The sequence below is a fragment of the Mirounga angustirostris genome, unplaced genomic scaffold (assembly GCF_029215605.1).
Source record: "Mirounga angustirostris isolate CCGP_5_RB_7025 unplaced genomic scaffold, mMirAng1.0.hap1 SCAF_10, whole genome shotgun sequence".
NCBI classification, from domain to species: Eukaryota; Metazoa; Chordata; class Mammalia; order Carnivora; family Phocidae; genus Mirounga; species Mirounga angustirostris.
Genome location: NW_026991718.1, coordinates 38720452 through 39007526, shown reverse-complemented (window position 1 = coordinate 39007526; position 287075 = coordinate 38720452). Strand labels below are relative to the sequence as shown.

General features: G+C 45.1%; 5 protein-coding genes, 2 long non-coding RNA genes, 1 other non-coding gene and 1 pseudogene across 37 annotated transcripts in view; 5 read left to right on the top strand and 4 right to left on the bottom strand.

Annotated features, from left to right (window-relative positions):
* The window catches only part of LOC135361747 (uncharacterized), an 8715-nt gene extending 7753 nt beyond the window's left edge, over positions 1–962 (top strand). Inside the window, exon 2 of the long non-coding RNA XR_010405563.1 lies at positions 1–962. This exon is cut by the window's left edge and continues 2110 nt beyond it. This is a non-coding gene — a long non-coding RNA (uncharacterized LOC135361747).
* Positions 1–29175, bottom strand: part of ST3GAL5 (ST3 beta-galactoside alpha-2,3-sialyltransferase 5) — a 50530-nt gene extending 21355 nt beyond the window's left edge. For 4 of the 13 annotated variants that reach the window (XR_010405560.1, XR_010405561.1, XR_010405562.1 and 1 more), the window contains exons 1-3: positions 28210–28428; positions 2338–2461; positions 38–149 (exon numbers count right to left, since the gene is read on the bottom strand). Coding sequence is in view for 9 of the 13 variants with exons in the window: in XM_064572239.1 (XP_064428309.1) it covers positions 38–149; positions 2338–2461; positions 28210–28294 (321 nt within the window). In the remaining 4 variants the exon portion in view is untranslated. Of the gene's footprint in view, positions 1–37; positions 150–229; positions 319–2337; positions 2462–26815; positions 27067–27643; positions 27946–28209; positions 28429–29019 lie in introns of those variants that run through there. The other 9 variants (XM_045884616.3, XM_045884615.3, XM_064572238.1 and 6 more) reach the window with 9 other exon arrangements.
* Positions 28487–91272, top strand: LOC123851098 (uncharacterized). Of its 4 annotated transcripts, none has more exons than XR_008506866.2 (3): positions 28487–28655; positions 41656–41779; positions 42156–51850. It is a non-coding gene; the product is annotated as an uncharacterized LOC123851098 (long non-coding RNA). The 4 variants fall into 4 exon arrangements; XR_006792486.3 differs by having other exon boundaries at positions 28488–28655; positions 42041–51850; XR_006792485.3 differs by lacking the exon at positions 42156–51850 and adding an exon at positions 90984–91272 and having other exon boundaries at positions 28496–28655.
* Positions 91273–119281: 28009 nt separating this feature from the next.
* On the bottom strand, positions 119282–120228 carry LOC135361745 (small ribosomal subunit protein uS5-like; annotated as a pseudogene).
* POLR1A (RNA polymerase I subunit A) lies at positions 119283–195347 on the bottom strand. 3 transcript variants are annotated; one of them, XR_010405558.1, is made up of 35 exons: positions 194993–195347; positions 192540–192744; positions 191041–191190; positions 188207–188314; positions 187178–187263; positions 186954–187057; positions 180301–180387; positions 179007–179112; positions 178557–178719; positions 175825–175995; positions 175563–175685; positions 173025–173255; positions 166876–167130; positions 162209–162400; positions 151396–151545; positions 149632–149815; positions 147494–147576; positions 147219–147377; positions 145570–145668; positions 144320–144472; positions 142951–143033; positions 140411–140576; positions 139321–139542; positions 138246–138460; positions 135687–135854; positions 134658–134793; positions 134044–134201; positions 129090–129216; positions 127754–127861; positions 126696–126977; positions 125662–125862; positions 124378–124495; positions 123695–123859; positions 122909–123318; positions 119283–120832 (listed from the first exon to the last, which is right to left on the bottom strand). XR_010405558.1 is itself a non-coding variant. In XM_045884610.3 (34 exons), exons 1-34 carry the CDS (start codon positions 195067–195069, stop codon positions 123218–123220), a joined length of 5136 nt encoding a protein of 1711 aa, XP_045740566.1. In that variant the 5' UTR covers positions 195070–195347; the 3' UTR covers positions 122441–123217. The 3 variants fall into 3 exon arrangements, 2 of the variants coding, with proteins under 2 accessions (XP_045740566.1, XP_045740567.1); XM_045884610.3 differs by lacking the exon at positions 119283–120832 and having other exon boundaries at positions 122441–123318; XM_045884611.3 differs by lacking the exons at positions 119283–120832; positions 139321–139542 and having other exon boundaries at positions 122441–123318.
* Positions 195348–195452: 105 nt separating this feature from the next.
* PTCD3 (pentatricopeptide repeat domain 3) lies at positions 195453–224734 on the top strand. Of its 3 annotated transcripts, none has more exons than XM_045884612.2 (24): positions 195453–195608; positions 197370–197422; positions 197536–197572; positions 199372–199417; positions 203762–203830; positions 204440–204544; positions 206036–206159; positions 208138–208253; positions 209429–209496; positions 210669–210756; positions 211261–211321; positions 211806–211891; positions 212595–212739; positions 213407–213457; positions 215731–215820; positions 216121–216149; positions 216988–217094; positions 218255–218333; positions 218423–218513; positions 219375–219460; positions 219954–220102; positions 221588–221629; positions 222212–222370; positions 222622–224734. In XM_045884612.2, exons 1-24 carry the CDS (start codon positions 195505–195507, stop codon positions 222698–222700), a joined length of 2064 nt encoding a protein of 687 aa, XP_045740568.1. In that variant the 5' UTR covers positions 195453–195504; the 3' UTR covers positions 222701–224734. The 3 variants fall into 3 exon arrangements, with proteins under 3 accessions (XP_045740568.1, XP_064428307.1, XP_045740569.1); XM_045884613.3 differs by having other exon boundaries at positions 195558–195608; positions 199233–199417; XM_064572237.1 differs by lacking the exon at positions 213407–213457.
* On the top strand, positions 221059–221195 carry LOC123852231 (small nucleolar RNA SNORD94). Its single transcript, XR_006792838.1, has one exon. It is a non-coding gene; the product is annotated as a small nucleolar RNA SNORD94 (small nucleolar RNA).
* A 3939-nt stretch (positions 224735–228673) lies between the features above and the next one.
* On the bottom strand, positions 228674–268832 carry IMMT (inner membrane mitochondrial protein). Of its 11 annotated transcripts, none has more exons than XM_045884605.3 (15): positions 268641–268826; positions 254584–254657; positions 253663–253852; positions 248613–248724; positions 246769–246906; positions 246317–246412; positions 243401–243537; positions 240618–240721; positions 239255–239390; positions 238432–238561; positions 236324–236338; positions 234534–234757; positions 231944–232075; positions 230833–230962; positions 228674–229614 (listed from the first exon to the last, which is right to left on the bottom strand). In XM_045884605.3, the coding sequence occupies exons 1-15, from the start codon at positions 268683–268685 to the stop codon at positions 229001–229003; spliced, it is 2277 nt and encodes a 758-aa protein (XP_045740561.1). In that variant the 5' UTR covers positions 268686–268826; the 3' UTR covers positions 228674–229000. The 11 variants fall into 11 exon arrangements, with proteins under 11 accessions (XP_045740561.1, XP_045740563.1, XP_054365710.1 ...); XM_045884607.3 differs by having other exon boundaries at positions 246769–246873; XM_054509735.2 differs by lacking the exon at positions 236324–236338.
* A 3787-nt stretch (positions 268833–272619) lies between these two features.
* MRPL35 (mitochondrial ribosomal protein L35) lies at positions 272620–282916 on the top strand. The gene is made up of 4 exons (XM_045884609.3): positions 272620–272727; positions 278416–278605; positions 279707–279851; positions 282565–282916. The coding sequence occupies exons 1-4, from the start codon at positions 272685–272687 to the stop codon at positions 282751–282753; spliced, it is 567 nt and encodes a 188-aa protein (XP_045740565.1). The 5' UTR covers positions 272620–272684; the 3' UTR covers positions 282754–282916.
* Positions 282917–287075: the final 4159 nt, after the last annotated feature.

Genomic DNA, 287075 nt, shown 5'->3' with positions numbered 1-287075 from the left:
ATACTTTAATTTAAACCACACCAATGGCATATCTAACCTTTACACGGTCCGGGTCCACATAATGCATTTTTTTCATGTCACATTCTTCAGTAGTATAATTTAACTTGAGAATATAAAGGATCCACACTCCAAACACAAGCAATGTACACCTGGAAAAAAAATCAATTAGGTATAATGATGCAGTTATGTGATAATCAAGAGAAATCATGTGAAATAAGGGAAAACCTACCCCAGCTTGAGTTTGCCTGCCAGGTAACATGAAAGTACAGCCTTTAAGGGGACCTTCGTGGCTGACTTAAGGCACCATTTCTTACTTTCCTGACAAGAAAAATTAGTCATTTACGACTATCTTTGTTATAAGTGAATACAGAGAAAACATTTTTCTGCAAAGGCACCCTAATAAAATATGAATCACAACGCAGACCACTGGACTTTACAAGACGCCCAACCGACTGAGCCACCCAAGTACCCCCAGAAACCTCATTTTTAATAAGTTCTCTAAGTGATACTGATAAACTAAAAGTAAAAAAAAAAAAAAAAAGTTTAAACCTAAGTTTAGGAACCATTGTTTTAAATAATTTGTGTTACTGAAAAAAGAGTTAAGGAATAACCTTAATGGGAAAATGATCCCTTTTGTAAAGGAAGGGACAGTTTAAAAAACACAGCATCTAGCACAATAAACTATACACAATAGATGCTAAATTATTTCTTAATATTTAAGGATGATGCAAGAAACTATTGCTAGGAAGTGTTTTCAAGACTTCTTGATTCTTGGGAAGCCTGGGTGGCTCAGTCGGTTAAGCAGCTGCCTTCGGCCTGGGTCATGATCCCAGTGTCCTGGGATCGAGTCCCACATCGGGCTCCTTGCTCAGCAGGGAGCCTGCTTCTCTCTCTCTCTCTCTCCCTCTGCTTGTGCTCTCTCTGTCAAATAAATAAAATCTTAAAAAAAAAAAAAAAAAAAAGACTTCTTGATTCTTCTTTCAGTAGGCTCTCCCATGAAAACCTGAACAAGCATTCTAATTTTCCCCTGGGATGGAGTACAATGTTAAGCGAATAGGATGCTACCATCTGTGTAAAAGCAGGGGGTTAGTAACACACACACACACACACACACACACAATTTCTTATGTACACAAGACTGGTAATACTGGTTACCTTTAAGTGGGGGGCAGGAAAGAGAGGATATTTTACTGAGTACTTTTAATATCTTCTGAATTTTAAATCTTGTGAATATAGTATTACCTATCCTTCTCCCCAGCCCCCCAAAAAGGCATTACATTTGGTGCATATAATTCCCTTATCTTGATTATGAAGAAACAAGGAAGGAAGGAAGGAAGGAAGGAAGGAAGGACGGACAGTATGTTAAAAGCAGGCCCGGTACCTCCAGCACTGAGGACACTGCACTGGAATGCCCGGTCGTGAGTCTGTCGTGCCCACATTGTGCGCAGCGTGGGCCCAGGTCGACCTCGTTCACTGCCATGGGCCGGCATCCCACACAGTGCTGGGCATGTCAGGCCTCAGTAAATATTGGTTGATGACAAAAGGAGATGGAAAATAATAATGTACATTTCCTTTTTCTACTTTCCTCTTTCTACACCCCCTAAATTAGGGGTATTTTCAAAAGGGTGATTTTTTTTTTGTTTCTCTTTTTTTAAAGATTTTATTTATTTATTTGAGAGAGAGAGCACGAGCAGAGGGTGGGGGGCAAGGGCAGAGGGAGAGGGGGAGGGAGAAGCAGGGCTTCTCTGAGGTGCGTCTCGATGCCAGGACCCCACAATCATGACGTGAGCTGAAGGCAGACACTTAACTGACTGAGCCACCCAGGCGCCCCGAAAGGGTGATTTTCAACTTGGTTTGGCTGCTACCAGATGCAACCACCAAGTCCCTCCCTTAACAATTCTACCACTTATTAGGATATAAGGGTGACCTGGCTGACACACCTATCATCTCTTTTAGTGTTCAATATTTAAGGCTCTTCAAAGCTGTAGGGGACTTTAATTAACCGTATTTTTAGATGAACTTGAAATGGCTAAGGGGAAAAGCCCCCTTTCATTACGTAACGGCAGGGAGCACTGTGCACGTTTAAGAGCCGCTCTCTCAGGCACTGAGGCTCAGGAACAGAGCCTGGGCGCTCCCTGGCTGGTGCTGCCCTCTCAAGAAGTACAGCCTGATGCATAAACCCAGACGTCTGTGTATGGAACCTGCACCTGAGTGTGCCTTTATATGACCTTTGGACCAAGTATGAGAGCCATCCTTCGGGTCCTACTGCATTCTTCTCCCAGCTCCCCACAGCTGACCCGGCCAGGGGGGTCATAAGGCCCAAGGGCTCATACTTACTTTAGGATGTCTTTTATCAACAAGTTGGGTCTTCTCATCTTGTTTTGAGCTCGGGTGTACCATTGCAGAGAGGGTCTTGAGCGATCGCTTCTCAGTTTCACACAGTTATACTCACTGGGCATTGCTGTGAAAGAGAGGAAGAAGCCAGGGCAGGGAAAGGAGGGAGAGTCAAGCAGGTGATGTTTATAAAAAGCCTTTAGGGGGCACATCCATAGCATGGAATACTACCCAGCAACAAAAAAGAATGAACTAGTGATACACTCAACAACCTGAATAAATCTAAGGCAACTATGCTGAGCCAATACTAAAAGTTTACATGTTGTATGATTCCAGGTATATAACATTCTTGAAATGTCAAAATTATAGAAATGGAGAACAGATGAGCAGTTGTCAGGAGTTATGGAGGAGTGGGCTGAGTGTGGCTGGATCCTTGTGATGATGTAAATATTCTGTGTCTTGACTGTATCCCCATCAATATCCTAGCTGTGATAGTATACTATGGTTTTGCAAGATGCTGCCAGTGGGGGAAACTGGGATCTCTCTGTATTATTTTTTACAACTGCACATGAAACTACAGTTATCACCAAATTAGAAGTCTGATGTTTTTCAAGAGCCATTACCTTTTAGAGGTGCATACGAACTATTTACAGATGAAACAGGAGAAATGAGATTGGCTTCAAAAAAGTCAGGAAGGGGCTAAGAGTGCACGTGGGGGAATGAATAAAGCAACACTAGCTTTAAACTGATTAAGTGTCAAAGCTGGGCACTGGGTACATGGGGCTCTTTATACCATATTCCCAATATTCTCACGCTTTGTACATTTGAAGTTTTCCATAATTAAAAAAAGTTTAAAGAGGAAGTGTTACATTAAAAACAGAACAAAAGTGTTACACTAAGGGGAAAAAAATGGCAATTTTAAAAGATATTTTTCTTTAAAAATTATATGTTCTTGAGTATACTTGCCTATTTATTCTTTTGAATTAATTGTATTCTCAAGTTTTCAATTTCTAAATAATATTCTATGGGGTACCCTAGTAGAAATCGGTATGTCTACCCCTGCGTAAGTTTCCCCCTTCCTCTCAACTTGGTAAAACGCTGGATTTTTAGCTAGGTGCGTGGCCTCCCAGCATAAAGACTACATTTCCCAGCCTCCCTTGGAACTAGGTATGGCCTCATGACTAAGTTCTAGCCAATGGGATATGAGCAAAAGTGACTTGTACAACTTCCAGGGTGTATGCATTGGCATACACCTTTACCCCTTTTCCTGCTGGCTGAAATACTGACACGTGAGGAGCCCCTGTGGACCACACAGAGAGCAGACCACCAAGGGATGGTGGAGCAACAGCAGAGACGGGGCCTGGGTCCCCGGACAAGCCTAAGGACAGAGCCGCCAGTCCACCTTAGACTGCCTGCCTCTGGGCTGTCAGAAGATGGAGAAATAAACTTCTATCTTGCTTAAGCAATTGTTAATTAAAAGTGAAGTCATAGCTCAGCTAATCTAGGCACCTATTATAGTATGCTATTATGATAAATTTATATATTAAGAAACAGTATCTTTACTATAGTCTTTCAGCCAAGAGGCAGTTATATGTCATTATACACTTTATTTCCATTGAAGTGTCATTTCCTTTGAAAAAAATCTTTTACCAAATTGACGTTCAAGTAGTTTATGTTTTTGCTACTGGAAACAATCTCTCCCTCCACTCCAATTCTAACTGTGTAGCAAGAATTTTCCTAGATATGTATCCTTCTGAATAGTTTCAAAAAGACAGTGCCAAGGACCTCACCAGTAAACCCTTGCTGAAGAACAACTGAGACCTGGAAGTTTTCAAACACCGCAACTTTGGGGTTACTTAAACGCATGGCCAGCCAAGTGGTGGGAACCAGCAGGCTCCCTGTAACCAGTACATATATAAAACAGACATTTCTAAGATGTCTGTGTTTTTACAACCAGAATGACATGCAATTCACCCCGAGGCGGACCTCCAGCAAACACAGTGACTGCGGTGTCAGAGGGGAGCCCGTCTCCACCTCTGCCTGTCTCTGTTGCGCTGGACAGCGCCAACCCCGCAGGCCGTCCCCGCAGGCCAGAAGCCTGTGAACCTCCTTTCCCCCACTGGCCCGCCCGATTCCTGCTGAGCTGTCACTGTGGGACTTCCTGGTAGAAGACAGGAGGAAGACAGGAGGAAAGCAGCAGCCTTTCCGGTCCCCTGATTCAGCACAGCCTCTGGCAGGGGCGGTGACAGTCACAGGCAAGAGAGGGTGACTACATGTGACTCCAGCAGCATCGGTGGGCATCTAGCATCATCGGTTTCCACTCGAGAGAAGTGATGGCACCTCCAACAGCTTTGTGACAAGTACAAGCCTCAGCCCAGGGTGACAGAAACTTCCTGATCTCTGGCTAACACTCCTACACCTCTTTTATAGATTTTATTTATTTATTTATTTAATTTATTTATTTGAGAGAGAGAGCGAGCAGGTGGAGGGGCAGGGAGGGAGGAGGGAGAGGGAGACTCTCAAGCAGACTCCAAGCTGAGTGTTGAGCCCAACGAGGGGCTCGATCTCACAACCCTGAGCTCATGACCTGAGCCGAAATCAAGAGTTGGATGCTTAACCAACTGAGCCACAAAGGCGCCCCTGGCTAACACTTCTTTCTCACTTTGGCATCTTCAGGTCTGCTGACGTCTTTGCGATCAATCCCCTGCATAAAAGCCCTCCTTGCCGGAAGCATCTCCACGGTTTCTGGTTTCCTGCTGGGCACTGACTGGTATATCAGATGATGCTCTCCTGCCACTTTCAGGAAAGTAGGATTGTTCAAGGAAAGGAGGGGCTCTGGGGGTGACAGAGTCTATCATCCTGAAATCCTTCCTCTTCTCACTATCACTGCCATACAATACAATCCATTCAAATGCTTAAAAATAAAAATAGCTGTTTTGGTTTTTTTTCTAATCACACTGGAGAGGATCGCAGGAGAGGGAGTAGAAGAACACAGAATCTACAGCCCGACACCTGGGCTCAGCTCCTCCCCCTACCAGTGGGGAAGCTTTGGGCAAGTCACTATAACTCCTGCAAGCTCAGTTTGCTCATCTGTAAAATGGGGGTGGTCATATTACCTACCCCATTGGATTCATGTAGGGAAAGTGGGTGCACATCACAAGCACTATGCACCTGCTGGTTGTCACTCCTATTACCACAGAAAAAGGGAACTTACAGGCGCCCAGTCTCATCTGACAGGATTCATCTGTTGGGGCTTTAAGGCTCTTGTGTCTTTTGGTCACCTTCACTTCCAGACACAGGTTTGACTCTAGCCTTATCATGGAGTAGTCCTTTCTTCCGTCCATCCCATTTCCCTCCCGGGTGTCTCTGGAGAAGCAACATCCTCCTGAAGCCCCTCACACACTCCCCCACGGTCAGGTCCTGGCCAGTATCCTCTATCCCCCCCACCCCCTTTCTCAACCTGCAGAACTTTTAAATGCTCAGGGTTCACTGGCCTCTCACCGTCCCTGCTCCCTGTGATGGCCGAGCCGCTCCCAGCCTGTCTACCTTCCTTCACTCCGTCTGCACACCATGCCTGGGATACCTTGCAACCACATTTCCTCTAAAACCTCTTGAACCTTCCCTTAAACTCCCACACGCACATCTTATGACTCCAGGGTCCTGGTCTCCACCACCAGCACAACCTTCTCGTCCCACAAATACTCACCGCAAGGCTTCACCATCTGCTTTTCACTCACTGCCTCGAGGGAGAGACCCCCCAAGCCCCTCTCTCTGTGCGGACCTCTCACCTAAGCTCAGACTATGCGCCCAACAACCTGCCTGCTATCTTCATCTCAGACAACATTACGAAGCAGAACCTGGCACTTTCCTCTATTCCTTACATTATTTGGAAGCTGTGCCATCCATTCAGCCATCCAAGGTGAAAACCTCTGTGACAGAGGTTTCCAACTCAGGCTTCTAACTTTCATTCCCAGCCCCGGTATCTCCAGGGTCTCTCGATCATACCTTCCTGAACTTCTCATGCCTATTGACATTCCTCCAGTGATCAAGTCCCTGGACTCCCTGTCTTGATTCTGTCTCTTCAAAGCCATCTTTCTAAAAAAAAAAAGTATCCTGGGGGTGCCTGGGTGGCTCAGTTGGTTAAGTAACTGCCTTCGGCTCAGGTCATGATCCTGGAGTCCCGGGATCGAGTCCCGCATCGGGCTCCTTGCTCGGCAGGGAGTCTGCTTCTCCCTCTGACCCTCCTCCCTCTTATGCTCTCTGTCTCTCATTCTCTCTCTCTCAAATAAATAAATAAAATCTTTAAAAAAAAAAAAAAGTATCCTGTTTAATGATTTCCAGCTCATCTCAGGTTTTATGACTCCAGGTGACAAACCCGTCACACTCTGGCCACACAAAAGTACTGTTAGAAGCCCAGATGTGCCAGATTGTTACCTCAGTGCCTTTGCACGTGATGGAATTCCAATGTGAACCCCAGCAATCTGCCTGGTGAACCACTTTTCATCCTTAAACCCTCTCCTCTGTGAAGATAATTTTTCAACACCATGGCCATCCCCGACACTTCCCCATCTTTGTTGATTGCAATGAGCTGACGTTGTCTGTGTATATTTTAGGTCTCCTCTATCATTCTGCAAGCACCTGGAGGATGAGCTGCAGGGCCAGAATTTTGTTTATCTTTGTATCCCCAACACCTAGGACAGGGCCTGGCACACAGCAGGTCCTTAGGAAACCTCTCGCATTGAGTGGAATGTGCGTTGCATGCCTGTAACCTGTCTTCAAACAAGGTAAGCATCCTTCAAAAATGTTATTTTCCCTAAAATGCCTAAGATAAAAACTGAAAGTTAAGGGGCTCCTGGGTGACTCAGTCGTTGGGCATCTGTCTTCAGCTCAGGTCGTGATCCCAGGGTTCTGGGATCGAGCCCCGCATCGGGCTCCCTGCTCAGCGGGAAGCCTGCTTCTCTCTCTCCCACTCCCCTCTGCTTGTGCTCTCTCTCTCACTGTGTCTCTCTGTCAAATAAATAAAATCTTTAAAAAACAAAACCCTGAAAGTTAACAGAAATTATAATAGCAAAGAATAAAGTATAAGCTCCACTGAAACATCTACAACGTCCAACAATAGGGAATCTGTTGGTAAATGATCACCACAAGTCATCACTGCAGCATCTGTGGCATCAGCCTCAGCATCACCTGGGGGCAAGTGTGAAATGCAGTCTCAGGCCCCCCAGATCTGCTAAATCAAGGGATTCGTATGAACATTAAAGTTTGAGAAGCACTAGCTTGAAGTATTGGGTTTATACACTGACACAGAAAGACACTGTAAGAAAAAAAGTAGTTTTATAAAAATGTATAGAGATATACACAGAATCACGTTCTAGGACGTTTCCATTCAAGGTAAGAGAATCTGACTTCCCACCAGTTTCATCAAATCCTCCTACTTGAGCTTGGAAGGTATTCTTCTGATTTACAAGAGACCATTTGGATTCCATGCCCCTCAACATCACAAAAGGACAGCCAACCTGAGTCATCTTCACAAACGTATAGCTGATATACAGCTAGGTAGGTGGCCTTGAGATGCTCCCTCAGAGAACCACAGTTTATAGTCTTGTTTAGCTCTGCAACATCCACACTGTTCATTCACTTCTTTCGTCTTTAATGTTCTATTCGGTGGAGGACGGGTTGCATTTAAAGGTTCAGTTACACAAACATTAAGCCATGGGCATGTTTTGTTAACAACTGCATAACTGTGCACCATTAATCCTAAAAGTAATTATACTTTTAGCTAACAAAACGATCAGAATGCAGGAGAAGACTGTTTATATATCCATAAGTGTATATATGTACAAAGATATTTAGAAGGAAGCACACCTATATGTTATCAACAACTGTGAGTAAGCTCACTTTTCATTTTGCATTCTTCTTATACTTCCTTGAATTCTGGCATTACTGCTATTATTTCTGAAAACTTAAAGACATTTTCATGGGGGGAGGCTCCTTACCCTATGATGAAAAGAAATCTGAGAACCACTTAAACAAAAAATATTCTTAGGAACCCTGAAGCATCTCTACTGTGTGAGGAACAATATCTCATAAATAAGCTTAGTTAAAGGCAAAAAAGTTGAAACGAAGTTACTGTATTTGGGGGAAGTCTGCTGAGCTGGGAAAAATATATATTTATGGAGAAGCAAAATGAAGAACGTTGACATTCAGCAAGTCCAGTCTGTCTGAGGAGCAGACACTGAGCTCCCCCTGCCATTTGATGTACGGAAGCCCCGTGCCCAGCTCGCCTTGAACATCAGGGGGCTTCTAAAAACCGCTGAGTGAAATGAGTGGATGAGTGAAGGGTGACAGAGGACCTCCTAGAACTTCAGAGGGCTCACGCTCATCTGCTCTGGCCTGGCACTGCGGGGTGTCGCAAACATGTCCCCCTGCCACCAACCTGCGCATGCACACACAGACCGCATTCACTTTGGCGATCTGGACCCTCCACTCCGTTCGACTTATTTACCTAATGTGAAGAACGCTCAGCTTCGAATGATAAAACCACTACCGATATGCCCCACTTACCAAAACCGCCTATATGGAGATTCCCAGATGCATATGCTTAATTTTGTCTTTATAACAATCACTATCATGAGACATGTAATCTATGAAGTCTTTTCTTTTTAATAAAATTCGTCTCTTGTCCCCCCAGCCAGAATATAGATGGCATGGAGGCAGGGGTCTTCACTTCGCTCACCACCGAATTCACAGTGCCTAGGATGTTAAGAGGCACATGATAAGCATCTAGTACATATTTATTGAATAAATACTCAGTTTCTTATGAGAGTTTCAGAAGTGATGGTAGTTTCAGGCATTCCTCCAAGGCCTTTTGTTGGCAGGCCATCACCAACGGCTTGCTTATCTTCTTCCATCCCACGGCACCCTCCTGTCCTCCTTCCCCATCTCCTTCATGGTAGCTCTTCTCCTACCATCTCCTCCTAAGTGCTAGGGTCCCAGGGCTCATAAGTTTGACCCTCTTCTCACTCAGACTGTCCACGTCTCAGCTTTGCTAACCATGTTTATGCAGAAAAGGCTTGGTTTGCAAAATTATGTATTTCTACTCACACACAAAAACATAACATATCCTTCTCAAATGCTTGTATGCCTGATGAAGAAATAATCCTTGTTAAGGCCCTGATGTATAAGGGCAAGGCCTGCGCTTTCAGTCCATTTGTAGGAAGGGCACTAACATTTTCAGAATTAAGAATTAACCACCAAAGGCAAGAGCAGAATAGGCACCACCAAGCAGGACATGATGAACTGCCAAATTACCTATAGAGACAATTACTGGTACAAGAGTGGATAGGGCATTAATATTTACTGGGAGTAAAGCCTACACAGGCTATCACTAAATCCTAACAACACCTACTTCACTGGACTGCTATGCATTTAATCTGCCAAAGGTCATGCATGGAGAAGTAAGGGGCTGAGAATTCCAACCCACATCTATTCACCTCCCAGTCCATGCCCTTCCACCTGGGGGTGCTTAGGAACGGCAGATATGCATGTATGTGAAGGGTCTTTTGTTTCTAATAATGAAGGCTTGACAAGGCACAGATAGTTAGAAACAAAAATCTGAACTTGAGAAAGCAGTGAGTAAGCCAACGTGGCTGGAGTGGGCTGCCTGGGAAGGCGAACAGGTAAGCTTCGATGTGAATGTGGCAGCTGAAAGAACATGCCTGGTAAGGCGGGAGGTCTCTGAGAGCAGAGGACTTCACGGCAGGAGAAAAGGAACACCAGTCAGCTGCATGCAAGGCTGCCTGCCCAGGGACAGAGAGGCAGGGTACTGGATGCTCACTGCTGCCCAGATGAAAGGGGAGCCCGAGGCCTGCCCTGGTGAGGAGCAGGAGGGAGGGACAGGACAGAGATCTACTGAGAAATGATGAAAAGAAGACTATCAGCGACAAGACGTGTGCAAACGGAAAGCTGCATCTCAGTTCTGGAAAGACAGGTTTGGAAGTCAATTTTTGTAGTTTTGTGATGATGTGATTAATATGAGATGGTAAAGAACTGGACAGAGATGCCCAGGAGGCAGATGGAAGTATGGCTTGAGGCTCAACAGAACATCCAGCCCATCAGCCAGCCCTGCCCACCAGGTCCAAGAGAGCTAAGCCCTAAGGCATCCACAGTATGAAATTAATTAACTTCTCCTTTAACCAGACTGGTACAAGTTATATACCATCCAGGGAAAGTTGAGAAAATAGTCCCTCAAATCGTGTTTGGGGTTTTGTGTTTTAGATGAAGACTTCTACTTGATAAAGGAGAACAGAAGACAAGGCAGGAAGCCTGCGCTCGGGGAGAAGCCAGCTTTGGGCTACGCAGACGCTGGACATGTCACGGTGCCCGTGAGAAGGCACAGCACGAGCGGAGAGCATGGCAAAGAGGAGCTGGGTGGGGAGGGAAGAGGTACGCTGTGGGCAGAAGAAATGGAATGAGCAAAGCACAGAGGCCTGGTTAATTTGGGGAACAGCAAATGACTGGGTACAGCTGAGAAAGTATGGCATGGGATGGGGGTAGGGGTGCAGGCAGGAGTTAAGGCAATACCGTGGTCCTGTTGGACGTCCCAGGGCCGATGCCGTATCTGGGCTGTGGGTGCTGGCTGCCAAGAGCACACGTCAGGCCCCGCTCTGCACATCTGCCCCACAGCTGACTGAGGAGGTACAAAAGGCTAGCCCTCTGGCCTCTAGGTGGGATCACCCTGGGAGAACAATTTAAGCTCCAGCACTCCCTGAGGGATCAGCTGGGAGCACAGCTTTGCTCAGCTCCTTTCCCTGCCTCCCTCCCTCCCCCACCCCAACCTGGTGCCCTTTCTCCTGGCAGCCCCCTCAATGAACCAGGGGCCCCTGACGTCTTGTTTCAGGCTCTGCTTCTACCGAACCCGACCTAAGACAGGCCATTAGGTCAGCAGGTCAATGTATGGAAGATCACAGACAGTCACGGACGATCACCAGAGGCCCTTGAGGACTTTATTCAAGAGGGGTCAAGAAACGTGCAGGAGAATCACAGGGAAAGCAGCAGGGATAGCAGAAGGGCGGGTGGAGAGGCTGAGATGCGAGGCTGCTGGGGAGCCAGCACAGCGTTCTCAGCCGCAGCAAAGATGGCGGCAGCCGGGGGTGGGGGCGCCAGGGGAGAGGAAGGGCTTGGGCTGCAGCACCGACAGGCCTTGGGATGGATCCAAGGTGCTTAGCACACAGGAGGCAAGACAGTTCAAGTGACAGGGAAGATGGTGGAGTGCTCTAGAGAGAGAGGTCACACGGATGGAAGCTTTGGAGTCACTAAGATCAGTTTGGCCCTGCCGAGTCCCAAAGTCCTGTGGGCCCTCAGGTTGCTAAGTCCTGGGGACAGATGAAAACCCAGGCTTGGGGCCGTCGGGGGGAATCTCACCTGGAATACCAGTCAGGGAGTGCCCTTGGCTGCAGGTAGCAGAAACCTGGGTATCATGGCTTTTAGCCAAGCGGGGGTTTCTTCTTCTCACAGAACAGCAAGTCCAGGGGCAAGCAGGCCAGGGCTGGTGTGGTGGCTCTGGTACACCACCGATGTCCCCAGCTCCCACCAGCCTCTGTTCCTCCAGCCTCACTACCTGGCCAACCTCCGCCCCACAGTCCAGGCAGGAAGCAGAAGAGGGATGAGATGGAAAGGAAGGGGAAGCACCTATATCAGGAGAGGGAAAACTTCCAGAAACGGACAGGCCTCCATGTAGATCTCTTTGGCCAGATGACAGCACGTGGCTACCCCCAGCTGCAGAGTTAGCCAGGAACTTTGGACAAGCTGGGCCGGCTGTTTCCCCAAACAAGATCAGGGTTTTGTCGGTAAGGAAGGAAAGGGGGGATCTGCAGTAGTCAACAGTAGGATGTGCCATGACCGAGATAAGGTCCTGGGGCATGTGGATAAAGGTAGTAGTTACGACTGCTCTAAAGAGATAAGATCCCCAAGGGGAAGAACAAAGTGCAGGGCCGTCTTAACCCCGGGAAGCCCACCTTCAAGGGGCTGGGGAGGAAAGGAAGAAGCACAGGAGGGACTGCTGGAAATCAGAAAAGGAAATATTAAGCAAAAATCAGTAACTCTGATGTGACAGTACCATGCCTGGGTTCAGCACAGTCTGAAATTCCAATTATTTAAGAAGCAGCATGCTAGTTCCTATGCAAAATGCATTTTAAATTGCTTTACCCTAAACAAGTAATATGGTTGCCCGCACCAAAAAGGGTGATTTCTAAAAGTCCATTTCATTGATTCTGTGAGAATGCAGAGATGGCCTGACAGACTGAGTCTGGAATGAGTCCCCACCTTCTAGAAACCCAAGGTCGAGGGAAGTGATAACAGGAACGTATCCAAAGCGCTGTGGGGAGGGCCATGGGAGCAAGGACACTGTTCAGCACAGACACAGACACGATTTAGTCACAGAGCTCACTCCCTAGGCCAGCTTGCCAAGGCCCATCTGTGGGCACAGGACAAACATGGCAGGGCTGGGGGCCAGGAACTGGGGAGCAGTGGGTCCAAGTGAAGTTCTCCACTCAACTCTCTCCTACCCTCACCCTCCAGGGAGAGGCAGCGGAGAGTAGGGGCGCAGCGTTTTAGCCAGAAAAGCTCAAGACTACACCAGTCCAGGGCCTTACCTGTACCTTCCAGAGCTCTTGGTGACATGTTACTCCTCTCCTACTGATTCCAGAAGTCAATTTGTCCTCCTTGTCTACCCAAGCAGACAATCTAGGTGGCTAATTCCAAACCAGTTCTAGCTGTGGAAATTTTTGTTTGTATGAAAGCTCACTTAGAATCCTAAGATGTAACACACATAGGCACGCAATTGGGGGTGCCTGGGTGGTCAGCTGGTGGAGCATCCAACTCTTGGTTTCAGCTCAGGTTATCATCTTAGGATCATGGGGTTGAGCCCCACGTTGGGCTCCATGCTCAGTGGGGAGTCTGCTTGCGATTCTCTCTCCCTCTCCCTCTGTCCCTCCCTCTCACACACTCTATCAAATAAATAAATCTTAAAAAAAAAAAGAGGCATGCAATTGATCTTTTGCAAGGTTTCTCTACCTCAGAACTACTGACATTTGGGACTGGGTAATTCTTTGATGTAGAAGACAATCTCATGTAGGGTGTCTCGTGTAGGATGTTTAGTAGCATCCCTGGTCCTCCCCCTCCCCCAGCTGTGACAACCAAAGCTGTCCCCAGACATTCCCAATGTCCCCCCCGGGGGGGGGGGGGGCAAAACTGCCCCCAGCTTTATCCACTGGAATAAAATCATTGTCTATATTAAAATTCCAAACATCTCCACATTTGAAGTATTAAGGGTTATTAAACTCACTGCAAAAACTAAAAACTCAAAGACTGTGGACTACAAATTGAAGATACTTGAGTTTCAGTATCTAGTCTTCTTAATGTTTGGTTTGGGGGGCTTGGCCTGAAGAAACCTGATTCATCAAGGTAAATGATCATGTCTCACCTGTACGACGTGCCAGCCAACAGACAGGCACAGGCCTGCACTCACAGAGCCGGGAGGGCAGAGCACCAGCCTGCAGAGCGGAGCTCTTAGGTGTGCGTGGGGATGGAAGGCGCGCACTCCTTCCTGGATCCAAGTGACCCACGCAGAGCACCTTTAACCACCCCACTCCACTCCCACCACTGAAGGGGGGGAAACTGCACGGTCCTTTCCTGGTTCTACTGGGCAGGCAGTGTCTTACTTGTCTTTTAGGAATATGAAATTTCACCCGTGATTTCAAAACCACAAAGGAAGTGCAGGTTTGAACTCTGCTGCTGAGACCACACCCAGTCATCTCCAGTCTTCTAGATTTGTGCAACTGAACTTACCAGTGCCTTCCGCCAGGTGAGAACCAGGAAGGGGCTTTCACCAGACACAGGATCTGCCAGTGTCTTGATCTTGGACTCCCTGGCCTCCAGAACTGAGAAATGAATGTCTATTGTTTAAGTAAATAGTAATAAATAAATAAATCATCAATGCCTCCCCACTGCCCTGGCCAGTGGTTCTGCAAGCTGACCAGGCCCAAGAACCACTGGAGAGCGCTGTGAAGGATGCGAGTCCCAGACCTCACCCCCAGAATGTCCTACCTGGTAGGACCAAGGAAGGATGCCAAATGTGCATTTTAAGCAAGTTCCCCGGAGTTATGTGGGTGTGGCACTTTGAAAAACTGCAGCAAGTGCCTCATAGCTGTAATTAACAACAGATTAAGGCTACATCTTTAGCCTAAAGATTTTCAGATCCTTCTACAAACTGTGCAGTTATATGAGAACCTGTCTTCTGAAATGAAAAATAGAAGTGCTGCTTCATGAATGCAGTCCACACTCTACTAATTTTGACCACCAACCAAAATGCAAGCACGTCAGTGATTCTGAGGTAGGCTTTTTAAATCTCCTGCTAATCAACCAGTATTCCTCTAAGGTTGAGAGTACATCGTTACTGTCATTCAATTGCTGGCCTTTTACATGTTTAAAAGCGCTAAAGCAGGGGCACCTGGGTGGCTCAGTCGGTTAAGCGGCTGTCTTTGGCTCAGGTCATGATCCCAGGGTCCTGGGATTGAGCCCCAGCCCCACATCTGGCTCCCTGCTCAGGGGGAGTCTGCTTCTTCCTCTCCTTCTCCCTCTTCCCTCAGCTCGTGCTCTCTCTCTCTCTCAAATAAATGAATAAAATCTTTTTTTTTTTTTAAAAGTGCTAAGGCAATTAATTCTGAGTCCTTGGAATACATAAACATTCTCCAAAATTAGAACATGCCCAGGAACTACACATGGTATTTCTCCAAGATTTTACTGAAGTGACAAAGATGTCGACAGGGCAGCGCCTCCTGCAGGGTCAAATCCAGAGCCCTCTCCCCCTCCCCACCTCTCTCTCCTATTGTCCTCCTCCTCACGCCCCTTCAGCCTAGAGGCCTCCTGCTCCCACCCCCACCCCACCTTAGGGTCTTCATTTGCCTCCACCCCACCTCCAGGTGGCTCTCTTCTTCACCCTCTTCATTCTGGTCTTTGTTCAAAAATCACCTTCCTTGTAAAATAGTATTTCCACCCTGAGCCCTGTTATTCACTTCTGCTTTACTTCACAGCACTCATTACCATTCATACATATTTGCCTGTCTGCTCTCCCCACTAAATATAAGCTTCCTAGAAAAGGGGGCCTGGCGATTTCATTCACTGCTATAACCTCAAGACCTACAACATACCTAGCACAGAAAAGGAACCAAACCCTTGCTGAAGGCATCCAGGTCCCTGTAGAACAGCTAACCCAAAGTCACCATGGTCCTAACAAGAGGCAGACGTGAAAACCAGATCCTTCCCTGTGTCCAGATATCACAATCACTGGGCATTTGCAAAGTGTCCAGAACATGCCTGATGCACGGAGAACAGGGATGGGAATCACTGTGTGTGTGTGTTGGGGAAGGGAGATAAACCAAGTCAAATGACTGTCCCACCCATCACCGTGAGAAGTAAAAGGGGCAGCTGGATCTGTTTTGTTTTGTTTTTTAAGAGGAGAGGAAAGAGATAAATAGTCAACAGTTAGGCAGTTTGATAATGGCCAAGTCACACCTTTCAGGATGTTTGCTAATACATAAAAAGCAGGTTCAGATGAGAACATTTCTACTGCCTCTTCTTCCACTAAAATTTATGAGTCTCACCTACTTTTCAGATAAGAACAGGAAACATAAAACTTAGCTGATTCAATGGACCCTCATACATTATGACCATTTAGGAGAGAGAAATAGGAAGCTGGAATAAGTGGAGGGAGATGGATTGAAAAAAAATAATAGGGAAAGGGGGGGACGGACCCAGAGTGGAGAAAATGGAATGGGGGCTGGGGGACAGGAAATTCTGGGAAAGGAGGGCTGGAAGGGAAAGACAGACAGTAAGGAGGAACAGAAGCTTCAGTGTTCTTATCATATTCTGTTCCCTGGGGCTGGACAGTTTCCCAGGAACTCCTCTCTGCAAATTCTGATACGCAGACCCACCCACACACCCTCCTCAGGCCCTAACTCAGAGCTCCCCTTCGGAATCCAAGCACTGCCCCTGCCCCCCGCCCCCCGCCCCCAGGAGAGACTCCAGCCACAGCATGGACGGTGGCCCTCAATGGCATAAAATGCAGTGGGGGCTGGAAAAGGACCCCCTCCTCACGCAGAACATAGTAAATGCAGGATTTCTTTCTTTTTTTTTTTTTTTTAAAGATTTTATTTATTTATTTGAGAGAGAGAATGAGAGAGAGAGCAGGAGAGGGGGGAGGGTCAGAGGGAGAAACAGACTCCCCGCCGAGCAGGGAGCCCGATGCAGGACTCGATCCTGGGACTCCAGGATCATGACCTGAGCCGAAGGCAGTGCTTAACCAACTGAGCCACTCAGGCACCCAAATGCAGGATTTCTGCCAAAACATACAACCTGAGGGTCTGTCAAGGCAGGAGGGAGGCCCATCTTTAACGGGCTGGTGCCAAGGCCTTGGGCAAAGTGCACCCTCGGAGGGCCCAGTGCCTTATTTGCTGGCAAGCGCTAGACCAAAGCATCTTGGTGAAGTGCGCTGATCTCATGCATCAACATTCTTCACTGTGTTTAAATATATTTCTGAAGTTACATTCTGCCTGGGAAGCCTCTTCTCCAGGACAGTGGTAGGTGGGGTGAGGGTGGGAGCAGGAGTGAAGTCTAAACCAAGTTAAATGCGTGGACCAGAGCTGGTGGTGGACCAGCTACCTGAGGACCACTGAGTGAAGTCTCTGGAACAGGAGCGGCAGACCCCGGAAGAAAGCAAGCCTCCTGTCGGCAGAACCTGCTCTATTAATGCACTTCCACCCTGTTTTCCGCCGATACCAGGGGGGGCCAAGCCAATGGTGAAGAGAGCTCAGTGTGGTGGAAAATGACTTCATTAATGACCACGGAAAGGGGAGCCCCTGAAAAGCCCCCATGTGCCTTCTGTTGCTAAACTGGCCATAGCACGACGACCTGCAGGCTTCTGAGTTTTTAAACTCTATTTTTCGACATAACCTCAGAATGACAGAAAGATTGCAGGAACAATACAAAAAATTCCCATATACCTTTCACCCAGACTCCCCAACTGTTAACAACCTACCACATTTGCTCTCTATCATTCTATATAATATAATATGCACGTTACCTTTTTAACTGTTTGAAAGGAGTTGAAAACGACATATTCCCCCCTGCCAAATATTTTAGTATTTTGTAAAGACAGGGATATTCCCTTACACAACCTCAATATAATGATAAAAATCAGGAAATTGTTGTTGCTTCAATACCATCTAAAGACCTGATACAAATTTCTTGAGTAGTTCCAATAATAGTCTTAGAGCAAAAAGCATCCGCGTGTGGCATTCAGCTGTCATATCTTTTCAACCTCCCTTACCCTGAAATAGTTGCTGTATCTTTCATGACCTTGGCATTTTTTGAAAAGTACAGGCCAGTTCTTTTGTAGGATGGCCCTCAGTTGAGATTTGTCTACTTCATGATTAGATTCAAGTTATACATTTTTGGCTGAAATATCACAGATTAATGCTGGGCTCCTCTCGATGCATTTTCTCAAGGGGCATACGATGTTGATCTGTCCCGCTGATGGTGATGTTAAATTTGATCAATTGGTTGAAGTGGTGGAAGGCAGGTTTCGCCACTGTCAAGTTACTATCTTTCCTTTGTAACTAATAAGTAACTTGATGGACGACACTTAGAGACAAAGTAAATGCCCTCTTCCTCATCAAATACCTATTTCAGCACACACTGGTGGATTCTCGCCCCAGTAAGGGTAAAATCCTGTGTGAGGACAAATAAGGTCAAACTTCAGGGAAAAAACTAGGGCTGGTTGAAGCAGGGATTCATGAGCAAGAATTAGCATGTGAGACTTAATTCAAATAACCCTGGGTTAAGTTCACTCTTAGCAATTAAGGAGAAAAAACAAAAACACTGCTAAATTTACTTTTGAGAATATAGGTGAGTGTCCATGAGCATGCTAGTCTCTCTCCTGGTGAGCCACACCTGCCAGAAACTCAGCCCTTCAATTCACAAGGTATCCGGTGGCAGCAAAAAGAGACACCCACGTCCAGAGAGCTGACGGCTAAAGTCATCCCCACCCCAAGGCCCGATTCTCCGGGGGCAATGCTGAGGGGCTCAGCTCGGTGATTCGAGGCGTGCCGCGGCATGGCGCAGGGAGGTGTATCTGGAAACAAACACCCCAACTCTCTGCTGCCTTAGATGAGCCACAGTCAGGTTTAGGAACTCTGACTTGGTTTATTCAAGAAGTATTTTTTTTACAGCTCTATTATCACAAAGTGAGAAACTTCAGAAATTCTTTAACGGCAGAAAGAACATTTTGAAATCACATCCTGGTTATCATACTACAACTCGGTGATATCTATCTACAACTGTTAACATTCTGGTCTATCTTCCGTCAGTCTTTGCTCTTGGCATATGTATATTTTTATCAGGACGTGGATCAAGCTGTCTACACCAGCCTTCTTCAAGCTGGGTTCCACTGGAGAATTAGGCCCAACAGAAAAGGATCTGAATACCTATTTTCTCAGTTCTCCCAAGGACGGACTATAACTAGAATCATTCCAGAAGCACAGAAGAGAAGTTAATTCATTACCTATGATGGTTGCCTTAGAGTAGTAGGGCTTAATTCTCCTGCAGAGCCCAGTGGCGGAGGGCTGGTGCATACTGTTGGATAATTCGCTTTATTTCCCTAATAATCCTTTAAATAAACATTTAATAAAGCACCAGGCACTGGGGATATAAAGATAAATATGGCACGGCCCCTTTCTTCTTTAAATGAATAATCCAGCCAGGAAAAGCAAAAATACCTTAATACCCCAAACACCAAATAGCGCCACGACAGAGGGGCAGCCAGGAACCGTCACCTGCATCACAGACAGCAGGGAGGCTTCCCTGGGGAGGTGATGGGCAAATGAGTCCCTAAAGGGCGGGCAAGACTTCAGAGGAGACAGAAGAGAGGAACAGGCATTCCAGATGGAAAGAAGGCCATGCCAAAATGCCCAGAGAGGCAGGCTCAGGCCCCATCACAGGGGACCTGGAGAGTGGCAGAAGATAGGGCTGAGAAGGAACCAGGCCCTCCAAGTGGGCCCCAAGGGGGGGGGGGGCGCCAGGCGGCCCTAAGTGGTTCTGGAGCCCGGGTGGCCAGCTCACACTGGGATGAAGGAAGCCAAGGGAGAGGGTGGTCAAGGGAGAGGTCACAGAGGTCGCCGCTGCTGGGGGTGATGGGGGAGCCGAGCCAGAGCAGAGGCAGTGAGGAGGAGGCTGATCACGAGACGTGGAGGAAGATGCCACAGGGAACTTGGTGACTGAGCCAGCAGGGGCTGTTCCTCCAGTGCCCAGCCAGCTGAGATCCAGCCTGCACGAACAAACTCAGGCCAGTAATGCGAAGGAAAAAGCAAAGCCCATGCAAGAGGGCGCCACACAGCGCCACCATTCCACCATTCTCTGAGATGATTTAATGGCGGAGGTGGGGGTACCCCTCAGAGGAGGAGGCCAGAGGGAATGAGACATGACGCTGGAGTAAACGGAGGAAAACTGCTCATAGAACTGCCCCTCCTTTTTGGGTCCCTCCAGGCTCTAAGAAAACACCTTACATAATAGCTTTCCGGGGGGGCCCTGTGGCAGCAAATTATACATGCAAAATATGCTCCCGGAGAACAAGTCTGTGGCGGGCCCATGAATACCACAAACAAAGCAAAACCTAGAAGCTACCTTTTTTAAAAAGATTTTATTTATTTATTTGAGAGAGCGCGCAAGAGAGAGCACAAGTGGGAGAGGAGGGGCAGAGGGAGAGGGACAAGCAGACTCCCTGCTGAGCAGGGAGCCTGGGATCATGACCTGAGCCAAAGGCAAACGCTTAACCGACTGAGCTACCCAGGTGCCCCTAGAAACTACCTTTTTAACGGAAGATTTCCCTCTTGATTTAAAGAAAATACAAGTAGTTGGACTGAATAAGAAATAGGAGAAAATGAAAATCAGTAGAATTGACAGTTAACAAAAGCAACTCTAGGACCCAACATAAACAGGCTCCAACATGGGGACCTACCCCCAAACCTGAGTAAAATGAGAGACACAGGGCATGAGATGATGGGAAAGTGTGCGTGCAAGCTCTAAAAGAACCAAGATCCTCCCCTGCCCCCAAAAAGACACAAAAGGGTCGGATTCCTAAGTCCTGGCATTATGAAGAGACATCACCAAACCAGACCTGAGCAATACTCCTCAGGGATCCCCTGTGAGTAGGGAAGGGAAGGTGAAGGATTCGACAGGCAGTTCACGCAATAATCCAGGATTTGATAAGCCTTGTTGTCCTAGGAGAAGCAGACTAGTCACGTACAACCCAAATCAGAAGGCGGTAATGACCCTAGAAAAGGAACTGGAGGGACCACAACTGGAACCCGAAGTTTGGCAGGCCCTGGCAGTTTTGAGACTGAAGGAGCGGAAACAATCCCATAGAAGGAAAAGGAAAGTTTTGGTTGGGCCACTTTAAGCTCAGAACAAGTGAAATATGTTTGAACTCTTAAAACCAACAATACAAATTTAGGTCTATAAGAGGCATGGCTAAAACAGAGACTTTCCTTTTGCACCCCATACACATCCCTTTTACTCTTTACTCCAAATATTTGGGAAGCCATTATTTGGGCAGGCCCCTAAGCAGGCACACTACCACTCACATAAGCAGTTTTTTTTTTTTTTAAGATTTTATTTATCTGAGAGAGAGAATGAGAGAGAGAGAGCACATGAGAGGGGGGAGGGTCAGAGGGAGAAGCAGACTCCCTGCCGAGCAGGGAGCCCGATGCGGGACTCGATCCCGGGACTCCAGGATCATGACCTGAGCCGAAGGCAGTCGCTTAACCAACTGAGCCACCCAGGCGCCCACATAAGCAGTTTTAATCAGGCTTGGAGTATGGGCCTGGGGCTACAGCACTAGCAACACAGACATAGTGTCTTTTCCAGAGGCTCTCATAATCTTTAAAAATCAGACAAGTAGATTTACCACCAGTGTCATTATTTTCATAGTACTTCTTTCCAATTTATTCTACATGGGACATGAGGGCTGCACTGCAAGATGTCTTAGATTTGGGGAGGGGTGTGTGTCTGGGAAGGCGTTAGAAAGGTCCTCCTGGGAAGGAAGGAGTAGGACTTGGTGGATGTGGGCAGGCAGGTGTCACCTGGGCAGGGACAGCAGGCACCGAGGGGAAAACTTCTCATGGAGTGTCTGAAGGTCCGGCCCAGGAAGGAATAATGTGCCGACAGAAGCTGGAAAAAAGAAGCAGGCCATGCCATGGCAGGTTGGAATTTTATCCCAAGATAAAAGGAGCAACAGGGTGGGGGTGGGGGGCAGGGAGTTAACTGGAATTGGATTTTGGAGAGACCTCTCCTGAGGTCAGAATGGAGATGGGGAAGTCCTCTTGTGCCCCGAGACCAGTTAGGAGGCTGCGGTGGAGACTCAGGGGAGTGATGATGGTGTGCCGGGAACGCACCACCTGGACAGGGAACAGAGCCATCTCAGCCACCACAGGTGACCTCCTCAAGAATGGTGACAGGAGCTGTTCTCAGGCATGGGAGGGATGCATTTGCCTCCTTACCATCTCCAGGTCAGACGGCCTGAGTCAGAATGCCCCCTAGACACTTCCTCTAGGTTCTGCCCCCTATAGTTTCTTGGTTTCTTAACTTCTCTGAGCCTCAAAATCCTCATTTGTAAAATGGGGATAATAATGACACCAAACTCATATGGCTTTTGTGAAAATTAAGTGAGTTGACATATATAAATATATAAAATGACATATATAAAAAAACGTGACGTACATATATAAAACATGTCTAGAACAGGTGAGGATAAAGTGAGTCAGGAGAGCGTTTATCTTTTTTTCTGTCCTATCTATGTGTTGTAGCATGTGGGTTTGTTGGGAGGGGGGGTGAGTTTAACAAGATTTTCACAAAGAGCACACTCCCTCTTTGCCAACCAAAAAACACTGCTAGATTCCTATGATCCTATTATTTGCTTGGCAGACAAGTGAACCTCACCACCAGAGTTAGCTCTGACTGCCCCCTTTATCAAGACAAATCAGCTCAATGTTTACAGGCTAAGATGCAGAGCTGTGCCGTCCAACACAGTTGCCACTAGCCACGTGTGGCCGTTAAGTACTTCAAATGTGGCCAAACCAAATCAGGATGTGCTCTATATAAGTAAGATACACACCGGGCTTTGAAGACTTAGTATGAACAAAAGAATTTAAATAGCTCATTAACAATTTTTATATTAATTTCATAATATAATGGACATATTGGGTTAACTAAAATATATTATTAAAATTAATTTCAGGGGCACCTGGGTGGTTCAGTTGGTTAAGCGTCTGCCTTCGGCTCAGGTCATGGTCCCAGGCTCCTGGGATCGAGCCCTACATCGGGCTCCCTGCTCAGTGGGGAGCCTGCTTCTCCCTCTCCTTCCACCTGCGGCTCCGCCTGCTTGTATTATCTCTCTGTGTCAAATAAATAAATAAAATCTTTAAAAAATTAAATTAAATTAGGGGCACCTGGGTGGCTCAGTTGGTTAAGCAACTGCCTTCGGCTCAGGTCATGATCCTGGAGTCCCAGGATCAAGTCCCGCATCGGGCTCCCTACTCAGCAGGGAGTCTGCTTCTCCCTCTGAACCTCCCCCCTCTCATGCTCTCTCTCTTTCTCATTCTCTCTCTCTCAAATAAATAAATAAAATCTTATTTGAAAAATTAAATTAAATTAATTTCATGGGGTGCCGCGGTGGCTCAATAGGTTAAGCGTCCAACTCTTGATATCAGCTCAGGTCTTGATCTCAGGGTCATGAGTTCAAGCCCCGAGCTGGGCTCCATGCTAGGCGTGGAGCCTACTTAAAAATATATATATTAATTTCACCTGTTTTTTTAAAGTTTCCTTTTTTCTATTACATTGGATCTACTTAAAAAAAATTTTTTTTTATTTGACAGAGAGAGAGCATAAGCAGGGAGAGTGTAAGAGGGAGAAGCAGGCCCCGATGCAGGGTTCAATCCCAGGACCCCAGGATCATGAACTGAGCAGAAGGCAGACACTTAACCAACTGAGCCACCCAGGCACCCCTCATTGGATCTATTTTAATTGTTATGTTCCTAACTTCTTACTTTAGCTAATTAAATCATTACTTTTTGCCATTTTTCTTGTTAATATGAGCAATTAAGACTGTACATTTCCTCCTAAATACCAAGTTAGTTGCACCTCACAAGTTTTTTTAGGTGTACAACTCATCTTACAAGTTTGGACATATATGTTTATTATTATTAATCTTTCAAATCTAAATATTTTCAAACTGAAATTTTCAAATTTTTCAAAGCATCTTTTAAAATGGATATAATTTAGTTGCATTATGTTCAGAGAACTTGGTCTGTATGATACTGATTCTTTTAAATATGTTAGGACTTATTTCATGACCAGGTATATACTCAAAGTATAATCTTCACTTGCTGGGACCATGTTTTCTATATAATCAGTGTGATTAAGCTTATTGTTTGTTGGAATAATCCCTTATTTGTTTTCAGTCAACTTGTTCTATCAGTTACTCAAAGATGTATGCTAAAATCTCCCACTATGGTGGCAGATTTGTCAACTTTTTTTTATCCTTCTGTTACTTTTTACTTTATATAGTTTGAAGCTGTGTTATTAGGTGCATAAGAGTTTAGAAATTCTTATATTATTCAGAAACTGAAACTCTGATGTACTGTTTCTTTTTAATTTTTTAAATGTAGCTACTAGAAAACTTTAAATTATGTGTGGCTTGGATTATCTTTCCACTGGACAGCACTGGTCTAGAGAAAGGATAAGCAAGGAGCCTACACCAACCACCAAGTCCTGGAAGATTAAGGACTTGAGTACAGAAAATAACAAGCAAAGAGAGGAGAGGGTTGGCAGACCTGTTAAAGTACCATACTCTGTCTTTCTCTCTTGCTGCTGGAGTCTAGATAGGAAAGGAGACCAAGATGCTTGTGAAAAGCAGAAAGGAGGTGAAGACAAGACAGAAGAGGATAAAAAAGCAGAAGCTGAGAAAAGGTGGCCAGGGAAGAAGGAATTCTACACATACAATAGAACAACTACTTCTGCTCTGAATTCAATACATTTAAGCCTTTAATTATGAAAATGACACTTAGTATTAAAAACAGCCTTATGTTCAAAAGGCAGAACTATTATTCCACTAAAGTAGAGCTTTTTTATTTGTTATTTTTATCAATTTTCTCTCTTTGAATTAATCAAGTCATATCATATGATACTTAACTATTATGATTCCAAATACTAAAAACTTGAAGGGAAAAGAAGGATTCTTAGGTTATAGGAGTTGGTGAGCCATCCAATAACTTAATCCTGGATATTTTTTCCATGCCGTAAGAAGAGAACTAAAATACCTTGTATGGCCTCAAAAGACCAACCAAGAAATGGGCTTCTCCTCTAGGATGTGGGGGAATTCCAGAAATACAGAAATCCAGAAGTACAGAGAAGAATCCAGAAGTACAGAGAAGGCAGGTCAGAGAAGTAGAAACAGGTACAGAAAGTACAATATTACAAAAGCAGAGGGAGAAGAGGTTCCCAGAAGTGTTTGCAGCAAGAAGGCTGAGAGCTGAGATAAGGTAAAGCAGTTTGGCCAGAGAAATTCTTCCCTGACAACACTGTTCTTGGGCTCCCCACAGCTCAGCCTGTCCTGCTGCCTGACTCAGGGGTGACTGGGACATGGAGGTGACTGCACTTGCCAAAAGCATATGGGGCATAGCCAGGTAGAAACGGATCATGACTCCTGGTAGGACTCCTGCCTGTCTCCTTGGTGAAAAGTCAATGTTGCACTCATCAGCTAATAGAAGGGTGTACTAACACTATACTAATAAACAGTAACCACTAATTACCATTTAATAACCATATTGATCACTATACTAATAACAATGTAATTATTCAAAAATTGGAATAAAATAGCTTTGCCTGCAGCTCCCAAAGCTAAGTATACACACAACCCATGACCCCTTTATCACACACCTATTATACCCCCATCAGGAATGTATACCAAAGATAGGTACGAGAACAGTCACAACAGCGTTATGTGTGATAGCCAAATGCTGGAAACTGCCCAAACGTCCATCAACAGTGCACAGATAAATACGTGATATATTATTCACCCAATGACCAAAATCAGCCAGGAGAGTGAGCACACTACAACGAGAGGCAGTGTCACGAGTGAATATCAGAAACCCTACTCATGAGGAAAGATGGCAGACACTGCAGGATCCTTGGTCAGGTGCGGGTTATCCTTGGGGAGGTAGGGACCGGAAGGGAGCACATGGGGAGCTCCTGCCTCTTGATCTGAGTGCATGGCTGTGTTCAGTTTGGAGAATTTGTGAACAGTACACTTATAGTATGTCTACTTTTCTATTGTATATGCCAAAGGAAGGAAGGAAGGAAGGAAGGAAGGGAGGGAAGGAAGGAAAGAAGGAAGGAAAAGGAAGGAAGGAAGGAAAGGAAGGAAGGAAAGGAAGGAAGGAAGGAAGGAAAGAAGGAAGGAAGGAAGGAAAGAAGGAAGGAAGAAAAGAAGGAAGGAAAGAAGGAAGGAAGGTAGGAAGGAAGGAAAGAAAAAGAAAAAGAAAGAACGAGCTCTCCAGTAAGATAAGCCTGGTAGTGTCCTTGGACCCGTCTAACCTCATTTGTCTCTCACTCCCTTATACAACTTCCTTGCCCCACCCCCCACCCCCCGCCGCATGTGTGCTTAAGCTGGATCTCTCTCCTTGGGGAGCCCACATGTCACCACCCATATTTATGGCTTCTTCCCACCCCAGGCTGGTGATCTGTGCCCCCCTCCCCATTTTGAATACCTTTGCTAACTTAGGCCATTCACGCTGATCCAGCCCTAGCTTCTTTCTCAGCAGTTAGGAAGTTTGTGCCATCATTGTGTATCTTCCCAGCGGTTTTATTCTGCCAACGCTGCCCAGCTAGACTAAAGACACAGAGCACGCTCTCTGGGAACGATTTCAAGCCTCCATAGGCAGTTCAGATTAAATCGTTCCACACCCGAGCTAGAAGGGTGTGGAAGATGAACCTCCATCCTCCCAGGAGCTGCTGGCTCCGAGACACACCACTTCTGCCCCACCGCCCAGCACCTGGATGGACTCCCACAGAGAACTCTGAACCTCTTTTTATTGTCTGTTCACCTCCCAAAAGCCAACCTGCTAGATACATTCCCCTCACTGCTGCCAAAGAGCATGCGGCTAACTTGGCAGTCCGTGCCAAAATCATAAGCATCTTCAAAATAGGTAGTCATAAACGTGAGTTTTTGGAATTTATGCCTATCAGCCCTCTCACTCTCCCCTTAACCCCCTTACGCCTTCCCAGCTCACCCATTTCTTTTCTGGCCTGAGGAAGAAATGGCTACTGATCATAACTAAGGTTCATTTCATTTTACAAAAGCAGCAGCACTCACACAATGGACAGACACGAAAAAATCCTCATGACATCCTGGTTATAGGGCTCTGGTAGCTCACAGCCGTCTCCTGTCCAAGCACTGGCTGGAATTTAGGTGATCCCGGCTCTAAGACCAGAAATGTAAGACATTCTTCTAAGCTGTCAAGCTTTCCGGATTACACAAGTGAAACCACAACCCATGATGTTTTTGAGTCTGTCCTCCTTCACTCAGACATGGATTCCTCTTCCAGTTTCAGGACACGCATCCCACTGTAGAAGAGGACTAGCAGTTATAAACCAAGAGGAGAGCGAGGCTAAACACCAGAGGGCAGGAGATGAGTCTCCTTCCTCTTTGTAACCCCAGCACCCAGCTCCCTGCTTGGCACCACAAGCAGGCAAGCCAAGGGTGCCAGATGAAACGCAGCACATAAACTATTCTCTCTTTTAGAAGAACGATACCTAATTAAGCAAAGGCCACGAACACGAATTAAGACATGAGGACATAAAATTCGTTTTTCAAGTCATCTACTGATTTGCAGGACTCTCTTCACTGGTAAACACATTCTTTGGTCAGAACCACTGAACCAGAGGCCTGGAAGGGACCACAGCCATCAGCAGCTCAAGTCTCCAGTAGAGACCAAGGAGACAGAGCCCCACATGGGGACCAGTGTCGGCCAAGGTCACCCAGCTGGTGTGGGGTAGGGACAAGATCCCGCCTCCCCCTATTTGCCAGGCTCCTCTGAGAGATGCCCTTGCAAAACCTTACGTTACTTACACACTAACGGCGTATAATGAATGCATGCCCACGTATAATACGTATAACGGCGTATAATGAATGCATGCTTACAATTCAGAGGAAAGCAAAGGATCACCAAAATGTGTCTCTCCCGTAGGGCTGGCTGCAGAGAGGGGGCAAGCAAGGTCACAGGCGAATTTCTACCTGCAGACGCCACACATCGCGCCTTTCCGAAGGATGCAATGGGCAGTTTGGGGACCTGCTAGTTACCCTGCAAAGGGTCCCCCAATTCCGTTCCAGGGAAATGAGTTAACTCGGCTCCGCTGGCTAGGAAGCTTCCAGCAATGAATTAAACCCCGAGCCCCTGAGGGAAGCCGGGGAAGAAAGGGCCACTGCGGCTGTACCCGACATCCTGGCGGTTCACCCCTGCGCCTCCACCACGTCCACACTGGCGCGGCGCCGCCCGCCCCGTCCACGCGGCCCACGGCCACGACTCTCAGCCCGCGCCCCCGCGAGGCGCGTCTAGGGGCGCCGTGCCCTGGGCGCTGCCCGCGGGGACAGGGGCGGAGCCACCGGGCCCAGCTAGGCGGGGGCAGGGACTGATCGCCGCCGCCGCCGCCGCCGCCGCCCCCAGCCCGCGGGCCCCGCTACGCCGAGAAGGGGGCTGCGCCACTTACCTCGGCCGGCAGGTGCCGCCGCCACCGCCTCGGTTCGCAGCTGCAGGGGACGCCGCTCTGCGCCGCCCGCCGCTTTCGCCCGCATGCTAGGGAGGGGGCGCCGGCCGGCCGCCAGTCCCGGGCCCCGCTCCCCCGCCCGTCCCCGGCGCCGCGCTCGCGCCCATTCAGCACCGGACCGTCCGCTCCCCCGCGCGGATGCGGAGGAGGGACGTGGGGCGGGACCGGGAGTCACGAGGACAGGAGAGACCAATCGGAGCTCGCGGGGGGGGGGGGTCCCGCTGCCGCCCCGCCCCCTGGACGCGCGACCCCGTCCACCCAGAGCGGTTGGGGGAGCCGGGCGCCGCCAGCAGGACGTTGCCCGCCTGCTGGCCTGGGAGGAGTCGGGGTGTCGGGCACCCACAGCTCACTTGAGCTCTGCGTGCGGTTAGCTGGTGAAGGAACGAAAGGTACAGCTGGACTGATTGTAGGCTTTTACTGCGCGTAGGATTGGTGCTTGCGGAGCCGGTGAATGGAGGGGCTTTACGTAGTCACGTGCTTCACTTGCCCGCACAACCCCCCAGGCCGACCAGGGTTCAGAGTTCCTGGGGCCCTGAGACCTCGAGAACTGCACGAGGGCAGCGTGGGCGTGTGTCTGGGGACTGGCAAAACATCTTTAGGTTGTTCCACTTGTCCGAGAAGAAGGAAATAGTGATTACCCCCTATTATCATAGATGGGTAATTGAGGCCCAGAGAGCAGAAGTAAGTTACCCTAAATCATTGTGGTGGCAGAGCAAGGATCAGAACCTGCACTTGGAGTGCCCCTTTCCATACCTCAGGAGTCTTCCCTTGATTCTGGAGAGGAAATGTCATACAGTTTTTTTAAGGCATAAATATTAGTGAATCCCCAAATTCAAGATTTAAAAGGAGTTTAAAGCACTGGCATGTTATTTCTTCAACACAGCTGAATGTGTATAATGCGTCTGCGACATTTCTGTGCCTTAGGACTTGTTGACTCCTCGGTGAGCTCAGTGAAATTGGTCTGCCTTCAGAATTTCCTTTCAGGTACAGAGCATCGCGGTCATGTGCCGGTAATACCGGTTCCGCTTTAAAAAGGAAGATCCTAGACACTGAGCCAAATGTATTTACGTCATCTGAGAGATTTGTGGCTCTTTTTTGCAATAGATTGCACAGCTCCCAACAGGGTTTGGAAATGTCTGTGTTCTTTCCCCGGTGGGGGCAGGGGTGCTGGAAAAAATGTGGTATCGGGGTAACAAAGGTCAGAAGTGAAATCTTGGAAGGGAAAAGGTGGGGGTGGAGGGAGGACTCTGCCGTCATACTTTCCAAAGGGATTTGCCATAAAAATGTTTCCAGGTTATTCTAAGGTGAGGACACGGGAGCATTTTGAAAATATTGGAAGAAAAGCTGTCACTGAGATTTCTAAATCTAGTGGATTGGCCAAGGCTGGCCAAGCAGAGCAGCTGCGCGTGGCGGCGGGGTTGGGGGGATGGGGTGGTAGTGACAGCTGCAGGGAGAATGCTGAGCACCTCACCACTTCTCTCTTGGAGACCAGCCCAAGGCCAGCCAGCTTGATCAGACACTCTTTACCTCTCTTTGCCTCACCTGCTCTTCCCCTTTCTCCCAGATACTCCTTGTCGGTAAAATGCCTTGAAAGCATTATGGCTGACATAAAGATCAGGGTATCCTGGCTTGGAAGAGTGGGTGTAAGGTGGGTGTGAGAAAGAAAGGGAGCTTGAAACTGCCTCCTGTCCCAGCCTAACAGGACGGCTGTTAAGCTTACCCTGCACCCACTACCTCATTCACCCCGTTCACATTTGGTGGGAAGAGAAGTTGACAAGCCCCTGCCCTAAAGCATCCTTTTTACTAGCTGCAGAGCCATCCTCAGCTACTGTTCTGCATTGAGATAGAGATCCTCCAACTGTAGATTAGGATCAGCCATTAGATCTCAAAGCCTTACCTGGAATCTCTTCAAGTCATTGGCTGGTCTCAGAAAAAGCTCAGGACCCTGACTAGCAAAGTGGCCAAACTATTTGTAAATCCGGGACAGCTACCATGATTTTGTAATTCTTCAGTTCCTTGTGTCTGTTACTTAGGTCATTCTGATAGCTGGCATTGTGGTTGCTCCCAACATCCACTCCCTCTCCCCTCCCCTGTGATGCAACATATGGTTTAGGTAAATTTGCCCCACTCTTAACTCTATGAGTGAGCTCTGATTGGTCTAGGTCAGAGGTTCTCAAAGTATGGTCCATGGACCCCTAGGGGGTCCTTGAGGACCATTCAGGAAATATCTGAAGTTAAAATTATTTCATAATTATCTAAGACATAATTTACCTTTCTCATTGATGGTGCAAAGGTGAAGGTGTGCAAAACTTCTGGTACCTTCATAAATCAACATGGTGGCACTGAACTGTACTAATATCCTTCACCACCACATGCATGGTAGAAAAGTATATATTTTTTTAATTTAAAAAAATGCAGTTTCATTTAAGAATGTTCTTGATGGAGCAGTAAATATTACTAAATTTATTAAAATCTCAACTGTCAAGCATGTATCTTTCTAGTATTTTATATGACAAAATGGAAAATGCATATAAAACCCTTCTGCTGGGAACTGAAGCATGGTGGTTGTCCAGGGGAAAGCTCTCTTGCAGCTACAAGCTGAACTAGCTGGTTTTGTGACGGGTCGGGGTCATGGAGCACGATTTTTACGTGAGAAAGCAACTGACAAATTATGGTTATTTGGTAGACATTTTCTTGACAATCAATTAAGTGAGCCTGTCTCTTCAAGGAAAACAATGGCCTATTGGTTGCCAATGATGAAAAAAATTCCAGCTTTCAAAAGAAATTTAGAATTTTGGAAGAGTTTATAGGGACATAAACCATAAACCATAAAACATAAACCATGGGACAGCTTCTCAATATTTAAGGACTTTTCTGATGGGACTGATGGTGATGTTAACAAATATGATTTGGGGATAATGGATCATGTATGATGCGCCAACACTTGGAAGACCTGCGTTTACTCAGTGAATCAAGGTTTTCCAGATGACTAATGCATGATGTTACAAAATCACACATGGGTTAAAGATGAATTTTAAATGCAAGGCAGACAATGGACTTAAACCGTATGAAAAGTTTATAGATAAGGTTTCAGATTCCACAGTGCAACAAGCCTTTAAGATATGACCTCTTGTAGAGTTTTGGTATAGTACCAAAGAAGAATATCCACAATTATCTTAAAAAGCTGTTAAAATACTCCTCCCTTTTCCAATTACATATGGATGTGAAGCAGATTTTCTTCCTGTACTTGAACCAAACGATTTGCAACAGATTGAATACAGAAGCAGATATGAAAATCCAGCTGTCTTCTATTAAACCAGACTTGAAGAGACTTGCAAATTAAAAAGTAAAGGAAAAAAAAGCCATTCTTCTCACCATCTTTTTGTTTTGGAAAACATAGTTATTTTGGAGAGGATATTAATGCCTTTTAAAACATAGTTATTTTTATTTATTTTTTTTTAAAGATTTATTTATTTATTTATTTGAGACAGAGAGAATGAGAGAGAGAGAGCACATGAGAGGGGGGAGGGTCAGAGGGAGAAGCAGTCTCCCTGCCGAGCAGGGAGCCCGATGCCGAACTCGATCCCGGGACTCCAGGATCATGACCTGAGCCGAAGGCAGTCACTTAACCAACTGAGCCACCCAGGCGCCCAAAACATAGTTATTTTTAAATTAACTTGTTATAACATGTAAATTTATTATTTTTATGATTATTTTATTAATTTTGTTTTTTAAGATTTTATTTATTTACTTGAGAGAGTGATTGAGAGAGAGAGAGAAGGAGCAGGGGGAGGGGCAGAGGGAGAAGCAGACTCCCCACTGAGCAGGGATCCTGGGGACTCCGGGATCATGACCTGAGCCAAAGGCAGATGCTTAACCGACTGAGCCACCCAGGTGCCCTATTTTATTAATTTTAATAAATTTAACTTATAATTTGGCAAATATCAATCGATTAAACCTCCATTAAAAAGATTCCTTGGGGTCCTCAGTAATTTTTAGGAGTGTAAACGGTCCTAAGACTAGAGCTTGAGACCTGCTGGTCTGAGCCACCCATCTTCCTTGCCACTAGGATTGATTCATGGGTGGCCATAGGAATAAGATTAACCCAGTCAGAGGAAATCTCCAATGTATGGGATGTGGGAGAGAGATGCTCTCATCTCTAGCTATACAGGAGTCAGGCAGTAGGTAGCCTCGGAAGCTGCTGCTAAGGCAGTCATTTTAGACTACAAGAAGGACTTACCTTAGAAGAGAATAATGCTGAGGGAAGTAAGAGGGAAGTTAGAAAGAAACCATTCTCTTGGGGCGCCTGGGTGGCTCAGTCATTAAGCGTCTGCCTTCAGCTCAGGTCATGATCCCAGGGTCCTGGGATCGAGCCCCGTATCAGCCTCCCTGCTCTGCGGGAAGCCTGCTTCTGCCTCTCCCACTCCCCCTGCTTGTGTTCCCTCTCTCACTGTGTCTCTCTCTGTCAAATAAATAAATAAAATATTTAAAAAAAAAAAAGAAAGAAACCATTCTCTTTATGACATTTTTGAGCCACTAGATCAAACCAGCCCTGCAGCCCATCCTACCTCTATATACTCCAGTTTTATGAGTCAATGGAGGCAACCTCAGGCGCCCCCTTGATGTTTTGTGTACCTGTTTCTGAATATTTTTATCTCAATAGGGGCCTAAGGCCTCAGGATAGTATACTTCCTAGGGTTTATTCATTCAGCTTTTTCATCATGTCATCAACGTAAGGTAGCTTCTGAAGGGAAACTGGAAGGCAGAGCAGGGGCTGGGAGGAAAGGGACCTAGCACAGACAACTGGGGTCAAAAGTGCCAACAATACTTGTGAGAACAATAAGGAACAGTAGCATATGATCTTGCATAGCCAAGTTAAAGCAGAGTTTTGCTTTCTTTTGCTGTTATGTGTTTCTCAAATTGGACAACATGAGCATGCATTGCTCTTTTAAGGAAAAAAAATAGAACTATTTTATTATTTTTGAATAGCCCTTGAAAAGGGCACCAGCTTAGAGAGCAGATTGGCATCAGGATATGGCAAGAGAAGTCTTGGGCTAAAATTGCTAACAGGAAGAAAGATCTGTAAGGGATGCAGATAGGCCCGGAAGATAAACTTCCTTTCATTTACAGCTTTGCCAACAGCCAACCTCAAAATTCAAGGGGATGAGCAAGAATCCCCAAGGGTTAAGGAATCATTAATTATGCCTCCATCAAAGTGGCTGAAATATTTGCAGTTCAGAGAGAGAGAGACCAATGTGAAGATTAGGTCAACACTAAAAAAGGCTTGAGATACCACATTAAGTGAAAACAAAAAACAGGACACAGATTGATGCAAACTTCTATCATGTGGGCCAAAAAGAAGAAGAAAACTTGGAAAAAGAAAACAGTTGTGGTGTTAGGGTGGTAGGATCATGAGTAATCTTTTTTTCCTTTGTAAGGGATGTCCTTTCATGTTGTTATAATGTTGTTTTTTAAAATAAATAAAACTGAAGGGAGTCATTGGTTCCAATTACTGAGGTCGCAGAGGCTTTTCCAGATGGCCTGTTTCTTTTCGCCTGCCAAATGGCTCTCATCTGACACCAAGACAGAAGCTGTGCCTTCCCTAGGGCCTGGCATCTTCGAAGCTGTTAGGGGTGATGCTGTTGTGGCTATTTTGTAGGTGGCCAGAAGGAAAGGAGGGAAGGCAGCTGTAGCAGCCAAGACTGAGGCTGTATGGGAGCCGGGGGGGTGAGGGGCGGGGGGTCAGCCATCCCTCACCCTCTACCAATGTCTTGTCGGGTTTCCCACCAGGTCTTGTCTTTGTATTTTTCTCCTGGTGAGCTTCACCTCCTGTTCTACTCCCATCCTCATCCTCCTGAGATGCTGTCCCTCCCTCAGTCCCCAGGGGCTGAAGCAAGCTACAGCCGAAAGAACACAGAAAGAACACAGACCGTCTGCTGCCCTGAAGCACAAAGGAAGTCAATCTCTTGAGGTTTTTCTAGGATTGTTTCCTGTGAGCAATCACGGGGAAAAAGCAGGAGTGAAACAAAGGAGGGAAACATCAGGGGAAGGCTGTCTGTTGACAGAGGGCAACTTGGATTGAGGAAACTGTTCCACACAGACTGAATCCTTTTAGAAGTTGCAAGCCCCATATTCAGGCACATCTGCAGGCCCTCTTTCCATCCTTCCTTCACCCATATATTCATTGCACAAACATTTACCGAGGGCCTATTGTGTGTCAGGTAAGCCAGGAAATGCTGTACAAAAACTATTTCATTTTATCTTCAAACCCCACTTTGCGGTGGGTCTTCTTATCCCTGTATCTTATCTAAGGAAGTTGAGGCTTGAGAAACTTAGGGACATGCAGTAAACTGCCAAAGGTCACATGGCTAAGAAGTAGCAGAGCCCGGATTGGAACTTGGGCCATCAGACACCAGCGTTCACCTAAGGCACAGTCCTTTCTCGAAAGGTCAAATGGTCTAACTGAAGAGAAAACCACTTTAAAACAAATGAACAAGCGAAACCAGTAACACAATGAGATATAACAGAAGGACTATTCACAAAGAGTCATGAGCATGGCATGGGGCTTGGGGAGGTGGAGACAGGGCTGGAACTGCCTCAGAGCTGCTCAATGACAATTGAGTCCAGCTTTGAAGGATGGGGTGGGTATATTGGTAGGTATATTAGTTCGGGCTGTATTCATTTTCTATTGCTATGTCAAAAATCACCACAAATTTAGCAGATTAAAACAGCACAAATCTACAGTCTCACAGTTTGAGTCCAGGTCCAGTGTAACCGAATTCTCTGCCCAGGGTCTCATGTGACGGCGGAAATCAAGGTGTCAGCCAGGGCTATGGTTCTCAAGTGGGCTCAGGGTGCTCACTCAAGCTCACTGGCTTTTGGCAGAATTTATTTCCTTGCTATTACAGGACTGAAGTCCTCGCGGTTGTTTTGCGAGCTGTCGGCCAAGGACTACCCTCAGCTCCTAGGGGCTGCCCAGGAGTTCTTGCCGTGTGGCCCCATAGAAAGTTCACCACATAGATGGTTGCTTTCTTCCAGGCTAGCCAGAGCACAGCTATGTGACTTTTTCTTCTACTACCAATCGGACAAAACTTTCTATTTTTAAAAACCTCATGTGATTAAATCAGACCCACTCACCCAGATAATATCCTTATTTTAAGATCAACTGATTTAGGACATTAATTACACCTGCAAAATCTCTTCACAGCAGCATTAGGTTAGTGTTCGAGTGAATAACTGGGAGAAAATGTGCATCCACCAGAGGCTAGAGATTTGGGGCACCATCTTAGAATTCTGCCTACCACCGTAAGATTTAGCAAATAGAGAAGATGAGGAAGATCAATCTAGGAGGAGGATACAGGGTGAGCAAGGATTCTGGGAGACTGCGGGAAAACGATAGAAAAGTTAGTGCCATGTTTCCAACAAACATGGAAGAGTAGATTCTGGAGAAATCCGCCAAGTCAAAAATCCCTAAGATCCTGGGGAAACTATTAAAACCCTATTAAACACACAGCAAGGCTGAGCTGGCAAGAATGGGAGGAAATCCCTCAGAGGCAAGTGTGAACCCGGAGAAGTGAGCAGGAGCCAGACTTTGCCGTTGAGCCCCTGTTAATTCTGGCCAAATGGGCTACAAAGATAGAGGACAAACTTAGACTGAAATGGGATATGAGAGTAGACTGGAAATCCTTATGAATACCCAGAACCTTCAAAAGATAGAAACTATAGTGGATATTGTCAGATCTTGCTCCCCAAGGGAAACAGTGGCATACATGCCATAGACCATTACTTGCCTTAAGATATCCTATTTTATTTTTATTTTATTTATTTATTTGAGAGAGAGTGTGTGCCAAGAAGGGGTAGCGGCAGAGGGATACCGAGAAGCAGACTCCCCACTGAACAAGGAGCTAGATGCGGGGCTCCATCCCAGGACCCTGAGATCATGACCTGAGCCAAAGGCAGACACTTAACCAGCTGAGCCACCCAGGTGCCCCAAGATATCCGATTCTAGTTCAGAATGGAGCCAAAAGAAAAAAGTTGCCCCTGAGAATTTCTAATCAAAAGCCTGTTCTTATGCAAGTTTGGGGCTGGAATTCATACCCGTTTTGTGATCAAAAACCTTTTAAAATGGTCGTAGGTTCTCAGGGCCCTGGGATCCAGCCCCATGTTCCCCAGTCAGGCTCCGCACTCAGGCAGGAATCTGCTTGAGATTCTCTCTCTCCCTCTCCCTCCCCCTGCTCATGCTCACTCACACCCTCTGTCCTCTCTCTCACTCTCTAAAATAAATAAATCTTTATAAATAAATTAATAATAAATAGATAAGCAAGTCATCTTGCAAAATCAAGGGCAAAATAAAAGTATTTTCTGACAACAAAAATTGATGGACATACCCTAAGTAATGGAACTTGCAAGGGATGTACGTTAGAGAGAAAGATGATCTTGGAAGGTCTGAGATGTCAGAAGTAGAATATGAATCAAAGGCACAAGTGAAAGAGTTAAAAAGTGAAACTTGATTCTGAGAAAACAACCAGCTGAATGCACGACACCATGGAAATCATTCATGAGCACCCTAAGATTGGGAGAAAAACGTGTAGGGGAGCAATGGGAGATTAGATTGGGACCAGAATTTGAATGGTTTACCAGCCAAAGGTGTTTGGACTTTATTCTCCTGGCAGGAGGAAGATACTGAGTTTTATTATTATTATTATTATTATTATTATTATTATTATTATTATTATTATTAAAAGATAAGATGCCTGGGAGCAGGACCCAGTGAGGGAGGCTGGGCATGAGACAATAGGAAGTGGGGATGATAGGAGGGGACTCCGCAGCTGGAAAGCCCTATCTAAGGGGACAGTCACTGCTCAGGTCTTGCCAACTGCTGCCATGTGACAGTTAAGCACCCTGTGTTGCCAGATCTTTGGTTTTCCAGAGAGGCTATAACCTGAGGTTTTGGTCATTTTGGGTTTTCTCAGTTTAAAATAGAGTCACAAATTCAATTTTTTGAGAAAATTGCATCACGAATGAACATGTATGGTGAAACAAAACTTCAACGTGGAGGGCCTGAGGGCTTGTGACATCTGGACTAATAAAAGTGATGATGTGGAAACACTGATTTGGTGGAGTGTGCAAGGTCGGCTTGCAAGGCTATTCCCGGCTCTGCTGCCTCTTCAAAACTTATCTTGACTGGTCAGGTTTGGTTTCATTTCTTTACTCAACGATGCTCTCATATTATCAACAAGGCTGTTAAGTCCTTACAGGTGGGCATCTTATCTTCTTTGAACACACCACAGGATAGAGCACACTGCCTGGCTGTCAGAGGGTAGGGCAGACAACCCGGTGAGAAATTAGCTCCCTTCTTCTCCCTCCTCTAAGTCTGGTCCTCAAAGAATTAGGGGTATTGTCTCCTCCCTTCAGCCCCTCAGGGTTGCTCTACCCTAGGGATTTGGGTTTCCCTTGCCCAACGTCTAGTGGATGGCCTCCTAAAGAAGGTGAGACCTAGGGGCACCTGGGTGGCTCAGTTGGTTAAGTGACTGCCTTCGGCTCAGGTCATGATCCTGGAGTCCCTGGATCAAGTCCCGCATCGGGCTCCCTGCTCGGCAGGGAGTCTGCTTCTCCCTCTGACCCTCCCCACTCTCATGTGCTCTCTCTCTCATTCTCTCTCTGTCAAATAAATAAGTAAAATCCTAAAAAAAAAAAAAGAAGGTGAGACCTATGCCCAATTCCCCTAAAATGCCCTTGGAGGTAAAGAACCTTCTATAGGAATGCCTGAAGATGGCCAAGTGCTGACCACTAAAGGCCACAACTGGGCAGGAAGCTGGAGGTCTTGTGGTGGAGACCATGGCTGGCCTGTGTGTGATGAGGGCCTCTCCATGGGCCCTGGAAACAGCAGATGTCCAGTACCAGACATAGAGGTAAGTGGTAACCAAAAAACAGAGGAGGACCCTAACCTACTTTCCTGGTACCATATAAAGTCTAGAGCTCTTCTACCATCACCTGGGAGAAGAAGGGAAACTCCAACAGTGGCTAATGTCAGTCATCTGGTCAACCAGACACAAGCAGATTTAGAAAACAATTGGCACTATTGTGCCAATCCCGTGGACACCTGTGAAATGTTTGTAGATGGCAGGAGCTCTACCAGCAATGGAAGTTGAGGGAGGTGGGAGAGGGGAGTTGGTAGAAATGGGAGAAGTGACCAAGCCTTGGATCACCAGAAACATGTCACCACCTCTGCTTATCCCAGAGGGGCACTCATCCTTTGTGATCATTTTCCTAGAGTCAACAAGGAAAAATCATAGCTTTTCCACTTTATATACACTTAAAATAATGATTTTTTTAATGAAGGGTAAGAGACCTACCAAAAATTCCAAAATCATCAATGCAAATCTCAATGAATTATCTCTAAATGAACAGACCATGTCAAAAACTGGTCAAAAAACAGAACATTGCCTACCTTCCCAAAGCCTGCCCTGTGGCTCCTTCTGGTCACCACCCTCACCTTCCTCCTGTGATGGCAGTCACTCTTGTGACTGCCAGCCCTTAGATTTTTTCAGCCTGCTTTCGAATTTTACGTAAAAGAAATCCTGCAGTGTGGACTCTGTGTCTGGTTCCTTTCGCTCACATCGAGTTTGGGAGTTGCATCTATGTTGCTGCATGAAGCTTTACTTTGTTCATTTCCATTATTGCATAGTATGGAAATACCCCAATTTATAAAATCCCCTTGATGGACATTTGGGTTGTTTCAAGTCAGAGACTATAACAAAGAGTGCTGCTGTGAATGTTCTTGCTCGTGTCTGTTGGTGGCTTAGGGTTGGTTTTTAAACCTTCAAGAAGGCAAAGAGCAATCTTAAGAGAGTAGTGGAATGATGGGGAGTCCTGGGTTCATCTCACCATAATTACTCATGATTATAACATTTTACTGAACTAAAATGATCTGAAAATACCCTGTGACAGTTCCCAGCATTTTCCTTGTACTCGGTATAGCTACACGTAGACACTTAAAAACTCAAAAAGAGTCAGAAATGGAAGCAATCCTCTCTATCACCCAGCCCAGAATTTCCCAAACTTCAGTTCTACGAAGGCGGTCTTTGTGATTTTTGCTGTATGCTTGTACCACGTGGACTATCACTTCATATTTTTCTTTCAACTGTCTAACTTTTAACGTTCAAAGATCCACTCTTGGGGCGCCTGGATGACTCAGTCGGTTAAGCATCTGACTTCCACTCAGGTCATGATCTCAGGGTTCCCCGCTCAGTGGGGAGTCTGCTTGTCCCTCTCCCTCTGCCTCTCCCCCTGCTTGTGCACGCTCTCTTTCTCTCAAATAAATTAATTAAAATAAAATAAAGATCCACTCTTGCCTTATCCTAAGAAATAACAGCTATGAACTCATAGCTTTGATGGGTGGCTACATTGCTTTTATTATACATTAAAACAAACATATAACTATTCAGATACGTTTCAGTCTGCTACCTGTGTGAGATATTCTCTGTTGCCTCCTTCTGGTCCATTGCTTCCCCTGTTCTGTCTGGAAGCTGACCTCCACACATTGCCTCCATCGGCTCCCTTGCCCTCTGCCTTTGCTTGTGTTCAGCTGAGAGGCACTGAACGGGGCCTAGAAATCAGGGCATGTCTCCCTACCCCAGCTGGTGGTTGGCTCCATTCTCTATCAGAGTCTACAGGTCTGGCCGGGCAGCCGTCTCTACAGTGAATAGTGTTATCTCCTTGCCTCTCCAGATGTTGCAGTTCCCTGGCATTTTACCATTTCTTGGCTCCCTTTTGTGCCCATCCCTTTATAAACAATCCCTTACTCAGCCTTCTTCAACTTCCCCTTTCATGAGGCCATCTGTTTCCTGCTAGGAGGGACGTGGTATCAAGTACCATCAATGGTGGGCATGCATTCCTTGTTCTGTACAGGCGCTAGCTGAGACCCAGGAGGGAGCTCATGAATCCAAGCTCCCCCCCGCCGCTGGCGCCATGAGTGCCGGAGCTGGGAATGATCTCCTTGGTTCAATGGGTTTTTCACAGTGGATGCTGCTCCTCAGGGGAGAAACTGGTCAGTTCTGCTCACAGTGTTCAGGTGTTCAATATTGCAAGTCCTCTTTCTAATCCTCTCTCTCTTACCCTCTCTTCCCCGTCCTAATTTTCTTTTTTTTAAGATTTTATTCATTTATTTGACAGAGAGAGAGAGAGAACAAGTAGGCAGAGAGGCAGGCAGAGGGAGAGGGAGAAGCAGGCTTCCCGCTGAGCAGGGAGCCCGATGCGGGGCTCGATCCCAGGACCCCAGGATCATGACCTGAGCCGAAGGCAGCGGCTTAACTGACTGAGCCACCCAGGCGCTCCCTAATTTTCTTTTTTTTAACTGTGCCCCAGACCAAACTGGATCTCAGCTCCCTTATTTTTTCCCTCCCCTAACCTAATACTGACATACGGCATGCATCAGCCCTCCCAGCGCCCATACCTTTGTTCAGACATACCTGCATTTCGCTTCTCTCCTTTGATCATGAATCCTTCCCAGAAAAGGCCCAAAGGCCTGACCCAAACATCTCTTCCTCTATGAGCCTGCTGTGTAAACTTTTCCCTCTGTCCAGAAATAATCATTGCCTCCCCTATTCTCCCATAGCTCTACCTTAGCACTGGCCCAAGTGGTAACGAGTTGTGTGTGTGTTTTTCCTTGACGACACCGCAGTCCCTTCTCTGAACGATCATGCTGAACCCCTTGGAATGACCAGAACCCAGCCCCGAACCTGGCCCAAACCCTTCGCAGTGCTATGTTGAATTAAATTGCATTCATTAAGCCATTAAGAACATTAAAGCATGAAAGATGTTCTAAGAGGTCACAGATGAATTCCTACCCTACTAATTTGTAGTGATTACTTATTTTAAAATGGTACGTTGAGGGTGTGGTCTGAGTTGAGGGTGGAATCAGGGGTGCCTCCCCCAGTTTCTTATTCTTCCCCTGCTGGAAAAGGGTGAGGAAATGGTCATCTAGTTTCATTATGGGTTATGGGTCCTCCAGCTGAGGTCCTCAGATGAGCAGCATCGGACCACACATTGTGGAGTGAGTGTGCAGGCACCGTGTGCATGAGAGGGAACAGAGGGGGGCGGGGCTCAGAGTGCTCTTTGAATGCCGGAAGGCGCCCAGCTCCAAAGAGCACTTGGACTTTGGACATAAAGGAGGGCTTCTTGATCACCAGTGTCTGAGGTCAAGTTAAAGCTCCTGTGAATTATAAATTGTCCCTTCTCTTGGGTTTTTCCTCTGTGCATGGATCTCCCATGGGGGAAGGGATGTGCATGGATCTTCCTTGAGGAAAGGTAGCTTTGGCCTCAGGAGGCAGCTTATCTGGGATCTAGGCATTTGAATGCAGAGTTATGACCCTGTCCTTTTTCTTGCAGACATAGTTCTTGTGAGCATCTGTCCGGGGCCTGAGCTTGGGAGGCAAGTCTGTTGTAGAGAGCATCCAGCAACTATACCAACAAGGGCCTCCATGTTTACCACTGATGATGGGCTCACCCACAGGTAAGTCAATTCCCAGCTCTGAGCACTTCAGGGACCTTGAACTGTGAGCTAGGGTGGTTGCATGCTGTCAGGACAGGGTTCTCCAAAGGGGCCAAGACCTTACATGGTGATCTTACCTCTTGGGAAAGCTGGAGGTTGGCTCTCCAGGGCAGGCTCCCCCCAGGGGAGCAAAGAATTAGGATGGAGCACTGGGTTTGGGATTAATGGGTGGCCTGGGGCTTACTGCTCACTATTCTCTTCTCTTTATTCTGTCTCACCCAGAGCTGAGGGAAGAGGCCTTGACAATGGATAGAATTTAGGGGATCCTGACCATGGCTTCCAACCCAGCTAGTGGCAGTGTACCCAGAGGAGCTCCCTAGCTCTTGTTCTCTCTCAGGTCCTCTGGATACCCTCCCCACTGCACCTTACCCTGGGATACTGCCCCACACCTGGGCCGTCACAGCCCCCTCCCCACCATGCACGCTGAGGAAAGGACCCCAAACTGGACATCGGGCGCCCTGGGTGTGAGTCTCACTTCTGCCAACAACAACTACTGTGTATTCTTGGGCAAGTCCCTTAACCTCTCTGGGTCTTGATTCCCTCAGCTGTAAGAGGGAGATAATAATCCTGTAAGGCCCTCAGTGTTACTTTGAGGATCAAGATAATGAGTGTGAAAATCTTTCATTTACTCCAAATGTGATTAGCATTTATTATTATTTGTCCTGGAAACTCTTCCTTCCTCGGGGCCCTGCTAAGTGAACCAAAGTGTGAATGGTTAATAATGAACTTTTAGTTTCTCCTTCCAGACAGTTATTTGCACTTATAACCAAGATGTTCCATGCCTGCATTCAGAGGAAAGAGTAGGGAATAAATTCGAGGTTCACAGGCATGCTGGCAAAGAGCATCCTCCCAGCAGGAGGTCCTGCTTCCTTCACTGGATACTCTGCTGGCATCATCATCTCTCCTCATGAAAGGATGGACATTGGTATCTACGTCAGGGAAGTCTTTGTGCAGAAGGCTGAGGGGAGAAGAATGTCCAAGGACAAACATTTGCTGGTGAACCCAACTTCACAAAGGTCCTTCATTGGTCACACTTGCTTGGTACCCAGCTGATGCGTCCATGAGACTGTTCTCAGCCGAACACACCACAGCATTGGGAAAGGGAAAGAATTCTTTCCCTGAATTCCTGTGTTACGCTGGTGAAGGGAGAGAAGACTACCAAAAATTTCCTAACGTTTGAAGGCCCCTGTCCTGGTGCAGGTATTTGTCTGCATTTGGATAGGTCGGTGGCTGCTTTCTCTCTTGCTCAACACTTCCTCCTGCATTCCGTCCACATTCTTGTCTCCCATCCAAAGGCCTCCACTCCTTCTCCAGCAATTTCTGTTCTCTAGGCCCCCATCTCCTCCTCCTCCCATGAATACGGACCCAGCTACATCTGAGACTTTCCCCATTGACTTTGGCAAAGCCCCCCATTGCCTCTCCCAGAGTCTGGCTCATAAATTCATTCTTCCATCAGTCTAACTCAATTCTAGATGTCACCCTCCTGTTTCCCAACTCTCCTCAGGTTCCTCACTATCTACCAAATTAACTGCCATCCTCTAAGACTGGCCTTGGAGGCTGTCCTCCCCCTAGTCCCCAGGGAAGCTGCTGGTACAGACCTGGGCTGGCCACACCGTTTCCCCGGGTTGGCACAGCCTGTTCAGGGTATAGAGCCCCAGAAAGAGGCGTTTGACCCCAGATATTGGCCCATTGTCCCTGCTGGCCTCCGTGCTCTCTCAGGCACCTGCTAGGCCCAGCCAGCCTTTTGGACCTCATCTACTTTTCCCTTACTCCTGCCTGCCCTGCTCCCTGGCCCAGTGCCCTCCTCACGCCTCTCTTAAAAACCTCTCCATAGCCTGTCTCTGTACATTTGTTATACCATTCCTTCCACCCAAAGTTCTTTAATTTACCCCTCACAGTGCCCCCTGCCCCAGCTCCCCAGCCCATCTGAGTGGCACTTCCTCAACCAAGGGAGCATGGATGGAGCACGCTCATATGGTAGGGGATCTGGGCCAGCTGTTTACCACGGGACCCAAGCTGCTGGCCGTGTCTTTAGATTTTTCCTCTTGGGCTGCTCAGACTCCCCAGAGAGAAATCTTCCAGGCTCTTGCCTGGAGAGTGGGGTCAGGCTGCGTGTGTGTTTAAGCCCCAAGTGGCAAGAAGGGCCGGGAGTCCTTAAGTTTAAAAATCAATGACATCAGTCCTTGATCCTTCTGTTTTCCATGCTGTACCCCGCACTTAGAGGCCCCCATCCCGAGACCCACTCTTACCCTCTCAGGGGAGGAAAACCGCAGACTTCTGCTGGGGCAAGACAGGAGCAGGCACCCAGCCGGAAGGAGTCGGAGCCTGCCTCAAGGGACATAGAGACTGCTTCCCAAGGGCAAACACTGCTTGCAGTGTGTTCAAAGTAATTTACATATATAAGCATATATTTACATATTCACATATTTAAGTTTACCCCTCAAACCACACTTCTCCCAGCTCTCTGCACTTAACCCCACGCGTCTGAGTCAGACTGTCTGACGCCCTGACCTCTGGTCCTAAGCTCCTGGGGCTCCCACTTTCTCCTTTTGAGGAGCCTGTGGTATGAAATGTTCATCCTAGCTTTCTCCAAGTCAGGCTTGGAATCGGGCTCAAAAGTCTGCCTGGTCCGTTATTCCTCATCTGTTTGCTTTCCTACTTCCAAAATGTTAGTGCCGCTGTCTCCTCATAAAATCCTTTCCTGAGAAACATCACTGCATGTACATTCATGGGCTAACTGATGTTGATGCATCTGGAGAGAGCTGTCCACCCACCTGACCTGTCACAGCCAACTCGTCACCCTGACTTCGAGACCCTCCCAGACTTTTCCCTATGGGCCTCTTCATTTGGCTGGTCCTGATCTATAACCCTTACAATAAAACCAAAGTTGTAAGTCTAGCACCTTTCTGAGTTCTGTGCATTATGCCAGTAAACATGCTCACGGGGGGAGTGGGAACCCCCAAATCTATAGCCGGTTGGTCAAAGCATGGGTGGCCTGGGGACCCCTGAACTTGTGTCTGGCATGTGAAGCCAGGGCAGTGTCGCTGGAGACCGTCCTTCACCCGTGTAGCATGCACTAACTCAGGGCAGTTAGCTTCAGAACTGCATTGCAGTCCTGCCCACACAGCCGGGTGCTGGGGACGAAGAGGTCACAGAGGGCCAAGTGACGCTTTCCGGACTTCACCTGCCCTTGCATTCAGGGCCTTCTCCTCCACAGCCAACCTCAGACGTAATGGACTATGCGAGTTTCCCCAGGCCTGATAGGTACAAATGAGGTTGTGTTCATGACCTTACTTCTCAGCTTCTTCCCTACATCCAGCCCTGCAAAGGGCCCGTGCCCATGGGAATTTCTGGGGGTGCCTGGGTGGCTCAGGTTTGCTCATGAACAAGTCTGGTCTGCTCTTTCTGAGGTCTGCTGGACACTGCTGCTTCCCCGGGGTGACACCATTTTGGATATATTCTGCTTGCCTGTTTGGATGAGTTGTATCATCCAGGCTGTTTTGTCCTGGCTTCGGGTCAGGTTCAGCGCATGGTAGGCACTGGAGGCAGGGGTTGGAGGAGCGTGAGGTCAGGGTATTTATTCCCTGCTCCCTCCCTGCAGGGAGTTGGCTGATTCTCCTAAGAAAGTCTACAGCTGGCGCAGTTGGGGCGCCTGGGTGGCTCAGTGGGTTAAGCTGCTGCTTTTGCTGCCTTTGGCTCAGGTCATGATCTCAGGGTCCTGCGATCAAGCCCCATGTGGGGCTCCCTGCTCAGTGGTGAGTCTGCTTCTCCCTCTGTCCCTCCCCTTGCTTGTGTGCACACGCTCTCTGTCTCTCAAATAAATTCTTAAAAAAAAAAAAGAAAGGCTACAGCTCTTATCGGGTGGCCCATATGCTAACCACTCCCTCACGAGTCCCCTGGTGGGCTGGAGGTAAAAGCTTCACCACCCGTTGTGGGTTTCCCTCTACACTGCCCACAGCGTTGTAAATGGTCCTTCTCAACTCTCATCAGATGGCCCTGTTGAGAGGCCATTTGCTTCCTGTTGAGACCCTGACCACACAGACATCACTGCTGTTTCCGCTGGATACACATCCTCAGAACCACCCCCCTCCCCAGGGACATCACCAATGATCCTACGGCATCCTATTAAAAAGCAGAGCTGTCCTCATGCCAACGGTGCACAGCTGCCTCTGGCAGTGCGGGAGGGACCCCCTCTCCCTGTTCTGTGTCCCTCTGCAACAGGGCCTCAGAGAGGTACTACTCGGGCCCCAATGGTTTCTAGCATTTTGAGGGAAACAGCTCCTTCTGTTTGACGTGCATGAGGCTGAGGGAGGAGTCCCAAGACGGGGAGGTGCTGAGCTGGAAGGAGCTAGGGCACCATGCTCTCACAGACAAGTGCCGCATTCGGGCTGGGGGCTGGAGCCAGGGGCTGGCCAAGCCACTAAATGGCTGTGTGACCTTGGACAAGTCACTCTCACTTTCAGGTAGGTTTCCTCTCCCATAACACAGGGGTTGGACTCGGTGATTCTCAAACTGCTCTGGGTCCCCAGCTTCCCTTTGGCCAGAATAGCTCTTGTTTGATCTATTCTTAGAATCTGGGCTTTTGTGAAGATTTCCTTTAAAGTATGATTCCATTGCTTTAAAACTGTTGGAAAACATCTGGACTAGAAGGTTCTAAGATCCCTTCCAGTCTCAACATTTTTGAACATAAAATCACCCTTGTCTTCCTCAGCATTATGCCAGGGAGGGTCTGGTTCCAAGATTTAATGGGAAACTAATGATTAAAGGCCCATCTCCTGCCAGGCTCTCTGCCATGGCAAATCTACCATGACTGGGTAAATGGTTTTGCTCCCTCCCCATCCATCCTCAGCACCTTCTCACTTACTTCTCATTTACTTCTGCCACTATTCCCAGGTGAGGAAAAAGAAAGGGAAATTTTAAATCAGTTGCATAAAATGCAAACCAGCCCGGTGAACAAAAATGTGAAAAAAGATGGGAGCTTTAACAGGTTGACCTCGGGAGCCTTGCAAAGCCTTCGTCCATGGCGATGGAAGCTGGCAGCCCCTCAGTAATCTGTCCCAGACATTTGGTGCTAGAGAGGATTATAGAGCAGTGATTCGTAGTTTGGGCTCTGGGGTCAAAAGGATATGGGTCAAATTCTGGTGCCACCATTAACTCATTGATTGATATTGACCTAGTTACTTAACCATGCTGAACCTTTTCTCATAATCTGTAAAATCAGAGTAATAATAATAATATCTACCTTATAGAGTTGTCATGAAGATTAAGTGTGAGATAATACATGTGTGATGTTTAGCACAGTGCCTGGTACATAGAAAGTATCCAAGAAATCAGCTATTTATGGTTATTGTCATTACACTATTTCTCTTGGCTTCCAGGAAGCGCAGAGGTCAGATCTCAATCAAGTGTTTAGCTGAGAACCCTCCTAAGCATCATTCTCTCCCCCTCCGCTCCATGTCATAGCTTCTTAACATGGTTATCACTTATCGAATTCTTAGTATATGGCAGAACTTAGAGACACTACCCAACACCTAGCACAGTGCTGGGAATACTATCGATAACTCGATATATGATGGTAGAATAATCAAATGATCTTACTCAATACTCCCAGCAACTCTGAGAAGTAGGTATCATTGTCTCAATTAGAGGAGACATGTTTTTGTCATAATTGTGCAGCATGTGCAGCTGCTTCCTGATTGTGGGGCATCTGCTCTTGCAAGAGGGTCCCCCTCTGGATGCTGGGATGGTGGAAAACTCCCCTTGACCTCTGGCAGCAGAAGCATGGACATATGAACTAAAGACAGCCAATCAGATCCTCCCCTGAGACTTTTAAATCCAGACTGAACAATGTAATCAGAATCCCTTCTGGTGGGGCTGACCGCTAGGGCACCCAGTGGCCTGTGGCTTCCGTGGCCCCAGGGCCAGCAGTGACAATGGTGCGGCAGAGGGCCCAGGGCCCAGCTACCTGCAATTCATTTTGAAAGGGGGGAGAAGTATTGTAAATGACATTATATGATGTTAGTTTCGCAAGAAAGTTTCTACATCTTGCCGGCCTTTCCAGTGTTCCCTTTCCTTCTGTAGATTGTGTTTCCTTATCATTCAATCCACTTCCCTCACTCCCAAGGGACTCCTCTCTCAGGACGCTTGCCCTCCATCTCTTCGGCAGGTGTCCAGATGGCTCTGATTGCCTCTAAGAAGATGAAGCAACACCTCTCCAGCTTTTCTACTCCTCCCCCCACCCCCCACTCCATCCTCCTTCTGCCCACTTTATGATCAAACTACGCCAACTCAGGGCAGTTGGTGCTCTTCTCCTTTAGCAGATGAAAACCCCAGGAGGAGTCTTTCTGTCACACACAGACGTGCTGGGGTTGAGAACTGCCTCATACATTTTTCTTAAGGAAAAAAGGCCTTTGAGCAAACCGACATCGGTTGGCTTTTGTTGATTTCTTTTTCATTCCCTTCTTGAACTCCTCCTTTGCACCAGGCATGTGGTAGACTCCATGGGGGATCCTGAGGAAAAAACACATGTACGTAAATAAGAAAAAGAATATTGGGCTTGGAATTAGGAGACCTGGGACGGAACCCTGGTGTGGTCGCTCACTATCTGCCAGAACTTGGATAGGTTCCCTTACCTCTCTGAGCTTCGGTCTCCTTCTCTATGAAATGTGCCCATCCACACACATATTCTATGGGTTGCTGGGAAGCTTAAAGAAGAGGGCATTTAAGCACTCATCAAAATCGCCGGTTCAAGGGAGACATCCCATAGAAATGTGTTTCTGTCCATTGAAAGCACCCCCCTGATGACAGAGCCCTAAAGGAAGATGCTCCATGTCTCCAATCACCCTAAGTTGGGAGGAGGGGGCAGGAGCTTTTGGGAGTCAGGGCACCTGGCAACGTGAGAAAAACCACTTGCAATTGTGTTAAATGTTGGTTTGCATGAGTCAAATATCTTTTTATGTTCTTGGCAAGAAAGCTGATAAAACAGAGCAGGGAGGGACCCTGAACAGCCAGCCTCATCAGCAGATGAGGGAGGGTGAGTGGAGGGAGGAGGGCGCCAGGAGAGAAGGGGCTAGAAAGAAGAGCTGAAAACAGCCATGACCCATAACTGAAGGTTGTCTAAATAGTCCTCGAGTCCAGTTTCCCCGTGGCCTTAAGGTGTGTGTGTGGAGGGGTGCAAACACACTGGAAAGATGGTGTGGACCCCATGGGTGCTGGTGTCAGGACCTAAGTCCCAGTCTTGTGTCAAACACTGATGAGGTGAATGAACTGGGAGGGCCACCTAAGCTCTCTGAGCCTTCGCTTCCTGTGTGGTGATGAAGGGGAGAACACTAGTACTTGCCTCACGGTGGTAAAAACAGTTAACAGGTGGTTCCTTTTTTTTAACAGTTTATTGAGATATAGTTCACATACTATAAAATTCACATCTACCTGGCTCCATACTTTCCTTGGACCAGCACTACGAGGGTGTGTTCTTTTCATGTCAAATAGCAGGAGCTGAGGAAGCTGAGCAGAGACACATGATGCCCCTTGGGGCCTCTTGGGTCATTCCTGCCCACACTCCACTGACCACAAAGCCAGTCACATGGTTATGTTGACCTCAGTGGCAAGAGGTAGGATGCTCGTGCTAATGGGAAGGGCTGCAAAGTCACATGGCAAAGGGTGTGACTGTAAAATTCTACTGCCGGAAGGATCTGAAGCCTGGTGAACAATGGCACGTCCTATGACTGAGGACAAGAAATGCCTAGACATGCAGGATGGGTGGGTTTTGGTCCCCCAGGGCTTCCCAGGAGCCCATGCTTTTCTTTCTTTCTTTCTTTCTTTCTTTTTTTTAAAGATTTTATTTATTTGACAGAGAGAGACACAGGGAGAGAGGGAACACAAGCAAGGGGAGTGGGAGAGGGAGAGGGAGAAGAAGGCTTCCCACCGAGCAGGGAGCCCAATGCAGGGCTCGATCCCAGGACCCTGGGATCACAACCTGAGCCGAAGGCAGACGCTTAATGACTGAGCCACCCAGGCGCCCTGATGCTGCTTTTCTTACAACGACCAACTTCTGCTCTAGCTTCCTGCTCCTGAGGGCCCCACTTTCAGGTGGGGGACTGTGCTAGCTCAGCCTCTCACATAAGCTTTCTAGACCACAGTTCCTAGTTCCTGGCTCACCAGCTACCCTGTAGCCACTTCCTTTGAGGTTCTGCCAAGAGAATCAGGCCTTCCAAGAGGCTCAGGTCTCCTTCATGTGCAACAGGCTGCGGTCAGACCCCTTTGCTCCCGTTCCCAGGGGTCCAGCTGACTTCAGACCCCTTTCTCCTGTTCAGTCTCCCAAAGACAACTTTCTCATGCTGCTTTCCTGCACAATAGGGCCTGATGATACATCTGGCAGAGAGCAAAGACCCACATAGCCAGGCCCTCAATTCACAGAAAAGTCTGTTTATCTTTCCTGGGGTAAGACAGAGGCTCCAACAGTGAAAATTCAGAACTCAGATTAGCTTTTCAAAGGGTGACCTTTCCATAGTTGACATTCTCAATAAATGTCCCTGCAAAATTGCAATTGATTGAGCTTAAAGCAAAATCCTGAAAGGTTTGGTCAACATTTTGGTGTAAAGAACCTTCTGGGCACTCCAATATTGCCAGTCTGCTTAGTCTGCTTCCATTAGTAATGTGAATAAGCATTTTCTTGGGTACAGCCCAGAGTTAGCACCAATTATGAAAACTATGCAGAAGCTGGTTGGATGAGGAGCTGGTTAAAACGGCTTTCTTCACTAAGAGCTGTTGTCTCTCTGTCACCACCTTTTCTCCCCATGGAGATTGTTTCATTGTGGTCTTTGCAGGCTGATTTCTAAACATCCCTCCTTTCAAGAAGGTGACAGAAAACAAGCCACAAGTGCCTTATGAAGTTAAACATTCACTTATCTTATAACCCAGGAATTCTACTCCTGGGCATTCTTACTCCAGCAAATGAAACTTCTACCCACCCCTCCACAAAGATTTGTACATCAGTGTTCATAGCAGCTTTATTCTTTAAAAAAACAAAGATTGATTGATTGATTGATTGATTGATTGATTTGAGGTGGGGAGGGGCAGAGGGAGTGGGAGAGAGAATCTCAAGCAGACTGCCCGACGCCAGGCTCAATCCCATGACTCTGAGATCATGACCTGAGCTGAAACCAAGTGTCAGAGGCTTAATCGACTGAGCCACCCAGGTGCCCCAGCAGCTTTATTCTTAATAGACAAAAACGGGGAGAACTCAAATGTCTATCAACAGCTGAGTGGATAAACAGACTGTGGAATATACATACAACGGAAAACTCTTCTGCAATAAAAAGGAAGGACAACCAAAATATGTGACAACACAGATGAATCTCACAGATATTATGCCGTGTGAAGGAAACCAGACACGGAAGACTATACTGCATAATTCCAGTATTATAACACTGTTTTAGTCAGTCCAGGCTGCTCTAGCAGAATACTATAGACTGGGTGACTTACAACAACAGAAATTTATTTCTCACAGTACTGGAGGCTGGGAAGCCCAAGATTTAAGCGCCAGCAGATTCCATGTCTGGTGAGAGCCTGTATCCTGATTCAGAGACGGCCATCTTCTTGCACCTTCATAGCCCAGGCTCTCGGAAAGGCACATACACACAGGACACAGGGGTGTGCATCTCTCTAGGATTCATTTTATAAGAGCACTAATCCCACTCATGAGGGTTTCACTTCCTGAAGTCCCCACCTCCTAATACTCTGACATCAGGGGTTAAAGTTTTAACATGAATTTTGAAGGACACAAACACTGAGTCCTCCCAGACACTCTGGAAAAGAGCAAACCAACCAATGATGATAGAAGTCAGAACAGGTGGAATGGATTGGAACGGGGCAATAAGGAACTTTCTAGGTGATAGAATGTTTTATATCTTCATTGATGTGGTAGTTCTATTGTGTATATATCTAGTTGTTAAAACTCATCAAACTCCATTGTTAGATTTAAGCATTTCATTGTATATAAATTATACCTCAATAAAAAATACTTTTTAAAAAGCCAGGCTATTTCCTCAAGTCTTCTAAGAGAAAACTTAGGAGATCCATGTTCTAGACATTAATGGGGACATTGGTGACCTTAGAGCTGAAAAGGTGGTTGGCAACATGGGGTCAACAGCCAACTGGCCACATTTTCACTTTGTATCATCACTTAATCATTTATGAAAAACAATTTCTGAAAATGGAGTATGAGGCCCGTCCAATTAGGTTCTTAAAATAATTTTGCAAGTGGATCTCAGGTTCTGCTCAGTAAACTCCAAACATCATGAGGGGTGGCTTTTATGTCAAGGTCCCATGATGCTCCGTTGCTGAGGAGCAGGGCTTGTCCAAGCCCTCCGACCTTGGGTCTGAAGAGCCTGTGACGTATGGGTCAGATAGAGCACCTCTCCGGCCCAAGGGGAAACATGATTTTCTGAAGATACCTCAGAGTTGGAGAATTCTGGTCGCGGGGGTGGTAGGAGCTCGGGCTAGGGGTCAGCATGCCTGCAGTGAGACTTTGCCCTTCCAATAACCTGTCCTGGCCAGTAAGTACATCCACGTAGGAACCTGCTGACATTCAACCAGAGGGAACAGTGCTGTGACCTTGGACAAGGCTTTTGTAGCTTCTCCTCTAATCTCTCCAGGGCCTCAGGACTCCTAGAACAGGATGTTCGTTAGGACTCTGCCTTGACCAAAATCCTTTCTAATCCCCACGCTGCTGTCCCTGCCAGGAAAGGCAAATATCTCCCTTGTGCTGAAGGTCTGGCTTTGTTTGATGTGGCCTGGGACTGAACCAGGCCATGCCTTTTCCCCACTTTTTCAACTAGACAAGCTTTTTAAACACAGAGCTATACTGGAAAACACACACACACAATGCAAGGGAAGCTGAGAGCCCCTTCTCCCTCTTTGTCAAATTGTCTTTGGAATGCGCTTCCCTTCCCACTCTTCAGAGGCAGGGAGCCCTCTCCAGCGGGGGGCATCACTGGGTGCTGTCAGTTGCCAGGTGGTCCCAGCCGGTCTCCTGTTCACTCAGCCCCCTGGGACGGTCACGTACAGTGCACTGCAAGGGATTGGCTGAAGGAGAGTCGCCTTCATTCTTTTCTCCTGGCCACTGTCTTCTGAGTCTCATGCAGAATGCTGGGCACAGCCCTTTCCTACCGCAGGCACTCGGAAAAGCACATCCACACACCCATGTGGTACTGAGCAGCCGTTCATAAATTCGTTCTCCACCAAGGATGTACAGAGGCCCTATGTGCCAGACGCAGTGCTGACCCTCAGGATAGGGCAGTGAGCAAGATTACCACCTAGCACACAGAGCTCCCTGCTAACAGGGTGCTCACGGGCAGACAGAGAAGTCAGAAGGCAATTCCGATAGAGTGGCCCATCTCACCACAGAGGAAGTGCAGCAAGAGTGTAGAGTGGGGACACTGACTCAGACTCGGAGGATTCAGGAAGTGCTTGCCCAAGGGCCCTGTGTTCTAAGCTGAGACTCTAACAATAAGGTGTTCAAGTAAAGAAGGATGGGAAAGAAGTTATCTTAGAAAAAGGAACAGCGTGTGCCAAGACCCAGAGGCAAGGGAGAAACTGGTTCATTCAGAGTGAAAAGGAATGTCTCCTATTGGATGCTTAGAGCAGAAGGGAGAAGGGGAGAGAAGCCCCTCAGCTGACAGGTTTCCAAAGGCAGCAGAGTGAGTAAGGCAAGATCACGGGCTCTGGGGTAAGGCTGCCTGGAATGAATCTTGGCTCTACCACTCCTAGTTGTGTGACCTTGGAAAAGTCATATGGCCTTCTCTACTGCAGTAGAATCATTGTAGCACTCACCTCTGAAGGAGGAGGGAGACAGATATTGCAGGTAGCCGCGAACTACTTGCTGTGTGATGTGTTCATTCACATCAACCCTGATTGAGCTCCTAAACCCCTCTAGCAAGTCAGGAGCGGTTCCAGAATACGCAGCAGGCTATAATTACAGTGGGTCAACCAGCTGTTACCCTTAAAAGAAAGGCTCAATATCAAATAAAAATGAAATCTGGCATCTTAATCACCAGGATAACCACAGTTCTCTCTCAAATAGCATTTTAAAAATTGCAATGTAGGGGGCGCCTGGCTGGCTCTGTCGGTGGAGCGTGTGACCCGTGAACTCGGGATTGTAAGTTCAAGCCCCATGTTGGATGTAGGGCTTACTTAAAAAAATAAAAATAAATCGTTAAAAAATGAAAAATAAATGAAAATTGCAATGTCATGTCCACACATTTGCTTTGTTGAAGACTTAAAACGTACCCGGTGTACGGGGCAGAATGTCCTCCTTTTTACAGAAAATGAAACAGAGGCTTCTCGCCTGGAAAGTCTGGGGCCTGGAAGAGATCAGCTCTTCTGACTCCTCCATCCTACATGGCCTGGTAAGCCTGACTCCATCCCCCTGCAGCCATACCCCTGTGCCAAGCCCAACAGGACAGCAGTCTCTGCTTCCCGGGCACGCACTCACCACCATGCACACACACGCACTCTGGCCCTCAGGGCTCATCAGCCACCCGGGAGGTTGCCAAGTTGCCGAGACATGGCTGTGTGGGGCTGGATGTGTGACAACTACAACCAACGTCTTCTCTTTAAGGGTGTCCCGGACACAGCAGCTTTCCAGCACTCCCCCCACCTATGTCTGGGACATGTCACTCTCTGATCTCAGCAGTCTCCTCAAAGAACAATAGTGTTGGCACAGTTCCTACCCTGCTGGACTGATACATGGGTGTGGGATTCTTTCCTATGTTAGTTTTATCTCCCGCCTTAAGCCCCTTGGGGTGGTGAATTCTGTCTTCTGTTTTTCTGGTATCTACAAGGCTCCCCGCCTAGTGCCAGGCTCATAGTTGTTACTCAATAACTACTTGCTAATCACACATTAGTAATAGGTAAATACACACTTATGGGTATGTGTCCCTATATTGTGGTGTCAAGGGAATGTGGTTAGTCATCAGAAGGTTGCTTGGGAATAGTGAAAAATAGGCAGAAAGAGTTGGCCTTGAGCCATTATTTCATAGTCTTGGTCAAGGATGGGTTAGTAAAAGGAGAATTTATCTAAGGATATAAGGCAACCTCTGGGAACACAGCTGTGAAAGCCAGGGCTCCTGGGACCTGATGGAGGAAGGCAGGGCTTCCCCCACTCCCTTCTTCCAATTCTTCCCTCCTATCTTTCTTCATCTTTGTTTCTCTTAGCTTTTCCTGCTGGCTTTTGATATCTCCTGCTTCGAAATAACCCATTGCTTCGGGTTACCATGTTACCAAAACCAGCTTCAGCTCTCCAGGGTCTTACAAGTCCAGTGGCCCACAAAACTGCAGTGGTTTCTGTGTCTCTTACTGTAAATGCCTGAGAGAGTCGAATTGGCTCAGCTTGGATCTGTTCTTCCCTCTGCTCCAATCAGTTGTGTCACAAGGGGTGGGTTCCCCCCAGAAACATGGCCACTCTGGCTGCCCCTTCTTCTGGAAGGGTGCTGAGCACTTCCCAAGTGAAGGGTCTCAGCTGTGCATTCCAAAGCTGCTGAACACTCCATTCCCAACTACACGGGCTCTTTTCTTTCATGCAGATGTTGACCAAGGACCATTTATTTCAACATGCATTTTTTTGGCTATCCTGTACCTTTTCAGACTACGTTAGGCCCTGGAAAGGGAAAAGAAATTTTGAAATATACGGATTCTGACCTCCATGATCTGTTTCTAGTGGTAGGGGCTTACCCATTGGGCCCAAGGTCTAGGTAGAAGTTAGAATATGGAGTAGGTACAATAATTTTAGGGGCAGAAATATAGGAACAGAAGCTTGAAAGATGGGCCAACAAGAGAGGATCAAAATCAGCCACTATCTTCAATGATCAGATTGACAAATGTTAAAAAGAATGACAACACCCAATGTTGGGGCAGGAGATAAAGAATCAGGCACCGTCATCTACTGCTGATGGTAGCAAAGAAATAGACTAAATAGACCCTGCTGTAGGGTTTCTGGCATTCTCTGCTACAATAGTAAATGTGTATCTCTTATAACCACCAATTCTAGGTTCAGGAATTTATCTTATGTAAATAATTAAGAAAGAGTTCAAGAATGTTTGCATGTGAATGTGGTGGTGTTCACAAGAGAAAAGGGAGGGAAAAAACCAAGCTTAAATGGTACACAAGCTTGCTTATGTAAATTATAACATAATAGAATATCATAAAACAATTCAGAGAATGATATAGCTGTGTTTTGGCATGGAAAGGCGGGGTGGGGGGGAGCACATGGTAAAAATAGCCATTCACATAGGAACTGATTATATAAAATTGTTCCCATTCATATCTGTGGACACGAGGCACAGTCTGGAAGGAATTACTAATATGCTAAGGGAAAGCGGAGAGCTCAAGTGATTGCTACTTTTGTCTATATTTTCTGCATTGCTTGAATCTACATTATTATCTGTTTTCATAATCAGAAGTTTGATAAAGCTAGGTCTTTGGTCTTTTTTTAAAATAAACTTAATTTTAGAATAGTTTTACAGAAACTTGAAAAGGTAGTACAGTGTTCCCGTACATCTTATGTACATAAGATTCCCAGTTTCCCCCTAGTATTAACATTTGACATTAGCACGGTATACTTGTCACGATTCATGAACCAATACTGATGCATTATATTAACCAAAATCCATGCTTTATTCAGATTCCTTCAGTTTTTACTGAATGCTCTACCTCCTTGAGGATAAACTGTCTACATTAACTGTAGGGCTCTTCTGCATGGGGGATTTGTCTCTTGTCCTCCATTTATTTATTTATTCAATTGTTTAGTTTTACCATTGATAGTCATTGATAGTCATTGCCTCCTTTGAGTTATAATCCCATGTTACTTTAATTCTTCTATTGCTCAAAATAATTTGTTCTGCTTTGGGCCATTGGGAACTCTTTGAGTTGGCTCCAGAGGCTCTGAGACATATTCCCATCAAGGTGGGTCTGTATTATGCATGTGTGGCTTTCTTTTTAAAGCATTTCTTTACTTTCTGGCATACTCTGGGTACTCCAGCTTCATCTTGCGTCTTCCCCGCTCCAATCCTAGAATCAATCTCTCCTCCAAGGAGCCCTGCTTCCTTTCATTGGAAGATGGTATTAGAAGCCAAGATCTATGCACTAGGTGCATAGGTAAAGGGTGCACATAGTAAAGTGAAGTCGAGTCAGCAGCCATGGTGGCAGACAAGGAAGCCCTGTGGCAGAAGGAGGGTCCCCATGAGAAGGGTGGGCAGGGTTAGGGACTGTCCCTGGGAGAAGGGCCCACTGGGGCTTAGTCAACACAGGAGACTTGCAGAATAAGAACAGTCAGCCTGGCCCTGCCCTGACCCCATCTCAGGGTTCCTTCTGAGTGGTCAGGGGGTTAGGGGAGGAGGGAGGATCCCTCTCCTTCCCTCTAGACTCCAGGGCCACTGTGGGTGATCCTGTTCAGGGCCCGACGGCCCCCAGGTCCTGCCCATTCTGATATCCTAGGTCAGATCTTGTTTGGCAACACCTTTGGGGTAATGTCCAGGCCCGTGTAGGTGGTGGCTACTGGGCACTCTCTGGCTGCCAGGCAGCACTTTCAGACCGGTCCAGACTTGAAGACATTCTGGCCCAAGAGCCTTGAAGAGGCTTCCAGCACAAAACCTGGGAGGCAGCGCTCCTTCTTGCAGCATCCCCTGCAGTGGGGCTGGGGCACAGGACCAGGTGGCTCGCTGACACACACATCCCGGCCAGGTGGGGAGCTGGTCTGGGGGGGCAGTGCAAAGGAGAGGTGCAAGCTGACCCCTGCTGAGCCCTGTCTGCCTGCGGGTTGCTCACAGAGCTGGCTTGGGGACCCAGTGTTGGCTGCACTCAGAAATAGGATTTACTTATATGGGCCATGATTGTACTTTTAAAAAATTATTCTTAGTTTATCTGAATTTAAACCTCTACTAGGTGTACTGTATTTTATCTGACAGCCTGAAGGAGGAACCTGGCCTAAGGACTGTCTCAAGCCACAGCAAGGTCAGGGGAGACTGTGCCCCCCAGAGTATCCTTTCCTAAATCACCTATCATGTCATCTCTTATCTAGATTTTTTTTTTTTGCCTGAAATCTTGAAAATATACAACATAAGCTTCTCCAGCTGATAAAAGACAATCGGAAGTACCAGCATTTGATTTGTCCCAAGGTAGGATTAGGGACACTAACTGTGTCATGTACTCTCGGTCCCAAGCACAGGACTGGGAGCTCACTGCCAGAGTGACTTCCAAAGGGCAACATCCAAGGCGCTGAGGCATGCACATCAAAGAGTTTGGAAAAGCCAAAGAGGGCTCTTGAGAGAATCAGGAGCTGGTCTACCACGCTGACCAGATGAAGAACAGGAAAGTTGAGAAAGTAGCAAATGGTCTGGGACAACGTGAAATAAGGACGACACGGGCCAATACTCAGCTAGATTTGTACCCTTCCTACAGTATGTGCTGCTCAGTGGTAGGATGACCCCTCTCCTAGCCCCATCTAAATGACATTATTGAGACAGCTGATAACCTTTCCTGATTAATCATGCCTTTCTCAAATGAAAGCAAGACATGAGAGCAGACATAGCAAACATGGCATGGAGCAATTATCACTGGCTGATAACTGTACTCTTTCCCATTGGCTTAAGACACTGTGTCAGAATCATTGTCGGCATTCCACTCTGTACTTCCTGATCCAGATAAAACCCCTATTCCATTCCTGCTTTACAGCTGCTGTCCCATTCCTATCTACTGTCCCGATCCCCGAGCAATACTGGGCGACTCCTCAAGTCAAATGGCCCTGTATTTGTGAGGATTTTTATTATCTTTGTTTTTTCTCTCGAACTAGTCAAGTGGGCTTGATGCTGCTGAGCAAGTTTGCAAGTTGTTTTATTCTATTCCCTCTTCCCTGAAAGTGGAGCCCTGCAGGGAAGGCATCATAGGGCTGAGACAGGTAATGGAGGCCCGGGAGTGATCCTAGGAATGCTTCTTATCTGCAGCCTGAATCACAATGCTGGAAGGTGAACAACAGGCTTGTGTTTGCACGTCCAGCTTTTCTGAAAGTCAGAGGAAATGTTATTGTGGCCATTATCAATCACACTGGGGTATGCTGAGCTGACTAAAGTCCAACTTTGAAATGTTCTGTATTGTCATGCCTAGACTCTCTATCTAAATTGTTTCTGCTTTGTATTGCATACTTTATTTGCAGCATACCTATCACTTGCTCTGAAAGCTTCACGTCCACCTTTGATCTGAAGCGCTAGAGTTCTGGAGAAAATGAGGAAAGGAATGTTAACCTGTTTAGCACTGGGCTTGACGCGGAAAAGGTGTTCGGTAGATGGTAGCAATGTTCATTCTCTTACGTTAATTTTTGACAAGTAAACATTTTCAAAATTGTACCTAAACCAGAAGCGTTAGAAGAAACAAGTAGCAGTCACACTCGAGACTCCTGTAGAAAGATTTTTAAAAGAAATAATAATTATGAGGTGCCTGGGTGGCTCAGTCAGTTAAGTGGTCAACTCTTGGTTTCGGCTCAGGTCATGATCTCAAGGTTGTGAGATGCAGCCCCCCTGTGGGCTCCATGCTCAGTGGGGAGTCTGCTTGAGATTCTCTCCTTCTCCATCTGCCCCTCCCCCCACTCTCTCTCTCTCTCTCTCTAATAAATAAATAAATCTTTTTTTTTTTTTTTTTTTTTTTTTTTCAAAAAAAGAGATAGTAATTATTGTCCAGAGTTTCCACCTTAGCACTTTTGACATTTTGGGCTGGATAATTCTTTGTTGTGGGGGGGTTGTCCTTTGCATTGTAGGACATTTAGCAGCATCCCTGGCCTCCACCCACCACATGCAATTTGCACCCCCTTCTCAATTATGACAACTAAAAATGTCTTCAGATATTGCCAGATGTCCCCTGGGGGGCAGGAAGGTACAAAATCACCTACAGTTGAGAGCAACTGATCACTATCAAATCCTCTGTATGAATTGTAACAGAGGGGAACAAATTTTATGGTCAACCACAACTATCTTATAAAGGAAGAAATCTGTTATGAAATAGGCCTGTTTGTTCAGCTCTGGTCACCTGATAGGTTTGGATATTTCAGGTCAGCTTGGAGCTGAATTCGTCAGCAGGCAGCCCTCCAGAAGTGATTATTCCCAGCAGAGATGCCAGAGAAGCCCTGCCAATGCAGAATACTCAGAAATGCTAGATATAATATTTCTTAAAACATCTTTTTAAATGTAGGGTTAAAGTAGTGGAAAGTAAGAGAAATCTTCAGAGGCCCAAGATGAGAAAGCCCGAATACAGAGAAGCAAATGCTGAAGTCAGGATTTACCCTGAAGATATCTGCCAATCCTTAGGGGCCTAGAGCTGGGTTTTGATAGGTCTTGTGTACTGGGAACATGAGCCAAACTCCGGGTCTTCTGTGGGATAGGAGGTAAGGTTAGTGACACTTTCCTCAAGCTCTGAAAAGTAACTCTCTCTTTTACTCTGAAAAGTAACACTCTCAATAGGTGAACTAGAAAAAAAGCTCCAAACCTCAAAGTTCTAAGACTTGGCTCTAAATGAAATAGAAAAAAAGATCTCCTTTGCTAATTCTTTTTAAAAATATTTATTTATTTATTTATTTATTTATTTATTTATTTATTTATTTATTTATTTATGAGAGAGAGAGAGAGAGAGCATGAGCGGGAGGGACAGAGGGAGAGAGAATCTCAAGCAGAGTCTGCGCTGAGTGGGGAGCCTGACGCAGGGTTCGATCTCACAACCTTGAGATCATGACCTGAGCCAAAACCAGGAGTTGGACACTTAAACAACTGCACCACCCAGGCGCCCCTCCTTTGCTAATTCTTAATCATAAGCCTGCTTACACATATTTTAGGGGCTGAAATTTATATTTCTTATGTAACTCCAAACTCAAAGCTAAAAATTCAATGTAAATTTTGTACCAGTTTGATAGTATCCTGTAGGCAACTGACAGAAGAAATACAAATCCTCCTGAGAGGAACAAAAGCTAACCCCACACGTCAAAACATCCCCAAAGATAAAGCTTCAAGAAATATGAGACAAAATAAACAAATCAGAGCATATTTTAGAGATAAAGTCACCATCAATTAGAGTCAGAAGAAACAACAAACTGCAGAATTATACCCCCCAACAAACAGATACAGAATGATTAGCTGCATAATATAAAACCAATATGTTTACTATGTTTAAAGAAGTAAAAAGAAAAACTAGGCAGTGTTACAGAGAAATTAGAATCTATCAAAACTGACCAAGTAGAAAGGAAACAATGAAAGTGCTATTATTTGTAGGTAACATATTTATGTATGTAGAAAATCCAAAGGAATCTTTGAACAAACCATCAGAATTAAATGAATTTATCAAGGATGAGGGATGCAAAGGTAATATACCAAAATCAACTGTACCCAGAATAGCCAATATAATCTTGAAAAAGAACAATGTTGGAGGTCTCACACTTCTCATTTTTAAAACTTACTACAAAGATACAGTAGTCAAGACAGTGTGGTATTGGCACAAGGACAGACATATAGATCAATGGAATAGAATTAAGAGACCAGAAATAAATTCTCACGTTTAATGTCAATTGATTTTCAAAAAGGGTGCCAAAGCAACTCAATGGGAAAACAATAATCTTTTCAGATAACTGTGTTGGGACAACTGGATATCCGCCTGGAAAAGAATCAAGTTGGACCATACATACCATATACAAAGTAACTCAAAATGGATCAAAGACCTACATATCAGAGCTAAAACTATAAGGCTCTGAGAAAAAAACACAGGTGTAAATCTTTTTGACCTTGAATTAGATATGACATTAAAAACACAAGCAACAAGAGAAAAAAATATGGGGTGCCTGGGTGGCTCAGTCGTTAAGCATCTGCCTTTGGCTCAGGTCATGATCCCAGGGTCCTGGGATCGAGCCCTGCATCGGGCTCCCTGCTTGGCAGGAAGCCTGCTTCTCCCTCTCCCATTCCCCCTGCTCATGTTCCCTTTCTTACTGTCTCTCTCTTTCTGTCAAAAAATAAATAAAATCTTTTAAAAAAAGAGAGAAAAAAATATAAAAATAATACTTCTTCAAAATTTCAAATTTATGTGCCTCAAAGAACATAACCAAGAAAGTAAAAAGACAATGATATAATTAGAGAAAATTTTTGCAACTAATATATTTGATAAAGGGTTGTATCTAGGATGTATAAAGATGTCAATAATAATATGACAAGTAACCCAAAATTCTTAAATGAGCAAATAAATCTGAATAAACATTTCTCCAAAGAAGATATACAATGGCCAATAAGCACATGAAAAGATACTGAACATCATTAGCCATCAAGGAAATGTAAATCAATGCATGTATGTTCACCTAATTGATGACAAAGGTGAGACCTGCAAACAGTGGGGAAAGGAAATGACATTCTTTTCCAGGGCAATTGAATAGCCAAAGGGACAAAATAAATCTTGACCCCTACCTCACATCATTCACAAATTAATTCTAGGTGGACTGTAGGTCTAAATGGAAACAATTTTTAAAAATCATTTATTTGTTATTTTGGGGGGGCAGGGGCAAAGGGAGAGGGAGAGAGAGAATCTTAAGCAGGTTCCACACCCAGTACAGAGCTCAATGCGGGGCTCGATCTCACAACCCTGAGATCATGACCTGAGCTGAATTTAAGAGTCAGAATTTTAACCAACTGAGCAAACCAGGCGCCATAAAAATCTTTTAGAATAGAACGTGGGGTAGGCAAATATTTCTTACCATGACACAAAAAATAACTAATCATAAAGGGGAAAATGATAAACTGGACTACATTAAGATCAAAACATTCTGTTCATAAAAAGGCACCATTAAAATGGTGAAAGGCAAACACGAATTGGAAGAAGATATTTACAATACAGGACTCACATAGTAGATACAACATTCAGAGCCTCCTTAAAGAAAGTACCCACTGCTGAGCTGTGAAGAATGTGGTTAACTCACAACCTCCTACTGTTAGCTCCTTTAGGTCCACCCCAACTTTCAAGCCATGGACCATGCCAGTGGTCCTTGACCAATGATTAAGAAAGGCAATAATGACCAAACATGTTTCCTGCAGAGTGTTCCCCAGCCAATGATAAACAAGGTAGTGGTACAGGAGCCTAGATATTTCCACCCCCACTCCTGGTGAGACTCCTCTAATGGGTAGCCTTTGCTCCAGATATCCCTGTTGCGCTGTCAGATACCTTCAGGTATTCACTGTAGTCTAATGGCTTCCCTACCCAATCCTGCTTCCTTTCCTTTTCTTTCTTTTTCCTTTCCTTTCATAAGTGTTACTCCACATTAAGCCTTTCACACCTCTAACTCTACCTCAGTCTCCACTTCCCAGAGAACTCAATTCAGTTCAACTTGTATCTGGAATATATAAAAAGAACCACTACAAATTAATAAGCAAAACTGCAGACAACACAATAGAAAAACAGGCAATATACTTGAATAGACATTTCGTAAAAGAGAATATCCAAATGGCCAATAAATGAAAATGTTCTTATATTAGTTCCCTGGGACTGCTACAACAAATTCCCACAACTTCCATGACTTAAAACAACAAAATTTATTTTCTTAGGTTCTGGCTAGAAGTCTGAAATTAAGGTATTGGTGAATCACCCTCCTTCTTGAGGATCTGGGAAAGGGGAGAATCCATTCCTTGCCTTTTCTGGTTCAAGCCCTGTTGTTCAAGAGTCAATGATATTTAAAGTGTTGAGAGACAAGAAAACCACCAACCTAGAATTCTGTACCCTGCAAAATTATCCTTCAAAAATGAAGGAAAAATAGACTTTCTCAGGCAAACAAAATTGAGGGGTTTTTTTGCCAATAGATTTATCTTGCAAGAAATGTTAAAAGAATTTCTTTAAAGAAAAGAAAAATAATATAAGTCAGAAACTTGGATCTACAAAAAGAATATTGAAAAAGGAATAAGTGAAGGTAAAATAAAAACTTTCATATTTTTATTCCTAACTGATCTAACAGATAACGGTTCAAAATAATAATAGCAACCATACATTTAATTATGTATGTATATATATGAATGAATGACAGCAAAGATATAAGGGATGGGAAGGAAGACTTAGTATTATTTTATTCTATAAGGTACTTACATTGTGTGTGAAATATAGTGTTATTTGAAAGTGGGCTTGGATTAGTTGTAAATGTATATTACAATCTCCAGGGCAACTACTAAAAAAAGCAAAAAAAAAAAAAAGCATAACTGATATTTTAAGAAAGAAGAGAAAATAGAATCATATAAAATGTGTAATTAAAATCACAAAAGGCAGGAAAAAAGTGGAAGACAAAAATAGGAACAAAGTACAAGGGCAACAAACAGAAAACAGTAGCAAATATGGTAAATATTGATCTGACTATATCAATGATCACTTTGGATGTCATTGGTCTAAGCGTACCAATGTAAAGACAGAGAACATCAGAGTGTATCAAAGAAAAAAAAAAGACCCAACAAATGTTATCTACAAGAAACCCACTTTAACTATAAAGACACATAAATTACAAGTGAATGGATGAAGAAAAATATACCACACGAACACTAATCAAAAGCAAGCAGGAGTAGCTATATTAATTTCAGAGCAAGGAGAGTTATCAGAGATATATGGACATTACATAATGACAAAGTAGTCAAGTCCCCAAGAAGACATAACAGCAATCCTTAATGGACATACACCTAACAACAGAATGTCAAAATATGTGAGGCAATGAGTGATAGAACTGCAAGGAGAGATAGATGAATCCACTATCATAGTTGGAAACTTCAACACCCATCTATCAGAAATGGACCAGTGGGCACAAAGTCAATAAGGACATAGTTGAATTCAACGACACCATCAATCAACTGGATATAACTGACATATATAGACTACTTCATCCAACGCACATTCTTTTAAAGTTCATATGGAACATTCACTAAGAGAGACCACATTCTGGGCCATAAAACACAACTTAAGAAATTTAAAAGAATAGGGGCACCTGGGTGGCTCAGTCAGTTAAACGTCTGGCTTCGGCTCAGGTCATGATCCTGGGGTCCTGGAATTGAGCCCCACATTGGGTTTCTTGCTCAGTGGGGAGTCTGCTTCTCCCTCTGCCTCTTCCCCCCCACCCCTGCTCTTGCTCTCTCTCACTCACTTGCTCACTCTCTCTCTCAAATAAATAAATAAATAAGAAATGTAAGAGAATAGAAATTATATAAAGTCTGCTCTCAGACCATAATGGAATTAAACTAGAAATCAATAACAGAAAGATAACTGGAAAATCCCTCAAAGACATGGAGACTAAACAACACACTTCTAAATAACACATGAGTTGGGCACCTGGGTGGCTCAGTTGGTTAAGCGTCTGCCTTCAGCTCAGGTCATGATCTAAGGGTCCTGGGATTGAGTCCTGCGTCGGGTTCCCTGCTCAGTGGGGAGCCTGCTTCTCCCTCTCCTCCACTCTCCTGCTCTCTCTCTCTCTCAAATAAATAAATAAAATCTTAAAAAAAAAAAAAAAGCTAAACCACATGGGTCAAAAAAGAAAATCTCAAGAGAAATGTAAAATTACTTTGAACTAAATGAAAATGAAGACACAATTTTTCAAAATTTGTGGGATGCAGCAAAAGCTGAGGGAAATTTATAGCACTGAATGTATATATTAGAAAAGAAGAAAGATCTAAAATCAATGATCGAAGCTTCCACCTTAGGAAACAAGAAAAAAAAAAAAGAGCAAATTACATCCAAATAAGCAGAAGAAAAGAGAAAAAAAAATCAATAAAATTGAGAATAAGAGATCAATGGAGAAAATCAATGAAACCAAAAGCTGGTTGTTTGAAAAGACCACTAAAATTGATAAGCCTTTAACCAGGTTAACAAAGGAAAAAAGGAGAGAAGCTACAAGTTACTAACATTAGAAATGAAAGAGTTGACATCACTACAGATCCTTCAGACATTAAAAGGATAATAAAGGAATACTGTGAAAAACTTTATGCCCACAAATTTGGTAACCTAGATAAAATGTCTTTCCTTGAAAGACACAATCTGTCACTACCTACACGGGTGTTATAGTATAGCGTGGTATAAAAATAGACAATCTAAATAGGCCTAAAGCCAGTAAATTAAATCAATAATTAATAGAATAGGGCGCCTGGGTGGCTCAGTTGGTTAAGCGACTGCCTTCGGCTCAGGTCATGATCCTGGAGTCCTGGGATCAAGTCCCACATGAGGCTCCCTGCTCAGCAGGGGGTCTGCTTCCCCCTCTGCCCTCTTCCCTCTCGTGCTCTCTGTCTCTCATTCTCTCTCTCAAATAAATAAATAAAATCTTAAAAAAAAAATAATTAATAGAATAATTAACAGAAAATACCAGGCCCAGATGGGTTCACTGGTGAATTCTACCAGACATTTAAGGAAGAAATATCAGTTCTATACCATCTCTTTCAGATTATAGAAGCAAAGGGAATTCTTCCTTAACTTATTCTATGAGGCCGGCATCACCCCAATACTAAAACCAGACAAAGACATTATAAGAAAAGAAGGCCACAGACCAATATCTCTCATAAACATAGATGTAAAAATCCTCAACAAAATATTAGCAAATTGAATTTAACAATGTAGGAAAAAAATTATATAACAACCAAGTGGGATTTATCTCAGGTATGAAAGGCTGGTTCAACATTTGAAAATCAGTTAATGCAATCCATCACATCAACAAGCTAAAGAAGAAAAATTACATGAGCATGTCAATAGATGTAGAAAAAGTGTTTGACAAAATCCAACATCCTCTCATGATAAAAACTCTCAGTAAACTAGGAATAGAGGCAAACATCCGCAATTTGATTTAAAAAAAAAAAAAAAAGACCTCCAAGGCACCTCCAGCTAATGTCATACTTAATGGTGAGAAACTAGAAGGTTTCCCACTAGAATCAAGAACAAGGAAGTACGTCCCTTTTCACTACTCTTTTTCGACGTTGTACTGGAAATCCTAATTGGTACAATAAGACAAGAAAAGGAAATAAAGGGTATACTGGTTGAGAAGGAAGAACTAAAAGTGTTTTTGTTCACAGATAACATGATTGTCTATGGAGAAAATCTGAAAGAATAAAACTTAGCTGCAAACTTAAAACTGCTCTCCAGAAACTGGTGTTTTTAACAAATAGAGAGCAAAAATTAGAATGACAAGGAGAAACTGACTTATCCACCATCATAATAGGAGAGTTTAATCTTTCTGTAATTTACAGACCAAGTAGATAAAAAATGAAAATAAAAATAAAATCTGTAAGACTACTGATGACTTGATCAACACAAATAATGCTTGACTTACACAGAACTCTGCACTAATCAATTTAGGAAAAGATTCTTTTCAAGAATCCATGATATGTTTTACAAAAATCGGCCACATACTGGTATGAAAAGCAAGTCTAAACCAAGTTCAAAGAATTGGACATACAGATCACATACAGATTCACAGAGATCACGTTCTCAAACAGTGAAGTATTCAGTAACAACAAAAAATATATACATTTGGATATTAAAACATATAATCTAAACAATTCATGCCATGGTCAAAGGAAAACTAATGATCTGAGGCTCCAAACTTCCATGAGGTGAAACAGCTAATGAAAAATCTCTGATGGTAGAATGACTGAAGAACCTTTAAGAAAAGAGGGTCCAATGCTGAATTTAAAGCTGCTTTTACTTCTTCAGCATTGTCTGTGTTAAGAGGACCTCTCTTAGCTGATGCTCAAATGTCAATCATGTTTGGCCTTGCTTGTCATAGGTCCATAACTGAACCAGTCACTATGGATAGAGAGATGGAATCTTCTGATTGGCCATCCTGGGCTAGGTTCCACCTCTGTGAAAATGGAAATAGGGGTGGAAGTACTTTGACCCCTAGACCCTCTGAGACCACGTGGGGCCAGAAAAGAGGTCCCTCCTGGGAAGGAAGCTTGACAAACAAAATCACCCTTCTTCCCATAAATACAATTTTATAAAGACTTCTGAGGAGCATAATAAAATGACTCTACAAAAAAACCTAAAAACCAAAATCATGTCTAGTTGCCACACTCAGTCCAAAGTTCAGGATTTCTGGTGATGCATTTTCCCCTTTCATGAGGTTCCAAAGCAGCCTTTCATGGATTTGGCACACTAGTGCCAAAAGATAAGTTTAACCACCATCACCCCCCCCCATACCCAAGACCCAGTGACAAAGGGACAGCAGAAATACTGCCATAAGTCTCCCATTCAGCAATGAGGAGAAAGAAAAATCATGCAAAGCGGCTCTAGTACATTCCATGTTCTGCAAGGTAGGAACAAAGATAGACCCAGACAGTCTTCTGGGTCAGACAACCCAACTGCCCCCTTCCTACTAATTGCAAAGAAACCCCTTGCTTTGGGATTTCCATGGCCACTTTTGAGTAAGGCGTAGGGAAGCCTCCCCATTTAATGGCCACTTCCTTTCAGAATAATTCTTGGGCCTCAGGCTGCTATGGGATTTATGCAGTCACACACCACTGTTCACCAAGCTTGAGATTTTCTGGATTTATAATATTCCCACAATCCTAGTGAGAAGCTCTTCTATTTGAGTTTACAAACTCTGTTAACTAGGAACTAACTCCGGAAGTCTATTCCTGGTCACGGTCTTTGAACTGGATTTCCCCTTAAGGTTTCTGACTCAGAGATAATCATGCCATGGGTCAAAGGCCATGACCATGACCAGGGGAAGTCCCAAGCACGACCCAAGTTTCTTTCTGTTTCCCAGCCCTTTGGCCTTGTGTTCAAATTGAAGGCTCCCTTCTAGACTTGAAGTGGGAAACAGCTAATCTGACACCTGCCTCCAGTCTGCATCCCAGTGCCTGGTGGGAAAAGAGAATTTAACTCCAATTATGGTTAGATCTAGGGGTGGATCCAGCTATAGGTCTAGCTAGATCTTGAAGCTCAAATATACTCTCAAGGCTCTGTCTCTTCTCCCTTTTCAGCTCTGCTTACCTCTGCGTGGCCTTATGCTAAATGAGGTTGTGTCCATATGATAGGAAAGATAGCCTCTGGAAACCTCAGATTCACACCCTTTGAACTTAGCAAATAACTAAAAGGACACCTTATCTCTCTCCCCATATCAGTCTGAGGCCCATCTTAAGTTACATAGCCAGACCTGTAGTCATGTGGGTGGGGCATTTTGACCAGCTTGAGCCAGGTGCCCACATCACTGTGATGGGGGTAAAAGATAGGGCTGGGTACTATACTTGGCAGGTCTGTAGGGACTCTATGGAGTGGGGTGAAATGCTTCAAAGGAATGGACATCAAAGACAAGAAAGGTCCACAATAGAGGGGCAAGAGAAAATGAAGGCCAAATAGTGGGATACAGCATGGCAAGTAACTCTGCATGAGTATTATAAGGGACCTCCAATCTGCCTCCAAGTTTCTGGATGATCAAAGCCAAGAGGGAAATGATCAGTGATGCAAACCAGATACCTGCTGAGATCTCCAGACCCAGGGGAGGTCCCAAGCATGACCCAAGTTTCTTTCCGTTTCCCTGGAGGCTTACTTTCTCAAGGTTCTTGATCTCACAAGGGGGATCTGTTCCACACCATCTGGCTTCCAGATGTGAGGCTTACCTTTCCTTTGACGTCTACAAAAGACTCCACTCACACAAAGTAGTTAGTGAAGATTTTTACAGGAAAACAGGATTGGATGGAGGTTGGTCTTCAAATGTCCTGTGGCTCCTCGGATGGGCGGAACTGTGCTCCCCCCAAAACTTATGTGTTGAAGTCCTGGGGCGGAGCAAGATGGCGGAGGAGTAGGAGACCTAGATTTCGTCTCCTCTCAGGAATTCAGCTGGATAGGGATCAAACCATTCTGAACACCTACGAACTCAACAGGAGATCGAAGAAAAGAAGAGCAACAACTCTCTCATCAGAAAAGCGACCACTTTCTGGAAGGTAGGATGTGCGGAGAAGTGAATCCCAGGCGATATTCGGGAGGATAGACAGCGGGGGAGGGGCCTCCGTCGGCCGCTTCTGGCAAGTGATAGAACCACGGAGCACAAAATCGGAACTTTTAAAAGTCTGCTCGGCCGAGGGACGTCACTCTGGTGGCTAAGTGGGGGGTGGAACCCTCCGGGACAGTGTGGTCTCAGGACCCCCGGGGTCACAGAAAGACCGGGGGTGCCTGAGTGTGGCAGAGCTCCCAGGTATCGGAGCAGGGAAGCCGGCTGCAGAGGCGGAGCCCAGGCGCGGGCTCTCAGCTCGGGGTCGCCATAAACCGTGATCCACAGCACAGTCGGCCACTGCTCCTCCAGCAGGGACCCAACAAGCAGCAGATCCGGGGAGACTCACCTTCCTCCCCCGGGAGGAGCCGCGCGGGAGTGCACCGCAGGGATCTGCTGGGTTTGGAGACTCCACCGGGGTCGGGTGCCAGAGATAGAAACGCGCGGTCACAGGCCAGGTGAGCATGGATTGCGGCCGGAGACCGGGGAGACGGGAGTGACTGACGGCTTTTCTCTGGGGGCTCACTGAGGAGCGGGGCCGAGTTCTCGGCTCCTCCGGGGCGGAGATTGGGAGGCCGCCATTTTCACTCTCCGCCTCCAAAGCTGTACGGAAAGCTCGCAGGGAACAAAAGCCCCGGAGAGCAAACCCGAGCAGATTACTTAGCCGGGAGGGGGCAAGGGCGGGGCAATTCCGCCTCCGGCAGAGACATTTGCAAACCACGGCAACAGGCCCCCCCCCCCCCCCAGAAGATCAGCGAGAACAGCCAGCCAAGACCAAGTTTACCGATCAATGAGAACGGCAGAACTCCAGCGCTAGGGGAATACTGCACATAGAATTCATGGCTTTTTTACCATGATTCTTTAGTCTTTCGAAGTTAATATTTTTTTTAACTGTTTTTTTTTTTAAATTTTTCTTTTACCCTTTTTCAACCAACATCTTATCAATCCCTTTTTTAAAAAACATTTTTATTTTTCATTTTTAGAGTCATATTCTATCCCTTCATAGTAGTTACCCGTATTTTTGGCATATATATATAAGTTGTTCTCTCTTTAAAAATTTGAGATAGTTTCTTCTAACAGATCAAAATATACCCTAAATCTCTAGTATATGTTTTTTTTTCTACTCCCCTGCCTGATCACATTCTCTCCCTTTTTTTTCTTTTTTCTTTTTTTAAATCCTCTTCTTTCTTTTTTCAAACAACTTCTTATCAATTCCTTTTATAAAATTTTTTATAATTTCCATCTTTACAGTCATATTCCATCCCTTCATCATATCAACCCTTATTTTTGTATATATATAAGTTTTCTTTCTTTAAAATTTTGGGAGGCACTTTCTTCTAACAGACCAAAATACACCCAAAATCTAGTGTGTGGCACTGATCTATATACCAGCCTGATCATATTTGATCACATTCTGTTTTTTTTGTTGTTGTTTTATTTTGTTCTGTTTTTGTTTGTTTTTATCTTTATCTTTTTCTTTTTTCTCTCTTTCCCTTTCTTTTCCCACTGCTTCAGGTCTTTTCTGATTTGTTTAGAGTATATTTTCTGGGGATGTTGTTACTCTGCTAGCATTTTGTTCTCTCATTAATCTAGTCTCCTCTGCACAAAATGACAAGATGGAAAAAATCACCTCAACAAAAAGAACAAGAGGTAGTACCAACTGCCAGGGACCTACTCAATACGGACATTAGTAAGATGTCAGATCTAGAGTTCAGAATCATCACTTTAAAGATACTAGCTGGGCTTGAGAAAAGCATGGAAGTTATTAGAGAAATCCTTTCTGGAGAAGTAAAAGAACTAAAATCTAACCAAGTTGACATTAAAAAGGCTATTAATGAGGTGCAATCAAATATGGGGGCACTAACTGCTAGGATAAATGAGGCAGAAGAGAGAATCAGTGATATAGAAGACCAAATGATGGAAAATAAAGAAGCTGAGAAAAAGAGAGATAAACAACTACTGGATCACGAGGGCAGAATTCGAGAGATAAGCAATACCATAAGACGAAACAACATTAGAATAATTGGGATCCCAGAAGAAGAAGAAAGAGAGAGAGGGGCAGAAGGTATAATGGAGCAAATTATAGCAGAGAACTTCCCTAATTTGGGGAAGGAAACAGGCATCAAAATCCAGGAGGCACAGAGAACCCCCCTCAAAATCAATAAAAATAGGTCAACACCCCGACATCTAATAGTAAAACTTACGAGTCTCATAGACAAAGAGAAAATCCTGAAAGCAGCTCGGGAGAAGAGATATGTAACCTACAATGGTAGAAACATTAGATTGGCAACAGACCTATCCACAGAGACCTGGCAGGCCAGAAAGGACTGGCAGGATATATTCAGAGCACTAAATGAGAAAAATATGCAGCCAAGAATACTCTATCCAGCTAGGCTGTCATTGAAAATTGAAGGAGAGATAAAAAGCTTCCAGGACAAACAAAAACTAAAGGAATTTGCAAAAACGAAACCAGCCCTACAAGAAATCTTGAAAGGGGTCCTCTAAGCAAAGAGAGACCCTAAAAGCAACATAGACCAGAAAGGAACACAGACAATATACAGTAATAGTCACCTTACAGGCAATACAATGGCACTAAATTCCTATCTTTCAATAGTTAACCCTGAATGTAAATGGGCTAAATGCCCCAATCAAAAGACATAGGCTGGGGCGCCTGGGTGGCTCAATCGTTAAGCGTCTGCCTTTGGCTCAGGTCATGATCCCAGGGTCCTGGGATCAAGCCCCACATGGGGCTCCCTGCTCGGCAGGAGGCCTGCTTCTCCCTCTCCCACTGCCTGCTTGTGTTCCCTCTCTTGCTGTGTCTCTGTCAAATAAATAAATAAAATCTTTAAAAAAAAAAAAAAGACACAGGCTATCAGATTGGATTAAAAAACAAGACCCATCGATATGCTGTCTGCAAGAGACTCATTTTAGACCCAAAGACACCCCCAGATTGAAAGTGAGGGGGTGGAAAACCATTTACCATGCTAATGGACACTGAAAGAAAGCTGGGGTGGCAATACTTATATCAGACAAATTAGATTTTAAACCAAAGACTGTAATAAGAGATGAGGAAGGACACTATATCCTACTTAAAGGGTCTATCCAACAAGAAGATCTAACAATTGTAAATATCTATGCCCCTAACATGGGAGCAGCCAATTATATAAGGCAATTAATAACAAAAGCAAAGAAACACATCGACAACAATACAATAATAGTGGGGGACTTTAACACCCCTCTCACTGAAATGGATAGATCGTCTAAGCAAAAGATCAACAAGGAAATAAAGACTTTAAATGACACACTGGACCAAATGGACTTCACAGACATATTCAGAACATTGCATCCCAAAGCAACGGAATACACATTCTTCTCTAGTGCCCATGGAACATTCTCCAGAATAGATCACATCCTAGGTCATAAATCAGGTCTCAACCGGTACCAAAAGATTGGGATCATTCCCTGCCTATTTTCAGACCACAATGCTTTGAAATTAGAACTCAATCACAGGAGGAAAGTCGGAAAGAACTCAAATACATGGAGGCTAAAGAGCATCCTACTGAAGAATGAATGGGTCAACCAGGAAATTAAAGAAGAATTAAAAAAATTCATGGAAACCAATGAAAATGAAAACACAGTTATTCAAAATCTTTGGGATGCAGCAAAGGCAGTCCTAAGAGGAAAGTATATAGCAATACAAGCCTTTCTCAAGAAACAAGAAAAGTCTCAAGTACACACCTAACCCTACACCTAAAGGAGCTGGAGAAAGAACAGCAAATAAAACCTAAACCCAGCAGGAGAAGAGAAATAATAAAGATCAGAGCAGAAATCAATGAAATAGAAACTAAAAGAACAGTAGAACAGATCAATGAAACTAGGAGCTGGTTCTTTGAAAGAATTAACTAGATTGATAAACTCCTGGCCAGACTTATCAAAAAGAAAAGAGAAATGACCCAAATCAACAAAGTCATGAATGAAAGAGGAGAGATCACAACCAACACCAAAGAAATACAAACAATTATAAGAACATATTATGAGCAACTCTATGCCAGCAAATCAGATAACCTGGAAGAAATGGATGCATTCCTAGAGATGTATCAACTACCAAAACTGAACCAGGAAGAAATAGAAAACCTGAACAGACCTATAACCACTAAGGAAATTGAAGCAGTCATCAAAAATCTCCCAAAAAACAAAAGCCCAGGGCCAGATGGCTTCCCAGGGGAATTCTACCAAACATTTAAAGAAGAATTAATACCTATTCTTCTGAAACTATTACAAAAAATAGAAATGGAAGGAAAACTTCCAAACTCATTTTATGAGGCCAGCATTACCTTGATCCCAAAACCAGACAAAGACCCCATCAAAAAGGAGAATTACAGACCAATATCCCTGGTGAACATGGATGCAAAAATTCTCACCAAAATACTAGCCAATAGGATCCAACAGTACATTAAAAGGATTATTCACCATGACCAAGTGGGATTTATCCCTGGGCTGCAAGGTTGGTTCAACATCCGCAAATCAATCAATGTGATACAATACATTAACAAAAGAAAGAACAAGAATCATATGAGCCTCTCAATAGATGCAGAAAAAGCATTTGACAAAGTACAGCATCCTTTCTTGATCAAAACTCTTCAGAGTATAGGCATAGAGGGTACATACCCCAATATCATAAAAGCCATCTATGAAAAACCTATAGCGAATATCGTTCTCAATGGGGAAAAACTGAGAGCTTTCCCCCTAAGGTCAGGAACGCAGCAGGGATGTCCACTATCACCACTACTATTCAACATAGTATTGGAAGTCTAGCCACAGCAATCAGACAACAAAAAGAAATAAAAGGCATCCAAATCGGCAAAGAAGAAGTCAAACTCTCACTCTTCGCAGATGATATGATACTTTATGTGGAAAACCCCAAAGACTCCACCCCAAAACTGCTAGAACTCATACAGGAATTCAGTCAAGTGGCAGGATATAAAATCAATGCACAGAAGTCAGTGGCATTCCTATACACCAACAACAAGACAGAAGAAAGAGAAATTAAGGAGTTGGTCCCATTTGCACCACAATTGCACCCAAAACCATAAGATACCTAGGAATAAATTTAACCAAAGAGGCAAAGGATCTGTACTCAGAAAACTATAAAATACTCATGAAAGAAATTGAGGAAGACACAAAGAAATGGAAAAACGTTCCATGCTCATGCATTGGAAGAACAAATATTGTGAAGATGTCAATGCTACCTAGAGCAATCTACACATTCAATGCAATCCCCATCAAAATACCATCCACTTTTTTCAAAGAAATGGAACACATAATCCTAAAATTTGTATGGAACCAGAAAAGACCCCGCATAGCCAGAGGAATGTTGAAAAAGAAAAGCAAAGCTGGCGGCATCACAATTCCGGACTTCCAGCTCTATTACAAAGCTGTCATCATCAAGACAGTATGGTACTGGCACAAAAACAGGCACACAGATCAATGGAACAGAATAGAGAGCCCAGAAATGGACCCTCAACTCTATGGTCAACTAATCTTCAACAAAGCAGGAAAGAATGTCCAATGGAAAAAAGACAGTCTCTTCAACAAATGGTGTTGGGAAAATTGGATAGCCACATGCAGAAGAATGAAACTGGACCATTTCCTTACACCACACACAAAAATAGACTCCAAATGGTTGAAAGACCTCAATGTGAGACAGGAGTCCATCAAAATCCTAAAGGAGAACACAGGCAGCAACCTCTTCGACCTCAGCTGCAGCAACTTCTTCCTAGAAACATTGCCAAAGGCAAGGGAAGCAAGGGCAAAAATGAACTATTGGGACTTCATCAAGATAAAAAGCTTTTGCAAAGCAAAGGAAACAGTCAATAAAACCAAAAGACAACTGACAGAATAGGAGAAGATATTTGCAAATGACATATCAGATAAAGGACTGATATCCAAAATCTATAAAGAACTCATCAAACTCAACACCCAAAGAACAAAGAATCCAATCAAGAAATGGGCAGAAGACATGAACAGACATTTTCCCAAAGAAGACATCCAAATGGCCAACAGACACATGAAAAAGTGCTCAATATCGCTCGGCATCAGGGAAATCCAAATCAAAACCTCAATGAGATACCACCTCACGCCAGTCAGAATGGCTAAAATTAACAAGTCAGGAAACAACAGATGTTGGCGGATATGCGGAGATAGGGGAACCCTCCTACACTGTTGGTGGGAATGCAAGCTGGTGCAGCCACTCTGGGAAACAGTATGGAGGTTCCTCAAAAAGTTGAAAATAGAGCTACTATATGATCCAGCAATTGCACTACTGGGTATTTACCCCAAAGATACAAAAGTAGGGATCCGAAAGGATACGTGCACCCCGATATTTATAGCAGCAATGTCCACAATAGCCAAACTATGGAAAGAGCCAAGATGTCCATTGACAGATGAATGGATAAAGAAGATGTGGTATATATATACAATGGAATATTATGCAGCCATCAAAAGGAATGAGATCTTGCCATTTGCAATGACATGGATGGAACTGGAGGGTATTATGTTGAGCGAAATAAGTCAAACAGAGAAATACCTGTATCATATGATCTCACTGATATGAGGAATTCTTAATCACAGGAAACAAACTGAGGTTGCTGGAGTCGGGGGTGGGGTGGGAGGGATGGGGTGACTGGGTGATAGACACTGGGGAGGGTATGTGCTCTGGTAAGCACTGTGAATTGTGCAAGACTGTTGAATCTCAGATCTGTACCTCTGAAACAAATAATGCAGTATATGTTAAGAAAAAAAAAAGAAGAAGAAGAAGAAGGTAGCAGGAGGGGAAGAATGAAGGGGGGGAAATCGGAGGGGTAGACTAACCATGAGAGACGATGGACTCTCAAAAACAAACTGAGGGTTCTAGAGGGGAGGGGGGTGGGAGGATGGGTTAGCCTGGTGATGGGTATTGAGGAGGGCACATTCTGCATGGAGCACTGGGTGTTATGCACAATGAATCATGGAACACTACATCTAAAACTAATGATGCAATGTATGGGGATAAAATAAGAATAAAAAAAATTAAAAAAAAAAACAAAAAACTTATGTGTTGAAGTTCTAACGCCCCAGTACCTCAGAATGTGACTGTATTTGGAAATAGGCTCTTTAAAGGTGAAGTTCAAGTAAGGTGATTAGGGTGGCCCTAATCCAACATGATTGATGTCTTTATGAGAAGAGGGGAGGGATTAGGACACCAACATGCACAGAAGAAAGACTGTGGGAAGACACAGGGAGAAGGTGGCCACCTGCAAGCCAGCCAAAGAAGCTTTAGAAGAAACCAACCCTGCCCACATCTTGATTTTGGACTTCCAGTCTCCAGAACCGAAGGAAAATACATTTGTGTTGTGTAAGCCCCCCAGTCTGCGGTGCTCTGTTATGGCCGCCCCAGCACGCAGCAAACGCCTGTGCCCCTGGCCTTCACCTCACTGGCCACCTCACAGACCCCTCTTCTTACTCCTCCCCTGGCACCTCTCCTCCTTCTCAGAGGTCAAATCCCCCTCTTTGACTCAATAGTGTGCCTTACCCTGAGCTGCTTGGCGTATAAAACCACCCAGTTCTTGGGCGTCTTACCCCCATGCTTTCAGCTTCTCAAAATATTTTCCCAAACAAGGACTGTTGCCTACCTAAGAAGAATTCTGCTACCAGCAATTAAGACCAAAATATGTCCCCTCGATTTAGCACTGTGCTTGTGATGAAGACAATCCCTGTGTTAGACAAGGGTCCCTATGATCCTCACATAAGGGAAACTGAGTCAGGTTCAAGGCATCCACTACAACATGCCCACAATAAACCCAAGCATCTCAAATACATGGCCGAGGCCAAGCACCCAAGGGCAGTGATAATGAAAGCAAGTGGGATACTTTGAGGGAAAGTCAGTATTCAAAAAAAGGAGTCCAGGAGCATAGCCTTTATTAGTCTGGCTCAGGCAACTCTAAAGGAGGAGATAGCCTGCATATTCTCCAGGTAATCCTCTGTGAACGTTATTTCTCAAGGGTTAAGATTAGGGTTGGTGGCAGCAGTTCTAAAAACCTCACGAGGCCACAGCATGGTGGCATTCCTGCTGTAGATTATGCAGATCTATATAATTTTAAATTCAACCAAACTGTTGATAAGGCAACATACCATTATTGTGCCCATTTTACATTTGGGGAAATTGATGATCAGCTTGGTTCAGTAAGGTCAAGGTCAGAGCCAAAGTTTATGCCCTGGTCTATTTGATGCTGAAGTCTCAAAGCTTTTAAATTTAGTTCTTGATCTCATTCCTACTTAGTTTAAAAAGCATATATATTGTAGCTAAGAGCAGAGGTTGGCTTTAAATCCTGGCTTTATTATTTAGTAGATTTTCTGTTAGTTACTTAACCATTCTGTGCTTTCATTTCCGTAACTGTAAAGTGAAGATTGTAATAATATTTTTCTCAGAGGGTTGCTGTGATTATCCGGTAGATAATCAATGCACTATTACCATTCTTCTCTAGTTAGAGCTTCTCACCTCTGTCTTACCTTCAGCAATGGATATGTAGTGGGCGCCTAGTTTGATGCTAAGCTCAGCCCCTGCCTTCAGGCTGCCTTAGTGGGTGGCAGGGGGATAGCTGAGTCAGCAGCTGGGGCACCGTATCCCCAGTGTGGGCGGTGAGTACTATTATAGAAGCTGGGCCAGCGGGCTTCAGAGAACAGAACAGCCAACTGCCTGGGGGGAGGAAAAGGTGCTCCGGATCCAGGAGAAAGAGTAATGATTTTCCAGGAGAGGTGTCATTGTCAGGAGCTGGGGGTAGGTGGTGTTGGGCGGGGGGGGAGATTTAGAACCATTCTGAGCAGTTTATTGGAACCAAGGGTGTTTGGGGCTGGGGATGTAATGGCTGAGATCCGAGAGGCTTTTCAACTGCAGGGATGGCTCAGACTGGTGTTTTAAATAGTTCTGGCTAGCATGGGTGGGGGGTGGTCAGTAGGATAAGGGAGGCCGGCTAGGCATCTATTGTCTAGAAAGATTGCATTCAGATCCCAACATGCCTGGGCACGAGTTCTTTGGGAGCTCATAGGCTGAGCGTGCCAGGCTGTGGTGAGGAGCAGGAAGGGTCCATCCTGGGCGGCTAGGCACGAGCTCCCCGGACTGGTTCCATCTGCCTTCGTTTACTCTGTGAGGGATGTAATGCTCCGGAAAGAGCCTCAAGCCTTCGTGAGGCCTGAGGCTGGCATAAGTGAGAGAAGGATCAGATCATCTGACCCTGAGCTTTGGAGCCCGACTCAAGAGAGCTGAAAGAAATACGTAACTCTTCAGCGCCAACAGTCCACCTGAGAGATGGCTGCCGTGTTGCTGATTAAGAGCAGGGAGTTTCCTACATTGCAGCCAGCACGGGTCTTCTCGAAGTTTCACAGGCCCCTCCGGGAGAATTAACTACCACGAGATCAACCAGAGCCTGGTCGTGCACCTGCTCCTTTCCCTCAGCAGAAATGCTTTGTGACATGTGAGCAATACCGAAGAGTGAGAAGTTTTCAGACTCACTGTACACGTTAAAGTGGTAAAGTTTCCAAGAAATCCTGCTGTTGGGGAAATAATCTAGTAAAAAGTTGCCAAATCAAAGAAAGGAAGGAAAAGAAGGAGGGAGAGGAGGAGGATTCATCCTCGGGAGTCAGAAGTGAGCAGCCAGCACCAGCCCCCCCTCAGCCTAAGCACACCCCCAGCCTGGTGCCTGGCCTCGGAGCCTCCCCGTCCGCTGGGTCTGACCCCTCACACCCCTGAAGGAATCTTTGTCACCCTTTGCTGGCCAGCCTGCGTTCCTGACGCAGCCTTCCTGCTGCTGGGTCCGCGCTGCCCGGATCGGGTGTCTTCTCTCCGGCCGCGTAACCTGAGCCAACCTCCAGGGTGCCCCTGCCACTTTGGCCAGCGTCTGTGCACACTCCAGTGAAGCCCACCTCCTTGTCACTCAGGTCGTCCCTCTGGACACTGGGCATCAGTGAAGGCGAGCCTAGGGGCGCCATGTTACTTGGTAGACCTAGGGAAGTCCCTCTGCAAGGCTGGCTGCACAAATACAGCTGCTTATCATGAGCAGCTTGTGGCGGTGGGTCCTTTCTCTCACGTCTTTTGTTTCTTTCCAAAGCGCCCAGCACAGAGCCAAGCACAGAGGAACCGTTTCACGAAAACCATGGGAATGGAACTGTTTGCCACAGAGCACTAGCATCTTTTTTGGCAGGGTGTCTGCTTCGCTTCTAGGGGGAGCCCTCTGCCGGGCAGTGGGGGGCTTGTGGCGGTGGTGGCCGGGCTCCAGGGTGAGAGCCAAGCCCCAGGGCGTGTGATGAGAGCCAAGGCAGGGAAAGCAAGCTCCTTCCTGGTTCTACTCCCTTCTACTCTCCCACGGGCACACACTCCTGGGGGGCTGCCCTCCCGTTCCACAGAGCACCTCTGAGGTCTCCCGGCCGACCTATCCGTTGTCCGTCTGCACACGGGCAGGGAAATCCTGGCGTCCGCGGCCAGAGCGTCACTTCGGAGCCCAGATAGAAAATGCCAAGAGGAGCTCTAAGAAATTATTGCTGCTTGGGGCGCCTGGGTGGCTCAGTTGGTTAAGCGACTGCCTTCGGCTCAGGTCATGATCCTGGAGTCCCGGGATCGAGTCCCGCATCGGGCTCCCTGCTCAGCAGGGAGTCTGCTTCTCCCTCTGACCCTCCCCCCTCTCATGTGCTCTCTCTCTCTCAAATAAATAAATAAATAAAATCTTAAAAAAAAAAAAAAAAGAAATGATTGCTGCTTCTTGGCTCCGCTTTTGTGTCTGGTAGCCTGAGCCACGTGGGCCATCCTCTCCCTCCCCCGGGTCACAGAGCGCTGCGCTGACTCTCCGTAAAGCCCTGTGGGAGGCAGCAGCTACTAACGTCGGGCACCTGCACGGGGCCTGGCTGCCCCGGGGGGCTCTGTCATCGCAAGGTTTCTCTCAGTCCCCACTGCCATCCGAGGTATTACCGCCTCCCTTTTAAGAGTGAGGAAAGGGGCCCGGAGAGGCCAGGGGCTTGCCCAGTACCACACCAACTGAACAGCCTTTGTGCTCCGGACTCGGTGCTCTTTCCGCACAGGCACCACGTGGGGGGCAGGGGGGGACAACACAGCCTCGCTGGCCTGGTGGCAGAAGGCTCCCCGGGCTGGAGTGAGGGGCGAGGAGATCCACGGCAGCCATTATAAGCATTGTCCATCCTTGGTCTTGGGGGAGGGTACGCAAAGCCTGTGGTGCTCTTGGCACAGGGCGAAGTGGAATACAGCGCGGGGGAAGGGGGAGCGGTGGCGGGGGGACCCTGTCCTTGCCTTGGGGAGTTTAATTAGCTCCTGTTCTGAAGGGTGCCGGCGAAACTGTGCGTGAAGACTGAACACCTAAAAGTAAACAGCCGTTCTGTTTGTACAGTTAAGAACTTGCAGAGGGGCAAGCTCTGGTTTTTCAACGTAGTTTCAGGTCAAGTACAGTGATAACTCTCATTACTGCCTCCAGGTTAAATTCCACGGCTCCTGGGCGCCTGGGTGGCTCAGTTGGTTGGGCGACTGCCTTCGGCTCAGGTCATGATCCTGGAGTCCCGGGCTCGAGTCCCGCATCGGGCTCCCTGCTCGGCAGGGAGTCTGCTTCTCCCTCTCCCACTCCCCGTTTGTGTTCCCTCTCTCGCTGTGTCTTTCTCTGTCAAATAAATAAATAAAATCTTTAAAAAATAAAAAAATAAAAAAATAAAAATAAATTCCACGGCTCCTTTTGCCCTAGAACAAAGCTCTGGCTTTCAGACTTCCTGAGGCCACCATAATGAAGGTCTTCTGTTTGCACTTTTCCCCCCTCTGTCTAAATTTGGGGGCTACTTCTGGCATGCCCATCTCCTTGCTTAGATTCAACTCCCGTTCCCTGGCGCGGTGTCGGGGGTTTTCACCTACACGATCTCGTGAAATTCTCCCAGCCAGCCCGTAAGATTGGTTTCCTCTCTCAAAGTCAGAGATGAGGAAATTGAGTTTTCAAGTGGCTAAGTTGTTTGTCCCATGTCACCAGGCAGCAGGTGGAACCCGCAGTTCTAGCCACACGCTGACGCGTGTGGACATGACCTAATCCATCGGAGGTCTGAAACTCTCATAACCCACTGGAAGCATTCTCACTTGTCTTGTTTGTTTCTCTCACAGCCACCCCACAGCCTCAGCCACACCTTTCAAGTTATTCAATTATTCATATGGCTGGATTCACCAGTCTGGGTCTCCTTTTTAAGGGCTGAACTTCCCCAACGTCCTTATTCATCCTCTCAGGACAAGGAGTTTCATCACAGACTATGAAGGCTCTCTGAGGCTCTGTGAAGCAGGGTCTATTCCCTCTGCCTGAAACATGCCTCCCTCTGCACCAGCTATTCCTACTCCAGTGGATGGAAGTAGCTATAGATTTTGTTTATTCAACAGGTTTTCTCATCCCCAGTTTTCTGGTAACAGTGTTCTTCCTTCCCCCTCCCCCCTTTTGGGAAACTTCCTCCCCTAATCTAATCCTCGACTGCCCAGCATGGTTCTCCTTCATCCCCTGGCAACAGAGGAGAGATGTGTGACTGAGATTTGGTCAATCAAGTGACCCGATCCCTGTGACCATCATGGCTGGTTCAAGGATGAGCTTCTGACTGATCCAAGGATTACAATTTTTTCCTCTTCAGGCAATGGTACAATGAATATGCTGTATGGGTACTGACATCTGCTTTCATTTGTCCAATTATTCCTATGGGATAAATGCCTGGTTTGAAATTGCTGAGTGATACGTATGTATGTTTTAAGTTCTTGTGAGGTTGCCCTCCAGAAAAGTTGGCGCAAATTTACACCATCCCAGCAAGATGGGAGAGTTGGTTCTGCACACCCCAGCAATAGCTGGTGGTGTCAATCTCTAAATATTTGCCTGTCTGAGAAGTGAGGACAGCTGTTGAAATCTGTTCCCAATCTTGGGCCTCTTCTTGCGTCATGTTCCCACATGCCTGTCACTATAGTTACCTACCCCTGGCCTTGCTTCTAAATCTCTTGCCTGGTCCTTCATCCAACTTTATAGGTCTCTTTGTATCCTGCTCTTGCTCTACTAGACTGGAAAGAGTCTTTACCTTATACAGTTCCCTTTTCCCCCTAGCTCCTTGCAGGTGCTAAGAATAGTTTGGAACCCAATAATTATTTTTTGAATGAATGAATAAAAGAATGAATGAAAACCCTTCTATGATCCACCTGTCTCCTGTACAATTCCCAGTGGTGCCATGTAGGTGGGTCAGTGTTACCCTGAATAGATAGATAAATGCCAAAGAACCTCAGGTTTCAGGAATCCACCCTCAAATGCACACAGTGATTCCATCTCTGAACTATGATGACTTATTTCCCCGTGAGCTCATATGTCCAGTCTCTGAGTGGCACATTTAGTTCAAGGAAGGGTCATACTCCTTTCAGAGCATTTCTACCATCCCAATCAACCCACCGATATTGCAGGATCAAGTTCAAGTTTCCATTTCTGTGCCCCTCTGTTCTGACTGTACGTGAAATCTGGTAAAATAATTAACATTTTTTGAGTGCTCACTCTTTGCCAGACTTTGTCCTGGGCATTTTATATATTTCATTAGTCACATTCTTCCTGGTCCTTGTGATGTCCACAGGCTCTTCTAAAGGGAATTTCCACTCCAGCCATTCCCAGAGGGAAGATGGGGTGCAGGAATAATTTGGCTGCCATGCTTTTTACCTCAACTTTTGTTCATCAGTCAAGTCCTGTCTTTAAAATTTAAGTCTTCCACATTTCTTATTAGGTCTAGCCTTGGCTGTTTAATCTTTCTACGTGGAGTAAATGGGATTCCCCCCACCCCTTCTTTTTCGATGTTGTGAAATTGGCTATTGTTTGTTTATTAGAACATGATTTTTGTAAGTTGATTTTGTATTTGGCCACTTTTCTAAACCCTCTCACGTTTGTGAGTTTTTAAGTGTATTCTCTTTGATTTTCTAAGTAGACAATATCTTTTAAGTAGTAAGTCTTGGACAAAGTAATGATTTTAACAGTGTTTGGAGATATAATCCACATACTATACAACTTACCCATTTAAAGGGCAAAATTTGATGGTTTTTTTTTTTTAGCATATTCACAGTTGTTCAACCATCATCACAATTAATTTTAAAACAATAAATGGCAATTTTTAATTCCTTTTTTTTCTTCCTAATTGAATTGGTTAGGATCACCAGTAGACTGGTCACTAGTAATAGTGATCATGGGCAACTTTGTTTCATTCCTGATATTTCTAGAATGTCTGATTTTTCACCATTGAATAGGATGTTTGCTAACAGTTTTTGGTAGCTAGGCTTTATCAAGGTTAAGAAAGTTCCCTTCTACCGCCAGCTTGCCAAGAATTTTATGTTCTTATTTAGAAATAGGCACACATTTTATCAGATCCATTTATCAAGGCATTTATTGTGAGGGAATAATCTTTTCTGCCTTTTAATCTATTAATGTAGCAAATTAATAGATTCTCTCCTTAAAACCATCTTTGCAGTCTCTATGTATAATCCTTTGAAAACACCATTGGATTCAATTTGCTGATAGTTTACTTAGAATGTTGGGCCTTTAACTTTTTAGTGCAATTAGTCCATAGTTTCCCTTCCTTCTTTGTTGGTTTCTTTCCTTTTTTTTTTATAATGTGCTGTGGTGAGCCAAGGTCACACTTTTCTCAGTTGTTTCCAAGTACTGAGTAAGCAAGACTGAGGAAGGTGCATGCCTAGCTATTTCTGCTCAGTGTGGGACTCCTCTGATGGTCAGTCTCTGCTCTGGGGCTTCTCACTGGGTGGGCAAAGACTTGGTCAGATCTACATCCTGGTCTGACAGCTTCCCCTGCCTAACCCAGATGCCACCCTTTCTCTTGCACAGATGTTTTGTCCAAAAAACTGGGCTTCTAACTCTAGTTGGCTTCCCAGAGCCCCCATTAGACACATATGCCATCTTTCCAGCTTGGCATCTAGACTTGTAGACTTATGTTTCCTACACTCTGAAAGAATTTATGTACCACAGAGACAGTCAGGTCCTTGAAAATCAGATGTAATTCACCAATGAAGCCATCTGAGCCTGGTTTTGTTTTTTTCATTCAGGTTTTCTGTCTCCTCTTTGACAAATTTTGGTAATTTGCATCTTCCTAGGAAATTCTGCATTTTGACCTAGATTTAAAAATTTTTTATTAACATGAATTTCTTTTTAGTAATTTTTAGAATGCTTTAAAATCTCAATAGTTGTGTTTCCTTTTTCATTTCAAAAGTTAATTATTCTTTAAATTTTTATTCTTATATCTTATTTATGAAATTTAGTTAGATTTGTCTATAGCAATATGATCTTTTCAAAGATCAAGATTTTGTTTATTAAGTTTATTTTCGATGTGAGTATTCCACCTCATTAAATTCTGTTAATTTTTATATTCCATCCACTTAATTTCTTTGGGTTTATTTTTGCTGATCTTTCATTCCAGCTTCTTGATTTTAATGCTTCCTTCATTTATTCTGAGTCCTTCTTATTTCTAATAAATTTCCCCTGACTCCACTTGGATCAGGTCCCATACGTCCCTGGAAGCACAGTCTTATTTTGGCTTATTTCTAGTTTATAATTTCCTTTTCAACACAAGAGTTCCTTTAAAAGAGGCTTTAAAATTTCCAGTGAAAAGATTTTTATTTTGCTACTTTTTGTGTTTTGTTTTGCTTTTTAATTTCTAATTTTATTGCATAGTGACCAAATAATAAGCTTTGTATGCTTTCTGGAATTTATTGGGATTCTCTTTGTGGTCAAATACATGGCTAGTTTGTAAAAGGGCCATGGGTGTCTGGAAAAAATGAGTATTCTCTTTGTTGGGTACAATGTTTTATTTCTATATATTAGATACATTTCAGAACTCTATGGTGACATGCATTGAAGCATATGACTATCTTTTTAGTGGACTGTAGCTTTTATCAATATGAACTAATCCATGTTTGCTGGGACGCTTTTTATTTTTATTTTATTTTTTTATTTTATTTGTTTATTTGAGAGAGCGAGAGCGAGAACATGAGCAGGGGGAGGGGCAGAGGGAGAGGGAGAAGCAGGCTTCCCGCTGAGCAGGGAGCCCGATGCGGGGCTCAATCCCAGGACCCTGGGATCATGACCTGAGCCGAAGGAAGATGTTTATCTGACTGAGCCACCCAGGTGTCCCTATTTTATTTTTTAAAATTGTAGTAAATGACACATAACTTAAAATTTGCCACTTTCACCATTTTGAAGCGTACAGTGCGGTGGTATTAAGCACATCACATTTGTCGTGCAACCATCACCACCATCTCAGCCGCAGAACTCTTTCATCTTGCAGAACTGAAACTCTGTATATATTCAGTAACAACTCCCCATCCCTCTCTCCTCCAGCCGCAGGCAGCCACCATTCTGCTTTCTGTCTCTATGAATCTGATTGTTCTAGGATCCTCCTGTAAGTGGATTCATACGGTATTCATCCCTTTGTGACTGGTTTATTTTGCTTACATAATGTCCTCAAGTTTCATCTATGTTGCTGCACGTGACAGAATTTCCTTCCCTTTCAAGACTGAGCCATATTCGGGCGCCTGGGTGGCTCAGTTGGTTAAGCGACTGCCTTCGGCTCAGGTCATGATCCTGGAGTCCCGGGATCGAGTCCCGCATCAGGCTCCCTGCTGGGCAGGGAGTCTGCTTCTCCCTCTGACCCTCCCCCCTCTCATGTGCTCTCTCTCTCCTCTCATCCTCTCTCTCAAATTAATAAATAAAATCTTAAAAAAAAAAAAAAAGACTGAGCCATATTCTACTGCGTGTACAGACTACCTTTTGTTGTTTATCTCATTATCTGCTGAGGGACACTTGAGCTGCTTTCCCATTAGCTACTCTGAATACCGCTGCTATGAACATGGATGTACAAACATCTCTTCGAGTCTTTGTTTTCAGTTCTTTGGGGTATGTACCTAGAAGTGGAATTGCTGGATCATGTGGTAATCCTATTTTTAATTTTTTGGGAAACCACCCATCTTGTTCTCCATAGTGGCTGCCCCATTTTACGTTCCCACTAGCACGAGTGGTCCAGTTTCTTCACATCCTTGCCAACACTTGTTGTTTTCTATTTTTTGTGTTTTCTTTATAGTAACTATCCTAATGGGTGTGATGTTGTTTAAATTGTTGTTTCTGGTTTTATAGTTATTATGTAACATATGATACCTATCTGGGTGGTATCTATTTCCTTCTGCCTTTATTTTATTTCTTCAAGTTTTTATTACATTCCAGTTAGTTAACATACAGTGTGGTATTGGTTTCAGGAGTAGAATTTAGTGACTCATCGCTTACATGTATCACCCGGTGCTCATCACAAGTGCTCTCCTTAATCCCCATCACCCATCTAGCCCATCCCCTGCCCACCTCACCCTCCTAACCTTGAGTTTGTTCTCGAGAGTTAAGAGTCTGTTTTATGGTTTGCTTCTCTCTCTCTCTTTTCCCCCCATGTTCATCTGTTTTGTTTTTTTCTACCTTTATTTTCAAACTTTCTGCATAATTTTCTTTCAGATATACCTTTTGGAAATAACATATAACTTAATTTTTTTCTTTTTATTAGCCTAAACTGAATATCTAGGTCATGTAGTTGGCTAATTTAGCCTATTCATGGGTACTCTGATTACTTATACAATCAGATTTGTCCTTGTCACGTTGTTTGTATGTTCTCTATCATACTTTCTTCCTTTTTTTCTATCTTTTCCTCAGCTTTCTTTCTTCCATGCTTTTCTTATTGTGGGTTGGAAATTATACATTCTATGTCTATTCTTTTGGTGGTTACCATTAAATTTTTAAGACATAGTTAAACATAATTTTTTAAAGCATTTTGAATTCATTTAGATCAAAAGTTAGCAAACTATGGCCTGTGTGCCAAATCCAATACACCATCCACCTTTGTACATCCTGCAGGTAAGAATAATTTTTATGCTTTTAAGTAGTTGAAAAAATCAAAAGAAGAATAATATTTCATGACACATGAAACTTCCATAATTCAAATTCCATAAGGGAAGTTTTATTGGAACATATCCACATTTTTTTTGCCTACACATCATCTAGAACTATAATGGCAAAGCCTAAAATATCTGCAATTGGCTCTTTACTGAACAAATTTGCTGATTTCTGGTCTAGATATATTTCTGCCCCCAAACAAGATAAGGATTAATACAGATATTAGTGCTTCCTTTGAATCTCCAAATCTTACTCCATACCACCGCTCTGTTACATCTGGGATTTCGCTTCTAGAAACCAAAAACAACCCAGATAAGCAAATTGTCATGTATCGACACAATGGAATGCTACTCAGCAATAAGAAAAAAATGAACTGTTAAAACACACATATCTGAAAGCGCGATGCTAAGTGAAAGAAACTAAATGCAAAATATTTATGGGACATTCTAGAGAAGACAAAATTATAGTGATAGAAAGTAGATCTGTGCTTTCTGGGGGCCAAAGGTAGGAGAATGCTGATTGGCTTCAAAGAGGCATGAAGGAACTTTTGGGGTGATGAAAATATTTATATTATGATCGTGGTGATGGTTACACAACTGTATACATGTGTCAAAATCAACCAAGTGTATACTTTGAATTGCCGTTGTATTGTATATGAATTTTACCTCAATAAAGCTAATTTAAAAGCCTTTTCTGGGCAAAACTACCCTTTGGTGGGGGGAAAAAATCTATGATGAGAAGGAGCAGGAGAGAACTTTCTGAGGTGTTCTATATCTTGATGGAGGGTTACTTTACACAATTTAATGCATTTGTCAAAAATCAGCTATTATATGTTCGAAATTTGTGCCTTTCACTGGATGTAAATTTTACATCAAAGAAAATGTATCAAATATTTGAACTTTAGTTAATGATATGCATGCTTGAATATTTAGGAGGAAGTATACAGATGTCTGTAATCTACTTTGTAATATATAAAAAAATAAGGCAGATAAATGAATGACTTGGTGGGTAGATATGCGATAAAGCAAGTAGAATAAAATATTAATGGTAGAGTCTAGGTTGTGACTGTTCTTGAGAAAATTTAAATACCTGTTCTGCCTTTAAGACATTGTGTTGATACAAAGTAGTTGCGTGGGACACATCTGGTCCCAGCCTTAAATTATGTCATGTATAAAGAAATAAAAGCCAGGGAGAAGACGTGGCAGGACCGGTGTACTCGCCTAATTTGAGCCAGCAGCTCATCTGGTCCTTCCTATTTTTGAGGTTCTGCTGTCCCTATTGATATTCCATAGAGTCCCTTTCTTTCTAAGCCTGAGAGAATTACAGGATTCTAGTCTCCTGGGACCTGGTTTATGGCCGGAACCCTGGCAGTGTGAGAAACTTCTGGAACCCCACTTGGAAAATGGAAAAGTAGTAGAGTCCAGATACTTTAGCACTGGAGGGGCCTTAGACATCACTTTACAGATAAGGAAACAGGTCCAGACAGGGCATGGTTGTGTGATAGCAGAGCCGGTACTCCACCCCAGGTCTTGCTTCCAGCCCGATTTGGGCAGCAGCCAATCTGATGGTTTCCTGAGAGGCACTGATGGGAGGAGGTAGTAGCAGCCTTATTATGAGGGGACCTGGGTTCAACCCCCAGGCTCTGCAACCTTGGGCAAGTTACTTCATCTCTTAGCTCGGCTTTCCTCAGGGGTGATAATACCTCCCTCCTGGGGATGTTGTGAGGTTTATTTTTATTTATTTATTTTTTTTAAGATTTTATTTATTTATTTGAGACAGAGAGAATGAGAGAGAGAGCACATGAAAGGGGGGGGGGTCAGAGGGAGAAGCAGGCTCCCCGCCGAGCAGGGAGCCCGATGCGGGACCCGATCCAGGGACTCCAGGATCATGACCTGAGCCGAAGGCAGTCGCTTAACCAACTGAGCCACCCAGGCGCCCCTGTTGTGAGGTTTAAATGGAGCATTGTCTCCGGAGCAGTTAGCATGATGCCTGGACCCAGGAAGAGCTCATTCCACGGGAGCCGTGTCACGGTCGTGCCTAGGACGTGTTCTGTGAGTCTGAGAAGCCAGATCTTGGCTCCGGTGCTCCACTTACTAGCTGTGACTGTAACCCTCACCACGATCCCCAGGGGAGGAGTCTTCTCCATAGTTTACAAATAAGGAAACCGATATGCATGTCCAACCACAAGTCTTCAGATCAGGATCAAACACAAATATTGTTTTCTGATAATCGTCTTGGCAGTTCTCAGCAAAGTGATCATTCAGCCATCCATCTGTTTTTTCCTCAAACTCCTTCAGCTTAAGGTGTTCAGTTATGCCAAGGGGCCATGTTTTGGGGTAACATGTCCTGAGCCCCATCGTATGCATCATCTGGGGGCTTGTCCAAAGTGATGATTTTGCTCTCCAACCCCCCCAAGCTACTGAAACAGAATCTCTGGAAGCGGGGCCAAGGATCTGTTCCAGCAAGCTCTACAAAGTAGAGAAGTGTGCTAAGGAACTGATAAGAGGAGGTTGGTGGAAAGTCCCTTTGGATTTGATTAGACCTTGTAGTGATCAGATTCAGGGCAGAGCACCTGTAGCATTGGATGCTGGCATTTCTGACTGTGTCTTTTTTATGCTAACATTTATGCTAATATTTTTTATGCTAACACTTGCTCTCCACACTATCATTGACTGATGTTTCACTAAAGACTTCCTCAAAGGTGCTTGCAGAGTCTTGCTCTGAGAGTTTTTCCTTTTCATCTCTCTGGAGCTCACAAGGATTGAGTCATTTAATGAGGATTCTATCCTAGACTCAACAGCCAGGGGGATGGTTTGTGAGGCCTGATCCTCAATCATGGCTGTGTGTCGCCATGGCGGAGACCGTGTTTGGAGGAACCTAGTAAAACTCCCTGACCACACAGGAAGCTACACAATGAACCATGCGTTTCCTCAACAACAACCACCTCAATATGCTGTGGTCTAAAAACTCATCACATATTGTCAAATGCACACTGGTAGAGCTCTCAAAGCCAAGTCTAGTCCATACAATGGCTTGCTGGAGGCAGATGGGGTTAGGGGAGTAGAAGAGTGACAACATGGGAAATTTTCTCATCCTCCTGGCCAGAACCAGCTCCCCTCATCTCTGTTTTATTTACACTTTCCCGTTACAGCTCCTGCTTCTTCTCATTCCCAGTTCAGATGACCTCCAACCTCCACCACCAGAGACAGAAATTACCCGGAGTCCAACAGGCAACTGGAAAACCGTTCTGGAGTTTGTGCATCTGGCAGTGACTATCTCACCTCTTAACTGAACTTGATCCCTGGCAAGGAGAACTTTGCTCCAAATCTGGCCCTCTGCCCAGCAGGGTCCTGTGCCAGGGTGTGCTTGGCACGAGATTAAGTTATGTGATATATTAGCAGTAGAGTTGCATTTAATAAAAGCCAAAGTGTTTCTGAACACACATGTTGCAGGAGAAAAGAAGCAAGTTGGAGCTCTGTTGGGGAGCAGAGGCAGGGCATGGGCTGGGTGTGGGGGCTGAAGTGTTTCTTAGGACCGGAGTCCCAAGGTCCTAAGAGCTGTGGAGGCATCTTTGTTAGGTCTCAGAAACAATGGCCATTTATCCCACAAATGTTTATTGGCACTGTTCCAGATAATGGGGCTATAAAGATGAGCACCAGAGACGGTGGAATATAAGGCAAGGAGGCAATATAAGGCAATAAAACCACCCCCGAGGAGGGGTGGTTCCTGAAAATTATCCCTCATAAAAGATTAATTCTAAGTATTCTTACATTGGAGTTCTAGCCTTCTTGTTTGCATGCTTACTTGTGTCCTTCCTTCATCCCCGCCCCTTCCTTTGTTCTTCCCTTTCTTTCACTCTCTCTTTTTTTTCTCCCTCCTTCCCTCCCTCCCTCCTTCCCTCCCTCCTTCCCTCCCTCCCTTCCTTCCTCTTTCTAAGTAATGACAACTGTCTGGGGAAGATGCCTTAGCCCTAATTGACCTCAATCAGAGCTAACTTGTATGTTTGTAAAGGTCACCCAAATACACTGGTGGAAAAAATAGGCAAAGAAATTTAAACACAGATTTAGTAAGTCTCCCTGGGGATATGACCTCACAACGAAAAGAATTGCATGTTTTAAAGTTCATTTTAAAATACAGCTCTGGAGATAACAAATATACCTACTGGGTAAACGGAGGAGAAAAGTTGTCCCAGTATTATGTGGGGATGGATAATTGTGGTTTGGGGTAAAATTTCCAAGGTCAGCATCACATGTGGGTTCAGAAAGTACTGTATCTCGAACTTCTTAGATGAAGTGGCAATGATGTGGGAACTGAATGAGAGGGGTTATTTCCCCAGGAGCCTCTGAAGTGGGGCTGCCCCCTTTCTAGCTCAGACTAAGGCCCTGGGGAGGGTCAGTATCACACTTGCTCTTTGTTGCTGCTTCCAAACCATTCTCCCTGCTTCCCTCTTAAAAAAGCCAGTGGGCTGGCTGACTCTCCCTTGGAATCTCATCAAGCTATCCCACTGGTGCCCTCCTTGTTGCGGGCACCTGCTGACCCCAGGGCACTTCCTTTCATTCCTTAAGGACTTTGATTCATTCTCACGCTCTCCAGCACTGTTTTATCTCCAGCTTTATTTCTCGGTGATTTCAATATCCACACAGATCCTCCCCAAGTCCCAGTGTCTTAGTCCACTCAGGCTGCTATAACAGATTGCCAGAGACTGGGCAGCTTATAAACAACAGAAATGTATTTCTCACAGTTCTAGAGGCTGAGAAGTCCAAGATCAAGGCAGACTGGGTGTCTAGTAAAGACCTACTCCCTGATTCATACACTGCCTTCTCCCTGTGTCCTCATAGGGCAAAAGGGGCAAGGGTTTTTCTGGGGTCTCTTTTATAAAGGCACTAATCCCATTCATGGGGGCCCCACCATCATCTAATCACCCCCCAAAGTCCTGTCTTCCAAATGCCATCACATCAGGGAGTCGGATTCAACATATGAATTGGGGGTGGGCGTAGGGGGGACATAAACATTTAGTCTATAGCACTCAGCCTCCAGTTCTATGACCTACACATGGAAACCAGTGACCTTGTCACCCCCACCTCAACCACTCACTTCTACAGACATACGCTAGAACCCATCACTACCACTGACCACTTCCATCGTGTCAGTTTCTCGTGTCCCACGTTCCAGCCACTACACCCTGTTTCTCCAGCTCACTCCTTCTCTCACACAGACTCCAATAATTCTTCTGATTGAGATATGCCATCTCTGATACTACCATGTTTTCACTAATATTTAGCCCCTTCATTGCCTCATTTCCATCCTTACCCATCTTATTAACCCATCAGCAGCATCTTTGATGGAGTGGATCACTCCACCTTCCTGACACATGGCTGGTGGTTTGGATATGCACTCTCCTTGGATCTTCTCCCACCTCACTAGACACTCCTTCTCACATCCCTCTGACCTTGATCACTGGGAGTTCCCCAAGTTTCAGGCTTTAGACCCTTTCCCTGTCACTCTTTACCGACCTCACCCAGTCTCAAGGACTGAGGGACTTCCAAAGTTAGCTCTTCAGCCTAGATCTTGACCCTAAACTCCAAATTTCTATCTCTAATTTTCAACCTGAACTCTCTACTTCGATGCCTAATGGGCATGCTAAACTTAACACCTCCTATCCCTCCATTGTGTTCCTCCTGATCTTCATCTCAGAAAAGGACAACTTCAGTTGCTTGGGCCCAATGACCTGGCAGTCACCCTTGATTCCCTTCTTCCTCTCATGCCCTGCATGCAATCAGTTAGTAGATCATGTTGGCTTACATTCAAAATACATCCAGAACCCTGTGCTTCTTACCATTGCGCTAATATGGTCTGAGCCACTGTCATCTCTCATTTGGATTATTCCAGTAGCTTCCCAACTGGTCTCTCTGCCTCTGCCCTCATCCTTGCCATCCATTCTTCATAAAGCAACCTGAGTAAACTTTCTGGAACTCAAGTCAAATAGATTTCAACTCACTTGTCAACACTAACTGATTGTTAACAGTCCACCTGAGGTCCCCTGTGGAGAACTCTTGGTTTATAGAAAAGAATGCCATGATTGTTTGGCAATGTGTGCCAAGGCCTAGGCAGAGGGAGTGGGACATGCAAGCCACAGAGTTACATGGCTTCTCTCCCCAGTGGGCCGGCTTGGACCTGGTTCCCCGGAGATGAGGATCTGTAGGCAGGTGGTTTAGTCAAGAAGTGATCCCAGGAGTGGGGAGTAAGACAGAGAAAGAATAGAAGGGAAGGGAAGAAAGCCAAAACAGAGTATCTTAATAAGTAGGTCACCTCTAAGAGCACCCAAGGCTCAGGTGGGGCACCTCTGGGAGAGTGCTGGGAACACACTTCAGAGTTGTTCCACCTGATGGGAAGGTGGGTAGAATCTGCTCTCCAATGCCCCTCCGCTTCCAGTGTCCCCGAGGTGGAGGTCACAGCCTGCAGGTGGACACCCTTGGCACTTGTGAACAGGATGCTGTCAGAGTCTGCTCCAGCGCCCCATCCGCGATTACTGGCCCTGCTTTGACAATGGAGTTCAACCTCAACAACTTGCTCTTCCAGAAAAACAGGTCGGACCCAAAGTTAACTAGGGGAGGCCGTGGGGCCCAGTGCGACAGACACAGGTTCTGGAGTCATCCGAACCTGGGTCCACATCCTGGCACAAGCTGTGACTTCGGGTGAGTTACAGGACTTCCCACCAACCTCATAGTAACCGAGAAGTAAGAGCTCCTGCCCATGGGAGGTTGTGAGGATCCCCTGAGGCTCCCCTTCCAGACACTTCCCTGACACTCACCCACCAACTCATCTGCACGGCTTGCCACACAGCTGCCTCCACACACACATAAAGCACAAACTGCCTAGAAGCTCAGCCCCTGTCTAGGCATGACATCTAGCGTGCACAAGACAGCAGTCCACTACAGGGCAGGAAGAAGTTGCTAGAACTTTCTTTTATCCTCATTTTTAGTTATCCTTTTGAAAGTTTTGTTTTTGCTTTTGTTTTATAACAACCATAATAGAATTGTGCAAGTGCATGATTTATGCATAAATAAACGTACAAATATTAGGGTGTGTGCTCAAAAATATCTCACGGGTATATGATCCAAATAGTTTGGAGACGACTGACATGGATCCTTCTTTCTTGGCCTGGATAACACACGTCTGGCCTCTTTCCTGCTCAGGCCTCTTCCCACAGCCCAGCCTGCCTGTAGCCTCACTCTTTCCTCCTAGAATTACATCTTGCAGCCGTTCAGTCCCTGGCCTCTCAAGGTTCATAAAGGAAAGTGTTACTTGTTACTTGTTTGATCTTGCCCCTTCCTGGGCCTCTCCCACAGCACCACCATCGTCTCTCACACCTGTTGCTTCCCGAGGCAGAAACTGTCAGGGTCTTCCCGTAGGCCACAGACCAAGTCCAGTTTCCTGCGTCAGTTGCCCTGAACTTGCCCACTTCCTGGGCCATCTCCCACGGTTCCTGGGCCCCCACCTGGGCCCCACGACTTTGCAGTTCTCAGGGCAGACCCTGAGCTCCCACCTCTGTTCCTTTCCTCAAGGTGTGCCTGCCCCCAGGCCTGCAGATCTAAATCCCATCTGACTCCCAGGCCCCACACAGGGGCCACATGGAGCACTGGGCCACCAGGTGACATCTTCTGGTACCTTCTAGAAACTGTACCTGCCTGGCCCCAGTGACATTTCCCAGGGGCTGCTTTGGGTCTGGGTCAGCTACATAATTTGTGGGCTCAAGACAAAATGAAAATACAAGGTCCCTTGTTCAAAAACGAAGAAAAGCTGCCATTAAACGTACTAAAATATAAAGCTTTTCCTTTCTTCCCAAACCTCTCTCTTGTCCTGTCATGGTGTTTTTTGGTTTCCTATTTCGTTTCGCTCCCTCAGGCAAGGAGATGCGATGGCAGACCCTCACTGGCACTAGGCCACCCTTGCCCTCCACAACTTGGTGCTCACACAGCATTGGATGCGGGGTTCCCCTCCCACTGGAAGCTGCTGGATCGGCATGTTGAGCCAGGCATCCCCTGCTCCCATGGGTGGGCGATCTCCCAGGCAATTGCAACCTGCACACTGGGCTGTTCTAGGTATCTGTGTCGGGGCGGGGGTGGGGGGCGCTGGGGGGGCGGGAGGCGGGGAGGCAAGAGGTTTGCTGCTGCTGAGTGCACCATGCCACCAGCCCAGTGCAGACAACTGCCATCATGCCATGTCCCGAGACACAGCAGGGCCCCTGTGCCCAGGCCCCTCCAGCCTGGGCAGGAAGTGGAAGTGGCTGCTGGACAAGGGCAGGAAGGGGAAACTGGGGAAGACTAGGACACTAGGAGTAAGGACCCCGGGCAGCGAAGACCACATCCTGAGGAGATGGCAGAAGATAGGATGGCGTTTGGGCCGAGGCCACCAGCTACCAGCACATGTCTCATTATCCTATTGGACTTAACTTACACAATACCAACCCAGAGATAAATTTATTAAAAACCTCATGCACCCCCATGTCCATTGCAGCATTATTTACAATAGCCAAAATACGGAAAGAAGCTAAGTATCAATCAATGGATGAATGGATAAAGAAAATGTGGCATATATATACAATGGACTATTGTCCAGCTTAAAAAAAAGAAGGGATTCCTGCCATTTGTGAGAACATGGATGGACCTTGAGGGATTATGCTAAGTGAAATAAGATAGAGAAAGACAAATACTATACAATCTCACTTATATGTGGAATCTAAAAACAACACCACCACAAAACTGAGTTCATAGATACAGAGAACAGATTGGCATTTGCCAGAGGTGGGGGGAATGGGTCAAAGGTACAAACTTCCAGTTATAAAATAAACAAGTCATGGAGATGTAATATAAAGGGTGGGGATGATTACTAATACTGTATTGTGTATTTGAAAGCTGCTAAGGGAGGGTGCCTGGGTGGCTCAGTCGTTAAGCGTCGGCCTTCGGCTCAGGTCATGATCCCAGGGTCCTGGAATCGAGCCCCGCATCGGGCTCCCTACTCCGCGGGAAGCCTGCTTCTCCCTCTCCCACTCCCCCTGCTTGTGTTCCTGCTCTCGCTGTCTCTCTCTCTGTCAAATAAATAAATAAAATCTTTAAAAAAAAAAAAAAAAGCTGCTAAGGGAGAAGATCTTCATTGTGTAACTCTGTATGGCGACAGATAGTAATCAGACTTACTGTCCTGATCATGTCTCAATATATACAAATATTGCATCATTGTTATATCCCTGAAACTAATATCATGTTATATGTCAATAATACCTCAATTAAAAAAGTAATTAAAAACTTCAAGACAATGCACACAGAACATGAAGTCCCAAACGCAGGGGCTTTCTGACCACAGGGCCTGGGGGACAGCACTGGACTCACACCCATAGGTCCAGCCCTGCTTTAGGTTATTTAGATTATTAATGCATATTATGCATGTCTAATCTCTACAAAGTTGATGTTTCCCCAAGTGCTACTCACACCACTGGCTGCTACACAAGATGCCTTGAGGTGACAGGCGGACGGGCATTTAAAACATTTTAATAGTTTAGGGGCGCCTGGGTGGCTCAGTTGGTTAAGCGACTGCCTTCGGCTCAGGTCGTGATCCTGGAGTCCTGGGATCGAGTCCCGCATCGGGCTCCCTGCTCGGCAGGGAGTCTGCTTCTCCCTCTGACCCTCCCCCCTCTCATGCTCTCTCTATCTCATTCTCTCTCAAATGAATAAATAAAATCTTTAAAAAAAAAACATTTTAATAGTTTAATAGTTTATATTTATTGTAATGTGTATTAGAAAAAATCACGTCTATCACAATCCATAATTTCACAGCGATACTGTGTCAGTTTGAGCTGCTATAACAAAACATCGTCAACTGGCTGGCTTATCAACAACATAAATTGATTTCTCACAGTTCTGGGGGCTACAAGTCTGAGATCAGGTTGCCGGCACAGTCAGGCTCTGGTGGGAGACCTCCTCCTGGCTGCTCACTGCCCACTTCTCATCGTAGCCTCTTGCGGTGAGAAGAGAGAAGGAGAACTCTCTGGGGTCCCTTTTATGGGAGCACTGGTCCCATTCATGAGGGGTCTTCCCTCATGACCTCATCACCCCCCAAAGGCCCTACCTCCTCATAACAGCAACCTAAGAATTTTGGAGGGACACAAACATTCAGTCCATAATAGATACATAAACTCTCTTAGAAACAAATGTATTGAAAGGAAAAAATCAGTTGCTCTAAAGAACAATATTAAGTAAATGATAGTACATGTGATACTCAGAGATGGCAAAAAATGAGAAGAACAGTCCTCAGAGTTTGAGAAACTCCACACTAAGACTGTTAGTTCTCTAGAGTCATATATAGCTTGTCACATATCATACAGTCATAGATAACCCTCTACTTGCTCCTCAGCCTCCCCGAACCCCCCTTTTGGGGCAGCAAATGCTGAATGAATGAACCAGCAAATCAACCAATGACAACTTGGACACCAGAGCCTGAGCCTCTCTTTTGAAAATTCCATTTGTAGGACTTTTTTCTGATTTATCAACTTACTTGGGATTCATTTCTACACATTTTAGAAAAGAACTGCTAAAGAAATCAATTCCTTTAAAATATACAGAGCTTGTTTTGGAATGCACTGCCTGCCTCTCATTTTCAGGGCCTCTCCTTGATCTCCGAGTTCTGAAACTCACCATGGACACTCATAGCAGGGCGCAAAGTGTCCTCTCATCCCGCCTTGGCTCCCAGTTAGTCTGGAGGCTGGGTCCTGCCAGTGGTCTGAGAGGACACTTTGTGACCTGTATTTCCCCAAGGACTTAACCTGTAGGGATATCATGATGAAGAGAAACTAGTTGATACACTTGGGAGGTCCTGGATGAACAAGCAGCCAGAAGTTTTTCATCAAAAAGTTACCAGTCCTTAGAGAAATGGTCTCCAGTGTCACCTTTCCATCAAATTTCACCTTATTAAACAACAGAGCCACAAAATTTTAAAAAAGACAAAGACTGAAATATTACCCATGACAAACATTTTGGAAGCAAGTTTCACTAAAATGGAGGAAAAGGAGAAACACAGATTTTTTAAAATTTAAATTCAATTAATTAACATACAATATATTGTTAGTTTCAGAGGTAGAGGTCAGTGATTCATCAGTCTTTTTTTTTTTTTTTTAAGATTTTATTTATTTATTTGACAGAGAGAGAGACAGCGAGAGAGGGAACACAAGCAGGGGGAGTGTGAGAGGGAGAAGCAGGCTTCCCGTGGAGCAGGGAGCCCGATACGGGACTTGATCCCAGGACCCCTGGATCGTGACCTGAGCCGAAGGCAGACGCTTAATGACTGAGCCACCCAGGCGCCCTCGTCAGTCTTGTATAACACCCAGTGCTCATTATATTACATACCCTCCTTAATGCCCATCACCCAGGTACCCCATCCCCCCACCCACCTCCCCTCCAGCAACCCTGTTTATTTCCCATGATTAAGAGTCTCTTATGGTTTGTCTCCCTCTCTGATTTCGTCTTGTTTTATTTTTTCCTCTCTTCCCCTGTGATCCTCTGTTTTGGAGAAAGATGGATTTGATGGTTATAGGCCAAAACCACCACCTCCAGCTTCACCAGTGTTTGTCAGGTGGCCTTTTGTTTCTTGAATAATCATTAATATACATTCATATGGGTTGTTTACTGTTGGTATTTCATGAATGACCAAAAAATGATGTTCCTGGCATGATGCTTTCAATCTACTGGAACATATCACCAGTGTTTTCTTTATTTCTTTATGAGAAACTTTATTTTGCAGGTTTGAGGTAAACATTTTCAATGTACTGACACATTTCAGGACTTACCCATCACATAAATTGAGGGTGGGTGTATGTGCTCATTGTAAAAATTCAAACATTACACAGATGGGTGACTTAAAAAGTGAGAGTTCCCCCATAGTTACGCTTTCCAAAAACAAGCAGTGTTTCCAGTCGTTGGTACATTCTTCTGGATTTTGTCCATGCTTACGCACACAAACACGCACACACACAGCAAGAGGCCGTTACTTTTTGTGCTGTATAAAATTTCCTTTCCCTTGACTCTGCCTTGGACATCTTTTCATGTTAGTTCATCAAGATCTACCATGTGAGAGGACTCACATATGACTAAACACATATCTGTGGTCAGACTCAATAGAGCACTATGATTCCAAGATCTGCTGAACTCGACTTTCTCCCCACCACCACAAGCCAGGAGGGATGACATTCACCAACACTTGGGAAATGGCTGATTCTTCTCGGAGACCATCCCATGCTCGTCACCCACAACCCACAACCTGTCCCGCACAGAAGAGCTATTGGGGATCCCCACCGTGCTGGCCGATACTACCCACTTGGCCCAAAAGGTGATTTCCCAGGCAGACCTAGTTTATCAACTGGACACTATCCTCACAGGAAAAGTCTGAGCTCTAGGGAAGAAATTCTTTTACTGAAAAATATGCAGAGAAAAACCACATAATCAAAATGACTACATGTTTAATTAAATGCCTACAAAGTAAACCATATGTCAACTTCATTAATTGGTAAATTTACTATTTATAATCATTTCACAACATGTGAAAAATGAATTGAAAGTAATGTTTGCCCATTTGCAAGAATTCTTGAGGAATGCGTGAAGACTGCCAACAAATAACGTGCGTTCCTCATATCATTATTTTTTAAAGCAAAATTATTAAAGGGGCACCTGGCTGGCTCAGTTGGTAGAGCATGCAACTCTTGATCTTGGCCTTGTGAGTTTAAGCCCCACACTGGGTGTACAGGTTATTTAAAAAAAAAAAAAAAAAAGACCTGAGGGGCGCCTGGGTGGCTTAGTGGTTGGGCGTCTGTCTTCAGCTCAGGTCATGATCCCGGGGTCCTGGGATCGAGCCCCACGTTGGGCTCCCTGCTCAGTGGGAGGCCTGCTTCTCCCTCTCCCACTCCCCCTGCTTGTGTTCCTGCTCTCGCTCTCTCTCTCTGTCAAATAAATAAATAAAATCTTTAAAAAAAAGACTTGATTAAAAGCAAAATTATTAAAACCATTTAAAAATATTTTGCAATCAGGGCTCCTGGCTGGCTCAGTCAGTAGAGCATGCAACACTTGATCTCGGGGTTGTATGTTCAAGCTCCATGTTGGGTATAGAGTTTACTTAAAAAATATATATTTTGCAATAAAAATACATATACACACATATATGTGAGTATGTGTGTGTGTGTGCACGTGTATACATAAATATGTAATAGTGAGGACTGTGCTTAACATTTTGATGTACTCCTGGGCCAGAGTCTTCAGAAATAAGAAGACCCAGGGCTGCACAGGACCCCCAGGAACCCTGTGCTCAGCCAGGATCCCCTTCTGCAAGCATGCGATAGGAGTCGTGCGGAGTCAAAAGGAAGTTCTTCTTGAACAATTCCTAAAAATAGTCCCTAGCATGAGGGCAGGATATTAGTGGTCTGGGAACTAGGAGAATCAGAGGCAGAATTTAGAGAGCTGACAAAAATGGAAACCCATGGCCTGAAAGGTGTCTTCAAGGCTCCCTTGGCCCTCTAGAAAAACTAAAATTCTATCATTAGAGTCAATGCCTTTATTGGCCTAGATCCCCACTGAAATGCAAGTAACTTCAGGAGTAAAGTGCTTGTTTTCTCTTCCTTAAAAAAAAAACAAAAAACAAAAAACAGAAGTGTAACCTATATAATAAAGAGCACACATCTTAAGAGTATGGCCTAACGATCTTTTACATATATAACCCCCAGGTTAGCACCCCTCAGATCAGTGCATGAAATATTTCCATCACCCCAGAAGGTTCCCTCTGCTTCCTCCCAGGTAAATTCCTCCTCCAAGGTAACCACCATTCTGATTTCAGTCACCATAGATTAGTTTTGCCTGGTTTTGGACTTCATATAGATGGAATCATACGGGATGTCCTCTCTTGTGTCTAGTGTCTTTCTCAATATTGCATCTGTGAGATTTATCCCTCTTGCTGAGAGTGAGAATAGCTTTTTCGGGTGTTAGCAATGATGGATTTGCATATGGCCAGACATGTCTATTATTGCTGGTCCCATAGTCCTCTTCTGCATCATGCAATCATCATCTCTCACCTTTTTCCCTCACAACACACAGCTGCATAAATGGACAAGTAAACGTCATAATTTTTTACAGTTTAAATGTGATTTTTCCCCCTGGGTACAAAAGTTACATATGCTCATTGAAGAAGAAGAAGAAGAAGAAAAAGAGGAGGAGGAGAAGGAGGAGGAGGGAGAGAGAGAGAGAAAAGAAAGAAAGAAAGAAAGAAAGAAAGAAAGAAAGAAAGAAAGAAAGAAAGAAAGAAAGGCAGGAAGGAAGGAAGGAAGAAAGAAGAAAGGAAGGAAGGAAGGAAGGAAGGAAGGAAGGAAGGAAGAAAGGAAGAAAGAAAGAAAGAAAGAAAGAAAGAAAGAAAGAAAGAAAGAAAGAAAGAAAGAAAGAAAGAAAGAAAGAAAGAAAAGAAAGAGAAATTCTAGCTTTGACAATCTTGCGTGGCTCACCCAGACACAGTCAATCCCTGGGCTGGTCAGTGGCCTTTGACCTGTATCGCCTGGCTCAGAAAAATGAATTAGGTCAGTCACATTCTCCCTCTCAGGAATGTGGCTTCTAAAACTCAGAGGGAAGTGGCACTTGGTGGAGACATCGGTCCCACGCGGACTGTGTGTGGTGCCACCCAGACCCTCCTCCAGGACGGGGCAAGGCCTATTTTCCCCAGCTGCAGCCTTCTTGTCCCACCTGCGGACAACTCCCAGGCCAATGCAATTCCAGAGCTCCTCGTGGGTTGGCCGAAGCCTTTGTGGAGGCTGCTCCGCTGCCCGATTTCTCCCCCTGCCCACTCCCCCTTCTCCCTTTGCCCCCACCCCCATGGACATTAGCCCCAGGGCCCACCAAGATAAACTTTCTGCTCACTAATCTCCACCTCAGAGTCTGTTTCCTGGGTGACCAACCTGCCACAGGGTAGGAAGAAAGGATGATGCATGGAATCGGGGGAGTCCGGCACAGGTCCTTCCCTCCTGGTCCGAGTCCTGTTATCTTCACATCCCACATTCCCGGACTTCTGTCCTCCTGGAGAATTGCTTACCTGACACTCAGTGTCTCCAAAGGAAAAAAGGTAAGTTCTGCAGAGAGGTAAGGCCAGATCTAGTATTACCTAGCTGAGCTTTAGTTTCTTCACCTGTAAAATGGGCCTCTGCCAGGGCCACTCCCCCTCCTGTGTCTTTCCCACCCCCCTCCACCTCCCTCCACAACCGCCACGTCCACCATCCCTTAGCTGCTCTTTCCAATGCACCCTCCACACTTGCCCCAGAGCATTCGCCAGTGCGGTGGGGGTGATGCGGCAGGCCACGGGTTCATACGGGGTTGACATTTAACTGAGGAAAATAAGATAAGCCGCTGCTTTCACAATTAGCCATTTCGTGAAAATTGTGTGAGACCCTTGCTGCGTTTGGAGCACTTCAACAGGGTGGGCTTTCTGAAGCCCCCTTTTAATTAAAGAGTGCCCTTCCCCCACCCCACTTCCCCCACCCCTGCCCAAAATAAAACCTCCAGAGCTCTCCACCACCAAACAGAGTCTAGATCTGTAAGCCGAATCCAGGGTCCTGTGATCTCTCAGAACCTCGACCCCCATCACATGGTACCCGCAGCCCAAGCCCCGCGACTCCCTAGACCTTCCCGCCTCTGCGCCTTTGTCCCCACCGACCCTGGCTGCGGAGGCCCGGTTCCTATAGCAGCTCTTCTACGAAGCCTTTTGAGAAGCCCCAGGTCAAAAGCATTCTGTTCGTAAGTGTACGAACATCTGCCATTAGCTGCCTTGGGTTAAGGCTTAACTAGGTTAACTAGCTACAGTGCTTCTTCTTTTTTTTTTTTTTTTTTAAGATTTTATTTATTTATTTGACAGAGAGAGAGGGAACACAAGCCGGGGGAGCAGGAGAGGGAGAAGAAGCAGGCTTCCCGCGGAGCAAGGAGCCCGATGCGGGGCTCGATCCCAGGACCTGGAATCATGACCTGAGCCGAAGGCAGATGCTTAACGACTGAGCCACCCAGGCGCCCTGCTACAGTGCTTCTTTAAAGAGTTACATGTCCTCATGACTTGGTAACTCATCAAGCGCCTCTCCTATTTCTCCAAACTGAGCCCCAGAACTTATCATTCCTACAGATGCATGAGTGGAGCGGAGAGTTCATTTATTGGCTTAGGTTTGGGAAAATGCACAAAAGGGATTTGTGTCGCCTGTTTGTCCCCTGCCCCTGGATGAACAGCTGAAGAATGCAGCCTAAGTGGGGACCTCGTACAGTGTCCACCCAGTAAAGCCCCAAGTCTCCCCCCTTTCCTGGAGTGGAGGAGGGGGGTGAGTGGGCTGAGGAGGTCCCACAGCACAGCACTAGGGGGTATTTGTGGGGTATTTGCAGCCCAGGGGAGAAGCTGGGACTCAAGGACTCCCACGTACTGTCTCCACTGACTTGTGGCCAAGTCAGGGTGTGGGTGCCATGGAAACCTCTACTGGGAGCAGAGAGGGAAAGCCACAGCCCAGGCCACCCACACTAAGCCCGTTGTCCCCTGAGCCAGGCCCTCCCTGAGAGGCCCCTTCTCAGCCCCTCCCAGGCCCGCAGCTCCCAGCTCCCCACCGGCTAGCTACACCAGTTTCCCTCTTGCTGGCCCAGCCTGGGGAACCAATGGGAGTCTCACCTGCCTCAGGATCCACCACCCATGCTGTCCGCCCCAGTCCCGGTGGGTGATCTCAAAGGCAGCCCAGCAGGGAGGCCAGAGAGCTCATTTCTTAGCTCCCTTAGGCCCCGGGAGCAGAGCGGAGGCCACTGGGCAGAGGGCAGGCCAGCAGGCAGTCCATTCACAGGGACAGCCTCTCTTTTGAAGCTGAGAAGGAGAAAATCTGTTGTATGGCTGGGCGGCTTGTGCCCTGAGTGGGCTATCTGCTGGGCCTCCTGGCCGAGAGAAGAAGGCCAGATTCTGGGAAATGGCTCTGGAACTGGCCTTAGGGCCCGAGAAGAAACCCATCTGGGCCACCCAGTCCCTGGTTCTGCTTTAGGCCCCACCCATTCTTTTTTCCTCTTCCAAGTCTTGGAAGCTTCCCTGGAAGCCAAGCTGCTCTCCAGTATCTCTCCTCCTGCCACCTCCCTCACACAGTCTCCCGGAGCCAAGGGCTAGCTGCACAAATCTGATGCCAAGCTACATCGGAGCATGAGAGGGACAGAAGAGGCAGATGGATCTGACCCGGGTGCCCCTCCCCGCCTCCATCTACCATTGCAGCGAGCAGGAGCTGAGGCTGGGGCAGGGAAGGGCTGCCGAGGTCACAGGCCCGGCGTAGAGCCCGGGAGGCTGCCTCTGCACCACAGGGGCTGCTTTGCCCTTTTCTGAGCCCAGACTTGATAGTCACAGGTCAGGAGTCCAACAGATCCCCCGGGGCAGCAAAATTCACCGGGACTGGAAGCCTGCAACTCAACCCAAAGCAAAGTGGGGGTGTCAACAACTAGAAGGAAGGGCTTATAATTACAGCACTGCCTCCCACCAGCAGTCACCCCAGTGTCCCCAGAGCACTCCCTGCAGAGACACCAGTATGGCCAACAAGGGCACCCGCCTTCAAGCAAAATACCTAAAGCTCCTTAGGCTCCCGGAGGGAGGGACTAATCTGGATGGGCGGATGAGAGGAGCCTGGGCTTTGGACCCAGAGCTTGGGGTGGGGGCGGTGCTCCAATCCCAGCTGGGTGACTTGGGACAAGTTATATAAACTCCCCTAGCCTCAGCTTCACCATCTATAAAAAGAGAGCAATAGAAATTTCTATACACCTTACCGGGATGTTGTAAGGACTTGACAAGATAGTAACTAGAAGTATTTCGCAGAGCACGTAGAGAGCACTTGATAAACAGATCACAGTGATAGATGATAGAGCATGTTGCTATTATTATCTATATGACAACCTTTTACCCCTGGAATTCTGGGTACCACATTAGGTGCAGGGGATAAAGGAGCCACAGGGGGCAAAGGGAGAGCAGTCCCCTCTGAAGCAGGAGCCCCCCTGCCCCCAGAGAGACCCAGAGGCAGCAAAAGGGCAGAACTGCAGGCAGCATGTGCCCCCAGCAAGGGGCCCCCCTAACATTCCTGTTGGGACTTAGCAGGGGGTGACCAGTTAGTTCCTGGAATGTCCAAGAAAAACAAACTGGTTATTCTGAGTGAAATTGCAGCCTGGCTAAGGCGGGCTGGGTCTGCTTTAAATTAAACACAGCATTTCTGAGATTCTTTTCATCTCCTGGCCACTGTGGGTTAGTGGAGACATTACCTCACCTCACCTTCCTGCTCTGAGGTGCGGAAGCTGACAGGGTGTGTGTGAGCCTGCGGATGGGATGAGATGGGGGGCCTGAGAGCCCCAGCCTGGGCTCCTGGAGGGGCCTGAGGTGAGCAGGTGCTCCTCCTCTAACAACTCAGTCTACCTCTGGGGCTGGGGTACTGGATACTTGGGGATGTGGCTGTGGGGCGGGGGCAAGGGGGGTCCTCCCATGTGCAGTCAACCCCGTCCTTGGTATTTATCTAAGGAATTCCAGCATTTGCAAATGCATTGCTTTTCTAGGAGTTCTTGAAACAAACAAACAAAACACTTGGCTGTAGTTCGGCAAGTCCAGGGTTGGTCCCTTTCTTGACCCTGTCAAACATTTAGGCGCTGGGTTGCCACGCCTGCCAGCTCCTCAGCAGAACCCCAACAAGCTTCAGCTGAGACAGTGAGGCCAGCTTCCCCACAGGGGGGCCTTGGCCAAGGTGGAGTGCCCTTCTGGTTTTGGAAATTGCTTTTGGCCAGCTCTGCCAGCTGGTAGAGTCCTAGAAAATTCCAAAGGAGTCAGGCCAACCCAAGTGTGAGTCCCAGCTCCCTCAGTGAAGATGAGCTAACCTTACTGGGACCCTCAGTAGTCTCAGCTTTAAATGGGGGTTGTTATGTGGATGAAATGAAGTGTGCTCGAGGTGCTTTTGTTTCAAATGAATTATACCCAAAGTTCTTTGTAAGAAATTGTAACTTCCGGGGCCCCTGGGTGGCTCAGTTGTTAAGTGTCTGCCTTCAGCTCAGGTCATGATCCCGGGGTCCTGGGATCGAGCCCCACATCGGGCTCCCTGCTCAGCCAGGAGCCTCCTTCTCCCTCTGCCTCTGCCTGCCACTCCCCCTGCTAGTGCTCTCTCTCTCTCTCTCTCTCTCTGATAAATGAATAAATAAAATCTTAAAAAGAAAAAAAGGACATTTCTTCAAGCTGTCTTATGTAAAGGGGAAATTGTGTAGAATCAAGGGACTTTCACAAAAACAGGCCACCAGTCCTCTCCAGAGGACTGGAACCAGGAACCCGAAAGGGGATTTGCAGTCTCTCTCCTGCTCTGCCTGCCCGGGTGCCTGCTTCCCTCTGGGTCTGGGCGCCAGTCTTCTGTCCCTGAGGACCCGCTTTCGCTTTCCCCTCTACTCAAAGCCCTGCCTTAGCCTGACATCGTTTCCTCATGCTAGGTCCACAGTTAGTGCTCAGTCAATCATGGCCAGATTCTAGTGTGTTGCTTTGTTCTGTGTATCAGTACTAGCCTGTTTGTCCCTCCGGATCTGCTCCTCTTCCTTGTCCACCTTGCCCTGTCCCTGGAGGCTGAGGTGGATAAACTGTGTCCATGGAGCTTCTTCGCCTTCCGGTGCTGGTCACACCTGAGCCCACAGTGGACACCAGCAGGAAACAGGAGGGCAGGAGGAAAGAGCCACAGGGCATGCATTGTTCCAGGGCCTGTGGGGGATGGGTGGGCAGTGGTGTGGCTGGTTCCTGTCCGAGGCCACAGCAACCCTCCCTTCAGCTACAGTCCCCGCTGGGTTCTCAAATCACTTCCTCTCCTTGTGTCTTCAAGCTCACTGAGCTGATGGCTCTTCAAGGTTGGATCCTGGAGGTGCCGCACCATCCCCTGCTGGTTGCCTTCCATCATCCCCACGTCTTTATCAATTGTCCATTCATTATATTCTTTCCAGTCACGGACCGGTCAGGGAAACACTGAATTGCCATCTCTCTCCTGCTGGGACTCATGATACAATAAGACCGAGGAGGAAGAAGCTTTGTCTCCTTGACCCACCTCCCACTCTGGCTCCTGCAGAAAGCAGATGAAGAGCTAGAAGCTCTTTGAGATATAAACATTATAAATAAGATATCCAGAACTAAGATAGCCAGAATTCTGCTAGAAGTAAAAAGTAATACATGTGCAATGAGAAGAAATACACCTTTTGTAAGAAACTCTCCATTTAAAAAAAGAAAGAAACTCTCCATTTTCCTGGGAGAATATGACCCACATAAAAGAGTTAGAAATTTGCTACCAATTCAGTTATAGCCTCTCTCTTTCCTAGGACACAGATGCCTAAAACTGAGCATCATACAGGTTGTGAACAGAGGGTATTTTTGAATTGTCAACTTCTCTGCATTTTTCACTCCCAAATTCATTGGATTGGTCACCAGAATCTTTCCCTTTCCTTTTCCAGTTTGGCTTATGCACATCTCCCTTTGGGCTTTGACCATGAGGTCTTAGCCTCTGACAGACATGCCTGGCTTTGGTCTCTCTCATCTAGGCTGTTCCACAGCTCACTGTCAAAGCTCTGGAAGGCTTTCCCTTGAAGAGAGCGTTTTATGCTAAGACCTGAAGAATGAGCAGATTATCACCAGGTGAAGAGCTGGGGAGAAGGAAACCGCACCGGCCAGACCTAGAGGTCAGGAGGAGGTTGGTACTCTAGGCCCAGGAAAGTTAGTGTGGCCAAAGGAGGGCGGAGAGTGGGGACTACAATATGAATCAGGTCAGAGGGAGAGACCATGCAGGGAGCCCACTGTAGACTGCACCTAACAGGCAGAAGTGAAGTGAAAAGATTCAATGTTACCGAGCAATAAACATCCAACAACGGTGTTGGGGAGCAGGCACCTCGTAGAGAGTGAACCCCCTAGGATTCTTCTCATGGAACTAGCGCTGGTCACGGGGTGAGTTTGAGTGTAGACTAGCCACAGCCCCAGGGTACTTCGGAGGACACCGGGCCCTCGGCGGGGAGGCCACTTTCCACAGAGCCCAGACGGTGCCGGGGATGCCCTCACCTCTCTGTGACTCCCTCCCAGGGCTCGACAGGAGGACAAGGCCGGTGCCCTCCCGGTGGTTCTCCTGGGAAGGCCTGCCAGGGTCCTGGGCAAGGACCACAGGCTCTTTATCCAACCATGGGAAACTCCGTGGGGCCGAGGCCTGGTTGAATGCTGGGCCCCGAGTGGAGCTGGGCTCTGCTCCTCCTCTCCCAGCAGGCACCACGTGAGACTGTGTCCATGGGGGAGGAGACAGGACCCCAAGTGAACCAGCTGCAGGAAGCCCTTGCCCCGTTCTGCCAACTCTGCTGGCCTGTGTAGCCTGGACACCCCTCCCCGTCTGGCCTCCTTCCCTCTGGCCCCTGCTCCCACCCTCCACTGTAGGCAAACAGGGGGATGCCCCTGCCGAAACCCACCCACGCGGCCCTAGGCCCGCTCACCTGTCCCCCCCTGAGCCAACCAGACAGGCTCCCCGCCGCTGGCCCTCCCAACACACAGCTGGCCCGCCGGCTGTGCACCAGTGCCCAGCGGGGAGAGGCCCCAGCAGGCCCAGAGCAGGAGGGGGGCAGGCAGGGGGCCATCTGCAGCAGTCTGCAGGGGGCTCAGCCACGGGGCACACGGCCGGCCGGCAGAGGCAGTGGGGCTGAGCGTGGGGACAGGGGCGACTGGCAGGGAAGAAGCAGGCCCAGGCATATACATTCAGACGCACCCTCACATTTTCGTGAGCTGCGCTTTATCTTTTTTTATTTTTTTAAAGATTTTATTTATTTATTTGACAGACAGAGACACAGCGAGAGGGGGAACACAAGCAGGGGGAGTGGGAGAGGAAGAAGCAGGCCTCCCACTGAGCAGGGAGCCCGATGCGGGGCTCGATCCCAGGACCCTGGGATCATGACCTGAGCTGAAGGCAGACGCTTAACGACTGAGCCACCCAGGCGCCCCATGAGCTGCGCTTTAACAGGAGCATTTGAGACTCGAGTACATTTCCTCTTTAACGGCGGCACCTCTTTCCCCATCACACACACACCCATGCCCCCTCTCAACCTTCCTGCTCACAGCACCAGTTAACGTGGGCCCCCCAACCCCCACCTCCCATCAGAAGGCAGGCCAGGCTCTCCCTTGCTACCAGGCCTGGAGGCCACAGAACCAATTTGCTTCTCAAAGTGACAACAGCCAGAGGGCGGGTGTGGCAGCAGTGGGGTGAGGCGGCGAGGGATATTCAGGGGTGGCAGGGCAGTGGGAAGGACAAAGGTCTCAGTGGGCTCAAGGGGACAGTGTCTGAAGAGCCACCTGTGATCCTGACAGACCGGAGTCCAGGCATATGTGTAGAGTCGCTCAGACAAATGCAGCATTTCCAGCCCAGGGTGAGGGGAGAGATGGGCAACCGCCTTCAAGATTTCCAGCCACCAGCCCTCTGTGAAGCTCCAGGGAAGGCGTCCATCTGAAATGGGCTTTGAGATACCATTACTCACTTGTTGATTCATTCACTGGAAATGTGTCAAGAGGCTAGTATGTGTCAGGGATTGTGCTGGGGCCAAGAGAAGGGCTGGCAAAGATGAGCGCATAAAACAGGGGGAAGAAAATATCTGGTATGTGAGTCACCCCAATCTCTCTAAGTCCAAGGCTGGCTAATCAAGCATAGCGCTTTTTATTTTTTATTTTTATTTTTTTTTAAAGATTTTATTTATTTGACAGAGAGAGACACAGCGAGAGAGGGAACACAAGCAGGGGGAGTGGGAGAGGGAGAAGCAGGCTTCCCGCAGAGCAGGGAGCCCGATGTGGGACTCGATCCCAGGACCCTGGGATCGTGACCTGAGCCGAAGGCAGACAGACGCTTAACGACTGAGCCACCCAGGTGCCCCAAGCATAGCGCTTTTTGTCACGGAGTCTGGGAAGGACCTGAGAATTCTTATCAACAGGGTTCTCCAGGCAGCCACTCCTAGTTGAATGTAATGGACCAAATGTTGGTGTCCACCTCCCCGCGCCACCCCCGTCCCCTCAAATTCGTATGTTAAAGCCCTAACCTCCAAATGTGGCTGCATTTGAAGATGGGTGCAGTCATAAGGTTGGGACCCTGATCACATAGGATTAGGGTCCTTAATCCCAGAGAGCTCGCCCTCTCTCTCTCTGGGCACACATACCATGTAAGCACGTGGTAAGGAGGCACCCACCCCCAAGCCAGGAAAAGAAGTCTCAGAATGAAACCTACCTTGCCAGCATCTTGATCTTGGACTTCCAGCCTTCAGAACTTGAAATAAACTGATGTTTAAACCATCCAGTCTGGGGGCGCCTGGGCGGCTCAGTCAGTTAAGCGTCTGCCTTCGGCTCAGGTCGTGATCCCAGGGTCCTGGGATGGAGCTGTGTTGGGCTCCCTGCTCGTGGGGAGCCTGCTTCTCCCTCTCCTCCCCGCTCATGCTCTCTCTCGCTTGCTCTCTCTCTCAAATAAATAAAATCTTAAAAAAAAAAAACCCATCCCGTCTGTAGTTGTGTAATGGCAGCCCGAGCAGACTATGACTTGGAGTCAGGAAAGATGAAGTCTGTCAGCCCTGGGGCAAAGGCATGGAGGTGTTAACAGGCATAGCTTGCATCAGAAACAGGGAGCCGTAGGGTAGGCCCAGGGCCCGTGGTATTAGAGAGGGGAGTGGACGGAAGTGGGATTAAAGGGTATCATGTATGGAGGTGTAGGCCAAGTCAGGGCCTTGGGACTTACCCTAACAGCACTGGGGAGTGACCTTCAGATCTGCATTCAGAAAGATCGATCTGACAGCTACATTTAGGCTTGTATGGGGTGGGCAGAGTGGGGAGGTGGGAGATCAGTAGGAGGGTTCCCCATAGATCAATCCTAGGGTGGATGTGGGCCATTCGAGGGGAACGGCCTGGCTGCAGATAAGAGGAAGAGGTGAGGTGACTCCCTCATTTCTGGGCCTAGAAGGTGGGTTGGATGGATGGTCCTCACTTTGACAGGAATGTGATCTCCTGGAGGGAGGGCAACTTCTCAGCCTGGACAGATCTCAGGCTCCAAGCAGAGCAGAAGTCGCTGAACCCCATTTCAACCAACATTCTATTGGTCAGAGCTAGGCACCGGCCAGCCCAGATTCAGTGTGGCTGGGGACTCCCCGAGGATGTAAATATAGGGAAGTGTGAATCACTGGGGCTTTGTTATAATTCACCACCATGTCCAAGTAACAGGCAGGAAGCAAGAGGAAGAGCAAGGCCCCAAGCTAGATTCACTTGCCACGTGGGCCTTTCACTTTTGACGTTTCTCTGCAGCCCAGGGACTTCCTCTGAGCCAGAGATAGGGCTGGGTCATGTGACTACCCTCAGCTGCAAGGAATTCTGGGAACCGGAATATTTTTAACCAGAGCACATTGCAATCTCCTACAAAACTTGGATTTTCAGTAAGGAAGAAGGGGAGAAGTTTTGCAAGATGAAAAAGTTCTGGAGATGGATGGTGGCAATGGTTGCATGACAATGTGAATGTGCTTAATGCCACTGAACTGTAGACTTACAAAAATGGTAAGTTTTATATTATGTATATTTTAGCATAATAAAAATTGCAATCTGTTCATGATCCTGAGGAGTTCAGGCTCTTGAGGAGTCATGAAGGATGACGAGCAGAGTGTTCTGCAGAAGCCTTGGAGGGGTGAGGAGAAAATGACGGCCACTGAGCACCTTTGTAGCAGAGAAACCACATGCAGCACTTTCCACGGGTCCCCTCAGCAGAAAATGGAGGATCTGGTTTTGTAGGTCAGGGGTGGGGCCCAAATGTGCATCTCTAACGAGTGTCCCAGAGATGTTGAGGCTGCAGAAGGAAAACCACATTTTGAGTGGCCCAGAACTGAGGTACACCGAGGAAATAAGCAACCTCAAAATCTCTGAGGATTAAATGACAAAGGCTTGTTTCTTACTCTTGCTATATGCCCACTGTGTGTTGCTGGGGCTTTGCTGGGCTGGTGACCAGGCCAGAGGGAAAGATGTCGTGACAAAGCACCAACTGGCTCTTACAGGCATTCAAGTTGGATGGCCATGACCAACGTCAACGTCAGGCGGGGAAGAGAAGCTGTAGGGGAGAACGGTACCGCAGATTACCACAGGCTTCACCAAAGAGGTGGGATTTGACCTGATTAGGCTCCGAGGGAGGAACCTTTTACAGAGAAGGTGGGGAGAACTTTCCAGGCGGAGGAAACGCCATAAGTAACTACCATTGATTGAACACCTGTTATGTACCAGAAGCTTTCAGATTGTTTCCTACCTGGCCCTCACAAGAACCTGAGATATTTTTAGTCCTCTTTATAGACGAGGAGACTGAGGGTCTGACATCAGCTGAGCTGCTTGCTGAAGGTCACAGGGCCAGAAAGTAGGAGCCCAGGAAAGCAGATCCAATGTCCAGGGCTTTCTCTCCCAGGCCACAGTGGACAAGTGGAGGCATGTGGCCGTGTAGGGTATTTGCAGGATGGTCTGTATGCTGCCATTTCCCTGGAAATGGTCCCAACATCTAGGGGATGGGTTTTGTTTTTTGAAGAGGAGGGATCATGAACAGATTGCAATTTTTATTATGGTAAAACATACATAACATAAAACTTATCATTTTTGTAAGTCTACAGTTCAGTGGCATTAAGCACATTCACATTGTCATGCAACCATTGCCACCATCCATCTCCAGAACTTTTTCATCTTGCAAAACTGAAACTGTCCCCATTGGACACTAACTCTGCATTCTCCCTCCCTTCCAGGGGCTGGGATGCCATCATTCTACTTTCTGTTTCTAGGAGTCTGACGACTCTAGGAACTTGTTCTTGTGTGTCCAGCTTATCTCAGTGCAATGCTTCAATGTTCATCCATGTGATAGTAGTATTGAAACATTATTCCCTTGTGTGGCTGAATAATATTCCATTGTATGTATGTTCCCCATTTTTATCCCTTCACCCACTGATGGATATTTGGGTATCGTGATGAATACTGCTATGCCCATGGGTGTGCAAATACCTCTTCCAGTCCCTGCTTTGAATTCTTCTGTGTATGATCCAGAAGTGGGACAGCTGGATCCAGAGGAATTTTTAACATAAAGGACTTTATATGGGTCGGAGGTACTGGTGGGCTTTGTTGGGGTCCAGAGAAAATGCTGCACACAAGCACGTAGGAAGCATGCAGGAAGATGCCAAGCCCCACCAGGCAACCCCAGCCCCCTCACTGCACCCCCACAAGGTGTCCTAGTTAGGGCCTGCTGTGCAGTGAAGGCTCTCTGCCCTGTTATTTAACTGTCTTGCAGGCACAGAGATCTTGCCCCAAGGAGTCTGGAAGCTCCAGAGGGAGAACAGCCATTAACCCTTCTGAGTCTCCCTTTCCCTCATCTATCAAACCGAGGCGGTGGTATTCGCCTGCCTACCTCGCAGATTGTGGGGAGGTTCCAGTGAACACACAGATGTGGGGGACGCAGAGTTGCGGCTGCCTGCTGTGGGCCCGCCACCCCCGCCCAGGCTGCCCTCCAGGCTCCCCTCTTGCTGGGTCAAACGGGGGCACTGCAGGGGTGATGTCTGGGAAGGTGGAGGGGCCTCTGGGGCCATTTCAATAAGGCCAGAAGAGCCCTAGGGCTGAGATAGCTAAAAGGAGGACAGCAGAGGTAAAAACACTCCCTGGTGACAGTTCTAGGGCAGTGGTTCTCAAACTGGAGCAGGACGGAGAAGCCCCAGGGCGCTCATGGAGACACAGAGGCGGGCCCACCTGCAAGTTTCGGGTTCAGGAAGTCTAGGGTGGGGCCTGAGAATCTGCATCTCTCCCAGTTCTCGGGCACGCTGAGTCCGGGACCTCGCTTTGAGACCCACCGCTCTAGAAAATGGAGGAGAAAAAGCTGCTCATTTTGAGGACCACGGACACACGAGTTCTCCATCCCTCCTTTTCTCCCTCCCTTTCTGGTTTCCTTTCTTCCTGGTCCCACATTTAATATTAGAGCGCAAAACCTGGGCTGGGCTGACCAGGTGGCTATTGGCTGCTGAGGGCCCCAGGCCTGTAGTGTGACCGGATGTGGAGGAGTCAGAGTGAGTCAGATCGCTGGCGGAGGGAAAATAACGCGTTCCAGGCCAGGGGCCAGGGTGGCCTTCCAGGCTCTGTAAGAGCGCCTGGCACTGTGCAAAGCCGGGACAGCCTTCCCCTGGGGTTGGGTGGTCCTCAGGCAGCAGGACGCCGGGTGAGGAGCTGGTCGGTGGGACGGGCAGCTGGTAGAGTGCTGTGTCAGGCCCACGAGCCCGTCCCCGAGGCGCTCACCCAGGCCAGGCCTTCAGAGGCAGGGCTGGGAAGCAGGCCGGGAAACACAGTGAGAAGGGGCAGAAGTCCTGCGGGCACTGGGAGCAGCCAGCCCTCGGCCCTTAGATGGCCAAGCTGTCCAATTTTGCCTTTGACTGCTCCACCATCCTTTGTCCCACCCGTGACCCATGGTGAACCCTGCAGTCCACCCTCTCCTGGGCTCGCCCACCAGACCTCTGTGGACCTTCTCTCCCCTCCCTGACCTGGGTCTCATTCCTCAGGGCCCCTGTTGCTATTTTCAAGAAGATCGCTAAGGTGCCTGATGAATGGAATTGAAGACGTGCCCCCCTCAGCCATCAGAACCGGATGGAAGTACCAGGGGCCGCACCATGCAAAGGCGCCACTCCAAGAGGGACACCGGCCCCGGCGTCTGCTTCGGGATCTGATCTGACTCTGGTGCACTGCTCTCACATTCTCTGGATCTATTTCCTCAACCACAAAATGGGGCCAATGGGACGTGCACGGCAGGATTGAGGGAACCACGTGAGATAATATCACAGAGGTCCTTGTACCTGGTACCAGTCTCCTCTGCAGTGAAGAGTCAGCCTGAAGGTTCTGAGAGTCCATGTGGAGAAGTGCCATTGGTCAGGCCCTCACCACATCTCAAACTCTTCAAGATTTACCTCTATGTTTATTTGGGCCTTCGAGGGGGCTTCTTAGTTCTTTAAGGTGGCTGCTTGTTATTTATTTGTTCCAGTTTCGGCTCTTGTGAGCTGCCGGCTCCCCAGCTAGGATCGCCTGCCCCCAGCAGTTCCATCGGGGCCTCCGGGACACATACTCGAGAAGCGTCCCTTGGCCTGGGGTGGCCTTTGGTGCCCTCATATCTACCTGCCCTTCTCCTTGTAGGCAGCGTCTGATATGAAAACTCCTTTCTCAGGGTCCGAGCGGAGGGGCGGGGCGCACAGTGAGGAGAGTGGGAACCCAGACTCTGGGGCCAGTCGCCCGGGTTCAAATCCTTGTTCCTCGTTGGCTGTGTCCGTGGACAAGTTACCACGAAAGGAGCCAACAGCATCCTCATGGGGTCGCCAGGGGGGCTGGCGAATTAACGCACCTAAGGGAGTTGCCCGTTGCCCGCGCTTGCTGAGCTCCAGCTGAGGGTGGTCCGAGCAGGAGCTCAGGGCTCTGTGTGCTCCGCTCCGGACCTGACTTTCGGTGACTTTCTGCTGTTACTGCGGTCCCTCCGGCACTGTGGAGACTGTCACAGGCGTAGTAGTGTTCTTGTGAGCCCCCCTTTCAATCCATGGACCTCAGAAGATGCCTCAGCTGCCCACACTAAAATCTAGGGGTGAGCTTGGCCCCATGTGGCCCATAGCTAACCCCCTTAACCATGGTGTGGGTTCTGCACTAAACTCTTGGCCTGTATTATCTCATTCATTTAATTTGCGGGGGCAAGTATTTAAAGCAGATGACAAAAGGTTATCTTTATCTATAATAAGAGTTCTTTAGAATTGACAGTGAAGGTCAATAGAAACAAACCAATAGATAAATGGGCAAAGGATACAAATAGACAATTCTTAGAAGTGCAAATCAGAATAACCAAGAACTGTTGATAGAGAATTGCAAATTAAAGTAGCCATGAGATGCCACTGTTTACCTATCAGGATGACTAAAATGTAAATGATTCCCTTTTGTAAAAGAAAAAACATTAACCCTTCCACGCATGCGTTCGTGGCAGGGTTTCTCAACTTCGCTATCACTGATACTTGGGCCCAGATAATTCTCCATTGCGGGGGGCGGTCTTGTGTGTTGCGGGCTGTGGAGTAGCACCCCAGCCTCTACCCACTCAATGACAGTTGAGCGCCCCCCCCCGCCCCCGGCACTCCAATCTTGACAACCAAACATGTCTCCAGACATTGTCAAATGTCCAGGGGGCAAAACCGCCCCCAGCTGAGACCTGCCTGGGATATAGGTAAACATTTATAGCTGTATATGATTTTATATGAGCACTTACTTAATTTTAATCACTGTTTTTACAGACAAGGAAACTGAGGCGCAGGGATGCCAAGTAACCTCTTAGGGTCACACTGTCAGTTTAGGACCCACGACGTGAGGAGGAGTCCGATTTCAGAGCTCAGCTCCTCACCCGAAGTGCGGCCACACTGCTCAGCCACGGTCTTGAGGTTTGCCTAGTTGAAGGTCTGTAGAACTTCATGTTTCTAGGCAAGAATCATGGGTGAGGGAGTTTCTACTGTGGTCCAGCTGAGGCCTGTGGTGTCTGATCCTGTCACCTGTGAGTGACAACAGGGCTGGGTGGCCAGTCCAGAAAGCAGCCTCTGGCAGAGCCAGCCAACCTCCTGAGCAAGGTTGACCGCAACTGGCAAGGAAAGATCTAGGGCAAGCAACACTGCGTTTGACCCACACAGTGGCCTCTCCTATGTTCAGGGGGGGAAGGTAGAGCAGCCGGCGTGGGAGTGGGCACATGAGGACAGGTAGTGATGACTGGACTCCTGATTCTCAATTTCACGCCCTTCACTTTCCTTCCCGCTCTGCCATGTCCCCAAAGCCCTGCTGTGGCCAGGTGGGTGGGCCACGGTCCTACCCGGACTGGTGGGGTAGTGTGTGGGGGTGCATGTCACCTGGTGGGTTCCTCAACCTTTGGCCAGGTCACGATGAGGCTGTTTCCAGCTGGCTTGTCTGTTGGGGCACTAGGCTGTGAGCTCTGTGAGGGCAGGGCCGGTGTGTTTCCTCCATCTCTGCATGCCTAGTGCAGTGGGCATCAAGGTCAAGTGGGTGCAGGCTGGGGGAGGAGGGGCACGGTCAGGATATTTAGGTTGGCACGTGCCTTCCGGGCCCCGGAGCCCAAAGCCGTTGGTTCCTAGAGTCACTCAAGGGGCGTCACCTGAACAGCCAAGGTGAGCTGAGGAGCTCAGCCCTGTTCCCTGTAACGGGTTCTGGTCTTTCCCTGGGCCTGCGAACAAACCCGAGCTGTAATGAGTTCCGGGCCGAATGGAGCTCCCTGATTGCTGCTCACGGAGCGGGGAGGGCATGCAGCTTAGAGCTGGAGGGGCGGACCTCATGGAAGGGCTTCACTTTGGACACGGCAACTTCTTCTCAAGAAGTTCTTGTAGGAAATACTCACTGGTCAGGTGTCCCCGCCACCCGCCCCTACAGGCCAGCTGCAGGCAGGAGCTTCCACGTTGAACAAGCAGCCCCCTCCATGTGCGGGGCTGGGGGGCAGCTGCGGTCCTCCTTTCTGTGCCTGGAAGCATCACACCTTTCTTTGCTGAACCCCAGGCAGAGCAGACTGGGGTGTCTTTTGATCTCCACTCTATCGTTGCAGACCTCTATTGTGGCCCCATAACAGCTTTATCACACACGTACATACACACTTCTACTTTTTGAAGGCAGAGATCAGATCTTAAAATCTCAGTGGGGAAACTGGGTCCCAATGACTCACTCCTTGCGAAGTCATCCCACAGACAAGAAAGTGAGTGACTGTGACTTGCACAATTTAGGGCTTATTCTAAGTCGCCTGTTCTCAATCTGCCACACATTAGACTCTCCTGGAGATCTTCCAATGTGCAGGCCACACCCCAGGCTCATTAAATCAGAATCTCAGGGAGAGTCCCCTGGAATCAGTTTTTTAAAAAGCTTCCCAGGTGGAAAGCTCAACGCGCAGAATTGAGAACCTCCGTACTAAGTGGACATTGGCCAAAAGGGGGGTTTGATGGTGTAGGAATTAAGACATTTGACTGTAGCTACTTTGGTGGTTGCAACCGAAGAGCCCCTTGTAAATGAGGCAGGAGAGAAAAAATGGCAATGGGGCTGGGAGACCCGTGGGGGCCCGGCAATCCCATCACCTGAGCTGCACGCCCTCAAGCACAGGCGGCGACTGCCCCTCCCACCCTGTAGTCCAGGGCTGCCCCACTCAGAAATCTGCAGGACGACTGTCACGCCACCAGTCTTTAAGAACCAGTCTTTCCTATTTCAGGAGCATTTTCTAGACTCCTACAGCCCCCAATTCAATTGTCAACTCAAAGGTGTAAGATTGGCAAGCAACAGAGGGACACTTCTTTTTTAACAAGCTTTAGTTTACTTTATTTTTCTTGTATAAAACTACGTGATGGCCACAGCTGGAGCCTAGGTCCTCTGCACGGAGACTCTGTTGTGGGTGTTCACAAGATGGTCAGTGAATTCCGGATAGGGAGACTTGGTGAACACCGTCTCCTTCCAGAAGTCAGGGGTGAGACAGCTGTAGGTCTCGGGGATGGCATCAAAAGTAGCCTTGGCAAAGTTCCCCAGGGTGGCAGTGCAGCCCCTGGCCGACGTGTGGCAGTCGTCGATACCGGCCAGCATCAGTAGCTTCTTGGGCGCAGGGGCTGAGACCATGCCAGTGCCTCTGGGGGCGGGGATGAGGCACCCCAGCACAGGGCCACAGCAGCCAGTCACCCGGGATGGGACAGTGTGGGGCTTGCCGATCTTGTTCCCCCAGTAGCCTTGCCGCACGGGGACGATGGAAAGCTTGGCCAGGACGATGGCCCCACGGACGGCAGTGGCGACCTCCTTGGAGCACTTGAAACCCAGGCCCACGTGCCTGTTGTGATCTCCGATGGCAACAAACGCCTTGAACCTGGTCCGATGGCCAGCACGGGTCTGCTTTTGCACAGGCATGATCTTCAGAACCTCGTCCTTGAGGGATGCTCCCAGGAAGAAATCAATGACCTAGATTCCTTGATGGGCAGGGAGAAGAGAGAGATCTCCTCCAGGGACTTGGTCTTCATGTCCTTGACCAGGCAGCCCAGCTTGGTGATGGAGATCCACTCCTTGTCCTCGGCCTTGCCTCTGCGAGCTCCACGGCCTTGACCCCGGCCCCGACCACAGTCCCGGATGCCACTGCTGAAGCCTCTGCGGCCTCCCATTCCAGGGCCCCCCGGCCCTCCGGGTCCTCCCACAGCACCGGCGTCATCCGCCATTTGGCGTTCTCTCGGAGAAGAAGCCAGAGAGACACTTCTAAAGTGGTTCCTAAGTCTATGTAGGTGCAGACCACCTAAGCGCCCCACCATCTGACACTCCCTAACTCAAATCACGATGGCTGCCATATAGAACAAAAGAGGAAAGAACAAGCATCAGCAAGGGGGTGGAGAAATCGGAAGCCTTGTGTGCTGTGGGTGGGAATGTAAAATGGTATAGACGTTGTGGAAAATAGCATGGCAGCTTCTCAAAACATGAAAAACAGAACTGCCAACTGCCAACGATCCAACAATTCCACTTCTGGGTCTAAACCCCAAAGAACTGGAAGCAGGGTCTTGAGATTTGTACATCCGTGTTCGCAGCAGCATTCACAAGAGCCAAAAGGTAGAAGCAACCCAAGTGTCCATCGATGGTTGGATGGATGAACGAAACAGACACACAGTGGGATATTATTCAACCTTCAACAGGAAGGAAATTCTGACACATGCCACAACACTGATGAACATCAACATTACATCAAGTAAAATAAGCCAATCACAAAAGAGCAAATAATCATTCCACTCATCGGAGGCAGGAGTCAAATGCAGAGACAGCAGGAAGAACGGGGTGGCTGCCCCAGGGGCAAGTGGTCACCAGAGGAATGGGGGAGTCAGTGTTTGATGGCGACAGAGATTCAGCTTTGCAAGATGAAGGGCTCTGTGGACAGATGATGGTGCTGATTACGTAATGATGCAACTACTTAATGCCACTGAATTACAGACTTAAAAATAGTTATGAGGGTGCATTTTATGTTATTTCACCAAAATTAAAACCAGCCACAGCCTAGAGAACTGGGAGGGGCACACAAGAAGGAGCCAACTGTTCACAGAAGTGGTTTATCAGAGCCGTGGACTGAAAGCCCTGACAGGGCCAGGAAGGCCCAGGAGGAACCTACTTACATTTTGTACATCTATTTGGGAACAAGGACAGTGGAGAGAAAGGAAAGTTAAGATCCAAGCTGGGAACAGGACAAAGCACTTCACCCACCCCTCAGTTTTCTTCCTGGTTCAGACAGAAAATGTCAAAGACTCACAAGGGGTTCTTGCGGGAATGCGGGTAGTTTTTTGTGAGAACCCGAAAAAGAAAGACTAAAAAGAAGCGAAGTTGTAAGCAAGCAAGTAGGTAAGATATTGACACACAAAGGGGCGAGGCGGGGAGGACACCCAAGAACAGCGGCTGGCTCCAGCACCTCAGGGTTCTGAAAGAACTCACAGCTTCCGTGAAGTTTGTGAACCCCGCCTAACCATCACTCTCCATTCTACTTTGATTAAAACATGATTATGCACCTTGATCTATCCTCTTCATCAGATTTGGCTTGGACCTACTTGTGGTGCTTTCCAAAAAATCACAAGTGCCCCCAGAGCATTTACAGTACACAGCATATTCTAAAGAACATGCCACCTTAAACAGTCCAGGAGGCCCCCCAAGGACGCTCTGACAGAGAGAACCAGTGAGGTGAGCATGTGATACCAGCTGGGGAGCCCGGGGATTCCAGGCAACATGATGAGCAAGCTCTGGAATATCTGCTTACAAAGCAGGTGTATCCTGGGAGAGAAACACATGGAAAACAGAGGTGCCCAGGAAATGCACGGACGGATCGGGCAGGAAGGGCAGGGGGTCATCACCTCGCCTCCCAACACAGGTCTAACTTCAGTGTGCTGTGCGCATCCCCTGTCTGTATTCTGGGCCTGCTCCTTCCCCTTCGTACCTTCGGTGCCTGAGTGGGGCTGAGCCACGGTGGCCATGCAAGCACGCTCCTTTGTCCAGTGGGTTACCTCGTGATCTCCCGGGGAGCCCTCCCCCACAGTTCTGGTAGGAGTGGAAATTATCGAGTCGTAAACTGGCCCACTGCCCCAAGAACACATGCCTTAACCTGTGGCACAGGATTCCACTGTGCCCCTGTTTCCTGTGCCCCTCAGAGGCTGTGCTTATTCCTCTGTACCCAAGCCCCAGTATGCTGGGGCTGCCACTCTCCCTACCATGGGCACAGCATAGGGTAGACCTGTCACGTGTCTGGAGGGAGCAGCGTGGTCACTCTCCCCGAGCAAGGCCTCCCTTCCTGCCCGACACACATGGGTCCTTCCCGTTGGCTTCTACTCTCCTGGCCACGGGGGCAGAAGCTGGCTCAGGAAAGGGGACGCAGCAGGGGCTGTGCTCTCCCCCATGTCCTCTGACAGGAACAGAAGGGACCCAAGACACGACTGTGCTGAGAAATCACAGTCCTGGACTCTCAGATCAGAAATGCAGAAACCACAAACCAAGGGAAAAAACAAAAACTGAAGTCTTTTTAATTTTTTTCCCCCTCCCAAGAGCTAGTTCCAGTGATGTTTATTACTCAGCCTGAGCTGCAATAACATTAGACAAAAATAGAAACAGCCTCTGGTTTTACAAAACCTTTGTACAAGTCCTCTGATTTTCTAGTCATGCCAGGGTCCCCTGCTGTGGTGCCAGAGGTCAAGGGAGGCTGGGCGGCCCAGAGGGAGCAGGGCCCGCAGAGAGGGTTGCGGGCCTCAATGCTGAGAGCAGAGCTGGGTAAGATAAGCCAGGCAACCTGTTCCAACAGCCTGGCTGGCGACTCGGGGTTCTACGTGTGGGGCCGAGCTGCCGGGTACAGAAGCTGGGCGGGTAGAGGCGTGGGCTTGGCCCTGAGCGAACTTTGCCCCTAGGATGGCGAGAGCCCCACCCCAGAATCCTGCCTGCAGTCACTGGCTGCTCACAGCAACAAGACCTCACCTCCCTGCCTCAGAGGTGCCGCACAGGGGAAGGGCTGGCCACCTGAGAGGGACTCAGGGGACTCGGTGAACCCTGCTCATATCCCGAGACGGGGAAGGCCAAGGAACGCTGCCACTTTCCAGTTGAAGCTGGTCCAGCCCTGAGGCCAGCTGCTTTCACGGCCCCCCAGCATCACTGCCGTGCCCTGAACAACCACCTGGGCCACCTTGGCCTCCGCTCTCCCGGGCCTCTCATGGGACGGGCAGGCCAGGCCCGCCCCCAGGTCCTCCTGGCTGTCCTCCAGGCCGGGTAGATGGTAGGCGGTGGCCACTATCTCAGGGGCTGCTTGAGCTCGAACAGGCCTGTCCCGCCCCGGACGACTTTCCCGACCACGAGGCAGGCGGAAGGGGACCTCAGCTCATCGTGCGATCCTGGGAGACACAAGAGCTCTTGTTAGGTGGTTGAGGGAGAAGTTGGAATGAGGTAAGGGGATGGAGGGGGCTCAACAGAGGCTGGGCAGATAGGGCATCTCAGAGGCCAGCAGGAGACCCTGAGTCCTGGAGGCCGATTAGGTTCTGTGAGGTAGCTCTGCTTGCAGAAAGAGGAAGGAAGGTCCTTCCCCCTTTCCTTCAAAAGGGCAGAGGTAGCTTTCCCATCTACTGCCCACCCTCCCCAGCTGCTTCCTCAGTGAGATCCCAAGATCTCACTTGTGTGGAAGGCATGTGGAAAGGTGCCCAAGAGACAAGGCTGTTTGCCCAGAGCAGACTTAGGAGAGGGAAGGCCAAGGGCACCCGCCCATGCACTGACCCAGCATGGTGGCCTGCTTCAGAAACTGGAAGCTGGTCTCAAATGTCATCTGTTGCAGAGGGGAGGAGTTTGATCGGATCCCAAAGCGATTCAACGGCTTGTACACGCCCTCGAAGCACATATAGTCGGCGACCAGGGAGAGATGGCGGGGATCGACCGCAATGCCTGTCACGTTGGCAGCAACACCAGAAAGGATTATGCAATGACAAGGGGACAGTTGGGACAGTGTCACCCGACACAAGGCAGCTCATAGGCTCAGATATCAGACCCCCAGGCTCCGCTTCCAGCTCAGTCACCTATTCAGTCAGCTACTTAGCCCCCAACCTCAGCGGGGCAGTCCCCCTCATCCCTGCCCACTATCAGTACAACCCACTCTCCGCTTCTATCCACTAGCCTAGGAAACTGACTCCAGACTTGCAGCGCTGTTTCACTTGGGAGCCCAAACCTTGAAGGCAGGCTAGGGGCCACGTCATCAGGCAGGAGCTTCCTCAAAGGCCAGATGAGAAACAGGTCGGTGGGGGTGGGGGTGGGGAGGGGAGAAGTCCTCAGTGACAGGACTGAAACCTGTCCTCCCAGATCACTGTCAGAGTCTCCCACAGGCCACACGCTCACTGCACCCACATCCCTACAGAGCTGGCCCGCCACGCCGGGACCTTTTGAGCGCTCTCCACGGCCCCTCTTACCGTACACAGCAAACACGTCCCTGATCTCCTTCTCGATCACCCGCAGTGCGGCCTCGATGCCGTAGGTGCTGGCCATGGCGTGGATGTCATTGGAATAGAGGCGGCGCAAGTCCAGAACCTAGGGAAGAAGGAGGGGCTGAGTGGGAGGGCCTGGCCTTCTGCTCCCTTCCGTTGGCATGACCCACCCTGGCCGAGCTTGCGCCTTGTCTGGTAGTCAAGCACAGCTGCCGACGATGTGGTCCAGGGGTGGCCCAGGATTAGTGAAGGGAGACAGTGTAGGCAGAGCTGTGGGTGGCCAGGCCCCACGGTCTGTCTCGCTGTCGGCACCAGAGCCCAGAGATAACTTGTTACCCGCTTCAGGTCAACAGGAAGAAAGGTATTTCCTTATTTATTGAACAGATCGACGTGTTTCCTAGGATTGAGACGTCCTTCGGTAGGCGAGGGAAGTTCTCCAGCAGACACTTAAATCCCTCTCCAGGGCACCAGGGGCAGTGGTGGGGCAGCTCCGGGGGGGAAAGCCGGGCCTCGTTAGGGCCCTGAGGCTCCAGTTCGGCTGTTCCGGAGGCCCCAAGGTGGCTCTGCACTACGTCATCCCCACAGGACACGGCGGAGACCCCGGCCTCGTTCAAACAAATGCCATGAGCATGACGGAGTTCACCCTGCTGGGGCCTGCCTCTCAGGAGGCACAAGCCCCCCCTGCTCTGTCCTCAAGGAGGCGTCCGGGCAGCAAGGGCCTCTGCAGGGCAACTGTTGTGGGAGGAGCAGTGTTCCAGGAAGGGAGAGCTTCGTGAGCTGGGTGCAGACCGGCGACGGTGGGCTACAGGGGTCCCAGCACCTCGGTATTCTCTGGGGGAAACCCTTGTGCCCAGGGGTTGAGAGCATCTCAAAAGGTCCCAGGAGACACAACAAAGTGGGAGAATGAAGCAGGAGGAGCAGGTGGGACAAAGCAAACTGCGCCGCTGGTCTGGGCCACCTCTGCTCCCAGGGCCCCCTTTACCAGATGAAATGAGCAGCTCCCAAGCCAGGAATTCAGCAACTATTTCTTACAAATCGACTTTGCGGAGGTTTTAATTTCAAGGAAAAAAATTTAGAGCCAAATGAGTTTGAGAAACCCTGGGTTAGAGAACGTTAAGCAGGTTTCTGTACCGCAAGTCCTAACTAGGCTAACGCGCATGGTGGATCCCAAAAAGAGGGCCCAGGGACCTCACCTCCTGGTGGCCAGGCCCCGAGACAGCGTGGGGCCTCGTTCCTGGCCAGCTGACAATCTGGAAAGGGGATATGTACCTCAGCGTATTTGAACAGCTCCGGCAGGTTGATTCCTTCAGTGTTTAAGACAAGCTCCTTCTCATTCTTCTTGTTGGTGGTTTCATTGAGGAGGCACCTTGTGATGCCCTTGGTCGCGTAGACAACAGCACTCTGGGCCAGCAACACTACCAGGGAGCTCATGTCAAAGTTAATCTTCATCAGAGGGAGCTTCACTGTCACCTGCAGGAGGAGGGAGGTTTGTGCGAGGGGAGGGGGCTAGCCCTCCCCCACAGCTGGCTCCCTGGGCGACGCCTTCAAAGCTTGCTTAGCAAACACCTTGGCTGGGGGCAGGTGGCCCTGCTGGGGTAGGCTGGGTCTGCACACGCAAACACTGGGTGGCAGAACGGACCACACACAGCAGCCATCTCCAGTCACCCACACGAAGGTGACACCTTCACAGATGCTGCTGAAAATCCTATCTGCTCAACAGTGCCCCTGGTAGCCTTTCGATCACCACAAAGTGTCACAACTGTCATTTCGTGTGGGTAACCTGCTCAACGACTCTTATCTACGTTACCATTTGGGAACCACTGGACTGGACCAAAGCAAAGGACAAAAACATCAGTCTGAGTGTAGCTGTGTAGGCATCCTAACCAGCCAGCCTTTACAGGGACCCTGAAGTTGGTGACTAGAGGCCGTGGGTGCGAGGAACTAGCGCACTCCTGCCGGCCTCCGCAACAACTCTGAGGTACGGTCACTCGGTAGTACCGAAGGTGAAATGACTGAGGTGAGATGTTTAAAAGTACCTGTGGGGCCCAGCCGATCAGACTCATGTATACACACTGTTCTTGAAGAATCAAAAAGAACTGGCCCACTAGCGGTCTGAGTCAAATGCGGAGGGCAGTGATGTGGGGCAGAGGGTCCACAGCTGCCCCAGATCCTTTAAGGGATCTGGGATGATGAAGAGACCACAACCCACAGCCAAAGACCCCGCATGCCAGCCAACGGCGCGGGGAGGAGCTCAGCAGCAGGCCCCTGGCCGGGCCTCTGTGGGGGTCGCGAGCGGTACCAACCTGGCACCACAGGCTCTCCTCGGAGTCATACTGGTAGTCCTCTATGAACGGGTGCGACTCGCGCACCGCCTGCACCCGGCGCTCCACGGCCCCGGCTCCCTGGGGCTCTCTGCTGCGGGTGGACTTCCGGGGCTGGTTGAGGGGGGCGGCAGGGGGCGAGTCCTCCTGGGGGCCTAAGCCCACCTCTTCATCCTGCTCCTGGGCCTTGTGAGCACCTTCCTCCTGCATGTCCTCATCGTCGTTATCCTCCTCAACCTCCTCTTCCTCGCTCTCATAATCGACCTGGCAGGGGATGGGGTCTGTGTCACCTGGGCACCCCCATCTGTCTGGACTTTGCCTGCGAACAAGCGCCCCTGCAGAGGCCTTATCTGACTGGCAGCACCCAGGTCCCTACTCCACCCAGCCTGGGCTGCCTTCTCCTCTGTCCTGGGGGCCCCTCCCCTGCCAATGCCAGTCCCTCAGTCCCAACTCCCAACACCTTCCACCCTCCTCGAGCTCTCTCTTGCCTGTCAATTTCCTCAGCCCCTCTCAACTGCCCTCTGTCCTAGTGGCAGTCCTGAGGCTGGTTTTTATTTTTGTTTTGTTTTTTAAGATTTATTTATTTGAGAGAGAGAGAGAGAGACGGCAAGCGAGCACAAGCAGGGGGAGGGGCAGAGGGAGAGAGAGAATCTCAAGCAGACTCCCCACTGAACCAAAACCAAGAGTCAGAAGCTTAACCGACTGAGCCACCCAAGCGCCCCCATGAGACTGGTTTTAGTATATTTTCATTGTAAAACCAAGAGGCAGCCTGACTTCACCTCCTTGCAAAAAGCCTCTGGGTCCCTGAATCTGATTCACTACAGAGCCAAAGGGCAGCCCAGGGATGGCCCCTGTCTAATTCCTGCCCTGCGAACTTTATCTTCTCCATTGAGACGTGTGCTGGGAGGCCAGATTTGCTTCAAGGTTCCTAATGGATTCCAGCATGGTAATAAAAGTGTGGCCATACGTGGCAAGCGACTATCTTGCAGGTGTGACAGGAGGGATGTGACACCGCCCCTCACCCCAGCCAGTCCCCTCACCTCCTCTTCTTGTTTCTCCTTGCGTTTGGCATCAGAAGCATCAGCGTCCCCCTCCTCAGCTTCAGCGTCCACAATGGGCCCCTCCTCTTCGTCGCCTTCCTGTTCTCCCTGTGGTTCGGGGACAAGGAGGAAAAAGACGGGCTCCAACACCCAGTGCTTGCTGAATCCATCTATCTACCCACCCATTCCTCTTGTCTGCTCACTTCATCCACCCAGCCACCCACCTGCCTGCCCATCTAGCCATCCATTCGTTTTACCTCCACATGCCACCCATCTACCCAGTTCCTGCTCTGGGCCAGCCCTGCACTCCCTGCCTCCTTCTCTTCAAGCTTCGTTTTCACATGTCTCACTTGCAAAATCCTGCATTTTAAAAGAAATGTCAAAAAAGTGACAAGGCTAAGTCATTAAAAGAAAGTGGTATGAAATATTGTTCCAAATATTTTTTTTTGCAGGTGGAGATGAAGACAGGATTGGCTGGGTGGACTATTGAGTATTTTAAAAACCAGACATTTACACCTTCTGATCTTGGCTCCTAATTTTTTATAGTCTTCTGGGTGCCTTAAGGATGGACTGAGCAGCCTTCCAAAGACCGTCCATGACCATTTGTGCTCGAGTTAGCCAACTGGGAGACCTCCCGGGCTGGAGACCGAGCATTCTCTTTGGTCTCGGCCAGGCCCTCACTGTCGGGATAAGGAGCAAGGCCCAGAGACAGGAACAGACATAGCTGAGATCACAGAGTAAGGTGGGGGCAGTACTGAGCACCCCCCCCCCCCCCGCCCAAGTCACAGCTATTGCCATGTGCTGAAGCTGCTGCTGGCTCAGATGATGCTGAGGGACCTGCCCCACACCGCCCCGGGTCTCCTGGCAGATGAGGTATCATCATTCCCGGACTGTTTTGCCTCCAAGCTTTTTCCTGGCTCCTTCCTTTTTTATTCCTGCAGCCCGACTTCCCTGCCAGTACTCCCTACCAGTATACCTGATCCAGGGAAGTCAAAGGCAGAGCAAAGGAAAAGAATTCGAAAGCCCAGTGGGTACCAATACTTTAAGCCTATCCTCAGGGTAAAAATCACTTAAGGAGCGGTCCTTGAGAACACACAGATGGATGACCCTGGGCCCTCCCCTAAGGCCAATCAGACCAGCCCCCACCAGCATGGCAGATAAATGATAAGGTACATGGAAAGAATGGCCAAAACCAGGAAGGGGCTTGAGGAGTGCTGAGAACAATCCCAGAGCCTTCCCAGGAGAGAAGACTAAGGCAGCAGCTACCCTACGGGCTTCCAGCCCCGGGACCCTCCCCTGTGCTGATCCCAGAGGGGGCCCTAGGGGACTCACTCACCCGATTCCTCTCTGACTCGCCAGAGTTGTCTAGATCCCGCTGGGTAGCTCTCCGAGTGTTAACGCTTCTGAAAGCTGAGGCTTTATTATTCTTCTTTCTGAGGGATTCCATCAGAATCTTAAAGAACCTAAAACGAGAAGAAAGCCGCACGGGCCCATTCAGTCCCCCCCTCCGCCGCCCTTGCGGGGGGTAGGAAGTTCTGTCCGAGGGTCTCGCAGCCACCTAAGGCCGTGTCAGGGATTTACACGAGACAGAGATCCAGCATCTGCTCTCGGCTCACTTGTGCCACCCCCCGACCGCTGTTGCTGAAGGACAGAGAGCACGTTGGAGAGAGCACTGCTCCACAGCCCAGCAGGCCTGGTCGGAACACATGTCCTGCCACTCCTCAAGCGTGTACCTTTCAGCATGACAGTCACCTGAGCGTGAAGTCCCTCATCTGTAAAATGTGTGTACGAGTATGTGCCGTGAGGTCTTGTCTGAAGGCTTAGACATGACCCCCTGTCCGAGAACGGTCATAAGGCCTGGTGGAGTGGGCAGTCTGTAAGCGGAAGGTGCTAGCGCGACTGTGGCCGGTGTCTGATGGGGACAGCGGACTCTACGGCAGGAGAGGGGGGTCCAGGCCAGGCCTAGGACTGTTCCCGGCCTGTCCCCGCAGCATCTCCAGAAAATGGCACAGCTTGGGCCTGACATCTCCGGTCTCCTTGGGGTGGGAGCCCTGACAATTTGATGGAAGACCTAAGACGTGCAAGAGTTCATCAGAGTTTTGAAGGCAATGATGACTTTGTGGCCGTAAATCATGTTGACGGGTTGGAACCAAACCAATTTAAAAGAACCAACTTACTGCAGAGCCTAGGGGGCCTTTCCTGGCCCCTCACCTCTTCCTTCTGACTTTTCTATTTTTAAGCTCCCTTAAGGCCTCACCCCGCCCCCCGCCCCCTACTTCTTTTTTTCACATAATCTCTTGCCTGTCTTCTTCTTCAGGCCAGAACAGCATGCCAAAATGGATTGCTTTTAATTATATTAAGTATCAGGTCCCTTAGCCAGCCAGCCATCCTGTACTGTCTCAGTGCCTATAATGTGTGTATCATGTGCCCTGGGAGCAAAGCAAGGATGAAAATACAGAAAGTATAGGAGTGCTGTCTTAAATTTAAGTAGGCAGGTCAAATATTTACTGTTTGGCTTATTAATAGCAAAAGACAACTGTTCTCCCTCCTCGTTACGTATATATACTTTAACTTTTTAAAAGTTGTGCACGGTTTTGCTGAGGTTTCTGCCTTTGGCAGAAAAGTCTCCTCACCCACCAATCCAGGGAAGAGCCTGGTCACCGAGTGCTGGGGATGGGGACAAGGGCCAGATGAGGGAAGGCCAGGCTTGACTTGAGAAGAGGGGGCGAAAGAGAGGTTTCTGGAAGGCCAGGCTCTGGTTCAAGTCTGCATTCAGCCAGAGACTGGGGAGGAAGGCCTTCATCTCTTCTGTACAGTGGGCCATTCCCACCCCGACCCGAACCTACTGCATAGTGAGGAGAGGAAACGGGACAGACGGGGGTGTGGCAGCCCCAGGCCTGCTGCCTCCCTCCCCTCAACAGGAGCTGTTCGCCTCCTCCCACTGCTTGGGGGCTGCTGCTCTGACTCCTCAGAATCTCTAGGCCCGTAGCTTTGTGGCTGGCTGTGTCACCCCCCTCGAAGGCTCCCCCCAACCAGCACTCCACAACTGGCCACCCCCCCACCGCAAATGCCCGTCTGCTCCCCCCAGCCCTGGTGCATCCTCTGCCAGCAATTTCCCCAGCCCTTTCTCTACCTGTTGGAGCTGCACCCAACCCCCAAGTCTGGATCTAAGTGCAGATGGAAGGGCCCAAGGAGACCTTCCCCAATCCCCCCCTCGCTGGGGCTCCCTTCTGCCCGGCCTGCCTCTTTCAGTGAACGAAACTGCTGGAGAACACGAGAGAAGGTGAGGAAGCAGAATGAACCCTGACCAGTAAGTGGCAGACACGTTACCAGTGTGCCAGAATCCTCCTGCGGGCGCACACAGTTTGCCCTTCCGTGATTCTGCCAAGAGCAAGGGAGCTGAAGGCCCACGATGGCTGCTCTGTGCAGGTGTTGCTGCTTGTCAGACCGTGGCAACCGAAGGGAACAAGAGGGACAGGCTGCAGGGAAACCACTCTTCCTACATAAATAATTGCCAACAGAGAATATGACCCCTGGCTGTTTCCGAGAGTGCCTGGCAACAGCTCCAGCACCTGCTGCTTGCAAAGTCGGAGTCACAGACGCCGTAACCGCACACTGGCAGCTTGGTCGTTTCATGGCTGGGGACAGGAGGCCAGAACTTTCCACCCGACTCCTAGCTCGGGGCTCTTTCTACTTCACCGCCCCTGGCCCACCTTCCAGATGATAGACACTAACATCCAAAGTGACAGATGTCGGTACAAATACTTAGAGAACCTTCAAGGCTATACATCTCCATATAGAGATGTGCCTCTGTGTTTCCTTTTTTCCCTTCTCCAATCTATTGTCAAAATAGTCTCATGATCTATAGCTGGGAGAAGAAAAGGGAAGTGGGGGAGGGAAGGGAGGTAGAGAAAAGGAAGTGGAGGAGGTGCGGGGAGGGAAGGGAGGAAGGAAGGAGGGGGGTTGTCACTCTTGGGAACACAGTGACATTTCCTTGTGGTCTGTTAAGAGGCCTTAACGTGGCCATTCTGCCGCCCAGGCCTGTCAAGGACAGTCCAAACCACACCCCGGTTCACACACTGCCCCTTCTCTCGCCTTTGGCCCAATCCGCTAGTCGCAGAGTAGCTAAGAGCTACTGCACATGGCTTTGTTTATCACAGCTTTTCAAGTGCACCAGCAAATACAAACCAGGAGCTGAAAAAGTACTTCACTTCTGGGAAGAAGCCAGGGCTGTCCCTCATTAAGAAAAAAAACTTTTCAAAGTGATGGATTTTTCTATTTCCTGAGATAATATAAATAGAAAGAATTCTAGGGGTGCCCGGGTGGCTCATTCATTAAGCGGCTGCCTTCCGCTCAGGTCATGATCTCAGGGTCCTGGGATCGAGCCCTGCATCGGGCTCCCTGCTCAGCAGGAAGCCTGCTTCTCCCTCCCCCACTCCCCCTGCTTGTGTTCCCTCTCTTGCTATGTCTCTCTATGTCAAATAAATAAATAAAATCTAGAAAGAAAGAAAAGAAGAAAGAAACAAAGAAACAAAGAAAGAAAGAAAAAGAAAGAAAGAAAGAAAAAGAAAGAAAGAAAAAGAATTCTAAGCACAGCCTGGTACCTGCTGCACGCTGCCCTACTGGCGTGGCAGGCGGAAGTCCTAGGTGAACAGAAACGGGGCAGACCATCCACCTCCGCCTGCTCTTGATAATTCTCAAGAGGCCATATGATCCTAATTCCCATTTCTCAGAAAAGGGCTGCCTGGCCAGCACAAACATGCGGTTCTCCTGGGAGTTATGTTCCTCCAAGTTAATTAATGAGCCGGCAGGCTGGAGACGCTGTCTCCTGTGACATGGCCCAGCATCACGAGAGCGCTGGGTCTGCCTGGTAAAAGGAACCTTCTCCCTCTGGGCCGACAGCAGTGCACGTGTTCCCCGAGGCCTAGCCAGCAACAACTTCACCCAGGCTCACGTAAACTGGGACAGGATCTGCCTGGCAGTGGGCCCCTTCCAAGGGGATGGGTTCCCATCCAAGCTCACCTGCCATAATACCCACAATCCTGAACGCCACATGTTTGGAGGGCTGGCCTGAAACCAGCTCACATCTTTAGGTGAGAGGGAAGAAGAGGGCCAATGGCAGAGCAGTTGCTCTCTCCTGGCCATGCTGCATCCGAGACTCATCGATGAATGCGCATCACTCGGTGAAGGTTGGTGGGATGACTGAATGCAGTGGGCTCTGCCTCTACTCTGCCCCATTGGTTCTCCATTTCAGGGAGGCTCCAGGAGGGCCTGAGAGCTGGTCTAGATTACAGGCAGTGGTTGGTGGTCTGTGATCGAATCCCACGGACAGATGGGATCTATTTGGGCCTTACCAAGTTTCTGAAAATGGATGGATCAGTTGCTGGTATTTAAAAATTAGAAAACTTATTTATAAAAGCAAAAGCAAGCAACCAAATAGCCAAAGACAGAAAAAAAAAGGGGGGGGGGGAAGGCTTTCGGGTTTTTTTTTAAATCAGAAGATCTGACCACCCTGACCCACATTCCTGTTCCCCTGAGGCAGGTTCTGCACTCTCCAGCCTGCTGGGGGCCTCCTGGCCTGCTTCACTGGCCCATCCCCTGCTGAGCCCTGCAGCCATCTGAGTCTGCGCGTTGTGATCGAGGGTTAGCGGGTGAGTCCAAAGTGCCTCACTGGCTCTTCCTGGCTTACCCCAGCCCCGGCACACCCACCATCCTACTCCTATGTACTCAGCATGGTGGTCTGTGCTTTTCAGATGCCCAGCAGTAACTTGCACTTGAGAGAAGAAGGATTTTCTTTCTCCCTACCTGTAAGCAACTGCTGGGAACCCCAGCTATAGACCTGGGGCTTAAAAGCAGCATGCCATCCGCATACTGCCTGTTATTAAACAGAATATAAATGTATTGGGAACCACAGGGTGCGGCCTGGAACATCAAAAATCACCCCTGCGAGCTGGTCTACCCTCACTGCAACACCACGGTGACAGGGCTCCATCCTCTTTCCAGTACACATACTTCCACATCTGAAAGCCTCCAAACCCAAGAAGACAAGACTGACTCGTCAACCAGAGAGAAGAAAAGTCTCAGGGAGTGGTGTGTGGTGAATGCAGTCACACCCACAAGCCAGATCAGGAAAGACGTTTCCAAACTGGGCTGCAGGGCCTGCTGCTTTCCCCAACACTGCCCTTGAAGGACGCATTTAGACAAATGTGTCTAATCTCCAGGAGGCCTGTGGCCTGGAGCACTCAAGGCCCACGACAGAATCGAACGATAAATGTGGCCGGAGTCCTCACCTTGTTTCCACAAAGTGCAGGATGTCCTCAGGTCTCAGGCACTTCTCCTGCTGGTAATACGCATGTGGCAGGAACTGAAACCTCAACTGGTACACCTGAAACTTGTCCTGTTTGTCTCCGATACAGAACGACTCCTGGACATCAATTTTCTCCAACACCTTGAACCAGATGGACAGAGAGAACCCAGCTTGCCTGATTCCCAGGGGACTGTGCATGACAAGTGGGTTTTGGGAAATCCAAGGGTTTAAGGGGTAAAAGCAGGGGCCACAGGCCAAGTCCCCAGAGAAACCCCACTAAGCTCTGCCAGTGTCAATCCTCAAGGGACAGGGGCCCACAGCCGGTAGGTCACCTCCAGAGATGGCCCAAGGCTGCAGGCAGCAGACTCCAGCAGGGCGGGTAAGCTACCGCAGGAAGCATTTTTAAGGCACTCGATAATGCTGCAGAACTGATGCTTACTCTTAAAGCTTACTGGTTCCTCCCTGCTTGGCACCTGGCAGAGAAAGCTTCTCCCTCATTTGTGGGAGTCTGAACAGTCAGCAAATTCTGTTCTTCACAGATGAAGATGCAGGAAAACAACACCACCCAGGGCACAGCCAGGTCCAAGAAACAATTACCTCCCCTAAGCATACTCTGGTGAGTTGCTTCTTCAGGCTTTTCACTCTCTTCAGTGCTTTCTTGGTGTTGAACACGGGCACGCTCATCATGGGCGTCTTGATGTTGGCACTCGCCACCATGAGGATCTCCCTCAACCTGTCACAGAACAAGGGCACATCTAATCACAAGAGGTACGCAGATTCCCTACTTGTGTGAGGCCTTTCTTAACAAGATTTTAGAGCTCTTCTGGGGTTAGAGAAGCCTGGGGATCTTGCAAGGAAATATGCTGGATCGGAAAGTCCCAGTTCTGGCCCCGTGAGTGACAGCAAGTGACACTCCTGTCAGTTTTTAGGACAGGCTAGTATTATTCTTGTTTCCTATCACCCGTGCCATGCCCACACTGGATGCTTACTAACAGCTTATGGAATGAGAGATGCGGGGATGGGTAACGTACAGGCACCATGATGCTCCTGGCCTTGCCCGTGAGCTCTGTCAGCTGACACGGCCTGCCTGCATGGTGGGCCCTGGCCTCCTCCCTTCCACAGATCGAGGACCCTGAGGGTAGGGAAGCTGAGGAACCCAAATCTCTCTGCTAGAAAGTGGCAGGGTCAGATATTGAATGCAAGTGGGTCTCCCACTCTTTCCTCTTTCCCAGTGGCCATGATCCTGCTGTAGATGAACACGCTTACCGGAAGGGCCACTGTGGGTCACAGTCTAGGTGAATGGTGCCCCCGGAGTTAGGCAACCAGGTGCATGGGGCTTGTTAACAACCTCCGTTCCTGAGTCCTGACCCCAGGAGTGTAACTTCGCAAACATCCCAGGTAGCTGATACAGGAGTTGGCAGAGGGATACAGAGATTCTAAGAGGCCTGGGCATGGATCCAGCCAGAGAAACCAGCTGGGCTCCACAAAGTCCAACCCTAATCCCCATTTTTGACGAGATGCCCACTTCCCTCCCCTCCACCCTCTCTCTCTCTCTCATTAAATGACTTCCTCCCCAGGAGTGGGCTTAGGACAGACCCCATCCTATGCACCCCTGCAGCCCCATACCTCGGGATGCCCAGGGTGACGTTCATCTCGCCTCTGCCAGCAAAGTGGAAGGTGTTCAGGGTCATCTGCGTGGAGGGCTCCCCAATGCTCTGGGCGGCCAGCAGGCCCACGGCCTCACCCGGGTCACACAGCGAGCGCTGCCACTTCAGCTGCAGCAGGGTCCTCAACCTGAAATGGGGTGGCGGAGTGGGGAGGGCACAGGTTAGGAGCGCGGACACCACCTGTCTGTTAGGAGCTGCGACGCCACCCAAAACCAGGGTCCACGGCACTATTAGCTTTCCCTCTTTCTGGACTTGTTTTTCCTAGGCAAATGATCCTTCTAATCCTTAAAATCCCTCTACTGACCCTGGGATGACCTAAATGACGCAGTACAGATCCCAGGTGGGTGACTGAAGCTCTAGATGTCCATGCTCGGACTATTCATGTTTGCCCTGAGGACGTCACGCGCCCACTCTGCAGCAGTCACCGTGAGCCCCCTGAGCAGTGAGGATTTCTGAGCCTGCTATTCACGTTTTCCTCTGTTAATTCTTTTTTCCCCACCTCCCACTCTACAAACTAGGAAGAGGTTCACCAAGCAATTATGGGGATATGGGGAGGAAAGGGGGCTGTTTGTTTTCTTAATTGGTGCAAACAGCTGCAGGCCACATGGGAAACGTGCAGGCAAGCAGCTTTGTGATTTATTAACCATTCTTCCTATGAAAGCTGGCTCTTTCAGAACAGCCACAGGAACACTGCATTACCCCAGCACATGCAACAAGGAAGGGGCTCAACCCAAGAAGGCTAAATGCACGCATGTATGAATGTAGACAAAGTGGTAATACTACATTTCTAAGCAAGTGGCTTTATTTTTTTAAAAGATTTTATTTATTTATTTGAGAAATCGAGAGAGAACATGAATTGGGGGGTGGGGCGGGAAGCGCAGAAGAGGGAGAAACAGGCTCCCCACTGAGCAGGGAGCCTGACACGGGGCTTGATCCCAGGACCCTGAGATCATGACCTGAACCGAAGACAGGCTTAACCAACTGAGCCACCCAGATGTCCCCTAAAGAAGTGCTTTTTACAAGTCAGACTTTTCTTGGGGGCACCTGGGTGGCTCAGTCAGTTGAGGACTGAACCCTTGATTTCAGCTCAGGTAGTGATCTCAGGGTCGTGAGATCGAGCCCTGTGTTGGGCTCCACACTCAGAGGGGAGTCTGCTTAACACTCTCTTCCTCTCCCTCTGCCTCTTCCCCCACTCACACGTGCGCTCTCACTCTCTAAATAAATAAATTAACTAAATCTTAAAAAAAAAAAGACTTTTCTCTAACCTGCTGTGTCATCTCTCCCAATTACTTCAAACCGGTGAGGTCTGGGTACTTATCAGGTTAGGTTACTTGACAGAAGAATACCTCCAGAACTTTGGAGTTTCACCCTGAGCTTGCTGCTTGTTAACAGGTCCCCTGTGAGAGCAACTGAGGCGGAATCGCCTCCCCCCTTGGCTCTGTGAACCCAAGTGATGCTCCCCAGGGCTAATCTCTCCCCACTCCTGATGCAGAACCCCCGGTCCTTCTGAAGGCAAATGGCCAGTGCCCTGAGCTGCATGGAGGCAGGTGAAGGGGGTAGGGGCATCAGGATCTTGCTCTTACAGGGAAAGCCCTGCTGGCATCTGTGAGAACCCGGAATGATTTATTCTGTCTGGGCCTCTCTGAGGCCTGACTAGAGAAACCACGTTAAGGGGCAAAGAGAGAGCCCTCTTCCTCCCCTCTAGTTCCTCCCCTCATGCGTTTGCCTTCACTCATTTGCCCTGACTGATTCCCATCTTCCACCTGCAGTCCCCCTCCTGGACCCTGTGAGTGTCATCAGGTGTAGGACGAGCGGCCAGGCCAGGGCCCATACCCATACCCTGGAGGTCTTCCAGCTCTGCAGGCTAGGCTTAGTGAGCTGAGTGGAAAGGATCCCCTGACTAGGGGACTGCTCCAATACGAACCCCACAGCAGGCCTTCCTTGGGGGCACTTGTGAGGTTTTAATCCAATGTGACTCGGTGCTGGTATATGGCTGGCTTCCCACCCACCTAGACCACACCATTTCCATACTTATTTATTTATTGGTGAACAAGTCCAAGTTGAGTACTGCATGTGGTCTTTCTTAAGACTTTGGCCTCCAAAGCTCAGAGGAACACTGGAGCCATCACATCCAACCCCTCATGAAAGGCTGAGCCATTCTTGATGTCACAGGGCCATGAATGATTTGCCCTGGGTCAGAGTTAGAAGCTGCTGAATGGTGAGCAGATTCCCTGCCTCTCAATTAGCCATGACCACCACACCAAGCTCGAGAGAGGTCATTTCTGCAAGCTCCCATCCAGCAGAGCATTTTCCTCTGTCTTGGGCCAGGCAGGGTGTCCACTCCTGCCTCCCTGCTCTTGCCTGTCCTGGAGCCCTCTGGGCCTGCAAGGTGCCCTTTCTGTTTCACTTCTCTCCCTCCTGCTGAAGACTCAAACCCAGGAGGCTGCCCTCCCTTCTGGAGGGGGTAAGGAAGCAGATTCTCCCTCTGCACATGCCCTTAACAAGTCAATGTCATTACCTGTCAAGAGAAAGCTCTGATTTCTCGTAACTCTTCTCTGCTTGAGATGCCCACTCGAGACTGTAGTCATCCATCTTTTTTTCAAATGTTTCTGACACCGATGCAAAGTAGATGTCTGGGCGCCAAACAGCCAGACTGGGGTCAGGACAAGGAGCTGCCTTCTTCTGGTATTTCCTTCGACTCTGCTCATCTAACTCACCCCACATGTTCAAGATCTGAAAGGAAGGACAGGCCTCACTCATATGGGAGGAAACCAGGAATGGGCTTGTCTTCCTGGGACATCCAGTAGGACAAGGAGGATCAAAGGCACTGGCTCCAAATAGAAGTAGGGGAAGGAGACAGAACCAGACCGCCCTGAGAAATCCATCTCAACATTCAGGACAGGGGTCAACAGAATCCATCCCAGCACGTACTGCCTGACCTCTGTGAGCTCTTCATCCTGGCCCATTCAAACACAGGCAGGGTGACCATGGAAAGTTACCATCCAAACTGGAATCCTTTTCGAGAAGAATGAGGAACTATCATTAACAATGCTAGGGTGAAAGGCAAAACCAGGACCTTCCTAGGCCAACCAGGACCTGTCTGTCCCTCATCCAGGCTTTCACACACTTGATGCCCCAAAGCTATCCCACAGCAACTGCTTCAAAGTGTCCCCCCACCCTGCCTCCTGGCTGCCAGCTGGGTTTGCCGAATGGGAGGCCCCAGCAGCAGAAGGGAAGATGGGCGGAGAGTGAAGCTGGGCATTTATCCCCCTCCCTCTCTAAGAAGCTTCTGAGTAGGCCAGGGCTCCCTACTGCCCACGCCACTCTCTCCCCTCCTGGTGCTCTCCGTTCCTGCCCACCTGGGGTGGGGAGGACCCAAGTTACCAGCCCGTTTCCCCAAACCCTGCCCACACCCTTGTAGAGTCCTCTCCTCAAATTCTTATTTGAGGAATTTGTTTCCATTTGTTTCCTAACAGTGAATAAAGCCAGACTATACTAGGACACCCACTATTAGGAAACTAACCTGTTTCCTCAATCCCTGACTGAGGCCTATATGCTCCACACACTGAGGACAAAGCCACCCCCCAAGTCACCTGGTGAGTCCCAAGGCTGCGGCCATTCTGGTTCCCACCCTCAAGGTTCAAGGCTTTCACAGCTGCCTGAATTCTCTGTGAATAATTCAAGAAGGCGCCTTTTCTCAGCAGGCCGTTGGAATGCTTGCTTTGCCATTTTTTGATGGCTCTGAAGTGACGGAGAGCTTTTTGGGGATCTGCTCTGGATAAAACTTCATGCAGATGCTTCGATTTCATTATCACCTAAACAAACACACACACAAACCACACACACAAGATCAAAGAGAGGAGCGCATGGCCCAAGAGCCACGTCACACAACTTCACAGGACCAAGATGGTCTGTGTGGGGGGCCCTCACAACGCCTCTCAGCAGGGCTGAGCACCCACTGCTAACCAGGACCCTCGCTCTGTATCCTGGACTTGGGAGCTGGTGGTTTTAGGAGCTGCAGGGAAAACAGGCAGGAGACCAGCACATTCAGAGCCCCTTCAGAACCTGGGGTTGGGGGGGCAGTCTCTAGAGAGAAAGGAGGAGAGGAAGTGATGGCCAAAGCTTTGGGACAGGCACCAGGATGGGAAGGAGCCAGCGCCGGAGTGCAACCTTCAACTCCGCCATCCGCTGCCTGGCCACGGCAGGTCACGACGGCTTCAGTATCGGACTGCACAACGGGGCGACGGGCATCTCTGAGGCAGTAAGGTACGGTATGAAAACCACCAGCCTGTGTGTCAGTGAGGCCTGCGTGCGAACCCAGGCTCTGCCACACACCAGCTAGGCGCGCGCGCTCCGCTCCTCGTTGCCTCCGCTGTCGGAGGGACAGGAGAGCACCTACTCCCCCAGGCTGTGGTGAGGATAAAAGCAGGCGGTATCCACAGTGCACTGCAGCTTGGGCCCAGCACGCAGCACCCCAGATGGTAGCTGGTGTTCCAGGGGCGCGCGTGCTCTCTGCCATCTCATGTGACGAGCGCCCCCAGAGTGGGTGTGAAAACGTCAAGTGCTTCAAAGCATCGAACGGGGCTTTATAACCCTTCCCCACCCTGCTGTGGAGCACTCACTCTCACCACACCGCGCAGCTCGGGGCCCCACCAGCCCTAGGCGCCGGGCTGGGCCTGCTACCTCATAGTTGCTGGCGAGGAAGGGGAACTGCTTGGGCTGCAGGAACTGCGTCTTGGGGACGTCCAGGCCGTCCTCCCCGTACAGGAACTGTACCACGCTGCCATCACTGTCGCGGACGGTCAGGTCATACTGGACGACCAGCCCCTCCAAGTGCTTGATGATGCACCTGTACGGAGACCAGGGCAGTGGACAGTGGAAAGGGGGACCGCTGCTGTGCAGGCAGCCGAGCGAGGCTCCCATGCCCCAGGCTCTGAGCTACAGCAGCTCTGGAACAGGGGCTGCACTTCCTCCTGGTTCCTTGGGAGGAGGAGGCTGCAGCCGTGTGACAGAGCCCCGCCGCCACTCCTGGGCCCTGGCTCTCGTGTCCAGCCCCCGCAGCTGGGGCTGCTGCCTGCCTTTCACCGTCCCGCATCAACCAGCTCCCCAAGGACAGAATCTTTAGGTCCACAAGGCAGGTAAGGCAGGAGGGCTGTCCGTCCACCCACCCAATGCTTCCCCACGTGGTTAGTCCAGAGATTTGCCAGGGAAACGAAGGGGACACTGGGAACTAAATGCTGATGTGCTAACCCTAACCTGGTGCCCCTTTTCCAGTGTTCCCAGTGGTCAGCTGTCTCCCTCAACCTCTCTCCCTGCTACCCGGTGCTGGCTCCTTAGCCTACTTCTGGCCATTCTGCCTCAGTCTCTTCCTGCCACCTTAACAGGAGGTTTTCTAGTTGCCACTGCTCCCCCAGGCTCCAAGGTTAGCACACCTCAGTGTTAGTCACCACCGTCTTCTTGGCACCCAGCCCAGGATCTGGCAAAGTCGGTGCTGAAAATGCCGGAGTGCTGGCTCTGCCCTCTGCTCTGCCCCTTGCCCACGGAGCTTTGGCTCTCAGCATTGGCTATGGCCCTGCAAGGCTGCATGTCCAGGCCTCTCCTGACCAGCAGGCCTTGTCAGGAGGTCTACTGCATGTGGCTACTTGAATATCCTGCTACTGACACCTCCCACCACCCACGTTTTCTCTCTCCTCTCTGTCCACCGTGCCCCTGTGCTGCCACTCAGGCCTGTGAGCTCAGCCAGGTCTATCTGCCGCCTCCCTGCCTCGTCTTCCTGCATTTCAGCCAGTGGCTCTGTCTTCGCCCCAGCTGCTTCTTCCTTTCCATCACCACCTTCGGGGGGGCAGGCTTCCGACGTCTGGCTGGAACTCCACCACAGCCGGGCTGGCCCCCTCCAATCCAACCTGCCCTGAAGCCCTGTATGTGACCTCTCCACCTCAACCCCCCACTGGCAGGTGGATCCTGCGGAGGCTTGTGCCCTTTGCCCCAGTGGCTGCCACTCTTCCAAGCAGGATCCCATACCTCCTCCTCCTTCCTGCACTGCATTTAATTGGTCTCAGGGACTCCCACCCCACAAAGGGATCCCCCAACGCCAGACTTATTTGGTCATTTGTTTTTTAGCTTTTTCTACGTTACACATGTATTGTTGAGTGGTTTAAGAAATGGGAGGTGGGGTGGTAACCCCTGCTCATGGAAGGAAATGGCCATGTGATCCATGCTCCTGAGAGGGGAACTCACCGAGCTGTACCGGCTCCCCACCAACCAGCCACCTAGGGTCGTCCACCCCAAACCCACCCTTCCCTTTCCTAGCCCAACCCTGTGGGCTGCAGCCTTGGGAGTCAGGGGGGAGGGGACCAAAGCACGGGATGCAGCTCTGGGGACTCTGGAACACAGAAGCAGGAGAGAGGACAGGGCTGGAGCAGAGAGGGAAACCTCTGAGGGCAGGATAGAGCAGCTCTCCTCCCTGTGCAGTAGTCACTCGAGTTCCCAGAGAACGGGACTTCACACCATGCCCGAGAGGCATGGGGATTTCTTGTTGCCATCTCCTCCATTTCCTACCACCACTTCTCCCAGCACAGGTTCTCTGGGTTCATGAAGAATGCTGGCCCAAACTCCCCAAGGTGAGCTTCCCCACATTGCACTCCAAGAGAGGGGAGGCTGGGGCATAGGGACCTGCCATCCTGTCCTGCCGGGCACTCTAGAGTTAGGCCTTGTTCCGTTTTAATTGTAATTCCCCCCCACCTGCCCCAACAGGCTAGTGACAGTGGCTACTTATTCCCTTTCCTCCCAGGGAGGATAGAAAACAAGCAGGTGTGGGCCGGGACACCCCGATGTGACACCTGCATCTGGAGAGACAGTAACACTAATTACACTCACAGGTAGGGCCCCTGGGCCTGGAACCCTCTCTGCACTGTCCCGGATGCTGAGCCCTCCTAGGGCAGAGGACGAGCTCCTCACTGCTCAAGGCCTTTCCCCGGATCCATAACTTCCCCTGGGGAAGCGAGGGGGGTGGGAATGATGCACCTGCAGAACACAGGAGCCCTCTGCATAAACCTCTGAGCTCACGCTCTACCAATCGGTTAGAAGGGGAAGAATATTCACTATTTTCTGTCTCAGGCCGCCCATGGCAGTTTTTAAAAAGTTTTTTCATCCAAAGGCACTGTAAGTGAACTGTCAATGACAATGTAAAAGATGACGGGGGTGACAGAGCAGGTGCTTTTTACCTTTGGAGATAGCCGGAGCGGCTGGTTTTCACAGCAGTGTCCACTAGACCCTCTCGCCCGGCCATGCAGTGAAAGAAGAACTCCTGTGGGAGAGGTGGGGCCAGGCCCCAGAGGCGCCAGTGAGGATGGGGCGCTTCCGGAAGCAGCCGTGTCTGAGCTCCTGCGGCCCCCGGCTCTGACGGGGCCCATTGGCCCGGAGACTTCGCCCTCCCCCGTGGCTGCCTGTCCTCCCTTGCCCGAGAGCACAGGGGCAAGCGGAGCCCGTGTACAGGAGCCGGGGGCTCTCCCGGCACTCGGGCATTCCACCCCATTTCCCACACCCCACTTTCCAAATGGAAACGGCACCAGGGCCTCATCACTCTTCCATTCAGCCCATATCCCTGAATTCTGCCCCCCACAGCGTCACCGGGGGCACAGTGCTTTCCAAACGTTTTCACTCACCCACCGTAAAGAATACACTTGCAGTAGTCCTCAGCAAATGTATATGCACACGTGCACATAGACAGAAAACTCAAACGAGAACTTTATGAAACTATTCCATCCCTTACTTGGTAATAAAACATCAAAGAAATGCCAGTCACTATCTATTACAGTGCTCTTATGATTCACTAGGGGCCACAACCAGAGTTCAAAAAGTTCTGGTCTAGATCCTCTCTCCTCCGTCCTTTGCCAGAGGCCATGGGTGATCACTGGAGAGCCCGTGTGGGACTGATGAGGTGCCCTCGAAGCAGTCGGTGGCCTTGAAACCAAGGGCCGGTCCTGTTCACAACCCGGTCTTAGTTGTGTGATCTTGCAGAGAGATGCGCTAACCAAGGAACAGAAGGTACTAACATCCAAAAAGCCATTTCTGACAAATATGAGGAGAAAATCTTTTTCTTAGGGGAGAAGTCTGCTGTTGACCAAGGAAGAACTAGACATTTGCACAGCTTCTCGATTTCCCCACTGGGAAGGAGGAGCCATGGGAGGTGCTCTTGGTGGGGGTTCGTGAAACCAATCTCTGTGACGTTCCTTTTGGCAACGGAGAGCACCCTGGTGAAGGGCATCCCCTTCTCTAGCTGCCTTCGAAGTAGCTGAGAAATGGTTTCGAGAGGGACAGGGCAAGAAAAGGTGGAGCTGGGATTGGTCTTATTCATCTTTTCATTTCTCAGCAAACACTGAGCACTACATGCCAGGCCTTGTAAAAGCTTGGGCATTACAATGGTGAACACAACAGGGTCCTCGGGGGTCATAGGGTCTTGTGAGTAAGCAACAAATGACTTGACATTTATTACTCAATAGTCCTTGCTCAAAGTTGTTGGTAAAGGTCATGGGCCTCCTACCATTGAGCCTGGCAATGAGAAGAGACACGAAGAAAACCCAAAATACATACAGGAGGCTTGATGCCAGTGAGGAATCTGCCAGTGACGAAACCGCCGGCCCTGGGGGTGAACTCATAAGGCTCAAAGCAGGGCAATGACTTGCCAGATGCCATCAAGGGGGGTCTCCGACCTTCCAATTCGATTTGGCCCAGCAGGCATGAGATCTGGAAGAAAGGAAGCCCAAAGCAAACTCAAGATCCACACGTGTGTTAAAGCTCTGTCCCGGCAGAGGAGGGAAGTCCTGCTCTAGAAGAAAAGCTGCGTGAAAACTGGTTTTTGGAAGGCCGACCTACATTTTCAAATGAACCAGAGGAGCTCATGATTCAAGAAAAGAACTGTGTTTTCCTTTTGTTGACTGATCAAGATCTGACATGTCTGGGGTCAGTTGTAAATGGGCTATGTTGGTAAAAGAAGCCGTGTTTCAGAATCATCACGTTCTACTTGGAAGGGACCGAAGGGCCCTAATGGAGAAACTGAGGCCTGCAAGAAAAAGGAATTTATTGTGATCCTTAAATTCTAAGGCCAAAAGAGAAAAAAAGCACCTAATATTCATGGGGGTGAGGGGACAGCCATGTGTCTGGATTTCACTTCAGTCAAGGGGGCTTCCTGATTGTGGTGTTCAGCCTTTTAAGCCCATTCCTGTATTGCTCTACACTCACCACGGTCCTCAGGACTTTCAGAAGAAATATTAACATCTGTGAACACGCTGCCACAGCACATCAACCATCTGAGGACGTAATGGGCCTCAAATCAGGGGTAAGAAACCTCTAGGAGGATGCCGATAATAGAACAACAAATGTAAAAAGCAGACCACGACAGGATCCCAGATAAGACTGGTGACACACACGCACACACTCATATCTGTGTTTGTTGCTAATATTGATGTGTTAACAGTGGTTACCTACTGTACCGATTTCTATATGCTTTTATATTTTGTAGTACTTGCCACAGTTTATATGGAATGTGGATCCTTTCAAAATCAGAAAGAAATCTGTTTTGTTTTTTTTTTATTTTTTTGACAGAGAGAGACATAGCAAGAGCAGGAACACAAGCAGGGGGAGCGGGAGAGGGAGAAGCAGGCTTCCTGCAGAGCAGGGAGCCCGATGTAGGACTCGATCCCAGGACCCTGGGATCATGACCTGAGCCGAAGGCAGACGCTTAACGACTGAGCCACCCAGGCGCCCCAGAAAGAAATCTGAAAATTGCCTCCTGCCATCACCCCACCCTTCTGGCAAACCAGCCAGCCCGCCTTTGCTCCCACCTGCATGGTGTTCACAGTTGAACCTTTGGCTCCAGACTGCACCATCATCTGCAAGTTGTTTTCCGGGAACGGTCTGTGCAGGCCAAATGGCATGCATGCCTGCAGATTAAATAAACACAGCAAGTCAGTGACTTCACTCCCTTTTGAAATCCCAAGGTAATCCCAAATCACAAGATAAACCCAGGATGCAGAAGCAATAAACTCAGACTATTTATCCAGAGATAAGTGCCAAATCCCACTCGAGGTAAGAAGTGTCATTTGGCAACGATCCTTTTGCTAGAACCCCTAGAGAGAAGTCCCCACAAGCTGCACTCTTCTGACAGCCTCTGCCAAGAAGCCTGAGGCTCTTGTCACTGGCAAATGGGAACAAAAAGGGAGAACCAGAGGGGCCAGCATATCCAGTTTGTGATCCCAGAAAGGAGCAGGTTAAAAAGAAAATCTGAGGTGTACCCCTATGAATCTGCCCAGCGGACATGGCCTCGGTTCCTGTACCCCTGGCAGTGAGGACCAGTGTCCGTGTCACACTCACATTTACCAACGTGCTGCCCAAGCACCACGTGGGAGCCTGGCCTTGGCTCCAAGGCCAGCAGACGTGAGCAAAGCCCTCTAGGTGGAGCCTGCGGAGACCCTGGCTCCCAGTCTATTTAAGCCCCTGCCTAGGGATGCAGAGACCCAGACCAACACAGGAGAGGTGTGGGGGGGGGTGTGGGGGGGGAAGAGAGGAGCCGGAGGGACAAGAAGCAATCCTGAGATGCTTCTCAGACAACGTCCCAGCGTTCTCAGTCAAGCCTGGAAGCTGAGCCTCCCAGTTCTCTGAGAGGTTCTGGAAAGGCTCCTCTGAAGAAAATCTCTCAAGGACAACGAGAGGTCTGCGGTCTTGGCAGTCTAAGGGAAGCTGAGAGCCAGTGAAGAGGACACCAGGCCAACGCTGACTCTTGTTGAGCACTGGCCTTGCCTCCCCCTCTCCTCTCCCCCAGCTCTAGGGCAAGAAGGTGCAGAGCCCAGGCTGTGGTCTTGGCCTGTCCAGGGACTTCCCTCTCCTTTCACAGTTGCACAAGAACCGGCTTAGTGGAAAAGTAGACAGGGACTCTGGAGAACTTCCAGAGTGCTCCCACCATGCCAAGAGTACGGTGTAGAATAGCTCCTTAACCTCTCAGCAACCCTGTGAGGTAGGTGCTCCTCATATCCCTACCTCCAGGAGAGTAAACCAAAGCACAGACTGATTATAACACTTGCCCAAAGTCACACAGCAAGTACATGGTCGAGCCAGGATTTGAACCCACACCTTCACCCCTGGCTCCGCTCTACAGCATGCAGCTGTGGTGTTTTTGGTCCTTCACTTTGCTCCTTCACTCAACAGCGGCCCCAGAGGAATTCTTCACTCCCCTTTGATGCAGTCACCCCCAAATACAAACATTTAAAAAGAAAAAGAAGTGCAAGGCATTCCCTCTCAGCATTAACTGGGCAAGAGAACGAAGCCCTTGGCTCTTCAAAAGGATGAATTCGACACATCCCACCTCACATCTCACCTAGTTAGCTGTCGAACAGCCAAAGCGCTCCACAGGGCCCCAAGTGAGAAGCAAAATGTAATTTTTTAAAAAACCAGCATTCAAAATGGTGGTGATAAGTGCACACACTGCTGGACTAACCTTGTTAATCTCATTGCTGTAATGGTTCACTTCCTCCTTGAACTTCAGATCAATCATGTTAAAATCCCTCTGGTCTTTGCCCAGATGGGCATCCTGCCATTTGCCTCGGACCTCATCACATGAAGCGGCTTCTGGCAGGTTTAATGCAGCCCTGACAGCCTAGGATGAGAAAAGGCACACGTCAGAGGCAGGAGCCATGGGAGGAGGGTGTGGGTTTTGTCCCGTGGGAGACCCGACCCTCTGCCGCAGGCTGTAGCCTCCCAGGCCCTCCTCACCCGCGGCCCGCAGTGGGTGGACTCTTCGATGACCCTGTGTCTCTTCACATCTGCCTTCGGCTTAACCAGAATGTCTTCCACCCCTGTGAAGTGAGACAGACAAGCGTGGGTGGGACCGGGCCTGACCTGTCCCTGTAACCTCACTAGTAAGAGACTGCCACCATCTCTGAAGTGCTTCTCACAGGCCGAGCATCCTAATCCCCATTTTACACATGGTCAAATGAAGGCTCAATCTTGATCTACCTGCCATACGTTACATGGGTAGCAAGTAAATCCAGGGCCAAGTCACAAACCTATGCTCTTAGCCAGCAGCTCTATGAACACACACTGGATGAATGGGCTAGGGGTGAAGACGAGGTTCCTGATGAAAAACGGGGAAGGAAGAGAGGGAGGGAAAGAACAGCCTGGTTTTGATTCCCAGAAGGCACACGTCACAGGGCCCCCGCTCTCTAGCTGTGAGTATGGGTGCGCAGGCACACACCTGAGTCTGGGTGACATTAACTATTTCTTGTCCATATGTGTGAGTGCTACTGGACTCTAGAAGTCCCTCAGCCAAGATCTGCATGGGAAGAAAAATCAATAGCTGCACTATTTAGAAGCTGAGCTAAAATATCTGGAATTCCCAATGCCACATCCTGGAGGCTTGAGGGGCCCTAAAGAACATGTACGAGCAGGAGGGGAAAGAGACAGTCCCTCTGCGAGGAAGCCGTCATCACAAAAGCGGGTGCTTCCATGGGGTCGGCTCTAGGCCTCCTTGCTGTCCTTTCACTGACCCCTGGCTGTAAAGGCTGGAGCAAAGGCGACTTCTCTAGCCCGCCCTTTCCCCAGAGCTGTGTCCAGCTTGGCCCTGCTCCCTTTCTCAGTCTTGTGGTCTCTGGAAGGCCTTTGCCCTCGGGGGTTGATTTCTCTTTGTACCATGGGCTAAGCAGAGCTGCAGGCATGGCTTGGTTTGTTGGCTGTGGTCCTCATCATGATCTGGGTGTGGCATCTTCCTCTACTTTTCATAAACTGTTCAAGGGCCCTCTTCACAATAAAGTGAAAACCAGGAAATAGCCTAAATGCTTAATTATAGGAGCTGGTTAAATAAACTGTGGTACCAGGACACAACTAGAATAATCTGTAGCCCCAGACCTGAGGATGTAGGCTTCTCTTAGGACATTTACAAAAGAACATTTGTAAATACATTCCGTAATGGGGAGGAAAAGATTACCAAACCATGTAGGGTAGGATCTCACTTTTTTCCGTATGTGTTTATATTGGCGGGTCTAGAAAGACACACATCAAATCAATATTAATGGTCATCTCTGATGACTGAATGCTGGGTGACTTTCAACTACTATCGTGTCTGTGCTTATTTTTACTTTTCCACAATTCACATATATCCTGTAACTACACAGGCCCCACTGCAGGCAGGTGAACAAGCCCCAGCTGAAGCAGGCCCGGGGACCCCACGGTGGGATGGCCACCGTGTCTGCACACGAGAAAGCCTGCAAAGCAGGGTCCTAGGAGTACTAAGAACTAGACAATTCCAACACTCGCTGTGGCTCATGCTCAACATGCAGCAGGTCACTTGCTCCTCACAGGAACACTGCAGAAGGGCTTAGAAAGTACCAGCACACTTGCCGTCTTTCTCAAGGCCAACTTGCTAGAATGGTGTGTGCTCATTTCCAGGGAGGAAAAAAGGCATTTCCTCTTCCTCTGTTAGGATCACCCCGAAGGTCTGCCCCAACATGCTGATGCCCCTGCTGTATGGGGAGGTGTGGGCAGTTCTGACATTAGGGAAGGCCTACTTGTGGAGGGCAGAGTGCCCAGGGCATTCTGGAAGCACACTTATATAGGAGAGAAGGGAGGTGGGTTCGAGGTTGAAAAATCAGTCTCAGGGACAGAAAACCACAGAGGCTAGGGTGGAGAATGGAATGGGGACTGAGGAGCGTGACAAAATGCTGGCTGGGGGGGAGGGGTGGCAAGCACAGAGAAGGACCAGGTCTGTGACGTGTTGTTGGCAGCCAAGAGAGGACATAGGTATAGAAGGAGCCTGTCCATCCCCCCAGAAGCTGCTAGTAGAGTCAGGGAGACATCCCAATGGGCGTGCTGGCCAGGAGAGAGGGGGGCCCCGGGACCACTTGTCTAGTACTCACCCAAGGTGAAACCTCTGTAGAGCTGAAGGTAGGCGGTGAAGAGGCGGGCCAGGCAGGTGAGAACCTTGCCGCTGGTCTCCCCGCCATAGATCTCATAGCAGCAGTGGACCAGGCCATAGGCGGAGCTCCCGTAGTGCGCCTTGTCCAGCACCCCACAGAGCAGCTCCCCTTCTCTGATGATCACCTGTGGAGGAGACAGCCACCAATGCTGGAATGGAGGTGACACCTCCTGTGTGAGCCACCCCCTCCTTTCTCTGTGTTTTATTTATGTTTTTTTTTTTTAAAGATTTTATTTATTTATTTGAGACAGAGAGAATAAGAGACAGAGAGCATGAGAGGGAGGAGGGTCAGAGGGAGAAGCAGACTCCCTGCCAAGCAGGGAGCCCGATGCGGGACTCGATCCCGGGACTCCAGGACCATGACCTGAGCCGAAGGCAGTCGCTTAACCAACTGAGCCACCCAGGCGCCCCTCTCTGTGTTTTATTAACCTTATTGTGTATGTCCCTCCACGGTAACCTGCTTCAAGTCCTGGATGGAAAGAAAGATGCAGGGAGTGACGAATCACTAAATTCTACTCCTGAAACTAATATTACGCTATACTGAATAGAATTATAAACACTTGAAATAAAAAAGAAAGATGTAGGGTATAAATGGAATACATTTTTATCTAAATAAAGGAAATGAGGACATAGACCAATATTTTTAAATTATTTTTTTCTAGGGACTATACCCCCCCACACACATGCACAAACATTTCGCTGTTTACATGTCCCCCTGCACCACAACCCCACCCATACTGACTTGAGGTCAACTACCCTTTTCAAGGACCTTGTGACTAGAAATGAGAGCATCTAGAGGATAAACTCCATAACCACGACGTTGGCCTAGGTGCTCCCTCCCTTGGACTCTAGAAGTAAGAACAACATAACCTTTCTAACATCTTTTAAAGAATTTTTTTTTTTTAATTTATTCATTTAAGACAGAGATACAGAGTGAGAGAGAGAGCCCGAGCAGTGGGGAGAGGCAGAGGAAGAGGGAGAAGCAGACTCCCCGCTGAGCAGGGAGCCCGATGTGGGGCTTGATCCCAGGACCTGGAGATCATGACCTGAGCCGAAGGCAGACACTTAGCCATCTGAGCCAGCCAGGCGCCCCAGCCTTTCTAACATCTTTTAAGGCATGTGTACTTTCCAAAGTTGGGTTAAAGCATCAGAAGCTAATTAAAGGAAGGATTGCTAGCCACATAATGTAGCATACATTAAGCATATGATCTCTAAAGGGAAAGACAAGTGGCAGCTTCAGTTCTAAATGGAATGTCTGCCAGACCTGTGACAAAGCACTTATGAGTTGGGGACTCAAGGCCTTGGAAGTCTTAGTGTGGGGCCCCCATCTTGCTCGCTTGCAGGAGTGCTCTGCCCCGAGGCCTGGTTCCTGAGGCATGGAGCCGGAAGGTGTGGAACCTCACAGCAGATCTGTGAGCTTGAGCCACTCAGGGGTCTCAAGGGAAAACACAGGTTCCGAATTTCCAAGTTTTGCAGAATTGAGTCCAGAGGCCTCCTGCTTCCCAAGTGGGTTGTGAGGTTTATATGGAGGGTCAAATGCTAAGCGATCAACTCTGACCCTTTCTAAAACTAAAGGGACACCACCTTGAGCATGACACCCTCTATTTTGAACCATGACACCTGATTCTTCCTTTCTCTGCGTCTGTTTTAAATCGATTTGTCTAAACCTGGGACTAGATGTCTCCGCACAGCTAGGCAGCCATACCTGGGACTCGCACATGGAGTCAGGGTTAAAGCCAGGAACAGGCCGAGGGGACTCCTGCACCCAGGCTTTGCCGTTGATCTTCGCCTTTCCCAACAAGCTCAGTGGGATGTGGTCCTCTGGGATTATGTTTATGAGCAGTGTTGACACAACCTGGAAAGAAAAAAAAGATAATGCTGATTGTGGGGAGAAAAGCTGAGGAGTTCCCTTTTAGGACCTCCTGTCCCTGTTCATCCTGAAAAGCCAGAAAACTCCACTCTGATGATCTGTGGGTGGAATAAGAAAAACAGACATTTCTACCTCTGTGAGACAAGTTGATCTCAGTTTTTTTTTCACTTACATGGCTTAGGAGGGGGCTTAGGAACAGAAATAAACATATACCATTAAGAACTTCACTGGCCGCAAACAATGAATCATGGAACACTACATCAAAAACTAATGATGTAATGTATGGTGATTAACATAACATAATAAAAGAAAAAAAGAAAAAAAAAAGAACTTCACTGGCATTCTTATGCCCTAAAATAATTTTTTTCTTTTTGAGAGCGAGCGAGCGAGAGAGCACATGAGCGGTAGGGAGGGGCAAGGGAGAGAGAGAAGCAGACCCCCCGCTAAGCAGGGAGTCCCACTCAGGGCTCAAACCCAGGACCCTGTGATCATGACCTGAGCTGAAGGCAGATGCTTAACCGACTGAGCCACCCAGGCACACCTCCTAAAATAATTCTTAAAGTGAACAATCTTCTAGACCTGAAGATTAAGTCCCTGAATAGAGCAAAGGAAGGAGAAGAAAAAAGTAAACTGCTATGGGGTCACAGCAGAGAAAGGTTTGAGTATGCAGTAAAAAAGTGAAAGCAACGACAGTGGGGTTGAGAGCTGGTGGGGGTCACAATGCTGCCCTCTGCCAGAGGTCAGCCCCAACATGGTGTCTGTGCCAGCACTGAGGCAAAGGTTGAAGAACACTCTTCAGAGGCATCCTTCTCTCATCTTCAGGCCACATCAAAATAGACAATTATTATACACAGTCAGCAACATCCTCCCAAATAGCTTTGACTGTCTGGTGGGTGCCAAGGAAGGAAAGGCTGCAGAGACTAAGAACTGAGGGGACGCCTGCAAGGCTCAGTCAATTAAGCGGCTGCCTTCGGCTCAGGTCATGATCCCGGGGTCCTGGGGTCGAGCCCCGCATTTGGCTCCCTGCTGGGCGGGAAAGCCTGCTTCTCCCTCTCCCACTCCCCCTGCTTGTGTTCCCTCTCTTGCTGTGTCTCTGTCAAATAAATAAATAAAATCTTTAAAAAAAAAAAAAAGAATTGACGACCCATAGAATGGGAGAAAATACTTGCAAAATATCTACGTATTACAGATCTAATAGCTAGGATATATAAAGAACTCCTAGAGCTCAACAATAAAAAGACAACAGCCCAATTACCAAATGGACAAAGGGCCTGAATAAATACTCCTCCAAAGAAGATAGTACAAATGGCTAGTAAGCAAATGAAAAAATGCTCACTATCCTTAGTCATTAGGTAAATACAAATCAAAATCACAATGAGATACCACTTCACACCCACTAAGATGAAAGAAAGAAAGAGAGATAGATAGAAAGAAAGAAAGAAAGAAAGAAAGAAAGAAAGAAAGAAAGAAAGAAAGAAAGAAAGAAAGGCATTGGTATGAATGTGGAGCAACTAGAATGCTCATGCATTGCTGGTAGGAATATAAAATGGTACAGCTGTTTTGGAAAACAGTTTGGTAGTTCCTCAAAAAAAGTTAAAAATAGCATTACCATATGACCCAGCAATTCCACTCTTAGCCAAGAGAACTGAAATACATATTCACACAAAAACTGGTACATGAATATACACAGCAGCTTTATTTATAATAATCACAGAGGGGAACAACCTAAATTATCCATTTATCAATTGACAAACAAAATGAGTATTTCTATACAGTGGAACATCATCCAGCCATAAAAAGGAATGAAGTACTGTTCATGCTACAACATGAGTGGATTTTGAAAGTATTATATTAACTAAAAGAAGCAAGTCACAAAAGGCTACATGTTGTATGATATCATGTACATGAAATGTCCAAAATAGGCAAATCCATAGAGACAGAAAGTGATTGCCTGGGAATGAGGGAGGGAGGAATTGGGACTGATGATAATAGGTACAGGGTTTCTTTTAGGGATGATGGAAATGTGCTGGAATTAACTAAGGTGATTGTTGTGCATCACAGCAGACATACTAAAAATCATTGAATTATACCCTTTTAAAAATCATAAATTTTATGTTAAGTATGAATCATATCTCAGTAAGAAAAACATAGGAGTCAGACAAGAGGATTTTAAGCCTCTTCCTGCAATAACATTCTAGAAATGTTTAATTTACTTTCTGGTCATAAACTATTACGCTAGGGAGAAAAGACCATCTGCAACGTTCTCTTAAACTGTGAAGGGTAGTATCTATGAGATACTGTGAGGCAGTATCTAGGAGAATTATAAATGAATTTTTTTTATACTAAGACTCTACTGAACTTTAAAAATGTTTTAAAAGTTAAAAGGATTTCTTAAAAAAAAGTTATGCAATGTATATACCCTTTGACTCAGCAATCACACTGCTAGGAACTCCTCTCAAATACAAACCACAAGAAGTGCACGAATATAATAAACATGAGTGGGTACTCACTACAGCACTAGGTAAAATAGTAAAAACCAGTTTACAATGTAAAAGTCTGCCAAAAGAAAGCCAGTTAAATCATCTATGGTATATCCACATCATTGGATACAACACAGAATGGGTTAAAAAATGACGTGGATCTACGTGTTCGGATACAGAATGAGCCCTACAATATGTCATTAAGTTAACTAAATACATCACAAAGCAATTTTTTTTTAAAAGATTTTCTTTTTTTTTTTTAAGATTTTTATTTATTTATTCATGAGAGACAGAGAGAGAGAGAGAGGCAGAGGGAGAAGCAGGCTCCCAAGGAGCAGGGAGCCCGATGTGGGACTCGATCCCAGGACCCTGGGATCATGACCTGAGCCGAAGGCAGACGCTTAACCATCTGAGCCACCCAGGCGCCCAAAGATTTTCTTTATTTATTTGACAGAGAGAGAGACACAGCAAGAGAGGGAACGCAAGCAGGGGGAGTGGGAGAGGGAGAAGCAGGCTTCCTGCTGAGCAGGGAGCCCGATGCGGGGCTCGATCCCAGGACCCCGGGATCATGACCCGAACTGAAGGCAGACGCTTAATGACTGAGCCACCCAGGAGCCCCATCACAAAGCAATTTTAAGAAAGGTCCTGCCTGTTAACCTAGCACATGAAGGCAGTTAAATGAACTTCCTGCCATATTCAGAGTGTGTCAGGGTGGTCCAAATTAAAAATACAGACTGCTTGAAAGAATGGAATTCCCTTTGGAAGGCCTGGTGGCTCATTCAAAGTAAGCCATGTTAAAAACCAGTCAAAAAGGTCCATGTACCTGGTGGTCAGGAAAATTCATGCCTCAGGTACGAGGACGTCATGAATACAGAGGTTTACAATATAAGCTCAAAAATGATTGTCAAATTTAATCATGATTCATGGTTCTCCTGAGCAGGTATAATATCCCATTCTTAATTACTTTCTATGAGAGTATGTGTGGACATGGAGAGTAGGGTTGGGGAAGGAGGGAATTTTTCCTTTTTCCTTTCACATTACTGTGTTTTTGTTTAACAATAAACTTCTGTTACTTCTACGGTTAAAAAGAATTTGAAAGGCAGTGATCTAATAACTGAATTCAGGAAGGTGAATTCAGGGACAATATACACAAATTAACTGTATTTCTACATCTCAATTGTAAATAATTAGAAAATTTAAGAAACAATACCATCTATAATAGCAATACCTAGAAATGAATTTAATGAAAGATGTACAAGACTTACATAACCAAAGGACATAATCCGTTCATAATTTGAAAGATTCAATATTGTAAATATGTTGATTCTCCCTAAAGTGATCTAAAGGTACAATGTAATCCCAATAAAAATCCTAGCAGGTATTATTTTTGTGGAAATTTACAAGCTAACTTTAAAATTTATATGGAAATATACAGGGCCAAGTATATTCAAGACAGTCTTGAATAACAAAGCTGGAGACTTTTACTATCAGAAATCAGTATTATAAAGCTACAATAATTAAGATAGTGTGGTATTGGTACAATGGAATCAAACAGACCAATGGAACTGAACAGAGTCCAGGGAGAGACCCACATGTATGTGACTAGTTGATTTATAACACAGGAGATACTAAAGAGAAGTGGAAAAATGCCGGTCTTTTCAACAAAGGATGTTATATTGACTGGACAGTCATATGGGGAAAAAAGGAATCCCCTACCTTATATCATACACACCCACAAATATCAACTCCAGGCAGACAAGTAGACCTAAGTGTGAGAGTAAAACAGTAAAGCTACTAGACAATAACACAGGGGAATACCTTTGTGCCCTCAGGACAGTCAGACTTTTATAGGTCTAGCCATGAATGGCAAATACTGGTGAATTATATTAATAAAATAGCTCTGATCATTAGAAAATAGCACTAGGTAAAAAGGCAAAAATTTGGCAATGGACGAACACAAAAATATATATAAAAAAAAAACTCTTCCCTATTAGTAAGAAAATGGCATGGAATAGAAAGCACTTCACAAATGATGACACCCTAATGGCCAATAAGCATATGAAGAGGTGCTCAACCTCACTTGTCATTAAGAAAATGCAAGTTAAGGGGCACCTGGGTGGCTCAGTCATTAAGCGTCTGCCTTCGGCTCAGGTCATGATCCCAGGGTCCTGGGATTGAGCCCCGCATCGGGCTTCCTGCTCCGCGGGAAGCCTGCTTCTCCCTCTCCCCCTGCTTGTGTTCCTTCTCTCGCTGTCTCTCTCTCTGTCAAATAAATAAATAAAATCTTAAAAAAAAACACAAAAAACCATAGATCTTATGATTGAGCAATTTGATTCCTTGGTATCTAGCCTACAAAAATGAATATATATGTTCAACAAAAGATATATACAAGAATGGTGATAGTAGCCCTATTTGTAATAGCCAAATGAAGACAAGCCACATGTCGTTCAAGAGTAAAAGGGTAAATATATGATGGTATAGTTACATAATGGAATACTATACAGCAATGAAAACGAATGAACTCCTATTATAGGATACCATGAATGACTTACATAGAGATATGACTGACCATTCCATTTATATAAAGTTCAAAAAAAAAAAAAGACAAAACGTACTTATAGTGTAGTGTTAGAAGTCAGATTAGGGGCTACCTTTGGGCAGGGGTAAAAATGGATAGGGGTCTGCAGGAGTCTTCTGGGAGTGCTGATGAGATTCTAACCTTCTGATCTGGGTGACACTTTACAAAGGTATATTCACTTTGTGAACATCCACTGAGCTGTACACTTGAGATGTGAAATGACAGGCAAATTCTTTTTCTTTATATGCTCTTTCAACAAATGCTGAGACCTCAGATTCTTAAAATGGAGAGAAAAGCACTCAAGAGGCCGCATGAAATGCCCTGGAGAAGGAGCCTAAGACTTAATTTTCTGGGGCAGTACAAATAGACTACCCAAGCTAAGCTCCTTATCTCCTGATTCTAAACGTGGCTTTTCTCTGCAGAATCAGACTGAGCCACCAACAAATTCTCGGGCAGAGCAATCATTCTTCTCTTTTACACCTATTTGCAAAGAAATAACAGCCTATGGCAACCTCAGAAGAAACACTGAAAAATCTCAACTGTGACACAAGTAAAACCTGGGCCTATTCTCTAGTTTTATTTAATTCAACAGTAGTAATCTGGCCCAGAAACATTATAAAGTGAAAAAGAAATTATTCCTAACATGAACCAAATTATTCCATCATTCTGATCTTTGTCATGCCACACTTCTTCTCACATACTTGCTTAACACGGTTGTGACAGTGACCGCACATAGAATGCTGTAGTCTATTTCTGCTTTCAACATTAGGTCAGAAAATTTCCCGGACCACTCACTATATGGTCTTTTAAAACCACTATTTTAAACAGCTACAAAATATCTTCACAAATGGATGTTCCACAATTGCCTTAGCACCAATTTAGTATCCAGGTTTTTCTAATTTTCCACCACTGTAAGTGGTAACGGGCTACTTTTTTCCAGTAGCTTTTTCTACATTTCAGACTGTTTCCTTTGGCTGGATTCCCAGATTGAAGGGAATCAACGTATTTATGGCTCTAGTATATTCTTTGTCCACTATTTAGTTCTATTTTGAACACACAGCCTACATTTAAACAAAATTCTAATAAATTCTGGACACTTAATTACTTAAAACATAATCATTCACTTCCAAGAATTTCAGATGGCTTATAAAATAAAGACAAATGGAAATAATAAAAATAATAGAAATAGAAATAATAAAGTAGACAAATACACATGGCCAACTAAGTCAGGGGTCAGCAAACTATAGCTTGTAGGCCTAATCTGCCCTACTACCTGTTTTTGTAAGTAATGTTAATTGGATCACAGTCATGCTCATTCATTTATGTTTTGTCTATGGCTGCTTCCATGCTACGATGGCAGTGCTGAGTAGTTGCAACAGAGACTGTATGATCTGCAAAGCCTAAAATATTTACTGTCTGGCTTTTACAGAAAAAGCTTACCACTCCTTGAACTAAACCATCCATACTTCTAGATTTTAATCTTAAATTGCAAAATTCCCCACCTATTCTGTTCAACTGACTTCCACTTCTGGCCAAGATAGAGCAACAGTGACCTGATGAGTCTTCCACCAAAAACAACAAAAGCAGACATGAACATGAAATAACAGTTTTCAAGACAATGGACACCAGGCAATGAAGGACAGTGATCAGCAGACAGAATAGTCTTGAACTATTTATTAACCAACCTTGACATTTTTAGAGCACTCCACTTAACAACGGGCACACAGAATATTTACCAAGATACATCATAGTCAACATAACTCAAACACAAACATCAATAAATTTAAAAGAATTCCAATCACCCAATATATGTTCTCTTGCCACAATGGGATTAGATTGGAAATCCGAAACAAAGATATCTGGAAAATATTTAAATATGTGGAAACTAAATAATGGACTTCTAATTAACTCATGGGTCAAAAAGAAATCAAAAGGTAAATTAGAAAGTATTTGAATGAAAATGAAACTACAACATAATAACTATGCGATGCTACTTAAGCAGAATTTAAGGGGAAAATTTATAAAATGCCTATATAAAAAAAAGGGAAAAAAGGTCTCATATCAACGATTCCAGCTTCAACCCTAAATGACAAGACAAAGAAGGGCAAATCAAACAGAAAGTAAACAGAAGAAAAGAAAAATTAGGATGAAAGTGAAATCAATGAAATAAAAACCAGAAAAATAGACAAAGTCAATGAGAGCTGGTTCTTTGAGAGCAAAACTAATAAATCTCTAAGCAAACTGATTGGAAAAAAGAAAAAAGACACAAATCAGGGTACCTGGTTGGCTTAGTCAGTGGAGCATGTGACTCTTGATCTCAGGGTCAAGAGTTCAAGCCCCACGTTGGGTATAAAGATTACTTAAAAAAAAAAAAAAACAAGACACAAATCACCAATATCAGAGATGAGAGAGCTGACCCACCTACAGATTCTAGATATAGAAAAAAATAGTAAAGGAATATTATGAATAACTTTATGCCTATAAATTCAACAACTTATGAAATGGGACAAATTCCTTTAAAAAACAAAGTACTGAGGCTCATTCAAGAAGAAACAGATAACCCGAAGAGCCCTATATGTATTAGAAAGAAATTTTAGTTAAAAAAGCCTTCCTATAAAGAAAAGTTCAGTTTCAGATGGATTCATTGGCTAATTCAACCAAACATTTAAGAAAAAAATTATACCAGTACTAAACAAACTTACAGAATATTGAAGAGGAAGTATTTCCCAACTCATTCTATGAAGCCTGCATTACCCTGATACCAAAACCAGGCAAAGATATTACAAGAGAAGGAAACTACAGATCAATGCAGGCATATCTTAGAGATATTGTGGGCTGAGTTCCAGACCACCACAATAAAGCGACTATAATGACAAAGTGAGTCAAATGAGTTTCCCAGTGCATAGAGAAGTTATGTTTACACTACACTGTAGTTTATTAAGTGTGCAACAGCATTATGTACACTACTTTTTTTTTTTTTTTAAGAGTTTACTTATTTGAGAGAGTGAGACAGAGAGAGCATGAGCAGGGGGGAAGGGTAGAGGGAGAAGCAGACTCCCCGCTGAGCAGGGAGCCTGATGTGGGACTCGAGCCCAGGACCCTGGGATCATGACCCGAGCCGAAGGCAGACGCTTAACTGGCTGAGCCACCCAGGTGCCCCTATGTGTACATGCCTTAATTTAAAAATATTTTACTGGGCGCCTAGGTGGCTCAGTCGTTAAACGTCTGCCTTCGGCTCAGGTCATGATCCCAGGGTCCTGGAATCGAGCCCCACATCAGGCTCCCTGCTCAGCAGGGAGCCTGCTTCCCCTTCTCCCTCTGTCTACCACTCTGCCTACTTGTGCTCTCTCTCTGTAAATAAATAAATAAAATCTTTAAAATAAATAAATAAATAAATAAATAAAAATAAAAATACTTCACTGCTTCACTCATATGTGGAATTTAAGAAACAAAACAGATGAATAGAGGGGAAGGGAAGGAAAAATAAGATAAAAACAGAGAGGGAGACAAACCATAAGAGACTCTTAACTATAGGGAACAAACTGAGGGTTGCTGGAGGGGTGGTGGGTGGGAGGATGGGGTAACTGGGTATGTTAACTAAACTGAATTTTTAAAAAATACTTTATTACTAAAAATGCTAACCATCATCTGAGCTTTGAGTTGTAATCACTAATCACGGATCACCATAACAAATATAATAATGAAATAGTTTGAAATTCTCTGAGAATTACCAAAATGTGACACGGACATGAAGTAAGCAAATACTGCTGGAAAAATGGCACCAATAAATGCAATGAAAAATGAAAAAAGCATACAAAACTGCTTGAATGCAGGGTAGCCACAAACCTTCGAGGAGTAAAAAACACAGATCTGTGAAGTACAACAAAGTAAAGCACAATAAAATGAGGTATCCTTCACAAACACAAATGCAAAAAAATTCTAAACGGGATGCCTGAGTGGCTCAACCACTTAAGCGGCTGCCTTAGGCTCAGGTCATGATCCTAAGGTCCTGGGATTGAGTCCCACATCGGGCTCCTTGCTCAGCAGGGAGCCTGCCTCTCCCTCTGCCTGCCATTCCCCCTGCTTATGCTCACTCTCTGATTAATAAAAAAATTCTAAACAAAACTTGAGCAACTGAAATAAAAAATATATAGACAGGTTAATACCTCATGACAAGTAAGGGTTGTCCCAGAATGCAAGGTTGGGTTAACAACTAAAAACCAGTCAGGGGTGTCTCGGTGGCTCAGTCGGTTAAGCGTCTGCCTTCGGCTCAGGTCATGATCCCAGGGTGCTGGGATCGAGCCCCACATTGGGCTCCCTGCTCAGTGGGGAGTCTGCTTCTCCCTGTCCCTCTGTCCCTCCCCCCAGCCTGTGCACGTGTTCACTCTCACTCTGTTCTCGCTCTCAAATAAATTTAAAAAATTTAAAAATTAAAAAAAAAAGAACAGGGCGCCTGGGTGGCTCAGATGGTTAAGCGTCTGCCTTCGGCTCAGGTCATGATCTCAGGGTCCTGGGATCGAGTCCCGCATCGGGCTCCCTGCTCCTTGGGAGCCTGCTTCTCGCTCTGCCTCTCTCTCTCTCTCTCATGAATAAATAAATAAAATCTTTAAAAAAAAAAAAAAAAAAAAAAAAGAACAGGTTGCAGGTGTGCAGGCTTAACGAATTGCTGAGCAGGAAGAGATCTTAGAGATCATCACCCCCAACCCTTCGTATTCTAGATGAATAAAGGAGACCCATGAAGCCAAGATCACACAGCTGATTAGGAGTTAGGTCTTATGGCTAAACCTGGAGACCCAGCCAACAATAGAAACACACACTCTACTGTACCTCATTATTTGATCGCCACATATACCATTATTTCATTACTTTGACAGGAAGCATAGCACGACGTCTTAGGAGTTAGGAATCCTGGGTTTGAATTCCAACTCTGTCTCCTATAGACCTGAGCATGTCATTTAAGTTCTCTAAGGCCTCAGTATCCTAGTCTGCTAAATGGTGGTAATAATGGTCTCTGCATCACAGGTTGGTTGTGAGGATTAAATAAGGTAACAGGGGGCGCCTGGGTGGCTCAGTCATTAAGCGTCTGCCTTCGGCTCAGGTCATAATCCCAGGGTCCTGGGATCGAGCCCTGCATTGGGCTCCCTGCTCTGCAGGAAGCCTGCTTCTCCTTCTCCCATTCCCCCTGCTTGTGTTCCCTCTCTCACTGTGTCTCTCTCTGTCAAATAAATAAAATCTTTAAAAAATAAATAAATAAATAAATAAATAAATAAGGTAACAGATCAGTAAAGTACTTGGCCCCTCCCAATGAAAATATTATTACTACCACCACCACCAGTATCACTGCTTCTTACCACCACGTCTGCATTATGAGGACATCGAGGACACTGTGCAGTCCACTCTTAGTAGACACTCCCCTGAAATCACCCAGACCCCAGGAAAGAGAAAGTCACATAGATCATACAGGCATACCTCGGGTTCAGTTCCAGACCATCTGATGTGCCATTTCTCTATATCTGGTCTGGACTCTCCTGGGAATGAAATCTTTTATACAAGTGGCCTGTTTCCTTTTTTTTTTTTTACTCCCAATTACCTGCTTTCCTGTCCACAGTGGAAAGGGCTTCAGGATGGCAGGAGGAAAGAGCTTCACACGCCCTACTTTGTCTGTGAGTCCTCGGTATAGCAGCTCCATATATTGCTCCCGAGTGAAAAAGCAACCTCGAATGGTCATGTTTGCACCCGAAACCATGTGATCTTGGATCAACCCCGCCAATGGCTGGCCATCCTACAAACCAGAAGAGGTAAGAAAGAAGGCAAATATGAAATCACATTCTAATTCCTAATCATCTGCTTGGAAGCCATGTACTAGTAACAGCCCTCCCCTCTACTCCTGTATGGTTCTGCCCACAGCCTCACTAGGCCCAGGCTTGGGCCTCCCATCTGGAGAGCAAACTGCCTCCCAAAGCACATGACCTGGGCTTCCTGACCGGCCTCCACCTTTTACATTTGCCCATTGTTCAAGATCAAAACAGCTCCAACTCATCCAGTTCCCCAAGCCTTCTCTCCGCAATCCCATCTGGTTCTAGTTACTCCAGTATATTTTTGGCATCTTTGCATAAATTTGGTCTAGCTGCAGTTTGCTGTGTTCTTGCCTTTATATTTTGGTTTTATGCTCTAGTATTTTTCACACATTTCTGGCCTGTTTTCCTCTAAATCAGTCACCCATTCAATAAATATTTATTGAGAGAATACTATATGCCCAGACATTTGGGTTAGCCCTCCAATCTACTCTAGTGGACCAAACAGACATGATCCTTTATGGTGAGGAAGAACTAGACAATCAACAAATGATTGGATGAATACATTATCACAAAGAGTTTTAAATATCTTGGAGGAAAATAACAGATGGGTCATCATACAGATTAGAGGTAGGGGGATGGTCAGAAAGGATCTTTCAGGGGCAGTATTACAGGGCCCTGAGTATTACTGACTTAAGCCTCAGCTCTCTAAGGGGTAGGGGGTCAGCCAGAGGAACCTCGAGAGGGTTGAGAGGGCCTTGCTGTGCATGACTATGGAAAAAAAGAATGCTCACTTACAAGTGTCTCTTCACAATGTAGCACATGTTCATGGTGGGGCCTTTAATAGAAGCTGTTATCTACCAGATGCCCAAACAAGGGCTTTTATGTAAGCCCCAGTGCGTTCATCTCATTTGAAACTTTTCACAGACTAAGCCTTAGTCTCCTGCAACTTATCTGGAGGTCTGTGTTCATGGCAACGTAAGGCACACTAACGTAAAAATAGCTATGCCCACTGACATGCTCTAAGAAGCAGTGTTTGCAAACTTTTCAGTGTTTATGGGAACTTGAGAAAAATCTGTGCCTTGGATCTAAAGACTGTTATCATTTGATTATTTGTTAAATACTATCCAATATTATGGCCAGGTTTCATAACTAAGCTAGCTAAAGGAACTCACAAATGCAGCCATGGAGAAATGCCAGGAATTTAACCACATGTACTAATTCAAAGGATAAAAAGGATGCTTGTCAAATAGTGGACATACTGTGGCAATGGGCTCTATATAAACTCAAAGACAATTATTACAGATGGGCTGAATAGACAAGGCAAGGTCAGATGGTGCACACAGCCTCTCTTATGAAGGCTTCGAGTTAAGAGCAGGAATAAAAAATTATACTCTGCATCTTGTTCCAAAGACAAGGTCTTATTTTGCTTGGGGGATGGAGAACCCAAACCAGTATTACGCATTTGCCTCATCCCACAGTCTTTGGGGGCAGATAGAGATTTTTCCTTTTGTTTTCTTCCTTTAAAGAACATAATTACAAGTTATGTGATCTATTCAGTGCCTTCCCTATTCTCCATCCAGATTTTTCCATGACTAGAAAATTACCTTAATGGCTAAATTGCTTTCAATGCAATAATCATGAATCGTAGGGAGGAATGCTGATTAAAGCAATTTACTAAGGGCCTACTTATAATTCTGGATTTCCCAAATCCTGCTTAGGATCAGAAAGACCATCTCTCAATCAAAAACCCAGATAATTGTTAGCTATCCTATTCCACCTAATATCACAGCAAAATGACATTACAATTAATTCCTTTGGTCAGGATACTTTGAGAATTAGGGTACTCTGTGACTTGAATTTTCTGGCTAAGTGGATAGTCAGGAGACTCTCAAACCTTGTTAAAAACTTTCCACAAGGCACTGGCCCTCAAAAAATACAACAAACAGAAGAAAAAAAATCCACAAAGAAACACATCAATGAAAAGTTTAACTGTTTTCTCGGGAAAGAAAGAGCTGGTATCATTCACCTCCTATTTTAAGTAAGAAAATAACCTGCAACTCTACTAAACACATAAACAATAAAATTAAATGTCCTTTAATCGGGTACTACGGTTAATCAAGGAACAGAACCTGGAAAACAGAAGAAATCGAAGGGAAATGGAAATAAGGAAAATAAAAATACACCAAGAAAAATTACCTCCTCTCTCCCAAAAAATGACTTTCCTAGTGTAACAAAGTCAGTTCCTGTTCTCTTAGGACTTTACCACCAAAGTACTTTAAGACATGTTGCATTTTTACAACCATTAGCAAAAACAGATTCCCTGTCTTGGCATTTACACTAAGGACTAAATGAAACTGATCGAGAATCAAAAGCTCTGTACCTGTGGCTAAGAAAACTGGTGGAAAGTGAAGTGAACCCTCGGGTCATCCCCTAGAAGTTTCTTCCCCCTAAGAACTTAATTTGTTGATGTAAGCTTATTTATCTGGGTCCTGCCTGTCTCCTGACCTAAAATTGGTGGGCATGTGAACACATGCTGAGGCACATCTGGATTTAGAAAGGTCAGCCCTTTGAAGGACACAGTGTAAGCATGAAGCCCTTGTATGACTTTATTCAATCAAAATGAAGTAAGGAACATTCAAGTTCACTGGTCTGAGAACTTCAGAGCACCCCAACTCCCCATTCCAACCCCCCTCATGTCCAGTGGTCACTCTGCCAGCCACAAGTGACCCATCTGCTGCTCCCTGGTAGTGTCCCCTGTGGTGAAATGTGACCCTGCCTCTAGAGTCAAGGAGCCAGTTCAGTCCTGGGATCCACTTCCTGCCACGTGGCCTTACCCAGCCCCAGCCCTGCCTGGTAAGTGAGGCTAATGACCCATGATGCTGAGTACATGGGCTTGGGAGTCAAAGGTGCTGGGTTCAAGTGCTGGCCTCGTTGCTGGCTGGCAAGTCACTTGTGTGTCCTCATCGGAAAACCGCACTTATCTCATAAGTTGTCGTGAGGACTGAGAGAACGTCTGCAAACAGCTTAGAGCAGTGCCTGCTGTATGGGGGCCGCTCAGTGCATGGTGGCTTTTACTGCCGCCTCAGCGACAGCCATGACTCTTATTGACATGAAAAGGCAAAAAATCAGTTTTTAAATTAGTAAAATGATTATTCTAACCTCCAAGGGACCTCAGTGGGCCTTTAATCCCTCCTTCCTACTTTTAGCGCCTTCACTAATCCAGTGCTGGCTGAAGCGGGCAGAGAAGGGAATGAGAGTTAAACTCAAACAGCTGGGTCCAGCGTGAAGCCGCAACAGCGTGTCTGGTGCGAACAAGGCCAGGGCGCTGGGTCCCCGGGCCCCTGGCCAGGGCCTGCTGCTGGGAAGAGAAGTTCCCAGGCGGGGAGGGCACTGGCCGATGCCGGACGTCTCCGAGCAGCCTCCCGTGCTCGCCTGCCTGCAGAAGTCCCATCTGCTCTGCAGAAGGGCGGCAAGAGCCGCGGAGGTGGAAAGCAGCAGAGCCCCGGGGAGCTGGGGGCTCCCTGTAACTTCCTCCGCCTTCCCAGCGGTGTCCTGCTGCAAGTTACAGCGCTCCTTCGTCTTCTCCATGTGTAACCGTGGACACTAACAGCACCTGCTCCAAGGGCTGCGCAACGGTGAAAAGGGGAAGCCTCCCAAGTACTTTGCACAGGGTCTAGCATTGACGAAATGCTTGGCAAATGGCAGCTATAATTCCACGTTACTATTACTACTGATTCTTTCACATCCCACCACAACCCAAGTGAATGACATATAATTGTGAATCACTGTGACACAAACGGCTGATAATTTTAAAGGCCTCAGGCCTTAGGATGGGTAGTGAGGGGTTAAGTGGCATCTGGAACATACTCGGTTTTCTTTCATGCAGGCTGGCTCTATCCCCACTCTTGTTCCCATGAACACTCGTTGACTCAGGTCCCTGCCACTTAATAGAATGGATCGGCTGGGAAAGGAAGCTGAATCCTTCCTCATGCACCCCAACGGACAGCCATGACCACGTGGGTCTGCTTTTAAGGACCAACCTCAGAGAGAGAAGGAAGGGATTCAAAGAGGAGACACCTTCATGGGCTAGAGGGATCTCATTGTGGGCCCTCGTGATTAAGTTGTCTCTTAAAACTCATGCCTGTCAGAACTCAAAGGATCAAAGTCCTCTGGGGATCATGAGGACCATCACAGTTGGGATGCTTATGCTTGCCAGTGGCTAATAAATTGTAGAATCCAAACATAAGTCCGGAAGACAAGACCTATTACACAGCTACTAGTTGCTACCCTCTAAGCAGCTAGAGGGCTGAAAGCCCCACCTGGAAGAAGCCAGAACCCTCTCTTCCACGGGCCCCTGCCCTGGAGCTACCCACTGACCCCAGAAGCTGGCAAGAGCCCAGACCTAAAGTGCCAAGTTGTGCCAGCGATGACCACGGAACGGCCTCAAGGTCAGACCTACCTTGGGAACAAGGTACTGCTGATCCGTGCAGGCCAGGACATGGGCCTCGGCCCGGCCCAGTTCACTCTGGGGGAAGTGAGCATTCATCTCATCTCCATCAAAGTCAGCGTTATATGCCTTGCAGTTGGCATAGTGGAGCCGCAGGACTTTCTCTTCAGGCAGGATGCGGGCGTGGTGTGCCTGGATAGAGGGTCTGTGCAGGGTGGGCTGTCGGTTCAGCAGGAGGATGTCCCCATTCTTCACATGCCGGCACACCTGAGGGCAGAGCAAAGAAAACTGGAGTCAAACCCTCGAAATCTCTGAGAAATAGCTACGAGCCCAGCATAGCCCTGATCCTGGCTCTGGGCTCAGAGATGCAAGCAATAGAGGAGGCTCCAGGCCCCTGTCCAGTAGTCTCTGTTTTCTTCAGAGGGACATAACCTTTCCGGAGTCTTGGATTCCTCTGGCTATTGGTCTAGGGAAAGAAATGGACACATCTGAAGACAGCATATCTGCACGTAACTGTGAAACCCTTCGCTTGAAAGGGCCTGGCAGACCTCTGGAATCCCCCCTCCCACAGTCACATGGGAGTACACTATTCTAAACACGAATCCCATGTTTTAGAACTACCTGACCCAACCTCAAATGGTAGAGTCAGGGAACACAGGGTTCTGACCCCTACTTTAATGCCTTCTGAAAACATTCTTTCACACTTAAAACATTAATAAGAAATTTAAATTGCCATAATCTTTTGGGAAAGCAATCTGACAAGAGAATTAAGAACATTTAAAACTCATTTCCTAAATAAATAAAAATATATTAAACCTTCAAAAAAAAAGTAAATGATAAAGTCAAATAAAAATAAATAAAACTCATTTCCTCTTGGCATTTCACGAGGAAAAAAGTACCAATGTAAGGTTACATAAACATATATGTTTAAGCAGCAGTGTTTACAGTGGAAAAACCTGGAATAACTTGGGCTGCCCCACAGAAGTGGCTTGGGTATATATAAACCATGCTATACACTATGGAATATTATGCAATGATGAAAACAGCGGAGTCAAATCTATACTAGTCCTGAAGTGATGGCAACAACGTATTCCAGTAAAAAAACAAACAAAAAAGTCCACGTGCCAATTAAGGTGACAGGAGGAGGCAATTGAAAACCCGACACAACTCTCCATGTATTTATATACGTGAGGAAAAAGGCTCCTTGGATCCTTACCAAGCTGTGACCATTGACTTCGCAAGGGCCAGGGCACGTGGGGAAGAAGTAAGGCACAGAGTACTTACCACTTTTACCTCCACCCATCTTAGTAGTGTTCCTGTGACAAGGAGCATGTATTACTTCTATACTTTTTTTTTTTTTAAAGAGGTATTTAGCCATTTTTAAGGAAAGCAAGAACTACTGCAGAAGTGATATGCTCATTGTGGGGGGAAAAATTAGAAAATACAGACAAACTTAGAGAACAGAACAAAAACCACAAGTAATTTTACTCCTTAACGATGGCCAGCATTCACACTTTCTCCCCTTATCGATATGCCACCGGTCATGTCCTCCAGACAGAACACCACTTCCCACAAAGCTGACTTCAGTGGAAGGCTCATTAAGCCTCATGCTGCCCTTCAACTCCCCTTGAATCAACTGCTGGGCTCCCTAAATGGTGAACATGAACGCTATTTTAAAAAGCGAACACATGAAGGCCGCTGCTGCCCCAACCATTCTGCAGGCCCCCTGAGCAGCCCAGAGCAGTTACGGGGACCAGGTCAGACCCCTCCCACCCAAGTTCCCCCAAATCACAGCAGGCAACAGGTTGGGAGTAACAAATTACTCCAAGTCTAGTCTCTTTTTGTGTTGCCCATATTTATGAAGCTGAACCAGAAAGGTGGCTACTGAGAGGCTAGAAGTGAACAAAAGATCCTCCCCATCCTTCCCCGCACCTCCCTCCCAACACACAAATTTTCAGCTGAGCTGAAGGTTTCCTCCAGGTCAGGGAAGCAGGGAGCAAAACCCTGAAATTCTAAAAGGCAGTCCTAAAAGCACTTAGCAATGAGGCAGTCTTTGTGCTCCCCAAGGAGTTCAAACCTTCCCCTCTCTGCTCCCACATCCATGTTTCCAAGGAGACCCATACCTCCTGTGGATTCCCATGAGGGTCTGCCCAGAGCACGTCACAGAGCCTGAGGTGACTTTCAAGGTCTTATTTCTTTAGCCTCTCCAGGGAGAAACTGCCCAGACCTGTGGCCCAGGCCCAAAACCCCAGGATGGGCCTTGGATTTGAGTCTCGTAAATTCGAGACCTCCTCCAGCATAAGCAAACCCCACAGCTGGGAAGGCACACAGGCCAGTCTGACAGGCAGCAGCCAATCCAAACAGAAGCCCTGGAGCACAGGGAGCTCCCCTCGCCAACCCAAACCTGAGGCCCTTCCTTTCTCTTGTCTCTAAATAAATACTGCAGTGAAAATTAGCATGCCCCGGTGCCCGAGTCAGAGTTTTCTGAGGCACACTCAGAGCCAAGGAGTGGCTTCTGGCAGGCTGCTGCACTGGGAAATGAGGCTCAGCCGTCCTGGCCACCTCCTCCTGATTTACAAGCCCCAGAGGAAGGGACAGAGGTTTCACACCTCCCAGGGGAAACGGGTCCTGTCAGTCATCCCCTCCCTTCTCGCCTAACCTGCTATGCGTCCTTCCGGGGACCCGGCTCTCTTCTTCCCGCTCATGTCCCCCGGCCCTTGAGCCAGTCCCAATCTACATGTAACACATTAACCAAAGTCTTTTAAAAATACAAATAAATTAGAAGTACGCGTACATGTGATTATATAAACACTGTGTATAAAGTTATTGAGATTTTGGAAAATAATCATCCTTAGTCCCCAGGTCCTGATATAAGAACCGCTTTTCCTTCATGAAGTCCCTTCCTGTCTCTGCCCGTGGATTATCAGGTCTAATGTGGCCCTCTGCCCTCAGAGCCTCCCGCACCTTAGCCTGGACCCATCTACTCCACAGGGGTTTCCTCAGCACCTCCACACTGGGAGCTGAGGAGAGAGTGGTGAGCAGAACAGCCTGCCCGCACCCTCCTAGCATTTAGGAACTGGAGGGAGGATGAATGGGGGCACGCATGGTGACAACACAATGCAGTGAGAACAACAAGGGCGGGCGAGAAGGCCGAGGGTGTGGTGGGAACACAGTGGGGGGCAGACCTCATACAAGTTTCGAGAGTGGCAAACTACGGCACACAAGTGGGATGCCTGCTTTTAGAAACAGTCTTCTGGGAACACGGCCAGGCCCATTCACTTGTGCGCTGCCCACGGCGACTCAGACACTACAGGGCCAGGCTAGACCAGCTGCAGCACAGCCTAGAACATTTACTGCCTGGCCCTCCGCTGGAAAAGTCTACAGACCCCTGCCCTACAGGACGAGGGCTTGGCCGAGCCCTGAAGGACTAGCAAGAGCTGGCCGGGGAGTCTGGGGGAGGGCAAAGTGATGCAGGCGGGGACACAAGTGCACACGTGCAAGGCCCTGACGGGGACCAGCTGGAGTGTGGGGGGTGAGCTGAGAGGTGAAGCTGGGGGAGAAAGCAGGGACAGTGTGCCCAGGACTGGAACTTAAGCTGGGAGACCAGCGACCAGGCCAACCGCATTCAACCTCGCCGCTGCTCGGAGCTCACGTCAGTCACTTCCCAGGAACTGAGCGCTACGTGGCAGCAGGCCAACCTTCCTTCTCCCAAACCCTGAATCTCGGCTCACCTCCAACCCTACAGACGTTAACTACAAGGCCATGTGAAACTCTCCGTGCATTTGCCTCATCCTCACATCCCAGTCACATCAGAAACCCGGTACCCTTCTGCTTTTCTTTCAAACGCCCTTAGCTCCTGGCTCTGCTGCCTCACGAGAGCTCCGGGACCTGGCTCCTCCCACTGCTCAAACTGCTCTCCTGCGTCACAAGTGACCTTCTCTTGGACAAATCAGATGCGCCTTCCCAGGGTTTCCTCACTCTTCTCAAACTTCACATTTAACTTCACGAGCAACTAACAAGTGCCCCTGGGAGAGCTGAAGATACCCAGGGACTGGTTTTGACCTGGAGGAGCCCCACAACCACGTGTGGGAAACAGATGCAGATGTCAAATGAGGTGGCCCAGCCCCCCACTCTCCTCCCTCAGCTTCCCGGTTCCTCCTTCCCCTTCCTCCTGCTCCGCCATTTCAGCCCCAATGAGTCCCCCATTTTCTCTCCATTGTACTTTGTGTTCAGAGTCTAACCCTCTGAAAATCTCATTTCCTAACTCTACGGCCCCTAATTTAAGTCCCGCACACCCACCTTTCATAGAAGATGGGCCTTTAGATTCCCCACCATCACCTCACTTTACAGGGGCCGTGTGCATCTCCTTCCAGGGCGCTCCCCACTCTCCTGCTTCATTCTCACCTCTTGTGTCTTCCACAGCCCTGACCCCCAGACTCTCTAAGTCCTTCCTGGCTCTCTCTCTGAAACATCCCTGCCATAACCTTCCCTTCCCTGCAGCCCTGTGGCTGGCTGTCACCTGCCTCCTGATGACTCCAAACCCTCCCTGCCCTCCCACCCTGCCCATTCCCCTCAGCATCAAGCACGTAGCCACAGGCCTCCACTGCTAATTCCCTACTGTATCCGCCACACCACTGAGCCATGGGGCCACGCATTCCCTGCCCCCACCACACCATAAACTCCAGAGTAGTGGGACCTTGTCTGTGGTGAGCGGCAAAGTGCGGGGGCGGAGAGAGCACTGGGTCCTCCATACCGCCTGACCCCTCCTCTCAATTTGTCTGACCGGGAGACTCTTTGGTACGTTTGGCTTGAGTTAATATGAAGATCACTTCATGTCTGTCTTGCTTCACCCTAAGTTATGTGACCTCTGCCTTGGGTCTCCTGCATCTCTCACAAAGCTCCTACCAAGACACCAGGCCGTTGAGAAAGGCAGAATGATCCCGTGAGCCTGAACGTAAACCTTACTTAACGCACTGGAAAAGAACAAAGCAGGTGGTCTGATCTGTCTGCCCGCGTCTCCCACCACCAAAGCAGAACTCCGGCAGCGTGCTCCTGCCCCGCCTTGGCAAAGCTACGAGACAGAAGCAGCGAGACGGCAGGTTGTGGGGAAGAACCAACAGCACCATAACCAGGCCAGAGTGCTTCCCTAACCCTTCTGTTCCTCCTCTGAAGTTCCTTCAAGGCTGAGGGAGACTGTAGAGTTCGAACTCATTACAAAAGAGGATCTTGATCGGCCACTGGGCGTGCCCGAGTCAGAATGCAAGGAGAGGTCTAACAAACGTGCAGAGGAGACGTGGTGAAGAAACGCACTCGGCAGCCCCCGACGCTGCACACTCACCCACCAACTAAACCCAGATAAAAACCCATTTCACCTCAACAGCCACCGCTAATGCCTGGCTAGGGGTCATCTGTCATGCTCCCCCCAGTATAAATGGCTAGCTTTAACAGGACACAAATGAGGTCACCCACCGATTTCACACCCCCAGCTAATCAATCACGTACTCTTTCCAGTGGAGCCCGAATACACCTTAGGATCCCTTAACACTGTACCATGGGCAGCCATCAGCAATCGCCAGAAAAAGAGGCAAAGGACGAAACCCATGGGTTATCAGTTATCACGGACATATCACACAGGACATTTCCTTCCTTCAGAGCAGCTCTCAAATGCCAGCGTGTAGAAAAACCCTCTAAAGCGCTTGTTCAACACAGATTCCTGGGCCCCATTCCCAGATTCTAATCCATTTGGTGGGGGGTGGGGAGGAGAGAGTGAATGTGCATTTCTCACAAGCTCTAGGGATGCTACCGCTGATGGTGATCTGAGGACCACCCTTTGAGTCGCCCTGCGTAAGGACAGCAAATTTGCCTGCCCCAGGACCACAACTGAGTTATTATTAGAGAGCATTTCTCAAGCCTTGGATGGGTGCCCGACACTGTGCTGCATGACATGGAACAGCCAAGCGAAGCTTTAATCACGGGGTCAAGATCCTAGGAACTCCAGCTCCAGCTGGGGAGGTAAAGCAAGCACCATGAAGCCCCTAAGGAACACCCACATATGGGGGAATCTTCATCCCGGGGAGGCATAACAGCTCATAGATTCCTGTGTCAGCACTCATGACTTACAGTCACAGGGGAGCCCCTGATCAAATCGGCCCACTACTCACAATTTTTGTCCCCTGGGGCTTAGGTGCCCCCGTGGCTGGTGTCAGGAGCTGTTTGGCTACAGCCTCCCGCTGGGTCAGGTCGACGGCACTCAGGGCTGTGCGGCTGCCATCCTCATTGATGACCATGGAGGCTCCCGGGTGTACATTGGGGCCATTGATGACTGCTTGCCTCAGTTCCTGAACATTCCAGGGAGTGACTGGCTGAGGGTAGGTCAGTTTTGTGGCAAACACCTGGAGATGGAATGAATATGAAAACTCAGGGTAGGCAGAAAAGATGATACTGATTCAAAATCTGACTCAACAGGCTATGCAACTTCTTCCCCAAGACACGGAGGTGCTATCTGTGCCACAAAGGTCCTTCAGGGAGTAAGCAACATCCTGTCTGTCTTCTCCATAGAGCCATTTTTCTAGACTTGAGGCCTCAAGGGAACAGAGAATGGACCTCCTTTCCTAGCACTCTGTCTGAAGAGAATAACTGGAGTGTTGCAGTTTACACATTAGAATTTTGGTAACTCATTCTAAAACTTCGTCATTTCCTCACCCACCGATCAATTCATACTCTCCAGAGGGAACACAGAATGGGACACTAGGTTGAGAGAGGTGGCAAATCCCTGCCCTCAAATACCACACCATAGCCCTCTCCGCTCTCGCAGACATCACCAAGTGATCGTGGCCCCTGCCCTGAGCCCAGACATGGCGTCGGAGCCTCTACCCGGCAGTTTTGGCTGCCACTACGATCAGGGCGGCGCTTGAGATGAAACCGATTCGGTCTCCGGATACACGAGAAAATACAGGGTTCCACTTAACGCTAGACCTGCAAGGTACTCCAAGAAAAACGAGTTTCCTGGTTAAGTGAGTTTCTAAGCTGCTGAATATCATAAATCCTCTGATGCTTCCAAATGCGCTTCACTACTCTTCACTGCCTCTGAGGAGTCTGACGTAAAGAACCTGGTTGGATTCTGTCCAGGTTCTTTGTCCAGGTTTCTGCTTGGATGACACTGCAAAAGGCCTTACCTGCCACCCCAGCCAGCACTCCCTTTCCCCATCGCCTGCCCTACTTTTGCCAATGCACTGACCACTGCCTGACAGAGTGTTTATACTCCTATGTATTTGTTTATTCGTCTCCACCACTGGAATGTAAGCTTCTCAGGGGACACTCTAGTCTGTCTGGTTGACTGCTAATCTCTAGCTTACTCCCCAAACCTACTTTAGCACCTCTGCTCCCATAACACCTCTCCACGGTGCTCTACGGAAAGTGTGTGCCACGAGGCACCAAGAGCTAGTCTCACACAGTGAGCTCCTCATGGCCATCCTGTGAGTAACACCCCCCAGCCACCATGGCCTGAGACCTGGAACAGGCTAGAGGTGGGCAGAGGAGTAACTTCAGAGTCCCTCCTTAGGACCAGCCATTATGGAATGAAACCAGATCCAAGAAAGGGAGGCCCAGGCCCCCTGAAGGTAGAAAAAGGAGGCAGCACTAAAGGTCTCTCCTAAAGCTGGGATGCTTTAAGGCATTGTGAAGCCAAAGCCTACCGGGATAGCCCAGGCCTTCAGTCCAGAAAAAGCAATGAACAGCAGTAAATGGGCCTCTCTTCCCAGGGCCTCAGACTCAGGAAGGTCACCACTGGGCTTCACAAGGCCTTTCTCTGCCACCTGGTCCAGCTTCTGGATGGAAAGACCTAGGTTCTAGGAGGCAGTGGGCACAGGACTAAGCTTTCTCTGACTCCTGTCCTCTGACAGTGTGCCCTTGCCCAGGGAGCCAAGTGTGCCCCAGAGGGACGAGGCGGTGGGCATGCAGGGGGCCGTCAGAACACTTGAGCTGCGCTCATCACCAGTGCTCCCCCGAGAGCAGCAGAGGGGGCAGCATATGAGGAAATGAGACTCTCCACAAAGGGAATTAAACCATCTTCATATTACTGACCTCAAGGCCCATTAAGGAGGGAGCCGATTAAAGCGCTGCTAATGAGCCCCACAGCTTGAAAGGGTGGGGAAGTGAGAGGAGGAGGCCGGCTCCCAGAGGAAACACTAATGGGTGGATGGGGCAAACCGCTTACCCCGGAGGAACTGGGAGGATGGATGACACGCATACAGCCCTCTCTGGGGGTGCTCTCTTCCCTTCCTGTGTCTGGCAACTAAGGGTACACATTCCTGACTCCTAATGCCAGGCAAGTGCATGAGGCGCAAATCCCCTTTTCCCTCTTCCTCATCTCTGTCATGTGCTCAATTTGACCAGGAAGGTTTCGACTAGGCTCTGAGAGGCAGGGGGGAAGACATGCAGGCGGGGATGTGGAATGCCCTGCAGTCGGCTCCCTGCTTGCCCAGCAAGTGGGTCTTCCTTGTAGGCAGGTGTTTGGAGATTTGGCGAGGAGTGAAAGCAACTCCATCACACAGCCTCATGTCCCCTCCAAACAGCTTGTTCAGGAAGAAGCATAAGCTATCCCCACCCAAGCCACCACAGTCGGCTGTACACCTTCTCCCCAGCCCTCAACGTTCCCATGTGCCACCCAACAGCAGCTGGTGAGGACTCTCCACACACACCATGGGAATTCCAATTTCGTTGGTGTTAATGTACATATCTGGGCAGATGACCGAACGGGCCGCGTAGTCCACTCGCTTCCCCATCATGTGTTTTCGGAATAAGCCATCCTTCTTCTCCAGGATCTTTATGCAGGAAAAAGTCCACAGAAAGCATCATTAGGAAAAAAAAAGTCAAATATACTTGTTATTTTCTTATTTCAATACAAGTACACTTATTATTTAATCCCTTCAGCTAGCAACAGGGATCCAACCTCCTGCTCACCTGTCTAATGCCAGGGTACTTTTCCATCATTAATTTGTCCATCTCACTATCAAACACAATATTGACGTGGCTCTGAAGACGAATCCAAATGTTGTAAAGTTTGTCTGTGAGGGACTGGCCTGGAAGCAGACTCAAAAAGGACTGGTCCAGAACAACTGAAGAGTCTTTTTCCTGGCAAGACACAACCAAGAAAACAGGCAAGATGGAAAAACCTCAAAAAGGTCAGGTTTGGTTTTATTTTTCTTTCTTCCTCTCGCTCTGACACATGATGAGCTCTGGAGTCTGCCTTTATGTCTTTTGAACGCGACAGATCAGTGGCAAAAGTGCTAATAAATCAATCTTCTCAGTTTGTATCAACAAAACATCAGCCCCATTATGCATTTACCAGCCTGTCTTTTTCTGATAGTAAAATGAACTCAAGTTTCTTTCTTTTCTTTCTTTTTTTTTTTAAAGACCAACACACATTTTCTACCTCACAGTTTCTGTAAGTCAGGAATCTGGGTACATACAGCTCAACTGGATTCTCTGCTTCAGTCTCTCCTAGGCTGTAACAGAGTCAGCCCGAGCCAGGGTCTCATCTGAAGGTTCAACTGGGGAAGAATCCATCTCTAAGCTCACATGGTTGTTGGCAGGGTGCAATTCCCCTAGAGCTGCTAGACTGGAGGCCTCAGGTCGCCCAGAGGCCACCTGCAATTATGTGCCTCATGGGTTTCTCCAACATGGTAGCTTATTTCATTGAAACGTGTAAGCCAAGAAAATAAAGGAAGGGTTGGCTAGCAGCAGCTGCTGAGTCCCTTACTACCTAATTCTTCAAGCTACCCTAGAAATTCTTCCCCCTATTCTCTTCATAAAGCTGTTATCCCACCAAATAACTGATTCTCACATGCAATTTTACCTTTATTTATGGTTTTGGAAAAACTTAATCCAAAGCACTTACAAAAACACAAGTAAAATAATTTCTCAAAAGGAAAAACGTTGGCCATACTATTTTCTATGTTATAAATTAAAATATTGGTCCCCAACTGAAATATGTCAAGGGACTGGCTGAAATCCAAGCCTCACTGGAATTTTTAACCAATCCTTTTTAATATTTCTGTCCCTGACTCTGCCTCCTTTTCTTCTCTCCCTACGTGCCTAGGAGACAGGCTCTTAACCCGCCTTACAGCACCACCTATTAACACTGTCTGGCCACCTACTAGCCCCACCTGCCTGGCTATGACACAAGAGCTAGACAGATGTCCCCCAGTGTGAGACGAGAGAAGAGACCTGTCAGTGTGTTGGGAGAGGTATAGGGGGAGGGGTGAAGATCTAGTAAATAAGAATGACATGAAAACCATTAGTGAAGTGGGTTTGTCCTCAACCCTGAGAAATAGAGGAGTCTTCTTTACTTATAGGGAGGACAGATGTATTTTCTCTCTGGCGGAGGGAGCCTCATAGGGACAGACTGTCACCTATACGACAACAGGGGCCTTGTCAGCCTAACTCACTGCCTATGACATTACCTGGCTCAGGGCTATGTGATTACCCTTATAATGAGTCCCGTGAGAGGGCTGCCATATGAATGGAATGTGGGGAGCATATGGGGAAAGAAATAAGAACGGGTCCTGTTAATCACAAAGAAAGAAGGCACCGTGACTTCAGGTAGCAAGGACCTTAAGAATCAGAGGATACTGTTTATTTCTGCAGACTCTTAGCTTTTTTTTTTTTTTTTTTTTAACAAATGGCTGCTCTATTTTCAAGGAGCATTAAAATAAAAATTCTCAGCCCTGCTTATGGGTCCTGGCTACCCTATGGCCTTCCCTCCAAACTGGACCAGGGCCTGCAGATGGCACATTTCTCTTAGACTGAAGGTTTCTGAAAGCATACTACCCTGACAGATCAGAAAACTTCAGCAAAACCGAAGACAGTGCAGAGCAGAATACGGGTAACCCACAGCACAGTGGCCAGGCAGACAGTGGCGCCACCTGGTGATGGGCCTGGCTCCCAGCCGAACTGCTGCCGGCAGCTGGAAGGGAGCCCGAGAGCCCCATCCACTGACACAGCCCTTCCTGCTTCCATCCAGGGAACATCTCAAAGCTGGAAAGGACCTCAGTGATCTCAGCAACTTCTCCGAGTGCCTGATTCATCTTTACACCCACTGAAGACCTGGCACACTGAAGTAGCTCGGAAAGTCGGCTGAAACGGGAAAACTGAATCCCACGCTATGATCTACTGACGAGGAAACAGAGGCCTCAAACATGACAGTCCTATTCTGGGGAATTCCTAGAATCAACAATGGTGCCCTCCTGAACCCAATGCTAGAGGTCTCAATGAGCCAAAAACAGACCTGGATGACTCAGGCTCTGGTACTGTAACCCAAAAGGGACATTCTAAGAGCCCACAGGAAGCAGACTCTTCTTTCTAGAGCTGCCAGTCACTGCCAGTGAAGGCAGGTGGCCCAGAACAGCCTATATGTAAAACCTTACCACCAACCATACACATTTTACAGTGGAGACGGGCCCACAAAATCAAAGCAACTCAGCAGAGGTCACTGGGGCAAGACCTAGATCTTTCTATGCTCTTATCATGCTTTCCCCCAACATTACTGAGGTTTCCCCAAATGACGGCTTGCACACAAACTGTACAAAATTCCCAACCAGCAGCTCCCTGCACCCCCAGCGTTCTGCATCTGCACTGTGGGCCTTAGAACTAAGCAGACAGGCTGACGACATCAGCTCCAAGGCAGCCCTGACCTCATCTTTGGCAGGTGCTGCCACCTCACACGGCAGCTCCTGTTCTTGGGCCATCAATGCCAGAAGTTTTCGGATCAGAACCATGTCCTTCATGACAGCCTGCAAGTTCACCGTCTGGCCATTGGTAAACATCTGGTCCCCCAGCCGATTGACAGGGCGATACCTGTAGGGGGACACATGGAATCAGGAACCGTTGAGCACGAGGGAAGGGTCATATTCTTCAGCCTCTTGCCAATCCCTGCTACAAGCAACTCACAACCCACCACACTCGGAAACCAGCCAACATTCCTACCGCAGTCAGGACGAACACTCCCAGCCACCTGCAACCCGGGTGTGGAACCGCTGCTTTGCTTCTTAGAGTGCTAGGCCCTCCAGGCCTCTCCCAGAGGTCATTATTCCACCGCTCAATAAGCCTTTTTCGGCGAAATAAAGCTAATTAAAGGGCATTACCTTGAGGGTGGCACGACCAGGAAATCCAAAAAGAACATACTGGGATTGAATCTAGACTCCATGTCGACATTTTCCAGTCCCAAAAAAAGGTAATTCAGAAAGAATCCTGCATTTGAAATAAGCCAAAACGATCATTTACATCTATGTGTGAGGGCAGGGATGAATGACCACAAAAATTCCACTGGGTGACAAAAAAGAAAAACAGAATACGAAACAGTAAGTAGAGTAAAATCATATTTTTTCTTTCTAAAAACAAGCAAAAAATAGCCTTTCTGTGTTGAGAACCCACACACAGGTGAGATGGTGGTTTAAGGACGAGTGCCACGGCGCCCCCCAGTGCTTAGCTTGGGGCTGAAATGGACAAGGATGGGGAATGAAAACGTCTTGTTTCTCACTACCCTCCTGGACTATTAGACTTATACATGCACGAGCGTGCGTGCGCGCACACACACACACACACAGCTTTGGTTATCTATAAAAAATGTATCTGAAATACAGAAAATCAATAAAAAAAAGTTAGCCTTCTTACAAATAAAACAAAACAAAAAACCCTCCATATAGATGTTATCAAGAAGGCATCATTTTTGTGGATCAAAGCTGTATTTTAAGTTTCCAATGAACTTAAAAGAAAGCTGCAGAGAGAATGAATAAAAGTGTTAGGGCCTGCCACAGAAATGATCACACTAACTTGAGTGCTCTTTTTTTCCCTGACATCACTTATCCCTTCAGCAGCATTTTCATTTTTAAGTGCCTATCATTACACAGCAACTGCATGCAGTGTTCCAGAACAAGAGCACTCTCTGAGGGTGGCGACATTGACCAGATGTCAAACTTGCAGGCTGAATACAGTGCCTAGCTTTTGTTACACACGCAAAAGGAATGGAAGACTCCTTTTCGTAGGGAATTAAAATGTGGAAAAATCCTAAAAAAAAAAGAGTTCATTTTTTGAATCACAGGAGGAATTCCCTTTGAATCCTTTTCTGAAAAAGTTATTAACAGGCATTTAAAGTAAGGTGAGTTACACTGTACCTTCTAGAAAGATGTCAAACTGTATTAAGCGAGGCCCACCCACAGCTGTCATTTAATGACCAGGTTCAGTTACAATGGTTGTCAAGTTCATGTTCTTGCCTGCTCTAGAATGCATTGATGACAATGTACCCTGAAGCCAGCCCCAAACCTATGAACTGAATTCAGGAGAGATCTGTAATTATCACAACTCTGAAAACATAAAAATAATAAGGCAGGATAAATGAGCCCAGAGACTCATTTCAATTTCTTTAGGTTGGTACAGCACCTTCATTCTTCCAAAGGGCAGTAAGATGTTCTTGGGCGCTGGTGGGTGTTAGGTACCCTCGTTTTCCCATCTGGGCTTCCTCAATTCCTAGAGCCAGGAGGGGGAATCAAAGCAAAATAAATCAGTAATAGGAACTCCTTCTGTAATGGGATCTATCATTGCTTTCTCCCCCACCCTGCTGAGCCTGCAATTTGACCATAAAAATCAATCTCTAGGACAGCTTATTCTCAGCTCTGGATTTTTTTCCCCCTTAGCCTAATTTCTAAAGTAATGGAAACAGGGCGCCTGGGTGGCTCAGTTGGTTAAGCGACTGCCTTCGGCTCAGGTCATGATCCTGGAGTCCCGGGATCGAGTCCCGCATCGGGCTCCCTGCTCGGCGGGGAGTCTGCTTCTCCCTCTGACCCTCCCCCCTCTCATGCTCTCTGTCTCTCATTCTCTCTCTCTCAAATAAATAAAAATCTTAAAAAAAAAAAAAAAAAAAAAAATTTTTAAAGTAATGGAAACAGTATAACTATTGCATAAAGCCAAAAGAGCAAAAGAAAAATAAATCATACACCATTCCATTACCACTACTACATACTTTTTTCCCAGTCCTCTGGTTTATACGCTATCTATAATCTTTTTTTTAATTATTTTTTAATCTTTTTTTCTTAAGATTTATTTATTTATTTTAGGGAGGGTGAGAGTGCATGTGTGCACAGGGGAGGGGGAGAAGGAGAGGGAGAGAGAAAGAATCCCAAGTAGACTCCCTGCTGAGTGCAGAGCCCAATGGGGGGCTCAATCTCACAACCCAGAGATCACGACCTGAGCTGAAACCAAGAGTATGATGCTCAACTGACTGTGCCACCCACGCCCCCCTAAGATAACTGTAACCTTAAGTGTGGGTTTATTCTGTACACTGCTTTGCTCGTTTAGTGTCATCTTGTGAGCATTTCTGTATGTTGCCACATAACATTTTTTTTTTTTAAAGATTTTATTTATTTATTTGAGAGAGAGAGAATGAGAGAGAGCACATGAGATGGGGGAGGGTCAGAGGGAGAAGCAGACTCCCTGCCGAGCAGGGAGCCTGATGCGGGACTCGATCCTGTGACTCCAGGATCATGACCTGAGCCGAAGGCAGTCGCCTAACCAACTGAGCCACCCAGGCGCCCGCCACATAACATTTTTAATGACTGCGTGATATTCCACCGAGAGGATGTTTCCTAGTGACCTAACCATACTCTTATAACTGGACATCAGGGTGGATCCTAATTTTCTTACTGTTATGTTACACTATGATTAAAAAATAAAAGACAAAAAACTTTATGCACATGGCTTTATCAGAAAGATTCACAGAAGCAAAATTAGAGATGAGTATGAACATTTTTATGGGTAAAAGTATATTCAATTTCTTCTTACAAATATCATGCAGGTATGTGAGAAGTACACTGATTTTGGTTTCTCAGATTAAGCAAGAGCACTCTGGGGCACTATCAGCTACACCCAGAGTAAGTCAGAAAATCAAATGGGGTTGCCACTCAGGAAACAGGGCTCTAGGCACTTACATGATTAACAAAGAAAAGCAATGTGATCCTGTAGTTTCAAAACTATCAATCTCTGGGTGCCTGAGTGGCTCAGTCGTTAGGCGTCTGCCTTCGGCTCAGGTCATGATCCCAGGGTCCTCGGATCAAGTCCCGCATCAGGCTCCCTGCTCAGTGGGAGGCCTGCTTCTCCCTCTCCCACTCCCCCTGCTTGTGTTCCTGCTCTCGCTATCTCTCTCTGTCAAATAAATAAATAAAATCTTTTAAAAAAAAACAAACAAAGCAAAAACAAAAAACTATCAATCTCTTCTGGGGTACATTCACTGAAATTAGGCATTATTCTATATTCCCTTATTACCACCAGCACAGAAACTCGTCTTGTCTGTGCTCCTAGCACCTGACAGTGTCTAGCACACAGCAGATAATAAAGTCACTGGCTCAAATATACATGTTCAAAACATCCAACAATAATCTATACTTACAAACTCCATTCTTCTTACTTTTTTATTTGAAAGAGTGCGCACACACAAGAAGGGCAGGCAGGTAGGGGGAGAGAGAGAAGCAGACTCCCTGCGGAGCAGGGAGCCTGATGTGGGGCCAGATCCCAGGACCCTGGGATCACGACCTGAGCCGAAGGTAGATGCTTAACTGATTGAGCCACCCAGGCATCCCAAACCCCACTCTTTTGCCTTTTTCTACACTTAAAAAATCGAACTTTAAATTCCACCTCCAATTCTCCAAGTAAGTTTACCATCTGCAGAGGATGTATCCTCACAAGATTCCAGAAAAATATGAAACTTGGATAATAATTAAGAGATGTACCATAATTTAACTAGTCTCTATTGATAAGCACTTAAGTTATTTCCTATTTTAAACTATTTAAACAATACTGTGGTGTGGGTATGTCTAATTCTTAGAAAAGTCATAAAAGTGGAATTGCTAGGTCAAAGAGTCTACACATTTAAAATTTTGATTCCTACAAAAGCAAAACATTTCAATCAGTTAATGCAACTCAAGGAAGCACGGGTATGCAATGAAGAGAGGCTTTGACCCTCGGGGATAACCACAGCATCAGAAAGCTATGTATATTCAGTGGGAAAACACAGATTCCATTAAGCTGAACAACCATCCGTGGGCATTGCTGAAAATGACGATCTGAACTTCCTCTCCTCCTGAAAATCAGGTTTGAAGGTCTGAGGAAGATCAGCTGGATCTGGCAATACTCCCTAGCTCCTGTCCCAGTAGCTCCCAGTACATGAAGTGCCCCACTGCAGTTTCCCCACAGTGAAGGCAGACTAGGGTTGTTCAATCACAGGATTTTAGAGTCAGAAGAAACCTGTGGGATGCCACCTCCTCCCATGCGCTGCGCCCTCCTCAACAAGACATTTGTACAACCTACAAAAACGGATTCTGCCTGGGTGGGGTTTCAGGACATCCCTAACGTGGGTTTCATGCACCTTTAAGAGCTGCTATGTGACAAAGGGGTCTGTCGGGAGGTCAAATAACTTGGGGAAGGCTGGATCACAGTGGAGTATCTTGGCTATAAGGATCCTCATTTTAAAATGCTGATGTGCATCGTGGGGCTTGGGGGGCACTCTGGAGCATCTGCAGAAGGTCACAAGCTTACGGTGCTCCTCACGGGATCACTAGTATGTAGCAACCGTAGAGGCACTGGCCTCACTGCTTGGCTCCCTTTGGCCAAGAACATGGCCAGACCCTTGCTGAGAACACATCACCTGCTCCCCAGAGTTACTGACCTGTGTCACCTGCAGCCCCTTCAGACAGCAGAGGCCACGTGGTCTCCACCTTGGTACTGTGCTCGCCACAGGCATGGTCATTGGCATGAGGCTGAGTTCCCAACAAGTAAATGTTTGCTAAATACTAAAATCCCAATCCTGGAACCACTGAACACTACGGTCATCTTGTTCTTAATGCACAGAATTTTGGGTGGCACCATCATACTCTCATAGCCGCAGTAAAAGATTACTTCAGAAGAATGCATTTGGCAAACGTGGTGGAGGGCTACTTAAGTGCTAGACATTTGCCCCAAAGAAACAGTTATCTTTTAGAATTCTGACCATCTTTGTTCTCAATCTATGAACGTTTTCTAAGGTGCACTAAGAGCTAAATAAAGCAGCAATTCCCAACCTTGAAATTTAGGGGCTATTTATAGGTAAGTGTAGGAAAATCCACCTTTGTGGTTAACCGTTAACCATTAAACAAAATTAAACAGGCTTTCTAAACACAGTGTGGTATCGCTGGAAAAACTGGAGAAATTCAAATAAAGTCTGTAGTTCATTGAATGGTAGCGTACTAAGTGAATTTCTTAGTTTGGACAAGTACACCATGGTGATGAGATGGTACATTAGGGGACAATCAATAAAGAGTACATGAGAACTCTCTGTACTATCTTTGCAACTCTTCTGCAAGCCTAAAATTAGTCTAAGGTAAAAGGTCTGACCCACGCTTTAATAACCTTTCAATAAAAATATTTTATAGTTATACGAAAAAAAATAACAAAATAAAAGGTCTGAGAGTCTGTGTCCCCTCAAGTTTCATGTGTTAAAATCCTTACCCCCCTCCATGTGATGGTATTGGAGGTGGGGCCTTTGGGCAGTGATTAGGTCATGAGAGCAGAACTCTCATGATCAGGACTGGTGCCCTTATAAAAAGACCCCAGAAAGCTCTCTTGCCCCTTTCTGCCATGTGAGGGCTACAGGGAGACGACTGCTGTCAGTGAGGAAGCAGGCCCTCACAGGACATCAGATTTGCCAGCACCAAAATCTTGGACTTCCTAACCTCGAGAACCATGAAAAATAAACGTCTGTTGTTTAGACATCACCCATTCTATGATATTTTTGTTATGGCAGCCTAAACGGACTGAGATAGTTATTAACTCCAAGCCTTGCCAGGGTCCTCAATGTAAAAGATTACGCATCGCTAGGAATAGAACTTATTTCCCTGCCTAGTCCATATTCTCAAGCTCTGGAATAAAGTTTAGTAACAATAGGCTATGGACTTTCACTCATGAAATCTTCTCAACTCTGGGCAAGAAGTTTTGTTATTGCCACTATATGGAGTTGAAAATGAAATTCCAGGGATGCCTGGGTGGCTCAGTCGTTAAGCGTCTGCCTTCGGCTCAGGTCATGATCCCAGGGTCCTGGGATCGAGTCCCGCATCAGGCTCCCTGCTCTGCGGGAAGCCTGCTTCTCCCTCTCCCACTCCCCCTGCTTATGTTCCTGCCCTCACTATCTCTCTCTCTCTGTCAAATAGATAAATAAAATCCTTAAAAAAAAAAAAAAAAAAGAAAGAAAATGAAATTCCAGGGACCTTCTGTAAGCCACTCAAAATAAATAGCAGGATGAGGGGTCACTCCCAGGTTATGCTTTTTCCATCCTGGCACACTGACTGCATCACAAAAAATCAACAGTTAACATCTACAAAGCATACTATACATGGCAGGCACTGGTCTCTATTTGATATGGAATATCTTATTTAATCTTCACCACTTCAAAAGAAAAAACAAAAAACCTATTTAAACAATCTCATGACTACAAAAATAAAAAAGAAGACATACAGATGACCAACAGACACATGAAAAGACGCTCAACATCACAAATCATCAGGGAAATGCAAATCAAAACCACAATGAGATATCTCCTTACACCTGCCAGAATGGCTAATATCAAAAAGACAAGAAATAGCAAGTGTTGGCAAGGATGTGAAGGAAAAAAAACCCCTCGTACACTGTTGGTGGGAATGTAAATTATTATAGTCACTGTGGTAAACAGCATGGAGGTTCCTTAAAAAATTAAAAATAAAAATACCATATGATCCTATAATTCCACTACTGGGTATCTGGGCAAGGAAAAGAAAACACTAACTTGAAAAGATATACACACTCTTATGTTTATTACATCATTACTTACAATAGCCAAGATAGGAAAGCAACTTAAATGTCCATCAACAGACTAACAGGTAAGGAAGATATGGTGAATAATTACACAATAGAATATTACACAGCCATAAAAAGGAGGAGATCGAGCCACTTGCAATAACATGGATGGACCTAGAAACTATTACGCTTAGTGAAATAAATCAGATTGAAAAAGACAAATACCATATGATGCCATTCATAAGTGAAACCTAAAAAAAAAATGAATAAACAAAAAGTACAAACAGAACTATAAGTACAGAGAACAAACTGATGGTTGCCAGAGGGGAGAAGGGTGGGGGGTTGAGCAAAATGCGTGAAGGAGATACAGGCTTCCAGTTATGGAATGAGTCAGTCACAGGAATAAAAGGCATAGCATAAGGAATATGGTCAATGATATTGGGATAGTGTTGTATGGTGACAGATGGTAGCTATACCTGTGGTGAGCACAGCATAGTGTATAAACTTATCAAACCACTGTGTTGTACACCTGAAACTAATGTAACGTGTCAAATAAAAAAAATTTTAAATAAATGAAAGATTTAAAAATAGAAGTACTAAGTCTCTCAAAATTTTTCCCAAGTACCCCATTGGCAGAGCAGAGCTGAGAAGGGGACACGCTACTCCAGGAATCTGAGTGGACAGCCAGGAGCAGCCTGTGGAAAGTGCTGACATTCTTTGAATGCTCACAGTTTTTCTTTAAAACTCACCTAGAGGGCGCCTGGGTGGCTCACTTGGTTAAGTGTCTGCCTTCGGCTCAGGTCGGACTCCCTATTCAGTGTGGAGTCTGCTTCTCCCTCTACCCTTCCCCCCCCAGCTCGTGCACTCGCTCTCTCTCCCTCTAATAAATTAAAAAACAAAAACAAAAAACTCGACAATAAAGTGGTTCTAAGTATTTGCCAAGTAGATTTCTTAACTTCTTCCTCAAGAATCTTCCAGAAAAATGACCGCCTGAGGCAAGATGTACCTCATTCAACCCATGGGGCACTGCCTCATAATGTAGCTCAGCCTATCAGTTCTAGATGAGAGGCCAGGGCTGGGCACTCACTAGGGTCCCCTCCAACCATCCCAGGCTTGGACCCCGCCCCACTGCTGGCCCACAACAAACACACAGGCGAGAAATGTGGTAACGACCAGGTATTCCCCAGGGTCGAGACACATCTGTTGGCCATGGACCTCCAAGGGCCCAGCCTGCTTACCCAGGGGCTCTGTGTCCTTCTGGTCAGCCTTCTTGTGCACCATGGCTGGGTATGTGACTGTCAGCTTGCTGTTGTGCTCCTTTCGGACAACTGACCGCCCGGTCCTACATGTGAGAACAGTTGTGACTCAGGAGAGAAAAACCTCAACAAGGCATTGAGGAACAGCCATGATTGACTGGCCAGAGGCTTCTGGGGAAAGAGGGAGGCAAGAGCCTGATACTCACTTGCAGTGAGGACACCGCTTAGCAGTCATATGTGCCTTCCAGAAGTAAGCAATGAGTTTGCTCCTGCTCTCACAAACATTTTTCACCTGTTGAGAAAGGGCAAAAAACTTTGCAGTACCATTTGGAGAACTCTGGAGTACATATTCACTTTATAGTTTTTACCTTTAAAAAAACAAAACAAAACAAAAAACAGATGAAGCCATCCTCTTCCTTAAGTAACATTCTCCACCGAACTCTTAATATAGCTAAACTCTGCCAATTACTAAGTGACTTCTTTAAGCCTTAAATTTCCTCAACCATAACATGAGAATGAGAATAACCACCCCACCAAGCTGTTACTAAGAGCTCATGAATGCAGTGGGGGGGGAGGGGGGCTTGGAATACAGTAAGTTCTCAAGAAATGCTAGTTAATTTAAAACAAACCTCTCCGTATGCAGCTAGTACACCTTCCCTGCTGCCTCCCTCGGATGGCCCTCAGGGTCCTAAGAAAGGCACATCCACAGTTGAGCTACACGAATGGGTCTGAGCCTGGCTGCAAACGAAACCTTCCTGGGAGCTTTTGTAACTTCCATCGGACTCTACCCTAGACCAGTGACATCAGAATCCCGGGTGTGAAACTTGGGCAGAAGGTAAATTAGATTTTAAGATCAGTACTTGAAAGATGAGTACCAGTGCTGGGGGGGGTGGGGAGGTGAGGAGGTATAGCAATGGTTGCGGTAGACTGGAGAGAGCAAGAAGAAAAGGACCCAGACACCACTCTCAAAGTGGGACAGCATACATCACAAGCTTGCTGTACCTACACCACCTAACTTCACTGAATCCTCTCATTAGTCCTGCAGGCATGTGGTGAAGAAGAGGACACAGAAGCTCAGGGACAGCAGGTAACTTGTGATGTCACAGGCCGCTAAGAGATGCAAACCCAGGTCTGCCTTGGGGAAGCCGAGAGTATACACAAATGACAGAGTACGGGGATCTGTGATAATTACGCTAAAAACCAAGTGTTACGGGGAAAGAGACAGGATAACTCACGTGTGCACCGTGGGATCCCAACAGATTGTTCTGTACAATTTTGGCCGTGTACTGTTCTAACTCTTCCTGAATCTCAAAGGCAGTAGGATCAGCGTTTTCTTCTAGAAACTGAAAAACAAACAGAAAAACCATACTACCGAAGTAAAGCAAGCATATGATTGGCCGCATTACGGGGGCCAGCCAATCCCAGGGTGGGAGGGTTTCGTTTGAGGGAAGAGAAGGAAACCTCATGCTGTGCTGCATTTTCAAAACAGTGCAGCAACACTGCTGTTAAAAAAGAAAAATCAAAAACATCTTGCTTCCAACAATGGCGAGCTAAGTTATTCAGACCAAACCTAAAGCTGCAACGAACCAAGATAGGGTAAAATGCTAAAAAATATTTAAAGCTCCGAAAAGCGGACAGGACAGTGAGGAACAGGCAGACGGAACTGAAGGGGAGCCAGGAAGCTAGGAGGTCAAACAGCATGGGGGCCCCGTTTGCTCTGACGCGGGGCTGCAGCATGGCACAGCTCCTGGGCAGCCCACGGTGTAGTTATGTGCCCCTGCCGAAGGCACTGCGACTTCCATGATGCTCGCTGGAGCTGCACAACATGGCAGTCCCAACTTTGGGTGCATTCTCCAACTCGCTCATTTTGAACTTTTCATTTCGAAGACCTCAAATGATAAAGGAGACAGAAATCAGAGCCCAGAGTTAGTTCAAGGACAGAACTCTACCAGGACACCTATCCATCCCACAAACACAGGAAGCTGGGAACTCAGAGGAATTACACCCTTAGGAACCAGACTGGGCCTGACAGAACTGCAGCCTGGATTCCAAATGCCCAGGCAGCCTAGGGAGCCCTCAGCTTTGAACCAGGCCTACAATGGTTCCAGGCCACCACGTACATGGCAGGAAAAACAGGAATCCTCTCTGGAGAAAGGCAGTATCATCCTAGGCCTCAAATTGGTCCTACTGAGAATTTTATAAGTACAATGGTTAAAAAAAACCCTAAACACCAGTCAAAAATAAACACACAAGGACAGGGGAAAGAGACAGGGTTTCTGGGGACAATATCTTGACAATGAAGGTGACCATATGGGTGACAGTTACTTTGTAACTATTTGTTAGACTATGGGATTCATACACTTCTGTATATATTTTACAAAAAAAAAAAATTTAAGGTGGTAAGCATCAGGAATTTTATGCCAACAAATCTGAAACTTTACATGAAATGGACCAGAAAAATACCAAGAAAAATAGGATTTACTCTGAGTAAAGTTTTAAGAAGATCCTCCTCTCCCTCTCTCTCGGACAAATTTGACTTTGGGTTCATTTTTTGGCTCTGTTCCCTGGAAACCACATATGCTTACATGTCCATACCAAACTTCTAATTCCAGTCCAACACCATAGGATTAATTCTGGATCTTTTCTCTTTCATGTATTTGTAACTCCCTTCTCTAATAGTGTGAAATCTGGCCTGCTTTATCCTTAAAATATGTACGTATTGGATCAATCCCCCTCCCTGTATGTAACCCCTCTCCCATCACTGCTGCCCACCCCTCCCATGCACGGATCCCTCTCACTCAACTTGGGGTCACACCCCACTCTAGGCCACCCTCCTTGTGGAACCCCTCCTCATCCTATTTGGATGCTCACATCCCTCACTGGGCCATCCAGCATGGGCACTTTCTCACTTGACTTGGGCACTCAACCCCTATGCTGAGCTCTTATCCCTAAATGAACACCTTCCTCACCCTTTATGAGCTCTGATATTCCATGCTGGGCTGCCCACACATGCAGCAATGTTTTCCTCTTGCATGCTTGTCTCCTCTTGCTTGGGCTCTGACAACCCACCTAAGGCTACACCTCTGTGTAGAATCCTATCTGCTCTGTCCACCTAATGTCTTTAAGACTAAATTATTCAGGAAAGGGAAGTCGAAAGGAAAGGTGAAAGGTTCCCCTCATGACAAGAAACAAGACAAGGATGCCCACTACCTCTTCAACACAGTAAAGTAGATCCTAGCCACCAAAATAAGGTAAAAGAAAACATATTTAAGGGTTGGAAAGAAACAAAACTGCGATTATTCACAGATGATAAGACTGTGTTGAAAATCAACAAGAATCTACAGGTAAAGCATTAGAATTAATGATACTTTTGCTAGGTTGTTGCAGACAAAAATCAATACACAAAAACCACTAATATTTTGATCTACAAACAGAAAATGAATTTTACATAAGATACTTAATACTAGCACCAGAAAATCTGAAGGAATTTTGTATCGCAAAGAGAAAAATGTCTCTATGATAGATCTGGTGGTCCCCATCTTATCCAAGGGATCAAACTCAGCATTACCAATAATAAAACCACCTGGCAGCATGTGCCTCCTGAAACAACACGGTACAATGTCCCTCACATGGTACAGGCTGTATTCCTACCAAAATGTGAATCTAGTGAGGAAATAATCAGACAAAAACCGAATGTGAGAAGTCCTACAAGACAACTGGCTTTGAGTCTTCAAAAAATGTCAATACCATGAAAAACAATTTTCTGCACTAAAACAGACAAAAGAAATGTAACTATCCAAAGCAAGGCATAAGCCTCCACTGGCTCCCAGGTCCAGAAAAAACCTCACTGATAGGTAAAATGGTACTTCAATGTTGTTTTCGCTAACATTTCTTCAATTTCTCTTAGGGCTACAGGTTTTCACACCTAGCTATTGGTATGTAGTTGTAAGACGTAAAGATCAAACATTCTGGTGACTCTTAGGATGACAAGTCTAGGGACAACACACAAACAGGTCTGTTCCTACTGCTTTGGCTCGCCTGATTTCCATGACAGCCACCACCCACCTACCCTGTTCAGAATTCTCTCAAGCTCGTAGACTGCTTGTAGGGCACCCACTTCCAGAACTCGCAGCTGGCAGACTAAGAGGTGAATCACAGCCCGGGGGCAGGTCAGCATGTGACAGTTTAAACAGGAGCCCCGAAGCAGCAGGTAGAGTTTCTGAAGAGAGGGAAGAAAAAGCAGGATAATTAGAAAGAGACATAATAATCAAGGTAATTTTCAACATATTTAAGATTTTTGTTTTTATGTAGCCAGTTTATTCATTTGAGAATTCCACTTCTGGGGCACCTGGGTGGCTCAGTCGGTTAAATGTCCAACACTTGATTTTGGCTCAACTTATGACCTCAGGGTCATGGGATCCAGCCCCACGTAGGGCTCCGCGCTCGGCGGGGAGCCTGCTCAAGATTCTCTTCCTTTCTCTCTGCCCCTCTCCTGGCTCACGTGTGTGCACATACTTTTTCTAAATAAATAAAATCTTAAAAAAAAAAATTCCACTTCCCCTGATAGACCTGGAAAGGCCTCTGTGACCCTATGAACTAGATAAATATTCCTGTATATTTCTTCTTATCGTTTCATTTTAATCCCTTAAAAGTTGAAATTTACTCTGGGTCTGAGGTAGGGAGCTACTTTCATTTTATTTAACTAAGTATCAGATACTAATTTTAGTATTTAAATACTTCATTTAAAATATTTAATATTTAAGGGGCACTTGGCTGGCTCAGTCAGTGGAGCATGCGACTCTTGATCTGGGGGTTGTGAGTTCCAGGCCCATGTTTGGTGTAAAGATTACTTAAAAATAAAATCTTTAAATAGATAAATGAAACATTAAATATTCAAAATATTTAGTATTTAAATATACACCAAACTTAAGTTTAGTTAAATATTTGGTATTTAACTAAATACCGTATTTAACTAAGACAATTCTTTTCTCAATACGATTAACAGAAAAAAAATCACAAATACTGTCATCTGTAGAGTTTTAGAACAAATCCTGGAGGCTAGGTTAACTAATAGAAAAAGCTGAAAATACACAAGTAGGACTCTAAACAGAAGCCTCATACTTAGCTCACTGTCTGGCCTTCTGGGCTTTGCTCTTCTTGCAACCAAGCAAAAGCCTACAAATTCATTAGAAGAGCTCAGGGAAGGCTTGGAGAACTCCAGAAGTCCTATTGTCAGGGAGGCTTTGCCCAGATTTCTGAAGGACATGAAGGCCCTGAAATCTCAGGTGTAGGGGATGAATTCCAATGCTTTTTCCCTTGTGAACAGAACCAAGCTGGGTTCTTCTCAACTGGAATCAAACTGAAATTCATTTAGTTAGGGCTATAGGGCCAGTTGGATTTACTGGATTTGGCTCCTCAAGGTTTTAAATCTCATGGTAGAGAGCACTTTAACTCTGTGGCTAGAGCTAACTTCCTTGGACACCTCTCGTGAGGCCAGGGGTGGCACTCACAAATGCCACCAGCAGCCCCGAACCCCACACAGACAGAGCAGCCCAGGGCAGAACGTACATCAAAGAGGAGAGGGTTGTACACCGTGAGCGGAAGCTCAATGTGGCCCAGGTGGCCAGAGCAGTTGTTGAAGTCCTGCACGCAGGTGGAGCACACCTCTTTGGAATCCGCAGGGCCCAAAGCTAAATCGTACAGGCCGTTCACCGACGGGTTCCCCAGGCTGTCCAGGTAACGAGGGTTTGTAATGGACTTAACACTTAATTTCCTAAGGAGATAAAAGAAAGACCAAGGGAAAACTAAGGTTACCCAACTTCTCGGATGTTTCTTCTTTGGTGCTTCGGGGTTAAATGATGATTTCATGTTTGTTTCCTCAGACATGCTGACAGCTTCAGAGTGTAGAATCTGTGTATGCCTTGCTCACCACTGCAGCTCAACACTTAGAGCCTGCATACAACAGCTGCTGGATAAATATATGCTTAACAGATAAGAGTGGTAAAATATTTAAATACAGATTTAGTGCAAATCTTGCATTGAGTACAGTGGAGACTGCTTACAAATAAGTTAAGTACCTACACATGCTACATGCTTTACAAGCAGCATTTAGTCTGACTTCAACCCTCCGAGAGGGGCATCACTATATGTATTTTCCCGAGGAGGAAACTGAGGGTCAGAACAGTTAGGTGATTTAATCCAGGTAAAACAGCCAGGATGGGGGGAGGACAGAGGCAGGACATGGACCACACTTAACTCCAAAGCCCACATAGTTCAATAAAGAAAAGATAACCCAATAATCCCTGCGTGCAGAAGTAGTAAATTGAAGTTAAACATAAATATGCAAAACTTTGAGAAGTGTAACCTGTTTCACTGTTTCATCCCAATATTTTATGTTTGGTTTAAAGGAGGCTTCCATAGGACACCTAACTACTTTTACCAAAGTACATTCATGCCAAATGTGCTTTTTAAATTGTTTTTTACTTTGGAAATAGAGACAATTATCCAAATCTCACAACCTAGAAAAAAAAACTGGTAACATTCATAGACATATCTCTTTGGATATATTTTTAGAAACATAGCTGGGATCATTTGGTATTTCTAGCATCGCATTTGTCTATTTTCACTTAGCGTTAAATGAGTGTTTTTATGTCCCTAAAATTCTTCAGAAACATAGTCCTTAAGAGTTATAAAACCTTTCATTATGTGGCAATTAGTAATTCATTTAACCAAACTCTATTTTAAATAAGCTTATGAAACCTATTTGCATAAAGATTTTTGCACAGGATACTTCAAACTTTTAACTATGTCCTAAAAATATAATTATTTCCTCAGTGGAGTGGAATCCCTGAACAATGGGTGCAAAATGTTTGAAACTCCTGATATATTCTACTACCTTCTATTCTAGAAAAGGTGCGCTAATAGTGATTGCCTGTCTTCACTAGCACTGAATCTTAGCACTTAAAAATCTTTCCAGGGGCTCCTGGCTGGCTCAGTCAGTAGAGCAGGCGACTCCTGATCTCAGGGCCGTGAGTTTGAGCCCCACGTTGGGCATGGAGCCTACTTAAAAAGAAAAAAAAATTGTTTAAAAAAAAATCTTTCCAAATTTCAGGTGGACAAATGCTACTCCATTCTCACATTAATTTTTTTATTATATTTTTTCAAGTTGTTTTAGTCCTTTACTTATTTTGAATTGAAATCTTAATGTTTTCATTACTGTACTACATGAGCTCCTCACACATGAGGACATTAATCTTTTACTATAATGGTGGCAAATACTTTTCCCAGTTTATAATTTGGCTTTTGTTATTTTTCACATTAAAGGTTTAAAAATTCTTTAACAGCTCCGTTGAGATATAACCCACATATTACACAATTCATCCTTTTAAAGTGTACACTCAATGGTTTTTAGCATATCTAGAGTTGTACAATTATCACCAGTCTATTTAGAGTATTTTCATCCCCACTAAGAGAAACCTTGTACTCATTAGATGTCACTCTCTTTGTCACAGAAATAAAAGAACCTGAAAACAGTAAGGTCCTGCAAATAAACAGTTCCGAGGGTGTGGTCAAGACTACCAAATGCTATGGTGATCAAAATGAGGATTTAAGAGAGTCCCCTTGATTTAGTTAACTAGGCAAAGAATACAGAGGGTCCTAGCAAAGAGAAAGTCGTCGCTTTCAGTGAGTCTTGAAGGATAACCATTTTGACTATGTGTTTAATTAATCACATCAGAGACGTTACAACTCCACAAACGCTGGTTAATTACCAAAGAAACTGATGGAAGCTAAAGTTGCAACCTGGGAACCTCCTCCCCAACGCAAATTCTAATCTTGCCCCCCTGGGTTCTAGGCAGTGGCACGCCAACTCAAGACGTTTCTGGAACTACGGGTCCCAACAGGCCACGCGCCAGACAACCACTGACTCAGAAGATAAATTGAGCGCAAGACCTTTTGGGAACCGTAGTTTACGGCGCCGACCTCAACACGCAGGCTCTGCATGCTTCCCACCAACTCCTTACTTGAGTTCTTCGGCCGAATACATCCCGAAGGAAATGCCCTGCAGCCTCCGCCAGGGCATGTTCTTTGAGCCCAACATCCTCCAGATAAGTTTCGAGTTCTGACACCCAGAAAGAGGTTCCAATCACCACCAGCAACTTAACTCAGCCTCAAGCAGGCAGCCACCATGTGATTTAAAATGCGCTTGCGCACTAGGAAAGCTCGCTGGTTTGAGATTTACGTGGACGAGACCACTTCCACTGCAGGGGGGGGAAAAGTAATTTGATGACTTTCGCTCAAGACATATAAGTCACTAAAATAATAGTTTCGGAAAATTTCTCCGAGAAAAACGGGGCGTTTTGAGCCTTTAGCTTCCGTAACAGTCTTTCAAACCACGAGCTTTTTCAACCTAATTCTTGATCGCTTTTGTCTTGTTCCGTCTCAGCCAGTAGCCGAGCTATTCCCCGCCCTCCCTCTTGGTGATCCTGAAGGTCGAGGTCACGCTTTCCCAGCATGCTACGCGAAGAAGCCAAAGATGGCGGCGATCGCGACGCGTCGTTGGCTCCGGTTCCGCTGCAAGCTTTGCCTGACCCTAACGGGTCAGCGGGCAGGTCCGTGTGGACAGACCCCCAGTTGCAGGTAAGACACGCATGGAGAATCCAAGAGAAAGACCCCCTGGCCAACTTCGTCCTCTGTGTCAGCTTTTCTTTGAGAACCGGGGAGCTAGGTACAATGGAGTGGGATGCGCATGCGCAATTTCGCGGCCGCGTGGTTAGCTCGGCACGCGGAGCTGGAGTCCTGGAAAAAGGGCTTGAGACTCATGTGTTAGAGCGTTATTTATTGGGTGGTTGGCTTATCCTAGAATTAAGAACTGTCGGCAAGATTAGGATCCTGCTGTCGTGGAAATTGCGTTTTAGTGTGGCTAGTAGCAACCCCGTCCCAAGTTTTAAAAATAGAAAAGTATGCGCCCTCATTCATTTTTATCAAACGGGGATCTCTGAAGATTTTCCCAAATTAAAGGCAGTTCATGAGCGCCACTGTGTGCTGGATGTTGTGGGGATGGTTGGCCAAAGGAATTATCCAGGTTTTCATAAAAACAAGGAAGTCTAAAAGACTTGAGCACAGCCTTTGGATTGCTGTGATTGTCACACCTGAGAGTATGTATTTAATTTTTTTTCACTAATCACAAACAATGATGGTGTGGAAATAGAGTCTGTAATTTGTAATGAAAAGTTGGGAAAACCCCAATTTTGGATTCGATGTTTGTGCCATTTTTTTAGTTGATTAATAGACAGATTCTCTCTTTTGTAGACTGCAGCTAGTAATAACCATCCAAAAAATGGTGAGGAATAAGTGAGCTGTGTAACTTCAGATATACGTCTTATATGCAATACCTTCATGCAACTTCTCAAAAAAGGAGAAAATGCTCCACCTGGTACTGTAGAAGCCTTAATGCTGCTGTCTGTCCCAGTCCTTTTCCTGGTAGTGCCACTGTTGACATTTTTCTATTCATTTCCTTTGCCTGACAGCAGCATCTCTCCCTCTGCATTTACCCACAGGACAACAGTGGTCATTATATCATAATGTCAGGAGAGACAAATAGTGTGATTTGAAAGAGTTGATCCCTCTCTGAAATTGATCCTTAGCAGAAAAGTATCGTTTTCAAATGATGCTTGAGACCAGATACCAGTAGAGGAAGTATTTACTATCTAATCACGTTCTGGCAATTTTAGGAATGGTACCAATGCCATGTAGGAAAGGAATACACAAGATAATAGTGTACGTGACTGTGTGATATTTTGACTGTATTTCGTAGCGTTACCAGAACATTTTAAAACTCAGTCATGAGTCAGTGATTCTATATTTTGGATAAAAAGTAATATCGGCAGTTTCAAGTTTAAATCAGGATGTACATATCTGGCAAATTCCTTATTGTTGAATGAAGTGGGATGAAAGCCCACGATGATCTTAGCTTAATAATTTATCATAATTGCTTTAAGTGGGATACTCTTATCATCATTAGGGTGTTATTCATATAAAATCAGGAGCTCATTAAATCGTCCCTCTTGACCTCAGTATTTTAGATTACCAAAGTTGAAAGTCCCTTATATTTCAAATCAGCTACTTCAATGGTTCAAGTGCTATTGAAATTTTTTCCCTGATTTTATTTAATGAGATTGATTAAAAAATGTCGACCATATTGTGTCCGTATCTTGTACCTATTTTGTAATGGTTTTGAACTTACTGTTTAGGCCATGTCTTCTCAGTATACATTGATATGAATCATTCAGTTACTTTGATCCATGACAATTGGAAAATTTGGGTTCAAAATGCACATAGGTGGAGGTGAGATGGAAACCTCAATAATGAGTGTTACTTTAGGGCTTTTATTTTTTGCAGATTTTATTCTGGAAGTGCAACTGTCCCAAAGGTTGAAGGAGCTCACATAACAGGTATATAAAAATATATTGAAATAATTTCGTTTCTGTGTTAACAGATTGCACTTATTTGTAGTAGTAGTAGTATTGGGAAACCAATTTACTTTTGTTTTATTTTTCAAATTAAGGGATTGAAGAAGTGGTCATTCCGAAAAAGAAAACTTGGTGAGTATTCAGTGTTCATTCAAGTGACTGAGTGCAAAACATTTGTAGGTAAGGAGGCAATGACATGAAGAAAAGTAGAGAGCATTCCTTGAGACAAAACAGCTGATGGGAGAAAAACTTGGGAGTTGAAAAAGAACATAAAGAGGAAGGTGGAGAGTAGTGAGTGAATGGGGCATGAGATTTACATAGATCTTCTGAACTGAGTTTTGGTTAATAGTTAAATAATAATGATTAATTATGAACATCACTATTAGAATAACTTTTTTTCTTTCGTTTAAGAGAGTTCTTAGAAGGTGAGAGACCAGACAGAAGTGTTATCCGTACAGTCTTTAATAAAGTAAAATAATATAGTGTGGACAGAGTTTAGCCTTTTTTAGCTAACTAGGTAGATCTTTGAATAAATTGCCTTATTCAACATTTGTTGAATATGTGAGAACTGAAACTTCACAGAATTCTTATAGTAATGATTTTGAATGCATTTTATGACCCTCAAAAAGCCAGGTCTTCTCTAAGTAGGACCTGAAGACTCAAGTTCATTTAAAAAAAAGAAAAAACTTTATTAAATTACAGAAGTAATTAACTATTGGGGGGGTGGGCTAAATGCAAGAAGGAAATAAAATTACCAGCAATCACTACTCAGGCAGGTTACTTAACCTATCTATCCCATAGTAAAACATAGGTAACGACAGCACCAGGCTCAAAGGAGTGTAGCCTCATTTGCTAACGTTGTCTGTGGCTACCTTTATGCTATACTGATAACATACAACAGAGTCCCTGTGACCTATAAAGTAAAAAATACTATTTGTTTCCTTACAGAGAAAGTGATGATTTCTGTGCTCAGGAATTTAGGCTTTTAGACCTGGAAGAAGCCATAAGGACTACAAATTCTTGTTGCCTTATTTTAGATAGGCATCACCTTTTAAGAGTGTGATTTCCTAGATCACTCAGGTAACATAGAAGACTTAAATTATACAGGGTCATTGTGAGTTTTCATAAATGAATGTGATATGATAAAGGCAGTGTTGTGAACAGGTTAATTTGAATTGTATAGTGATTTTAGGGATGATTCAGGAAGTCCAGAGTGCATCTTCTGATTTATTCTCATATATAGCTGAGTTAAGAGCCACCACTTTAGATAAAAGAAGCAAGAGTAGCCCAGAAAGTGCAGTAAGAATGCATAGGAAAATGGGGCCCCTGAGTTTGAGCCCCACATGGGTATAGAGATTATTTAAAAATAAAATCTTGGGCGCCTGGGTGGCTCAGTCGGTTAAGCGACTGCCTTCGGCTCAGGTCATGATCCTGGAGTCCCGGGATCGAGTCCCGCATTGGGCTCCCTGCTCAGCGGGGAGTCTGCTTCTCCCTCTGACCCTCCTCCCTCTCGTGCTCTCTGTCTCTCATTCTCTCTCGCAAATAAATAAATAAAATCTTTAAAAAATAAAAAAATAAAATCTTAAAAAAAGAATGCGTGGGAAAATGGATAGGACGAGGTAAGATTCAGGGTAGATGGTTTTATGAGCTAGGAGTGCAAATCGCTCGCCCTTTGGAGATGGTATGATGGACAATGCCAGAGAGGGTAGGCAAAGTATAGTAGGAACATGTACTTACCACCTTTAAGCAAAAGAACAGGACAGTTCTCTCATTTTCTCGTTTGTTTTTCTAGTGATCTTGAGAAATAAGAACTGGCTTTAAGTGAGACCTGAACTTTTTATTGGCCAATCCATACTGAGAGTGGAATCACTTGTTCGTTTTGTGGGTATGGAAATCCCTGACATGGGTCAACTTGTGGTTCTTGTTCTTAGGGATAAAGTGGCTGTTCTTCAAGCACTTGCATCCACAGTGAATAGGGTAAGTAGGAATTTTAGGTTTTTGTTGTGGGTCTTGAAAGTTTCTTAGAAATGATCTAATCCAGTCCCTTCATGTGACAAATGGGGAAACTAAGCTTTTAAAGGAACTGGCTCTGAAAGTCCTTGACTTAGGTCCAAGTCTTATCTTCAAAATCTTTTTTTTTTTTTGGCTAGGGTGTGATATTGTAATGCAGGTGATCTGTAGACCAACTTTGAGAAGTACTGTATCTACCATGCTATAAATTATGCAAGAATGTGGGTCCTGGAGCCAGTGTTTCGTTTCATAGCTGAGCAACTAGCTTTGTGATCTGCATCAAAAAGTTATTTTATCTCTTGACGTTTCTATGTGTTTATCTATAAAGTGGGGATTAATTATAGCATCAGACTTCAAGGTTATAGTGAGAATTAGTATATAATTGAGGGATTTAGGGCAGTGCCTAGCACAAAAGAAATGCTCCTTAAATGCTGGCTATTTTATTATTACTGCAACCATTTTAGTGAGATATTTGTCAATACCTTGCTCTGTTGACAATTCAAAAACAGTTTGTAGTCTGATAGATAAACTGAAACCTTGGTAAATGCCTCAGAAATGGAACTTTTTTTTTCTTTTAAGTAATCTCAGCACCCAGCGTGAGGCTCACACTCACAACCCTGAGATCAGGAGTCGCATGCTCTACTGACTGAGCCAGCCAGGTGCCCCGGAAATGGAACTTTCTGACTGATTATATTTTTCGTTCTATGTAAACTATACTTTTAATTTCAACTATGGGGATAATGTCTAAGATAATGAAGACAACTGCTGCAATATCTGCATGGATACTAAGCCTCTTTAAGGCCGTTGTCACAGATTTACAGAGTTGTTTTCTATTGTAGATGTTAAACTTAAGGAGTCTTGGGCCAAATATACCCCGATACATCCTAACAGTTTCTCAGAAGGGGTTTTTATAATCATCTCCATGCTAGCAAGACATTGAGATTTTCAGCAGTTCACTTATCTCTAAATAGGCACCTGCAATGTAAACTGGAGTAATGGTCCTCTGAGACTGATCTCAGTTTTTTAATGAGAATGGCCTTCAAATCAAAGAAGTTGTAGAATTATGTGTGCAGTTGTCTGATTTGTCTAGGTTTGGGCCCTTAAAATCCAAGGTATAGTCACTTATTCATTCAGTAACCATATATTCTACACTTCTGATGCTTACCAGGCACTGTGCGGGATGTAGAATAAACTCAGCCCTTGCACAGTTCCTAGAGAGGGAGCAGGAGGGAGCACTGAGAAGAGGGTACGGAACCCAGACTGGGGAAGGACTTCCAGAGGAGCTGATAATTGGATTGCTGCTAGGAAGGTGAGCAGCAAGGATACTGTGGTGGGAAAGAGCATTCCTAGCAAAGGCAGCACCGTGCGCAGAGGCACAAAGGCCCAGAATGCATAGTTGGTATGGTAGGAATGAAGGATTTGAAGGGTGGAGAAATGAGAAATAGGCAAGATGATGAATGCTATGCTGGGGACTCAAGTCCTCTGAAGAGTTTTAAGCAGTGGTATAATAACCAGATTTTAGAAAAGACAGCCCTGTGGAGATGGGAAACCTTTCAACTTTAATGTAGCATAAAGATCCTAAAACTAGCATGTCCAGACCCAAAGCTTTGCTATCTCCTCAACAGCAGCTCCATTATTCTGATTGCTTGAGTCAAAACCCTAGGAGTTACCTGTGACTCATCTTTCTCTTATGCTGCACGTTAGTAAATCCTTTGTTTCTTCCTTCAAGGTACATGTGCATGGAGTCCCAAGACCACTCCCTGGTTCAGTGATTGGCTAGGAGGACTCCCAGGACTCAGCATACAGTCCTACAGCTATGATTTATTATAGAAAAAGGATACAAAGCAAAGTCGACTAAGGGAAAAGGCACATGGGGTGAAATCCAGAAGAAACCAGGTGCAAGTTTCCAAGAGTCCTTTCCCAGTGGAGTCACAAAGGACACGTTTAATTCCTCTAGCCGAGTTGTGACAGCACGTGTGAAACATCTGCCACAAAAGCTCATTAGAAACTCAGGGCCCAGAGGTTTTTTGGTGTCTGGCCACATAGGCACCCTGTGCCTGGCACATATCAGAATTCCAGACTTTCAGAAGGAAGGCAGGAGTTCACTGTAAGCCACATTTGCACAAACAGTTTAGGCACAGTGAGCCAGTCTCCTCAGTACTGGGGATGGTGGGAACCCTCCCAAATCCAGGTTTCCAGGTGCCAGCCAAGGGCCAGCCTTGCAAGCAGACCTTTCTAAGGACAGCAGTCACGGGCCTGGTAACTCTTTCTACACATTATCAGATTTTAAATTCTTGTCATCACCGTGACGGCTTTAGTCATCTAAGTCATCGTCATCATCTCTTACTGCCCTGGACTGATCACAGCTCTCTCTTCCACTGCCCAAGCTCCCCACAGACTGCTCGCAGTTAGGCAGCCCTAATGATCCCAGTAAAATATTGGATCACATCACTCCTTCCGGAGAACTCAAGTGGCCTCTCATTTGTCATAATTGGGGTAAAAACTGAAGTCCGTATGAGGGCTCCTAAGACCCTCCCATGATCCTCCCCATCCCCACATTACCTCTCTGACAGCGTCTCTTGCTGTCTTCCCGGGCACCCTACCCGAGCCTGGCTAATTCTGTTTCCCAGCAGGCACGCCTCTGTCTCAGGGTCTAGGGTTTGCTGTTCCTTCTGCCTGGACTGTTTCCCCTGAGATACTCACATTACTTGCTCCCTCACCTGCTTAGCTCCTTGCCTCAGTGTCACTCTTACAGTGAGGCCTTCCCTGACCATCCCACTTAGGTTGTAGATCTGCTACTTTCTTGTCCCTTTTTCTACTTCATTTTTCTGCATAGCAGTTAACTGTTTTTAATTTAACTATATATTGTTTATTTTTATTTTCTGTAGGTCCCCCCCCCACTAGACTGTAAGCTCTATTGGGGTGGGGGGTGATCTTATTGTCTCCCTTATAGCTAGAAAAATGCCTGGCACAAAGGTGCTTTATAAATAATGAATAGGAAGGCACTGAACTATGGCCATGGCAGTTGGGATAAGGGATAGTGGAGTCGGTAGGGGAAGTTAAGGAGCTAGCGATGGTTGGGTCTGATGATAGCTCAGTTGAATGGAAGTAGTGGGACAGGATCTACAGGTTGGACTGCAGAGTGGTCAGTACCATTCACTGAGAGAAGGCAGGACAGGTAGTAGCTTCAGGAAAGTTCACTTTGGGGATCCGTTTGGTTCGAGGCATCTGAGCTCCGGGGCCAGAGTGGAGTTGTTCCACACAGACTGTGGAGGACTTGGAAATCATGGAGGGAGGGAAAATGGGAGATAAATAGGAAGAATAAGTCTAGTAAGTTACAAGAAGTCCAGCATGTCACCAAAACTAGAGGCCCTAAACAGGTGTCTAACAAGGGTGGTGCAGAGGATCAGAACCAGAGCCAGGCACTAGTTTGTAATCAAGGAATGAGTAGTCCGGGGCAACTAACCTAGAACTGCCACCTCTGGTTTACCATTACATGACTGCCTCATTTAGTAGAGTGACATGACTGGATGAAATGAGCCTCCCATGACTATGAAGGATATGGGTTTTGAAAGTAGCAGCAGGAGGCTGAGACCCCCCCCCCCCAAAAAAATCCTACCTCCAGGCCTTAGGTATGAGCAGCCTTCCCTTGAGAGTTGCAGGGAAGCTGTCCCTTGGAGAGTCCAAGTGAGTAAGACATGGCATGAAGGGGACAGTCAGGAGAGATTCTGGATATAGGGTGAGTTTTTCCTATGGAACAAAGGTCCCAGAAGGCCCAGGAAAGGCGGTTCCAAGGGAGAAGAGAGGAATAGAGGAAGTAATTGGGGGGCAGGTTTTCAGTGGTACTGAAGAGTTTTGTTCAGGGTTCTCCTCTTAGAACAATGTGAAAAAGTGTATAGAACCTCCGGCAACAGGACGCAGGAGCAGCTGCTGTTTGCTCCTTCCCAGAGGGCACAAGCGTATCCTCCGTTTGGAGGAGGGATTCTTGGGTGGGTAGTGGCCAGGCTTTGAAGGAATGCAGGACACTGGTGCCCATACTAGTTAATTCAGAGGATCTTTCGTTTAAAACATCAGTAGTTCCTGGTAGCACCCTCAGATCTAAAGAAGCAGTCATGGGGGTTTGAGCCATTGTTTGCTTGGTGTGTAATGACAGAGCTGAGAGTGGGGTATCGGTATTGGTGTTTCTTTCAGTATACATACCTTTCTGTATGTGTTACATATGTAATTAAAACTTACCTCACAGAGCTTTTGGTCATCAAAACTCAAGATCTTAGTGAAAATCTAACTAAAGAGATTTCTGTGTCTTCATAGGACATCACAGCTGCCCCTTACGCATTTCAGGATGACCCTTACCTCATACCAACATCCTCTGTGGAATCTGTGAGTGTTCTCCTGGAGTTGTTTTTTTTTTTTTTTTTAAGATTTTATTTGTTTATTTGAGAGAGAGAGTGAGAGAGAGAAAGAGCACAAGAGGGGGGAGCGGGAGAGGGAGAAGCAGACTCCCCGCCAAGCAGGGAGCCCGATGCGGGACTCGATCCCGGGACTCCAGGATCATGACCTGAGCCGAAGGCAGTCGCTTAACCAACTGAGCCACCCAGGCGCCCCTCCTGGAGTTTTTCTAGCGTTATATTTTATCTTGCTTGTTTGGGTGCAAACACGGATATAGAATTTAGCTTCGGTGTAAAAACCTTTGAAAAGGTAACAGTTTCAAAGCTTTAGAGATTGGCTGTGGAAGGGATTTGGGATTTAATACGTAGGGCTCTGACACTGGAGCAGTCCACTCGGTTTCAGTGCACTGGTTTTATGTACCCCAAGCTGTATATAAGATGTGACCTAAAATGTTACACTCAGTAGCAGAGGCGGATATATAACATGTGTAATTTAACTTCTAATTGGTTTTCTATGTATTGTTGCATTCTTTGAGGGGGAGGCTTGCTGAGGGTATAATTTTCATCTCTTGAGTCAGTTTAAATCTTTTTCTTTATGTAGCGTTCATTTTTATTGGCGAAGAAGTCTGGGGAGAATGCAGCAAAGTTTATTATTAATTCCCATCCGAAGTATTTTCAGAAGGACATAGCTGAACCTCATATACCGGTAAGGAGAGATGATAGTGATTTTTCGGGTATTACTACGTAAATGTAAATTAAACCACGTTTTCATGGCTAATATTTCAGTAGCCACTTGAATGTTCTCAGTATTGGGTGAAGTCTTTTGATGTGTATAGTTATCTTTGCTTACACTAGTAACTTTTTTTTTCTTTTTTTTTTTTTTTTAACTCCTGTCTGTATTTGCTCCTCATCCTGTTTTCCCTATTTGGCTTCTGTGACACCAGAATCTTAGGTCTTTACCTCTGTGACTGTTCTTTTCAGTTTTCTTCAGTAGCTTTTCTCTCCACCCCTTGAATGTGGAGGTCTTGGCCCAGATCCCTCTACTGTGATAGTCCAGTGTCCTCGTTTCTCTTTAGAGTGTGTCACCCTTTCTGCCTTTTGCTTTGAACTCCAAATTGTATTTCCAACTACCTCTGCGTCCTGTAGTCATGAAGCATGAATGTCGTGCGCACGCGGCGTGTCAGCCATCGCACTCGGCGCCGGTGTTACGGGGGTCAGCGGAACAGAGGCACCTCTGCCCTCCGGGGTTTATTAGTGGAGATAGTAACCTCAGGCTCGTGTCCCAGACTCCTTTCTTCCTGAAAGGCATGCACCCAGGCACAGCCTCCTCAAGCAGCAGCTCTCAGTGACAAAGTAGGAGGTCATTGTGATTGTGCAGGTGACAGTGCCCGAGTCCCATGTGGGGACAGTGGCAGTGATAGCCCACCCGAGCCCTTGGATGTTTCTGATTAGCAGTTACTCTTCCGTGCTAATGAGCTCACTTCTGCTTGACGCCTTCCATGGGTCCCTGCCTCCCTGGCAGACAGCACTGTCACACCTTCCAGATCTCTCGTCGTTTACATTCACGCTGTGCTGTGATTCTTTCCTTCCTTGCTCTCTCCGTTAGATGCGGAGAACCCTGAAGGTAGAGAAGGACTTTGATCTGTGCCTCCAATGCCTCGCTTCGTGCCTGGCAGAAAATGGCATTCAATAAGTATCGAAATAAACTAGTGAGTGAGGTGAAATCAGCCTACCTTGGTGATGGTCAATGTTTTTAGAGTAAAAGAAGCATCAGGGCTGAAAGGGTTCTCCCTGTGCAAACCAGGTATCCTCTTGACACTTTGAAACAAGATTGGAAGGAAAGGAGAAAGGATAGTTTTCGGCAGGGGATGAGACAAGTTCAACTTGAGGGTGGGGAAGTTAGTTGGAAACCGGATTCTTTGGATATGAATTAAATATTTATTTATTTTGGGGTGCTTTTAAATTCTCCCTGAGCTAGGAGATAGTTAATTGATCTTGTTTTGGATCCTGGAGGGGTTCTTCGATTTTTTTTTTTTTTTCTTTTTTTTTTTCTAGTTCCTGCGGAGATGTACACGTGGTACCTGGTGCGTGAAACATGAATTGGGACAGTGAAGTTTTATTTTTGTGTGTTGGTGATAAAAGTTTAGTCCTGCTCCCTTTTACCTGTTTGTGGTAACTAGCCATTTTCTTTTCCTAGTGTTTAATGCCTGAGTACTTTGAACCTCAGATTGAAGATATAAGTGAAGCAGCCTTGAGGGAAAGAATCAAACTCAAAAAAGTCAAAGCTTCTGTGGACATGTTTGATCAACTTTTGCAAGCAGGTGACTCAGTTCATTTAAAGCACTCCTAAGAACGTGGGCTCGGAAGTGGGCTGTGGTTACGTGATCCTGCTGGTTGTGAGCAAAGGTTACAAGGATCTCTACTTGATGCGGTGTTCGTGCTTTTAACAGTTAATAATATTTCAAGTTGTGCTTCAGCTTTCAAAGTATAAGTGAAATAAGTGAGATGGAGTTGCAACTTAGTTTATTGTGCTCTTGGGCTGTATTGTGCAGCAGATAGAGAAATTATAGAGCCATTCTTCCTTGGCTTCCATTTTTAACGTTAGGTGTGTACATAACTGTATTCAGATTTCTTGTACTCTTTAAATATGTTTGGAGACATAGACAAGAGAGGAATATTTAAAAAGGAAAGAGCACTGAACTGGGATACTGATTCTAACTCTAACACTGATTAGCTCTGTGGCCTTGGGAAAAAAATCACTTAATTTCTCAGAATTTCTGTCTCTCATTCTCTGGCTCTCTGACTTTGATCTGGATGACCCTCTAGCAGAATAGGTCTAAACTGCATGGCTTGTCAACTGCCAGGGGACGAGTGTACCTGTAGTGACATCAAAGGCAGCAGGATTGTAAGTTAGTGGACTCCAGAGTGCTGTTCCGTGACTTAGGATAACAAGCAGTCAAACACAGAAGCGATAGGAACTGGACGGAATCACTCCGTGTATTCTCGAACACAAGAAACCTTTACAGAAAGTTGTATCTGATTGGAGAATTTTGGTGTGTTGTCTGCTGTGGCATTGGATATGCAGATGCATTGCTGACGCACGTTATAACTGAGAGAGGCTTTTGCCTCTGCTCATTGACTATGGTAAACGCTAAGACTGCATTCAAGCACGTCGTGCTCAGACCGGTCTTGCTCTAGTTTCATGCACTGTGCTGTAGGCGCACGCAGACATTCAGCGAGCGGTTCTAAAGACGGCGTGTCAGACCCGCAGCTCAGAGTCACAGAACAAGCCGATACGCTGTGGGGGGGTTGGAGGAAGTTTTACTGTCAAGCCCCTAATAAGTACCAATTTGCTTGACATTTCACTTACTTAATTTAATTCTATTATGTGCTGTGTTTTATAATCATTTTATAAAGGAAGCTGGTTATTAAGTAAGTTTCCAGGGATACACAGTTCTGGGATAGTAAGATCAGCCAGTCCAGTTTCCCTCCACAGCCTCTCTTCTCTCCACTCTGCCGTGCTCTTTTCTGAGATTTTAAATTTCCTGATTGGCATTTTTATTAGTATATTTTCTTTAGAAAAAATAATACTTCCTGTTCCCTTTTTTTCCCTAGTGTCAAGACGGGAACATAACGTTTTTGAGTATCACTTTTTTTTTTTTTAAGATTTTATTTATTAATTAGCACAAGCAGGGGTGTGGCAGGCAGAGGAAGAAGCAGGTTTCGCAGAGCAGGGGGAACCCGATGTGGGGCTTGATCCCAGGACCCCAGGATCATGACCTGAGCCGAAGGCAGCCAACTGAGCCACCCAGGCGCCGAGTATCACTTTTTTAAAAGCTACGATAATTAGACATTTATGCTAGTATTTCTAGGCAAGCGTTCCAGTGAGGGCCTGGATCCAAGTGGAATAGTTCTGCTTGCATTTGTTAAAAAATGGAACTGGGCCAGGGGAACTAAGTGGCAGTAATTTGCAGAGTGTTCAGTTTGGAAACAATAGTTAAAACCTTGAGATCGTTTCTCTGGGGACATGAGTATGTAAAATAAGTGAGCACAGGGTCAGGCATTGTCTTGTGCTTTAGTCCCTCCTGTCAGACCCCATGGTTAGTAGGGATTGTGTCCCTGTCTGCATTCCTCCAAGTTGATGTGGAGTGCGTACTCATCCATTCTTAGAATGGTTCATGACACTAAATACGAGCCAAGAAAGCCACAGTTTGTAGAAGAAGTGAAGAATTTTAATCCAGTGAGCTTCAGTTCTTTAATGTTTCAATGTTTCTTTCCCTTTTTTTCTCCTACCCACAGGAACCACCGTATCTTTGGAAACAAGTAATAGTCTCTTGGATTTGTTGTGTTACTATGGTGACAAGGAGCCCTCATCTGATTATCATTTTCAGAAAAGTGAAAAATCAGAAGAGTTGGTAATGGATTTTGGCAGTGATTTTTTTAAAATTTCTTTTGATAGCAATAACCATTTCAACATAAGGCGGGTTCTTACGCCATATGTTAGGGTAGTAGAGATTTGTTCTGAGACGTGATATGGTATAGTAGCTTTGATAAAAAGTGGTTTGGAGGAAGAAAGATTTAAAACAATTATTTTAATTCTGGTTTCCTTCTTAAAAATATTTTGACCTTGCCTACCACATGCAGGCAAAGCTTTGACCAGAAATGTTTAGGCAAATTCTTCTGTTGTTACTTACAGTAACCATATGATGTGTAAGGAACAGGGAAAGACTCCAGGGCCCCAGCCCCCCCCCCAAATGCATACGTAACATGGGCAGAGAGGAGTGACCACACTGCTGGGGGTGCAGAGCGGTACAGTGCCAAGGGCTGGCCTGTAGATAGGGAGTTCTATCTTAATTTCTCAACCCAAGAGTTTTATTTCTAGAAAAAGATCCCAAGGACATCTTTAGGTCATGTGAACAAAGATTATATACATCATTTTTATAATATTCATACGTGTAGTTACAAAAATGTGGAAAACTGGATGTCCAGTGGCATGTCATTGGATTATGGTAATGTGGTGATGGTGTAGTGTAGGTCTATTTGGCTGTGGAAAGATGCACCATATATTGATAAATGAGAAGATAGGCAGACAATATTTCATTTTTTTGAAATACTTTCATATGCATGAGGGAAAATGAAAAGTGCTTTTCCTTCCGTTTATGTCTAATTTTCCTCCACTAAATATGGAGTATTTACGTACAGAGTAATTAAGTCTTTTAAAATGTATAGGCATCTACGTTATTTCTGTGTGGATCAAGCTAGATAGAACCAGCTCAAGCCAGGCTGTGTTTGGATTTCCGGTTTCTGTCTCTGAGTGAGGCTATGCAGGGAACTGGCTTCATCTATCTACAGGCCATCAGTTCTCGTTTTAAGTGCTAGCTTTACTTTTCATCTCTCAGTGAGCTGATTTATGCTGAAAAAATTATCAGTTTTTTAAATGAACACTTGGTTCTTTTCTTCACCTTCTGTTGGATCTGTATTTTATTTTTCCGAAGTTTTCTTTGCCTTTCCGGGATTTTAAGTATTCTAAGTAGGAAAATGCATTGCATTGTTATTTTTTTGTTTTATTTCTGTTGATGGTTCATTTCAGGAGGAGGCCGCGGAGGAAAATGATGAGAAATCTAAGAAGGCTGATCAGCAGTTTGGAGTCACATGGAGGTATGTTAACACATCGTTAGAACCTTGTAGTATGGGTTTTTATGGCGCTTGGCATGTTCCCGAAGAGGTGCTCCTGAAGTTTTCTAAAATAGAATTTGTTTTTAGCATACAATACAAATGTGACCTTGGTATTCATATGCGTTTAGAGCTCGTTTCCATAGGATCTTTACTTCCAACCAGCAGTACAAGGTTGACACTTCATTCTTTGTAGCCCCCCCCCACCCCATTTCACTTCATGTCACCTTCACCTAATGTTGGTTTCTTGGGTAGTTTCATCAGTGCTACTCGCAATATGTACCTCCTGTTGTGAAAGATTGGCTAATTTTGTTTACGTAAGAATACACATACACTAGAATGTAATTCTAAAGTAAGGCTGCTGGCCAGCAAGCAGAAATACTCAGCATTTCCAGACAAAAGGTGAGTAACGTTTAACATTTCAGAATTTAAGTTAACTGAATAGAAATGTGTAAGAGAGATTTCACGTGGACATCTGGAGGAGAGCTACCATTAATATCTGAAGTCTTTTGAAGTGATAAATTGAATAGAATCAAACATTAAATTTCTTTAGTAGATGTTAATAATTTCGCATAGTGGTTAAGAGCATGGACTTTGGCATACCATCCTGGCTCAAATCCTGCTTCTGATTTCCAAGACCTCTGTAAAGAGGCAGAAGCAAGATACAGCATGGTCTCAATAACATGGTTACATTGATTGATTGATTGATTGACTGATAGGGAAGAAAGAAGGAAGGAAGATGCACCCAAGTGTGACACGTACACGCTAGAATACGAGAGAGAGATTCAGGAGAAACTGCTTGTCCGTGGTGGCCTCTGGGGAGTTGTATATGGTTGAGAGAGGGTGGGCAAACTTCACTGTATACCCTCTGTACACTTTTTTTTATTTGTTTAGTATTGTGAGTATATATTTTTTGTAAAAATTTTCAGTCCTGGTTCTGTCATTAACTGCCAAGAAGGCGGACCACTTGAGGTTTTTGAGCCTCGGTTTTTCCCACTTTTCAGAATGATAACCATGTCTCTCTCTCTGTCTGGATGGTAGGAATTGTGTGTATGAAGTGCTTGGCACAGTGCTTGGAACATTTTGAACTCACAAGAGATTGTGATAGCTATTGCTTTTTCCTGTTTCCCCTGGTTCGTTTACTCTTCTGTGTCTAGGGCAAAAAACAATGCTGAGAGAATCTTCGCTCTAATGCCAGAGAAAAACTCACACTCCTACTGCACAATGATCCGAGGAATGGTGAAGGTAACATTTATTTTTCTATTTTTATCTTTAATTTCCACTAAGTCAGGATTTTTCACCCTCAGAATTATTGACAATTGGGCCAGATAATTTGTCGTGGGGGCTCTCCAGTGCAACGTAGAGTGTTTAAAAGCTCCCTGTTCTCTCGGGGTTTCGTACGTAGCAGAGCAGCTCCCTCGCTGCGATCTATTGAAAGTCAGCCCTCGACACAAGGGTATGAATAAAAAAAAAAAAAGAAAAAGAAAAGCTCCCTGTTCTCTACCCACTGCATATCAGTACTACATCCTCCCCAGCCCTCAGTTGTGACAACTAGAAATATCGCCAGGAATTACACATGTCACCTGGGAGGCAAAGTATCCACACAGTGGATTATAAACTTCATGAGAACCAGGACCTTGTCTGTTTTGTTTACTACTGTATTCTCAAACCCTAAAACAGTCGATGTGCAAGTATTTCTTAAGTCAACATGTTAGAGGTTGCTTAATGTTTATGCTTTCTCTGTCCTAGCACCGAGCTCCTGTGCAGGCTTTAAACTTGTACACTGAATTATTAAACAACAGACTCCGTGGTAAGTGTGTTTGTGGAGAATTCTTTTTCTTTCGTTAAGAATCTGTAATATCTGGGACGCCTGGGTGGCTCAGTTGGTTGAGCATCTGCCTTCAGCTGAGGTCATGACGATCCCAGAGTTCTGGGATCAAGTCCCACATGAGCAGGGAGCCCGCTTCTCCCTCTGCCTGCCGCTCCCCCTGCTTGTGGTATCTCTGTCTCTCTCTGACAAATAAATAAATCTTAAGAAAAAAAAAAAAACAACATTTTTGAATCCGCAGAATATTTGGATCTTGCCTCATTTATGAGCTCAGTTTTTATCTTTTCATGTAGCATTGGTATTCATTGGCATATATAGAAGCAGGAGGAGAGATCCAGAGCAGGGGGTGATTGTCTAGTGTTGTGGGCACATGGTAAGTGAGCTAGGAGCCACATGTGTATTACTTCTTTGCCTTAAACTGAGGAATTTAGGGGTTAAACTTCAACCCAGATTTTTGTGTTTACAGCTGATGTGTACACCTTCAATGCATTGATTGAAGCAACAGCATTGAGTGTGAATAAGAATATGGAGGACAAATGGAATAATATACTGGTAAGGAGGAACCCTCAGTTTGTCTTCTGATGGGCCTAAAATACCTTTTCCTAGAAATAAAGGGGGTGGAGACAGCATTTTTTGCACATTTTCATGGCAGATAAAACAGCGCTGGGCACTCAGCGGTTGTGTGTTTACCCCCCCAGCAACCCTGTAGTTTAAATAGCTGTGTCTGACATGTGAGAAGAAACGTTAACTGACCCAGAGTTCAGAAAGACCTCAGTTGCTTTATTTCTCATCATAGTTTTTTAGTCACAAAAATGTATATTAACTGAAACGTTTTTATCAGGTAAGTCTGAAAAATTATGTTCATTGGATTTAAATAACTTAGGAATAGAAATGTTTTTATGTTTTTACATAAATAATAGAAATGTATCATCTTTTACTTAAATACCATGTTTATGTGTCTTTATACCATACTGCTGCTTATTTTAAAGGAAAACACTGCAGTTCATTCTAGTCTGTTCTTTTGCTTTACTAGGCAGGGTGAAGACAGTTGGACCCCTTGATCAAGTGAGGTGGGGTGACTTCTCTAAAAGGCAGAGTGACTGGTCCTGCTAATAGATAATTCTTAAATTAGGGATATATTTAGTAACGTTAGACTTAGCCAGAGAGCCAAGTTCTTTTTTAGTGTGTAATATTAGTTAATTGGACAAATTACCTACCCAGGCAGAAACGAGACTTACGCTTTTGACTCAACTAGGAGTTGCTAAAACAAATGGCTGCACAGAAGGTGAAACCAAATCTACAGACATTTAATACCATTCTGAAATGCCTCCGGAGATTTCATGCATTTGGAAGATTGCCAGCCTTACAGACCTTTCGTGAAATGAAAGCCATCGGAATAGGTGAGTATGTGTCATGTCCCTCCCTGGAGGCTGAGCCAGTGCTGGCCAGAAGTCTTAGATGCAGACAGGTAGAAAAGAGATGGTAAACTTTTTGCCGTTTATATAATGTATTGAGAACTTCGATTCCACCATTTGGCATTACAAATATTTAGTAATGGTGGGAGCTCCTTTATCTTCATGCTCTTTATAGCAAATTACAGTGTTCTTTTAATATTTTAGGTACTTTTCTGTGGATTTTTGGGGAGAACTGTTCACTTAAGAATTAAGTAGTTTTAAATCCCATGACATTTGCTAGCGTAATTAAGTATTTGAACCTAAATGTGCTACTATGTTGTATAGTTTTCTGTAATTATTAAAGGTTGTTTGGGCATCAGTTCACTTCAGTATGTTTTAGTGTTCTTGAACGAAGAATTATAGTATAAGTGCGTTAGCTATAACATTTACTAATGATATGTCAAGGCTTTCTAAGAGTGTTTATGATCCCTTTCCACTTAACATTAATTAAAATGAGCTATGACAGGTCTTTGTTCAGAGGAATAGAAATGTATCATCTTTTACTTAAATACCAAGGTCAGTGTGTTTTTAGTTCAGTGTGCCTCAGTAAACTGTATTTTTGGACAGCTGTGTTTGACTTCTTTCTTATTTTTTTGTCAACCTGGTAATTTAGAACCCTCGCTTGCAACATACCACTATATTATTCAGCTGTTTTATCACCATGGTATGTATGACGTTATGTATTAATTTATATAGAAAGCTGACACATTCCCTTATGTTTATGTGATTGTTACAGGTCTCTTTCACTACATACGATTTAAGAATAGAGAACACAAATTAACATTCCTGTAGCCTGAGCAAAAAGTTATTCCAGCTGGAGGGGACAGGGCCATTAAATGTACTAACAGTGTTGGTGTACAATTACAAATGGTCCAAAGGTGGGGCGCCTGGGTGGCTCAGTCGTTAAGCGTCTGCCTTCAGCTCGAGTCATGATCCCAGGGTCCTGGGATGGAGGCCCGCATCGGGCTCCCTGCTCAGCGGGAAGCCTGCTTCTCCCTTTCCCTCTGCCCCTCCCTACCGTTCATGCTCTCTCTCTCTCTCTTTCAAATGAGTAAGTGAAATCTTTAAAAACAAAGAAATGGGGGCGCCTGGGTGGCTCAGTCGTTAAGCATCTGCCTTCAGCTCAGATCATGATCCCAGAGTCCTGGGATCGAGCCCCGAATGGGGCTCCCTGCTTGGTGGGAAGCCTGCTTCCCCCTCTCCTCCCTGCTCATGCTATCTTCTCACTCTCTCTCTCTCTCAAATAAATAAATAAAAATGTAAAAAAAAATCAAAAATAAAAAGACTTAAAAAAAAAAAATGGTCAGAAGGTATGTTAGTCTGGAGTTCTTTTGCCCCTCCAGAGCTGTGCTTTTCAGGCAAACAGCCGTTAGGCACACATGCCTCCTTAATGAAAGTTAAAGGACACTGAAGATTTGTTCATCGAATTAGTGCTGGGTACCCACGTGTGGCCGCCGGCTGCTGTATGCAGTGACGCAGCGAGAGAACATTCCCATTTGTACAGGGACTTGTTGGACAGTGCTGCTCCACCATAACCTTGACCTTGTAGGAGAACCTTTTGGCTCCGTTTGTCACATGCTTTAGGTCAGCCACTTCCTGTAGGAGCTGTGCTCTGTTGAACGGACTCCAGAGCAAGGCACACTGGAGCTGAAATTTCACCTCCATCATTTACCAGTTGTGCCAGAGGGACTGGATACCCTACCTGAGTGAATACCATAGGGCCGTAACGATGAAATGAACTATGCCCAGTGTCTTGTCTCTGCTTGGAAGGCATGCAGTAGGCACTCCTAGTCTGTCAGTTTTTAGCCATTTGCCCCAACCTGAGAAAGAACTCCTGGGTTCAGAAATGACTGCTTCAGTCCTTTTCTCCTGTGGTTGACTTTATATATATAAAACAGAGAAGAACTTGAGTATCTCTGTTTTGGTGGACTAATTTTACAAAATCCACATCCTCACCTATGAGGAGGATTTTTATTTTTTAGGGTGCCAGTGGGGGGAAGAGGTAACAGACTTTATCTTGGAAACAGGTAAACAGTTTCCACAATAATTATCTTCTAAAATTTTACTCAACCTTGATGACGTTATAGTGAAACTAGTGTTTCTGACCCCAAAGCCTGTTGCATTTTTTTCTGCCATCACACATCACTTCGGTTCAGCTGCGTTCTGCTTCCTAAGTAACACTCGGGAACATGGGGGCAGACTCAGAGGAGAAGTGTCCATTTGTACACATAGGTAAACTGGCTCCCTGCAGTAACCACTTACACGTATTTACTCAAAGGAGAAAGCCTAAAGAAAGGATACATGTAGATTATTATGTAATTGATAAAATGATTAGAAATGCCAGCAAATGGAAACACGCTTGAGGAAATTGTAGAAATACATCTGTACTGTCATTAAAACTACACTATCACTTGTGTGCGGATAAGGTAGGGAACAGATTGTATGAATAAGGTGATGTGTTGGGAATTGTGTAGGTGCATTTTATACTTATTAGTACTCAGTTCATGTGATTTTAAGAGGATTGCCTAAATCCATTAATTCTACAGTTTTCTTTTTCTTGGCCTTTTCATCCTGATTATACGTAACACAAATGATTACTAGCAAAAAAACGTTTGTTTTTCGAAGTATGTAGATTTGGTGAGGTTGTGTGTGTCTCCCACTTCGGTGAAAGTCAAGCTTGAGACAAGATTAAAGAGGAAGGGCAAGTGTGCTGGGAGCACATAGCCAAAGAGCTGGAACTGTCCAAGATCGTATGGAGAGTTCCCCTCTGTAGTGTGTGCATCTGCTCCTTCAACGAGCATGCGCTCCGCCAGCTGTATGCCGGGCAGTCCGCTGCAGGGGGAAGGGGAGGTGTGGCCCCTTGAACTGCATTCTGTGTGGTTGGTGGGGGTACAGACAGGACTCCTTATGAAGCCTAATTGCTTTTTCGTTCTGCAGAAAACCCTTCAAAAGGATCATCGCTCATACTCTATGACATTATGAACGAATTAACAGGACAGAAATTTTCCCCAAAGGACCCAGATGACGGTATGCACAGAAATTGCTTGTGTGCAACAAAGAGCCTGCTTTCCCGATTGCCAGTTATTAGAGACCTTATGATAGGACAGGGTTTAATTTAGCTTAGTTGTCTTATGGTCATTATTCTGAAGAAGCCAAAATACGTGTGGAGCATTGCTCTATGCTTCCTCTCCTAGAGTTTTTATTCCTTTAGGTTTAACTTACACATTAACAGTTTTCTTGAGTTTTATTTTTAGGATTTTTATTAATGCTCACTTGAAAATATATTTTACCCATTGTAACCAAGACTTTGTGAACTTTGATTTTCAGATATGTTTTTTCAGTCAGCCATGAGAGCAGTAAGTACTGTTTCTTGTTTAACTTTTGTTTTTCTTTTTCCTTTTATCCACTTAAATTCCTCTGTAACTCGTGCGGGGTTGGGGATCTCCCCTAATTCTTTCACTTTCTCTGTTAGTCTTTGGTCCAAATTTTTTTTTTCTCTTAAATTCTATACTAATTCACATAGCATCTCTACCTTTATTTATTGTATATGTTTTCTTTTTTTCACACCTTTGTTCAGATAAGGTTTCAGAGTATTTCATGTTTACCTGTTTGTGACTTTTTAAATTGATAATGGTTTTGAATTTTGGTTTTTCATTTTATGTTAATCAGAAGAAGTTTTAGGCAGTTTCAGAATGGATTAGCATATCCTATTCCCTAAGGATAATTGCTTTCCAAAAGTTCAGTGTGTATCCTTATAGGTTTTTTCCTCTAGGTATTCAAACACACACAACCAGACACATTTCCATTATATTTTGTTTGTTGACAACAACATAGTATTTCATAGGAGGGAGGGACTACAATTTACTTTAACTCTTCTACTGTGAGTGTGTTTTGGAGTTAATTCATGGGATTTTTTGCAAATACAGTGATGCTGAAATGAGCACTGTCTTTGACCAAGTGTTTTCATAGGATTGATTTCTAAAGGTACAATCACTAGATCAAAATCATCTTGTTTTAAATTTCACATAACTTGAGGTTTGCCTTTTTTTTTCCCCTCAATCTTATAACTCATTTGCTGTCAACCAGTAATACATTGAATCTGCATGAGTATTTCCACAAGTAACTCTTTTTAATGTAATGAGCCACCGTTTGGCTGATAAATCTGAGTGATGCTTACTGTTTGCAAATTTTCAGTGCTCGTTTCTCAGAGATCTAGAACTTGCTTATCAAGTACATGGCCTTTTAAACACTGGAGACAACTGGAAATTCATTGGACCAGATCATCGGCGTAACTTCTATTAGTAAGTGTGTTGGAAATGTATCCTTTTGCATTATTGGAGCTTCTTTAAACAACCATTAGTTCTGTAAGTGGGAGACTGTTGGTAGCCCTCCTATGTCATCTCTGCAGGCACCATGCCCCTAACTTACCGTACATGTTAATTGAGCACTTGGAAGTTCAAGCAGTGGTAAACTGATTTGCCAGACTGAGATGTCTGCTGTGTATCTTTTAAACTCTTTTTCTTTGTAATGCTTTAAATACACATTATCTTTTTTCTCTAGGCCCTATTTTATATTTTTGAATGTATGGTAGGGTAGGTCCCTAACAATTTCAACACAGCCTCTTTTTGTTTTGTTTTTTTGTTTTTTAAGATTTTATTTATTAGAGGAGGGGGAGGGGCAGAGGGAGAGAGAGAAGCAGGCTCCCCGCTGAGCAGGGAGCCTGATGCATGGCTCAATCCAGAACCCTGAGATCATGACCCGAGCTGAAGGAAGACACTTAACCAACTGAGACACCCAGGCACCCCAGCCTCTTGTTTTTAAAGATGAAGATATAGAGATGAAGCCCAAAGAGACTCCTTAAATGAGTTTGATTTCAGGTAGATAAAAACAGGAATTTGGGCGCCTGGGTGGCTCAGATGGTTAAGCGTCTGCCTTCAGCTCAGGTCATGATCCCGGGGTCCTGGGATCGAGTCCCACATCGGGCTCCCGGCTCAGCGGGGAGCCTGCTTCTCCCTCTGACCCTCTCCCCTCTCATGCTGTTTCTCGCTTGCTCGCTCTCTAAAAAATAAATAAAATCTTTAAAAAAAAAAACAAAAAAACAGGAATTTAAGGAGGCAGCCTGTTAATAGGCATGTGATGATTGTCTTCTATGTGTCCATATCCTTGCTTCACATTGCATGCTTTTAAAGTGAATGTGATATTCACTGTTGGCTCACCGTGAGCTGAGAGCATGAGGAGGCAGTCATGAATGGCCAGCTGAGGATAAGAAGGTATTAATTGGGAAGTCCAGAGAACATAGTTAGCACCTCTTGAGTCAAGCATTGGCCCATGTAACTTCACATTGTTTGTAACTTACAAATTGATTTTAAATTCTGTGGAACATATCCTATAGCTGTGCTGTAATTCAGTCATTCTGTTGTTAGGGATCTGAGATTAAACCTACCTTTTCTCTCCATTACAGTTCCAGGTTCTTCAGTTTGCTTTGTCTAATGGAACAAATTGATGTCACGTTGAAGTGGTACAAGGACCTGATACCTTCAGTAAGATGATTCATGACCTCTCATTGTAGATGTGCTTATGGGTATCTTTGCTAATACTTTAAAAATGTATTCGTATTTCTCTTAATCAGGTATTCTTTCCCCATTCCCAAACTTTGATAGACCTTCTCCAAGCATTGGATGTGGCCAACCGGCTAGAAATGATTCCTCAAATCTGGAAAGGTTGGTTTCAGTTTGTATGTTCAGGCCCATCTCACTTCATTGCCCTACATTTTGATTAATGTTAGGGATGGAAATTTCCTTTTTTTTTCACTAAATTAAATATATTAGTTAAGGTCTGCTTTATGGTTGTTGACTCACATTGCGTATAATATTGCATGAGTAAAAATGCATTGAAAGTGACCTAAATAAGTTCCTTTGTGACAGGAAAAGGTAGAGTTTGTGCATTTGTTGTGTGACACGACAAAGGGAAGATCCTAGTGCTAATTACATGGCACACCCTCAATCAAAATTCAGGTCTCCATTCGCAAAGCCTTTGTTATTCGTCTGTACCATGCTGCATCATTGTGACTCAATTGTTAACCAGTCAGTGATAAGTTTCTAAGAAATGGGCGTGATTGTGCGTTTCTGTGTATAAAATTGGCTGCAGAAGATGCTGTGTCTCATCTGGTAGGTGATGGTGATCGCAACTTGAGTTTTCTGTCAGCTTCAGGTTTCCATGTCTGAACACTGAGACCATAACCCTGACCTATTTCACAAGATTGCTCTAGTGATTGTTACATCAAAGATGGTTGACAATTACCAGGTGCTATAAAACAGTGTCTTGCCATATGGAGCTGGTAGCTGCTCCAGAGTCGTGCACATGCTGTGTCTCGCACTTGACTGGGAGCAGGTTACTGCCTTCCATCGCTCCTTCATCCATTTTTACCGTGAATTATCCTGCTGGTTTCCTGGAGACCTGGAATAGTGTCAGCACCTGACTTTCACCCACCAAGAACTGTGACAGTGGACAAAGGTCAGCCGAAGAGTTTTGGTTTTACATGACAGTGATCACCATTCACTATGTTCTTTTTCTGTTTCAAGATAGTAAAGAATATGGTCACATTTCTCGCAATGACCTGAAAGAAGAGATTCTGATGCTCATGGCAAGGGATCAGCACCCACCAGAGGTAGGGTTATATCCAGATTCAAGTTATGTTACAGTGATTAGAAGTGTACTAACCAGTACGTTCTCTAACATTGTGGACCTTGTAAGGGTAAGTTCCTTGGTTTCATCAGGGAGACGTTACAGAGAATTCTGCTACCTAAACCCAGATTTAAATTCTACATCTAAACATACCCAGCCATTAGCAGAATCCCATTTCTAAAGTCACTTTCATTCCTCCAGCCCAAAACTGTCTTGACAGTAGTAGCTTTTTGAAAAAATTCCCATCTAAAAAGAAAACCCATAATGTATTTTTGAAGGATGTGGCCAATATTCAAATTATTTACCCCAGAGCAGGGCAGGGCACGTTCTTTTTTATTGCTGGTGTACTATACATGTGATGGGTTCAAATGGTAAAATGCATAGCTCAAAAATGTCAGCGCTTTTGTGGAGTCTTCTGAACTTAGATTCTCCTAAAACCAGCTAGGCAGTTCTGCTGACTCTTCAGGGCCTCTCAGCTTCAGGTGGCGTTTGCTGACTGTGCTGCAGATATCAAATCCACTTACGAGGGCCAGGATGCCAGACAGATTGCTCCTGAGTGGCCAGCCAACTGTCTCAACTATATAGCTGTCCTCTTTTTAAGGGCTGGCAGAACGCAGGAAGCCTGGTGAGTACAAAACCACAAGTGTAAATTAGAAGCATTTGTACTTGGATCTCAGAGAACATTTTCCCAGTCACTAGAATTTTCTAATTTGACTATTAGATGTGTAATCAGAAAAATGAGTTTTCTACATAATGAGTTTTCTCTGGGACTGCAAATACCAACTGAAAAGGAAACTTTTAGAAGACCAGTATAGTATATACGTTGTATTTAAGACAGGACACAGCTTAATAAGGGCTAATTCTCTATTTCTCACCTGTTTTCTGTATCCATGGGCAAGTAGTCACTTGTCCTGTCCACTTAAATAGAATGATCAAAGAATCTTATTTTTGAAAATGCCTTGGACATTTGGCTTATCCAGGTATTTCAAGTGCAGGCTGTGCACTTGGACTTCTGGAAACTGACATTTAAAAACGGCCTTGACTAGGGGCGCCTCGGTGGCTCAGTCATTAAGCATCTGCCTTCGGCTCAGGTCATGATCCTGGGGTCCTGGGATCGAGCCCCACGTTGGGCTCCCTCTGCCACTCCCCCTGCTTGTGTTCTCTGTCAAATAAATAAATAAAAATAAAAATGGCTTTGACTAGAACCATCTTTGGTTTGTGTCACTGTGTACCTACCAGTTAGGTGTTTTCATCAGCACTTCCTTCACATACTAATTCTTAGTGTTTGTGAATGGACACTTTACATGCATTCCTTTTTCCAAAAGCAGAGAAGAAAGAATACTTTTGTTCAGTAAGTGGGGTACTTGTATATGGATTTTTCAACACAAGAAAGTAACTTGATAGGGTGGTCAGCCCAAAATGTGGGTGTTCACTGTCTTCAGGAAAAGCTGGTGAATGAAGGCTTTGCTACCTTAACTGGTCTTAGGAGTGTAAATCACACACATGGCCTGCTACACTGCTAGTGACAAACCTTTGATGCTCGAATTTGTTAACTCAGGTTGACACGCACTTGTTACGAATCAGGCTGTGATGATTGGCGCAGGGGTACGGACCTCAGCTGAATCATGGGAGCTGAATGTATGTGTTTGACCTTTGTCTTGCATGTGGCAGGATGCTGGTGAGCACTTACATGAGACTCATGCCTTAATCTGAGCCTGCTCTTCGCAATGTAATTCTAGGACACTGATCCCGTTCTGGGATCGTAAGAGAGGAAAGAGATCGCACTCTATTGCATCCCTCTCTGCTGCCCACAGGGTGCATCCTGTCCCTGCCAGGACCGAAGTGATTCTCGAGAAAAGGATATTACCCCCCCCCTCCCCAGTAATTCTCAACACTGGCAACGAATCAGACTTGCCTGTGAAACTTGCAATGTACATATGTGAAGTTTGGGAGGAGGGAGTTGAAGCACCGAAGGTGCTTTAGATGTGAACAGGGCTGGGAGCCCGTGGAGCTCACAGATCTGTGTCTTCAGGAACTTCAGAGAACAGTTGTGATCATCCGCTCACCTTCTGTGCTATTTATATTCATATCTTTCTCATATCTTGAACAGGAAAATGTTGGGGCTTTTCAAGAAGCATAATAAGATCCCTGGGTAAGTTGAATTTAACAAGCCTCCCTGGGCACATCCTGGAATTAGCTGCATGGTCTTAACTCTTACCATGGGATGATTGGAATTTCTTCACATTCCTCAGTCACAGTGATTGAGCATTCTTCTGCTCAAGCAAATGGACAATTGCTTCCACCATCTAGGGCATCCTGAAGCAAGCACTGTTTTTAATCTGTGGTTGTTGATTGCAACACACTGGGCATACACTGAACAACAGATCCTTAATGAAGGCACACTGGATCAATGTTCATTGTATCTTTGACCCTTTAGTCTTCGTGGCAGTGCCTGGGTGGCTCAGTTGGTTAAGTGTCTGCCTTTGTCTCAGGTCATGGTCCTGGGGTGCTGGGGTGGAGCCTCATGTCTGGCTTCTCATTGGAAGTCTCCCTCTCCCTCTGCCCCTCCCCCCACTCATGCTGCCCTTCATGTAAGTTTACCTCCAAAGCTACTGTTGTGGATTTCAAGACTCAACTTTATAGAATGCTAGTTTTTACTTTACATATGAATCTGTGAGGGGGCTCAGGGGTTTAGTTTTAAGGGGAATGTTGACATTTTGCCTTTCTTTTACAGAAATGAGTTGTTGAATGAGTTTATGGACAGTGCAAAAGCATCCAGCAGCCCTGCCCAGGCCATTGAGATAGTGAAGCTTGCAAGTGCCTTCAGCTTGCCTGTTTGTGAAGGCCTCACCCAGAGAGTGATGGCTGACTTTGCAATCAGCCAGGAACAAAAGTGAGTCCTGCATCAGATGGAGCAGACGATTTGTCCATCTACCCATTCAATGTTTATAGCTTTCTTCCTCCTGAACTTTTTTCTTTGCAAAACACCAGGATGTGATACCTATTTATTTCACTTGTCATACATGTCAGAGCCTATAGATTTGGCTCTTGGAAACTTTTCCCTTTTCATTAGAGTTTAAGTTGCAGAGTCCCCTCCCCCAAGCCTAAAATGCAGTGTAACCCTCTAGTTTATTTTCCTTACAGGGAAGCCCTGAGAAACCTAACCTCACTGACCAGTGATAGCGACAGCGACAGCGACAGTGACAGCAATGAAGGCAAATAAAAGTGGGCGAATCAGGAGCAGCTGTGGCCTAGCATAGTTGTTGTACTTACACTTGAGAACTGACATCTCTGTTCAACTGTCTTGTGAAGAAAACAAGAGAATTCAGACTTGAACTTCAAAGAACAATAGGTATAGCATGGACTATTTAAATTCCTAATTTGATACTTCCTGAGCCACCCATTCAGGGTTGACCACTTGAACAGAAGCAGCACTACCATTTTCTGTGGACACACACAGTGAGGACACGGCTCCTGGCTTCAGCATAAGCTCTGTGCATGAGCAGTGTTTGTTCAGCCGACTTCACGCTGCTGCCCAGTGTGGTCTGTCTTCGCGTCGTGGACTTGGCCTTCAGTAGCCCAATTTAAGGGATATTTTAGAGGTGAGAAATTTGCCATTGTTGTTTAATCATTTCTAAGACGCATAGTGTTTGGGCTGCACGTATGGGAAAATGAAGGCTGTAAATAAACGCTGTAGTTAAGGTGCATTTGTACACATTCCCATTACTTTTACACAGCCTTTGTCCCCCCTCCTCCCCCGGCCCTGGGACTTGCATGAAAGAGCTCCATCTCCCTTGCTCCCCCCCCCGCCCCCGCCCCCACCATGTGCCAGCACCTTTAGTTGTACTCAGTGTACTACAAGTGGTCTGAAGGGAGGGCCGCTGGGCGCCTGAGTGGCTCAGTCAGTGAAGCGGCTGCCTTCGGCTCGGGTCATGATCCTGGGGTCCTGGGATCGAGTCCCGCATCACGCACGTTCCCTGCTCCGCGCGAAGCCTGCTTCTCCCTCTCCCTGCTGCTGCTCCCGCCTGTGCGCTCGCTTGTGCTGTCACATAAATAAAATCTTTGAAAATCTAACAAAATAAAGTGAGGACTGCTAGTCAAGAACGTCTACTGCTACTACTGGCATTTCTCTTACCACTGTGAAACCTCAGCACTGGAAGTGAGCAGGAACCTGCGCAGTTTACAGGAGCATTCTTGCCCTTCACCAGGGCTTCCGCAGGCTGCTTTGCTCATTCCTGGTCCCGGATAGTCTGAGGGGGCCCCATGAGTTCCTCCCAGATGAACAGCTTCATCCTTACCCTACCAGGGCTGCCACTGATGGGCTACTGTTTCGTACCCTTGTCTGTTACATGTATCTGCTTCGGTTCTTTCCGTCCTCTCTCTAGACCTGGACCCAGCCGTATATCCTCAGAACCCTAAGTATTGGTTCATGTTTTCTCCTAGATTGCCGGTTTAAGACTTCTAAATAAAGGACAAAGGGGGCAGGGAAATGACAGTAATGAGCTATTAAGCATTCACGTGCATTATTCCCTGACAGAACGAAGCAAATGAACAAAAGGACAGTTAAGCTGATTGGCCTTTGATCTTGGTTTACAACTTCCAGGGAGAACCTGGCTTCCTGGAAGTTTCTGTTCACTCTGCTCCTTCCCATCTTTCCTACAGATGCCTGCTCTCTTCTTGGCCAAGTACTCACTGCAATCCTTATAAATGTGGTATACTTCTCTCCTTGTCAGGCCCCAACTGAACCCTCACCTTAGTGCTTGGTAGCTACAGAGCTGATAGGACAAAGTCCCATCTGGGCTGATGTCATGAAAATTTATAATGGATTTCAATGTAGTTCAGTTGTTTTAACTGCTGTAGTTACTGCAAATACCCAGTCTAGGCAAATAACTGCTTCAAAGTTTCAGAAAATTAACCCTATAGGACTGGTCTCCATTCTCTCAAGAACGAGCTCAAGAGGGGGTAGGGTCAGAGGGAGAAGCAGACTCCCTGCAAAGCAGGGAGCTCGATGGGGGACTTGATCCCAGGACTCCAGGATCATGACCTGAGCCGAAAGGCAGGAGCTTAACCAACTGAGCCACCAAGGCACCCAAAGATTTTACTTTTAATCTCTACACCCAACGTGGGGTTCGAACTTTTAACAACCCGGAGATCGAGTCGCATGCTCTACCAACTGAACCAGCCAGGTGCCCCTCCATTCTCTCACTGCTACATGTTTATTCACGGACTAATGAAATATTAAACTCTAATAGTAAAAGATGTTCTGTTTCTTTATGCCTATCAGTTTTTGCTTTTGGTCCCTGGCTCTCCCCTCAATTTGCTGTCTTCTTCCTCACAACGGTCTCTAATATAACTCAAGTACTGCATGCCTAAAAGGCAATTTACTAAAATGAGTGGCTTCTCGGTCATGTACGAGAACTCATTTTTAAGACCATTCTTAATAGGTCTTAACATTTCACAGATGTTTATATAGGAAATATATATTACATTTACAATCTAAAATCAGTTCAGTATTTTAAACAAAATGGTATGAAAAGAAAGATTTGAGTTCTAAATCGAACCAGTTAGGACCAGAATCAAGTTTTGAAAAGCTTTGGAACATTAATGGCATATAAAGCAACCATGTTAAAATAATCCAAAAACAGCCTTTTGGAAATTGGGAAATGAGGGTAGTTTAACTATTTTTTAGTAACTTACCAAAAAGGAACAGGAGAAACCAGAGCATCAGAGGAATAAACTGTGGAGTTGGAACCCATGGAATGGGAAGGGTCAAGGGAGTAGGCCTGCTACATGTGAATAAACTTGTTCAACATGCCTCAGATCACCAGTGTGTGTAAATTAGGAACTAATAGATTCGAGGTTCATAAGAACATTTGAGGACTCTAGCAATAAAATGTACTGTCTGATGTTTGTCTTTAAACTGTAGGATTTAAGACAAAATTTGGGGGGTGACGATTAGAATACTGAAATGGATTAGAAAATCAAAATACATCACATGCAATAAAGCTGTGATACATTTTACAGTGCAATAGACATGCATATAAATACACATGTATAAGTGTATCTGGTCATGACATAAATTATTTTCCACTGGTAACGAAGTTTAGAAACACTGAAATAGGGGCGCCTGAGTGGCTCAGTCATTTGGGTGTGCCTTCGGCTCGGGTCATGATCCCGGGATCCTGGGATCGAGCCCCAATCGGGCTCCCTGCTCCGCGGGAAGCCTGCTTCTCCCTCTCCCACTCCCCCTGCTTGTGTTCCCTCTCTTGCTGTGTCTCTATCAAATACATAAAATCTTTATAAAAAAATAAAAACTGAAATAGGACATGCTTGGAGACAGCGGTCACTGGAGCAAGGCTGGTCAGGGCAAGTTTATGGAGTCATTTAGATCAGATCTTTAGAGCAGAGTGGTGATTTACCAGAGACAAGTATTTGATTTGGTTAATAAAAGGCAATGTGCTGACGGAATAACGGAAATGTAAGATACATAGGGTCTGGACAGGGAAGGAACATCCAGCCTGGCCCAGGAAGGAGCCTAACCTGTCAAAACGCTATCCATCCAATCCACACAGCCGTGGACTGAGAGAATTCAGGACTAGAGATCAAGCCCAAGAATAGTTTACAGAGCTCCGCAGGATTTCAGACTCTTGAAAACTAAGAATGTCCAAGAGTATAAAGGTTATGAGAATTTATTCCTGGGGAAACCTAAACTTTGCCACCAATACCAGTGGAATTTGCTCCTACAACAATGGCACCTCTGCTGCCTCTTGCCTCTTAATCCCTCTAAAACCCCCTCTCCTGAAAACCCCAGGGCAGTGTCCCTACAGCTAGTGTGAACTAAGAAGCCAGTGAAACCACATGACCTCCCCATGTTTTGGAAAAGGGCAGAGTGGCCAGTTAACCTCTTGCTCTTCCACCCTCATCCTTTCTTTATACTCTCCTGGTGACCTGAGGATCCCTGAATGCTTCAGGGGGAAGGAAACCGACGGGGGGGTGGGGGGGTTGTTCAGCTTTGGTTTGGGGTAGTGGTGACCACTGGACCTGATGAAGAGTGATTTGCCTGATACTGAATCCTTTTTATTTCCCATTTATGTTAAATTAGCTGTTCTTCTGCACTGAGTTCAAGCAAGTTACTTTAAAACTGGTGGGACAACTCATCTGGGACTTGGGAGACTTTTATCCAGAACCTGTTAAAAAAGAGCAGAGGATTTAAGTTAATACTAAGGAACAGAAAGACTTTGTGCCTTTAAAAAGACTGTCTAAAACTGCATTTTAGTTACATTATTGATTTTTGAAACATTAAAGCAAAGATCAGAGTTTTAATGTTATATCCAGAGGCATGAGTTTAAAATGTTGAGGAACACTTCCTACAGCACTCCAGGGAGGCAGTAAGGTAACCCGTTTAAGGCTCAGATAGATTGAGACAGTGAAAGCAAGACGAATAATGATTTGCTTCACACGATCAAGTCAGAAGTGGCAGAGCTGTTAATTTAGCACCTACAGCTGAAGTAAAGTGAAGCTGCCCGGCTCTAACTGTCCAACGTTACAGCCATCTTCCCCCAAACTTGCCCCTTTGGGTTCCACCTTGCCTTCAAGGACAACTGACAACCCAAGTAAAGGCCCTTTTCACTTGAAGGGGTGCTGAGTGACCTCTCAGGAAGATGGGAGTCTTACTAGGCCTGAGGAGAGAGAATTAAGGCCTGGCTAAGCGTCCCTTTCCAATATCATCCCATTTTCTAATAGGCAACAGTGGTAAGGAGGTTGGTTAATGGAACTACTAACACTTGAAGGCCAGTGGTCTTCATTATTTTGATTTACTGAGCTAAAATAAACCATTCAGTATTGCTTGCCTCTTATGAGCTCAGATAATCACATCTGATCAGACTTATTTTCCAGCCCCTAGAGAAATTTAGATTTCCTTATAATTTGTAATATTTCCCATGCTGCATAAGTAAAACAAATTACAAGCACCTTTACCACGACAAACAGGTAAGTAGCTTTGTGAGTTAATGTATTTTGCAATTCCATACCATTCCAAAGGGGGAGGCTGAATTTAGAATAGTCTCATTTTCTTCTGGTAAAAATAGCATACTCTCACTGCAGAAATTAAGGACATTACACAAAGCATGTGTTCCATCAGAGACACTTACGTGTATTTTGTTGATTTAAGAATCTACTCAGGAGAAACATAAGGAATATGAGCATTATCAACCAAGGCCAAAACAGGACCAAAAGATCCCCAAATCAAAGGGTAAGTGCCATGCAAACTTAATGTAACAATCCAAATTTAGGGTCTGGCACACACCCACATAAATATAAAACAGAATTCCTCTCTCTCCCAGGATTTGCAGATACTTTGCTCAAATAAAAGTGCCTCCTCAGTCTCTTTGTGAACCCATAAACCCCAACAAAAAATTAAAATTCTGAAAACAAATTTGACAGTATTTTCATGGAATAAGAAAAAAAAATCAAAGGAAGGAATTTGTTAATGTTTACCCAATATCGCAATTGTCCTAACCTTCAGAGACGTGAACTAAAAAAGTTCTCTGGGTTTTATGGCAATCCAGTTTAAATATACCACAAAATTATTCAATCCCATGAAGTTTCCAGGCTCACTACCCCCACTTCAATGAAGAGATTCAGTCCAAGTACCAGAAAGGAGCAAGGTCAATTAGCAGTGTTTCAGAACTGAGACCTGTGACCTGTTTTGAGGGCTGTTTAATTAAATTCTGGGTAAAGAAAACTTTTTTTTTTTTTAAATGAAACAGACCAGAAAACAGTACATCACAAGTAGAAAGGGGCTAGCAGTGGTTTGAAAAAACTTTTAAGTATGCACACAGGTGTGTGTATATATTGGGTCCCAATATAAAATATAAATTTTTCCTGTGGTGGCAATTTTAAAAGTTTCAGATAGATACTATTATTTCTAGTGCCCTTTAATCACTAGAAATGCTGTATCTCCCATTATAAATATTTTGGCAATTACGCCTTGTACATCACTCTTGAGTCTGACCGGTAGGAATCAGTTCACCAGAACCTTCAAAGCCAAAAACAGACCTTGCACTTCTGGAACCCAATTCATGACCTGGAAACTCAGTGCCCACGATTTCCTACCTCTGCTGTTGCCACTTCTCAAGGAAATTGTCTACGCATACAACAAACTAGAAATAGTACTTTCTGAAAAGGGATAAGCTACTCAGTTTTTCATCTTTTTGTTTTATTCAGTTTGCTCCAAGGGCAAAATCAATAGTCATAGGGATCACAAACATTATTTTGACTGGCTCACAAGCCTGATCAGTAAAACCTGAAAAACAGAAAATGTTACACAAGTTGCAAAGAAAATACTCCTGGAGTTCACTGACATGATAGCAAGTGGAAATACAGATGCAACAGGTGTTAACATTTAGAACAGTACTTGTAACCTGCTCCTTTCTAGACAATTCTGGGACCCTGTTGCAAACCCTTCATGTATCACTGCTGATTCCCTTTCACATAAAATACATTACAAAACTCTCCCTAGACCTTACTCTTGCTGCACTTGAGTGGTCCCTATTCCTACGGCGCTGGCGTACGCGGTCAGGATCTCCACTATCTGTTTAGTTTCTAGGGTCATTCGGGCTTCCTTCAGCCAGTCCTGGGCCACTCGTCTGGACTCCCCTGTCAGCTGATTGACAAACTTTGCTGCCAGCTCCAGATCACCATGCTCAATGCAATAGGAGGCATAGGACAGTAATTTAAAAGTGTTTATATCCTCAGGGCTGAGCTCCGCAGGTGGCTTCAGTTGCTGAGGTGGGAACAAGAGCAAGGACTGCAGGTAGGAGAGGAAGTATTGGTATAAGCTATTTCTGGTTTCATCAATCATTGCTACCCTTCGGGCCAGTTTTTGAACAGCATAGAAACGGGCTCTAAGGGTCTCTTCACTGTACACCCCACGGGTCAGGGACTCGGGAGGAATAGCTGCGGTTAGAGCCTGGGCAAATTCACTGTCGGCACAGCTGACTCGGATGGCCTCGACCGCGCTACCCAGTGGGACAGTGGGCAGCTCTGCGGATGCAGTCTTCATGCTGTACTTGAGCGCCTCCACCGACAGCCAGAGCTGGTGGGCTTTTCGCGCCTCCTCTTCAGCCACTGCATGACCTAGCAGGAAAAAGAAAGGCAAAGAAAAACATTTTTCTCTCCATCTGACTACATGTCCTTCTCCATACCTCCAGAGATCTGATGCACCCTGCACCTTCAACAGGCTAAAGCCACACGTGTGAACGACGGGGCCAGACAGAGCCGCCTCCAACCTCATCTACCACCATTTCTGGGGTGTTCTTTCTGAGGAAGCCGGCCTCTTCATGAGGCAACCATGGCAAGCCTAAGGATGAGCCCCCCCCCCCTTTTTTTTAAAGAGAGAGCAGGGGAGGGGCAGGGGCAGAGGGACGGAATCCTGGGCAGGCTCCACGCCCAGTGCGGAGCCCAACGCAGGGCTCGATCTTGTGACCGTAAGATCATTACCTGAGCTGAAATCAAGAGCTGGACACTCCACTGACTGAGCCACCCAGGTGCCCCGATGACTTGTTTTTAGTAAAACCATGAAGAAAACCAGAAGGATGTATGTGCACAAGCACAACTGAGTCTCTTTTCCCTCTTTCTGTGACATCTAGGACAACACATGGTATCTAATTCAGAGGTATTTATTTTAGAATATTTGAGAAAGAAACATATTTAAATTAGACTAAGACTTCTGTTGACGCCATCAGAAACTTCCTGCAAAGGAATGGCACACTTCAAGTAAACTGGATCTTGGAATTTTATGAGTAGTTTATTTTTATACTTACCTGACAAAGAGGCTCTGGAACACCCCCCCCAAAAACCTCATTTTATCAACATCCTTACTGTCAGGACATTTCCCCTTCAGTGTGGCACACGGAAGCCTCAGAATAACTTCTGTCCATCTGGTGGGCGGAACCAACAAACCACCACTTCCAAACCAGGACTGCAGACAGGTCAGCAAAAGCTGGAGGGCGAGCATGGGGATACACTGGCCTTTTGCTCCTCTCAGGACACATGAGACATAACCAAAGTGTGTTGGGTTACCTGCCTCGTTAATGGTGGTCTCCAGTCTATCACACACCGAGTAAAACTTCAAGTATTTAATTTTTAGATTCTTTTAAATTTCCTCTCACAAACTCTCTACGTTCCAAACTTATCAAATCTGGGCTAATTTTCTCAGAAGTAAATAAAATTTAATAGCATGACTTCAGCATCTTTATGCCCTAATGCTGATGCAGGTATCCCATTGTCCTCCTTCCAAGAAATTATCCTAAAAAAGCTGGACTGAATAAAATTATAAGAGGCCCATGCACTCACTCTGAACAGCCTGTTCGATTCCTCTCAGTCTGGCATAGGCAGTGTTTATATCCAGGGTAAAGTTGTCAACTTGCTCTTGACTGAGCCGACGGAACTCTAACTCTTGTTCAGCCAGTTTCTCAGACAGGTCCTGAAATAAAACATAAACAGTGTCCAGAGAAGAGTGGTGCTACTTCAGTGCGTGGCATCTTTGGGACACTACAGTCTTCCAGCAACTGCCGTCTCACAAGCAAAGAGGGTCTTTAAAATCTCCAAACATTTGTCATGAAACTCCTCCATGATGTGGAAGTTCTCAAAAATTTCCTCAAACTCATAGCTGATGTATGTGATTTTCTACAAATTTACTGACAGAACCTAGTATCAGAGGAAGCAGACCAGGAGGAGAAGCAAGCAAACTATTAAAAAAGGAGAAAATGCTAACTTTAGAAAATAACTGTACCGCCACCCCAACACAGCAGATTAAACTGTATTCAATATCCCTGATTCAAGAGCTTATATATTCCATTTTTTTCTCAGAAAAATACCCATCAAATAAATTTAAAGTAAAATACCTTTTCACATTGGCATAAATTTCAATTTTCTGGAAGATCTCCTTACGTGGATAACCTCATTCTCTTCTTGTGAGACAAATAAGTTAATATATTATAAATGGCTTGCTGAATAGAAACGAATTATGATTAGAGATACCCTGACTTGCTGTGATTTCCGAACTTAATCTCTCTGGGAAGTTTCCTCAGATACAAAAATCTGAGCATGGCCACATAGTCCGTAGGAGTTTGTGGAGATAAAGCAGGAGTTACACATGTCAAGTATCATCTGCATTTCTGAAACCCCCTGTACCAACCCTCCCTCCTAAAGCTTTGAAGGCTCCAAGTAATTAGGACACAGATACAAAACACACATGATCAATAACAACATAGGTACATCTTTCTGTAAAAGACCTCAGTGTTACATATATACAAAGGCCCCAGCGCACTGAGGCTAGGTGCCCACTCTTCCATACCCTCAGAGGGAATGACCTACAGAGCACACGAAAAGGGAAGGACAGACTGTTCGTTTAAAGAGGGAAGGGAGGCCGAAGGGCCTCTGATACTCGCGCACAGGTCCTCACCTGCTCAAATTCGTATTTCAGTTCCTGCTCTTGTACCCTAAGGACATCGCGTAAGTGATCAGTGTGGGCAGCAGCCTGTCGGCGAAGCTGGGTTCTCATTTCATTCTCCATGGCATCTCTGACTTCCTCTACCTGTGAAACCACAGGAATGATTAGTTCTTAATTCTCCACATTTGCTTTTAGAAAGAAAGACTAGTAGCAAGGATGACAGCAGCTTCCGTGTCCTGAGCTGCTCTGATGTGCCACACACGTAGACACGTTCCTAACGTCTCTTACATCCATCAGAAAGCTGAACGTTGGAAGGTGACTCAAAAACAATGTCACACAGCTGTGGCAAAAATCAGATTTCAAATGGTGTCTCTCTGGCCCCCAATTCGGTTTCTCCCGTATCACCGGGCTGTATCTTATGTAAGGCGAACACTATCGTTTCCTGAATCACACACTCACGTGACAATTAACAAATCCCAACTCCTGGAAAAAAACTACAACTTGGGATCAAACACAGCTTCACCACAACCATCTGTGTGATCTAGGAGTAATGCCTATTGTAAAGAACTATGAAATAGAAAATAAATATCTGGCAGTTACTTTATACAATTTCTTCTAAACAAAGAAAACTGCTCTGAAACTGAATTTAAATTCACAACACAGCCCAGATCTAACCAAAAATATGAAAAGGCTAGCACATCTTGCTAACAATTAGCCATGGGTCATATTACAAATTATTTAATACTAAGTACCTGGATATCATAACTTACTTTCTCTCAGAAATAACAGAAGTAATGAATAAACCCATTCAGTCAATGCATACGTATTTATGAAGTGCCAATCCTGTGCCCGGCAGTGCCTACTATATGTTTGGATGCAATGGTGGCTCAAGGCACACTAACTTTTTGTTCTCATACCATGTACAATTCAAGGGAGGGATCGGACAGTAAATAAATCGGACATCTCAGACTGTGAGAGAAAGTTAGAGACTCTGCACTGAAAGAACAGGAAAAGCCTTGCTGAGGTGACATCCAAGCTTAGAACTAAGGTTTAAAGAGAAGCGTAACAATGTACGAGGCAGAGCAAACACCCCAAGGCAGAATAAGTAGTGAAGGTACAAAACCAAACAAAAAACCAGGGCACCTGGCAAATACAGGCAATAAGGGAATTAAGGGAAGTCTGGCTCACAGCAAACAGGAATGAGATCAAGAGAACTTTTAGGTATGGGGTAAGAATTTGGATTTTATATTAAATGCAGTGGGCCATCAGTGCAAGGTTTTCAGCAGCCTAGTGTCTGATCAGAATGGGTTTTAGGAGGACCAAGTGCCATGTAAATAAACATAGAAAGATGGGTATGAAAACAGGGAACCTGGGGGCGCCTGGGTGGCACAGCTGGTTGAGCAGCCAACTCTTGGTTTCGGCTCAGGTCATGATCTTAGGGTCCTGGGGTCAAGCCCCACCTTGGGCTCCGTGCTCGGCAAGGAGTCTGCTTGAGGATTCTCTCTCTCCCTCTTCCCCTCCCCAAGCTTGCACTCTATACCCACCTTATAAATAAATAAATCTTAAAAAACAAAAAAAAGGATAAAAAAAAAAGAAAGCAGGGAACCTGTTATGATAATCTGGACTTGGAGAAAGTGGACAAACTTGGGATTTACTTTGGATGCAGAACTGGATGTGTTAGTGGATGGATGTGAAAGTTGACAGAGGAACAACCAAGCATGATTTCTGGCTTGAGCAACTAGGTAGAGGGAAGATTTAGAGAGAAACAAGCTGAGCGGCTGGGAGACAGGTTGGGGAGAGTCAAGAAACCTGTTTTGGACAAGCTGAGTTTGAAACAACTACTGAAAAGCCAGCTAGAAACACCACGTCAGCAGCTGGACAGGAGGAACCTGAAGGCAAGGCAGAGGCCAGAGCCAGCAACATAAATGTCCCCGTCATGGACAGGATTTAACCTTCTAAGTCACAGGTCTAGATAAGAGCACTTGGAGACAGTTTAGATGGATAAAAGGTTTCAGAACCAAGGCCAGTACATGCTCCTATTTGGGAGGCTGAGCAAAGAAGGGGGGGGTAAATGAGTGGCCAGCAAAGTGGGAGAAAGGCCAGGAGTGTGTGGTGTCCTGGCAACCAGGGAAGAAAGAACTTCACAGAGGAGGGAGTGCTCAAGAAGGGAGGATAAGTATTCAGGCGCTCAAATCAACCCGGAGACACCTATTTAATACATGACGTGCCCTGACAGAAGATTAAAGGAGTGATCTCATCCATTCTTAACCAAAACACTGGCGGAGAAAAAGACACTCAGAATCCAACAGAGATTTTTTTCAGCATTGCTTTAGGGGACAGAGGCTCCACCGGGAAAAGATAAAGTAGATAATCTTGGATACCAAGGGCTTGTTATTTCTTTCACTTCTGCATCTGCTCAACATAAAGGAACTCTGCTACAACAATCCTTCCCTAGAAGTTCTGACTAGAACAAGGGCCAAAGCTCCATTCAATGGTGGGTCGGCATGATTTACATCTAATATTTTAAAGTCAATGACTATTGGTATTATCTCTAGAAGCAGCTATTCAAGTGGATTCACATTAAATTTCTCATTTACTCTACCTTTCTGTCCTGTTCGGCCTGTATCTCACTTCTGTGATGTTCTAATGCTTTTGCCACTGCAGAGTCAAATGCCCGCTTTTCTTCTAGCTTTTGTTTTTCCAAGGCTAGTGCAATGTGCTGCTTCTCTGTGGCTTTCTGTTCTGCTAGCTCTCTGTTTAGTTGGTCAATGCGGCGATGTGCATGAGCAATCAGGGAATTCAGATCATCAGTAGACAGCTTGTCAGCTAAACAGAAAATTACATTAAAATGTTAATGATTTCACCAGTGAAAATTATACATCTACAAGGTACTTGCTTCAAGTGATAGTAATTTTAACAGCTGTAAAGAAAGCAAAGGGTAGCTAACCCTTTGAAGTGGATTTAGATTCTCCATCAGAAATTCATAGCCTGTGTCCAACTAACTAAGGCATGTTCAAACCCAAGTGAAGTAATTTAGATAGGCCTTCAAGTATATAATCAGTTCTTTTCCAGGAACCCAAATTAGTACTTCCAATCTGAACTAAATATAAATAGATTTTATAATTCACCCTAATTTTGCCTCTAAAGACAGTTTACGTATATACACTTCTATATTTTCATTCATGCATAAATGTGATTAGTCATAAAAGGCATCCTAATATTCTTTTCTGTTAAATCTCAAATTCAGATTCTCTGACTTTTCTCTAGTAAGAGTTTCTATACCTTTTCTTAAACAGATGGTGTTACCCAGGACAATGATCTGCAACCAGAGCTGTCCATTAGAATCACTTGTCGAGTTTTTTAAAATACACACGGCAGAAGATTCTGATTTAAGCTTAAGCATGTGTTTTGTTTTCAGATCTCACATTCCAAAAGTATTCTGACACATTATTATAGGTTAATAATTATAGCTTTAACAGCAAAATGCAGAGTGTGGGAAATACTACATGATAAATGACTCAATTCCACGATTAAAGAACTGAGAAGCAAAAAACAAAGTGGGGATAAGAGACTTATTGACCAAATTCAAGACATGTAGCTCCTTTGGATACTGACTGAAATAAAACAACTAAAAACCTCTTTCTATAAAATGGGGATAACTTAACACTAAAAAATGACATGTGATGACATTAAGGAATTATTGTTTTAGGTGTGATAATGACACAGTGATTAATGTTTTTTTAAAAAACATGGAAATTATTTACAACTGAAAAGGATATATGATATTTGGGATCTGATTCAATATAAACTGGGGAAATAAGTGACAAAAACTAGCCATGTGTTGACAATTGCTGACGTTGGGTGATGGATCAATGAACTTATTATAGTTTTCCTCCTACTTTTCAATGTTTGAAATTTTACAAAATGAAAGCTTTAAAATATATACATATCTCTATCTACAGGTTTCCAATCACTGAAACAACTGTTCCTGAGAGCACATGGATGCCCAAAACATCCAAATCAGATTTATCTCGTGCAATGTAATTCTGTTATAAATTATTTAGATGCTTTAGTATAAGAATCATAGGCAAATAAAAAGACTTCAGTATTTTAAGACACAAAACAAAAGCCTTTAAATTTAAAACACACAAGGGGTGCCTGGGTGGCTCAGTCGTTAAGCGTCTGCCTTCGGCTCAGGTCATGATCTCAGGGTCCTGGGATCGAGCCCCGTATAGGGCTCCCTGCTCAGCGGGAAGCCTGCTTCTCCGTCTCCCACTCCCCCTGCTTGTGTTCCCTCTCTCACTGTGTCTCTCTCTTCAAATAAATAAATAAATAAATAAATAAATAAATAAAATAAAAATTAAAAAAAATAAAACATACAAAATTACTCACCCAGGTCAGAAATACCTACAAAGAAAAAGAACAGTTTGAAAAAAAGAACATACATATTTCAATTATTAATCATTAAATAGGAATATCCAAAAAGAAATGGGGAACAAGAAACCAGTAGTAGAAAAAGCATATTTTAATATTAGAAAGCAAAACAATAGAGTTTATTTCCTAAAACGTAAAAGGATAAAAGGACATAGGCAATATAAATCAAGGTAAATGCTAACATTTTACAAAGTAAGAGAGTCATTCATATTAAAAGTAGCTTTGGTTTCCAGGGACTCATCTGTATTTTTGATAAAGCTATCAACTTAGTTTTTACACAGAAACCTCTGCCCCCCATTAGAAATTACTTAGCGTATTTCACTAAGTCCTAGTCTGGACTCTCAGTACCAGGCCTCTCCAACATTTCAAATACTTAAGAATTCAATATTCTATCACAAGCACCACCTTGAGGACACAGTGACAGGAAAGGGGAACCACAGCCAGTCTCCTGCCTCTCAGCATGAGCTTCTTAACATCATGGGCATGACCCTTGAATTCAGAAAGTTCAAAGACAGGTAGGTATTTTTCATCCCAAATGGCTCTAAAAGTCAACTACTTAATCTGGTATTAGACCAAAAAAACAGGAATCTGTCCCAGTGTTGCAGGAAAAATTGGCAAGATGAAGAAAATGAGATAATGTCAGTCTCAACAAGGCACATAAATAGGACTATATATACTAGTCTATAGCAATAAAGAACTGTCCCCTGGAAATAATGACAATCTACAACCTGCACTTCATTTTCCCATCCTGGCAACAACCACCTAGGCTCCCCCTAAAGGCTACTCCTCCCTCCCCCCACAGTGGTAACCACTATCTCTAAATATAGTGTTTATCTTTTTTTTTAGATTTTATATAGATATATATATATGCATCCTAAAACAACACATTGTTTTGTTTTGCATGTTCTTAAGCTTCATGTAAGTGGTATCCTACTCTATGTATTCTTCTGCAACTTTTTTTCTTAACATTTATGTTTGAGGGGCGCCTGGGTGGCTCAGTCGTTAAGCGTCTGCCTTCCGGCTGAGGTCATGGTCCCAGGGTCCTGGGATCGAGCCCCGCATAGGGCTCCCTGCTCTGCGGGGAGCCTGCTTCTCCCTCTCCCACTCCCCCTGCTCTCTTGCTGTGTCTCTCTCTGTCAAATAAATAAAATCTTAAAAAAAAAAAAAAATTTTACGTTTGAGAGATACAGTTTTAGTTCATTCATTTATACTGCCACATGGGAGGCACATTTAGCAGTTTCTGATTTTTCTGCTCTTACAAATACAGGGCTGCTATGAATATTTTTATGAGTCTCCTTGAGCACCCGTGTCTTCTTAAGCACATACCTAGGAGTTAACCAGTTGGATCAGGTAGTATATACATTCTGACCTAGGCCCACAGAGGCCTAGAACACCAGTTCAGTTCCTACCTGACATTCAACTTATAACAGACAATAGCATTTAAAGAGTATTTTGAATTTGTTAAGACTGGTAATTTATGTGACTGTTATAGTACTCTCAGAGCACTTCAGGAAAATGTGACTATTCTCTGCAATTACACTGTATGAAACAAAGTTAACAAAGTTCCCTGAATTCTGAGCTATTTGCAAGTAGATAGTCATACAGATGATTTCCTTCTCACCAAGGGCGTTTTCAACCATAATGTTGTCACAGAGCAGTCCTGAGGCGTGCCTTAATTCATTACAAATATTTTTTAAGTACCAAAGGCTTTGAATAATTTTACATGTATATATATAAAATATTCTAATACATTTAAAGTTATAATGTCACTCTCACTTACTTGGATTTTAAATTTTTTATTCCTGAGTAGCAGAGACCTGAATAGAACCATTGGTTCTGGAATCAAACACTGGCTGGAACTTGTGTCCACCATGACTAAAACCATGGGAGCACTGTCACCTATCATGGCTATGACTGAAATAAAACGTAGAAAACATTGTACTGTCACCAAATGAGATATGCATACCAGAGGTGTTTGGATTCGATGAATGGGGTTAAAGCAAGTTTAGCTGAACAGCTGTTAAAACACAAAAACAGTGAAGTACCAACACTTCAGTAATACTTACTCATCCCTTTCCACCCTGGCAAGACTTCTGGGGTAATACTGTCCAGTTCTCGTTTAAAGTCATCCCGGGCTTGGACCACCAGCTCATGATACTGAGATACGACCTTAGCCTCAGACTGAGCTGCTTTGACCTGAACAAATACAGGGGGTATGCGGTTAAAGTGAACAGAAATTACCATCACCATCCATCCAAAAAAAAGAGAAATTATATTCATGTATTTATATGTTGGCTGGGAATATATAAATAATATATACAGAGAAAGCTAAAGCTTAGAAAAAGGAACATAAGCCTTGTAATTCAAACAAGCCCTTTACCATCTTACTATGCCCGTGTCCCTCTTTCTCTGGTCACAGGAAACTACCCATATAGACTACGTTAGTGCAGTCAGAAGATATGCTACAAAATTAAAATTTTCATTTAATAGCCACATCCAAAAATATTACCTATTATAAAAAGTATCAACAATAATGGATTATCCACTTTGTGCCCAGGTAAGTTTTTAAAATTAGTAACAACTTCTATTCTTTGCAGGGGAAAAGGGAGAAAGAAAGGAATCTTATTACTTTCCTGAATTCTTCAAATCCTTTGATTAAAGGATTATATTTATAAATTTCAAAATGAGTGGCTCAGTCAGTTAAGTGTCTGCCTTTGGCTCAGGTCATGATCTCGGGGTCCTGGGATCGAGCCCCGCATCGGGCTCTCTGCTCTGCGACGAGTCTGCTTCTCCCTCTCCATGTGTGATCTCTCTCACTTTCATTGTTTCTCAAATAAATATTTTAAAAACAAAATTTTTTTAATGCTGTAAAAGACCTAAGAAACGCACCTTTTGGACCACATTATCCAGATCAACTATCATGTTGTGAAGTTTCCCCTCTGCGGCAGTTATATGAGATTTGGCCCCAGGAACCTCTTCTTTCTTTGCATTTTCAATTACACTCTTCATCTTCTCTAGCTCTTCTCTGGAAACCAATAAAGCAAAACAAAGATTTAGTATTATTCCTCATCAACTTTAGCAAAGAGCTTGATGTAAATACAGCAAACAATTGTTAAGAGTCTATGAACAAAATACAATTTGAAAAAAATTACTGTTTTCTCACAATAAATACAGGCAGAGAAGCTTTCCTTACTAACAACTGAAAACAGCTTGGTCAGAAGCTAGATTTACTAGCGTGAACCAGAGAAGGAGCATGGTGTAGAGGGAAATACACAGGCTTCAGAACTAGGAAAACCTGGATCCAACTCCCAGATCAGCCTCTCCTTTGGTGCTCACCCTTGTATGGGGATTAGAAGTAATTAATGAGAAGTACCTGGCACAGTGCCTGTCCCATTGAGCGCACTCAATAAATGGCAGCTTTTGTATGGATTAGGCTGATTCCCCTTCAGCTGAGAGCAAGCTTAATGAAGGCGGAAGCAAGGGAGGAAGTCAAGGAGCTCACTGAGCAAATATAGCTGGGTCTCGAGGAGCCCTCATGATTCATAATGTTTCACAAATTGGATGAACTGTGACCTACCCACCACAAAACACAGAACTCAAGAGCCCCGACTCAAGGTTTAGTGATGTGAACATAACGTCTTAAATCTCCTAAAAGATATGCTGGCTTGAACTAGAAGACTTCTCTTTCTCTATGAATATTTTATTAAAAATGACACCAAAATTTTGAATGACAGTGATTCCAAAACGAGAGGCTGATGAGACCGTTTAGTCACATGCAGGTTTCCATCATCAGAGGCTGATTTTATACCTGGCTTGCTTGATCCTAGATTTAGCCAAATTCCAGGAATCAAGGTCAGGGTGGCATAAAACTAGACTAGGTACTAAGTACTTTAATAGCTAAGACAAAAAGACATACTCTCAAACATACTCTCAAAATTCTGATTAAACCCCACCCCTGAAAAATCTTGAAGAACCTCAGTAAATCCACTGAGATACATCACCTAAAAGAAAAACGGCTTTTTATACAAGATCCTTTATATAGGTTTCTGCCAAATTTACTTTGGCCTAATTATATTTTATTCCCTCTCTCCTTTTTAAACCTCTGTGGTCCTGATACCAATAGAGATCAAGTGGAGGTGAAGGTGAAGGGTTTCTCTGCCTCTTCTTTCTATACCGACAGTACAAAGAAAACCCAGCCCAAAGAAAGCCACCAGGAGGCCCTAATTACTTGTTAAAGTCCATGAGTAATTACTTGGCTTTGAGAAGGGCATCAGCAGCCTCATCGACTGCCTTTCTGCGTTCCTTCAATGCACCCTCCACTGTCCGCCACTGAGCCGACTTCTTCTCACCTGCAATCTAAACAAAAGGTTTTACTTACACAAACATGAATAACCACTATTACAGTCATAGGATACACCAACATGGCTAAATTTAGAAACAAGGGCATTAAATTCAAAGGTAAAAACTTATATACGACATTTCTTCAGAGTAGGGTCTCTTCATCTAAGGTTCGTGGTTAGAACCAAAGAAGTCCATGAACCCCATCAAAACTGTAGAAGACTGTGTTCTAGTGCGTATCAGCATTTTCTAAGGAGAGATATTTATATTAGATTCACAAAAGGATATTATGAAGCAGAAAAGGTTAATAAGAACAATAACTCTATCAATTGTTTGTTGATTATTCTTCAATGAAGCACCAATATTTAAAATTCTCTTAATTGCAGGTCTACCAAATCAGTTTAAGAATAAGTAGAAAGTCTGGGGCGCCTGAGTGGCTCAGTCGTTAAGCGTCTGCCTTCGGCTCAGGTCATGATCCCAGGGTTCTGGGATCGAGCCCCGCATCGGGCTCCCTGCTCAGCAGGGAGTCTGCTTCTCCCCCTCCCACTCCCCCTGGTGTGTTCCCTCTCTCGCTGTGTCTCTCTGTCAAATAAATAAATAAAATCTTTAAAAAAAAAAAAAAGAGTAAGTAGAAAGCTTATACATTTGTACAGTCCTTACTCCTCCAAAACATTATCCTAAAAAATGACCCTCTGTAACTGGTAAAGTGAAAATCAACTATTGTCAAACCCACCCCCCCCTTGAGCTGTGTTTTATAAAATGTTAATTTTATATATATATATATATATATATATATATATACACACACACACACAAAAGTCCTCTTTGAAAATCTTTATAGAGGTCCAAGGATAAGCTGTTCTGTAGAATAGACACTAGATTCCCCTACTATCAAGCCAAGACCAACGGTTTCCAAACACTGTTTTGAAAAAGTAATTCTGTATCTATTGTAAGAGCCTTGTGCACCAGTTTTTTTTACACAAGTTGGAATCCATTTTTAACATTTCAAAACGTGTTCATTCATGTTTCTGATAATTTTGTAACACCAGCTAATATCCCTAGTCTAGCTAACCACTACCGTAAGATGTCCTTTAGTTGTAAAATCTTGATTTTAATAGATTTCATACTATCTAATCCACATGCATTACATAGTGTGCATTCACTGGGAAGAGGAAATACCCTCTTATGTAGCCTTTCACCAAAGTAATACCATTGACATTTAAAGCTTCTAATCAGCGTCCTTCTGAAACATACCGGTCTATTTTGGTTTGAACCCAAATTCCTGATACTCTACAACTTACAGCCTTCCCACACCTGTATAACCAAAATATTAAGTATTCTCTGTGTAGTTTCCACTTTCCTGACTGAACTCTGACTGAAATTAAATGTTTTTCTTGGACACTGAATAAACCAGAATTTTAAGGTTTTTTTTTAAAGGTTGTAATTTCTAGCTGTTTATATCAGAGCTCTTTTTTGTGATGTATGTGTGTAGGACTGAAACAATGTGAAGTGTGTTTAAATTCTGTAAAAAGCACACAGTTAAAGTGGCAAAGTAACTTTACTTATGGCACAAGATCCTGATCCCTGAGATTCACAGTTTATGTATTTATTTTTACTCTTTAAATGACTTGGTGTCTAGATATATTTTTATACATTGAATAACTGAATGTAATTATTAAAAAAAAAATTAAGTCCCAGTATTACAGTTTTAAATCAATGTAATTACTTTACTCTCTTATGTGCTCAATGTAAGTTAAATAATCAACACAAGCATTTAAAATAGCTGGTTTTGGGGCATCTGGGTGGTTCAGTCAGTTAAGCATCCGACTCTTGATCTCAGCTTATATCTTGATCTCAGGGTCATGAGTATGCTGGGCTCCACACCCAACAAACAAACAAATAAAAATAATAAAATAGCTGGTATTTGGAGGTACACGGGATCTCTCTGTACTTTTTTTTTTTTTTTGAGAGAGTGTGAGGGGGGGGCGGGGAGGAGCGCAGGCAGAGGGAGAAGGAGAATCTTAAGCAGGCTAGCTCCATGCCCAGCTCAGAGCCAGATGTGGGGCTCCATGCTGGATCTCATGACCCTGAGATCATGACCTGAGCCAAAATCAAGAGAAAATGGTATTATTTCTTATAACTGTGTGACAATCTAAAAGTATCTTAAAGTAAAAAGTTTATTTTAAAAAATGATTGGCAAAAAATTAAAACTTAAAATTAAAAAACTAAATTAAAAATGGTTGGCAATTTTAAAGCAAAAAAAAAGCAGACAAATAATATTCAAGCACTATTAAGATATGAAAGCAAATAGGAACTAATTCTTGTTACCATATCATTGTTGTGAGATAAAGCACTATATGAAACTCATTAAAAACAACATGCAAAGCTTTTTCCTGCCTTGTTTATTTTAAAAAAAGTTACTCTAGGGGTGCCTGGGTGGCTCAGTCGGTTAAGCGTCTGCCTTTGGCTCAGGTCGTGATCCCAGGGGCCTGGGATCGAGCCCCGCATCTGGCTCCCTGCTCAGCGGGGAGTCTGCTTGTCCTTCCCCCTGCCTGTGCTCTCGCTTGCTCTCTCTCAAATAAATAAAATATTTTTTAAAAAGTTACTCTAGATAGTCTTCACTTAGTGGGAGAAAGCCCGTATTAGAAGGAAGAAATCAGTCTTAAGTACTACCTGTCTATCCATTCTTTGGCTCACCTCAGAATTGTCCATGGCTGCTTTCAAGATGTTGGAGTGCGCACTGACAGCCTGCACCGCAGCATTCTGAGCTATGATGGCCTGTTGAGTGATGTGAGCAGTTTGGCTCAGAGCATCTTCTAAGCTCCTGGCTACAGCTGAAATACACAGAACAGTTAAAATAACAAATCCCTCCCTCCTAAATAACTTTATTGTAAACTTCCCTTCTTCTCCTACTGAGTCTTTCTTTTGCATTTCCTCAAAAATGTAAAAAACAAAAACACACAGATTTAGAGAATCAGTTTCATTTGAAAGTATGGTAAAATGTTAGTAATTACTAAATCTGGTGGACAGACCTATGGGGATTCATTATACTATTTTTACCTTTATATACAACTGAATTTTTTTCAAAATAAAAAGTGTTTTGGGTTTTTTTTAAGACAAAAATTGCTTAAAGAAGGCCAGCATATACTTCAAATGGGAGGAACAAAGTTTAAGGCACTGTTCAGCCCCTTTTAGCTACTAGAGGCTATAAATTCAGTATAACCACCAGCATTTTTCAGTTTAAATAATGATCATATAGCTCCACAGGGAAAAAGAGTATCTCCTCAGCATGAAGGGACACTCAGAGCAAATTATATCACCAAGATATAAGGAGATAACAGACAGACAAGAGAAAGAAAAAGATAAGGAAACATGGCAACAAAAAAGAAAAGGTGGTTTGGGAAGGGACAGTGTTTTCCGTAGGAGAACTCAAGAAACAGCCATATATCAAGATGCAAGAGGCTACAACCTACTAAGATCATATTTCTATATGCTGCTTCAGGAATCAAAAAGAAACCTAATTTTAAGAAAAATAAAGCAAGGGATGATTCCAGATATAATACTAAAATGGCAAACGGTCATCTGAAGAAAGCAAGCCAGTGAGAAGACTAATTTATCACATATCAGATGATTTAAAAAGGGAAAATATGTTTGGCAGGTAAAACAGAAACAGAAGGTGATTTTGAGCAAAAGAATCATAAGCTAGAGATGAACAAATGGAACCTCCGAACCACCTGCAGTACCTGGGCAACGGAGATAAAAGGAGAAAGTTGGTGATGAGAAAATACCACACCATGAGTGTCAGACTGAGGTTCACCTGAAGACACAGGGGATATGAAGAGAGGGGTATAAAGAGAAAAAGAGGCAGGGAGGGAACATGCATGAGTTGCAGGGGTGGGGAAGACATGAGAGCACAGGTAACAGTAAACCACTTCACAGTGGCCCACAGGCTCAAAGTCTTCTTCAGGTCTACTCACTGTACTTTGATTCCTCCTTCCCCCCACCCCGCCCCCTTCTTTCTTGTTTTGTTTTGTTTTTGCTATTCAGTTATAGGAGTTCCATATATATTTTGGGTATTAACCCCTTATCAGACATATGGTTTGCAAATAGTCTCTCCTATTCCACAGGATGCCTTTTTGTTTTGTTGTTTCTTTTGCTGTACAAAAGCTTTTTTAGTTTGATGTAATTCCACTTGTTGCTTCTGTGTGCAGAAAGTAAGAGAGAGAGAGAGCGAGCATGAGCAGGGGGGAGGGGTAGAGGGAGAAGCAGACTCCCTGCTGAGCAGGGAGCCCAATGTGGGACTCGATCCCAGGATCCTGGGATCATGACCTGAGCCAAAGGCAGATGCTTAACCGACTGAGCCACCAGGTGCCCCTGGTGCTTTGATTCTTGACAAGAATTACAAACACACACATTTTAAAAGTAAAGCTTGGGAGAAAACTAAGAGGTGACAGACAAAATCCTTAAAATTTTCACTTTGCCCAAAATGAAAGATAATAAGTGGACCAAAAAAAAAGGGAGCATGATGAAACAGCAGACATCACTAATCTTAAATGTACAACTTACTTCAAGGTGTCTACATAATAAAAGGGGAAAGTGAAAAATATGAATAAAAAAATTATCTTTATGTGCTGTAGTAGAGAATTCAGGAAAAATTAGGAAGTGGGAAAAAAATATAGAAATATTTCACTTATTTAGAAGTCTTTATTCAACATTCCCAATTATTTGTAACCAAGAACTCAGAACAACACATTAAAAAAAAAAAAAAAAAAAGCCAAGTAGCCAAACTAAAGCCCTGCACCTATACTCCTTCTGTCCCTTCTACTCTTTACATAATTCCAACAAACCTGCCTCCTCAGAGTAGGGCAGAACCAAAGCATTAGAAGGGAAACAAGAACCACTCAAGACAAACAGACAAGCAGAAATAAGACATGGGGAGAAACAAACAAAAACTACAAACTGCTGCCATAAGACTTTAAAACAAACATCTCTCAGTCCAGGAAAAAGCTACATATCCCCTACCTCCAGAGACATCACTATACTGCCCAGTACAATCAAAGATGCTCCCTGCACCTTGTTTAAGACCAGAAAATACATTTTTAGGTATCTAGTATCATTTTTTAAAACCGTCAAAAAGTTTAACATAAAATCGAAACTTAAAAAGGAATATGCTTCAGTTAGCTGGAAACTGGCAATGTGTATATTCCACATTCCACCCCCCACCAATGTCCGATAAGGAGGCTACTAGACAGAGTCCAGAGGCTGGTAATAAACCAGAGCAATTAAAAGACTCTCAGGGAAGTTGCCAAAACATAAACAATTTCTGTTCCACAGAATACAAAGAATCTTTAGCACAAACCCTAATAAACACAAATGGATTAAGTACAAGTATTATTCGGAATTTTCTCCAACTGTACACTAAGAATAGCCTTTGTTACCCAGGTAAAAGTTTAAATGGAAAGAATACAAATGATGAAATAAAGGTGGTACACAGACAAATGCCACTAAAGAAACCAAACTAGCTGATGGATGAGAAATGTGTGCCAATGGCTGAAGAAGACAGCAACTGATGGAGATGACCCAAAGTGCTTAAGAAGTCGTCTGTTTACATACACTCAATCTTAACTTGTTCTTGCTTTTCCTGTTGTGCAAGGCGAGCTGCAACTTCTTCGGGTGGTCGCTCCCGTACAGAAGTTGAGGATGCTTCCTCTTGCAGCATAAGTAAATAAGAGGAAATGAAATTTCAGCACAGAATTTCAATAGCTCAGAGGGATATAAAAACACCATCGTTTGTACTTGCCAGCTCTATCAACTGAAGGCATTTTGTCATTAGGATTCTAAAACCACATCATCAATGATTCCAACATGAAGAAATAAGGGATCAGCTCTTAAACCTCTTGCTTTCAGAGATTTACTCAGACTCTGAAATTTAAAAAAATTCCCTAAGCAAGTCTGGAAATAAAACCAGCATAAGTGGGTACTTACATACTGTCTAGAGGTTGCCTAGGCATTAAATAGTTCTGATGAACAAATCATTTATAAAACCACAAATATAAATAAACTACCTGAAGCTGCAGGCTTCGGTTGCCCTTCACCAATTCCAGGGTGCTCAGTTTTTATAGATTCCTCATGCTGAACCGCAGGGGCTGGGACTGACGGTGCATCACCTGCTGCAGAAATAATTTGAGCTGCCTCTGTAGATCCTATAAATATATGTTACTCATGGTATTTATAGTTTCCGGGGTTAACACAGAAGCACACAGGAATCTACTACAACTAACACCCACTTCACATCTGACTCCTTACAGACACAAACGCATGTACTGTCACTACTCAAACATGCAAACAGACTATGGCCCTGTCCCCCACAGACACAAACCCACACAAGATGGACAATGGTGGGAAATGCACAAGAGAAAGGATTCTCTTGCACTTTAAGCACCACCATTCTCAGGCAGGGCTTCTAGTAACAGTACTAAATGACATTAAATCTTAACATATGAGAAGTAGGCATAAAATTTACATAACATGGAAAAGTAGTAACAAAGGAAAAAGGGGCCTGTAATGAAGAAGGTAGACAAAACAAAGTAACCAAAAGATATTTTTTAACGCTTTGAACAGTGTAGAGATGAAAGAGTTGTGAGCAAGAACAGTATGACAGTTTTAAACACAAAAGAAGAAAGGCTGAAAAAAATCAAGAGCTGATAAACAAGTGTTGGAAAATAAACTGGATAATTCTAGAAGTAAAATAGAGGAGAAAAAAAGAGCAACATAATAGAGAAAAAGAAAATTTAAATAAACTAAAAGTCCCATTTAAGAGATGAAGCTGGATTACTGTAAGGCCTATTACCTGGTCTCCCTGCTCTGCTCTTGGTCCCTTTATCTACTCTCCGCAATAGCCACTGATCTTATTAAAAGTCATATATCACTCCCTTGGCTCAGAACCCTCTTAACACCTTCCCAACCCACTCAGAATATGAAGCAAAATGCTTATAATGGCCTCCAAAGACTGCCACAATAGGCTTCCTGCTTCCTCTCGACCTCATTTTCTACTGTTCTTCTTCTACTCCAGCTTCATGTGCTCCTTACTAGTTAAATATACCAAGCCTTAGCACTAGCTAATCCCTTTGCTTGGGATGCTTTTCTCCCACCAGCCTCTTATACATGCCTTAATCCCTCACTTTCTAGTCTTTGCTCAAATGACACCTTCCAGGTGAGACTTTCCTTACACACTCCATTTCAAATTGCAATATTCCCCAACACATCACTTCTGACATCCTATACACTTTACATAGATTTATATATAATCTTCCTCCCCTTATCCCACTAAGAAATATATGCAGAGTTTGTGTTTGTTTTTACTATTTTGTTCACTGCTATAGCCCCAGTGCCTAGAAGAATGTTTGGCACATAGGAGACAATCAGTGAATATTTGCTGAATGAAAGAAAGTCAAGAGGTTTAATCAAGGACAGAAGTGACTAAGGAGAAACACAGAAGTTGAAATGTTTACTGAGCAGGTTAGAGTTAGATGTGCCATAAACTGGGATAGAATTACTGGCAAATCATGAATGGGGAAAAAAATTCCCCAGACCACAGCTAGATCACTAAGAAGAGAGGAGAAAGGCTAGGAGGCAGAGGGGAAAAATATAAAGAAAAAGGGTTATAGACAATACAACTCAGTAGCTATTCATAATGAAGTCCAATTCCATATCCCACTCAGCTCCTAAAATGAGTGTCAAATGGTAGGTGTAAACACTCCTTCCCTGGTGAGAAGGACCAGAAGAGTGCTTCAAGGGGCAGGGGCCCCCCTCTTGACCCTTGACCCCCAATGTATTTAATGTACATACAGATACATTAAAACAATTCATTTACCTACAATTTTTAAAAATTGATTCTAAGTATAGGTACCTGTTGTTGAAGCTGGAGTGTCTCCCTTCTGTTTTTGGAGTTGTGAGGCAGGCTGTTTAGATTCTTTCATTACCTCTGATACACTAGAGATTTTTACTGGACCAGACTGAATCTTGGAAATAAAAAACATGTAACATCTCAAATACTTTTTTTTTTTTAAGGCAGCATACAGTAACGTGTAATTATTTCAAAATTCAAGTATATCAGGCTTTAACACTTCACAATATTACACATCTTATTAATCACAGTAAGATAAGAGAAGTCTTCATTTTAGAAAAATCAACCCAAAAACTTCATTCCAAATGACTGGCCCAATTTTCATAGTAACAGAGGTTTCTCTTAGGGCAACTAATAAACTACATGAAGCAGAGCCTTCCCTTTATTTTTTTTTTTTTTAAGATTTTTATTTATTTATTTGACAGAGAGAGATACAGTGAGAGAGGGAACAAAAGCAGGGGTGAGTGCGAGAGACAGAAACGGGGAGTTTGAGAGGGAGAAGCAGGCTCCCTGCTGAGCAGTGAGCCCGATGTGGGGCTTGATCCCAGGATCCTGAGATCAAGACCTGAGCCGAAGGCAGATGCTTAACAACTGAGCCACCAGGCGCCCCCAAAGCCTTCCCTTTAAACACCATTTCTTTTACATATACAACATTGAGCAGACCATTTCCATCTGCTTTCTAAATCAAATTTTGTTGCCTTGCGCATACATTCAGTTAGAAACAATTTTCAGAGGCTCTGAGTAAAACTGAATGTTGGTTTTTTGTTTCTTTAATCTCCCAGATTCATGCAACTGCACACGAGAAAACACAATCCTATTGTAATGTCCAATTTTCTCTTTCTCAGTTACCATCTGCCTTAGTTAAGTTTAAGACCCTGTTCACTAACAGGACTACCATATGATGTGCTGGCAAAAATTACTGAGTAACAGAAACATTTTCATTTACCACCTGCGATGTGCCATTTTTTGCCAGAACTTGGCAATGGGATTCAGATATCTCAAAGACTATTCAAATATAATATAGTTCTGAACTTTGTCACTACCAGAAATGAGAAATATGTGCATTCTCTTTTAGTAAAATTTTATTTAAATCATGAAATACATGCTCACTATAACAAGCAAAATAATATCAAGACATATTAATGGTTTTATTTTGCCTCTTTACTGCTCTTTTCCCTTCAGCACTTGCAGGTAGCCACTGCCAATAGCCTGAAATCTATCGTTCCACCCCTGAGCATAAGCTCAGGTATATATACATATACAATTTTTCATTTTTTAAAACAAACCAAAATAGGGTTATATTATACAAATTATCATGTAACTCAGTTCTTGGTTTTGTTTTCATTTAATAATCTATCACAGACATTCTCTTCCAGGTCAAGAAATTATTTTCAGTTGCATAACATCCTAATTTAATTGCATATCTTAATGTATCTGCAAACCCTATAATTTTGTCAATTACTCTATTTTTGGACATTCAAGCTGCTTCCTGCTTTTTTTGTTGTTAAACACCCTTGTCCAGGGTGGCTGGATGGCTCAGTCCGTAAACATCTGCCTTCGGCTCAGGTCATGATCCCAGGGACTTGGGATTGAGTCCCTCATCAGGCTCTTTGCTCAGCCGGGAGCCTGCTTCTCCCTCTGTCTGCTGCTCCCACCTGCTTGTGCACGTGCTCTCTCTGACAAATAAATAAATAAAATCTTTAAAAAAAAAAAAAATCTTTGTCCGTGTAACTGAAAAGCACTGTAGTGTGGTATCTGTAGGATAGTTTGCCAAAAGAAGAAGTGCTGGGTCAAAGAGGTTATATATTTTTAGCAGCTATTAACAGATCGCTTTCACATACGGTTCTAGCAACTCACACTCTCACAGTAAATGTGTTTGTATGTGTGTCTGTGTATAAAAAGACCTATTTCCAGACTAAGTTGTTCTATTCCTCTAATTTCTAATCCTGTGTCAAAACCTTATTGTTCTATTAAAGTAGGACTATTACAAAGTCAATTACCTGGAAAAGCAAGTGTCCTCTGACCCCTCCCCAACCCAAAACTGTTTTGAAATTTCTTGGCTAGTTTAGTACATTATTTATCCTTTCATGTGAATTTTAAAATCATCTTATCTGATTCTTCAACCTCTAAAGAAATCCATTAGAATTCTTATTAGGCGTATGTGTATATGGGGGGGGGGGTGTGTGTGGGGTGTGTGTGTGTGTGTATACAATTGTCATTTCTGTCAAATATATACAAATTTAAGGGAAATTTGAGAGAGATGTATATATTTGAGAAAAACGACATTTTTATGATATTAAGTCCTATCCAGAATGTAATATTTGTCTCCATTTAGGCAGGTCTTATTCCATATCCATCAAAAAGATTTTAAGTTTATCTTCTCTCAATATTTATTATCTATGCATAAATAATCATGTTGGCACCAAAAGGATTATCATGAAATAAAATGCACAGCTTCTAAAAGCAAGAAGTTGGTAACAATGTGCAAGAGTAGAGAATGAGTAAATGGTAAAAATTAAAAAATAAAACACTAACTGCTACTGTAATTCAGAGGTGAGAGAATACACTTTGGTGTATGTAGTGAAGGATGTAGGTCTTGAAGAGAACATTAGTAGGCAAAAGAAAGGAAGCCGCTCTGGGTACAAGCCCACCAAGGGAAAAGTTGTGCAAGTGGAAGCGATCTTTGTTTAGCTCTCTGCTTTAACACAGGCCCTTGAAACAGTGTCTGGTATGTAATAATCACTTGATTGACATTTGCTGAATAAATGATGGAAAGCACAAGGTAGGGCACCTGGGTGGCTCAGTTGGTTAAGCGACTGCCTCCGGCTCAGGTCATGATCCTGGAGTCCCTGGATCAAGTCCCGCATCAGGCTCCCTGCTCAGCAGGGAGTCTGCTTCTCCCTCTGACCCTTCCCCCTCTCATGTGCTCTCTCTCATTCTCTCTCTCTCAAATAAATAAATAAAATCTTTAAAAAAAAAAAAAAAAAGAAAGCACAAGGTATATTTGTAAGGTAAACTGGCATGAAGCTAAGGATTTATGTGCAGGACCATTCAGAGATAAGGTTGGAAAGGTAAGTAAGAGCCAGACTGCCAAGTGTGTTAAATGTCAACCTAAAAACCAGCAAAAACCATAAACTACAGAATAAAGGCTAGCTTTATTTATTTATATACAAATGGCTAGCTCCTAGGCTAACTTTTAACCACTCCTGGCTTTACTCTCCTTATTCAGAACATGAAACAATGTCTAAAGTCTCTCTAGTTTTTCATTCTGTGGTCTTCTGTCTTTCAAATGATAATAAATATATAAAAGTTACTGATAAGTGATAACATGAAAATATCATAAAAATGTGATAGCACTTATTTTAGAAGATTCTCTGGTACTGACATGAGGATGGCCTAGATTATGGTAGAAGGAGAGATCTCCGGGGTGGAGACTGGGAGGAAAGTCTTGTGGGGGGGGGGGGGGGCAGGAAAAAGTCTAGTGTGGATATGAAGTGATAAAGGTCAGAAGTGGGATGACAGTTGTAATGCAAGAAAAAAAATAAGTATCAGAGATTAAACAAGATATGATAGCTAACAAAATATAGGCAACTATGAAGATGAACCTAAGAATTCTAACCTAACTATGTGACAGCATGGTACTACCTGTAACACAAAAAAAGCCAGTCAAGAAGAGTGTAACTTTTGAGGTGGTGCAGTATGAACCTGCCAAGTAATCCAAGTGGAAATGTTCAGCAGGATAGCTAAAGTGGAATGAGAAGAGGCCATGACTCTTGAGAGAGATAAACACAAGTAATCTACAAAGAATGACACCTGAAGTCATGTCAAGCAAGAAAAGAATGCTACTCTCAACTGTTCAGCCTTATTCCTAGAATTGCTCTCAGCTATTTCTCCTGGGTCATGTAGGTTAAAATAGACCCAAGATTTTAGAATGAATCCACAGAATTCTGTTCCTTGACTACTAAAGTTGCAAAACTGTCTCTCTTGGCCAGCACAGACATTATAAAGTTCATATGGAAGAATAAATGATGTGGAAGACTATTTTGAAAAAGCATGACAGGGTCAGGGGGCGCCTGGGTGGCTCAGATGGTTAAGCGTCTGCCTTCGGCTCAGGTCATGATCTCAGGGTCCTGGGATCGAGCCCCGCATCGGGCTCCCTGCTCCTTGGGAGCCTGCTTCTCCCTCTGCCTCTCTCTCTCTCTCTCTCTGTCTGTCATGAATAAATAAATTAAAAAAAAAAAAAATCTTTAAAAAAAAAAAAAGCATGACAGGGTCAGGGGAAGCTGTCAGAGGACACTTGCTTTTCCAATTATTAATGTTGTGATAGGACTGACCTCTAGACTATGCTAGATACTACAGAACAGAAGCCCACCCAATTTCTAAGAAAGTACTAATCAGCCATGTCCAGCCTCACAGCATAAAGAAATACCCAAGACCAAATCAGCAAAACTCCATGATCTCTTTTGTAAATTTTTTTTCAAGCAGTTGTTTGAATGAACAATTATTTAAGATGTTTTTAAAAAATTTTAAGCCTGGGGCGGAGGGGGGGGGGGGTTCAAACTCTGAATATGTACAAAGTTCCAGAAATACCAGAAGATATTCCTGTCAACCAATCAGTAAGTAGCTGAAAATTCTGTGACTCTTGTTTTGTGGTCTAAAAAGAGCCACTACTAACTATAAATAACCCTTGGGTTCTGTGTCATGACCATTCTATGTTTATGTTTTTAGTGTTGTAAGTCAGAGCTTGATAGCTGCAACAGTGTAGGCTGTCACAACCACCCTCTATCCACAGGACAACCACAGTTACCTCTGCCCAAGCAGCCTCTTCCATTTACTCTCATGTGCCACGCAATTATTTTCTATGTAGTGGGTACTAATGAGAACACTTAACTCAGAAGGGATAAAAATCCAACTCTACAAATTAATGTTAAAGGAAACTAGTAAACACACATCTGGCAAGTTCTACGGAATTATAAGATATTTTCAGGATGAAAACAACCTGCTTTTACAAGTATTCCATAGGATAAACTGAAATATTGTTTAAAACTCTTACCGGCTTCTTTGGCAACGGAACAGGATAAGGTGGGGAACCAAGAACCATTTCAAAGAGTTTGTCTGAGTAAGGTATGGTTTTCTCCACACTTTCCCGGAAATGGGAATCCCATTTGGCATACAGGATAGTGCCACCAATACCTCCACCAACAAACAAAAGGCCAGCTCCAGCAATTTTACCAGGGGACAACCTAAGTGAAAGAAACAGGAAACACATTTATATTTCTTGGTTCTCCCAAACCTACTTTCTTAGACCAATGTAAAAGTCTCAAAGACCTCTAACCTCTACCCCTCTACTGCTGATTCAGATCACAGCAGCCGAGTTTATTACTATAGCTGCACATCACCTTTCCCTGATTTGCTTTAAAACATGTCTGCAATAGAAAATAACATTTACTTATGTATATTTTTTAAGTATAGTAATATCTAGAGTAGGAAGAATGAAGTAATCTACCCTGTAACAGTTAAAATTCAAGATGTTAAAAAAAATTCAAGATGTTCACAATCAAGAGATTTCCTTTGAACCCAAAAAAAGAAGTATCACTAACTTTTAAAGCTCCTCTCCTCTTAATAAAACATTTCTGTAAATAAAATAAACCCTTTACAAAAGACAGACAATACAAATATCAGATAAAACGAATACTTTTAAAATTATAATATGCTGAGCTCCGGATATAAATCTATTAGCCACAGAATGGAAGACAGCATATGGGGGAGGGAAGCTGTCTACCTTGGATGCCATCCAACTACAAAAAAACCAAAAGGAGCATCATTACAAATTTTCACAGCAAAACTCCAGTGTTTGTACCCCTTAACAAAAAAAAGATTTTAAGCAGCTATTTCCATATTCATGGGAAAGAAATGCACCCACACCTCTTTACACATGATTAAAAGCCCATTTACGGGGAGACACACCACATACCTAGAACCACCTGAAGTAGAGTATCTACGGCATGGTCGTAATGGACGGAGGACAAATTTCCCACAGAGACAACTCTAGAGAGGAAGGAAAAAACATCACAACCAATGCAGAAGGAATCTGGAAAGCTTTTAGGGTGGTAACTCAGATGTAATATCTTTATTACACATGCCTTTGTTAAAAAATTATTTTATTTTCAGAAATCAACCATGAAACATTCTTACTGACCCTTAACAACAATGATGCTTCCAGTCCCCAAGGCTCACATAAGATTATTTTTAAGGTTAAAAAAAATGCTTATCAGATTATGATTAGCACTTTTAAGTGTTATGTACACTATTTCTTGGCTACGACTGGAATTTGCCATATGTTTTAATTGGCAAGAAAAAATAAAATAGTATAAAATATCTATTTTTACTTAGTAAGTTTAATTTAGACATCTGAAAAATCACCCAGGGCTCCATCCTAGGATCCTGAGATCATGACCTGAGCTGAAGGCAGACACTTAACTGACTGAACCACCCAGGCACCCCTAAAAGTCAAAAATTTTAAGAAAAAAATTGTAACGTTATAAATGCTCAAGTAAATACTTATGTCCATGTAACTAGTCTATCTTTACTCAAAAGCAAATTATCAGACCAACACTCTGAAATTCGTTTAAATCAAAGTAAAGCACATAAATGCAAATGTTTCTTAACAATATGTGAATCCCTTAAATAAAACAAATGAACACCTATCAGAATGCTATTGGGGAAGGTTTTGATAAACTTAAAGTCATTCATAGCAATCCATCTGAAATTTCAAATTTATTGCATCAGTATCATCTTTCCTTATACCAACTAGAAAATCAAATTGCAACAAGGCAAGGGGGAAAATGCATTCTCTGGGTTCCTTGATGAAACTACATTCAAAGAATATCAGAAAAACACAAATTTCCTTTTAGAAATATCTTAAATTCAAAGAAACTTGATAGGCCATATAAAACTACTCTAGAATTACAGCTGCAATTTATGCTCTAAGCCTGAAGGTAAGTAAACATTAACGTCTTAACACATTTAGGGGAAAAAAGTAACCAGTTAGATGTTTTACGAAACGTAAAGAAGTTATAGTTGGTATTTTAAAAGCATTTCAATTATCTTACGTGTAGAATTCTCAACATCTTTCAACTGTATTTAACAGAAAAGCATGTTTTCCTACCGTTCTGTAAAGCAGATTATATGACATTTTATTTTATTTTATTTTTTTAAAGATTTTATTTATTTATTTGAGAGAGAGAATGAGATAGAGAGAGAGCATGAGAGGGGGGAGGGTCAGAGAGAGAAGCAGACTCCCTGCTGAGCAGGGAGCCCGATGTGGGACTCGATCCCGGGACTCCAGGATCATGACCTGAGCCGAAGGCAGTCGCTCAACCAACTGAGCCACCCAGGCACCCTATATGACATTTTAAACAGAACTGCATCTACCTTTATATGCCAACAGCTCCATTTTGTTGAGTTAGAAATTATTAGGAAATGATTAAAGTTGTACTTAAGATTCTATACTTTCACAGGTACAAAGAAGTATTCAAGTCAAAAATTAAGACACTGTTCACAGTGGATAACCAGCTACCTGGAACATCAAGCAGCAAACATTATAGTGGAAAACTGAATCTGGGAAGTATAAAACCAAATTAACACTAGAACCCAAGAATACCTTATTTCACATCAGTATTTATTTTTTAACCTGTTTCTTTTTCCATCTTCTACTTTCTTTTACCTTGACCCTCTTCCCTCCTTGACAGAATATATCTGATGTGACTGTAAGTTTACACTTCTTAGTATGAAGAAAATTAAAACATAAACTTTAAAATCAAAATTCAAAAGTTGCATACAGTAGGGTCTCCTTCACTACTTCTGTCCCCCAGCCACTCAGATCCCCTCTCCATAAGCAACCAATGCTATCAGTTTCCTGTATATCCAGAGATATTTTGTGAGAGAATTCCCAAAACGCCCACTAACACAAATACCATAATATACACCCAGTTCTGAAGTGAAGTTCATTCAACAAGATGTATCTGTGATCCTTCTGTATCAGTCAATGAACTCTTCCCAGTGGGTTTTACGGAGATTCATTATTCCACTGCATGGACGTTATTTAATGTACTTAACCAGCCCCCTTTTGATGGACAGTGAGATTCAGTCTAAATTTTTGTTATAATAAATAACGCTGCCTGGGAAATATACATTATTTTGGGTCAATTCTTAAAGTAAAATTTGCAATGTTGATAAATACTGCCAAAGTAGTCAAAATGTCTTCTAGTAATATGAGAGTATGTTTTCTCACAGCCTGCCGAACACACACGTTCAGTACAGTCTTAATCACAATTTCCTTTATTATGACTGATATCTTTTCATGTATTTATGATGTTATTTCCTTTTCTATGAATGATCAGAGTGCATCTTTTGACCACTTTTATTATTTCTTTACTTTTATTTATTACTGCTGTTCATACACACTTTTTTTCTAAAATAAAATAAAGGGACACCTGGGTGGCTCAGTCAGTTAAGCATCTGCTTTCCGCTCAGGTCATGACCCCAGCGTCCTGGGATCAAGTCCCACATCAGGCTCCCTGCTCAGCGGAGAGCCTGCTTCTCCCTCAGCCTGCTGCTCCCCCTGCTTGTGCGTGCGTGCTCTCTCTCTCTGGTACTTAATAAAACTGTTTAGTGAATGTTTCCTTACACCCAGTTTCACTTTTTTTTTGAGTATAGGTGACACACAATGTTACATTAGTTTCACATATCCAACATGGTGATTCAACAAGTCTATGTTATGCTGTGCTCACCCCAAGTGCAGCTACAATCTATCATCATACAATGCTGTTACAATATCAATGACTATGTTCCCTATACTGTACTTCTTATTCCCCTGACTTACTCATTCCATAACTGGAAGCCTGTACCTCCCACACCCCTTCACCTACTTTGCCCTTCCCCCTCCTCCTCCCTTTAGTTTATTCTCTGTATTTATAGGTCTGACTCTGCTGTTTATTCATTTGGTCTTTAGATTCCACACACAAGTGAAATCATATGGTATTTGTCTTTCTCTGTTTTGACCACTTTTAAGTAAGACTGATCTTCTTCATATCCTCTTCTCTTTATATATGACAAGAAATTAGCCACGTGTCTGCTAATCACAAATGTTTTCATCCAGTTTGTGATCTGCTTTTTATATTTGTTCATGGTAGTTTACATCATGCAAAAAATTATTTTTATGTAGTCAAAACTGTCAATCTTATATGGCTTCTGTGTTTCTCATATTCTTAGAAAGTCACCCTCAGAATTATAAAATAATTCTTCCATGTTTCCTCTATCACAGTTTCATTTTTTTAAATACATAAATCCTTGGAATTAGTGTAAGGTACGGAGTCAACCTTATTTTTTTCCAAATATCTATTCAGTTGTCCCTAAATCATAGACTGAACAATTTTTTCCAATGATTTGAAATGCCACCTTTGGGCGCCTGGGTGGCTCAGTTGGTTAAGCGACTGCCCTCGGCTCAGGTCATGATCCTGGAGTCCCGCATCGGGCTCCCCATTCAGCAGGGAGTCTGCTTCTCCCTCTGACCCTCTCCCCTCTCATGCTCTCTCTACCTCATTCTCTCTCTCAAATAAATAAATCTTAAAAAAAAAGAAATGCCACCTTTAAAATACACCAAATGCCTTGATGCATTTAGATTTCCTATTTTATTCCACTGATCTACACTAATACTACCATATTTTAATGACTGCATCTTAGAATTAGCTTTTAATCTGGTAGGGCTTGTCCTCTCTTTGAGTACTATTATTTTTTCAGAATTTTTCTGTCTACTCCTTTCTTTTCTTCTTTTGAAAGCTGAGCTATCAAAATGCTTTCAATTAAACAACACACCATCAATTATAAGATGCACTCTGGGGGCACCAGGGTGGCTCAGTCAGTTAAGCAGCTGCCTTTGGCTCAGGTCATGATCTCAGGGTCCTGGGATCAAGCCCTGAGTCAGGCCCTTCCCCACTCCCCACCGCCCATGCTTGCTCTCGTGCTCTCTCTCAAATAAATAAAATCTTTAAAAAAAAAAAAGATGCAGGGCGCCTGGGTGGCTCAGATGGTTAAGCGTCTGCCTTCGGCTCAGGTCATGATCCCAGGGTCCTGGGATCAAGTCCTACGTCAGGCTCCCGGCTCAGCGGGGAGCCTGCTTCTCCCTCTGACCCTCTCCCCTCTCATGCTGTTTCTCTCTTGCTCGCTCTCTAAAAAATAAATAAAATCTTTAAAAAATAAAAAATTAAAAAATTAAAAATTAAAAAAAAGATGCACCCTGATTTAAGGAGGGATAAACGTGTGGGGGGGGGGGTAATCTTTCATGGCCAAAATCTGATAGCAGTAAAGTTTCCTACTTCTGTATGAGAAAAAAGTAGAAATGAGAATTGTATCATGACTCAAATATATAGGGCTTTTATCTGAACTAGTGGCTCTTGATTTTAAAAAATTTAAGTATCCTATTCATTAGCCTACTCTCATATTCTATGTAGCATTTAATATCCTAAGTAGTTTCAAAAGTCAGAAAAATTTTTTTATGGTTTTATCACCCAAGTATGAGTCCCTATAGACACCACAGTGTAGTTTTACCTATAAAAAAAGAAAAGATATCTTCTAAGTCTCTTTTAATCTATACGTTTTCCCTCCAATAATTAATTTGTTGAAGAACCTGGGTTGCTTGACCTGTAGAATTTTCCACAGACTGGATTTTGTTTAAGGTGCAATTTAACATGATCCTGTCTTCTGTATTCCCTGAAAACCAGAGGTGGATCCAGACACCTGCTCAAACTCAGGTTTAGTCTCTCTGGCAAAACTTTAGGTGGTGTTGTGTTCTCTCATCAGAAGGCACACGGTATCTGGTTATCTCTCTTTTTATGATGTTATCAATTGCATTGATGTACAATGTCTAAATCCATTAATTTACTGGAAGTTGTAGAAGATGATAATTCTATTATTTTTCATTTATTATTTGACATATCTTATAAAGAGATGTTTCCCCTCATCTACAATTTGGTTACCCAAAGTACAGTTCATATAGGAAAGGCAGGATAAATGCTTTTTATCCTCTTATTCACTTATCCTCTGATAATGACCAATTGTGGATTTTTTCATTTATTAATTGTGACAACTTATATTTTCTAAAAATTGTTACATTTCCCATCCCACCTGGTTTCCCAGAACCTTGCCATTTTCCCCAGAACCTTGCAACTGCATGAGCCCAGAAATCCTTAGACCTAAGAGATAATTTGTTTGTTATTTTCATTTATATAATTTTTACCTATATGATAAATGTTATTACTATAAAATAGTAAGTAAAATGATGCTGTTATTTAATACCACTACGTTTGGGGTGATCTGTTATATAGCTATAACCAAACAAATACTGGTACCTAGAAGTAAGGGTGGCTGCAATAAAACATAAAGCACATGGGGTGGAGGGTAATAGTTGGAAGGACCTTGAAGAGACTTCACAGAAGCCTTATGGCCTCCACAGAGTGTTGGTAAGGGCTTAAGTAAGAAAAATGTTTTTGGAAACCTAGAGAAAAAAGGGATCTTTGTTATGTAAGTGTCAGAAGTTTGTCAAAACTGTCACCTGTGGTAAGTCATACAAAATAGAAAAATAGAAGCTGTACCTAATGAACTGATGGATTTAGCTAAACAGAGTTCCAAGCAGAATGCTCAAAAGTGCCAACTAGTTTCTTTGGAGCAGGATATAAAGGTATAAATGAGCTTCAAAACAAACCAAAAGACCTATCTAGTTTTCAAGCACAATTTAAAGGAAATATTAAGGAGCCAGGACTTTATAGGCTCAAAAATAAAACTTTTTCTCATTCTCATCCTCTCCAGTTGGCAAAAATCCTTTAAGACCTCGAAGTTCTGAGGAGTTGCTCCTTACAGAATCTTTTCACGCAGAGAAAAGGCCCCTTGGGGATCCTAAGGGTGTACTTCCCATAGTCTTTTTGTTAAATAACAGGGCTACTAAGAATTTTAAGGGTTTTACTCTACAGCAGCTCACAGGAGTCCAAAACGGTAAAGGGCTTACCTTGATATTCATGGGTGTGGCTTTTTTATCTAATGGAGAAAACCCCAATAAAATCCACAGGAAACCAAAGTTAACTATATTTTCTTGAAAAGGAAGGATAATTCAAGGGATGAAACCAAGAGCCCAGAGTAGAACCAAGAGTTATGAAGAATCATTACCAATCAGTAAGAATTAAGAAATTAGCAGCACGTACCCAACAAGATTTTACATGTTATGAACAGTGACTGCTACATGCGGTCTTGTTTCCTGCCTTTTTGAATGGGAGTATCTAGAATGCCTGTCACACTGTACTGTATGATGGGTATACGGGGAGCAGATGACTTGCCTCTTTAGTTCACAGGTTATTAGACTGAAAGGAAAAGTGCTTATGGAGCCATACCCCAGGGAGCACATATGCATCTAAGACATCCTGTCTGCAAAGACACCACATGCAGGGGTTCTAGCCAACAGTCCCCGCTGAGGTGTCAGCTGCAGCCGGTATCAACTGCCAGACACGAAAGTGAGGAAGCCTTTGAGGTGACTCTATCCCTAGCCACTGTGTGACTACAACCTCATGAGGGACACTGAGCAGAAACTGCCCAGCTGAGCCCAGGCGAACCCCAAAACTGAGCGAGGCAGCAATAAATTATTCTTCTACCCCAAGCTCAAGGTGGCTTATGTAGCTATAGCTAACCAAAACAGTATCTTTATGAACTCATGAATTTAAACACTTTTCAAAAAAATTGTCCCATCTTTGGCCAACAGACTCCACTTCAAATTTAAAACATATCATTTTGTTATTTTAATTTTACATATATATATAAAATATATATATAATGTACATATATATATAAATATAACTGTGTCTCTCTACTTCAGCCCATCTGCAAATACCTGGTGTCAAGTTTTTTCCCCCATCTGTAGTAAAATTCACTTATAAAAATCAACCACTTTATATATACAAAATTTTTAATATTTTATTTATTTGACAAAGATAGAGAAAGAGAGAACAAGCAGGGGGAGCGGCAGGCAGAGGGAGAGGGAGAAGCAGGATCTCCACTGAGCAGGGAACCCGATGTGGGACTCCATCGTAGGATGCCAAGATCATGACCTGAGCCGAAGGCAGAAGCTTAACCAACAGCCACACAGGCGCCCCAAATTCAACCGTCTTAACATGTACAATTCAGTTACATTAGTACATCCACAGTGCTGTACAACAACCACCACTATTTCGTTCTAGAACATTTGCATCACTCCAAAAGGAAATCCCTGTACCAACTAGGCAGTCTCTCCATTCACCCCTCTCCCCAGCCACTGCAAACACTATCTACTTTCTGGCTCTACGGCTATTTGGTACAAATGGAATCATACAATATGTGGCCTTTTGAGCCTGGCTTCTTTAACTTGGTATAATGTTTTCAAGCTTCATCCATGTTGTAGCATGTATCATATACGTATCATGTACTTTCCTTTGGGGGCTGACTGGAGTATTTCATCTATGGATATATCATATTTTGTTTATCCAGACATCACCTGATGGACATGTGGGTTGTCTCCATCTTTTGGCTACTGTAAATAGTGCTATATTTCTCTGCAAGTTTCTGTTTGAACACCTGTTTTCAATTTTGGGAGGCGTGGAAGTGCAGGGTCATATGGTAATTCTATGTTTGACTCTGCATCATTTTACATTCCCACCAGCAATGTATAAGGGCTCCATTTTCTCCACAGCCTCACTAACACCTGTTACTTTCTGTTTTATTATAGGCTTACTAGCGAGTATGAAGTGGCTATTTCATTGTGGTTCTGATTTCCATTTCCCTAATGCCAATGGATGTTTATTATCTTTTCGTATCTTCTTTGGATAAATGTCTATTCAAATCCTTTGCCCATGTTTTATTAGGGTTGTCTTTTTTGTTGTTGAGCTGTAGGAGTTCTTTACATATTCTGGATACTAGATCCTTATCAGATATATGATTTGAAAATATTTTCTCCCATTCTTTTCACTCACTTCAGTGTTCTCTGATGAACAAAAATTTTTATTTTTGATAAAACCCAATTTATCTTTTATTTCTTTTGGAGTCATATCTAAGAAACCATTAAATCTAAGTCGGCCTCTAGAGCTCTCTTTCTTAAGCACCAAGCTAATCTCTTTATTTATATAAACGAAATATCCTACTTGAACACACTTCTTAGTTCTGGAATTCCTTTTTATTAATAACCTATCAGGTGGGAAAAACTATACTGTTTCAAAGCAATCTGCCTTGACATATAACCTTATAACAAATGTTACAAGGTTAGCATTACTGTTTCTAACCTACAGAAACATGATTTAAAAAAGAGAGAGAGAGATGTGCCTGGGTGGCTCAGTCAGTTAAGCAACTGCCTTCGGCTCAGGTCATGATCCTTGTGTCCCGGGATCGAGCCCCATCTCAGGCTCCCTACTGGGCGGGGTATCTGCTTGTCCCTCTCCCTATGCCTCTGCCTCTCCCTCCACTCATGCTTTTGCTTGCGCTCTCTCACTCTCAATAAAATCTTTCAAATAAATAAAATTAAAATAAAAACAAAAAAGATAAACCTACAATTCCCACATTAAGTTCTTGCACAAACCATCTATCTATTCCGTAGCTCCAAACGAAGGTAAACATACAAAAAGAAATCAGATTCTAGCATTACAACCTGGAAACAAGAGACTATAATAAATAATCCCCTCACATGAACCCCATCTGGAGGTTCCAGATTTCCCCTCTAGATTTTGCCAGTAGCTATAACTGCCGATGTTTTGGTGGGTTTTGTCATAAGGATTCCTCCCACACAAACAAAAGACACCCATAAGTTAATGCCCAGCTCTACATTTGAAATGCAGATTAGTATATGACAACTTTTTCTACAGTTAACTTAAAATATTTTATAAGAATAATGAAATAAGGGGCGCCTGGGTGGGTCAGTCAGTTAAGCGTCTGCCTTCAGCTCAGGTTATGGTCCTAGGGTCCTAGGATTGAGTCCCACATCAAGCTCCTTGCTCATCAGGGAGTCTGCTTCTCGTTCTGCCTGCCGCTCTCCCTGCTTGTGCTCTCTCTCTCTCTGACAAATAAAATCTTAAAAAAAAAAAAAAAGGCAAAGAGCAAGCTGCATGACATACTAAAGTACTTTCTACCATGTATGCTTGGCAGGCATTACTGCTGAATAACATACTGTTTTACAATCAAAAAAAAAAAAAAAAATCCAGAAGGTGACAACTAAAAATCTCCACGCACAAACTCAAACCTAAACTAGCTTTGGCCATAAACAAACTGACTTCGTGAACCCTCAGGAACAATGCTTCTTTCCCTTCTTTTAAGTGATAAAACAGTTACCATTCTGCATATGCAGATGACCACTACCAAATCTATAGCTTAGGAGAGGACCGGGCTGAAAGCTCAACCCCTCCAAACTGAATGCCCAACTCAAAAAAGGTGGGGCCTGGTGATGCAAGCAGTTCTGGGACTAAGAAGACAAATGGTGTTAAGTCTGGGAAATAAATTGAGGAAGAACTTGAGTTCTGAAGCACATTTCTGGAAAGAAAGAGGACACAAAAGAGAACATTTCTGTTGAATATCCGTATGTAAGGAATTTAAGGATGATGAGTCAAGACAAAGAATAAGGCAGATGCCATTTGTGATAGTTAATTTTATGTCAACTTGGAGGGTGTTTCTGGAGATTAACATTTAAATCAGTAAACTGAATAAAGCAGATTGCCGTCAACAATGTGGGTGAGCCTCATCCAACCAGTTAAAGGCCTGACTAGAACAAAAAGATGAGCCTCCCCAAACAAGGGGGAATTCAGAGGACTGCTTTCATTCTGGAACAGCACATCAGCTCTCCAGGTCACCAGCCTTCAAACTAAAACCACACCACAGGTTCTCCTGGGTCTCTGCATATCAAGCCCCCCAGCTCTACTGCAGGTACTGGACTTGCTAGCCTCCACAACTGCGTAAGCCAATTCCATACAATAAATCCTTTTATCTATTACATACCCTATTGGTTCTGTTACTCTGGAGAACTCTAATACACCATCAGAGGTTCTAAAACCTATGGGGTTTGGGGCGCCTGAGCGGCTCAATGGGTAAGCGTCCGACTTGTGATTTCAGTTCAGGTCATGATCTCAGGGTTGTGAGATCGGGCTCCTGCTGGGCATGGAGCCTACTTAAGATTCTCTCTCCCTCTCCTTCTGCCCCCCCCTTCCCTCCCTCCCTCTCTAAAAAATTAAGTAAGATAAAATAAAATAAAATAAAATAAAACCTATGGGGCTATCAGGGAGATCACATCCACTTATGGATATTAAGAAAAATTAATAGAAAATAATTTATTTTTTAATTCAAACACATCACATTTACTGAGCATCTATCGGGAGTCAGTTACTAAGATCAGTACTAGAAATAGAGCAATAAAAAATATGGACACAGTCCCTTTGTGGAGCTTATATTTTAATGTGGCAAACCCACAATAAATATACATTATGTCAGGTAGTGGTAAGAGCTACAAAGTAAAAGTAGGGTAAGGGTAAGTTCAGAGTGATGCAAGGAAGAAAAGCCTCGTCAAAGGTCTACGTTGCATAGGGGAGGCCTCTCTGAAGGGAAGGTGATATTTGAGAATATATTAGAATGAAGTAAGTGAGCTAAGCAAAGATGTGTGGGAAGACTTCAGGGCAAAAGAAACAGCAAATGAAAAGGCAATGAGATTAAAATAAAATTAAAATAAATAGAAAGACAAGGCAATGAGGTATGTGCTACAGATACCAAAACAGAATGAGGCAGACTAGAAAATGAAACAGGCAAAGAGCACATCATGAAGAGCCTGGTGGGTGTGGTCAAGAGTTTGTATTTTATCTTCAATGTGATGGGATGTCAATGAAGGGCATGATGCGATCTGTATGCTTTTATAAAAGACTTTATTAACTACTATATAAAGAACTGACTCTAAGAGGGCAATAGTAAAAGCAGGAAAACATTAAATAAGATGAAGTTCGATGGAGTGGAAAGAATTTTGACAAATAGAATGTTCTGGATAAAGTTGACAAAATCAAACAAGGAAAAGATTTGAGTACAAAGCTCAAAAGAGAAGCTAAAGAGTCATCTGCTTAGGGACTAAAGTTCTGAGAACTGATATAATCCCAAGTAATAGTATATAAAGAGATGGGACAACAATCCAATATCACTACACATCTATTAGAATTGCCAAAGTCCCTAACACTGACAACACCAAATGCTGATGAGGATGTGGAACAACAAGAACTCCCATTCATCACTGCTGGGAATGCAAAATGGTAGCCACTTTGAAAGACAGTTTGGCAGTTTCTTACAAAACTAAACATGTAATACAGCAATCATGCACCTTGGTATTTACCCAAAAGAGCTGGAAACTTATGTAAACACAAAACCCTGCACATGAATGTTTAGAACAGCTTTATTCATAATTGCTAAAACTTGGAAGCAACCAAGATATCCTTCAGGGGGTGAACGGATAAACTGTGGTACATCCAAACAATGGAATACTATTAAATGCTTTAAAAAAAAAAAAAAAAGAGCTATCAAGCCATGAAGAGACACAGAAGAAAGTTAAATGCACGTTACCAAGTGAAAGGCTACACACTGTAAGATTCCATCTATATGACTTTTGGAAAGGCAAAAAGTGAACACCAGTGTAAACTATGGGCTTTGGGTGACTATGATATGCCCATTTAAGTTTATCACTTGTAATAAATGTACCACTCTGATGGGGGATATTGGTAATGGGGGAAGCTATGCATGGGGACAGGAGATATATGGGACAACTCTGTACCTTCCCCTCAATTTTGCTGCAAAGCTAGAACTGCTCTAAAAAAAAAAAGTCTTAATTAAAATAAAAAGGGAGAGATGGGACGAGAGGACCTTGGGGATATATTTGGAGGTACAAGAAGCAGATTCAACAAAGGAGAAAGAAGAGAGATGAAGGGTAAAACGGGCCCCTAGATACTACGTAAGAAAAGCCAAAATGGCAAAAAGTGTTTCACAAAGCAACAATATCCAATGCTAAAGAATGAGGAGGAGAATAAACCAATGAATTTTTCAAGAACGCAATTTCGAGACCATAAGAAAATGTGGATGCAAGTTACAAAAGGGTTCATATTTTAGTATTAAGCTTTAATCTCTTTTCTTAAACTTCCTAATTGGGATCCCAGTAAGTACAAAGTATTTTAATAAAGACAAGGAAAAAGTAATTTTGGACATTATGGCAGACAAGGAGACACATCAGTGACAACCATGACATAACATGACGGCAGAACAAGAGTGTGCCATAAAATGAGGGCTCCCCAAAGACAAACCAACAGTTCTGCCCTGAAAGGCAGCTCTACTTCCTCCATTCTTCTAGTCCCACTTGGGTACTATATTAGGAGGGATTCTAAGATGGCCCCCACAATCTCCACCCCCTATTAAGCCCATGATTAGGGCTGCAAGGCAAAAGGGATTTTGCAGGTGTAATTCAGGTAACTCATCAGTTGACTTTCAGTTAATCAAAGGGAGGTTTTCCAGGTGGGCCCGGCCCAATCTTAAAGCCCTTTACACACTGGTCTACAGATCAGAAACAGGAAAGTTAAGAGAGACTTCTGAAGTCACAGAGACAAACTCCTGGTAGCCTGCAAGAAAGCAAACACCCATGTTACTGAAATGCCTCTGAGCAAGACGCTTCAAGCAGCCTCTAAGAGTTAGGTGAGAGCAGGCAAGAAAACAGGGACCTTAGTCCTTCAGCTGCAAGGGACTGAATTCTGCCACAGTGAACTCGGAAGAGGGCTCTGAGCTTCGGATGAGAAACATACCACCGTCAACACCTTGACTGCAACCTTGTGTGGCACCGAGCAAAGAATCCAGACCATTCATAACCAGAAAGTGTAAGATAATAAATGGGTGTTGTTTTAAGCTGCTAAATTTGCGACATTTCTTATGCATCAATAAAGAACTAATACAGATCCTACTTGCCTATAGAAGAGGCTGCTTCTATCCTGCCAACAAGTGAGGGGACAAGCAAACTTGAAGGAAAAAAGAATTGACTTTTATGATCTCTCACTCACTATGACTAGGGATTTTGTTCAATTACTACTTGAGTCACAGCACCTGTTTTACAATACATTTTTCCCACATATCAATATTCTGAAAATTGGCAATGGAAATAGTTTTATTTTTTTATTTCCAATTTTTTGCAATGGAAATAGTTTTATTTTTTTATTTCCAATTTTAGAAAATTACTTTGATAATCGTGCAGAAATAAAAGTCACTGGGTGTCTAGACTTCTTGGATGTCTGCCACAGTTGTCCCAGCACCTGGAGAGAGAGATCCCCAAGCTAATCTCAGAAACGAGCACAAGGTCATGACTCCTGTCCTTCCTCAGTCTTTACTCCATAAACTACAATCTCCCACTTTTGTTTAGAGTAAGAATAGCTCAGAGGCGCTCTCAGTTACAAAAAAAGGTCCCTCCCGAATAATTACAGCCTTGACCCCTAAAACGCGGACTCTAACAGTCCAAACACCTCCTTATTAAAGATGCAACAAGCCAAAGCTAGGCTTTTCCTGCTGGGAACTGTAGTTCTCCCCTCGACCTTCAACCACTGGCTGCGCGAAACCTATCACGAGCGCAACCGGCGACCCGAGCGGCAGCGGCCACGATTGGTCCCTGACCAGGACAGCGAAGGGCTGATTGGATGACACGTCCCCGAAGCCGTGCCGACCGTCCGGCGCCCGCCTCCCCGCCACCTTCTTTCCACACCCCATCTCACTTCAGCAATAACCCTTAAGTCATCCCTCTTGGGCAAACTCTCCAATTAACTGCTTCAAAGGTCGGCCCAGGATTCTCGCGATAAAGGCGGCCCTGAAACACGCCTCTCTCCCGGGGCCTAGACAGAGCGAAAGCCTCTCCCGTTTTCCGTTGGTCGCCCGGAGTCAGCCTCACCACGCGCTCTCTCCCGGCGCCCCCGCGCTCACCTGGGCGGCGGCGGTCACACCCGATAACTGACAGGCCCGCAGCATTTTGGCCGGGGGGACGACACCGCCGGTATACGCGGGAGCTGCCGCGGCGGTGCTAGTAGGGAAAAGCGTGCGTGAGCGCGTGCCTGCGTCCGGGCAGCTTCTCCGCGCCGGTCGTACCGGAAGGGCAACCAACGCCGCTGCGCACGCGCAGCCCCCTTTCTCGACCCCGCCCAGGCCGCTCCGAGGGGGTGGGCTCTCCCTCGGCGGAAAAGGCGATTTCTCCTTCCGGTCGCTCTCGGAGTTCCGGTCTGTAGCCCCAAGAAGGGGTTAGTAGGTGAACTGGGAGGGTGCGGGGGAGTGTGAAACTCGGGCTTTGATCAGCGCAGAAAGCAGATGTTATTCTTCGAAGAATTCAAGCAAGAGACCATCTCAACCGCCTATGTCAGTTGGATATTTCGTAGAAAGCAGTCAACTTGGCGAAAGTTACGTAAACAATGGTGTCTTGGTTTGCGTGTTTGTTTCATTTGACAGCCTTTCTTCAGGGCGTCATCCTGATTACGGGAGACTGGGTGAACGGACACTGGAGAGACCTTTGAGCGGAGTGTGTCGTACACGTATCTAATAAATGGCAGAGCAGAAATAGAAACCCAGATTCTTCAGGTTCCACCGCTTCCACTCCTTATAGATTAAACCACACTGATTTTCCCACCACGTTTTCATTTTACAAAGATAATTTTGGCTGCAGTCTGTGGGATGGGTTGGAAGTTAAGGAGGTCAGTGCAGAAGAACTGTTCAAAGTATTCCACTGAGTCTGTAACCAAGGTTTAGCGTGTTAAATATTGAACACAGTGTTCAATACTGTTAGTACTAATAATGATTTTATCACCATCACAACATCAAAGAAACTAACGTGTATATCTATTGTGTTTGCAAAGTATTTTCAGGTCTTAACTAGGTGATTTATTACAGTATGGTGTTACTAGAGTTACAGTTTTTTACAGTATGGTGGTATTACAGTATACTAATCCCACTTGTAAAATGGAGAAATGGATTTGAAAATTAACTAAAATCAAATACTTATGTTTGTATATGTTCAGTGCTTTTCAGTGTGCTTTAGTAATTACATTACCCTCTGTTTCATATCACCATCACCTAACAGCCTCCAGAGTAGTCTCCCATTTTTTAAAGTAACTTTAGCAATTAAATTGAAGTCTCCCCACCCCACCCCTGCCTACTGCTGTTATCCTGGGTGATGCCAGTGTAATGACGTTTCTAACATCTTGGCCATAAGCCTCTCAATACCAATAAGCAATTTCAGTCTGCTCCAACCATGTGTGGCCCAGCCACATCTTAGGCCTGAACATCATTACCAACTTCTCCAGCTTCCAGATGTCAAAACTCCAAAATTAATTTCTGTTGTTTCCTAATGTCCCGTTTAACCAAATCCTTAATCTTCATCCTCCACATACAATTTATGAATCTTTTTTGCTTTAAAATGGACTCCCCTAAAGTAACACACAAATTTAAATCAATCCTCTTCCAAAAATGTGCAGTGACTCCCACTGCCAATTCAAAGAGCATTTATGAAATGTCTCAGTACTTTTCCAGCATATGGGAATGTTTTTAAGGCTCAACTTGGCCACCTTAGGTGGGAGATTAAGAAAGCAATGATAGTAGTCAGAGTTCATCACCCACTTACATACCCTAAAACCCAGAAGAACTAAAGGATTTAACATTCTCGGTTCTCAGAGTGTGAACTGGGATCCCTGGGGGAGTCTGAGACCTTTTCAGAAGATCCATAGAATCAAAACTACCTTCATAATATTAAGATACTATTTGCTGTTTTCACTCATTATCTCATAATTTTACAGTAGTGTTTTTCCAGAAGCTAGGTGACAAGTGATATCATAACAGATTGAATGCATAAGCAAATTCAATCCAGCTGGATTAAGAATCCAGCTTTCAGGGGCGCCTGGGTGGCTCAGTTGGTTAAGCGACTGCCTTCGGCTCAGGTCATGATCCTGGAGTCCCGGGATCGAGTCCCGCATCAGGCTCCCTGCTCGGCAGGGAGCCTGCTTCTCCCTCCGACCCTCCCCCCTCTCGTGTGCGCTCTCTCTCTCATTCTCTCTGTCTCAAATAAATAAATAAAATCTTAAAAAAAAAAAAAAAAAAAAAAAAGAATCCAGCTTTCTATTAAACCAGACCTTAAAGAGATTTGCAAAAAAGGTTAATAAAATGACACTCTTCTCACTAATTTTTTTAATCTTGGAGTAGTTATTTTTCATGAGTATATTTTATAAAAATAATTGTTTTAAAATCAATTAGTACGGTAGGCAGAATAATTATTCCCAAACATATACACATTTTCCTAATCCCTGGAACCTATGAATGTTAACTTACATGATAAAGGAACTTTGCAGATGTGATTAAGACTCTTGAGATGGGGAGACTATCCTGGATTATCTGCATAGGCCCAATGTCATGACAAGGGTCCTTGTCAGACAAGGCTCAGAGTCAGAAAAGGATATGTGACAATGGAAGCAGAAGTCAGAGGGATGTGATTACTGGCTTTGAAGATGGATGGCAGCACAAGCCAAGGAACGCAGGCAGCCTCTAGAAGCTAGAAAAGGCAAGGAAACAGATTCTCCCCTAGAGCCTCCAGAAGGAACACAGCCCTGGATATTTTAGCCTTGTGAAACCCATTTTAGACTTATGACCTATAGAACTGTAAGATAATTTGTGTTGTGTTAAGCCACTAAGTTTGGGGTAATTTGTTACAGCAGGAATTGGAAATATGATTAAAAGCTCTTTGGAGTCCTCAGTTTTTAAGTATGTAAAGAGGTTCTAAGACCAAAAAAGGTTTGAGAACCACTGCTGTAAATAAATCCTGTATCTTTCTGTCCTGGCTCCCTCTCTTCTCATCTTAGTTCTTCATGTTCTTTTTTTTTTTTTTAAGATTTTATTTATTTGACAGAGAGAAACACACCAAGAGAGGGAACACAAGCAGGAGGAGTGGGAGAGGGAGAAGCAGGCCTCCTGCTGAGCAGGGAGCCTGATGTGGGGCTCTATCCCAGGACCCTGGGATCATGACCTGAGCTGAAGGCAGATGCTTAACGACTGAGCCACCCGGGCACCCCTTAGCTCTTCATGTTCTTACTGCCAAGAATGACCTTGCCCTTTTTAAAATCCTCCCCATTCTTTAAGATTCTTATTATATTCTACCGCCTCCTTCCTGATCATCTCAGTCAGAAAGCCTTTTCTCCTTAACTTTGAACTACTCCTATGAATTATTTATCTGCCTTGTATTTATGTTCTATGCTTGTTTCCTTATTAAATGTGAACTGCTCGAGACCAGTCTTGATCCTTACCCATTTCAAGCAGTGTATGGTGTCCCATTTCAACCAATATATGGTGTCATTTATTGTATATGCATGGAATATCTTAGCCAACAAGGATGGGTGAGAGATTTGTTGTTTTCTGTTTGAATAAACATTAGGAAAAATGTATGATCACTAATCATCAAGAATAAAGTAAGGAACATAGAATTGTTTAGGAAGGATTGAGATGCTATTCTACCAAATGACAGTCAGTGTTAATGATTAGAAAAAAATATGTGTGTGATAGCCTTAGGATATTTACATTCATTTAATTATGGCTGTCATTCTGTTTTTTAAAAAATTTAATAACATTGCTATTTCCCAGTCACTTAGCCTATCAGCTACCAGCTTTGGAAGGAAAATAAGTTATTTCCTCAAATTTAATAAAATGAGCAAAAAGAAATTGTGTTTCAAATTGTGTACTTTAAATAGATTTGTGAATCAAATGCTCATTAAAAATTTAAGAGCCTACTATATGCCAGACACTCTTCATAGGCACTTGTTTTGCAGCGGTGAAGAATAACCTGGCATATAGAAGACATTCAGTAAAGGTTGCCTTGACCGTTCCTTTATGCATTTTTTTTTTCTCCTTCTTCGACTCCACCCAAATTTCTTTTTCTTAATTCCCTTTTGCCCTGGAGCTTTTAGACCCAATGCGGCTGCCGTAGGGCGGGGTGGCAAGATGGCGGTCGCCGCCTTTGCTCGTGCCGTGAGAGCAGCATCAGGTCAGTGGAAGGCGAGGCGCTCGATTTATCCCCTCACAGAAGGCGGGACTGGTGCAGGATGGAGTAGGCGTTTAGCGTGGAGGTTAACGGGGAAAAAAGGGCCAGAGGATTGTCCCGAACTTTCTCCGGGACTGCCTGTGTTCGGCCGGTCGCACCGGAGATTCCCGACACTCTTGGACCCTGGCGGACCTGGGTGTCCCCCGGTGTCCGCTTCCTTACCGGCTCCCGGCCCTTCCGCCTTAGCTAGAAAACAGACCAGGACTGGGGCGGAGGGGGGCGAAGGAGAAGAGAAAAGTCCCTGCTAACCTTCTCATTTAGAGGCTAGAACTCGCCACTCATGACCTTTAGCCTTGAAAAAGTAATTTCTCTGAACCTCAGATTCTACAGCTCTAAAACGGGGATGACACCAGCTACCTGAGGACTAAATGAGCTCGTGCCTGTCAAGCGCCCTGCGTAGTGCCTGGCCCCCAGCAAGCTTGCGTGTGTGAGATTCACACGATGTGCAGGAATGTGGCGGGTTTTTTGCTTACTCCGTCCCCGGTACCGGGGCAGTCATAAGGATTTCTCGACTGAGAGAGATGACAGGAGTGAGGGCAATTAAATTAAGTTGCCTTCGCTCTAAGGACTTTTGCAAAAATATTATTTAAATAGGATAAAATTATTAGTAAATTACTTATACACAAAATAAATTAGGATAAAATTCTGTGGAGGAAGACTAGGAATAAAGAAAAAAGCTACAATGTAAATTTCCCAGCTGTTACAGAAGAGCATGTTTAGGGCGCCTGGGTGGCTCAGTTGGTTAAGCGACTGCCTTCGGCTCAGGTCATGGTCCCGGAGTCCTGGGATTGAGTCCCACACATCCCTGGGATTGAGTCCCCACATTGGGCTCCCGGCTCAGCGGGGAGCCTGCTTCTCCCTCTGACCCTCTCCCCTCTCATGCTGTTTTTCTCTCTCTCAAATAAATAAAATCTTTAAAAAAAAAAAAGAAGAAGAAGAAGAGCATGTTTATGTGGGGGTATTTTTTTTCTTTTTTTTTTAAATTTTTTTAAATTTATTTGCGAGAGAGAGAATGAGAGACAGAGAGCATGAGAGGGAGGAGGGTCAGAAGCAGACTCCCTGCTGAGCAGGGAGCCTGACGTGGGACTCGATCCCGGGACTCCAGGATCATGACCTGAGCCGAAGGCAGTCGCTTAACCAACTGAGCCACCCAGGCGCCCGTGGGGGTATTTTTTAATCGTGAAAATAACTTATAAAGAAAAATGTATGTAACATACATGAATGGCTTAACAAATAACTCTAAAGCAGACGCCCCTTTGTAACACCGAAGGCAGGACACAGAACACTGCTAGGAACCTCTTCTCTATCTCGCTGTGCTTCTCCTAATCAGAATTCTTTCTGCTAAATATAAACAGTAGCCTCATTTCATTGTTACCTTGTCTTTTTTTCTGTAATAGTTTTAACATTTATATAGGCATCTCTAAGTAATATATTGTTTAATTTTGCCTGTTTTTGTACTTTGGAATCACACGGTATGTACTCTCGTGCCTTTTACTTTGTGAAATTCGTTCATTTTGGGTGTAGCTGTAGTGCTTTCTTGTTTCTATGTAATAGTCTCTTATTCGACCACCCCACAATTCTCCATTTTGGGATTGGTGGGCATTTGATTGTTTTCAGTTTGGGGCGATTAGGTCCAAAGCTGATTTTCTTTGTGTCCTGGCACATGAGTGCAAGAGTTTCTCTATGATGTGCTTGTGTGTATACTTATAAAACTGGCCGTGAAATTGCTGAATCAGAATATGTATATATTCAGCATTGCCTGATACTGTGAAAGTGATGTGCTTTTTTAAAGTCACCCCACGGGCACCTGGGTGGCTCAGTCCGTTAAGCGTCAGACTCGAATTCAGCTCAGGTCATGGTCTCAGGGTCATGGGATTGAGCCCTGAGTGGGGCTCCACAACTCAGTGGGGAGTCTGCTTGAGATTCTTTCCTTCTCCCTAAGATAAATAAGTGTTTTAAAAAAAATAGGGGTGCCTGGGTGGCTCAGTCGTTAAGCGTCTGCCTTCAGCTCAGGTCATGATCCCAGGGCCCTGGGATTGAGCCCCACATCGGGCTCCCTGCTCAGCGGGAAGCCTGCTTCTCTCTCTCCCGCTCCCCCTGCTTGTGCCCTCTCTCTCTGTCAAATAAATAAATCTTTAAAAAAACAAAAATAAAAAAATAGGGGTGCATGGGTGGCTCAGTCGGTTAAGCAGCTGATTCTTGATTTTAGCTCAGGTCATGATCTCAGGGTCGTGGAATTGAGCCTCATACAGAATTTTTCAGAATACTTTTAGAGGGTATGGGATCAAAAAAGTTTGAAGACCACTACTTTAGACAGTCATACTCGCTTCTCTCCGCACTCCCCATTGTTTTGATTCCTGCCACATGGAGCTATTTGTAATTCCCCAAACCTACTATACCATTTTTTTCACTCTTCACCGGTACACTCCCTTTTCCCTCTGCCTCTTCTTATTCCTTCAAAACTCTGGTTTTGTGTCACTTTCTTTGTTAAAATATCTGTGTTCTCCTTATAAGAATGAGTTTAGAGAATGCCAGTATGTATTAAAATGCCCAAACAGGGCAGAAGACTGAAGGAACAGTTAATTACTGCCCTTGATTTGTGTGCTACCCTTTTGTCAACACATTCTGAGTTCGGTTTTTACAAGCTAAATCACGGGTTGGTCCAGCTGAGGGTATGGTGGATAAGGCCCCCCAAGTCATTTTCCCAGGAACTGCTATCAAGCAAGATTTACCTTTCCTTCATTTTTTCTAACCTCAGCGTATTTATCCTGGATTTTGTCTTTTTTTTTTTAATATTTATTTTTTTTATTCTTACGTTAATCCCCATACCTTACATCATTAGTTTTAGATGAAGTGTTCCATGATTCATTGTTTGTGCATAACACCCAGTGCTCCATGCAGAATGTGCCCTCCTCAATACCCACCACCAGGCTAACCCATCCTCCCACCCCCCTCCCCTCTAGAACCCTGTTTGTTTTTCAGAGTCCATCGTCTCTCATGGTTTGTCTACTGGATTTTGTCTTGTTAATTTTGATCCATTCTACCAAGATCACTTTGAGTCCAGATAGTCTTTGGACTTTGCTTTTATGCAGATTTGACAAACATGCTTTATGCAGCTTCAGGGCCTTCATAAAAATTGAGGAAAATATAATCAGTTAGGGAGCCAGGAAAAGACTGATCAGAACAGCAATCAACTAATTTGGGGATAGTTTCTAGTCAGCTTGGAATTTACGTAATTGTACTATTATCCTGCCCACATTTATTTCTTCAGAATATAAAGAAACCTTGTCACATGCCTTCCTAAAATCAGGCTACACTGTGTCTAGACATTCCCATGATTTCCCAGGCTAGTGACTACATCAAAAAATGAGTTGAAGTTCTTTTTAAGGAACAGTTCACTCCCAGTTGACAATGTAGATTTTTGTGTGTGTGCACTTCCTGTTTATTTATCCATTCTAACTTTTTTTTTTCCTACAAAGGAGTCTGTAATTTACCCATTTATATGTTCTAGACTCTTAGCTGCTCACTTCCTTCAGGGAAGGTTTCTCAGTATTTCTGAGAGTTTTTGTTTGTTTTGTTTTAACCAAGACACCAAGTTCTTTTTTTTTTTTTTTTTCAAGATTTTATTTATTTACAGACCGCGAGAGAGGGAACACAAGCAGGGAGAGTAGGAGAGGGAGAAGCAGGCTTCCCGCTGAGCAGGGAGCCTGATGCAGGGCTCGATCCCAGGACCCTGGGATCATGACCTGAGCCAGAGGCAGACGCTTAACGACTGAGCCACCCAGGTGCCCCCCCCCTTTTTTTAATAAAGATTTTATTTATCTATTTGACAAAGAGCACGAGCAGGGGAGCGGGAGAGGGAGAAGCAGGCTTCCTGCTGAGCAGGGAGTCCGCCCAGGGCTCCATCCCAGGACCCTGGGATCATGACCTGAGCCAAAGGCAGACACTCAACCAACTGAGCCACCCAGGCACCCCAAGACACCAAGTTCTGATGACCTTGTGAAAATTGGGACATTTTCTTGTTTACAGTCCTCTTCAATTCACTTAATCTTTCAAAGATTACCTTAGTTTGTACTCACGTCTGTAAATATTTACAGTTCTTTGAAATATAAGTTATTTATACCTGGAAACTTGAATGCCTTGCAGTAGAGAATTTCACTTCCAAGTTCCCAGAGGGGCTCTCAACAGTCTCCTGAATCTTGGATTTCAGCTCACTCATTAATGTTTATACTACCCTTTTTAGTTTGAAAATTGTTATTTTCAATGGAGAACAGAAAAGCAAAATACGGCTTTTAAGTATTCAATCTTTCTCCTGCCATCTTTTAACATTATAGCATTTTTGCCAAGCATTTCTCTGCTCTTTACTATCTGCTGTTAGCAGTCATTAAATGATTTCTCTGTGCCAAGTGCTCTTCCTAGCACTTTTCATGTTTTCTCTCATTCAATTCTTGTCACCTCCCCATGACTAACCTTATTTAAATTTGGGGAAACTGGGGCATAGAAGGGTTAAGTAACTTGCCCATGGTCACACAGCTAGTGAGTAGTAGAGCTAGAAGATGAACGCAGTCTAACTCAAACACCAACACTCCAGTCCCACACTACACTGCCCCTCATTTGTTACATGAAATCAGTGCAACGGAGAGTAAGGCAGTGGTTCTAAGCCCTGGCTGCACTGCAGTCTCATTTGTGGGACTTTTTTTTTTTAAAGCAACTATTGAGGTATAATTTACAGACCATAAAATTACCTGCTTTATGTGTACAATTTGATGGTTTTTAGTAAATTTAATGGGTCGTGCAGCCATCACCACAATCCAGTTTGGGGGCATTTCCATCATCCTGTGGCACTTTTTCAGTGTGCACATTCTTGAGTCCCACCCTAGACCCAGAATCTGAGTCGAGTCAGTGCCCTGTGAGTGACTCTGCTTTGTAGCCCTGGACTCTTACGTTGGCAATAATGTGAAGAATAGGTAAAGAGGACTGCATTGGGTCGATGCATCTAGACCCTCCCCACCTCCAACCCCACAAGGTGCCTTCTGAGCCGCGCCCAGGCATCTCCATATTGTCAGGCAAGCAGTGCTCAGCCTCTGGAAGGTCCAGTCCCCACCTCGGGCACGTATTTGTTTCAGCCCCCTTGCCTTTGTGAATGTTGTTCATCCTACCTGGACTCTCAACCTCCTCCTCCTGAGGCCTGTTCATTTCCTAGAGGAGAGCTCACGTACCTCTTTTGTTTTCTTTAGGACTCCTCTTGCCACTCTCTTGCCTCTCCAGGGAATGGCCAAGCTTTCTCGTCTCTGCCTTGCCATTGCACTACATGCTAGGGGGCCCTGGCTCATCAGAGGATAAGATCTGGACTTAATGTTACAATCATTTTTGTTCCCTACTGTTGAACACAGAACTAGGACACATCAGAGTGGATTGTGGTGATGGTTGCACAACTTTGTAAATTTATTGAAAAGCACTGAATTACACATACAGGTAATTTTGTGGTATGTAAGTTATACCTCGGTAAAGTTGGTAAAAAGCTCCACAGGTGAGTCTGATGCTCACCTTGTTTTGATACATTGATTTTAAATATCTGGATGCATATTTTAGAGTATCGTATTAAACAAGTATGCTTCTCTCTCTTTACAGGAGTCTTACAGCCCCTGAACATTTTGGTGTCTTCAGCCTATCGAAACTGTGTCAAGAATGCCTGTCTCAGCTCTGCAGTGTCCACCCGACATTTTAGTTCTCTTCAGACACCAATTGTTTCCTCTGCTCCCGGACTTAGCACATGTGTCAGAAACCTGACATGTGGGCATACTACAGCAATGCTCAACAGGTAGAGTATATTTCAGTAAACGGGATGCTTAGACAAAAATTGTAAAATATTCCTGCCTGCAAAGACATCTTAGAAGCAGATGGTACTCTTTGCCTACCTGCAGTTTATCATGTAGACTTTGCCTGCTAGAGTGGTAGAATATGATTGATATCCCTGTATGCCTACGTGCCAGCAGCAGGGACTACCAAACAGAGCACACTTCTGATGTTCTAGATGTGGTTTCCTGGATGGAAGCTGTCAGCCAAAGCGGAGGGTGAACAAGATGCTCAGCATGCAAGGCTGGTGTTCATTTAGTCAACATATATTTAGTTAAGGACTCCTGGGTGCCCAGTTCTTGGCAGAAGGGATACAAAGATAAACTGAAGTCCTCAAAGACTCGATAATCTAGCGGGCAGGTAAGAAATCAGGTGATTAAAATATAAGGGATAAATTCTCTCATAGGGATTGAGGGGGTAGTTGATGGAAGGCTTACAAGTTGGTGATAGTGGCTATTTTTTTTTTTTTTTAAGATTTTATTTATTTATTTGACAGAGAGAAACACAGCGAGAACAGGAACACAAGCAGGGGGAGTGGAAGAGGGAGAAGCAGGCTTCCTGCCAAGCAGGGAGCCCGATGTGGGACTCGATCGCAGGACCCTGGGATCATGACCTGAGCCAAAGGCAGACGCTTAATGACTGAGCCACCCAGGCGCCCAATAGTGGCTATTCTTATTTATGCTTAGTGTCATGGATCATTTAAAGTAACAATGTATATTAAAGTTGGCTCTAGGGGCGACTGAGTGGCTCAGTCGTTAAGCATCTGCCTTCGGCTCAAGTCATGATCTCAGCGTCCTGGGATCGAGCCCCGCATCAGGCTCCCTGCTCGGCGGGAAGCCTGCTTCTCCCTCTCCCACTCCCCCTGCTTTTGTTCCCTCTCTCACTGTGCCTCTCTCTCTCTGTCAAATAAATAAATAAAATCTTTAAAAAAAATAAAAATAAAGTTAGCTCTATTCCAGTAGAACTCCTTCACTCATTTCTATGTCCAAAATTTCTAAGTACAAAAATGGATTTTATCCTCTAATGAGTCTTATTGCTGAGTTAAAATTTTTTTAATATATTTTAGAGCGGCCCCCTTGCTTCCAAATGTCCTGAAGCTACCAGTCAGAACTGTAACGTACTTCAGTTCACGGAAAGGGAAAAGAAAGACTGTGAAAGCTGTTGTCTATAGGTTTCTTCGACTTCATTCTGGCCTGTGGCTGAGGAGGAAGGTGAGTCTTCACACTGTTACTTGATTGAAAAAGGAGTGGGAGCAAATGAAAATGAAGAATTCAGTGAGCCTGTTCATTGATGTATCTTCTTCCCGTTTACAGTAGCTTTTACAGTACTGTGCTTAAGTACCAGCTTGGCAGGCATCTCTTAAGGTAAATGAATTCATAAAACAAAGTATCAGTCACAATGGCAAAACTCCTCACTGTAGGATGAGTTCATCTCAGGTCTTCTACATGTCTGGCATATCTAGTGATCACCAGAAGCCCTGTGACACCGCCCATGTGTAATAGCCTGTGGGGAGGCCCTCTTTAAGTCTAGAGTGTTACGGCAGCAGTCGCCTTCAGCAGGGACTTCGTGGCATGGCTCAGATCAGGGGCTGAAGGGCTCTTCCGCCTGCTTTGGATTGGATTCTTTAGGTGGCTTAGTCTTTATGACAGAATATTAACCCCACATATACTTTTTTAACTCTATGTCTTTCTCTGTAAGTGTGTACGATTGGGGTCCGTATCAGACGGAACCTTAGCACTTACTCTGGCCTGGGACCACAGCCTCTGAGAGGGCCTCTGACAAATTATTACTGCTCTGTCCTCTCCCACAGCACGTCATTCAGCATGTGTGTGGGCTTTTTCACTCACGTCTTTATTCTTGGAAACAGAGTAGCTGATAATTAGAAAGCAGCTGAAGACTAGAGTTTTGCAAAACCACCTTTGAGTTTTGATAACTATTCAAATTCTAATTCCCTTCTACTATTTGGAAGTTAAACGATTCTTTAAAGATCAAAATTTGTTTCTCCATAAAAATAAAATACTTAATTGGTAAGACTTTCACTAGTTGAAAGGTTGAAAGGATTATTTCCTATCTTATAAACAATCCTAAATTTAAGGTAAAAAGGTTGACTGGAACTCTCAGCTCATTCCTCCTTCGGAACAATACTGTGGTAGTTCATTTGCTACACTAGTAAATAGAAGCTCATGTAATCCATAAGTAGCTGAACTGAGTTATTCAGTTAATAGTTCTGAATTTTGTGAATTTTGGACCATTGGAAAATTTCTTCCCTGTTGTCATACTGATTATTTCCAGGTCGTCATCTGGCCCTAGATAAAATAAGCTGGGTGGGGTTTTTTGCCTTCCTTTCTACATCCCTTTTATTGGGCCCTGAAACCTGCATGTTATAAAGGATCTGATCAAATTCTCCAATCATGCCTAGGCCCCACTCAGGACCCCCCAAAATATTCTATATATGGAATGTCCTGCTTCATCAAAATGTAATATTAAGAGGGAAAACAAAAAAGCTGGGTGGGTTAATTTATATTAATGTATAAGAACTGAAAATACTTTCTGCAGCACAGTTTTATTCCCTCCCATTTCTGAACCTAGAGAGTGTCTAAAAAGCTTCAAGCATTTTCACAGTGGTTGCTTTCCAATAGAATAATGTTCAGAGGATACTAGTGGTAATAGGCAAGACAGCAAATTAGCTGTAAGTCAGAGATCCACAAGAACCCAGGTTGGCTTGCAAACTACAAAATTATTACACAGATATGGGGATTTGGGTTTGAATCTTTCAATTTAAATTTTAAGCAAGGAGTAGAAAAAAATCTAATTCCTGGCATTTTAAAACCATAACTCTTAAATAACGTTTCCTTATTTCTGAGTATAACTGTACTGTAGAAGTTGCTGGTCAGAGTGATGACACCAAGACATGTCAGAAACCCAAGGTGCCTTCTCAGCCCAGGGCTGTGGTTTTGTTCAGTTAGTGTAGTGCCCTAGGACACAGGGCTCTTAGCAATAGCTTGAGTTCTAGTCTCTTCTCCCCTGTAACTTTGTGTGTGGTTTTTGCCACGTATTAACCTAGATGGCACCTAAGGTCTCTTGTAGGCTAAACAGACTATGATTGTAGATTTTATATTCAATCTAATTTTTCTTCGGAAATTAATTCTTTTTTTCTTTCTAATTCAAAAATTAATTCTTCAAAATAAATAATGCTTGGATGGTGTATATGGCAGTTCTGGGTTAAACATACGAGTTCACCATTCCTTCATCACTCCCAATAGTGGTTTTATTGTATTTGTTATTCCTTAGAAAAGTACTTACTGCAGAAATTAGTCCTTAGTGTGAAAGGAAGAAATGAAGTAATATACTCGAGAACTGGGTTTTGTCAGCCTTTGTAATACTTAGTCCCCTTAAATGAACATAAATGTCATCAACTAGCCAGGAATGCCCTTCATCATCCTCCACATTGGGAAAAATAGTGGAGTAGTGGTTAAGAACTCTTACTAGTTCTGTGACCTCGGTCTGCTGCCGTTAACTTTCTAATCAATGGTTGTTTCTCTTTAATCTGTAAAATGAGGTTAATAGTATGTTGTTGAAGATTGTTGAAGAGATAATAAGGTAATGCATATAAAGTTGGTGATTATAATTATATATCATTACTCTGTACTTTGCCTGCCACAAAGAGTCATTTAGCTTTATTTTCTGTGGTTTTAATTTAAATTATCTTTTATCCAAGTATTAAATTATTAATATGTCTTTTTCAAACTGCACATGCTTTCTGTACCTACCCCTCACTGAGAATCACATCTTTCTGAAAAACATACCAGCCCCAGTCAGTCTCATCTTTGTTCCCATTGAGCCTATAAACCATGAATGGTGAAGATATCTGTTGTTTCCTATATAACATCATGTTTTGAATGTCTTTATAATATCATCTAACAGGCTGGTTATAAGAAAAAATTGTGGAAAAAGACGGCTGCAAGAAAAAGGCGCTTGAGGGAATTTGTGTTCTGCAATAAAACCCAGAGTAAGCTCTTAGATAAAATGACAACGTCTTTCTGGAAGAGGCGAAACTGGTATGCTGACGATCCTTATCAGAAGTACCATGATCGGACAAACCTGAAAGTATAGATCAGAAATTTTATGACTTCTAGCTATTGAAGATGTATCTTCGTGTATATGATGTCATTGCAAAATGGAATAAGTACAAAACTTGATGTAAATTGTGCCAGTTGGTCTGGAAACACACAGTTCCAACATTAAACTTATTAAAGTTTTAACACAATGGATTAAACATTTTCAAATTTGTTCAGGGAAATAGGAGTTTAAAATTGTTGATTATTTTTAATAAATGGTAATGTCTTAACTAGTTCCAGTGAGGCTTATTTAGTTGCAAGGAATGTCAAGTTAGGGCAGGCATAAGAAGACTGAGCTCCAGCAGTGTGACATTATTTTAAGTATGTATGCCTGGGAACTCAGGAACCATCTCACCACCACCCCCCCACACCCCCACATCTAACCCCTGGGCCTCAGGAAGAACAGAAATTATACTGCGTTCCTGAGTCCAAGGCACATCCGAGGGCCTCAGCAGCAGAAGATGCTAGATTTTTTGGTTTGGGGTCTGCCATGTATGTGACTCAGTTTCTCTGAGTCGCACCTCTCAGGTTGTTTTCTGCATCCTAACCCTCAGCCCTTCTCCAGGCTCTAAGTGCCAGGAGACCAACTGGGCCAGCTTGTCTCTTTTACTAAAGACCAGGTCTCATCAGGAGTTACTGACCCGTGTCGGGAGCCCACCCTGGCTCACTTGGTTGTGTTAATAAGCAGGTTCACATGGAGCAAAAAATAGTTATGTGAGCAGTTTCACTTAGAGGGGAGCATGGGGTGGCAACACCCGTCTAATATTCTAGGTTTATTGTGTTCATAAGAGTTCTTAGTGTATTGGAACAGGATTTTTATAGAGAGACAAGTAAATGAAATAGCCTTTCAGTATGCCCATTCATGAAACAGAAGAGGCTTTAGAGGTGCAGACACTTTTTATCCAAGAGTTGAAAGGCACTGTATTTTCTTTTTCTTTTTTTTTTTTTTAAGATTTTATTTATTTGAGAGAGAGCATGCAAGCAGGGGGGAGGAGTAGAGGAAGAGGGACAAGCAGACTCCATACTGAGCACAGAACCTGATGTGAGGCTCGATCTCGACCCTGAGATCATGACCTGAGCCTAAATCAAGAGTTGGATGCTTAACCAACTGTACCACTCAGGCGCCCCAAGGCCCTGTATTTCCTAAAAGTTAGTTTACTCACCTGAGATTTCATATTTTTAATTGGAGGATAAACATTTTCCAAAGACACACTGTAGAAACTAAAGGAAAACAATCATTTTGGAAATGATGCAAGAGCTAAGCATTGTTCACTTGAAGAGCATTGGATGAGAGGCACTGAGGAAAATTCTGTTCACTGTGTGGTTAAAGTCTAGGGCAGTGGTTCTCAGCTATCCCATCAAGTCGTCTGGGAAGCATTTTCAAACAACAGAGCACTTTGGTTGAAAAACCATTACAGATCTTAACCAACTTACGATGGGGTTACAGCCCAATAAACCTAAGTTGAAAATGCATTTAATACACCTAAGCTACTGAACATCATGGCTTAGCCTAACCTACGTTAAATGTGCTCAGAACACTTACTTTGGCCTACAGTTGGGCAAAATCATCTAACACAAAGCCTATTTTATAATAAAGTGTTGACTATCTCATGTTTACTGAGTACTATACCGAAAGTGAAAAACAGGGTGTATCTGTGCGGAACAGTTGTAAGTCTGTCAGTTGTTTACCCTTGTGATTACGTGGCTGACTGGGAGTCTCAGCTTGTTGCCACCACCCAGCAGCACAAGAGAGTGCCCTACCGTGTATCACTAGCCCAGGAAAAGATCAAAATATAATTTAAAGTACGGTTTCTACCAAATGTATGTCACTTTCACACCACTGTAAAGTCGAAGAACCTAAGTCAAATCATCATAAGTCAGGGACCGTCTGTATTAAATAGAATTATGCCTCAATTACTACTTCAAATTCTTTAATATAGTAGCCAATGATGATAAGATGAAGTTTCTCTATTGTTAATAGAATAAAGTTAAAGATAACCAAATTGAAATTCTGTGGTAAGTCAGGCTAGGATTATTAGAGGAATTTCTTGAAACCGGTGCATGTTCCTTAAAAGGAAAAGGGGTGACTGTAGAGGGTTCTAAAACTAGAAGGCCACTTGTATGTCTGTTTATGCGACCAATTAATAAAGAACAGACATTGGATTTGAGATGAGGTAAGACTGAAGCATGCAGTGGCATCCTGTTTTGATTGATTTTCATTTCCTCATTAACTTCTGAGGTGGCAAAAGCCAACCACTCTCAGAGTTTCCACATCATTTTTTAAAAAAATATTTATTTATTTATTTAGTTGAGAGAGCGCATGCACAAGTGGGATGTGCAGAGGGAGAGGGACAAACAGATTGTGCTGATGCAGAGCCCGACTCAGGGCTGGATCTCACAACCCTGAGATCATGACCTGAGCCAAAACCAAGAGTCGGACGCTTAACCGACTGCGCCACCCAGGCGCCCTCACGTCATTTCTTAGCGGCCTGGTTCCTGCCTCTGCCACTCACCTCTGGTAGCAGGATGGAACTGGTACCTGAAGAAGTTGAGGACGAGGCCACTTTCCTACTGTCTCCAAACTCTGGACAACAAAGATCTCTGTTATAGGGGCCTCAGCACCTTGGTTTTTCCTGTAGGCCAGAGGTAGGAGAGGTAGAGACAAGGACTGGCAACCAGGCCTCAGCATCCAGACGTGGACTGAAATGGAAGGGCACATGATTTCGGAGAAAGGGAATTTTCATATATATAATTTTTGTTTTATGGGTAGCAGGGCTTATCATCACTGATTTTATAGTTTGAAAACCAAACATTAAGGAGTCTACCTAAATGACATTGTAATTTATGTAAAAGTATGATTTACTGAACACCAACTATGTGCCAGCATAGGGATGGGCATATATATACATAACTGCTAATCCTCATACCAGCCTTGCAGGGGAGATACTATTTTCTCTTTGAGTTTATTTATTTTTTTTTAGGAACCTCTACATCCAACATGGGGTTCAAACCTATGACCCTGAGATCAAGAGTCTCATACTCTTTTGATTGAGCCAGCCAGGAACCCAGGGGGGATATTCTTTATCCCTCGTTTAGATTTGAAGAAACTGCAGCTTATACGAGGTGAAATAAATTACCCACAATATAGCTAATAATAAGTCACAGAACTTAGGTCTGAAGTCTTGGAATCCTGTGCATTTCCTGGAGTCTTTTTTTTTTTAAAGATTTTATTTATTTATTTGAGAGAGAGAGAAACAACATGAGAGGGGAGAGGGCCAGAGGGAGAAGCAGGCTCCCCGCTGAGCCGGGAGCTCGATGCGGGACTCGATCCCAGGACTCCGGGATCATGACCTGAGCCGAAAGCAGTCGCCCAACCAACTGAGCTACCCAGGCACCCTTTCGTGGATTCTTTTAACATGAAAACTCATATATTTAAATCAACAAATGACTATACTCTAGCACTATACATACTAAACACTTTTTTCATGACACTGTACCAAGTCAGCCTTTAAATCATAACTTTGCTTTTCTGTTGTCAGCTCTTAACCTGATTAATCTCAGTTCTGTTGCCATTGGACTTGGCTCAGTAAATGAATAAATGAATGGATTTTCAGCCTTTCCATCTCTTCATCTTCCTTTCAGCCTTCTGAATGTGCTTCTTTACCTGCTGCTGCTTTATTTTATAGCCCTCATGTCAAACATACAGAATAGGAGACTATAAAGGCAAAGAAAATGAGTGTTTCATTTTAAGTGTCCAAGTCTTTGTGACCACCCAATGAGGCTTAAGTGTGCCTGTTCATATACATATATATGTTTTTTTAAAGATTTTATTTATTTATTTGACAGAGAGAGACACAGCAAGAGAGGGAACACAAGCAGGGGGAGTGGGAGAGGGAGAAGCAGGCCTCCTGTGGAGCAGGGAGCCCGATGTGGGGCTCGATCCCAGGACCCTGAGATCATGACCTGAGCCAAAGGCAGACGCTTAACGACTGAGCCACCCAGGCGCCCCATATACATATATTTTTAAGTAAATTGTGCACCCAGCGCGGGGCTCAAACTCAGAACCCTGAGATCAAGAGTCGCGTGCTCTCCCGACTGAGCCAGCCAGGCACTCAGCCTGTTCATATATATATATTTTTTTTTAGATTTTTTATTTATTTGACAGAGGGAGAGACAGGAAGAGCAGGAACACAAGCAGGGGGAGTGGGAGAGGGAGAAGCAGGCTTCCCGCCGAGCAGGGAGCCCAATGCGGGGCTCGATCCCAGGACCCTGGGACCATGACCTGAGCTGAAGGCAGACGCTTAATGTCTGAGCCAC

What these genes read in the sequence shown, in the direction of transcription:
- PTCD3 (XM_045884612.2), top strand. Translation starts at nt 195,505, where the DNA reads ATGGCGGCGATCGCGACGCGTCGTTGGCTCCGGTTCCGCTGCAAGCTT. An exon ending in TGATCCGAGGAATGGTGAAG is followed by an intron (nt 210,757 to 211,260) that starts GTAACATTTATT and finishes TCTCTGTCCTAG; the next exon opens with CACCGAGCTCCTGTGCAGGC. An exon ending in GATTCCTCAAATCTGGAAAG is followed by an intron (nt 218,514 to 219,374) that starts GTTGGTTTCAGT and finishes TTCTGTTTCAAG; the next exon opens with ATAGTAAAGAATATGGTCAC.
- MRPL35 (XM_045884609.3), top strand. Translation starts at nt 272,685, where the DNA reads ATGGCGGTCGCCGCCTTTGCTCGTGCCGTGAGAGCAGCATCAG. An exon ending in TGCCGTGAGAGCAGCATCAG is followed by an intron (nt 272,728 to 278,415) that starts GTCAGTGGAAGG and finishes CTCTCTTTACAG; the next exon opens with GAGTCTTACAGCCCCTGAAC. An exon ending in ACTACAGCAATGCTCAACAG is followed by an intron (nt 278,606 to 279,706) that starts GTAGAGTATATT and finishes AATATATTTTAG; the next exon opens with AGCGGCCCCCTTGCTTCCAA.
- IMMT (XM_045884605.3), bottom strand. Translation starts at nt 268,685, where the DNA reads ATGCTGCGGGCCTGTCAGTTATCGGGTGTGACCGCCGCCGCCCAG. An exon ending in TCTACTTCAGGTGGTTCTAG is followed by an intron (nt 253,853 to 254,583) that starts GTATGTGGTGTG and finishes TCTTTCACTTAG; the next exon opens with GTTGTCCCCTGGTAAAATTG. An exon ending in AATCGAACAGGCTGTTCAGA is followed by an intron (nt 229,615 to 230,832) that starts GTGAGTGCATGG and finishes TTTTCCTGCTAG; the next exon opens with GTCATGCAGTGGCTGAAGAG.
- POLR1A (XM_045884610.3), bottom strand. Translation starts at nt 195,069, where the DNA reads ATGTTGGGCTCAAAGAACATGCCCTGGCGGAGGCTGCAGGGCATTTCC. An exon ending in ACTCCATGTGCGAGTCCCAG is followed by an intron (nt 149,816 to 151,395) that starts GTATGGCTGCCT and finishes TCTCCTCCACAG; the next exon opens with GTGATCATCAGAGAAGGGGA. An exon ending in CTACAGAGGTTTCACCTTGG is followed by an intron (nt 147,577 to 149,631) that starts GTGAGTACTAGA and finishes CTCACTTCACAG; the next exon opens with GGGTGGAAGACATTCTGGTT.